This window comes from Platalea leucorodia (genome assembly GCF_965183815.1).
Source record: "Platalea leucorodia genome assembly, chromosome: 1".
Lineage (NCBI taxonomy): Eukaryota > Metazoa > Chordata > Aves > Pelecaniformes > Threskiornithidae > Platalea > Platalea leucorodia.
The window spans coordinates 48,374,100-48,642,529 of record NC_138823.1 but is presented as its reverse complement, the minus strand read 5'-3'; the positions used below and the strand labels follow the sequence as shown (position 1 = coordinate 48,642,529).

Genomic DNA, 268,430 nt, shown 5'->3' with positions numbered 1-268,430 from the left:
CTAGAGATCTAGCAGAGGTGAAAGTGTTAAGTTAATATGAGACAAATGTGATTTCTTGCTTTTTAAAAAGTACGTACAGCGCATTTAAAGTCTGGATTTAGTTCTGTATCATGCTTTCTTCTCTATTTTCCCAGTTACATATTAAGAAAATTATTTAAGAAAGTAGTATATCTAAATGGAAAAAATAATAAGATTGTAACAGAATGAAAATAGCTTGTTGAATATTTTTAAACAGGAAGGATTTAAGCAGAGTTGGGTATGAGTTAGAAAACTCTCTGAAACTATGAGAAAGATACATAGTAGTCTGAGTTATGGGAAATTTTAGATTTCCTAGACACAGTTTTGACAAGAAAATGCTAACAGGTTACAGTAGTAATCAATCATACCATGATAGCAGCTCAAGTATTCTTGGAGACAATACCGGACAGATGTCTTTACTAAGTAAAAGAATGTAACTGCCATGCTACGTTTACTTTAAAAGCCATGAATCTTAATTTAAGAGCAGGAACTGAGCAGTGAGAAAAGTTCTTTGAAAAAGTAATCTTGGAATGAGTGAGCACAGATAGATTCAAAACTGCCACAGTAGGTTCAAGTGCAGGGTAGACAAAGAGGCTGGTAATAATTAAAGCTTCAGATTTCAGGAGATCAAATTTTGAGGCTGTAAAGCAACTAAGAGGCAGCCATGGACTGCCGTATGGAAGAGACATGGAATCACATGAAGAGAAAATTTCAATAGTCTGGGCTTGAGTTTCAAGCAGAAGTGTGTAGATAGGGAAGAACTATGGGCCTGCCTGGACCACTAAACACCTAGCACAGGACATTGTAGGTAATTGGGGAGTTTACTGAAATGAGGTTATCAATCTGTAGGTCAGAAAGTACAAAAATACAGTGAGAATGGCAAAATATCTATCTGAGCTAGATCCTTCAAAGAAACTAAAGGAAATTATAAGAAGATTTGTAACCACAGTACTATAGAGATAATATGAAGGGGACAAGTGGGGCCATATCGTGAGGATCAGGTGGAGATTAAAAGACATCAGATGTCACAGACCTTAATACTTTGACCCAGTTTTAATAGAAGAAATTATGTATATGATTAAGGAAAGATTATCCAGCAAGGACAGGAAATGGAAATGATCATGTCCCTGGTGGATACAAAAATAAGCATGTATTGTGTGAAATCTGAACAGCCTGGATATTGTCCAGTAACAGTGATTTTAAAACAACCTGCAATTTTGGGAGTGGTACTTTATTCCCATTAGAGAATAGTAAGTGTGATAGATGTATCTGAAAAGGAGAAGTGGGATATCCAAAATAATTCTTCATTTATCCTTAATACAATTTGCTATTGCAGATTTTAAAAGGAAGAGTAACCAAGAATGTAGAGTTTAAATAAGATAAATTCAATATGATTTTGGCAAAAGTAGTTTGTGTCATGTTATAGTATATCTTTCTTTGATATCCTTTAGATGGGATCAGTGCAGTCAATTTAATAATCTAGATTTAAGTAAAGCATTGATTCAAAGGAATTAAAATGAATATCAAAGGAAATGAAATGAAAGTGGGAATTAAAACAAGGACTATGGAATGATTAACGTGATAGCTGAAGGGAAGACTACAGTGATATACCTTGATAAGAGAGTTGTCCAGGTGGATTGGAGGCTAGAAATTATATTTTCCAAGAACCAGTCTTGGAACAAGTTCTGCTTAATATCATTATTCATGATACTGCTTTAAAAAATTTAGATTAATGTTTGCATTAATAATCCATGATGACGCAACACATGAAAAATCCTGCCAGTGTTGATAGGAACAGGTGGGTCACACATTGTGAACTGGAATTACAGAAGTAGGATAAAATAGCATAGTAGAAAGTAATGCACATAGGGACTAAATCCAGAATTTTTACTCTAAATTGAAGGCTTATAAACTGGATTTGGCACTTCAGGAGAGGGAACTGGATTTACTGGCAGATCACAGAAGGAGTATCCTGTCTAGAATGACAGGGAGTCATTTTAAGATCATAAAAATAATTTTCAGTAAAGACTGAGGAATTTTAGCGTTACAGTGCATAGTATTAGCAAGATATTCTTTAAAATGGCACTCCAAGTTTTTGTCATCCACGCTTATAAAATAATATAAATTTGAACAGAGATAGAGAAAGTCTAATGTAATAATAGGAGAAGGTATTTTAGAAAGTTTAAAAGTCTGTTTAAGCTATCAAAGTGGAAGTTTTGGAGGAGGTATGATTATTCTTTAAAATTCATCTGGATAATCATCAGAGCTGGAGAGATTTTTAGGCATAATAATCTTACAAAAGGCATCAGATGTATAAGGTCTGTAACAGAAGAGTGAAACTCTGTAGGTGCTTTTCAAATGAAGTAAAATAGGCAGTAACCCCTCATTGTTTAAATATGATGCTTGTGAAGTTTATGAAGTGTTTTACAGACTCATACTTGCTTTTAATACGCGAGCAATATTTGTTGCAGTGTCTTTTATTGAATTCAATTTATCCCATGGATAGGGCATAATTTTTAACAGAAAATATTGATTCACTAACAAACTTCTTTTATAATGCTTTTGGTTTGATTATACTCTATGTGGCAATGTAGTAACTGACGCAGTAGTGATAAAAGGAAGATAATAGAATAGCAATATTGTGATGTGGACAGGGTAGAACAAAGGGTAAGAGGATTTAATATCAAAGACCTAAATCTAAACATCTATTTTAATGATACAGAGTTCTGATAAGAACATGTGAGACAACTATTATAAAAGTAATGAAAGAACCTTGCTGGAACACAGCAAAAAGCAAAAGTGGCAGTCTAACATTGAAAGCTTGCCAGAACAACTATTGTTTAACTCCAATTAATGAATCAAACACAATTTGTTCAGGCAAATGAGAGACTCTAGTTCAAAGTTGCATGTTGTTATTTTTCTGGTAAAAGATTTGGCTAAGTTCCTAATACATTAGTCTATCATTCAGACTGGTTTCTGTTGAAGACTGAGCTATAATCTATGTGCATATCATTGAACTGTAGGCATGTTCCCCCGTTCTCTTTCCTACAGCATCAGAGGAAAACTTTTTCTGGAAGCTGAACCTTCCTGGAAAGGGAAGTTTTTAAGAGAAATTTCAGTATTTTTATATATGTCAGTAATATAATGAAAAACTCGGCAATTGCCAATGAGAACGAAAGCCAGAATGAAAATGAGTCACAGCCATTTGGGATTCTATGTGCAAACACAGAATTGCCCAAGAATGTCTTTCTCTCCTTTCTTTTTCTATGTAAATCGATTATTTAGGTCATCTGATTATTTAAACAAAATCACAGAGTTAATTTAACAAACGGAAGTGTGAATTTAACAAATGCAAGTATGTCTTCAAACCTTAATTTTCTTATAATCAAGAAGAAAAACTATTTAATATTGTAGAGAAAGTAGTCATTTGGCGGCATTTATATACTGTGGCATGTCAGAAAAAATAAAATAGTATTACAGACACAAGGAAGAAAGTCGAATGACTAAACAGGTTTTGAAAATATTACTACATCTGGTACTAGTTTTGTAGCTATATTGTTTTGTAATTCTATTACTACATCTTGTACTGCTACATCTAGTCTGTTTCCTTGCTCTGCTGGATACAAATATCCTAGGGAAGGGTATCTATAGGTGTGTTAGAGAGAGGTATGCAAATAGTGTAAAGAAAATGAAAAATGTGTTACAGAAGTGTAATGCTTCAGCTAATGAATGACATGCATTAAACTAGCCTTGAGAATCTAAAAATAGTCATTTGCATCAGTAACCAAAAAAGTCCTTTCCTTTGGCAGCTGTGCATAGACATTTTCATTCTATTTTGTTTCTGTTTCATTCATTGTTGAGTCTTGCTTTCTCATCTATGAGTGAAGGTAGCAAATGGAGAAGTTAGCAGTGAATTGTTTTACAGCATTTCATCTTTTGTTAGAAGAAAAGGAGTAAGTCCCAAGGTTCCTGTGGCTTCTCTTGACTGGTCCTTGGAAATCTGTACAACTCTAACATACTTATTCATTGTCCTTTCACATAAATATTTGCATTTTAAGCAGTTTCCTAGGACATGTCGCCAAAGCGTTCTTGAATATGCCCTCCTGTTGGGAACAACATAAACCGCAAGGTCTTACTTCTTTTTTTACCGTAAAGAGTAGTAGAACATGCAGGTATGAAGGATTTCTGAGAAGTAAAACATTTGGAAAGGTCTCTGTGCAGGGGACTGGGAATCGTGAAAGGGCAGTAGTATGTCTTGTGAGTGAGGAAACAGATAACTGTTGAGCTCAAGGAGAAGAAAAAGAAGGGAACAGAAAATTTTGAAACTTAAATTCCAATGTTGTGCTACTGAAATCCAAAATAAAGTTGTACATACAACTTTCATTTCACAAATACAGTTTTGACATATTACAAAATGTTCCTTGCTTTCTAACCATTTTTTCTTTTAGCTCGTATGAACTTCCGTAAATGTGTTACTGTTACTGTCATTAGGCCTATTCAGTTAGTGTAAATAGGAATGTAGGTGAAAGGCCAGTGGCCAATTTGTTTTAATCAAATGGCAACTGGAGCTTCTGTGAGTACAATTAAATGACACAACGGTACCAATGCAGGTGGCAGCTTGAAATACAGCCAGTACTTTGGCTGTCTTACTATTACTATTCTGTACACATCTAGAATTGCTACCAAAAAATATGGAAAAAGTTTGCAAAAGAGCCACTGTTTCAGTAAATATAAGATGAAATGATTAGGGCTTTCTTAGATTATTGATTAGATGATGACTGAGATGAGCACTCTGTTTATCTCCGTTCAAAAGTATACATTCATGATCAACCAAACTCTTATGTATCAGTGTGACAAGTTTTAGAGGAAAGTGTTTCAGAAAGTTTTTATTTTTGTACCTTCTAGATTTAATTCCATGAAGTTAAAAAAAAAACAAAAACAAAACCAACTTTCTTTAATCTGTACTATGTAAAGTTTCATTCTGTGTTCTGAAATGAACATTTTAGGAGAAAGTCTATTCTCTGTGATTTCACTAGGGCTAGTACACTATCCACAACATATGCAGAAATTGTATACCTGGTCAGCTGATGTTTCTAAATGAAAACTTCCTACTTAGATTGTTTGCATTTGGATTCTTCTCAGTTTTCTGTGGCCAGTAAAGTATAAAAGCAATTAAAATATTTAGAGAGATGACTTCATTTCAAACAAAAGAAACTGTTTACGTTGTTGATTTAAGAAAACCAAGCAGATAATATATATCCTTTTGGGGTTCTTAATCTTGACTTGAATGGTTCAATGTTGTGTATAACCAGTAAAATCTGTACTTCTAGAACTAGTACAAGTCTTTAAGATTATTTCTCTACATGTTTACCTGACTCTTTAGTTGTCTTCAGCACTACAAAGTAGGGTTTGCCAGAATTTATACTAGTCATGTATATGTGATCAACACTAGTCCAAAAAGGGGTGCAGTCTGAAAATATAAGATGGAGTCCTTCTGTATACCATCCATTCTGCAAGGCCAGCTATGACCTTGATCAAAACCATTAAAGAATTATCCTACAGAAACACAGAGGAAATTAAAGCTGCTTAGTTGAACTGTATTGAAATGTGTAATTCTTTATTCTCATGCGTATCTCCGAAACATTATTTAAGGAAATGCAGAAATAATTCAGAATCTAAGCCAATACTGGCATAGGTATTCAGAGTCAATCAAACAGAGTCTTGAAACCTGCATACGTTCTTAGAGATGTATGTAAAGAGGTAGTATGTTGTGTAGCTTACATTGAAGGCCATGTAATAACCTAACTGACATACATAAAATTGTATGGGTACTTCATTGGTGTTTAGGGCATATTGATCTCCTACCAAATTTTGCTACACACAGGAACAGATGTAGGATATTTCTTATTCGATTGATTTTCTTTTTAAATTGCATCTATTCCTAAGTTTTACAAATGCTTATTGCACAGCTGGCTTTAGGAAAGACCAAAATAAGCATGTACATAGGTGGCAAACTTCTGGGACAGTGTGAAACAGCCTTTGTAAGAGGCAGAGGAAACAGATGACTGTACAGCCCTATGTACCCACACTGACCTTGGTGGCCACACAGTTGCCTCCAAAGAACTAATCCAAATCCATGGTTGGCAGCTGGTTTCGGTTCCTTCTTGTAAGAGCAGTTGCATCTTGCTCCGCTCATCTCTCAGGCTTTACACGAAGGTCAGCATCCCAGTTCTGCCCCTGACTCCCCCGCCCAGCCTCACCCTTTCCTCTTTCCCATGGCAGGAGCAGCCCCCTCCTGTACACACCGCAGCACCCCATATCAGAGGATAATGCATATAACCCTCCCATATAACTCCATATGAGAGGCTGAGTTGGCTTCTGTCTGTGAGGCAGGTGTTCCAGATTTTTTAAATCCAATCAGCTGGTAAGTGAGGGATTTTTCAAGGACAAAAGTGGGAAGAGAAAAAGAAGTTTCTGGACCTCTCTGACACTTCCTACATCCTCCTGAAACCTCCATGTCCTGTCCCAGGCCTCTCCCCAGCGTCATAGCCTGGAAAGTCACTGAGGTCTTCCAGCCCCCAGGATTCACACAGGCCTTTCCTGTTCCCTCCAACACAGCTCCCCAAGTAACCCATGTATCTCAACCCTACCTCATCACACACAGGTGTCTCTTGAAGCCCTTAGAGCCTTCCTACCATGCCAGATATCCAGTGTCTGACCAAACTCCCAGTTTCCCCTATCCTAACACACCCGCATGTGAAATGTGCTTTGCTACCACCTAGTTTTGACTACATTGTTGGGGTGCCTCAAGACAGTTCTGAGATTAGTTTTGAGTGCCCTGAAACATGTTAATACCCAGTCTTTATCCTACCATAATTCAGATAAATCATTATCTCAAAACAGCATTCATAGAACTATGAATCATTCATTTTGTTCCCAGTCACTTGAAGTTACTAGAAGCTTTTAACTCTGGTGCAGCTTGGTTTGAAAGACTGGCTAAGAGTCTTTCTTCTGCACTTTAGATACTAAAGTCACATTAAGTCGTGAACACAGTCTCCCAAGTTCTCTCACTACTCTGTAGGGTGAGATGGGCCCCTTGCAAAAAAGTTTGCTGGTGAGGGGATTCACCTCTTATTTGGGGGGAAAAAAAACAGTGCATAAAATGATATTCTGACTTCTGGTTTTGCTTTTTAGTAACATTACTCTTCCTTTCCCTGTCGCTTTACATGGAAGCATCTTGTACCCAGCTTTAAAACTCTTTCAAACTTCTACTTCTGTCTTTATTGCTGTCCTATTATTTGTCCTGGCCCTAATATAATCTTTTTGCACTCATCCGTGCATTTCTGTAACAATTTCTTCCAGGGTTGGAATACCATTATAAAATTAGTTGTGATATCTGAAGGGAATTGACAATTAATAAAGGCTAGGGTAATTACCCCTGGAGACTTTTAAAGTTTTCTTCAATTTGTATCATATCTTCATTATAAGAAAATAAATTACGTTAAAATAAAAATGCCTATTTATTGAAAGAACATGCCTAAACTGCACCTAACAGTGTAATACTATATCCTGTCAAGTGATGATTTGCGGAACCACAAAATCACAGAAGGACTGAGGTTGGAAGGCATCTCTGGAGATCATTTTATTCAAGCCCTCTATTCAGAGCAGGGTCAGCTAGAGCAGGTTGCTCAGGACCGTGTCCAGCTGGATTTTGAATATCTCCAAGGATGGAAACTCGCACAGACTCTGGGCAACCCATGCCGGTGCTTGACTACTCTTATAGTAAAAAAGTTTTTTCTTTTGTTTAAGTGAAATTTCCTGTGTTTCAGTTTCTCATTGCCCCTTGTCGTATCACTGAGAACAGCCTGGCTCCACTTTCTTTCTTCCTGCCATCAGGTATTTATACACACTGACAAGATCCCACCTGAGACTTCTCCAGGCTCAAAAGTCACAGCTCTCCCACCCTCTGATTGCATGTCAGAGGCTCCTAGCCATTGATCATCTTTGTGTCCCTTTGCTGGACTCTTTGCCCCTTGACCCATTTCTCCAGACTGTCAAGGTCCCTCTGGATGGTGGCATGACCCTCTTGTGTATCAGCTACTCCTCCCAGTTTTGTGTCGTCTGCAGACTTTATGAGGGTACACACTCTGTCCTACCATCCAGGTCTGTAATGAAGATGCTTAGCAGTACTAGACTCATTGTTGTCCCCTGAGGTACTCCAGCAGTGCCTGGCCTCCAGCTGGACTTTGTACATCTGATTGCAACCCTTTGAGCCCAGCAGTTGAGCCAGTTTTTGGTCTACCTCACTGTCCACTCATCTAGCCCATACGTCAATATTTTATCTGAGGATGTTACGGGAAACAGTGTCAAAAGCCTTGCTAAAGTCAAAGCAAACAATATCCACTGGTTTTTTTCCTTGTCCAGCGAGCTAGTCATTTCATCAGGTTGGTCAGACAGGATGTCTCTCATAAATCCGTGCTGACTATTCCCAGTCACCTTATCCTTAATATGTTTGGAAATAGCTTCCAGGATTACACGGTCAATCACCTTCCCTGGGACTGAGGTGACTGACCAGCCTGTAGTTCCCTGGATCCTCCTTCTTGGCCTTCTTGAAGATAGGAGTGACATATACTTTCTGGCAAGTGTCAGGAACCTCCTACAATGGCCACAACTTTTCAGAGATAATCAAGAGTGGCTTTGCAATGTCATCAGCTAGCTCCCCCAGCACTCGGTCCCGTGGGGCTGTGTATGTTCAGTGTGTTTAAATGTTCCCTGACCTGATCCTCCTCCACTGAGGGTAAGCCTTCCTGGCTCCAGACTTTCCCTCTGGTCTCAGGGATGTGGGATTGCTGAAGGCAGGTCTTAGCAATAAAGATGATGGCAAAGAAGGTGTTGAGTACCTTGGCCTGTTTCATGTTGTAGTGGAGGAATTATAACAGAAGCAGCAAGTGAACACAAGTTTCCAATGCAAGGAGTCAACAAAGTAGAGTTAATATGACCCTGAGATATACAGAGATTGGGGAAAAAAAACAGATGTACACCCGTATCCAATACTGGTAAGAACAGTACTAGAACAAAGTACTGATTCTTATGGTAAAGAATTCAAAGGCAAAAGATTAAAAGCTGAAATTATTATTTGAAAATTGGTAGATACTCTACACTATGAGAGATTTTAAAAGCTCAGCATGTTAAAAAAAAGGGGTGGGGGAGTTGGAGACTCATGCTCCTGAAGATCTTAAACCAAGACCGGAGACTTTTCAGAATTACTTTGTAAGACCAAAAGGATGCTTAAATATTAATCAAGCACAAATTACTGGGCCTACTGATAGAGGAGTTGACCTTTGGTGTAAAAAAAGGTCAAAATATCAGATACTGTAACAGTTCGTTCTGTTTAAGTTCTCGGAATATTGAACGGAGATTGACTGTTACTTTCTGTATACCATGTGACACAAAAGAAACTCACCCCAACTGAAACTTTTAATGTCAATTGAAGAAGGAAGAAACATTTTTATGCTTGGCATAATTTTAATACTATATAACAGCACGTTCTCTGTGTTGTTGGATAAAACTCCTCATGCAATTCTACAGGCATCGATAAGACTTATGGGCATTTAACTGGTGAGCTTGGGTGTCTGAAGTGCTTCCTGCAGTCTTGGCACTGTGCTTGCCAAAAAGAGAGATATGTAGCAGCATATTGACATACAAAGGACTGTCCGCATGCCCAAGTTCCCATCCAGTGGAAATTGGGACACAGACGAGAAGAGACAGTGGGAAGGTGGGATGATTTTGATTTCTGTCAGGATGTGATCAGGGTTCTCTGCTTGACGTTGGAGCACTTCCAAGTCTCACTATATGTGCTAGAATATACTACCAAAAGCTGTTTTAAAATTGCAAAATAAGTATTTACTTATTGATAGAGAGTAGAAGGATATTTTAAATAATCTCACATATTTCACTTTGCATATTACTTCCAGATTGCTCATATTTGGTCATTTTTTTTCCCATTTACTTTATAATGCTCAAAAAAAATCTGCAAATATGTGCCCAGCTTGAAAAAAAAAATTAAAAATTGCCTTGCATTACTGGGGCGAAACTTTGAATTTGGAATTAGATATCTCAGTCCCTAGTTGATGTTTGTACATTTGTGAAGATACACTGTTCCTGCTGAGATCAATTTCAAGTTCCATAGAATTTTGTTACAATGTTCTGGTTTGATGCCTACAGAAATCACAAAAGAAGGCCCTTCGTGATTTCTACAATGTGTAGAGTACATTTTGGATAAAATTATAATCCCAGAAGTATTCATTTAGCATGTCTTCATCCTGACCGCATCCTGCATTAAAATCTTGAAATTTTAGCAGTTTAATGCCATAAGGATTTTTCCTGTAAACTCTCAGCATTATGGCTTGGATTCACAAGAAATGTTAAAACTCTGACAATAACAGAGCAATTAACAGATGAAATGCTTGTTTAATTATTGCGTTGATCAGATCTTATTCTGTCATGGGAAGAGGAAGCTGACCAGGTCCACCTCATCCACCCTGCGTTAGTGATGCATTCATTTAGTATCACCACCTTAAGTAGCCTATACACGCACACGCACATACAATATTCTTTCACTCACTCATGCTTTTGCATGTTATTCAGTTTTACATGCTTTACAAGTATAGGTGTGGTTGTTTTCTTTATTTTTCTAATTCCCTTGCCATGTTCTGTTTAAATTATTCCATTTGTAAGCATAGACAAGTTGATACACGTACGTTAGTTTTGGCACACGTTTAACATTTATTAGTTTAGATGGTTTTTGAGATTATAAAGGAAGATGGCTGCAAAACCAAAATACTTTCCAGTCTAATTAATTTATACCCTTTCTTGTAATCAGTTTGGTTTATGTATCTTTTCTTTTCTGTCTTTCATTTGATCTCTACTTTTGTCTGATATTCAAAAGAATGAACAACTTATTTAAAAAATAAAACAGTTTTAATTTCCTTCTTCATTGTGTTGCTATGAGCAAATGACATTAAGAAGCTTTCATCTTTGGTACATTATTGCATTGTTGACTACCACAGAATAAAACAGAGCTTTAGCCAATTATGTGAAGATTAAGCAGACCTGAGTTCACATTATATCAGAATATCATATACTATCTATAATATTACCAGCATATATATCTCACATTAACATACGCAGATCCAGCAGACAGAGACCTGCGTTATGATGGTGCACAACTGTATAGACAGCATGAGCTGTCCATGACAGGGCAAACCTTCCTGGGTTTTCCACCACCTTTAAACTTGTTCTTGAGTTCTTGTGTGAAGAATTAAACTATACATTAGAACAAAGAGTTGGTCCTTCAGATTTCAAGCTATATCATAAAACATAATTTTTGGTGCAACTCAGAACTAGAAATATGGTCATGACAGTCCTGCTTATGGGCCTGACTCTGCTTCTTTGAGCTTTTTATAGAAATTTAAATCTTTACAAGGTAAATGCAAATTAGCCTTTGATCTTGTTTTATAAGTTTGTGCTCACTTTTCAGAAGGCTAAATAAAAACACAAAGACGAAGACAGTTGCAGAAGAGTACAATCCTGTCATACATGTTTCTGTCTCATGATAAAATGAGAAAATGGCTTACAGTAAGACACATTTTTCATAATTTTCCATTTAGGGAGCTGCAGTGAAAATATGCTAATCAGAATTCATGGAGGAAGAAAGGAAAAAAAATATGGCTGAGTAATCAATAATACCCAGTTGGATTTATTAAACCACCCAAACAACTGGTATTAGAAAAGGGAAAAAGAAAGAAAAATGACAAATACAGAAGTCAGACATTATTGGCACAGATGGTGGTGTTCAAACATAGAAGTAGAGATCCCTGAAGTGACTTACCAGCATTACTAAGGTATTTTATACAGTATATAGAAAATACATTTCATCACTTATCCACCTGTAAAAACTAAGCCTGTATCTGCAGTAAAGAAGTTTATATCTCAGTCAATAAAAAAGTCCTGTTTCCAGTTAAGCTTACATGAACTGTGTTTCTAATATACATGTTTTGATTGGCTATTGTACACTGGTTTAGGTATACTGTATGAAAGTAGCCTCAGTAAAACCTGCTGAGGCACCTGTACTGACGCTGAAATTAAAATCTTGTCAGTACCTTTAAAAAGAGTAGAAATTCTTTCTAACCTCTCAGTTAAATTAATTCATGAATAATGTAAAATGTCATTAAATACCTTGAAACTGGCATTCATTATAGAATTCATAGCATTGGACTTATTCAGACTCACAGAAACAAAACACTGGATTCCACCAGCCTCACCAGCTGATGGTCAATGGAGGCCAAAACGTTTATAATGTCAACTTATTCAATTGTTGATATTCATGGTGCTTGAATTCCTTGCCTTTATCTATCATCATCTTTACTCTCCAGCCCTCCAGTCTTTCCACATCCTTTGTGCTCCACCCAATGGCTTTGGGGAAGTCCTCTTTCATGTTTTCATTCTTGAGGGAATCACCGTCCCTCTGAGGCTCTCATTATCCTAGAAAAGGAGGTTGCTACTCAGTATGGCGTACAGTGAGTCAGTCAAACTGTGTTTACGGACTTTGCAAAGATAGCATTTTTTTTCCTGTAGGACAACAGTGTGTTCAAGTCAGCTTCCTTCCTCATCTTGTCTCCTCCCAGTCCTCTCCCTTCCCATCCCCAGGGCTTGAAAGGCTGAGCAAGCCATACAGGACACCGCCTGAAAATTATGAAAAAAATTACTACAGAGGAATTAGAGAAGGGATAACAAGAATAAAAGAGGAACATGAGGGAAAACCTGAATGGACAGATGGGAAAGAAAGTCAGAAAGGAGAGAGAAAGGAATGAATGCATAGATGAAGTAAGGTAACAAGATTGGGCAAGAAGTAAAAGAAAATAATGTAATAAAAAAAGAATACAGCAAAGAATATGGAAATATGAAAATAATTAGGAAGTGGGAAAAATGAACCAAAGAAAAATAAAGCTACTTTGAAAAAATTGTTTTCTTTCCAGTGCTGGAGAAGAAATAAATACTACTTTGAGAAATGTCACAGCATAAACTAGGGGCATGATTCACAAAAACAGATATGAAAACAAGAAGGAAAGTTGCAAAGGGTACCCCCCAAAAAAAAAAAAAAGTATAATGGAAGGTAGAGGAGGAGTAGCTTCGGCCTTTTTAATGTTTTTTCTCACCTCCTTTCCTTACTAATAGGCTGTCGCTCCCTGAGCAGGGTGTGTTTGGGTAATGGAGTCTCAGCCCCAGGGCAGACAGGAGTGCCTCACCTCACCCAGTAGCCAGCACCTCTCCCCATTTCGGGAGTGGTATTCACAGGCTGGAAAGAGGCTTCAGGAGAATCCCAGTGCTCGTCCAGCAAGGAGAATGGGTGGACAACTCCATACAAAAACTCATACCCCTTTCGTCTTCCAAACAAGAAAAAAAAAGGTGGCTTAGTGTTGGTGGCACAGCTCAAAAGCTCTCAGCACTTCTCTCCTGTGTATGTTTAATATAGGCTCCTGGAGCTTTGTTATAACTGGAATGGGGAGGCCCAGTTTTCTTCATCAGCTGTGCTGTTTTCAGCTGGTATAAAACTACTGGCCTCGTGGCAGCGACTGCCTTTTTGCCTCATTGGAAATTACAAGTGAATCGAAGTCCTCTGTTGGCTAACGGGGCACCACAGAATTAGGCCAACACAGTCGTTGTGCATTATTCAGCAGTCTGACTGATTTAAATTTAAGTAGTTTCCAGTCTGTAAGCAGGTAAGTAGACCCTGAGGAAAACAAAGTTCGGGTTAGACTTGTTGGCTTGTCTACAGAAGACAAGTTCAAGGGTCTGTACCCTGATCTGGTACGTGCAGATCTTCTTATGAATTTGGCTAGGTAAAAAACAAAACAAAACAACACACACACAAAAAAAAGAAGACATGATACTAGATGGGTTTTCTCATGTTTTTCGCTTGATCTTCATGTGAACGTGTTTAGTCACATGACAGCACCAAACTGCCCGTGTACTTCAGGCATATAGATGCAAGTGAAACTGTCATCTCACACTTACTAGAACTGGGCAAATATATATTGGTGGTTCCTATGAGCTTACCTTCTTTTTGAATGTGCTATACCACATCTGAATATTCCACTCTTTAACAGCAGAACACCTTGACAAAATTTTATAAGTGTACAGTATCATTTATTCAAATGAATTCTAAAATAGACAATTTTAAAACTCCAGGATATATTGTGTACAAATACATTCAACTGATGAAGACATGTTTTGAACCAATTTAAGAAAGCTGCAGCAAGTGATATCGTTTTTGATGAGTTCAGCAAGGCAAGCTCAGTCATGCCAGCTTGCTGAGGAACTGAACCTCACCCAGCTGTGAGATTTTGCACTGGAACCTCAAAGCATCATGAGCAATTATGTTTGAATGTGGGCAATGATTACAGCTAAAACAGCAAAATACTTGGTATGGCTGAAAAACAATCTATGTAAAGTTAGCTTAAGTGTTGTGGTTGAGTTTTTTCTTTTTTTTTTTTACCCGAGCGAGTAATTTCTGTGTACGTGAAACATGCCCAGTCTTTGCACGGGTATACAAGAGGGGATGGGGGTTGCTCTCCCACTTCAGAGCCACACTGGCTGGCCCTGCCTGGGGAGGCAGTGGAGGGCCAGCACAGCTTGCAGCGATGGAGGCAAAGACAACTGTGGTGCAAGAACAGCACCAACTGCTTTCAAGAGATCCTGCTTGCATGTAAACACAGTTTACACCACTAACACTTCTAAGAGCTGGCCTTCTACAAGAGCAGTAAGAAGGCAGAGCCACCAAGTTTCCTGTTTTCAAGGCTGACTTTGATGCAATCTGGTGGTAAAGTAGTCCTCCAGAAAAAAGATGAAACTTCCAGTGCTGTTGTTTACAGCACTTAGAAGTAACGTTTAGAAGAGACTTCCTGCAAATGCAGAGTAATGTGACAAAAGCAGATCTTTGAGGGCTGCCACATTTCCAGTGATTAATGATTTCAATTGAGTGATTACCTACCATGACCAGTTAAGTCCTTCCTTCAAGGTGCAGCTAGAATATTTGTGGGAAATTCCCAAACACCTGTGATATACTTGGCTCCCCGTCAGGGCAATCATGTAGGTACATAAGAGAGATGTTTACAGGTCAGGATCAACAAAGTAATCAAGTAATGGTAATAAGAAAAATAAGAGCAAAGTAGTTATGATTTTGTCTTCTGTAGTAATGAAGAGTGGACAGAATTAAAAAAACTGGCTCAATGTGTACTTCATTTACAAAACTCTCCTAACTTTCACTTCTTTGGGTCATCTTTCACATCTTTGGGTCATCATCTTTTCTTTCTTGCTTTCTGTTGCAGAAACTAATATTCAGACAATTCTGTCTGAAAATAAACTCCATATATTTTTATAATAAGAAGCATTCATTAAGACTTGAAGTAAATAGAATTCCTGTGAAATGTGGAACTGCTCAGTGTAGGTTCATTTCAATGCCTTACTAACATGAGCAATATCAGCTATCATAGTGTTACCACAAACGAGGTAAAATCACAACTGGTAGACTCCGGCTATACATAAAAAGTCTCAAATGTCACTTCAAAATAATAGACTATTTCCATGGTGTTAGTTGCAGGAAGAAGGTGAATGCAAATGCTTAAAGATCAGAATTATAACAAAAGCCGCATTTGAAAACAACTCATTTTTTGTTTCATTATTTATTTCTTTTTTCCACCAGCACCATTATTTTAAAATACTGCTGCTATGCAGTATTACTTGGCAGTAATATGCTTCAGTGCAAAAGCTAGACTTCCCAGTACAGATTTTTGGATGAAATCTTCTATGTTTAGTATGTATATATGTTCCTTTAGGTATCATTATAGTATTCATGCATCTTTTGACACTTTAGCTTAAATATAGAATCATAGAATAGTTTGGGTTGGAAGGGACCCTTAAAGGTCATCTAGTCCAACAATGCAATGAGCCGGGACATCTACAACTAGATCAGGTTGCTCCGAGCCCTGTGCAACCTAACCTTGAAAGTTTCCAGGGATGGGGCATCTACCATCTCTCTGGGCAACCTGTTCCAGTGTTTCACCACCCTCATTGTAAAACATTTCTTCCTTATATCTAGATTGAATCTACCCTCTCTTAGTTTAAAACCATTGCCTAAAATGATCAGAGGGATGGAACACCTCTGCTATGAGGAAAGGCTGAAAGAGCTGGGGTTGTTCTATCGAAACAGGCCCTACTAAAATGTCTGTCCTCATCTTTCTTGTAGACCCCCTTTAGGTATTGAAAGGCTGCAATAAGGTCTCCCCAGACCCTTCTCCTCTCCAGGCTGAACAACCCCAACTCTTTCAGCCTTTCCTCATAGCAGAGGTGTTCCATCCCTCTGATCATTTTTGCGGCCCTGCTCTGGACCCGCTCCAACAGGTCCATGTATTTCCTGTACTGAGGACCCCAGAGGTGGATGCAGTACTCCAGGTGGGGTCTCACCAGAGCAGAGTAAAGGGGCAGAATCACCTCCCTCAACCTACTGGCCATGCTTCTTTTGGTGCAGCCAAGGATGTGGTTGGCCTTCTGGGCTGCGAGAGCACATTGCCGGCTCATGTCCCGCTTTTCATCCACCAGTACCCTCCAAGTCCTTCTTGGCAGAAAATATACATGGTTTCTTCTTGTATTAAATTATAAATTACCTTTCAGTGAAAGGAAAAATTACATATCCATGTTAGCATATGTATAGAAAGGGAATAGTTAAAATATGACACTGAATAGAAAATATACTGATTGCATATTCACATCAGTTATACCACAACCACTTGCCTTTCAACCACCATCTCTTCATCAGCTTCCTTCCACTCAACTCTTCAGCACTGAATAGCTTTCCATTGCAACAAAAGTTTCAAAAAAATTTCTCCTAATGGACAAAATATATAAACTATACTTTCTCCAAAAAATAATTCTACACAAATATAAGTATTTGTAACACAAATGTATTCATTTGGAAGTGTTCAATATTAAAAGAGCATATTTATACTGTCAATAGTGTAATAAAGCAGAAAAGCAGATTAAATATATTCGGTAGGTATTTTCCAAAAAAAGAAAAGTCAATATTATTATTCTTGCTCTTGTCTATTATGATATCTACATAATTTTTAAATTGTTTATGTTGTAATTATGGTATTAAGGACTATGCCTGCACAGAAAGCTGTGTGCTATAATATTTCATGATTAAGGGGGTGATGAGAAAAAGTACATAAGTTTCTCAATATTAGTTCACCACATAATGCAAACTTCTAATTTATATTTTATTACATTTATAAGTAATTCAGTATCAGCTTTCTCCAAATACCTTTTGTTTATGTCTGTAAATTAAGTGACTTACCTTTAATATTCTGAAAATATTAGTGTCTTGAAAATAATTTATATGAGTACTAAGTTATTACTTTTATATGCCCTTAGGAGAGTTTTCTATTTATACAGAATAAAATAAAAAAAAAAAATAAAAAAAGAATACTGTTTCTTATATTCAGTATTTTCTGAAAACAAAATGATGCATTATTATTATTATTGGACACTCAGTCACCAGTTCAAAACATTCTTAACAAGCCATAGCTAAAGTTGCTGACTATGTAATAAATTTCAAGAAGTATACACCTTCTGAAGTCACACTCTAGCTTTCAAAGGTGATATACAACTTTAATTTTTACAAGGCAATGTTTTTCACTCTTGTATCAAAGATATTAAACCAATTTGCCACGGAGTGTTTTAACCATTAATGTTGACCTATAACATATCTAAAGACAAAAGATTTCAAAAATATCAATTTTTGCCAGTCCGAATTTGGTAGATGAACATCAAGCTTGTTCTTTTCCAGAGGTGCCCAAGCCCACCATGCCAAGCTGAACTTGGCAGCAGGCACATTAACTGCTCCATGCAAGACCTGAGCAGGGCTGACCACACACAGTGCCCACAGCAGAAGACCAAGGCAAGCAGGCATGTACTTTAAAATAGTAGTAAGGAATCCTAAATCAATGCCTTGCCCAGCCTTAGCAGAAGGAAGGCCACATTTTTTTTTATTTCCTCTGCAACTGCCCCAAATATCAGGTTAATGGGGGTGGAGCCACCTTTCCTATTGAGGCTGAGCCCTACTTGGGCAGGAATGGGCAATATAAGGAACCAAGAAGGATCTTGGTAGTTGGTTAGGACAGGGTGCCCTAGTCCTAATAGCTAGCACCTTCTGTGCTTTTAATTTACGGTTTATTTGATACTAACGTATTTCAAATAGTAGTTACGGGCTTGATGCGGATTACAAAGCTTTACCTTTGTGAAATAATGTCCCTTCTGACCTTAAAACCTATGATAGGTTGATGCCTTTAAATGAGAGTCATACCCCTAAATTCCTAAAACTTTTTTTTTTGTTAAACAAGATGAAAATTAGTGTAATAATTCACGTTTTAATCTAACAACCCATGTTGCTGGGACTGTACTTGATTTAAGTGGGTCTGCGATCAAAGATCGATTGCTTCTTTCTTCCTATTTATTTGCGAGCTTAAATTCCAATGTAAGTAAACTGAAATTGCAAAGGAGTTTTAGAAAATTTTTCCTCTAGTCAGCAAAAGCCCCATTTCTAATATATTTCTTTTTTGAATGAAATGTGCACAGCAACTGGGTTTACATAGTGAATCTATCATTGCAAGACATTTTTAGCTAAAATTTATGTCCTTAAAGACTTGGTAGAGTACAAAAAATCTTATAAGAGGTTGGATTTTTTTCTGATAAAGTATAAAAGGAGTTCATTAAAGTTTTGGAGAAGTGAGATTTCTTTAGTATTCTGTGGATTTATTGTTGAGGGGCAGGAGTGAAGACTTTATGTAAAAGACCTAATGTGAAAAATTATGCTTTTTATTGGCTAATAAGAAGCTACATTCTATAATTACATGCTTGTACATACTGCCTTCTTGCTTTGAAAGTTTGTTCCAGTGTCAGGTGAACAGTTACAAGAACCACAGTAAGTTGAAACTGTTTTCTTGCAAGGAACCAGCCCTATAGTATGGAAATAAGTTTGTTATTGATGTTTCACATAGGCTGCAAGCCTGCACACATGCAAGCTCATACATAGTCCATTTTATAATTTATACTTTTTGTATATTATATGCCATGAATATTAATGTCATTTAAATTCAAGCACACTCTTGTCCTCTAGCTTTGAAAGGATTTCTTCACATGCTGAACTGTCATTGAGATTACTAGTAGTTGTTATGCACATCATTAAATGTTTTCAAGATTAGGACAATTTTTTGGTTAGGGAATTCAAAAAGATTATTTACATATTCTTAACAAATATTCCTATATTGCATAACATACAAAGCTGCATAAGATATTAGCAGAACATGTGTACATAGGGACAGAGAGAATCAATGCTGTAATATCTGCCTTTCTCATGACCTGAAAAATGGGTAGTGATGAAAAAATAAATGTTTTTTTGGAACATGCAGCCAGAGTCCCTGGAAGTCACAGAGGGACTGAGGAATTTTGAAAATAATTGTATTTCACATTCATATGAGTGGTGAAACAAAAGTTAAGGAATGAGAAATATTCTAAAGTTCCTTGAAATTAGGCACATACAACTCTAGGATCTGTCTCGTTCCTTGGATTTCTTTTTTCACTGTTAGAGAAATGTGAATATATGAAGAAGTTTATGGGTATCTGCCATGCAAAAGTCACTTGTAAATTAGAGATTACAGGCAAGAAGTAGCGTTAATAGATTTTCAATTCAAAAATAGGCAAGTGGTTACACTTTCAATGTAATACCGGGAGGAGTATTTGATCAATAATCTAGCTGCCTTATTGGATAGGCAAGAGCTTTCATTTTAGAAAACTAGTGTCACATCATCTGAGTATTGTAAATGAAGCAGATAGTTTTACTGTTAATGTAAACCAGGTCACTGGAGATGTTATGCACAGCGCAAAACTTAGAACTTGTTTTAGCTATGGATAAATAGGAAAATTTGTAATGGGAAAATTATCTCTTTCCACCCTGCTAACCCACACTTGTATTGTATTCGGTTGAAGCACTGGACTTTAGAAACTGAAGTCAGATTACAGTTATATTCTTGCTCTTTATAATGTTTATTTGCTTATGTACTTGGTTGTAAGTAAGTAGTTATTAGTACACTTAAATTTGCACCTTTTTCCAAAAAGGACATGTATTCTTATACAAAAATACTCTCATACGATCCCTGATCTCTGCATGGCAGGAAGTAAAAACGGCCTTTGGATTCTTCACTCACCAAGGGAAGGGAAGAAATGCATGTGTCCGGTACTGAAATCAGGGAACTATACATAGTATGTTAAAAGGTTTTGGGATAACAATTTTTGGGAGATAGTGATCCCACACATGAGAGAGAGCCACACAGGAATATCTACCCTGTCCCCTGGGAAAATGTCGGTTACACTCTGTCTTTGAAAGAATGTTGAAGACCTTATTTCTTATTAATCAATGTTTCATATTAAACATTTAAATGTATGTCATCATACTATATAGCTATATTTCAGGGTCAGATTATTTTCCGTCTCAGCAGGAGTACAGCAATTAGCTATGTTTAAAAAGAACATCTTCGAGAAAGGTGTCCTGTACTTGAAAAAGACAACCTTCAAGACGATCAAAATCTCCACCTGTGACCCTCATGAAAATAAGTATTTTTATTGTATATTCCCACTACAACTGTTTATCTTGGCAAGTAAAAAAGTATTGTAACAGTAGTCTGTACTAGTCCATTTATGTTAACACCCACATGTGCACGTCAACATACACACACACACACTGAACTTACTTGCACATATGCAACCAAGTGGTTAGAAATTGGTATATGAAGGTATACCTGTTACATTATACATCAACATGTATATTAGGACTTTTCAAAACGCAGGTGTAGTTTGTGGCACATCCACCAGGAGTTCTAAGTGTCCATTTTATCCAAAGTGTTAGAAATCCTTATGAGAAGTGCACAATGGTTTTAAATAAGTTTTGGGTAGAAATTACCTCAGATTGCTAGAAATGCAATCTTTTGAATTTTGAATCTTAAGGATAATAAATACAGATTGTTTTTTCACTTTTGTTCTACAGGCCAAGTCTGATAGATATTCAATAAGAATTTTGCCTAAGAAAGAGATAAAAATAAAATTTCAGGCTTTGCCTTGTTTGTTGACTTTGTGGCTGGTGGTTGGTTTCCACATACGTTCTCCCAGTCATATATTTAGCTGTAGTTAAGTGTGCAAATCTAGTGTCTCTTCTGGAACTGTGATTTTTCAAAGTAAATAAGATTGTGACATTAAATTCAGAAAGCATAGTCCATTCTTTCAACCATACTAAAAGTGGCTATTACAGTTTTAGATTAAAAAACATATCATGTCATCAGCTTGAAAGTGTACAATTCCCTGTCTCCTTTCCCCTGCTTTTCTCTCATTCCCCATTTCCACACTGATTTTGTTACACTTCTTACTTCTTCACATGAGCTCCGGTATGCTCAGTGCTCAGTCCCTTGGAGGTGTAAGTCCATAAGTGGTAGACTTGTAGCCATTCTCTTTTTTAATAAATTTAACCTGACACCAATGGAAAGCAGATAGAAGGCTAAGAAAATTTAAAGGCTAAACTATTCTAGCAAACACTTTGTGCCTCTAAATCGTTGGTGGAGAAAGATTGCTTTTCACTGTGCAGAGTCTGTCAGCGGACTTGTGCTTTGCCCAGGAGATGCTCTGTGGGGATCTCTCAGAGGCTGGCAGGGAGCCAGTCCTCTTTTTGTTGAAGTTTATTGGCACTCTCTTTGAAGTCAGGAAGAGTTTGGCCATCTTTGTCAGGAGAAGGAGCATTCGGGTGCTCCTTTTGCATGATAGCAGATGTGATTTTTCCTTCCACTGGAAAGTTGGGATGCCACTTCTGCAGCTTTTCTGTCTCCAGCTACCTTCCCCAGTGCAGGACCAGAGCTGTGTACCAGCTCGGAGTAATCGTGCCACATACTTCAGTGAGACTAATTATAGCTCCAATAAGCTGTTTGGGAATGCTCTTGTGATATCTCAGAATACAATTCTGTACCATTCCCCCAAAGGAATTTTGTACGAGAGGTCTGATCTAATTATAACCGAGCTCATTAATTAAATCAGACCACATTAATGCTTTTATTTTGTAAAAAATGAAGGCAGTAGCCACACCTTCCCCTGGGTAGCAGTGTATCTCCTAAAGCCTCCATCCCAGGGAACAGGCAGTCAGGTGAAATCTTAACATGACTCACGTGCTCTTGCAATTGGATTATTCATTGTAGGTGTAGTCACTGTACAGAAGCTTGCCTTGCCTCTCACTTCTGCAAGACCAGATTTTGAAATGGTAATAGTAGTATGTACATGCCAGAAATATTTTATCAGATATTTCAGATTCGTGAGGAAATTTCATCTGCTGTAGTATTTCCTAATTGTGTTTAATACTTTGAAGCTTTTGATCTTTTTATTTCATATCAAGGTTCAGAAAAATAATTAGTAAACTCCTGTATGGTTTCAAATATTAGGTCTGCAAACTCTCACGTATCTCTGTTAAAAGGAACAACAGACAAAGCAAGATCAGTGACTCTTGTTTTACTTTATTTATTTCTCACGGATCCAATTTTATTCAGAGATCAGTAGAGTCTACCTACAACTACTTACACAGAACTACCAATATATGTTTTCCTGTTAATTATGACCAACAGTTTTGGACCAACTACAAACTTTTTATGATATATGCATGAGATCAAGAAAGATACATGCTTTGGAAAAACTGTCATGAAATTACCATTTAAGTAGCAATCTTATTTCCCAGTTGCTAGCCGTGAAGTCACATGAATCAGTAGAAGTAAACAATCTGGTAAACTGTGTAAACAACTTCTTTGCAAGAAAATATACCTTCTGGCAACACAGCTTCTTTAAGATAGAAATCCTTTTTGAAAACCTTGATTACACATTTTCTTACTAAAGTAGGTCTTGTAAAGCATCTTTAAGTCATGCACATTGAAGTACAATAGTTTGAAAATAACAGGTGAGTTTTCTTCTAGTTCATACAGTTCTAGCCATTTTCAAGGGAAGGTGAGGGAGTATTTTATAAATATTAAAATATTTATTTTTAAGATGTTTGCTATCTTCTATCTCCCATTGTCTTACTGCTTTCAATGTCAGAGCTTGCAATCCTAATTCCACATCTATCAGGCATGGAGGCATGCCTTTATTCCTTTGACTTTGTGAAGAAGCCTCACAGTTAGCTTCAGACAGAGATACAAATTAAATATATTTCATAGGTACCCTTAAGAAGACATAATAAGACAACTTTCCTTAAAAAGGCCTCTGATATATGTTATGTTATTATCATAATTTTCCAGGCATAGGTTGCTTTTCAGATTTTACATTCACAGACATACACATCCTCCCCCAAACCTAAAGCCAGCTTTCCCACATTATTACAAAATTGCACAGAGAAAAAGATGGTATCAGACATCTCAAAGTTCCTTTGTGTAACACTGCCAACAGTCCACTGTCTGTCTGTCCTTCACCTTCCTCCCAGCTTGCAGGGTTTTGTGTTCACCTGCTGCCTCAGCCTCCTGTGCCCCCTGCCCCCAGCTCCCCTGGAAATCCACCCTGAGATCCCCATTTTGACTGGAATCAGACTCCCCTCTAGTGAGCCACAAAAGAGGTGTCAGAAAGTGATGTCATTTTCTGGCTTTCTCCTATAGTGATTATCCCTGTTCCCTGGGTCACTGTGATGGAAATTGTTCATCTCTCTCTCCCTGCTTATTGGGTGTGTTTAAAAAAAAGGCTCAGCATGGGAAAAACAGAGAGAGCAAAACAGGGATACAGGAAGGTCCCGGAAATGTGAGGGGTCACTGTGCTCAGCTTTTTGCCTTACTGGAAGGAGCTCAACATTGCAGGTCTTATTCAGGCCTGTAGGGATGGAATGCAACTATAGAGACTTGGTGCATTTCCATTGTCAAAGTCCCAGTTCCAGGCTTGGTAATTGAGGGTCTTTGCAGGATCACATGAAGCATTTTATTTATACATAAGTATGAAACCGGAGTTGAGGCTGGGTTAGAAAATGGGAGAAACTGAAACGTGCAGGCAAGTGTTGTGTTTCTTGGCATGGGACCTGAGCTCAGCACAGAAGGTGACACTTCCATTGGTGGTTTTTATTTTTATTAATTGCATAAATGGAAAATAGGTTTGAGCCCATTTAACTCTGTTTTCAAAACAGTTTGTGTAGTTAAGCTAAATACAGATAATGCTTGATTATCTGCTTTTATGGATACTTTGTCAATGACAGAGTGATTTATTAGTCCATTTGCTCTTGCTTTTCCACTACAGACTTGCAGAAACGGCTTCGGTTCTTAAGGGAGAGACCCAGGCTGGGTCAGAGTGCAGTAAGGATGTTTAAGGCCATTTGTGAGAACTGGGGCGTATGCTGCAGCTGTGCTTGCTCCTCCTTAGCCCTGTGTTTGAAGCACCGTCTCTGCCAGGTCCATAGCTTCACAGGATTATGCTCTGGGGCTGTCTTGGCTTGTTTCGTTTTGCTCAGGGGAAGAGACTGTACTTGTCATTTGGCAATATGTGGGTACTGTTTGTCTTCATTTCCAGAGCCATTAATTGAATCTGGGGGTTTTTTTTCAGCATTTCTTCTTCACTTTTCATCCTCTTTTTAATCTTTTTTGATCTGATTTGAAATACCAACACAGTTACTTCGAAAATATGTAAAAAAAAAATAATAATTTTCACTCCATAGTTCATTTTTTTCTTCAGACAGTATATTGTGGGAAATGCAAATGTTTGCTAAGTTGTATTCCCTTCCTTTCATTGGCTGCAGTATGAAGTAAACACATTTCATGTGTGTCTTTGTGTATCCTGTGAAGTATAGAGACTGAGTGATGTGCTGTTGGTCATTCTAAATTATTTCTTTGTTGTTTTGTTTTTCACAGTAATACAAAACTATAACAAAGAATAAACCTCTGTAATTATTAGCTGAAATATCAGCTTTCCAACCATGGTCTGAGTGGCACCAGAGAGGCACAATTTATAAAGTGTCTTTGTAGCTTTTACTTCTTTTCTTCTGCTGTTTTCATGGATTGTTTTTTGTATCCTTTTCATCTGTGTCCTTTTGAAGATAGCTGTGTTAAAATGCATAATTTAACAGGTTCCTACTTGCTTTCATAATACTAACTGCATTTCAGTCATGACAGCTTTTTGTAAGCGTTAAGCTTTATGTTGATGTCCAGTTATGATTTACAGTTATGTTATTTCATAACAGATTTCTTTCAAAGTATCTAAAAAAGCCCAATAAAATACTGAAAATCAAAAGCAAAGATTGCAAGTGTATCTTGTAATCTAGTACACTATACAGCATTGCATACCCTTCACCCAACGTGTAAATGGAACTCATTAACATGATAGGTACGTGCTTCTGCATGCATTTGTTCCTTTTCTCATACGTTTCCAACAAAATACATTTCAGGATATTGATTATTATATTTCATTATTTCTCTTATCTGGGGGATTTCCTTTCTTAATATCTCTGTACACCTTTAAAATTAACCTAAGTGACTTGATTCATCATGTAAAATTAGTTTGCTAATAACGAATTAAAAAGTGAAATGATAGTGTCAAACTAGCAAGCTATATATTTTCTTTCTGATGTTACACAACACTTTTGGCACTGACTCACCTGACATGCTTGTTGCTGCTACTGCAAGTATCTTGCAGATTATCTAAAAAAAAAATCAAAATCAATTGCTAATGCTGAGAAGGTAGGAGATGATAACCAGAAAAAAAATCACAGGTTTAGATTTCTTTTTAATGGATTTATTATACAGGGTTATAAAACAAAGCTCTAAAACACTACTCTAAAGTAAAGTCATAAATGTTGTGACGCAAAAACCAGGAATTGTGGTCAGCATTATATTTTGAGGTGAAAAAGTGGTTTATAGATACTGTATAAGCTAGCAGTGCTTTAAATGTTTAGTAACAAATTCTAGCAGACAATGCATGGCTGGGCATGTCACATCTGCATGGCCTTGGGAGCACGTGCAGGTTTGCAGAGTCCCATGTCCTAGCTGTTCAGCAGATCTTCTGTGACAAAACCCAACCAACGCCTGAAGCATCACATGGCCCTTGGGAAGAGGGTATGTTCTGTATGCTCTCCGGTGTGCTGTACTGGCCACGAGACACAGCCTACCCCTTCCAAGTAAAGAGAGCTAAGACAAGGGCTAGGCAGTGTGCACGCCCCATTGCACGTTTGTTGAGGAAAGAGTTGGTTTGGGACTGCCCTGCAATTTTTAAAAAGTGTGGTTTCTCTGCAATTACCCTAGTTTGGCCTGCAGGTTGTAAATAAAAAAGGTTAGATTAGAGCAAATTAAAACTCTAATCATGCAATCCTTACTAGTTTGTAGCATGGCAAAAGCTATAAACTCAGGAACTAATTTGCTAGCCCAGTTGCAAGCAAAAAGGAAAGAAATTTAGTCACAGGAAACCATCGTTTTTAGATATGAACTGCTTATATGCACATCAATCCTCATCTCCCGTATTTTGTGAAGATCTTGTGAAGACCTCCCAAAACCTCCTAAACAAGATTTTGAAGAAATTTTGCATGACAGTATTTCTTCTTAGAACAAGTTTGCTCTACCTGTGAATCAAGTGAGCTTTAAATCTCCTATTGAATTCCACCTCCTTCAGGTAACCTTTTTGACCTCCTCTGTCTCTTTGCATCTATTCCTGTGCCTAATCCTTAAATTGTTAGTGTTGCAGTTGTTCAAAATAGCCTCCAAATTTCTCAGGGCGGGAACCTTGTCTAAATTTGTATTTGTAAAGCACCATCCACACACTCTGCACCTGGGGCACTATATGGACAGTAAATGATCATGAATCTTCTTCGTGAATAACAGATGTGTCTAAAAGTCTTTCAGTGTACTCATTTGAAAAAGAAAAACAGCTTTTAAAGTTTACAATAAAAGTTATGATTGGAACATAAACATTACTGATACTAAAGACAGAATCACAGAATCATAGAAGGGTTTAGGTTGGAAAAGACCTTTAAGATCATCAAGTCCAACCATTAACCTAGCACTGCCAGGTCCTCCACTAAACCATGTCCCTAAGCACCACATCTACCTGTCTTTTAAATACCTTCAGGGATGGGGACTCAACCAGTTCCCTGGGCAGCCCGTTCCAGTGCCTGACTACCCTTTCAGTGAAGAAATTTTTCCTAATATCCAATCTAAAGGAATTCAAATTTAATACCTGCAGGCAGACTTCACTATAATTACCTTTTATCTTTCAAAAGCATTTATTTTTCTAACTGTGTTACTACTACCATAAAGTAAGGAGGTATTGTCATAAAAATGTCATATTTTTAAACATAATTTGATCTTCACAAGGACAGGAAGATATTTAAATCAAGTGTTTTGCCTGGGCCTACAGAAAAAAAAATATACACCTACTGTTGTTGGTTGTATACCCTTATAACTCCACAAAATTTCAATGCAATTACTCTTGATTTGCACTCTGCTGTAAGAAACAAGCATGTCACGTTTTTCCTCAGGAAACCACTGCACCAAAGATTGCTGTAGGCTATATGAGCTCGCTAGACACATGCCACTATATACCTGCCTTGTTCATATGCACTTCCCTGGATCCATTATTGGCCACTATCAGAGAGAGGGAACTGGGCCAGCTGTGGTTTGATTTGGTACAGTTGCTTTCACAGCCTTAGATGTCTGTGGAGGACTTAAGTTCATCCTGTAAAATGCAGACCAAACAGGTAAAATTAAGGCAATACAACTGTTGTTTAATAATCATTCCTGATACTTTTGCAAGAACCAACATGATTTAGAAGACGTTTCCATAGACAAAAGCCTGGAGATACTCTTTCAGTCTTATCTGACCTGCAGCAAACCTCACTGGATTTGATTCTAATCTCACTTACTTTGCAAATGAGAAGCAAACTTCATGGAAATGAATGGAATGTCATAAAACTGGATTTTAAATTAGGATTGGGCCAATAACACTGTTTTAGAGGATAGTAACACAATTGACTTCAAAGACCTCTCTCTGACCTAAATGTGAAGATAAGGGGAACTTGGTTTATTGACTTAATTTGAGATTTTAGCTTGAAATTACTCAGAATTTAGTGTTTTACCCTTCCTTCTAATTCAGATTTTAATGCAACCTAATTACAGTCCTATAAAGATGTGCAAAATACGATGAAAAGCACAAAGGTGGATTCAACATGCAAATACCGAGGGAAAGTCAAGTTTCTCCAGTGCTGTTAAAAGGCATAGATCTCATATTTCATGTGATTTACCAGATTGTACAGAGCTTGGCAAAGTTTATGTAGCTTTGGTGAACATCTGCTATGAGCTGTAATCTGGGGACAATGTGGCTGCCAGAGCTCAATTTCCAACTTGTCCTGAAGCCTTCTTATGCTTATATATGCCCCACCTACAAATGTGCTTAACTAAAAGGCTAGTACTTATGAGTGACGTTCAGTCAGCATTTTCACACGATTAACTTGCCAATTAAAAATGGGCTTGGTACTGAGTTTAGAAGTTAACTTAGATACTCCTAGCTTGGGCAGAGAGTTGCTTTCAGGCAGGGTGAGGCCAAGTCTGATTTTGCAGGAGATGTCACGCCTGCTTGGAGAGAGACGCCGTGACTCGCCAGGGAGCTGGCGTGGCCTCAGCCCAAGGACTCACTCCCTTCGGCCCTTTTCGCTGGATCGCAGCCAGAGGGAAAATCACCGCTGTGAGATAGGAGCGTGACTTTCATCCAGCGAGTGGCTGCAACTTCGCCCAGTGCCTCTTCTTTGTTTACTGTGGTTTCTTTCACATCCTCAGTATTACTGCCATAATTTGGCATACTCTACTACATGTGATGGTTTCAGAAAAAAATAATTTCCGTCATCAGTTTAAATTCTTTAAAATAATTACTCTGGGCATAGCCTAATTACATGTTGTTTCCACTGTAAGAGGAAAAATATATGTGTCTGGAATTTGATGACTGTTAAGAGTGCAAGAAAGAAGATTTACAGTGTTTTAAGTATATTAATTATATATATTTTATACTAGGAGAGAAGATAGAAGATACCACAGGGATGCCTTTCCTCTAGGTGACATACAGACAGAACAAATCAACAGCTGTTTGTCTTTGGAAATGTACCTCTTGGTTTTTTGGGGTTTGGGTTTTTTTTGAGAGGAAAATGCTTACCTTGGAGATCAAAAACATGAAAATATCTGAAAAACAATAAATTGTTCAGATATGGTGTTGCACATGGAAAATGCACACCAGTCTGGAAACAAATTGGTTATTGAATTTATCTAATTATACATACGTATGTGACATTATTCAATTTGTGCAAATAATTGTGATAATCGTGAATGCAAATTAGATGTTTGTCATTTACACATATTGTGCCTGATATTTGGCTTATGTATTTATACATTAACATGTGAGAGGTTGCAACATAAGGGCGTACCTTTTTCTTGACTTCCTCATGTAATAAACACAAAAATGTTTGAATAATCAGAAAACAGAGCTTGATTATTTTAAACAATTGCAACAATTACTTTTGGTCTCTACTAATATTCTGAATTAGTCTGAATAATAATGAAAAAAAAAATTTCCCTATCACTGTCTAAATCAAATAGCAATACAAGTTCTCCCAGTGGCACCCATGTAGATATCACTCGTCAACACCTCCTACTCTTTATGATCGCTTCAAGGGCCTTATCTTCTGTACAAGATGAAACTTGATTCATTTACATTTTCCCTTTTCAAAGCAACAAGTAGTAAAAGCCAGAAACTCTCCGAGACCTACATTTTTCACATGTTCCCTCTCAGTCATTCATGCCCTCTTACTTAAGTTAGACATAAGAAGTATATTTTCCAGAGGAAATAAATAACACTCTGAAGAAACTCCCCACAGATTTGTCTCTGACCATCTCACTACCTTTGCTTTGTTTAGCAACATGCTCTACATCTTTTCAGTGGAGGTATTACGTTTTTTATGGTGTTACAACATTTTCTGCATTATTGGTGCTTCCATAATACAAAAAACCAATAACATTAATGAGAATCAAATGTCAGCAGACATATTCTAGTAGCTATTCCAACCATTAATTTTATTACTCTCATAAGCTTATTCTTTTTGCTCCAAAGATTACATGTTGTTATTCTTAATCAAACTGTGAAAAAGGTCCATACCATTGAGCCGTAAAGTACCTCTTTGGCTCCTGGGGGAAATGATTTATCTTTTGTTTAAATAGGATTTTCACTTTGCGTATCCTGCCTGAAAGTTTATTTGCCATTTTAAAATAATGCACATAATTCATAGAGACAGAGAGCTAATAGCAGCAATTAACATTCAGTGTCAATTCATACAGATTAACTGATATAGACAGAAACAAAAATGAAAAAGTTTATGTAAACCTGCTGGGGTGAGGTGGGCTCCCTGCATACCAGACTTCTCAGTTCTGAAGTTCATATGGTGGCTAAAGCAAAAACAAGGTCCTATAGTTTTTTCTTTGTTGACAATGGAATTGAGGAGCTGAATTCTGTCTATTCATTACATTGACTCTGTTCACCAGTAAACTGCAGAAGGAAAATGCACCCCATCAAAAACAAGTTCTTCAGTTAGCATCTGTTGGCAGGCATCTCTGAAGTGAGTGGCGCTGTGCCTGGGGTGTCACTCATTATAAATGCTTTACCTGCCTTCTTCAGCACAGCAGGATTTTGAAATTAATCGTAGAAGGCTGCATTAACCACCCCTTCATGCAGCACCTTTCTCCTTCCATCAATATTTGTGATGCTACCTTTTTTCAGTCAGTCTCGCTCCCTGAAACACATTCACTGACCAATGTCAATCACGTATGTTTGATTTGTGTATCCAATGATGTATCGAAGGCTGTGTTGGCTTGATTATTTTATTGGTTCGCAAGACTATGTAATGATGTCTCAGAGACATATCCTGATTAGGAATGATACTTAAATTGCTTAATACTTCAAAGTTTTTAGTTTTAAAACACTTAAAATAGGAACCTTAGTCTTGTAAACCATCCTACACTAGTTACTGATGACGGGCTCACTCCAAAGGAGCACCAGTTGTACTCTTTCCATGTATAACAAATGTCAGTTTAAGATCATACAAACTTGACTACTAACTTTTGTTTTGAAAATGTGTTAGTAGGCCTAGAAATGAACAATAATGGAGGAAAAGCAGATCATAATGAATTTAAGGTAATACAGGATAACAGTGATATATTTTCAGTGATTAAATAACCTGACAAAACTATTGCATTCTTTTTCTAAGAGATGAAAAGTGCCAGGGATTTAATAAGCACTTAGGATCTGCTTGACATTCAAAAGGCTGACACATTCAAGCAAATCTTTGTCCTCATTGTCTTTCTATGACTAAATGGTGATAAAATGATCAGCCCAGAGTTGACTTCATAATATAAGGCTATAAAAGACCTTTACAGGGTCACTGAGTCCAGCACCTTATTGTTGTAAGCAAAACGTCAGAGAAGTCCTTTACCCAAAGTTATCGAGTTCCCATCTCCTAATAATTAGATGTGTTGTTCACTGTCCTTTAATTATAACCTCGGTGACACTGCAGAAAACTGATCCCTTCTTTGTTTACATTGCTTTAATTCATGGAAAAGTAGTACACGTTTGGGTGGAACATGCACAAGTTCCTCTCCTTCAGTTACTGTAATAAGCTCTCCTATTACTTACTGTAACAAGATGTAGTTAAAGTGTGTATTACAAGACCATAGGATTTCTGCTATAATTTGTGGGAACGGTGTATGCTCAGCAATTAGAATATTTTTGTAATAGGACACTGATTCATTGTAATACAGCTTTGTAAAGAAATACAAATAAGAAGACAAAAGAATGACTTTTTATTCTTTATATTAAATCATTTCTTCACAAATCACTGAAGCTTTTTACAAGACAAAGCCAGAAAAATGTCCTTGACCCCAGATATATAATATTCATCTTTAAAGGGAGACTGTCTTTCCAGGTGAGAGAAAGGTGTTGCTCAGAGAACCTCTGTCACACAGATAGGCATGACAGTCCTTGAAGAACTTCACTCCTCCTGGGCTAACATTAGGTAAAAGCAAGATTTAGGGTAGATAAGCAATTTTTGTTTGTCTATTTGATCTTCCTCTAAAAATGTGGTTTCTGACTGTAAGGGTAAATAGAGGTTTGAATTTAAGAAATCAGAGATTTCTAAAGGAAAGAAATGTTGTTTCCAATTTCAATGAGGCTGGCTTAGTAAGTGTGTTATATCCCGAGGACTTAACTGGCCTGGAGTAGCAGACTTGCAGTCTTCGACTGTGTGATGGAAATGACATAAAGCTTGACAACTGTGAGGTGCCTCAAAGTGACAAGAAGGGGACAGAGACAAAGATTTCCCACTTCTGGCCTCCATGATTTGGCGCTATTTCAGGGATTCCTCTAAAAGAAATTCAATGATCTGGCTTGTCTTCCAGTCATTATCACTTTGTTTTGAATTTCCCTCTTCCTTTTCTTTTTACTCAAGCTTAGCTGAATCTGGGGCGGGGCGGGGGGGATGATCCATCCCAGTATTAGCTTTTTATACAGTCAGCCACATTTATTCCTCATTTCAAACTTTCAGGCAGGTTTGATCACCTATTTCCCTACTTTCCAAAGTCTCTTCCTGAATTGTTCTTGCTGCTTTCCTTTCTCTCAACATCATTCTATGGCTACGTTTTCCATAGTATGTTAAACTCAGGCTCCTTCAGTGCTAACATGATTTTACCCATCTATTTGCAGGTCCGGTTCCCTTCGTCCCCTTCCACACACTTGCTCTGCTTCACTTAATCATCTCTCTCCTAATTGATCACTTCATCTCTTTGTGCCACCTGGTACTGGAAAGATCTCTTACTCTTTTCCACCAAACCTCCCCCGCAGAGAGCAAGGCCCATCTCTGCCTTTAGATGATTCTTTCACCTTCTCTTTTCACCCTGTCGCAAAAGTCACTAATTTCTCATAAACTGGTGCTTTCACTGGTCTGATTTGTGACTTTTTTAGAATACTGAAACATCCTTCTTGATTGAAAAACAGGCTTTGATGTTATAACTTTTGGTAGCAGATTTCTTTTTGATGGGCAATATGCTTAACACAAAACAAGACATCGCTTTGTTGCTGGGGTCTATTTTGATGGCAGCAGTTTTTTCTGCTTGACAGTTTGAGGCAGTGTGCTGTATTACAGCTGGTCCATCGTTTTGTTTCCTTCAATTTTGACATGATGAAAAACCACAAAAAATGGTGAGGTAATATAGAAAAAATTTTATTAGAAGATGTTGTTAATTAGATTTTTTATGTTTAAACATTTCTTTTTTGCAGACAGTGGAATATCCCCATCAGGTAGAACTGTGTATTAATCCATCACTCTGTGTCAGTTATAAAATATTATTGGTGAGGCTAAAACAATGGTTATTTTCAGAGCTGCACAGGACGCTCAGTCTGGGATTAAAATCAGAAAGTAAAACTATTGCTGGATACATGTACTAATAGCAGAGCAAACCACCTGTATCCCAGAGATTCTTTGATGCATTTTTGTGTTTTATGCTATCACGAGAGTTGCTGGTGTACAAGTCTGCAAGCAAGTTGAAGTAGGTTACAACCTTCAAAATAAAGATACTCAGAAGCTAGCTGTTACTTTTTGTTTCTCTTTCTTCTTAATTTATGTTATTCTATTGCAAATGGGCTGGATCTTAACTTATAGTTGGATAATATGAACGAATTACTAGAAAAGAAAAGCCGCATTAGGGAAGGGACTTCGTACCAAAGTGTGATTTCTTTGGGCAGTGAACAGTCCTTCCACTCCAGCGCCTCCCAAAGAGGTTGATACATGGTCTTGTCCCACTTATTGCCCTCTGGAGCAGGCAGGAGTCTCTGATTAGTCCAGTCAGATTTCTTTGATACTTCCTACTGGGTCATTTGGGGACCTGTGCTATGTGGCCAATGACAGGAGAAGTGCCTGGAAAGGAACTGCTCTTGATTGCATAGCAAAATGTTGGAAAGCCCAGCTGATGTCTAGTTTCACATATTCCATTACTATTGAATAGATTACCTTGTCTGTTTGCTACTCTTGATTTTTAGTCACTGTTACTGAGACAAATACTTCCCTCTTCCTCAAAGAAAGTAAGAAGCAAAGGAGGCACGAGCCCTTTGCTTTTGTTTATGCAAAAGTGTCATAACTTTCCTGTTGACATCTGTGTGTTTTTGCTGGCTGGATTCACATGTCCTTTACAGACCTGCTTAGTGTAGCAGTGAGCCCACGCCAATTACCCACTTACATTACTCAGAAAATGTCCATATAGTCTGTCCCCTTTTGCATCCCAAGTCTCCTGAAAAGATGTGAAATCATCAGATCAGAGAGCTGATGTTGACCACAAGTTCAAAACTACTATAGATTTTGCAGTCTGTCTGAGCACTCCAGTTTTCCACTTAACAACTGAAGGATAAGTAAAGCAAATCCACCAGAACCAAATAAATACTTCTTCATACAGTGTTTCATTGAGGTCTGTCAATGGCATACCCAAATTTTGAATTTTTTATCCTAAAATTGTCATGTAAAACACATACTTAACTGTCATATTTCATGATTCAGACCCTGCTCAATTACAGAGTATAATTCACTAGATTTTCAAGCAGGCTAATAATGTAAAAGAGGTCCATATAAAAATTAACAATACTACCTGTATTACAGGTCAAATTCTTCAACCTATAATTGTCTGCCTTCCCAGTCCTTATTACGTACTTTGTGCATTTCCTTTCAGTTTTAAGTAGATAAGTATATGGTTATAAGCAGATAATGGCTTTTAAAAATATATTTTAGCACTTAATTTCATTGATGGCGAAAGATAATCCTGTAATGTATTTTCACAGCAATGTTAAAATCTCTTAAATGTTTTATACCATAATGGAAGACTTTGTAAAAATATAAATGTACATTTAAGCTACAAATATTTGGACTAGTATTTTATGTTTTCTTTCATTTTTAAATGCAGTTCACACTATATGAATTCATATTACATTTTGTCCTGGTTTCAGCTAGGATAGAGTTAATTTTCTTCTTGGTAGTCTGTATGGGGCTGTGTTTTGGGTTTAGGATGAGAACAATGATGTCAATGATACACTGATGTTTTGGTTCTTGCTAAGTAGTTGCTAAGTGGCGCTCACACTGGTCAAGGACTTTTCAGCTTCCCATGCTCTGCCGGGTGCACAAGAAGCTGGGAGGGGGCACAGCCGGGGGGGCTGGCCCAGACTGGCCCAAGGGCTATTCCATACCACATGACATTATGCTCAGTATATGAGCAGGGGGAGTTGGCTGGGGGAGGGGCAACGATCGCTAATTGGGGGACATGCTGGGCATCAGTTGGCAGGTGGTGAGCAATTATACAGTGTATCGCTTGCTTTGTATTACTATTGTACTATTATTGTTATTATTGTTATTACTAATATTACTACTGTTCTATTTTTATTTTACTTTAGTTATTAATCTGTTCTTATCTCAACCCACAAGTTTTCCCCTTTTGCCCTTCTGATTCTCTCCCCCATCCCACCGGTGGGGGAGTGAGCGAGTGGCTGCGTGGTGCTTAGTTGCTAGCTGGGGTTAAACCACGACACATTTATATTCTGACAGACTTGCTGCAATGTTGTTTGGGAACTAATCTTGAGAGACAAGCTTGTAGTTATTGGGTATGTACCCAAAAAGTACAGATGCACTATATAAATATTCACGATGGTCAGTTAATAAACAAAGAACATGAGAATAACTGTGCTGGATCAGACCAAGATGATGGATAAAACAGGACACCAAGTGAAAAATTATAAAAACAGGACAAGTGAGTAGTGATGCTTCTCCCAAGCATTGCAACAGACTGATTATTTGCAACTTGGGGAGTTCATAAGCATTGTGTATTCTGTGACCCTATAGATCTTTCTTCCATGAACTTCTCCAGTTTGTCCTTCAACCTATGCAAACTTTAACTTTCACAAAACCCTTTTGCAAGTAGTGCTTAGCCTTAATACATGCTGCATGAAAAAACACCTCATTTTGTTTATTTTGAACCAACCATCATCTGATGTCACTACTTCTGCTATTGAGAGAGACAATGAACAACTGATGCCTGTTCACCCTTCCCATGCCACTCCCCATTTTTTATGACTTTATCATATATCCCCTCAATTGTCTGTTTTCCAAGCTGAAGTTTCCTAGTCTGTGTAATTGTTTCTCCCATGGAAGTCATTCATACCTTTGATCATCTTTATTGCTCTTCTCTTGATCTGCTACAGCTCTTCCATATCCTTTTTTGAGGTGAGAGGATCAGGACTGCACAGAACATTCATTATGTGGGGACAAAGCAGCACCCTGATAATCAGAAGAAATATTTCTCAAATAGTTTTAGTGTTTACATTTATTAAAACATTTCATTCTCTCAATTACTTATTACAACCAGGATTTGAAATTCAAGATTGACTAATGAATACTGCTTTTGGCATAGCAAATTCAAGTTTGTTTTTAAGTGATACAGCTCCAGGCAAGCATATGTTTGCAAGCTGAGTTTGACTGTGCTGAAACCAGACAACAGAGATCCAGTTCTACCTTTAAATGTTTAGATAATAATGAGTCATGTTAATATAGCCTGTCTAGAACAGTTCAACTCCAGCTCACTAAAGAATTTGTTATAAAATATATTAAACAGGGGCATAGGCACAAATGAGTCATAGATGTTAACAGACCAGAGCAGTCCAACATACTAACAAGCAATGCAAGTGAGATGTGTCTTCCTAAAGGTGTCTGTGCTCTGGTGATAGCCCAGCTGGGACCACTTGTCATATGGTAAAAAACTACAAGGCATACAGTGAAAGAGCATGCCCTGAAAAAGGACGACAGCCCTGTCCATTTCTCATATTTTGCTGAAGTTATTAAAAAAATGATTTAGTGGAATTTCATCCCAGACATCTGACAGGCCATTTATGAATGTAGACAGGGAATAAACTGGCCTGAATCAGCTCTTTCTGTATGTAAGTAGTGGGAGAATTAGACTTTATTTTTCATTGAACTTGCTATAATTCTATTAGAATTATAACTTACAAGCACATTTTACCCTTTTTTGGTGCTATAATTATAACTCTGTTTCAGTTTTTTATTTAACGAACAGGGATTTCTCCTATAAATTTCAATATTCTTTTAAAATTAAATATTTCATCAGGTTATTTTAAACATGGTACTTTAATCAATTTAGTCAATTCATTCTTGGTCATAGTATCACATGACCTACTCAGCAGTACAGAGAAGTTTCAACAGATAGGCATGTCTTTCTTGAATAAAACCAATTGCTGCTTATATTTTACAAGAGTGTTTTTACTTTAGGCATTATTGTGTATCTTAGATTAATTACTGGATTGTTTTGCAAAATTAAAGCTATGGCAAGTTTTATTTTACTATTTTCCTTTAATTATGCATAAGTTTTAGTTCCATAACAAGCTTAAAAATTCATTCAGGGACTCCAAAGTGAATACATATTTTAATAAGAATTCATTCATTTCTATGCATTAGTTAGAAAATTAAAGCAATGAGAAAAAATGTTGTCGGTTCAACCTTATGACTGAAAATTTGAATAACACAATGTGAAGATGCTTGAGGTTCACATTTCCTATCATATGAATTTCTAATTTGGAGTATTTGTGTCCTTTGTCACACTGCTGTGACAACTAAAATATTTCTCCCAACCTGTGCATTCAGTAAGAAATAAATTAATTAAACAATACAACAAAAGCTTGAATTTCCTTATTTCAGATCTGTGAATTAACCAGACACAACAATCTCAGTATAAGAGACCATATACTGTGCCCGAGAAAACTTTACCAAATTGGCACATTTATTCAAAAATATCTAGAGTCAACTAACAAGTTTTCTCCAAATAAAAGTTTAATGAAAAATTATGGAAAGACTCTTGAAATCACTCTGAAACTCCAGAATACATTATCGCTTACAATTTTTAAATGTGTAATGGAGATTTATACATCTTCTATGCAGTAGTTTCTTTCTTGCTGAACAGGTTTGTGTTGCCATAAGTACTCCACCCATGCATATATGAAAGATTAGCAATGAAAAGAATTGTTGAAAAATATAAGCTAGGAGTGAATTAGTAACTGTATGTCGTACAAGTCCACTTTGCTTTGGGAGGAAACAATGGAAAATATTCTGCACTGAATCAGCAAAAAAGTACTGAATTTTTCCCATGCGCTTTGAGGATGGGGTTAGTGTTATACAGAGTTCAGTAGTCACATTACACTCCTCTCAGGCATGTCTGGCCTTTGAAGATAGACATAAATTTGACTAAATGGAGTCAGGAATAAGTTTCCTTCCCAACTCGCGTAAAAGTTGCATCTGTTTAAAGGAACGTAAATAACACTGCAGTAAGAGGAGCTGCTGAATGTATTGCAAGCAGATTTTGCAAGATACGGGAATTGTGCTGGAAAAGCTTGTGATAAGACAGGACCTACACAGAGGGTTGTTCCCGGGGAAGAGCTGATAACAGTTGCTGGCTGCACGTGACACATGGGGTCAACAAAGAGAGAGGCCGCCTGGACGTGCTCCAAAACCTGAGACATCACCACGAGGTAACAGGCTGAGAGGGGGGCCAAAAGGGTGAGCAAGCCTTTGCTCATCACATGTGACTTGACAGGTCTGGACAGGCTGTAGATGAATCCTTCGAAACTGTAATTCCTTGTTAAGGAATGAACAAGTGATAATGAATGTATGGGAGATACTTTGTTGAAATCATGCATCTTTTCCTTGCAATCAGTTCGCTGCAGTGTGTCCCAGGAAAGGGCTAACCACAATCCAGTTTTATCTAGTGCATGACTAGACAACATCTCTTGAAGTTACCCAGCTATGTATAGCATGAGGGCCATGAGGATATTTACAATTAATTCTGTAGCACAGAAGCACAGCAATAATTATATGATATACTGATATTGCACATAAGGCCCAATGCCAAAGTTACGTTTCATGCAGTCCAGCTATGATCATCCAATAGCAGGAATATGAGCAGTGCCAACACCATGACAGAAGAATATAAGAGATTAGCTGAAGTGGGGCAATAAAAAAGCTTCTTCAAAGGTCTGTAGCCCACAGTGTAGCCCCCACATTTATGGATCCCTGTTTTGTGTCACAGCCGAGGTGACAGCACTGTGATGTCTACTGGAAGAAAACCAGAGCTGATCAGGCCTTTGAACTGTTCTATCCTGTGAAGCTGGCCTGTGGGAAAGCGATTTTTTTTATCAAGAGTTAATGATGCCTTTTAATTATAAAATTAAAATATTGCCCCATAAAATATTTGTTATTGTGCCCCTTTTTGTTTTCCTCTAACTATTACCCTATAGTGATTGATGATCACCTGTCTTACTCTGCTATTACTTCTTCAAGAAGGGATCATTTCAAGTAACAGCAAAGATTCCTATAGTCAGCAATCACAGCAATTTATATGAAACTAAATAGAAGAGCTTTATTGCCTTCTGGTTGATATAGCTAGTGCACAATCTGTAATAAAGCTTTAGTCAAATGAGGCTCAACTAGCCCTCTCATTAGAAAGGAGCACTTGATGAGTGAAGTTCATTTGCTCTTTCTTTACTTTGTGATCTGTGTTGGATAAATCCTCGAGACTCCATGGGCCCTGACCCCTCTGTTCCACTCTTTTATTTATAGTCTCCATGAAAGTACCTCCCACCTCAGGACATGCTCCATCAATGGAGAACTCTGGCCAGCGTGATGATGGGACTTGACTCTGCACCACTGCAGCCAGTGTGGGTTTGGCAGCTGACTTCAGCAGAGCTAGGAACAGTTCCCTAACCACTAGAAGTAGGAGAAACGTGCTCATGTAACACAAGTTGTGTAAAGGGTGCTAATGTTCATTTTTTAGCCATTTCACCAGCAATAGACTACACAATCCTTAAATTCAACACCAAATCTTCCTGTAGTATGTAGGGACAAAGCTTAAGATCTTATGTGAGGATCCTGAAGAACCGGGGAGCAACCTAAACTGACTACTTAGCAGTATTCAGGAGGGAAATTTAGCAGTTAATCCGTGGCTGTAAAGAGGATTAAGAAGCCATCTATTAGCTGTTTGAATCTCCTGTTTGAGCTAGATGCTTAAATCAGTCCTTTCTCATAAAACATGGGAAGATAGAGTTTAATTCAGCCATCTGTAGTACTCAGGCTTACTCTATTTATGGGGCACATGCATTTAAATTCATCTTTTGCCTCATTTCTGCACTACTCATGGGAGTGTCCAAGGTCATTAGGTATTAACCATCTGCAGAGAGAAGTTAAGAACAACTCTCCAGGAGCCTGTTGGTTTTCCCACTAGGCTGGGAGTTGGGAGGCTCAGCTTTGAATCCCCATTCCAAAGAACACAATGTAACATGTTTAATGTTTATTGGTAAATGGAGACTACCCACTTCTCCTCCAAATCTGTGTTTAGTGTGCCAAGAAATCTCTTATAGGGACCTCAAATAGGACCTTACAGAGACAACTCGGGGTTTCTCAGGGCTGGATCTTGTCCTAATAACTTGCCTTTCCATATCCAGACTAGCTTTCCTCAAACCCCAGTGACAATGGCAGGGGTGCAAATAACTTTTCATCACATATATTGTTAGATTTAAAACACTGTAGGCTGAATACTTTAAAAATATTGACCTATATACGATCATTTATTATTACTAAGTGATTTCCAATGCCCTGTGGCTATCAAGGCTCTTGTACTGTTGCTGCTGCTTCACAAACTGATGGATAAACACAGACCTCAGCAGGAGTGCTTACAGTGTAATCTGAACCAGAGTGCAACTAAACAATACAAGGAAAAGAAAGCAATAGCACAGCTATGCTGTTTCTGCTGTTCGAGTTAGTGCATCAAGCCTGGTGGAAGGCAGTGAACATGAGAAGAGAAGGGGAAGGACAGTGACAATGAGAAAAATGCGCTCCTATTGTCGTTTTGTTGGCTATCACACAGCTCAGCATGACCCAGTACTTCTAAGAGATTTAAAATGTCTGAATCTTATTTTGTTTTCTATTCCATCATGTCTTTATGAGCATGTAGTCCTGTCCCTAGAGGAAAATCCTGCACTGATTACAGCTCATGTGTCAGCTGAGACACTGTCCAGGACTTCTGAAATTACTGTCTAAACCCTAGGGAGCTTCCTTTGGAGAGAAGATTCCTCCAGTGTGTCTCCCCATACCTCCAGGAGAACTCAGGCCTGACCTTAGCAATTCATATAAACAGGACATATGGAAATATGTGCCTTTTTAACCTTTTGCCCTCCAGTGCACAATGTAATGAATGCCATGAGAAGGATGGATTTGTCTACATTAAAACTTGGAATTGACCCGGAAGGGCAGGTTTCACTTGGGCCACGCCACATGAACTGCTTTTCCCTGTCTCTATCTTATCTAGAAAGCAGTCTCATCTCCTCTTCTCAACTTTGCTCCTCGTGAAAGATAGAAACAGAAGTGGGTGTATGTGTAGAAGGGAAGGGAGTGAAGAAGTCTGGAAAAGGAAGTGATGGATTGCTGAGGGTGGATTTCCTACGTTTTAGGTGTGTCCTTGCAATGAGTCCTGTGACCCCTGCAGCATACAGCTGAGCAAGGACAATAGACACTAAAATTCATTGGTGCTTCTAAGCTCAGACTGGATGGTTATTAGAGAGGGAGGAGAGCAAGCTAATGGTTTTTATTAATACAGATACATATAGCAAGTCTGTGTTTGAGAATTTATCAGAAGTGTCAGTAAAAACTTATTTTTGCTGGTCATATGAAATATGGGGTTCCTTAGGCAGAATTTATTTTCTGTACTCCCCTCCTTCTGTCTGTTGATCGATTATTTGTGAATAATTTTAAGCATCTACAAATATTTGGTACTATTATGTTTTTATGGTCGGTTTTCATTCAGCTGAATCTGGAATCAGTGTGCTCAGCATTAATACTTTTAGATAAAGAAAGTTGCATCTTAGGTACACTAGCAAGTAACTTACTTACAGCTACAGCCAGAAAAGGATGTAAGGAGATAATTGATACTGTAGGTATATGCGCAGGATCTCCAAAGCCTCCGTCACTTGCTGTCTCCACTGGCAGTAGCTGCATTCCTCCATCATTACGTTACCACCAGTAAAGACCCATCAGCACCTAAAAGCCTGATACGAGGACTGCCTGTAATGCCAGTGAGCTTTTGTCATACCTGTGCCTCCTGCTCTTTGCCAGACTGGGAACATGGACCCAGGGATGGCTTTAGGCTTAGGCAAAACAGTAAACCGCCTAGGTCAGTAAGCTGCCAAATAATCACAGTGCTGGTGGAGGCACTACTGCGGCAGCAGCTTTGCGTAGGCGCCAGGGAAAGGGCATCAGCTTTTCCAGAGGCTGGGATGGCTTGAGTGGCCAGTCCCTGCCTTTTGCTTGGAACATTTCATATTGCTGCTCCAGCTGACCTGATGATAGCTCAAAAGGAGAGCAATTGCCTATCTCTTTTCCCCAGGAGCCATTAAGCTTTAACTCCTGAATTCCAGGATCCTTTTCCAGCTTTTCTGTGGGTAAGAGAGAGACATAAAGACTCCAAGAAAATATATTAGTCATGGGTATATCAGAAACATTGACAAGCTCAGTTTTATGGGGAAATATCAGATAGCAATTAAGAACCAGTTAGGAGATTGTGTGACATTTATGTAGGGTACCAGTAATGAGCAAAAGGCCCGTAAAGGGGTGGTAAGAAGAACTGCAGAAGAAACTTTACAACTAACTCAGGGGATGAAGAATATTGTAGGAAAGTGCTTTCACTGTGTGGTAGGATCTTTTTACCTTTAGAGTCCTTTTTGTACTGTTAGACAAACAGGAGGCCAAGAGTCTGGTAATGTTCACCATGACTTGGTAGAGAAGATGGAGCAGATAGAAATATTCATTGATATATGAGATAACAAACAGTGCCTTGAGCATGCAACTGAGATGACAAAAGACAGACCAGCTAAATAATTTTGGTGGATTTCAAGCTCATGGCCACATGGAGAGAAGACTGAGGATAGTACTGAGATCAATTAATTATTACCAGTGTTGAGTAAAATTTGTCCTTCACAGATAGAGGTCTGGGCGGAGGTAAGTTGGAAAGCAAACAATGTCTCATGTTTGTAGAGCAAAGACTACATTGCCAGAAGTAATCTGAGACTATAGATATATAGACATATAGATGTACAATAGACTATATTGTACATTTTTTACTTACGATATTCTACATATAATGCAAAAAAAAGCAAGTTTTCACATGTTCTAAATGTCTGGTGTTAAATGTATTTGTCCTACATACCATTTTCTTCTTTGTGCCCTAAATAAATATAACTCTAAAGAAATAAAACATGTTGCTGTAGAATAAGCAACAGTGTGGTCATTTTAAAAAATAGTTTTTACTAATACTACTATTTTTTAGAAAAAAAATCATTATTCTGGAATTACTGAGCTATTAAATTTTAAATAAAAGAACATTGGTCTTTTTTTTTCTCACGTCTTGTATCGACAATATTTCTGAATGTATGTACACATATAAATATTTAGAAGGACATATATTTCAAAATTAGCTGAAGGTTTATTTTAGCATTTCCTCAGTTGTGAATGAAACCTCATTTCCAGAAGACTATTGTTTGTTCAAAGTTGGGGAAAACATGATGATGCACTTGAAAAAATTCACACTGCAAGAAAAAAAATGGAAAAAGCAAACAGAATTTCGATATTTATATCAAGACATAGGTTTAATAAAGATTCTTTTAATAGAGAATGAGCTTGTATTTGTTTCTTACACAGAAAGGTGGTAGTCTTTTACGGTAGCATGGATTAAAGCAAGGCTTTTAAAAATATGAAGTGAGAACTCACTAAACTTATTTTAAAATGAAATAAAATATTAAAATAAATTAAATTAAAATTAATAGTTGAGGTCAATATGTTAAAGAAATTATATCACTAACTTGCAGTAAATAGTCCAATTTGCAATTAACTCCCCTTGGGCCACTCTGCTTGATAGTCAAAACCACATATGCCTGTGAATGTATTTATGAGAAAACAATGTGTCTGTCCCAATATTATCTTTAAATGGAGCAACAGCAATTAATCTCATTCCTTTGCCATGAGTTGTACCATGAAAATTTTCAATCCACATAGCTGAGTTTTACACTTTTTCTGTTCCATTCACTGCCGCTTCTTTCAATACAAGATCATTTCGGAAGATTGCTGTATGTTCATTGGTGCAATGTTTACTTTATGTATTTCTCTGGGGAGAGCAAAGTTTTTATTATTTTGCTGGTGTCTTTATGGGTAATAACTACTGATAATACAGCAGCACGCTCTCTAAAATGTCTCTTCCCATTTAATGCTTTGCAGTCTCTCCACAGTTTTTTAGCAGGGTAAGTTTGCTAACTTTTCTCAGCCATTATATCTCTTACAAGGCTTTGAAGCATATGGGACAGTCTTCTAGCTCCTGTTTGAAGGCATGTAAACACTCAAAACGGTCAGTGCTTTTGCATGGTCAACATCATACATCCTTATGGGATGACCTTGTTATTTCTGTTCTTTCCATGGCTTATAGGATTTTGATGGTGTTTTTGTAGGCAAACTGAAAGGCCAGTGCCACATCCCTTGTTCTGGACCCTATCTGTCCAGCTTGGGTGATCACAGTGTCATGCTGGCACCACCACTGCCATTGGAGTAGCTGCAGGACCATGGGAACAAGCTTTTCCACCACATCAAGGTCAGGCACTCACTAAACGTTTGTGTTGTCTTGTTTTGGGAGAGTTGTGTTGTTGTTTCTAATATCAGTAAGTTACTTTTGAACTTGAACAGCTTACTATTAAAGCTCATGGGTAGATCACAGAAAAGTCACTAACTCATAGCTATTTATATAATAAATGTATACAGAGGAGGGGCAGATAGGCATAGACTAGCACAAGCAAATGAAGTAGTGTGCAGACACAATGAGATGCATGCATATCGCAGCGGGTTTTATTGGAAAAGAAGCAGAGGACCCAGTGGTGATAAACATGAAGACATACTGCATGTTTTCTCACTTGTGTGTTCCCAGACCTCAAATGAATTATCACTAGATCAGGTTCATTTGTTTGTTTCACTTTTATACCCAAGCAGACAAAATAAAGAGGGCAACTGTTTTGAACAAAGAAAGAATGGTTAAAAATGCCAGGTTAATGCATTGTTCGTGAAAGTACAGTGAAAGCAGTCCTAAAGACAGACGTTACTGGATCTTCACATAGGCACGCTGGTAATTGTAATACTGATTGATGGGCAGCCATTAAACTCGATACGAGGTTACTTACTGGTTTGTGGCTGTTCGTTCATAAATAGCATCCTTCTCCTGAAACTTCTTTGAAACATCTCACAGGGTAGGAATGTCTGTAGCCAGTTCTACAGGGAGGGAAACCAAAGTACAGAGCTGTGAAGTGGCTTGTCTAAGGAAGCGGACTCTGCTGGAAGGGCGCAGAAGAAGATTCAGATCACCTGGGTCCTAGTATAGCCTTCGACCTTGGCTGTTTTCTCTTTCTTAAAATATTGGATAAAGATTAACTCAAGACAAATGATTTGATTGTTATTTATGTCATAGTCATCATTAAGACTTATTTTTCTGAGAGTGCCACAAAGAGAAGCCCTGCTGTAGAGTTTGCTGGGGATCTGGAGCATTAGCTGGGTTACTGAGGAAGGCATTTAAAAAGCCAACATCAAGGAAATAGTGGTATGGTTTTATAGTCAGCATCTCTTTCAGGGCTTACTTCTCCACCCCTAGTATGCAGTACTGTCTCTTCAGGAAATGCTATTCCTCCTCTTGGGTTTTCTGTCTTGAGAATGCTCAGGCAAGTCCCTTTTGTGGTTGTATTGTGGTTCAGTTGCCAGGGTTGCTCTACCAAAAGACTGACAACAAAGTGATGTTGCTGTGGCAGTTGCTGTGTGCCCAAAAGCCCTGGTAAAGGGAAAAAGCAGCAGCTCCTCTTTGAATCCAGCTGCACATTGGGTCCTGCCTTGTCTGATGATAGGGGTAAGGCAGTTGTAGGAAATCACTGTGCTCTCCGCCAGAGCACCCTGATGCTTCACCTCTCTCACATATGTGTTCAAAGCAGCGTGGGTTTGGTACCATTTGCAGGGCCAGGAAAACTGTCTACCGGAGCTGGAGTCCCTGCTGAGCCTGGGAGTCACCTCTGGCAAGGGATCCAAATAGGAAAGAAAAATTTGACATCCAGGGTCCCACTTCAAGGCGTAAGAAAGCATGCTGTGCCTGCCTGCACTCAAACCATGGATGGTAACAGGGAATTTGTTTTCTTTTATTCCTTCCACCTCCCAGCCCATCCTCCGATGAAGGAGAAAGGAAGGGGCACAAAATATTCATTCTCTGGGCTTATGATCCCAATCCTAAAACTTGGTGTCTGCAAGCAACCTTGCTTAGACCAAGAAACAGATCTAGAATTAACCAATTTATTTTGCATATATTCCAGATGCTTTACACAAAGTCTATTTTTATGTTTATTCAGTGTGAATGTGGTTGAGATATATGACATTGTATGTACAACTAGGAAACTTGTAAAAGTGCCTAAATAATGTAACATGCATAACATTACAGGGAAGTCTGCACTGTGCAATAGAGAAGCAATCCCTGGACTAGTACTGAGCTAGCACTGTTAACTGCATTAGTGGCACATTGTGTTCAGACTAATTAGCTGAAAAGCTGCTATACCATTTCAAAACCTTACTAGTGTTTCTTCGTGGTGCTATTACATGCCTACGAACACATGTGTTATCAGTACACACACTGCGTGGCATCACACAGGTGTTCTCCTAAGTAGGTTTGTTCTTAAAATTTTAAACAATACAGTGTCCTTGTGCTGAACAGACTTTGTGGAACATTCTGATCCAAAGAAATATTGACTTCTATCAGGATTGATTCATTATTCTGTAGCCTAGGTACAGAATACTTTAAATGACTAACATCAGTAATTATTTCTGATGGCAGATGATGGGCATTTCAGGTGTCCTATTTTCACCATGTAAGGAGAATGCTGAGAAGCAAGATTTTGGCCTTTTAGAACTGTGCAATTATTTGTTACTTATGAATAAAGCAGTACTGATGACAAGATAGTAGATATTTTTTGACATGTTTGTCTGAATGTCAAATGTGACCTTGTTTTGATTTCAGTTTCATTTCTATATTTGTCAAGGATGATAAATTCATCCAACTCAGATTATCCAACTCAGGTCTCTGCAACTAGGAAAGCTTTGGTTTCAAGGTGCTATAGAGCTGCAAAGTTTTGTTTGTTTGCATTTTACACAAGCTTTTTGTTTGTTTGAAACAATAACTTGCCCCTGCCCTTCCTCTTCATTGCAGCCTTTCCTTATCTATCCATTCCTTCTTCAGCCACTAATAAATATTTGAATGACTGCAATTCTTCAATGGTTTCCATTGACTTTGGGCCCCAAAGTGAAGGGAGGAATGAATGGGCTTACATCAGCATGATGATTTGGGTGGAAGCAAGTCAGCAGGGACTTCTGGGTCATCTTGCAGCTCAGCTGCACACCCACACCAGCTGTACCCAAAATGGGACAATGGGCATCTGGGACATGCTATCACATCCTGACTTCTTCTGCCTCTCAGCTGCTCAGGCTTCATTATGTGTGTTCCGTGGTCTTCAGCCACATGGAAATTTTCAAAAGTCAGCAGCAGAATCTGTGTCTTACTGCCTAATGAGTAAATCTGGATAGTTTTCTAAGCATTTGTAATGGTACTTTCATATTTAAAACATTGATCTAGAAAGAATGACAGATGGTATTTGCTGTGAACTCGGAGGGCGTAGGTGACGCATCCTTCCTAACATCCACTTATAACTTCCAATCTTATAGAAAGTTAGATAGATAATAGATCCAATAGTAGGGGATGTTTTCTTGATAAATTAAAGTAGCTAGCATAAGACTAGGTCCTAGGCAATGTGCTGCAGGTGACCCTGCTTGAGCGTTGTTGGACTAGGCAATTTCCAGAGGTCCCTTCCCATCTCAACCATTCTGTGCTTCTGTAACTAGAAAAAGATTCTGCTTTTCATGTATTTATTATTTGGGCACTTTTTTCTTTCCTTCCCTCTTCTTTTTCACTCACACTTTTAATAACTTGCTTATTAATAACTAAAAATATTTATTAATGACATTCAAATAATTCTTTGATATCTTCCCTGAGACAATGCTTGTCTTCTAGAGAAGCCAAGCTGAAATATATATAGACATACATGCTAGTTACATGGCATGATCTACAATCTCCATTATAGGGATATCACTGATTTAAGTACTGACTCAATTTTATTTTTATATTCTTATAGTATTAGGCCAGTAATGGTAGGAACACCAAAAACACCAAACATCTTCTCCTCATCATATGAGCCTTATTGTCCTCATGGGATATTAAATGTAAGGTGGATCCTGTCATGTAATGTCTCTGGGGTTTCACTGTGTGACCCACAAATATAAAGACAGCATCCATAAAATATATAAATAACAGTTATGTTTATCTTCTAGCTAAGTGGGAATAATAAGGCTGTGTGTGAATACATTATTGTTTTCCTCTGTTGAAATGTGACCTTTGATCTGTGGTAACTAATCCCACATGAACAGCACAGTGCAAACATATCATGAAGGATGGTGTAAAGTTTCTACCTCCTACTGCTTTGATGCCTGCAAAGCCCCTTATTTGCCTGCGCAAATATTTTTTTCCTGTTTCATGTATTTGCTCTGGCATGTGTTTTGCATATTTTTGGTAGCAATTTGGCTCCTTGTCCTTATGCTTTAGCAAGGATATTCAGAGCTTATTTAGGGCAGGTAAACAGGTGTAAAACCACTAATCTCAAAACATTTTATACCAAGTTGCTGTACACAGTCCTGGAGGGTCCGCCGGGCTCCTCAGCATCTGCTTGGCTGAGCAGACCTCCGGGCCTTGCTGTGATCACCTGCTTGGCACAGACTCCTGCCTGCTGCAGACTTAAGGATACTCAAGCCCACCAGATTAAGCTGGACTCAGTTCCCAAATTCTTGTTCTTTCTCACGGCCTCAATCTCAAAGGTTTTCAAGCTGTATAGCTCATCTTTCCAAGGAAAAACTTGATTTGAGTCACAGAAGACAGAAGTATATTTTTGGCAAGGGTTCAAAACCTCATCAGTCTTTATCAAGCATAAGAAACTGCTACATATCCAGACAAAATAACAGCCGGCTGCATGTGCTTTCCTGCCTTAGCTGATTGCTGCACAGTTACTTAGGTCGAAGACCCCAGCAGATATAAAACCACTTCCCTCTCTCTATGTTACAAACCTTTCCCAAAACACAGACCCCACTCTCATTCCAGCCACAGACATTATGCTCTCTCTCACCCTCAGTTACCAGTGAGACACTATCAGTATAATCATCGTCTACTCCTTCTACAGTCACACTCCAGAATCAGTCTTCTCAGAAACCTCCCCCAGGTAAATGCATTTAGTTCCCTCCCCTTTGCTAGGGCTGAAACTAGAGAAATGTGTGTATCCCACGCAGAAGCCAAATCTTTAAAGGAAGTATTTTTTGGCTTCTTACAAATAAAAACATTAGCAGAATGTAAAGAAAAAAACCCCATAATTTCCCCTGAGGAGAAATATAGTCAAAGGAGCCACACGTGAGCCTGGTAGTCATGTTGCTAAATGTAACTTTGGAAAACAATTAGACAGGCACAACACTCAAACATGAGAAGAATGGGATCATTTTTTAAAATTGTCAAATACACAAAATGCAAAAGATGCTTTAATTTTAATCTAATAAACTTTTCTGGAGGTGCTGTATTGGAAGCACAGATTTATTTTAGTTCCAGTGGAAAAAAAAGCATTATGTCAGTTTTACTTAGAAAGACACTCCCTAATTTATCATACCATAACCAAACTAAGCTTGAGAACTACTAATCAGTAGGTGTCTATTATATGGAAAAGCATTAGCCTTAGCATGTACAATGCCTTCGGCATTCAACAGGGCATATGCTGGAAATAAGAATTCCTTTGTCATTTGGCCAGGAAAGCAATTATCTTCATAGTTCATGATTTGTATAATAATCAGTTAAAATGAGGTGTGTCATCTGCAGAAGCTCATGAAAAAAATAATGTTCTGGTTCTTATTTAGCAGCTTTAACTTCTTAAATACTTGCAAAGTTCCTGAAAACACTGGCTGCCTATTCATATAACCCAGTTTCTCTTTCTGCAATGTGTCTTGGGCATAGTGATCACAAAATGAGTTTTCATTTCTTGGAGAAGTAAGGAGGGGGGACAGCAGAACTGCTACCTCAGACTTCCAGAGGGCAGACTTTGGCCTGTATAGGATCCTGGTTGACAGAGTCCCTTGGGAGGCAGTCCTGAAGGGCAAAGGAGTCCAGGAAGGCTGGACATTCTTCAAGAAGGAAATCTTAAAGGTGCAGGAGCAGGCCATCCCCGTGTGCCGAAAGATGAGCTGGCAGGGGAGAAGACCGGCCTGGCTAAAGAGAGAGCTTTGGCTGGAACTCAGGAAAAAATGTAGAGCTTACAAACTTTGGAAGAAGGGTCAGGCAACTCAGGAGGACTACAGGGATGTCATGAGGTTATGCAGGGAGAAAACTAGAAGGGCCAAAGCCCAACTAGAACTAGATCTTGCTACTGCCATAAAAGACAATAAAAAAGGTTTCTATAAATACATTAGCAACAAAAGGAGAGCTAAGGAGAATCTGTATCCTTTATTGGATGTGGGGGGAAACATAGTGACAAAGGATGAGGAAAAGGATGAGGTACTTAATGCCTTCTTTGCCTCAGTCTTTAATAGTCAGACCAGTTGTTCTCGGGTACCCAGCCCCCTGAGCTGGAATACATAGACAGGGAGCAGAATGAAGCCCCCGTAATCCAAGGGGAAATCGTTAGCGACCTGCTACACCACGTAGACACACACAAGTCTATGGAGCCAGATGGGATCCACCTACGGGTCCTGAGGGAGCTGGCAGAAGTGCTCACCAAGCCACTTTCCATCATCTAGCAGCAGTCCTGGCTAACCAGGGAGGTCCCAGTTGACTGGAGGTTAGCAAATGTGACACCCATCTATAAGAAGGGACAGAAGGAGTATCTGGGGAACTACAGTTCTGTCGGTCTGACCTCAGTGCTGAGGAAGGTCATGGAGCAGATCATCTTGAGTGCCATCACGCGGCACGTATGGGACAACCAGGGGATCAGACCCAGTCAGCATGGGTTTATGAAAGGCAGGTCCTGCTTGACTACCTGATCTCCTTCTATGACAAGGTGACCTGCTTAGTGGATGAGGAAAAGGCTGTGCATGTTGTCTACCTGGACTTTAGTAAAGCCTTTGACAGTCTCCCATAGCGTTCTCCTGGAGAAACTGACTGCTCGTGGCTTGGACAGGTGTACTCTTTGCTGGGTAAAAACTGTCTGGACGGCTGAGCCCAGAGAATGGTGGTGAATGGAGTTCAATCCAGTTGGTGGCCAGTCACAAGTGGTGTTCCCCAGGGCTCACTCTTGGGGCCAGTTCTGTTTAATATCTTTACCAACGATCTGGATGAGGGGGTTGAGTGCACCCTCAGTAAGTTTGCAGATGACACCAAGTTGGGCGGGAGTGTTGATCTGCTGGAGGGTAGGAAGTCTCTACAGAGGGATCTGGACAGGCTGGATCGTTAGGCCGAGGCCAACTGTATGAGGTTCAACAGGGCTCAGTGCTGGGTCCTGCATTTGGGTCGCAACAACCCCATGCAACACTACACACTAGGGGGAGAGAGGATGGAGAGCTGCCTGGTGGAAAAGGACCTGGGGATGTTGGTCAACAGCTGTCTGAATATGAGCTGGCATTGTGTCCACGTGGCCAAGAAGGCTTGTATCAGAACATCCTGGCTTGTATCAGAAACAGTGTGCCCAGCAGAACCAGGGAAGTGATCGTCTGGAACTGGAGCTGGAGCATGTCCAGAGAAGGGCAACGAAGCTGGTAAAGGGTCTAGAGAACAAATCTTACGAGGAGAGGCTGAGGGAGCTGGGGTTGTTTAGTCGGAGAAGAGGAGGCTGAGGGGAGACCTTATCGCTCTCTACAACTACCTGAAAGGAGGTTGTAGCGAGGTGGGGGTCGGTCTGTTCTGCCAAGTAACAAGCAATAAGATGAGAGGAAATTTGCACCAAGTTTGCCTCAAGTTGCACCAGGGAAGGTTTAGATTGGATATTAGGAAAAATTTCTTCACTGAAAGGCTGTCAAGCACTGGAACAGGCTGCCCAGGGAAGTGGTTGAGTCCCCATCCCTGGAGGTATTTGAAAGATGTGCAGATGTGGTGCTTAGGGACAAGGTTTAGCGGCGGACTTGGCAGTGCTAGGTTAATGGTTGGACATGATGGTCTTAAAGGTCTTTTCCAACCCAAACTATTCTATGATTCTATGATTCTTTTCCCTCCTCTCCCCTCTAAAATACACAACTTTAAATGAAAACTAGAAATCTCAAGTCACATCTAGTCTACAAAATTCCTCACATTCTGATTGTCTGTCTCCAGTTCCAGGTATGCACAGGTGAACTACACATGGCATCAGCTCCTTGATGCTATTTCCATACTAGTGTGACAAACATTTCAGGTCAGATCTCTGAGCCAGGCATGGCCAGTGAGCTGTAGCTCACCTTCAGGTACCCTCAGGAGGCACTGTGTCCCTGAGAGAGCTCTCTGCTGCCTCTTCGTCTACCTCCTTTCCCTTTTCCCAGAGGAAGAAGTGATAGATGTGCTGTGGACAATACCACTAGCAAATTGTGTCATCTTGTTATGTTGTTTTATATGCTGTTTATTTAGAGTTATTTACACTAAATAATGTATAAGCTACTGTAAACACTGTTTATTTAGTGTTTACTTAATCCCCACCCATCTGAGTAGAGTTATCAGGCATGCAATCTATGATAGTCCACATGTATTTGAGCCCAAGGTCAGGCAGCTTATATCTAACTTCCTTACATAGCATGTGCTAGAAATTAGACCAGCCTTTTGCTATTAGATAATTGCAAAAAAGGCTGCACTAATGGCATGACATCAAGTGACAGAGACTACTCCTATACACTTTTTTCAGTGACTTGGTTTTACCAAATGGAAAAGTACTGATATTTAATATAGAATAACTAATAGTCTGTGATCAAATTTCAGACCATCATCCATATGCTTTCTCCACAAGACTTTGCATTTTAACCATTGGGGATTGCCGGTCGTCATCAAAATCCATATTAACAGCCTATCTTATAGCTAAGAGACCTCCTGATTGCTCTGATTAAAACCATCTTAAGCATCACATCACTCGCAAGACCCAAAATCAAGTAAATGATATCACAATCAAGTGTTTAAAGTATTTAAAGTTCTTATTTATTTCACATAACATTATTTCTCCATCTATGCCAAGACTGTGTTTGTTAGGATAACCTCCTGGTCTGACGGATCAAGCCTGTCTCACTCACCCGTTCCTAAGATCCCATGTAACTTTTACTTCCTCCTCTAAGCTGCTGTGACTTACAAAAAATTGTTCTAATGACATCATGAAGAATCTTTTTGAACTTACTCTTTTCTGTAGAACTTCAAGAAAACTGTACTTTTGCCAAAAGCCCAGCTGTAACATAGTGAGGAGACCATGTACATAGACACATATGTAAAAATGGCAGGATGATTAAGTGACTTACACTATTATTATTTGAATTCTTCTACATCATATTGTTGAAGTGAAAAAAAAGAACATAAAGATACATTAGTCTGGTCAGAAAGTGAGAGAAAGTGCCATCCAAAATATAGTAATGCAATATTTTTCCAATTACACAGCTCATAGATGGAAACTGAGGGACAAATTAATTCATAAGTGTAAAGGAAGTACAGGGTCTTTGTAATCTTCTAATGTGATACAAATAGCCAAGATCATGCACAAACAGAACAAAGGGGAGAATCACACCTGGAATCAGAACTACCTGAAAAAGTGTTATTTAATTTATTACAACTTTATTTTTACTCTGCTGAAAAAGTCATACAAAACTTTCTCAGTGGTATCAAAAGTATTAAATGTATTGATATTTTGACAGAGATTCCATCTTTCTGAAAGGCTGAATCCTGTGAAGCCACAAAACACAGAAATGGTTTCTGTTTACCTATTCATAGGAGTTATAACCACCTAATAAAGTTAATTGACTAAAATATTATTTTTATGGAGCATAAGAGGATACTTGCCTACCTACCTTAAAGAGGAAGCCAGTCTTTGGTGGCCTGTGGCCATACCAGAGCATCCTGTCCAGTGACCCAGTCAGCCTCTCTCTATGCAGGGATAGCCCTTAATAAGTGGATGCAATATTTTATGGCAGGTGTAGTATAGTGGACTAAACACAGCATTAAAAACCCAGCCTTCCTGATCCCAGTAAGAGCTCACATAATCACTCATATTTATTTTTCCTTCCTCTAATAAAGTATCTGCATCCCAAAACATGCATAATGACACCTTCCTTACGAACGTATTTTATTGGTTTGTTGATGTTTGTAGTATTATTGGAAGATGAAAAGTTCTTCAGATGTCCTCTTGTGTGAAATTGTTACTCATTCCTGAGTCAGATGGAAATTGTCTTGTCTTCCAGGAGAATTTTCACAGAGTAAGAATCTCAGCTTTTATTGTTAAATTTAAATATTCATGCAAATTGACTGCTTAGCTTACTTACCTCTTGAAAACTCTATGTGTGACAGATGCTGGTACTTTTCAGTACTATCAAAACATTTCTAACAGGTAGATATAGAAATACCAGGGCAGAGAGGAGAAAAAAGAATATATTTCAAATGAGAGCAGAGGCAGGCAGAACCAGCGTCCCCACAATCTTGACTGCTAGGAAAAAATAGTTTGTTTAAAGAAAATATTGGTAACCATTTTCATAAATGGGCTGCTACTGCTGAGGAATAAGGTTAATGTTTTCTATAGAGTTCTTGCTCAAATAATTGAGTGAGGCTCCTGAGTGGTCCAGCTGCACAATGAAAAAGAAAACCAGAAGAAAACATTGAACAGATTCAGAGCACTGCAACAAGAAACAGGATTTTCTCTGCTTCTTTAGCTTTAACTTGGTGCCCAGGACAGAGTTATTGTCTTTATTAAAGCGCTGTTGCTTTTCTTTGCTAATCCTCCTCGTAGCTATGACAAGGACAGATGATTGCAATAAATCTTTTGCCTTTTTTTTGGGGGACAGACTGGAGCAGTCTTGATCACAGTTGGTGACTCATAAGCAAATAAAGGCAGAGGCTGTCTTTAAAAAAGGTCTCTAAAAGTCATTTTTTAAACTATGATGATAGTTGGTGCATTCTTAAATGAGTTATTTTGTTATATGTAGTGTAATGTTTCACATATTTTTGTCATGTTCAGAGTAAATGTTCTTAGTAGGTTTGCTCTTTATGAAGTTAAAAGTTTCAGCAGTCTTTACGGTATTGTTCTTTTGCCTATTCACTGAAATTGGTTTTAATTAGAGTTCAGCATGAGCTCAAGGTCTTGGAAACTCCTGTCTGCTTCTGGGAGAGAAAACTACATTCACGTGTAATCTGCAGTTGGTCAAATATCTCATAAAATCTGTGAAATTGTTTTGGATGCTGTAGTGTGTCATACAAAATAGCTGAGCTTAGGTAGTGTCTTCTCTAAAATGTCTACCAGCCAAAAGATAAACCTGCTAGACAACTCTCTAGGGTGGGGACTTTTTGTGAATAATTAGCCTTGAGCAATGAAACTCCAGAGCCACACCCGGGTTGAATCTTTGATCTGACTTTATACAGCTAGAACCGAGTTATAGAGTTTATGCATTATCCTGATGTTGCAGGCGATAAAATCTTTACTCTTTCATACATACTGCAACAAATATATATGGGTGTGTATGTATACGTCTCACATATATATATATATATACGGTAAAAATGGATGTTAAGGCTCACCATTCAGTTATGTTTCTCCATTGTTTGTTCTGGTGTGGTTTAATCACTTTTAGGATTTGTTATTTTTTCTTTCTTTCACATAAAAGATGAAACTCAATGACATTCTTTCTTGATGGCATCAGAACAATATGTACAACAATCAGTGTGCTGACGGAGCAGAATCTTTACCTGACTCGTTTAGTAGGTACACTTGTCAAAGATTGTAAAATGAAATAAATTAATTGTTTACAACGTGTATGTTTATTTTTTTACATATAATACCCATTTTTTTTAGACAGGTTTTATTAAATAAGAGAAAGGGTCATATAGTCCCATGTATCTGATATAGCTGCATATGGTCTTTACTGGACAGTCTACAAGAAGTGTGAACTAAATAATAATCAGTTTGTCCTCCATTTTAATCCTTGATGCATTTCCAGCTCTACCTGTGGCCTTGGGCAAATCCCTGAATTTCTCTGTCTATCTCATACACGCAATAAGAATTATAATAATATAGAATTAATTGGTTATTTGTTTGCCATTTTGAAGATTGTCAGCTACATTCTTCTCTTGTTTATACCAATTTAATATCCCAAGTGAATGAATTTGTGACTGTGTAATTTAGAAAAATTCAAACACAGTTTCTACCCTCATACTTAATGTTCTAGATCTCTCCTATCATTAAGTTCTGCATATGCACATGGGAAATGCCCATGTTGTTATGAAAATTGTCAAGAATAAAAGACTTTGCTTCTTTCACCCTGTGTAGCAATAATTGCTTCTGATTTAAAAAAAAAAAAAAAAAAAAAAAGGAAGAAGAATTGCATGCCAACTATGCAGCTAGGACAATTAGAAAAATTATTCTCCTACAAAATTATTAGAAACTTGGTCTCCTTACCCACTGAACTAAGTTCACCAGACTATTGTCTATTCAGTTAATAAAGTATGCCAAACACATTGTTGTGAGTGCTAACTTTTTGCTGTCTGTAGTTCTTCAATAACATCAACATGTATCTGCATGGCTGGGCTGTTGAACTTGCTTCAGTCACACTCCTCACATGAATATTCAGATTTACTGATTTGATGCTGTTGATACCACTAAGAAGTAACCATCTGACTAGTGGATAAATCATTGGGCGAGTATCTGTGAATATGTAATTCTTTGATATCTTTCAGAGTGTTAAGTTGTCAGGCTAACTTGCATACCCAAAGAGAAATTCAAGGTGAGGGCACTTTAATTTATTTTGCTTTCAATATTGACATAATCAAAGAGCAACATTTTGTACACATTCTGACTTTTTTTTTAAACTAAACTACTTTAAAAATAAAATGTTTATGAACTAGTTTAATTTAGAATAATAAATATCCCTTCCCTTCTATATTATGCAGGAGTTTTAGTGAAATAAGTTCTTTACAGGCAGGTAGAAACAGCCTTTTATCAACACTTTCTGAGCATTTTGTAACGACGATATTATAATGCATCTGATAAAAATACACTAATATTTTCCTGACAGACAAAAATAAAGTAGCAGATATATATATATCTGTTTCCAGATATAACTCATGAATATGCATGTATTTCTCTTCACTTAAGCTTTTATGCGGCTGTATCAGAAACACAGCATCATTTATTCTCTAGTATCAACTCAGGGAGCTCCATACTAGGCTTGGACTAAATGTCTAAAAAGAGATTAAAAAAAATAAAGCTGCTTTAACACATTAAATTTCATCTTTGTTTAATAGATAATTTTTAAATTAATTCAATTGTTTTGTCCATTTGTATTTCAAAAAAAAACCAAAAAGGACATTTCTAAGGACAAAACACCTGATTTTCTGATCTCATGGATGCCAGGAGGCTCTGAATAGAAGACTTCACTTATTTTCAAACTGCAAAAAAGCTGTGAATCCTTCTTCTTGCACCCTCTGCTCAGCAGTGATGGCTCCACCATGCAGAGTCCCAGGTGTGGGACTTGCCCTGGAGAAGTGGAGCCAGGGGGACACCCCGGGTGGGGGGCACTCCCCACCTCTGCAAGGGAGAAGCCTTCATGGCTTTTCAGCTCCAGCAGCACGATACTTGCAGTCTGTCATCATTCAGGCTTGTTTTTATGCTCAGACTCACAGCTGATTCTCTGAGAAAGTCTGACAAATCTCACATCTGCGTGAGGTTTCAGTCAAAACCTCAAATAGCATTTGTTAAATATGTTTACAGTGCTGTGGTTTCAACTTCAGGCTGAGAAAACACATATTTAATGGGCAATAAAATTCTTAAGAGACTTGAAAAGTAGGGGAATGTGGTTTTGCTTGGCTACTTGCTGTGTCTCATGCTGAGATACCAAGTAACATGTTCCGTGCGCGGTTTCTTTTTAAGACCCACGCAAAATGCTTTTTGGTAAGCTGTTAGAGGGCTAAAATCCACTTCAGTTAGCTTTTTAGTTTGGGATTCATATATTCAAGCACTCTAAAACTTTTGCTAACAGGGTTGATGGCAACAGAACTGGAGGACCAAGTGATTTGTCCAGTGTATAGCTCAGAGGCAGCATGCTACCCGATCTCCTCATTAGCCTTATTTCCAATCACGCTGCACAGCTCTTTTTATAGTCTTCTGTTCCTGCTGTGGGTGCGGTGTGCTTCCGTATTTCTCAAGTATGGTTTTTAAAAGCTGTCACTCCAGCATGAACTTTTCACTTGCATGCTCAAAGAACCACTATTTATTTTTTGCTCTTTCTCCCTCATTTGCCCTGTTCTGCTAAACCCCGGGCTATAAAATTCTGCGTTAGTGTGACACACGCTCCAGCGCGAACCCTGGACAAAACACAGTTCCCGATTAGCTATGGGTTTGAGAATGATGGTGCCTGTAGCCAAAAATCCTAGTGGGAAAAGATGAGAAACCTCTATAATCTGTAAGGAACGAGATAACAGAAGGTGTAAGAATTTCTTCCCCCCTCAGATTTCTCACAGAGTCAGCAAGATTGGGCCAGTGTTCAGCTGCTGTAATTCATGGTCGGGTGCGTTAACCAACATCCACTTCGGTTGACGTTAACATGCCGGGCTGTGAACTGCTGTGCTTGAGGAACTTGTTCACGTCCACTTCTGTGGCCCGGCTGTGGGGAGGTGAGCACAAGCAGAAAGGTGGGGCAGACATCCCCAGTGCTATCCTTTTAAAATGTCTCGGCATTTATTTTAGTATGAGGTGCTTGTAATTCTAGAACTGGCAAAAAAATAGAGAGCCTAATAGGACTGAGAAAATACAGGAAAAGAAGATTGAGCTTTCAGGCTTCAATGTGAACTTTACTTTTTACTCTAAATGAAACAGAACTAGTTAAACGAGTTAAGCTGTTACTTTGTCCCAGCTGGTTTGTCTGTAAGAGTCTGAAATAAGATTCACTTTAGAAAGGTGAGATTGTACCTAACTTGCTGTGGTTAGCTAGGTCACGCTCCATGGCTCTTCTTTACATGTTCTCTTTCCCTTAAAGCTGTAATCACCTCTTTAAAGAAGCAGGCAGAGCTGATTGCCAGGCTGTGTTGATGGTTGCGGATGCAGGCTTCTTAGCACTCACAGGAGGCTCAGATTTCACCTCTGTGGCATTAAAAACAATTCAGTCTTGCCAGATGAAATATTTTAGGATCATGCAATGTTTTATTTCCTCATGTGGTTATCACCTTCAGCCAGTAAATACAGAGTGCTGGTCACCTAAGTTAGTTAAAATAAATATTTTTTTATTTGTTTGAAAATGTGTCTTTTACATGTGGCTCTTGTATGCATACGTACAACATATACGCAACGTACATGTAATACATATATGAAGAAATATAAAAGCACAAATATTATTATAACTGAAAGGTTTCCTGCATTGGTAATCACATGCCCATTTTAAAAAAAAATCTGCTTTGATTAGTGAGCAGGAATGATTTATTCCAGAAGTATTTCTAAGTTTTTTTCATGAACAGGAAGAATTTCTTCTGGAACTATTTCTATTTAGTCAGGCAAACAAAAGGTCTTTGTTGTTAATACCATTTTATTGGGCTATTTATTTATTTTATATACTAACAGCCCTCCTACCCCATTCCTCAGGGTAGACTAAATCTCTGTGTTTTCGCTAGGGAAGAACATGGATCCATGGCCAGCTGCTGGCAACGCTGGGCTTGTCCTAGCCCACCTGAGGCACCAGAGCAGGGCTCAGGGCACGTTAGCTGCTCTGTCACCTAAGGTGTTGCTTAGTCCTGGGAGGACTACAGCTCTACATCAAATGTGCAGAGGGCTAGATACTCTGGAGTGAGAGGTAGGAAAAAACAGAGCACTCAGCAAAACACACCAAGGTGGCAGGGTGCTTCTCTTTTTATAGATAAAAAGGATCATATCCCTTCAACCAGCAAATGAAAATTCAGTGTTTATACAAATGCAAAAATTATAATACTGTAACTTTTTTATGCCATTTTGGATTGTGCATGTAATTCACAAGTGTGGTTTTTTTCTCGATAGATCTAATAAGGAAGCCCATCAAATTCTCTGTTATTTTCTTCCTCCAAAGCAAATGGAATGTGACTTAAATTTACTGTCAATAATTAAACACCTGACAAAACATTTTTTTCTCATTCTGTTGCTAAATAGGTAATGAATGTAAAAACAAGCTCACAATTTCAGTCCTTTGTGTAGCCTTTTCACTTGCTTCATACAGTTTTATGGTATAGTAAATACTAATATTTGATCATTTAGAGTAGATATTTCTTCTTTGATCTACAGTACCATTTACAGTACCATTTACAGTTTACCATTTACACTACCATTTACAGTTTACCATTTACAGTACCATTTACAGTACCAAAAAAAAATTTTTGTTGTATGAGAGATTAGTGGTCAAACTTTTTATACAAAAACTTGAAAATAATTAATTAAGCCTGCATTTACTGCAGGAAATCTGTCAGTTTCTTTTATGTTTAATAACTACTTCCTTCCAGATATTGAGAAGATAAACATGTTCATCAAAAATTGATTTTAGTGTTTGTCTCGTTACCATCCAACAGTATTTCAGTCCTTATCTGTTGCTTGATTACTCTTTGTGAGTCTGTAAGTACAGTTGTTTCTCAGCTCAGTCTTCTGGGACAGTTCTGAGGCTCAAGGTGCTCTCTCTTTTAGTTCCAGTCATATTGATAAACAAAAGATTTTTCTCTAAGTGTGGCAGCACATTCTCTACAAACTAAAGCCAAAAATGGACGATGGCACAAACATGATTATAGAAGAAGCCTCTCAAGGTATGGAGATAATAAAATGTTAAAGTGTTTTATCATAAATTTAATACTTCATTTAATTATACTCAACAAAGATACTTTATTTCCGTCCAAGAAATTACTCTTAGGAAAGAGTTAATCACTTCTAAGATTTCAGTAACACATTTTATATGAGAAATTTTAGCTATTTTTGTCCTTTTAGTATTGTTAGTCAGCATAATGCATAATGAACAATTTTGAACCAACCAGTAGTGCTGTCGTTCACACCTACTTTATAAGCATGATCATGTTGTATGTCATTGGCCATAGTAGTCTTTCAGACAGGAAATGCTTTGAAGGCTAAAAAGGAAGATGTCTCCAGAACAATTTAACTCCCTTTACAGTCTTCCAAAGTATTTTGATTGACACTCAAATGCTACAGTCCTTACTCAGTCAAAATGACTTACAGAATCAAGCACTCTAGCTTATGTAGTCATTTTTCCCTGTGGGAAGTGTGCAGAAAATAATTACAGTTATAAACACTTGAAATATATAATTGCTACTTCTCACTTTATAAATCACTGTACAAGGAAAGATGCAGTAGAGAGTAATGGAGTAGAGAATAACTACTTAATGGCACCTTCTGTGAACAACTGCAAGCACAGTGGGCCTTGTTTCCTAATCGATCACACCTTTTTACATCTGCATAATACTGTTGATTTTTTTGAAACAGGTCTTGATAGCATTGATAGTAACAAAGTGAACTGAGAAACAAGCCTACTAACTGTTCTTCAAAAATATTAATACGCATGATGAAACACATTGGATTGCATGCCAATTAAGTAGAGAGTAACTTGTCAAGACTATTTTTCTGGTGTTTTCTTGGATTGTGTTATTCAGTCAAAGCTAAGCAACAGGCAGTATCTTGTTCTCTATTTAAAGTCTGTGTGCCATAAGGTTCTGCACAATCTCTGAACTTCTCCAGAGCTCACTGATATATTTCTTCACAATTTACTATATTTACACCATATCAAACCACATCAAACCTGAAGAAGACAGCGTGTCCTTTTCACTGTTTATGTTTTCCTGGTGTGTTTATCACTTTCATGATAACCATTCCCTCAAAGATCATATAAAATCTGACTCAGACCTGAAACGCTCAGTTGTCCTTTATGCACTTAAATGAAATCCAGGAGGCATGATTTAGCAAACCAAATCTACCTCCAGCCAGTTTTGCTCACCCTTACTTACCTCTCTTATTCCAAAAAGCCAGATGAAAACACTGTTATGTAAGTGAACGTTAAACAGCAAATGTATTCCACCTTCAGAAAACTATAAAGACTAAAAGCTTTCTTACCAGTCTAGGCTTTCTTTTCCTTCTTTTTTTTCAGAGATATGCAGATGTGCTGTACTCCTAAACAAGGCTAATAGGTACTGAAAAGAGCAAGGAATCCTCTGATCTGTGTTAGTGGAATGCTATGAAAACCAAGCTGCAACATGCATGTTGATGTACAAATGCTAGTAGTGATTTATCAACATGATTTCCGCATACAAAAGTACTCCATTCAACCCACATCAACACATTCAAACACAAAGTACACATTCACTACTAAAAAACTTGTAGCTATGGGAACGAATTCTATTCAGTGTAACAACAGTAAGTTTAACATTATTCAGCAATATATGTAGTTTTTGAATTTTAAAGGAGGAAGTGAGTTGTGATAACTGTGTGAGTTATGTCAAAAATATACTGCTTCTCGATTAAAATACTTAGCTTCAAAAATATGAGATGGAGAATGGCTAACTAATTAACAAATATACAAAACAGTCTCTAAGGTTTTGAGGATCACAAGCTAAATTGGATCCAAGGTTTTCAGCTACTGCAGAAAAACAACCAACAGGAACAACAAAATTACTATTATCCTGATAACCCTGATATATAAACAGAGACACTGTTTGTAAGACATACAACCCAACTTTCTGACCTCATAATCTCTGATAAGTCTTCATTTCATGTGGGTCATTTGTAAGATGTCTACAAAAGAGCTACAAGGTTGACCTGAGAAACTTAGCCTATGATAACAGTTTGAAAGAACTTTTATTGCTTAGTCTAAAGAAGAGGAGACCCAGAGGAGGCACCATAACTTGTTCAAAGCTGCTGCAGGAAGAAGAAAGTAGAAGAGGAGGGAGGTAGTTTCAAGATAAGTGAAACTGTGGGAGGATGTGTGGGAGGATCTGTGAGAGGATCTCTATACAGAGGTGAGGTGGTCTGAAACAAAACAGAGGAAGACCCTTTTCCATGCCATTTGTGAGCATCTCCCAGCCCCTGAACATGGGCAGTGTGCCTGCCTATCTTTCTTTCCTTACCTTCATCCTCCTTGACCATCTCTCCCACCTCTCCCTAACTCCCAGAGAGGTGGGGCTTTCTGAGAGCACCACTGTCCCCCCTTGACATGGGAACAGCCAACTCCACCACAGCTCTTCCTACTGGCAGTCCCTTTCCCTTCCCTTGTGCCTTGGTCATCCACCCACCGCCCCGAATTAACCATATGTTTCCAAAGAACCTTGAACATGCTCTATGTGAAGGCCTTCAAGGACTTCTTGACTGCCAAATGATGAACTTCTGTATTACTTCTAGGATACCATAGCTTGCAAGTCTGTTTTTGGGGAAGCCTAAAGCACTACAGAAACATTAACTACTTGAGCACTCCCAGTGGCTTTTTAAATACTGTCATATGGTCTGTTTGATTTTCAGAGGGAAAAAACAGTTCCTGGGAAGTGGCGAGTCTTGCCACACTTTGACTGCAGAATCAGGGGAGAGAATAAAAGATGGGAACTCCTGGGCCTTGGGCTTCAACCTCTAAACTCATAATAGTAAATTCATCTGTCTAGAAAAAAGAAGCATTTTATTATTTGGTAGACTTACACTCAGTCCATAAGTTTATATATCTGAAAACTGATCTGAAATGCATATAAAAAAAACTTACTTAAAGTGCCTCTATATTTGGACTGGCTGATTTCAGTGTTAACTGCTTGTCGCATTTCTGTCTATGTTTAGATTATTTGGTTCATAATAAGTTATTTTCTCCCTACTGAAAAACACGTTCTTTCGTTATTTTGTGAACTCATCATTCATTTTTTTAAAGGCTCAAAACCAGGCCCCACATTCCTCTGTTATCAGATGCCTGTTAAACTGCAGCTCATCCACTTGCTTTCTGAGGTCCTTGAACTGAAAGTACCATTTCACTTACCTGTGATATCATTTTGTAAATTTTGGATTGTTTTAACTAACCAGTCATACTTGCTGATTTTTATAAAGCATGAATGCATTTTGTTAGCTTCCTGAGAGATGTATTGTGGCCAGAAAACAAAAATGTAAGAAACATGGCTGGGGTTTTTGTCTGTTTGTTTTTGTTTGTGTGTTTAGTGGATGCAAGAATGAATATTACTCCACGTTTTGAATTAAGAACACATTTCAATTATGACTGCAGCTATCTGTACTTTAAACTTGAGTTGCTGTACAAAATGAAACCTCCTCTGACAGAATTCTTTATTCTTCATTCTAATGTTTTTATTTATAGAGAAATTGATTGCTCCTTTTCTTGCAAAGGGAGAGGTAAAGAACTAAAAAAGAAGAAATATTTGTATCCTGAAGATGATGGATTGGAGATGGCATTTCACCAAACCTTTGATACATTAGTTATTGCATATGGTGATGATATGGGGACAATGAAATCGTATTGTAGAGGTAATCCACTATACTGGAAAGTATATTGCAGGGATCTTTTATTTTCTATTGAACATAGAAATTAGCCCTTCCCATAGTAAAATTATTATTATTGCATGTAATTCTAAACCAGAGGGCCATATTCCATGAGCTAACTCTAACCCAAGCTTTTTAGTACAACTTTCAGATTCTTAACAGAAAAAAAAGTACTTATAAAAATGCACATAACTTTTAGTTTTGAAGTTTTTCTGGATTGCCTTGTCATTTGTCTTTATTTGTATTTATTTCTCTTTACATGAATTCTTGCGTAAAATATAGTGACATCAAACAAAATTATCTCTTAGCTTTGGAGAAGTCAAAAACATTGCCCTGTAACTACAAAATGTTTCTTGCTATTAGAAGGCACTAAAATGAAAATTATTATTATTCCACTGGGTTTACAGCTGATCGTATTCCTCTGCCATTTCCAGCTTCATTCACACTCTTTTTCTCAAACTCACACATTAAAAAGAAAGAAAAATTCTGTTACACCTGACGTGTAATACTGCCACAACAGAAGTTCTGGTCAAATGATAAAGGAAAGGGCAATATTTGAAAACTTACAGAATCATAGAATCGTTAAGATTGGAAAAGACCCTTAAGATCATTGAGTCCAACCATTAACCTATCACTGCCAAGTCCACCACTAAACCATGTCCTCAAGCACCACGTCTACCCTTCTTTTAAATAACCCCAGGGATGGAGACTCAACCACTTCCCTGGGCAGCATGTTCCAATGCCTGACTACCCTTTCAGTGAAGAAGTTTTTTCTAATATCCAACCTAAACTTCCCCTGGCGCAGCTTGAGGCCATTTCCTTTCGTCCTATCACTTGTTACTAGGGAGAAGAGACCGACCCCCACCTCGCTACAACCTCCTTTCAGGTAGTTGTACAGAGCAATGTCACCCCCAGCCTCCTCTTCTCCAGGCTAAACAACCCTAGCTCCCGCAGGCATTCCTCATAAGACTTGTGCTCTAGACCCTTCACCAACTTTGTTGCCCTTCTTTGGACACGCTCCAGCACCTCCATGTCCTTCTTGTAGTGAGGGGCCCAAAACTGAACACAGTACTCGAGGTGTGGCCTCACCAGTTACGAGTACAGGGGCACTATCACCGCCCTGGTCCTGCTGGCCACACTATTCCTGATACAAGCCAGGATGCCATTGGCCCTCTTGGCCCTGAAGCACACTGCTGGCTCATGTTCAGGCGGCTGTCAGCCAACACCCCCAGGTCCTTTTCCGCCAGGCAGCTCTCCAGCCACTCCTCCCTCAGCCTGCAGCGCTGCATGGGGTTGTTGTGACCCAAGTGCAGGACCCGGCACTGAGCCTTGTTGAACTTCATGCAGTTGGCCCCAGCCCAACGATCCAGCCTGTCCAGGTCCCTCTGTAGGGCCTTCCTACCCTCCAGCAGATCAACACTTCCACCCAGCTTGGTGTCATCTGCAAACTTACTGAGGGTGCACTCAATCCCCTCATCCAGATCATCAATGAAAATGTCGAACAGGACTGGCCCCAACATGGAGCCCTGGGGAACACCACTCGTGACTGGCCGCCAACAGGATTTGACTCCATTCACCACCACTCTCTGGGCTCGGCCGTCCAGCCAGTTTTTAACCCAGCGCAGAGTGCACTTATCTAAGCCGTGGGCAGCCAGCTTCTCCAGGAGAATGCTGTGGGAGACAGTGTCAAAGGCCTTACTAAAGTCCAAGTAGACAACATCCACAGCCTTCCCCTCATCCACTAAGCGGGTCACCTTGTCATAGCAGAAGATCAGGTTAGTGAAATAGGATCTCCCTTTCATAAACCCACTGCAACCTGTTTGTTTCAGATTCAGAACGGGAAGTATTTGAGGGTGAGGCTTCATCCATGTATTTATACCATCAAGGCTCTTCCCTTGCTGTTGAAAGTAACTCTCCAAAAAAATACCTGTCTCAGGTTCCTATCAAGGCAAAACAGTTGATGCCTGATAGCATCCTCTCTTTCTATTCTGGATCCAGGCCAATTCCTATTGAAGTCACCAGAAAGAATCCCTCTGGCTTGAGCAAGAAGTTAAATTGGGCTTTCTTGGGTTTGTGGTATAGCCTTGGGCAAGACACAAACCCTCTGTCCCATAATTAATTTATCTGCATGCTACCTTCCAATATTATAGCAAGCCAAGTTAATACTGCATTTGGAGTGTGTAGTTCTTTTATGTTGCATTTCAAGCAGTTCAAAGCAAAATCTTATTTTAGGTACCTATGTATAATTATAAAACTGAGATCATCAGATGTTAGAAGCGGATAAAATCTGTAGGGTACACAAGGATATTACAGAGTTGTTGGGGCTTTTTTTTCTTCCTATAAGATAATTAACTTTCTGTTTACCATATTATCTGGAAAATGGACAGCATAAGATAGGGACTGGCTAACAAAGAATAATAATCATTTTAATGACATTTACATTTTTCCCTTATGATAACTTTAAAGTTATGATACATGGATACCATAAAACTGCATTACATGAAATTTTTAAAAAGTGAAAGTAAAGAAAGATGAATTCTACTTCTGATAGGAGAAAAAATACCTCTTATAATCTGAAAGCCTTTTCTTATGGCATACACTTAGTTTTAGACAAGAAAGTTTCAATTTCTGAGCAAATTTGTAGGAAAATTAAGTAATAAAATGTATACATGCATTTTTTTATTTCAGCTGAAACATGGTTTAAAGGACAGAGAAAGAATCAGGACAATACTTGCTTACAAACCCAAGTTGAAGCTATATCCTACAAAAATCAGACTAATCATAGAATCAGGCTTGCTGACCAAAATGTATTTAATTGTTTTTCCAATGTGGACCAGGTCTGATAGGTTAGGAGGATGTGAGAAAATTAGTAAAGGAAACATTTAACCTTTGTTCCCAAACACCCAAGATAAGTATAACCAATCCCTGAAATTTAGTTAATGTGGGGAATTGTGTGAGACTCATCTGACTAAATGAATGTTTACTACACCGACACAAGCATCTGAGCTTAGGCTTTTTTACAGTCAGCAGAGATCTGGCCAATAGTTGATGCATATGTCTCATCCTAAACTAGATGTCAACATTTGGTCAGATTATTTTTGCCCTATGTGGCATTGATCCCATTTACTCTACTTCCACTGACTACAGATGGTGACTAGGTGACCCTCGGTTACCCGTGTGACTAGCTCAGATGTAGACATCTACATTGCAGACACAAAAAAATTAGATAAATTAATATTTGCCCTTGTGATACTGTGGACATAGTTTTTGTAAGATTCACTCATATGCTAAACAGATCTAATAGAAGAGCCTGAGCAAGGCATAGTTTAAAATAGCCAATTTATTAGGTTACTTTCTTGGAATAGGAAAGACCAAGGACAAATCTTTGTTCTTAATTATTGACTGAAATCGCTATATTTTACATCCTATCAAAGTCTACTAACTATGGGGCTACCATATTTACTATTCTGATGTGAATGGCATTTAAAACTTTGGAAGATCCCCTCTTCATTCCAGTGCAGTACAGGATTCATTTGAAAATCTCTAATAGTTCAAAGGGATGGAAAAAATATCTTTTGCTCATTTCAATTCCACACCTTTTTTTGCTACAGTCTGTGCCTCCAAGGCACATTTGAACGTCTAACCCTTTTGATCCATCTGGTGGAATATATACACAGAGCAGGAGTAATTTAAAAGGGGAGCTGATTTACTTTAATTTACACATTCATATAGGTTTTTGCTATCTGCTTAACATGGCACACCCTTACCCAGTCCCTTGGCACACTAACTGAACCAGCCTTAGATTGCCTTAGAATTTCTTAGCCTTAGACTATGAAGGCTAAATTCAGAGATGATCTATCAGATGAACAAGGAAGCCAGTGTGGATCTAAGGTGGTTTACATACCTGGCAAATTAGATAAACTTAGATTACCGCTAGAGTTATTTCATCTTACAACTACAGTTACTTTAAATTCACCTAAAACTTAGTTCCTGAAGGTGGCAGCATCATGAGCAAATCAATATACAGCCTTCAATGCATGCAAAAACCCAGATGATGACCATGCAATTAAAGTGTTAATTTAACAGTAGTGCCACATATGACCTTTTAACAAATATAACTGAGAGTAAGTTCTGGGCTAGCAGTTGGTTTGAGATTTTCACTATTTCCCATGTTTTTCTCTTGAGCTGTAAAACTTAAAAAGAACATCCTTTCCCTTAGATGCCTTTTAGCATTTCATGCTACTGGTCTTCACGAATTATTACAAGCATTACATACCAGAAATGGTGAATTTTGAACATTTTTGGCCTGATTTTTTGTTTCACGAAGGTCATTTTACATAACACAGGCACTATAAAATGACTCACATCATAGATGGATTATCTTCTCAGTCCACTTTAAAGCCCTCTTCATAATGTGAAGTGAACACCATAGGGAGTCCCATTTGCTTACAAGTATTTTTCTTTTTTTTTTTTTTTTTACTGTATTCTTCATAGTTACTAGCTATGTCTGTGTAGGCTGGCTGGTTGCAGAAAAAGGAGGGAATAAGGATTTCACCCGCCATTGTCCCTATGTATACAGAGGCATGAATCACACATTTTTACATAGGAAAATTTTTTTAAAACTGCCTTCAGTAGCAAACACTTGAGATCATACTGAAATCAGGGAGGGGAAGTTCCATTAAGCTTAAAGATTACGGGATAAACCTTTTATTTAACTAGACTCAAATCAGAAAAAGCAGAGAAGAGGTACAGGTTGCTCTTGCAAAGTCCCTGGGACAGCCAGAGGGAATCTCACTCTCCTCCCAGAGGAACGCAAGCTGTACTCCATCCCCATCTCTTCGGAAAAAACAGGCTTTTCAGAGAGGGCGAGTTCAGCCTTTCACACTTGGGTAAGCAGGGCAAACCACCCCATGCAGGGTGGCATAGCTACGGGAAGGTAAAGCAGTATGTGGGCACGTACCCCAGTGCTTCCTCCTGGAAGAAAGAATTTGCATCATTCCTTAATAATGGCTACACCTAAATGTTGCAAAATAGCCCTTAGTTCTTCCTAGCCATTTTCTGGTATGCAGAGCACATTTTCCAGTCCAACAGGACTCTCTCCCCGCTGTAGCGCAGGCCTCTGGTTGTCAGGTTCCCAGAGCAGAAACCTCCAGACCAGTGTTTTGCCTTTCAGTCTCATTCAGCTGGCGAGAGTGGCCTGGCTTCCCTGCACCTCTCCTGGCACGCTGCTCTCTCAGAGGCACCCAACAACCAGCCGGCTCCGTAAAGCACATACTATTTAATTAGAAAAAGCGTTTAGGAGAAAACATGCTTTAAAAATGTTGAAATAGCATGAATAATACTTAGCTTACCTGCTTGTCACATGGTTTTTTCTACACTGAAATCCTTTAGAGGGTTTGCCTCTGTCTTGCTCTGTCTTACATCCGTCAGTGATGAGATGGGTAAAATGCCTTTTCTCTCATGTCAGAACCAAGATTCTCCGCATTTTCAGACCCTCCGTCTTCTAACGCTTCCCAAACCTGACCAAACTAGTCTAAGCTAGTCCCACAGGGCAATACTTCAAAAGGCTTTTTTTGTGCTTAATTTTAGTATTGCAATTTACACTCATTATTTTTGGTTCCTACAGCAAGCATTCCCTGTGTTAAGAGATAAGCCAGGAAGACTTTAATGAACAGCTCTGTAAAAATGTGTATATAACCTCATTAAAGTCAGGATAGTTGCTATTGAATATTCTGTGCTCCTGTAACATCTGCAATATTAGCACAGATGAAATAACACCAGTGCTGACAATTTGTGTTGGGGAGTTCCTGATGCAGCTTTTTTAGAATTTTACTCAAAAAATTTTTTTATCAGCTTTCTCTGGCAAAAATGCAGCTGTCAGAGATCCACTGCATTGCCTCTGGCCCCAGCTCTGCCAAGGCAGAATTAGCTCATCTCTGGTGCGGTTGCACTATCGCCAGTATTATAGCTGTGGTTTTGTTTTCACCTGGGCCACTTTGCACTCCAGACGTGCTTGTAGACTGAGATATGAAGACAACATGTCGGAGTGTATCACAAAGAAAACTGGAATGGCTGAGAGGTATTACCTTGGCTAATGACAAGTGTTACTTACCTGCCATTCTGAATAATCAGAGCAAAAAATAATAATTACAGTGAGATTTTAAAAAAATATATGCAACAAAGGGCAAAAGTTAAACAGAGTGGAAATGAGGCCTGTGACTTCCTTCTGTTTCTGAAATAAATGTAGACTTTTAGAAGAGCTCTGGGTGTAACAGGGTGTATAGACTAGACTGTGCCCAGACGTCCAGGGTCCATCTCTAGAACGCAGTCCTTCCTGTGCACCCTTCTTGCAATGGCAGTTTGTCTGTCTCCACTCATCTCTGGTGACTGTCACACAAAGAAGGCAAGAATCCCAGCTCTCTATTCCTCCTTCCACTCCTTTTTCTCCAAAGACAAATACTTTCAGAAATCTGTTTTCCCAACTTCTACCCTGAGCTTTCACCCAGGCTATGACTAGATAAGCCATAAATACTTTACAGACCATTCAGATCTAGCTGAATGATAAGAAAGGTCGTCTAATTAGCTGCTGCTTAAAAGCTTTTCCAATGATTGATTTAAATCCTTGTATTTTAAAATTAATTTAAAGTTTTGCCTGGTTTACATGCCGGATGAATGTATATCACATATTTTGATGAGTGAAAATGAATCTGTATTTGGGGAAAAAAAAAGTAAGTGCAATTGCATGATGAGAGCCTTGGAGCCTTTCCAGCATTCACAGATTAAAGATATCCAAGGGTGTTTTATGGTGGCAAAGATGGTAAACAGAAACATACATGATCTCTTAGTCATAAGTAGAAAGTTTTACCATTGCTGTGCCTTCAAAAAAACATTCACAATATTTTTCTGACAATGCGAAAGTCATTATTAATGACTTAATTAATTGATCACGGAGATTTTCTCCAGTTAAAATTATAAAAAACAACGCCTGATGTGCAAAGATATTAGAAGTACAATGCAGCCTTCATATAAAAAAATCTTTTTAATGCCCATGTCTGTGCTTGATGATCTAATACCTATAACCAGATACTTTCAATTTGTAAATATTTTCTTTTATTAACCTAGGACCAAGGTGCGCTGCATAGGTATTTGTGTGTTCTAAAGCACATTTGTGCTTCTGCTTTTATGGACTTTACTCAGAGAAAGCCTCCAAATGAAATGTTTCAATTGTATCTGAATCTCCAGATATTAAATAGATATCAGGCTTTCATGGGAACCGAGAGCTTCAGAAAGTGGTTTTTAAATCAGGGTGACTTGGTTTGGGAGTTTACATTGGCTTCTGTCCAAGCAGAAAGATCCAAAAGAGCAAATTACACGTCCACACCCAGTTAGAAAGTCTGCAGGTATTAAGTTGTTTGTTAAGTACAGTCATTGCGTTAGTAATTTTAGCTGTGTTTGTTCTTTGTGGAAGGCAACAGGCTCTTCCAGATAGTTTCAAAACACGGCAGGGCAAAACTTGATCTTATTAAAACGAAGTTTCTACACGAACTCTTGTTTCTCGCTTCACAGGTTTCCTCTGCTCTTCTCAGCCAAAATTATTGCTAATGCATCTTTCTGTGTGAAATATTTTTTACAAACATTTGTTTCAGAAATGACACTAAAATCCTTTGCCTTAGGGAAAACAAGCAAAATCACAATGTTCATAGCAGACTCCTTTGCCTCATGGGCCTGTCTTCTTATCCTTGTTATTTTATATTTCTCCCAATTGGAAGAAAAACTGTACCTCTCTCTTGCAGAAAAGATCTGCTACCTTTTTTTTTTAATTTAAAATAAAAAATGTTTGCACAAGGTCAGTAAATCAGATAAATGCTTTGTAAGCTTCCTTAGACTTCTGAATTTCAGGATTACTTAAGGCTGTAGTTCAATTCTGATCAATGAATACCTTATTATAGAAGCCTGGTCAGAAATATTTATTTTTCTGAACATGTTTGGCTTCAGAAAGTGAGGATGACCAAATGATTGCAGTAATAATCATATGTTTCACTTGGCCCTTTGCTGTTGTACTAAGAAATTGCTCTTGGAACTTCGAAATGAGTGAAAAGCTCTAGAGCTGTCATCTTTCTTCTGTAACAGCAATGAAACATCCCAGCTAGTTTCAGTGAAGTGCAAGACGTACTCCAATTCACAGAGGTGTAACTGAAGGTACAGTCTAGTTCAAAGGCTGATATACATGTAACCTACAAGCCCAGCTTGTTCTTCTGGCTCAGTGGGACTCCTCATACGAGGAGGAAAAGACGGATTCTGTTTTGCAGAGGGAAACATTGCTTTAACTCTTACCGTATTAAACCACAACGCAACCCAGAGGAAGTCTGTTATGCAGGTGTCTACAGTCCCTGGTGAAGATAACCTTCCAAGCAGAGGACTCCAGTGCAATGCAGTGCCCTCAATCACCCGTATATCTTTAGGGTGTCTGCAGACTACTGGCATAACCTTATGAGAGATGTAGCTGTGGCAACTGGACATGCAGGAATTGCAGGCACAACTCTCTCAAACTTCCTTTGCCTTGCATACCTCTGCGAAATTGCTGTGCAGACTTCTATCCCCTCATTGAGGAGCTCAGCTGTCCCTCAGGCTCAGCGACTACTGCTGACACTGGCTAGGGTGGTTTGCATTATGCCAGCTCTCAGAGGTGATTCATCCTTCTCGTGCCCATGTCTCCAAGCATGCTCAAAATCAGCATATTTCAACTTACATATGGTTTCTAGGCCAAGAAAGGTTCAGCTGTCATTGCTGTGGATTATATGGTTAATTTCCAAGTTTAAGAGGCACGAATGCCTCCTTATTGGCTTAATTCGTAATCTGCAAATGATACGATAGATTTTCTTTTGCCTTCTCATACTTCTGTGGAATTTCTTGTAAATTTAGCTGCAGCACAGACATTGGAGCTTGTTTTGCAAGCTATGCAAAAGTGGACTGGTAACATATCTAAACAGAGCATAAGCCTTGAGGCTTCTTTTCCAGCCAGCTGTCAAAGCTTTTAAACTATCATATGTTTAAGGCACTGAAAGGATTGTGGAGCATGAGCCTGATGGAATGTGCGGTATTCATTTATCTCTGGAAGTTTACATGTCCTGCTTGATGAATTAAAGCTACAAAGTGCCGAAGTAAAAGGTGAAAGAATCTGCAAAGGAGTAAGAGCCTCTGCAGTTATACAAGGTGCTTGAAAGCTTGAGTTCACCAAGCAAAACTTTGGTCCTTCATTGAAAATACTTTCAGGGATGAACAATTGATCTTGTACCCAGATGGATTGCACCCTGATGGTGCTCAACTCCAGTATGGTTTATAACAACCACTCTAGAAAAGGACAGTATTTTCCATTTAACGGATAGTTTGAGCACTGAAGCCAAAACATGGGTAGATGCCTCTCTAGTAGAAGGGCGATAGGAGAGGGAACGAGCCACATGTACACCCTAACGACAGAATCACCCTTCTCTCTTTTTAGGAGTCAGCTTTAGCTTTGTGCTAAGCATCCACAAAGATCTACAGATGACTGTGTGACCAATTTACAGCTAATACTGTATGTAAACAGCCTGTATTGCAAACTACGTAGGAGTTAAGAGCAGTTTATTCATTTATATATTTGCTTTGAATTTAGCCAAAATGGCAGTGTGATGCTGCAAGTCCACTGCAAAAGCTGCTGAAGAATTCATTTAAACATCCAAAAGACAAAGTTTAGAGTTGGACCTGCCATGCAGCTCTCTTAAGTCATACAACATTGTTTCTGTAGTCACACCATGCAGAATAACTTCTGTAAGTGAAGAAATATCTGTACAGTGGATTTCTTCAGAGGGATGGAAAGCCAACTCACTGTAGGCCTCTAGCTGATGCTCTGACTTGCTAAATGTCATCATCCTTTGCTTCCTCTGTAGTCACTGGGAGGAGATAAGCATCTCCAGCAAGTAATTGAGATCTTGGACGCTCTGATTCATCTTCCACAGGGGACTCCCTCTCCACTGACTGCACAGGGAGACTGTGCTCGTATTTGATTTACCCAAGTTAGGTGCATAAAGTTAAATGAACTAATGATTCCTCCAGACTAGCCAGGGGAATTTCAGTGTATTTTTCCCTCTTGGTTTCCTTTTTTGTCCTGGAAAGCAAGTTACACAGGATTTGTATTTAAAATACGTGTATTCTCTTCTGCATATGAGAAAGGCATATATAGACTGGGCATGGTATCTCTTTCTCACAGAAATGATAAGGAGTTTTTTTATCATTATCCTCAACTGCACTAAGACTTTACCCCAAAGATTTTGGGAATGGTTTGGGACCACTCAGCTCCTTTCCAGTTTAGCCATAGATCTTATGCTCCTACAGCTGGAGTTTCCAGTCTTACTGATGGACCCAGTTTAGGGGGTGGAAGGAGACAAAAAACCTCCTCCTCCTCCTCCTCCTCCTCAGATATGCTTGTTGCCTTTCTGGGTACTTCCTTCTGGGAGAAGTAAGCTCTCTCAGGGATCACTTTTGCAGTGAATGATTGCATGAGGAGGAAAGGAGAAGGGAGAGCAAAGCAGACTGTGGCCTGGTGTGCAGGGGAATTATGGCACGTGGAAAGGAAACGGCACAGGAGCGTTTGGATACAGTCTAACATCCCCTTGTCAATCAATCTTACAATAACAACCAGTTACTAGGAGTTTTTGAATGGCTGTTGCCCACCTCTCTTGCTTCTCTCCTCTCACAGTCTGCTGTTGGTAGTGTGTAATCAGCCATCTTTGTATTTAATTCTAATTGCATAGTTCAGATACAAAGAGAAGGAAAACAGGGAGCTCTTGATTAAAAGATGGAGACTGCTTTTGTAAACAGAGACTGAGGAAAAGGTCTTGCAGCTCACTATGTCTTCTTCTAGGAAGAAAAGTGAGTTGTGACTGTTGCTGGTGTTACCACTTGTGACTAGGAGCAGAGAGGTCCACAGGTATTTTCATGTGCCATAATTATATACATGAGTGGAAGATTTTGACATTAGAGGACTTTTGAACTTCAGTAAACAAAGCCATAGCAAGACTCAGAATCTGGAATCTGTATGCTAGAGAAACACAAGCTGTAAATGCAGTGCCAATTTTTCAGGTGGAAGTGTAATAAATATTAAACAAATAACCAGGGGAAGCGATGGAATCTCCAGCACACAAAAGCTTTAAGTCAAGACCAGATATATTTCTGAATTATGTACTCTGTTTCTAATTCATGGCAAGTAAAATTATTGTAATGGTCCCCTCTAGCCTTAAAACGTATGAACTGCTTCCTCTGGTGTAGCAACTTAATGCGGCGGGCCAAGGGGAGAAGGAGTTTATTACGCCAGCCGCTGCCGCTGTTCTTAAAACCACACCCCAAAGGAAAGGTGCTTGAGAGGAAATTGGTGCACTAGGTTAATGAAAGGCAACAGTGACCAACACAAAGAGAGGATTCGTCTGTACTGCTCTCTGTACAGGTACCATTTGCACCAGCAGGGGCAGGAGGACCAGGAGACGCATCTGGGAAATCACAACGAGGGTGAAAACCAGCATTTAGGAATGTTCTTCCATTGGTGCTGGCGGTCCAACCCTTTTGTTTTGCTTGCTATGTCTGTGCCTTTCTTTAAGGTGGTACCTTTCTTTTCCAGGAAAAAATATCAAGTGCAAACTCAGCTTATTGCAGCCATCACAAATTATTTGCAGATTCCTCAAACTTTTCCAGATGGCCTCCTCCTATTCAAAAAGTAGTTGAACCTGCACTGTATACCTTTCCAAGGTAAAGAATGAAATCTGATGTGGTTTAGAAAAATGTGAAGGTTTTGATGACCTTTCCTCAAATCATTTCAACTTCAAATGTCAAATTTCTTTCCAGAAAATGAGAAACTCCAAGATTGTGCCAACAGGTATAAATACATCAGATAATATTTTCCAGCTATTTCTAGTGATCAACAGCAAAGACAAGCAGAAATAGTGTCCATAGTGGGAGCTGGTTTTGGTAGGGGTTTTTTTGAAGGCTTGGCTTTTTATTCATGATAAATCATGATTGAATTTTAACAGGATTCTTAGAAAAACTGTTTCCACCCCTAATCTATGGATTTGGTGTAAGATGAAAGAGCTATGTTCACTGAAGAGAATGACAGCCTGCTTTTTGCTTTCTTAGCAATTTCCATACCAAACTACAGGTTGTGTTACTATCTTTCTCAGCAGTTTCCTAAATCCAGTTGTACCAGTAGAGTGAGGTTGATTTATTACCCTTCTTTTAGCTTTTTGGACAACTGTTAAGAAAAAGACTATTAAGTTATTTTAGAAGATCATGTATTTTACACAGAGAGAACAAATAGTATTCATAATACGCAAAGTTCTCCTATAAGTTTACTATAGGCACCTAGTCCCATTATCCAAAATATTCAGCATTCCTTTATTTTAACAGTTTTTTTCTTTTTTTATTTCTTAGAGATTCTTTACGTTTCTGGTTTTGTCTGCTGTTCATTTCAAGTCTGAAATATCTGAGCAATTGCTTAGAGGGGAAAAAACAAGTATTTCTTTTCAAGAAAGATTCTGTTGTGCACCACACAAAAGTTTTCTTGTTTCCCCATTGTCATTACCATTAGTAACACCATTACTACTAATATAAAACATTTATACCACACTATAATTTTTACAAACATGACTAAAACCAAAAGACTAAACTAAAACCTCTTTCCCAAAGAGGTTTGACATTAATTAACAAAAAAGATAGACACAGTTACAGTCAGATCATAGTCCAAAGGTGGGAGGGCAAAAAGAATATATCTGTATATATATTGTTAGCAGGGTGGCATATCCTTGCACAACATGCAGCATCCTGTGCATTGCTTCCTGGAGCAATGCTTGCTTCTCAGTCGACCCGAAATCAGTGCTTTGCTGAAATACACTTGCGGTTCACACACCTTCCTAAAGCTAGTTTGGCAGACCTGCACTTCTCAGATACACAGCTGAAACAGTGGACAAAGTGTTCTGCCTTGCCACAGTTCGGCTTATCACCTTGGATGTGGGGTACAGAAACTGTTTATCAGTTTCCCGAGTGACTGGCTGTTTTCTTAGGTGTGTGCCTGTACTCAGTGCACTATAAAGCCACACCTCTCCATTTTCACCACTCTCGTTCCCTGTCTAATTACACGTGCACTGTCATACTCTTGAGAAACCAAGTGGATAACGTGCTAATATCATGACGATTCTTTTTTTTGTTGTCGTTGTTGAGGCATCAGTTTTATAACTAAAAATGACTAAGACATTTTTAGTGTTTAATCTTTGCTTCTTCTGACAACATCCTTTATTCATCACAGTCGTAAAGGCATAAACTGCTGGTAATGATTTACTTTTTTCAGAACAAAACACTAGTGTCAAATCCAGTATTTGAAGACTTATTCTTAATACCTGCTTTTCTCTTGTTAGCTTCACTTTCTCACCCTTTGTGTATGAAGAAACCCAAATGGTTTAAAAGTATCTTGGAAGCTCAAAGATGGCAATCTGGCTGTCAGTGGCGTGTGTTTTTTTTCATTTTGCTACAAGAGGCAGGTTTCTCTCAAAGTCAAAGTTCAGTACATCCCTAGCTGAGGAATGTATGCAGGGGGGAGGTGAGGAGGGGATGACTGTAAATTCAGCCAAATGGCAGACAATTTAATATTGTCTGAAGTTACACAGATATCTAACCATCTTTTAGCAGATGCAAGGTGTTTATACATTCCCATTATATTCATTATTTGTGAATATGTGTTCAAGTATGCTGTCATATTTCATGCACGCACTAGATATACCAAATGATCAGAAATAGCACCTGGAATAATTTGTGTATCTTCCATAGCAGCGAGGGAGCTCTCCCCAGAGAGGACACCAGAAGAGGAAGCTGGGAGGGCTGTAAAGGTGTGGAGGGTGAAGATCCCCCACTGCATGTGCCAGGGAAGGACCTACCATGGTGACAATGTCTGCCCTCCTGAGGGAGACCCCTGAGACACCCCCTGAGATGCCACAGGGGTAAGCACCAGTCCCTGCAAGTACATACTGCCACTGGGGGTGTGTAGCAGGCACTGATGAAAAATGGTCACTTTTAGATTTATATGGCTCAGGTCTGAACCATTTTAGCCAAAATGCCATGCAAACAAAATTAGAAAAATATTTATCTGCTGGATTAAAAGGGTTTTCCAGAGGCAATTTTCCCACATAAACCACCAGAAGGGGGAAAATAACAAAAGAAGAAAATAGTCAACATGGAGAATACATATTTCTCTAGATTTTCTACTATACCTAGAATGATTGTTCAAGTGACTTAAAGTAAGCATGACTTTAAAAATGTAATGTATCCCTTAGATAACACACGCAGGGCAAGTGAGCACCTGGCATCAGTTTTTGCAGCCCTGTTTGCTCCCCCCATGCTCAGAGGCAGCCCTGTCGTCACTGCGTGCATTGGCAGCTGTGGCTGCTGTGGCAGGCGGTATGTGGGAAAACTGAGAGTAGGCAACAGAGACCAAGGAGTTTTAAGAGGTCTAGTAAAAGATGCGTTAATTAAACTGCAGAGCAATAGGAACCAAAACTTTGCAGAGGGGCAATGCCATTCCTCCATGTTATGGTGACTAAACTAGAAAATTAGTCTCTTGAGATTCAAGAAGAAACAAAACCAGGTTGATTTTGTGAGAAAGACCTGGATAAAACACAGAACCTTATAACAAACCTTAATCTTTGCATTGTATACACAATTAATGGAAATCAATAGATAAACTTTTTTGTAAGAAGTATTTTAAAAGAGAAGCTTCAATAAACGCCAAAGTGGATATTTGCTTGCACAGAATCTCAGTTGTACATGTAATCCCAGTAATTGCTTCCTTCTAATTAGACTTGTAATAGGTACCCAACCCAGTCTAGATGTTCTTCAGCAACTTGTCTGAGATGTCCGTGGGCCAGATTGCAACAGAAGCTGACACAGGAACGATGGAGCAATGCACAGTGAGCCTGTCCATCATTAAGTGACCAGTGCAAAGGTCAGCCACATCTTCAGCTCATGCAAAATTTGGAACTCAGGCACAGATAAATCCCACCTGTCTGAATAAGCGCCCACCGAGCAAAGGCACCAGAGTAAGAAGCGCAATGTTAGAAGCACAGACACTTCAACTTTCTAAATAGTCAGAAAGAGCCATCTATGGAGGCTTATCTTTGAGTTGTCTTGAGCAGGTAACACTGTATTGATGATATATGTATTTGTGATGCTTACATTAGGCAGGTGATATGGATCTGGGCTTTGAAGGGATATAAAGGAAAGCCGGTCCACAGAGCAGGCATGTAGGCTATGGGAAACAGGCTGCATTGTACAAATAGCAGACACACAACTTCCTAAATGCTGCTCAGCCTCTAGTGATCCACTTTAGGCCCTGTGGGGATTTATTTGTCGGATTTAGGGATGTGAGAAATCTCCACCATCTGTTCTTCAGCAGAGCATTTGCAAGGCCTAGCAAGGGTGGCTATTTCAGGTTTTCTGGTATAGTGTTCAAATGCACCTGTGTCAGGAGAATGAATTAAAAGCATGATTCACATAATTTAGGACTCTGACTCCATGGACCTGTATTCAAGCCTCCCGTAGAGGCACTTCTTGCTCTCCTTGATTACATAAATTAGGGAAACCCGTTTCACCTACAGAAGCAGATTTCCCCTCATGGGACCTGTTCCAAAGTTCAGCAAACTCAGACACCCTTTCCCATGAATTCAATAATCTCTGGGTCAGTCACTTCCCAGAGATGAAAGACAGAATCCAGAACAACTGGAGAGATAAAACAAGCTGATCTTTATTTCCAGCAATGCACCATGTTCATCCTTAATGGTGCATAATGACTGTTATTTACAGGGAAGGCTGACTCTTGATTAAAAGAGAAGTTTAGTAGTCATTCTTAGAAGGTATGCACTTTATTTTGTTGTGTAAGTTACCATTGTTCAGTAGGATGCCAGTAAATGACCTGGAGAAGGTGACTAATGAACGACTACTTGCTGCTTCTCATAACAGAGTGCATTCAGTGAAACAATCAGTCCTCATGTTTAAAACAACAGAAGGAAGAACTTTTTCACATTGCACATAACTAAATCTGAGGAACTCATTGCCAGAGGATGTTTTGGTGTTATAAAAGTGTTAAAACAAATTAATGGAAGAAAGGTGCATCAAATACTGTTAGGCATAGCCGTACAGATGCAATTTCCAGCTCATGAAGTTCCTAACCACCAATGACCCTTTTCTGTGAGTTCCTTTCTGAACTTGGCTATTACACTAAGCAACTGTTGTTGGCCACTCTCAAATGCAAGCTGTTAGGCTAGAGGGAACTTTGGTCTGATGTCTACAGCTAGTGATGTGATACATTCTTATGTCATTATCTCCACTTAATATTTTTATTAAGATATCTTCTTACAAGTTCAGTATACAAGCATAGAATATGCAAAGGTCCTCAGCCACATATAATGCTTTATAGGCTTTGTCTGAAACATAAAAACAGTTCAGATGCCTACATTACTAGTGCTCATATAAAACCAGAAAATAACAATGCCATTGCATTAAAGAAGATTATGTATAACATGTTATGTAAATAAAATGTAAAACCGAAGTATTACATTATGGAAAACACTAAAATACATATTTCAGGTTTAAGCCTGGGCATTGTCTTTGTCCCCAAGAAAATAAATACAAAATCTGACATCTTAAAATGTTTTTTGTGGGTGATGTGGAAATTTATGATCATTTCACAAAAGCTAGTTGTTGAAATGGAAAGAACAGGGGTCACTACTTAGGAATTTAGTATTTTCTATTGGTCACAGAGTATTGAAATACCACGGTTCTCCCCCTTCAAAGGAGAAAGAAAATAACCATAATTTTACTCAGTGATTTCCATGTCTAATTACTAATTTTTAATAAACCACTGTATTAGAGAGACGGTTTTGACTTTACTAGTTACTTTGCCAATGGTGATATTTTAATGATGATTGCTGAACAATATGACTTCCACTTTCTCATTGCCTCAACACTCAGATGCAGGCTATACCACAAAGATCTGCTCTGAAAAAAAGACCTGGGTATCCATGCACCAAAATAATTTGGAGGGGCAGGGCAGCACCTGAAATCATTATCAATGTAGTGATGACTAAGACAGCGAAAACATCCAAGCAAATGGATGGAACCCAGGAACCCAGTTCATACTTGAATAAGGCTGGATTCAGAACATCTTTGTGCTATTAGTCATGCAATTCACACAGCAATCAATGCCTGAGCAGTCAGATTAGACAAGAAACTGCATGCTTTGCTTGTGGTTCACCTATCTGCTCTATATAGTCAGTTGAAAAGAAGCAATCACACTCCCAGTAGTGTCGTGACAGCTGGTTTGTTAGTGCTATGGAAGGGTAAATGCTCCCTCAGCCTCAACAAAGGCAGCAGATAAAGACCTCTGACCATGCCCTGCAGCAGTGTATACAAATACCTGGTCATTGCTATCTAAAGCCTGTGCTGGGATTTCTGTAATCACCTTCAAGCATACTCCATTAATTAGAGTCCAAGCTCTAAGGGTTAGAAGGAAAGGCATTGGTTTCCCTTCTCTCACCCGTCCTTCCTTTCTTCCCAGGAAGAAGGGGCAGTTGAGGGATTAGCTCTGCTCCCACCACATGTGAAGGCATTGCGAGGAGCATCCGCCGCACAGAACTCCTGCTATATCTCCACTGCAGTGAGAGCTGGAGGGAGAGCAGACCTGTCTATCTGTCTGTCTCTCACATGACTTGCAGGTGGAAACAGGTGACCAGAGACATACATAGGCTGGGAGGAAGACATATTCTCAAATGATGCTAGAAATAGAGGTAGAACAGGCACCCTACCAGATAGCCTAATCAAGTACTTCGCTGCTAATTAAAACCAGAAAAAAGTGAGTGTGTATGTATGAAGTGCTAAGATTGACAAAATATGTCTGATGCTAGCCAATGGAGATTAGGATGGGAAAAGCTGCTTAAAATGCCCTGCCTTTTAAAACCCACAGGTGAAAAACCTTAAGATGTTTCCTCTAAGCTGCTATCCAGTTAGGCAAAGCATGCCAATGCCATTGCAGGTGTCCGGCTCTAGTGCCACTCCTAACACACAGCCCTCCTCAAACCCATCGTCTTCACCAGTTCTTGCCTTCAGCACCCTCTCATCTGCCCATCCTGCTCAGCAGCTTTCAGGGGGAAGAATCCAGGTGCAGAACTTGTGCAGGGTGTCTGAGGTAACACAGTTATCCAGACAACCAGGACTTTTCTTGAGCCAAGATGGGAATGTGACTTGATCCCATTGTCTTGGCAAGAGGGAACAAAATTGAAAGTAAAACTAGGATGAGAGCACTATGCTTCAGGGGTTTACTTGCCTTTGGGTACCGAAAGCAGTAAGACTGGATAACAATATAACATTGCTCAGGGTTTTGACTCCATAGTACAATATATTTAAATAGAAATGGTGTGGTTGCTTGTGTGAGTTTAGACATACATTTCTGGCTCGTTTGGGGCTGATCATGGACTTGAAATAGATATATAAATATATATATATGAATATTTATCTAAAAAATCCAAATGAGCCTGTCATCAATGTTGAGCTTTTCAAGCTTATACACAGACCTTATCCTTGCTGTTTACTTCTTCAGTTCCTAAGTGGTATGTGTCCTTGCATGCCCTCCACCTGTGAAGACAGAACTTCTGCAGCATGCGTGAGGTAGCACCGCCATTCAGAAAACAGCTTATTTTCAGGTAAGATGGGAATTTTTAGCTGCAACTGATATCAAAAGGCCAAATGCACATACCTTTGGGTCTTACTAACATCCATATTGTAGAGATGTGAAATGTCAGTATAGATTTTTCTTTTTAGTTGAGAGAACAAACTGAAAAATTGAACCAAGTACTCCACATTTTAACAACACTGAAAGTCAGTGAAATTATTCCTAAAGCCCCCAAAAAATTCTCCTTACTATGTGCAAAAGGGTAGCAAGTCAGCTGAGGAAGGCACACTGGAAGAGTGAAGAAGGGCTCCAGACAGTTTTATAACTGTCCTTTATGCCCAGGCATGCTTCTGCTCTTCCACTTGCTTATCTGAAGTCAAACTTTTTGAAAGTGATACCTAATTTTGCACCATCTAAAGCAAATTCACCTTTAAATCATGTAAGCGTGGGGGTTCATGCTTTAGATTGCCAAGCCAAGATTTTCTGGTTGTTTTTTTTTTAGTGGCTGCTGAAGTTAGACTCTTGAAATCACCTTCTTTTGAAGTGATGCTGTGATGCTGTTACCCAACTCAGTTTTCTAATTAGCAGGCCTGTTTTCAGCAGCATTAATCTGGTGATGCCTGACATGTTTGAAAGTCATGCCACTTAGATGCTTGGACGTGACTTTACAAGCCTGTTACTTGGTAAGAGCTTTTACAAATGTTACTTGAAGTTGAGCCTCCACTTGTCACAGAATTGGTCCTAGGTAGCTCCAGATTACTCCTATAGTTCCCAGAGCTTCTTTCTTTTCTTGCTTCTTTGGCTTTTTTCTCCCTTAGATCTAGGATTATAATTGTTCTTTGTCCCAGCATGGAGGTTCTCTTCTTTATCTGTAAGCAGGATAGCTCATGAGATTTCTAATACATTTTCAGTTAAACAAAATATATGGTAAAAGCAAATTTTCCAAATGAATATTAGTGTTTTACTCTTTAGCCACTGAAAAGCCTGATCTAAACAGCAAAATATAGAACACATTTCAAACATTAGGACTGAGTTTTATTTATCCACAATGGTTTAGCCACCTTACTATTCCCAAAACCTAGCTTTAAGTTCTCTCACACACACTTTCCTCTTTCTTGTTTTTTTTGCTTCTGTGGATATAATATAAGCCTTTGGCATTATTTAAACTCCAGAAATGTAATCAGATACCACTAATTATCTTTCACATAACACTGATGATTCAAAAAACTGAAATAAATCATTGAAGATATAATAATGTTAAAATATTTGCAATTTAATATAAGTAGTAAATTTTTTTTGGTTTAATAAGCTAAAATGGCTGCAAGATGTCTGAAACCAAATGTGTACAGATATTTTATTTTAGAGATAAGACAAAAGCCTTTGGAAAGTACTACGCACTTTCTGAGGGAAGCAGAGGGATGATGTTCCTGAGATGCCATTCTTTCTCTGCTCTCCTTCTTTGTGCACACCATGTACATACCCATGTACGTACATGGATACATGGGACATGATATCACCTGAATAATTATAGACTTGGTTTACAGAATCCATATAGTGAATATATCATTTATTCAGAAGCTGTGGTATTGTACTGACCTATAAAAACAATTTAAAGTGCATCCTCAATTCAGAGGACAGAAAGAAAAGCAAGATTACAAGTGGAAAAGTGGAGTTGACTGGCTTAAAATATTGACTTGAGAATGAAAACTCTTTTTTAAAACTGTGAATCCCTTTTCTGCACTGCAAGCTCCTGAGGAGGGAGACCATGTCAGTATGAGTTATTTACCCCCAGACGCAACGGGGCCAGATGCCAAGGGCAGCTTCTGGGCAGTCTCTGTGTGCTACTGCAAGACACAGGTTCAGTCACACAAGTTATGATGTGACTCCAGTTTGATTTTGATGCTCTATATAATACCAAATATAGCATTTTCCTTTAATAAAACGCACATTTCATGGATTCTGATGGATATTTTAACTAACATTACAGTCTCTTTAATTCTGATAATCTTTCATTATCTAGCTGCTTCTATGTATGTCACAGGTACTGCAAAGACCAACTTTCCAATAGCTTTTAATGAAGTAAGATGTTTTATGAAATAATTCCAGAAGCATACTGGTTTTTCTTAACATTTTTTTTTTACAAATCTGCTTTTTACTTCTTTTTGTGTTTTAAGGTGAGAGACTGATTGCTCTCCAGTGCTTCTGAAGTCAAACAAATAACAGTGTCCCCTTTATTCCTGAATCTATGCATCTGTATTGTGAGTTTGGTTCTTCGTCTCCAACTCTACATCAGAATAGAAACTTTCAGTGGATTACATCCAGAAGCTTCAAAATGCTGACAAGACGTTGGCACAGCACAGGAAAGTACATCAACCTCACCCATGCCCAAAGTCAGGCAAGTTATCAGCTGAGATAGATTTATAAATTGACTGGTCTTCAGATAAAATGGTTAAGCCAATGTATTAGATTAACAAAAAGGATGCTAATTATACATTGCAAATGGCGTTTTAACGATCGTGAATATTAAAAAAACAGTAATATAAACCATTTATTTTGCACTCACATAACCTTTGCTTACTGTCTGAATTAAACAGGTTTTCTTTCTGCTATTGTATCAGAAGTTTTTATAATTTTTTTCTTTATTTAGTAAACTAGGAGAAACCAGACCACTGTACAGGCAGCTTTGTTCTTTCCATGCAGCATCCCAGATATTAGTAACCTGAAGCAAAGCAGCACACAGGTCCTGCCGCTGACCTGTCCAACCTTCTCGTACTAAGACCATTTCCTCCCTCAGCTCAGCAACAGGTATGCTTCTCCTCTGGTTTCAGTTCCTTGCTCCAAGGCTGCTTGTCTTCATACCTAAACATCTTCAAAACAGCAGCTCCAAAATCACCATTACAGGCTGAAGCTAGTGAAGATATAGATTCATAATGACTTTGCTAATCCCACCAGGAATACAAGATGTTCATCTTTCATTAATATGAACCATAAGTCTCTAGCATTATTATTTTCTGTGATACCTGAGTAAAAACTGTGCAGAAGTTACTGAGTGTGTCCTTCCTTTTGTTTGACTTTGAAAAGTGAGGCTAAGCTTTGTTCATGATGGATTCGTTTAGAATTTCTCTCTGTGCCAGGAAGCCATTGCCTTCACCTTCCTCCAGCACTCCTGCCTCCTGCTGCGAGCTATGATCCTGGGCCTCTCTGTTACTCTCTCTGGTGAAAGTGAGATAGGAGCAAGGCACAGTCCATTACCTACAAACAGATACTCTTTCATCAGAAACAAAAGCAAAATCTAGTCTGGACAAATACCAGAAACCTTTTATATACAACTGCAGCTACTGCTTTGGAGACCCAGGTTGCTACAAGGCCAAGGCCAAGCACCCTTGGATCTTGCAGGAGGGAGTGGGGCATGCTGCATCTGGGGTGTTTCTGAAAACCAAACAGAGGCAGCATTAATCAGCAGTAAAATCCAGAAAAGGAAATTAAGGTGGTCATCATCCTCATTAAGTTGTGAGACTGGCCACTGCATATGAACCTTGCCACCTGAGCAAAGATCTCTTTGATCTTTACTGCCCCTTCACTTGCTGCTGCTTTCTAGAGCCTATTTGATGTCTATTAACCCAATTTCAATTCTTTCTTTCTAGGCACTGAAGATGGTCTAAGTAGACTCAATGAAAGAAAAAAAATCTGCTTATTCTCTTTTCCTCTGAAAGGTACAGTGGCAGAAAGTGAGGAAGCTTGGGATGGTCCAATAGTAAGTGAATTTAAACACATACCCACAGACATGTTAGCTCTTCACAGGTCTTCCACCCATGACCAATCATTTTCTCTTGAGTCTTTGAGGGCAAGATTAATTCTGCCTCCTGAATTAACTCTTCCTCAGGAGATAATAATGGATAAGAGAGGATAACTTTGGGGTTTGAGAGAGATGGGGAGAGCTATGTGCCTCTAAGACTTTCTTGACTTTCCACCATGATACTTGAAGACCTCTGAAGAACTTCACTGGTCAGCATCTGATATGTTCTCTGACATCACCTCCCAGCTGCTGCCACCATGGGGACATGCCAGTGAACTCTCTATTTTATACCAGAAGTCTGTGCTTTGTGGCTGTCGACCTGCCTTACACAGAAAACTCAAGGGAGTGTCATGGTTTGCACATGGGTCTTGGAGAGTTCCTGGGCCGTGCAGCCAGGCGCAGGAGCTGGGAAGTGCTCCTATGCTTGTCATAGTAGAGAGACAGCAAGAGCATTAATACTGACTTTTAATGATGGGACTCATCATTCAGAGGGAGTCATGGCAGTAACTCATGCGGTAACATTAACCAGCAGGTAAGCCTAGACCCTACTGCGAACCCTAGAGTCAGTGAGTTTGGCTTCACCAGAAGATAAAACTCATTAGCTGTTCATTATAAACAAAAGGAAAATTGTACCCCAGATTGGGAGAATAAGGCAGCAGCAAGGAAATGCTAACTGCTTGAAAAAGTAGCAGGTGACTGTTACCCAGGGCACTTACTTAGGAATCTGGACATTTTTCTGTTGCTGTTGACTTCAAAGGTTTGACAGAGAAGGCAGGCATCATCTCAGAGTGAGCAATTTCATGATTGTGTTGCTCTAATCGTTCTCATTTCCGCACACTTTATTTTTCTTCCTTACCTTCTACTCCTTGCATCATGTTTAATTTTTCTAGTTTTGTTGCAAGGCTGTCTTTCTGATTATGTTCCTAGGTTTACCCCACACGTCTTCAGCAACTCAGAAATGACAATGTCATCATCACCGTTATTATTATCAACAGTTACTAACAATAGCAGTAAGCTGAAATGAATAGGCTGCAAAAATCATCTATTCTGAGGAAACTGAAAAATTGCCTTTGATGTGATCCTGCCTAACTCAAATTGTAACATTCAATTTCATATCCAGACAGATGGGTTGATAATATAATGCATGGTGTTGTTCATCAGGCTGATAACAAGAGATACTAGCCATCCTAGCAGCTCTTTTTGTTAGAGAGCAAGCCTTTTGGACTGAAATGGATGCTTAGCAGTCTGAAATAATCTTGACAAAAGAAGCCCATACTCCATAAAACTTTTATCAGCAACAACAGTGATGCTGCTGATATTCAAGTGAGATTCCCAAAACATATCAAAACATGAAGAATATGATGAAACATAGACCTGTATGTCATAAGCATTGCAAAGTGTGTCTGTGTGCCTTACCTGTCAAGTAATTCCCAGGAGCTGCAGCTCCATAAGTGTAAAATAAGATATATCAGAGGTGAGTGCATTGCCATATGGCACTTGTAAGATATCTTAAAGTGCAGCAAGTGAGACAGAGTCCTGTCCCTGCTTTGCCGAGGTATTTCAGACAAGTCACTTCATCTTGCTGTGCCTTGGGCTCCTCATATTAAAATAGGACAAATGGTGCCGACTTCATTATACTTTGATGCTTTGATAGAGCTAATGGCATTTCCCATTTGCCTTCTCTTGCTGTTAGAGAAACTCTCTGTTTTAGCGTTCCATGTAGGTCTGAATATAGCATTGATAAAATAATTTACGTCTATGTTCCTGGGTGTTTGCCAGAAAACAGATAGTTCAGGAAAGTCTTAGGCTGGCTTCCTCTTTCAGAATGGAGGTCTGTATAATTTAGGAATGACAGATGTTCCATGTAACTGCGGGGGAAACACTCTTCCTTTAATCAGGAAGGTAAGGCCAGAGTAGAAAAGTTTAATTATTTAAGTTGTTGGGGTTTTGCACTTCCCACACAGGAGACTTTCACTCAAGGCTAAGTCTGAGACTGCAGTATTAGGGGGTGTGTTCATGGTTATCTCATGTAGATCCAAGCCCTTGCTACAGCCCAAAGGGGCTGTCCTACCTATCCTCTGCCCCTGGCTTGGCACCCTCAGCTCTTCCTCCCTGCCATCATCTGCTCTGGATGTTTAGCATCTTTAAAAAATGCAGGGTTCAAGCCTGAAATTATATGCAGCCTCTCACACAATTGAGTATATGTATGTTCTTTACAGTTGTGGGTAATATAGAATTGTATAAATATGTATGCTTAGTTAAGAAAGAAAAACTGCAAAAATATTTAACATAAACTCTAGAAAAAAACAAACAAAAAATCAGAATGAAACTCACACTAAATAAACAGACTGAAGCAAAGCAAAGCAAAAAAAAAAGTTAAACCAAAAAATAAATATTACTAAAAAAAAAAAATTTGCAAGATGTGGTCAATATTATGAAACTGAAGAACCAAAGGGAATACATTAAAAGTGATAAATCTTTTAATTTAAAAATTAAATTAAGACATCCACATTAGCCTGCTCTATAACAGTCTAATACAATTGTGATGTATTTATGAATAAGTCAGTTCTGGGTTTATCATCCCAGACCGTACTATGCTTACTTTTAAAGGCACATTTAGGTTTTTTCATGTGTTTTTCCCTTATAGTACAACTCTTGAGTTAAGGTTGTGAGCTTTAGCCTACAGGAACATTAATGTTAGCCATGTATGAAAATACCTGCAACATACATCTGATTGGGATAGCCGGTCTGACACCCCATTTCCCTGAGTCCTTTAGCATTCCCACTTGGTAACCTCACCACTTGTCCTGAAGGGAAGGGGGCCTTGGGAGCTGGTTTAGCTGTCAAGGATTAGCTCTCCTTGAGCAAAGCTTTTCAACAGCCTCCACACTGAAGCAAGTGCTGGAGATGGATTTATGCCAGTAGGAATTTCTTATCTGCAATTCAGTTATCTCTTCATCAGTGACTACCACCTCCTTCACCTGTGACACAAACAAGCCAGAGAAATCACATAGCCTTTCCTTTTGTAGTTAGATCACACTGTAGGATGATACTGATTCTTCAACCCATCTGTAGTGAGAACAAGCTTATGGGTAACCAGATTGTATTGATTTCATTTTCATGCATTTTGCAAATGATAGAAACTATATTGGTCAGTTCTGCTCAATGAAGAGCACTGATTTAGAGATGCAATTAACAATCACAAAGTATTGCCAGAAATTCTGTCAAGTGAAAAATTTTGTCATGTTTTGCCATCTAGATGAGACAGGAATGTTGTACTTAGCCATCTGAACATTAAGATAGTGTCTGTTGAAATTAAATGCACAGAGCAGCATTGTATTATTGTTATTACTGCTTTTATATGTATCTTACACCACTAACTTTTCTGCATGTCACCCTCTCACTAGACATCTTACAGATTCTGAGAAAAATCAACCTTTGTGTCCATGAGACCTGGCCACTTTATAGAAGGGCTACCCTAGCACGTTAACTAAATTGTTCTTAGCATATCAAAATATGACGAGTACCAAAATTTTATCAGAATACACAAATATCCCTAGCTTTTCTGTAATGAAGGTATTTATTATTACTTCATCATGTCATTCTTTGTTATTTCCTGGCCTTTTTTTCTAGGTCCCGTAAAGCTCTTTTTTGCTTCTGCATATTGTGGACCATGGGCAATATTAAAAAATAATGTCTCTCCAATATCTTTGAGTATGAAAATAATATAGGCAGGAAGTAATGCAGCTTTTCTGAGTGTGGAGCAGATTTATTTATTTTGATATTCAGAAAGGCACTGAGTGGGCGCTTACTCAGCGGGGACAGCAACTGACCCTTGACTGGGGGCCTTGCTCGCTGCTGACCTGGGGCAAAAGCCCCCGCTCCGAGCCCCACAACAGGGGCAGCTGTAAGTCATATTGGGGACTGTGCCAGCAGGGGTGCAGGACGAAACTTCTTCCTGTGAGATGCTCAGAAAGTTGACCTAAGTGTGTGTGTGTGTATATATATATATTTGTGTGAAAGCAGGCCGCATCAAATATGGATGAAGCAGGTTTGAAATCAGCTGCAGGCTTGGGCTGATGATGCAGTCTTGGAGGCTTAAAAGCTTACACCCCATTTTCAAAAATGACTCAAGAACAGTGTTTTAAAAGTAATGAGACCACCGTAATAGGAAAAGGGTGCTTTCTGAAACAGTCAAACATGTTAGTTACCTCGTGCAAATGGAAGTCACTAGGAACTTGGCTGGCTTTGCGATATCACTAGGTGACTGGCTGAATTTTTAGACACCAAAACATGTTTGAAAAATCTTTCTATGAAGAGAAAAGTGAGATTTTAATTAACTGCATTATATGCCAATTATATTATGAATTATACAGCTCTGTTTACACAATGATCCAAGGCCCTTTCCTCTGCTTTCTGTAAGGTGCTAACATGGGTAAGAGGAAAAACACAAAAATCTTCATAGAAAATGTAAAGGAGAGAAAAGCTCCAAGAGTACAATATGACTGTTAGGTGGATGCCACTAATTCTATTTTATTAACTCCAGTATTCCCAAAGGGTAATGGTCAGTGGTTTAGGATTTCTTCTTCAAGCTAGATCAAACTACTGAACCTTTTTCAGTCATTTTTGTTTAGACTAAACTATTTTTTTAAAATTATTAATGTGCAAATTATATTTTTGAAGGTTTGAACATTTGTTTTGAAATCCCATTTGAAATTACGTGACAAGTTTTCCCATTGAACAATTGTTCTTATTTATCTTTTCTGATGAGTCCATGTGCACTCTTTATAACAAGGTATGGCACAGAGAGATATAGTGTAACAGCTGGGGCTTTTATTTTCACTTTTGCTGGCACTATTATTGTCATTCGAGGCATTTTATTTTCTTTTGTCAATCAAATTATCTTCTGTTATAATAAAAAAAATTGACATAACAAAATTGAGATATTTGGGTCTGTAAAAGAACATGCATATTTTACATTTGCAAGAAATAAGTTCTTCTATCCAGTGGTCAAAATGGAAATTCAGAACTGCCAAGAGCAGTTTTGAGTGATACACACTTTCAGCTTTTCTTGGTTTCTTATCAAGGCCCCTATGTAGCTTTCACATGCAGTGATTTCTCAATAGTCTAAATAAAATAAGTTTTATCAATCTTCTTTCAAGGATACTCCAAAAATAGTCTACTGACCCAACTTTACAAAGGTCTGTAGAGAAGTTTGAGAACTACTCATTCTGAAGATGTGTTTACCCTTATTCTATGTATTTCCCCTACATAGAAAGTATAGAACTAACTCTGAAATGCCAGAATACCGACCCACTTCAACCACTGACTATTGCATTAGTAAAACGGATATTTTAGATGTTACTGCAATAATGATTATATCAGTATGGTATGAAACATTAAAAAACATAGAAAAAATAACATTAAAAATTCTGCAAAATAAAAAATAAACCCTCCAAGCCAAACATTTGAAAAATCTAGAAGGAAAAATGTTTTTAAATAGGCATTTTTTGGAATATTTGATTAAGCAAAAGTTCTGAAATAAGGTGCCTTGGTTCATAAAAGAATATGCATATTTTATATGCACAACAAATAACTTTTTACTTTTACTTAATCCAAAAGCAAATTTCAGATTGTTGAAAATCTAGATGTGATCCATTTAATATTGTCTCTCCCACTTTGCCTCACTGACTCACTGCTGGGCATGTTGAGCTCAGTACCAACAGCTGAGTGACAGCAGGGACATGCACCACTTGGCTTTGGCAGCCCCAGCCAGCTGCAAGCACCCATGTTAAGCGGCATGTAGGCAAGGCATGCTGCAAAGCTGCTTACCCAGCAGGAGCATGGGGCCTCGTCCAGGGAGGTGCTGAGTAACCCCAGAGGTGCTGAGCCCTCTTTTCCCAGCTTGAGTTCAGTCCTGAGAGATGCCCAGTACCGTGGTGGGCTTGGCAGGCTCAGGAGCACACCAGTTGTATTGCACTTTTGGGGATGAAGCATGCACCCTCCTCCCAGGTTCAGTGGCAGAGCAGAAGCTCACTCTATCTTTTTCTTGACCATTACAGGGTGGTTCAGGTGTCCCAAAGACGCAAGGAGGGACTTACAACGCCTCTGCTGCAAAACAGAGGAAGCTATTGCTGAGTGGGGAATCTTCTTTGATTTCTCTGTCCCTCACATATTTGTGCTCTTGCCATCCAAAATGAGGCCAGAAGTGAGCTGTGCAGCACATCCTCCCCTTGCTGTTGTTTTGAGCAGCTCTCCAGTTTCTCTGGCACAGAGCATGGGTACACCTCCCTCCCCACTGTGTCAGCGAGAGCACAGCCCATAGGAAGGGGAAGGTATGGCATGAGCAGGCTTTGCAGTCGGTGAAAGCAGAAAAATCTTCTTCCTCTGTTTCAGATATTCTTGTGGCCTAATGAATAAAACACTATTTTTTTCCCCAAATTAATATATTACCTCTTTAATGACAAGCCATTCTGCTCCGAGACCTGCACTTCTGTGAACAACGTGCATGGAACTGACTTCTTCGCACCTGGAAGTAAACAAATGGACTTACATTTTAATTCAAACTAATCATTTCTTAAAGTCCATATTTTCTTTACAGTAATATTCATTAAGGTCTTCTATTATACTTGGTGCAAGGAGAAAACTGGTAATTGCATTCAAAGCAATGATAAGTTACCATTTTAATGATTCCTTATGTTGTGAGTAATTTATAAATCACTCGGTATCTTCCCAGCAAAGCTTGCCTTCTGTTTTTAAAACGTACTCTCTTGTATCCAACAAAGGGTTTCAGTGCAATAAGAATTAAGGTGTGTCTCTTAGCTTTTACCTGCAAGCAATAATGATGTTGTCAAGCATTTCAAGTGAGACCAGCCCAGGATTTTGGGGTGGGGAAAGTCACTCTGTTATACAGCATCTTCAGTGCTTCCCTCAGAGGGAGGCAGAGACACCTTGAAGAGCTGAGTATAAGGACATCTACCGAGTGTCTTTTTAAGTAGACACCAGAGCTGGGGGGGGGGAGGGGAAAAGGAACAGGCTTGTAACCATAACTCAGTTGGACTTGTATCCGAGAAGGCAGATGCCATGGATTGGCTCCCTCACCGAACGGCTGCTTTTCTGTTCCTTTTATTGGTAAGTCAGATTTTAAAACAATATTTGTAAACTCTGTGATTATGCCAGTTGAGTCTTCCTCAGCAGACCATTACATTTTGCAGCGTAAACTACCCCCCAAAAAAATCTTGTGAAATTTAGCATAAAAAACAAAGCTGTGCTTATTTTAAACTGCACTTTTGAAGATTCTGTAGAAATAATTTATTTTTTCATTAAATGCTGACAAATGTTTCTTTTGATTTTGACTTTCTGCAGTCTGTCGATGTTCAGTATGTGACTTTCTGTGTTTAATGCATGACTTTTCAGGTGAACGTTGTCCGTGGCTACTATTTAAGGAGTCACTATTATTAATAAAAGTATTATCATTATAAAAATCCTAATAACTTGACTGAATATCATTTGGTTCTATGTCTTTTTTTTTTAATCAGTTCAGGGAATATGAAGAGCAAATCTCTTTTTCTAAAGTGATTAGCAAGAGCGCTTCAGAGCTGACCAAATCCTATGGCTATAGTCAAGAGAAAAACAGGAAATTTAGTGAAGATCTTAGCTGAGTAAAAATCAAGACTTGGCCTATTATTTCACATTACAAAGAATTACTGTCTTGTAGTGCATTAGTGTCTGAGCCACCATGTGTTGAGCAAGTGAATGCATGATGAAAGTATCGCTCTTCATGTTCGTTTTTCTCACTGTAAAAGGAAAGTTGCGGCTATGGTCAAGTGGCATAGTTGTACAATGTGTTCATCAAGGCACGGAATTTACCCAGAAAGGACTTAAAAGAATTATGGAGGCCCTTCGACTCCTGCAATCTGTTTTTTGCATGGATTATTTTTACTCATGTGTGCTGCTTTTCTGAAATTAGGTAGAGGCTTAAGGCCCTGAAGATTGAAAAGAGTAGGATTTCTATTATATAGAAATGTTGTTATAGAATAGGAAACCCTAAGACTTACTTTGAAGAGATAATCCATATAATCTTAGGTGACAGCTCTGCAGTCAGTAAAGTAGATCTAACCAACACAGGGCAGCTGCCGAGCAAACAATGACAAAACTTGGCAAAAGCAAGTTACGGTTCGGATGAGTTTCTGCTTGTTTAATGCAGTGCAGAGGTCTCAGATTGGCACGCTGCACACCACACTAACACTTCTGAATTTTCATGTAGCATTAGTGACTATTCTTTTTACTCAGTTACCTGGCGATGCATACTCCTGATGTGTTGAAGTTCAAAAAAAAGTTGACTATGCTGTATCTAAGATCTGTCCTTTCAAAAGAGATTTTACTGCTTTATCTTCTCTTGGCAACTCTGGAGATATTTTCGTTCTTTCAGTATATTATTGTTACAATTGTGACTGAGGCAGGGTATGTGTTGGGTCAGGAAAAAGGAGCAATTGTGAAAACTGCCATTATGTTTTGATAACTATCAAGTATTTGAACTTTTACTACCCATAGAAAACAAATGTTTTTCTTATTATGCATTCTCCTGCACAGCAGTGTTCATGGTGGCCTGTACAGCTTAATAGCATCTCTCAGCACTTATAGAAAGCTGACGAAAAAACAGTAGAGATTAAATAAATTACAAACTATGTATCTGATTTTATTGTATTCTGAGAAACAGTCTTGGTTTTCAGCTTGAGTAATCTTTCATAAAAATCACCTGTCTGAAAGGTGTGTCTGGTTAGTATATTCCTAGTAAGTTGTATCAAATAAAATTGCTGTGGAGTTATACATGTTTTAGTACACTCCTACACTTTCAAAAAAAGAAAACTTACCAGCCCTGAAACTAATAATTTTCTGTATGCATTTCACCATTGGTGGGACTGATTCTGCAACCCTTGCTCACGTGACTTCAAAGGCGTTATTCTCATGAGTAAGGGAGTTCTCTTTGTGATACTTGCACAGACACGTTTTATGGAAATAACCTGTTTGATCAGGTATGACTCTTCTCCTGCCAGCTATCATGTGACAGCTAATAATTGTAAATTCACCACATCTCTCATATGCACTTTTGTCTGACTACATTTTCCCATGTGTTATCTACACTTTTTTTTTTTTTTTTTTTCAGTTGTTAGGCTATGCTTACACCTCCTACTCATAACTTGGTTGCATATAAAAATATTAAGGGGCCAAATCCTCTCCTTGCATATGCATGCGAAACATCAGCTAGGATGTAGCCAGGAACCTGCAGGCTCTTCTGCCAAAGAATTTTGTTGTAGAAATAGAAACTAAAGCAATTCCACATCCAAGAATTATCACCTAAGATTAGGTTCTCAAGTCTCCAGTTTTGCATTTCCTAAGTAAAAATGGCCCCTAAGTAAACATGCATTTGCAGCTAGTGCACTCTAAGCCATATTTGAATTCAGGTTTTATTGAGGAGATTTATTGAGGAGACTTAGCAAGACTAATTTGAAAAACTCAAATTTGAATGATAATGGCATGCACTCTGTATTGAAATTACTTTTCTGTTCATTTTTCTGATGGTTAAGCTCAGTTACTGTACAGAAATTCATTATATCCATATGACACAGCATAACAGAAACAATATCAGTGGAAACTTTCCCAAAGTGGTCAGTTCTTTGAATAAACAGATTTTAAAATAAATAAAACTTTGGAATATATTCTTCTGACTGACACAAGCATTGTCATACTTCTGCTGAAATAGAAATGGATTCTCCATCCTGGGTTCAATACAAAATATTGATGTCAGTTGCTAACACAGGAAGCAACAGAAACACCTGACTTCTGCAGAATTAGAAAACAAAATGCCAGAAAAATCATCCTGAAAAACTTCCCCTTTAAATTGGGAGGAGCACATTCATTAGTGACCTACGAAAATGAGAAGTATGGACAAAAACACATTCATGTTTCAATTTAAAAGTGATCAAATGGCTTCTTTTTAAAATATGAGGTTTTTCTTATGTATCAACTCTGCTTCTCATTATTTCATATGCACTGATTTATCATTTTTTAAAGAGATGCAGAATGAATAAAGGGAAGGGTTTATTATTTCAGCCCTAGTAGTCAGAGCTTTGGCTGAGTAAGAAAGGCGTAAAAGTCCCAAAACGCTGACACAACCAGAGCTACCATGGCACCCGATGACTAATATAATGTGTGTGAGTTCTCAGCACTCCTCCCATCCAGGCCAAGAACAATACCGCTGTTGACTTCAAAGAGAGAGAAGCAGTTCCAATATGAATAATGCTGGGAAGATGTTAAAGGCGTGTTCAGTCATTTAGATTTGAGTAGGTGGAGGAGGGAGGATTCCATAATTGCGTATAATATTGCTTGGCAGTCAATTAACGATTAGTTAATTCTTGTTTGTAAATTGCTTTGAAGGTGCAAAGAACCATACACATCCTATGGGCCTAATTCTGTTCCCAGTTAATCAGAATAAATCCAGAATAACTCCAGTGTGACTCTAAGGCGTCATTTTGGACATAAGGTTCACGCTCTGCATCATTATAATAAAAGACAAGCTTTCCAGCAGGCCACTGTGCAAATGACAGTCACCATAAACATGTTTCCTGCCTGCACCTCTCCCAGCCCAAACCAGAAACAGCTTGTGCAACAAGCCTCTTCTCTGCAGAGTTTCCATTTTTTCACAGTCTCTCAGAGACTAACAGGACAGCAAATCTCGATATCATTCTGATCAGCTTGCCTACCCCAAGGTCCTCAGGATGCATCCCACACATTCCAGTGGCTCCTATTGCTTTAATTATCATTAATCACCGAATCTATGGAAAGTACTGTACTCAGATACTAGTTTAGAAGGGAAATTTGTTCACTACCTAGAAGTATGCTGGAGATAGCTGCTAGGAGGCAGCACTTCTCTGCTGGAAACAGCACTATAAAAAAATGGGGTTGTATCGCAGAGACTTCTTAGAAACAGACAGCTGGGGTGGGGAGAGCCTTCTAACTGCTGGTGATAGTGGAGAACTGGAAAACATTAGTTGGGGAGGCAGAGGAACCTCCATCCCTGGATCAGGTTAGATAGATGTCACTCCAGAATTGTTGAGCGTTAGCTGCTGAATCAGACAACTTTATCTGGTGTCTGCCTGCTCTCCTTCCTATAACATGGCAGTAACTGAGAGAGACATATCAAATGCAGACATCAAGTTCATCGGATCAGCCTTTTCAAACAGTATCATAAACTGTACTAAGGACTCTGGATTCAAAACCATCAAGACTTCTCTTCCACTAGCAACACACAGCAAAATGGGTTTTTCCTTAGTTAGCATGGGATAAGTGTGGAAATACGGGGCCTAAATTTACAATCCCCAGCATTACTGAGGAACAAATTCCTGACATTCCCATTATTGATGCTCAAAAACAAAGGATGAAACTCCAGTGTAAAATGTATATTCTTCAATTCTTGAAAACAGAACTCCCTATAGGCTGAAATCTAGTGTTTTATGAATATGAACAGAATTCTTTATGAGCATAATTCTTATTTCAGAGATACTCAACACAGTTTTTCAGTTAGGCCTGCTGAATATGAGAATGATGTGGCTGGATGTGAGATATTAGTTTCACTGTTAAATAACAGAATAGGCCACAGGATACAGACAGTAGACAAGATTCACTAACATCGCACTGGGAGGTGTATACCCATACTCTTCTGGGTCAAGACAATTGCTTGCATGCCAGAAGGGATTTCACCTTAAGGGTGGAGAGGATTTCACTACACTCACCAAGGAGGCTCCGCTCTGCTCTTGGGATCAACTGATAACAGAGGTTGAATTAGCGCTATTTCTGGTGGACTTATCACTCAGGTTCTCTGGTGAGGGTGTACTCTGCCCCTTCTACTCTCCCATGTTTCCCCAAATTCCAAGGGGAATTATAAAAAGACAGGCCTGAGCTCCCACTGGGGTGAAAAAAACCCAGCAGTTTAAATGGAGTCTGATATTGTCCCTTCTCTGAGATGACTAACAGCTGCACATGAATTTGAACCCCATTCTGCAGCTGAAGATTTAAATAGTCATCAAGACATAAACTCAGATTAAAAGATGTATTGACAATTTTAGCACAACATGAATGTATTGTAATTATTTTCCTGTAGAGTACTTAAGCATTTATGTCAATAGCTTGCTCAAAGACACAAGAAAAAAAAATCCTTACTCCATGAATAGTCCAATAAATTTCAAGGTATATGCACACCAAATGGGCCAATCCACAGTCTAAATTCCCTCATTCAGAAGCAGATTAGAGTAGCCATTATGTGCCGAGATCTCAAGGAATGTTCTGGGCAAGATCAGATCATTGGAGACACTGCTTTGTAAATGACAGATGGTGGACCTCTTACGGCATATCGGTAAATGGGGAAAAGGCGTAAGAGAGAGGAAGGAGGGTGAAGCTACTGTTCATTAATCTGTTGCATGTAAGAGGTTGTTTTAACATGAAGTAAGTGGAAAAAAGTCTGTGCCCATCTTCCAGCCTTGACAGAACAATGCAATAAATTGGAAGTGAGGAAAGTCCCATGAAGTAAAGCTACCATAGAGAAAAAGATTGTCACGGATTTTATCCAAGTATAACTGACATAAAACCCTCCAGATAAAACATGTCAGACAAAAAAAAAGCTATTGAACAGTACTGGGAAATGATAAGGAAAGTGGAAAATCGATAACTACAGCTGTTAACCACATTTGGCGAGAAAAGAGAAACTCTGCAACATCTTTTGAGTCACCTGGATATTTTGTTTCTCCCAATGATGAATGAAGAAAGCATCCAGTCCTGCAAATCCCATATTCTGCACCCTTTATCATCTGAAGAGAGCAGAGGCAGGTCCTAAACCCAAAAGAGATGCTCTGAAGAGGTACATTCACCAAGTGAACTTCATTGTCACACCTTATTTAGGAACAAGGTTAACTAAACTGTGCCTTCTTTTAAATTGTGGTAATCAAGAAATTGAGGATTCTCTATTATTTTCATTTTAATTTTAAAGTAATTACATATTGCGTCTGATCCTGCCACCTTTATTTACTTAAGAACTTCGGTTGCATAGCTAGACCTCAAATCAAAGCCCACTGCACTCCAGGGAAATCTACCTGATGACTGCAGTTGGCTTTCCATCTTGCATTGAATCTTTTCAACCTCAGTGGGAAGTTTCAAGAAAACATTTTCATTCTTTTTGGTTAAACTACATAGTTAAGTACTCCAGGTCTACTGCAGACTTTCTAAATAAAAAAATAAAAGAATAAAGAATAAATTCTTTAGAATAAATAAATACTCCTTTTCTAGTTTCCTAGACATACTTTTTAATAACAACTCTTGCAACTACTTCTCTCTTCAGCTGAGGTGTTACAGCCTAAAAATCTGTGTAAAAGCTGTATTTTGATGTTTGAAATTTGCTATGGCACATCCATTCAAACTCAAAGTTCTACCTTGAAAGACAGAATTAATTTTTAAGGTGTTAATTGTCGAGGAATTCAAGTGATGGATAGAGAAAAAAATGAATTGCACAAGGTAATTTATGGAAATCCTGTAGCTGCTGCCTAGATAGGCTGTTGCAATAGACTTGAGAAAAGGTACTGCTCCAGTCCTGCAGTATAGCAATGTATGGCAGTTGGGTTTTGCTTACTGCATTTTGCCGTGCATTTTTATATGCCAATCTTCATATTGTTCTTGCAGGTACTCTTGGATTTCAGCACAGGATTTCATGTAGAGGTAATATATATTTCTTTAGAAACTGGTTTTCTGATTAAATGAAATGTAAGCCAATGCAAAAATGAAATGGAAAATACTGAACTAAGACATTTCTGAACTTAACGATTGAAAATATATTTAAATATTAAACAGTTGCAGGTAATAACCTGCTCACCCTCTCCAGAGAAGTTCTCCTGAACCTAAACAAGTATCTCATAAACAGGAATAATTTTAAAGTAAACATGTACAGTCTTAGAGTTTTGGGACTCGCAGACATATAAAAAAGCACATGATCTATAAAAATCCCTTTTCTCCTTATTGTTGGAAATTCTAAATGTCTGTATTAATTTAAAATGAATTGAGGTTACTGGTCATATGATACTGGAACTCTCTGTCAAAGGTAAAGGAATGGGATGAAAATGGAATGGCAAGATGGAAAACCTTCAGAAGACAAAAACGTGAATGGATCAAATTTGCTGCAGCTTGTAGAGAAGGAGAAGATAATTCTAAGAGGAATCCAATTGCCAAAGTAAGTAGAAAGAAAACCAAAATTGTTCACTGACAATGAAGTTTTTCTAAAGGCAGGCTGATAAAAGCAGAGAGCTTTAAAAGTATATTTGCTTAGAGTAGTCAAAGCGATGAATGTAGAATAAAAGAAAGATTCTGCAATATTTCCAGCTCTGCTGAGACAGTCTCATAAGGTCTCATAAGGAGCTGCTGAGGAGTGACCAAAGCCTTCCTAGAACATTGCCATCAGTCTACCTCCTGGACAGCTCCAACCATAGTGTCTTCGTGTGCAGCATCTGTGTATTAGATTGCAATATTTTTATTTTCTCTCTCACCCTGAGAAACCCTTGAGGAGAAGTTCAAGGATAGTGCATGACTTCTGTGGGCAACAGAGCAAAGAAGATATCTTCCTATCCTCTCACCATGACCATACCCTTAACTGTGGCCCAGTCACAGTGTGATACTCTTGGAAGTTTCTCTCTCCACTTCCCTGCCAGAAGACTTAAAAGAAATAGACAGCCTGTCCGGCACTTAAGGGGAGATGGATCTCTGGGATGACTGTTTTGTAGAAGAGCCTTCCATTGGTTTTGTTGATTGAACCTTGTGATAAGTGGTTGAGAAATTGAAATTATATAGAATTTTTTCACAGGAACTAATAATAGGGAAAAAAAGCCCTACAGATATCCTCAGTAAACTGGCATAAATTATTATTATCTATTATTGTAGATCCGATCAGATTGTGAAGAAAACAATCCAATCACATATAGCATCTCTGGAGTTGGAATCGATCGTGCCCCCTATGGAATATTTGTTGTTAACCCAAGAACAGGAGAAATTAATATAACATCAATAGTGGATAGAGAAGTAACCCCAGTATTTGTTGTAAGTACTCCTCTTTTTCTTTTACCCTTATAATGATGGGGTGGGGCAGGGAGAGCAAAAGGAGACAAATTCATTTTTTTCAGATTGTTACTTTGCTTACTTCACTTTTGGTTTTAAAATGAGTAAATCTCTTTATCTAGATACGTTGCTTTGCTAAACACTCAGTGACGGGTGTAGATTTGGAACCACCTCTTGAACTTCGAGTCAGAGTTCTGGATATAAATGATAACCCTCCTATATTTGCACAAACTGTATTTACAGGATCTATTGAAGAAAGCAGTATGGACAGTAAGTAACTATGTTATGCCTATTATAGTATAGTTAGCGAAGCTCCCAGAATACAGTTAATATAAACCTGGGGTGCTCACTCGACTTTTTCTTAGGGAATGACATATATTGGCCAGGGTTTCTGCAGAGGAAGGAGCAACAGATGCTTCTCCAAGTGCTATTCGAGCCGGGGCCCGAGCTCATTGCCTAAAATTAAGCAGCGATGCTTCCTTCCCCCTTTCCTCCCACACATGAACGCTGAATGTTCCAGTTTCTAACCATACTATCATGCAAATTCTTTCAGATTTGAAAATTTAGAATAAATCAGTTCATTCTTTCTCATTAAAAAAAATTAACATTACACCTACACTTATTTCCTTTGAGGGTATATAAAATATGGTTTTTTATTTCAAATATTTGTATTTGTAGCCAGTGTATTGCAGTTGCAGTAGAATATTACTAAATAAACCCTTACTTAAACCACTAAAATGGTTCTTTTTACCAAAAGTACAGCAATCAGCATTAGACATGCAAATAGCACTGAAGCAATGGTGCCTAACACTCATTTTCTACTTTCTAGAAATTCTCATTTAAAACTGTGGACATTTCTTACCTGGATATCTACAAGCTCAGTACTTACTGTTTTTACATAGTCCCTATGGTGACTTAAAGAAGTTCAGTGAAAATCTGCATTACTTCATCTGACCTTAATTTTTAATGCATTTTAAAGTCATTAACATTCAGTCAGAATCAGTATTCCAAAATTAAACTTTTGTTTTTCTTTGTAAATGTCACTGAATAGATAGCATTCTATCATTTTTATACACCAAGATTTAGCATTGTCTTGATGAGTTGTTTGCAGGAACAAAACAGATTTTCTGATTTTTTTTTTTATTATTATTTTTTATTTTTAGACACACTGGTGATGAAAATAATTGCATCAGATGCAGATGAACCTAATCACTTGAATTCTAAAATTGCCTTCAAGATAGAGAGTCAGGAACCTTCAGGTCCACCCATGTTTATTATGAATAAATACACTGGAGAACTCCATCTTGCAAATTATCTTGACAGAGAGGTAACATTTCCCTTTCCAAAGTTAAATAATATGATGTTGTGGTGTATGTGTGTTATGAGAGTGGTGAAAAAAAAAAGATTGTGGTTTATACAAAAATTAAGGGAGAAATGCATTTTTTCTATATGTTACAATAAAATGTCTAAGGCAAATTCCTGCATTAGGAAATAGTAGCAAGACATGACTATTTATAACGTTTAAGATGTACAAATGGTCCTTCTAACATGCTCGTTTATCTTTCTGTGACAGCAACATAGTAGCTACACTCTTGTTGTGAAGGCATCAGACCGGGATGGAGCTGCAGATGGAATATCATCCCTTTGTAGCTGTAACGTTAAAGTTATTGATGTCAATGACAACTTCCCAACTCTCGCTCAAAGTTCTGTAAGTCTTTAATACCAAAAGCAACATCACTGTTTTAAACCCCTGTTCAAAAACCCAGTTGATAACAGAGCCCTTACTAACCTGTAGAGCACTTTCACATTTGAACACTCCACTGGATTAATAGGGTTGTTTCCTCAAAGCATGCTCAAAATCCAATCCGTCGCTTGCACACCAATTCTGATAACATACACATAGATTATTTTTGCATTCAGAGAAGTCCATCCTGACACTGACTTCTCTGTATTCAGAGAAATCCAGTTATTCAGGCGTCCGGACCCGTGCAATACGGCCAGATTACGTAGATTAACCCAATCTTTACAGGATCTTTTCTTATAGAAAGCACAAATCCATTTCCTCTAAGCAGCTTCTGCAAACACTTGAGGTGATACAGCTCTTCAGATCTGCAACCAGAATCACAATTTACCCAGAACACTCATTTTTTATTAAATTGGCATGGACTGTGGGCAGGACATCCTTCAAAAGAATCTCTCCAGTCAGCTGTGTTTTCCTCACATTATATATTTTAGTGTTTGCTAATAGGTATTTATGTGTCATTCCAGTTTTCAGCAAGTATTTCAGAAAATTCACTCAGTTCAGAACTGCTACGAATACAAGCTCTGGATGCTGACGAAGAGTTTACAGACAACTGGTTAGCAGAGTTTTTCTTTATATCTGGTAATGAAGATAACTGTTTTGAAATTGTTACAGATCGAGCTACAAATCAAGGAATCCTTAGAGTAATTAAGGTATGGATAAATATTGTGATTCAACTGTTTAAAAAATCATCTTAAAATAGTTTTAATTAATTGTTAACAAAATTAAACAAGCAGTAAAAACATTGTCAGTCAACCATTTAAAATATAAAGTATCTAAATAAAATTAAAGGTACTTTTATTTATTATCTAGTTCTCTGTGGTTTATCTTTTAGGAACTGAATTATGAGCAACTCCAGACTCACTCACTGATTATTGGTGTCAGGAACGCAGCTCCCTTCCACCACTCCGTTGCACATGACTTCCAAATGTCTGGAACACCGCTCATAATAGAAGTAAAGAATGTGATAGAACCACCAAGATTTCATCCATCTTCAGTTGTGTTTTCTGTATCAGAAAGCTCAAGAGTGAATTATGTGGTGGGAACATACACAGCCATCGATGAGGACACTGGAGCTATTGCATCAAATGTTGTGTAAGCTCCGCTCTGCTTAACTCCCTGAATGGAATAATTCTTTTAATTGAGATTTCAATGGGATGAGGAATAGGTATTTTAAAGGGTGCTTTAAAAAAACAGCTTAAAAATGTTAATAGATTAGCAATAGAATAATAGCAATAGAATAGTATATGCTTCAGCCTGTTTTTATGCTATGATTGCTTTTGTTTACTGACCTACTTTCCTTAGCCTTGTGCACAAAAAAAAGAAAATATAATTTTTCTAACAGGCTGTAACTTAAATAAATCAGAAGAGATTTTTTTTCTAACCCAACCTAAGAATACTTTTTCTTGAAATGTTTACTACAAATAGGGAATTTGTTAGCATCTCTAAAAACACAAGCAGAAAACCCCAATAATGGGCAATATTATACAATCAGAATAGAAGAGGTCACTACCAGCTCATTCTGTAGCAAAAAAAAGAAAAAAAAATTATTTGACATATATTTCTGCTGAAATCAATGATAATTAATGGGACCATAATTTGCTTTTTCATGTATGTAGAAATAAACACATCCAATTTACAAAGGTTTGAAAAATTTTCATAAAACAGAGAAATACATTAGCAAATACAACAGTAGAACATTATAGGAAGAGCTGTAGATTTAACTAGTGATATCAGCAAGGGTTCTAGTAAAGGTTTACAGGGTCCAGAAAGATTTTACTTTTAGACTATGATACCACTTTCAAAATATAATGGACTACTTCTTACTTTATTCCTAATTATTTTTCTGGTCTACATCATTTGAAGTCTACAGGAATTTTGCTTGAACAAAGGGTGAAATGCAATAGCACCTAGTGCAGCCTAAAGAAAAATATTCCAAAGCTACAAATATTATTTTCAAAATTAATATGTAATACATATATTCATAACATAATGCTGAGTATTTCTACTTCACCAAATACAGATATAGTATAGGACGTGATCCAGCTGCCTGGTTCAGAATCAATCAAAACACTGGTGAAATCACACTGAACAAAGTTATTGACCGGGAATCAATCTATGTGGTCAACGGGCAGTATAGAGCAGAGGTTCTGGCTATCACCAGAGGTAAGAAAATAGATTAAGTTTTCTGAAACAAAACTCTCTTTGTTCCAGATTTCTCTTGATGTTTTTTTCCTGTTTCTGGTCTTCCCACCTGAACTGCATTATTTATAGTATCAGTATTCCCTCCTGACCACACGTATCTTCTTTTTACAGGGGTTCCTCGATATACTGCTACTGGCACCATTGTGCTTTCAATACAAGACATCAATGCCAACTGCCCAACCATTAATACTGAATTAAGGAAAGTATGTATGCATTCCCCATCAGTGATTATCACAGCCAAGCAAATGGATGGTTATACATATGCTCCCCCTTTTACATTCAGCATACACGGTGAACCTCAAACTACATGGATTATCAGATCAATAAATGGTAAATTAACCTACATTTTATAACAGAATAAACCATAGTAATAAGCTCTTATCTAAGATAACAGATTGGGATAACCTTTTAAAAACAAATAAAACAGTTATTAGAATCCTTTCTAATCTCACTTAAATGAGATTTTATGCTCATATGAATCCAAGGAGTTGCTCTGGGTTTGCATATATATATATATATATATATATGTATGTGTATATATATGTGTGTGTGTGTATATATATATATATAAAAGTCATATTAGAACTAGAATCAGAATCATTACATGTGTTTTATCTAGTTATCATCTTTTAAAGGAAACTAAAAATACACTGATAAAAATAGAGCAGCAAAACTGTACTTTACTTGAGTGTAGCTATGATAAGCACTTCTGTTGGTCTAAACCTAATGAGGTAATTCAAAAGGAGTAATTTGATGCATTTTTATTTCTATATTATCTAAAAAATTCTAAGCATATGACAAAACTCTCAAATTTATTTATTAGAGTATAAAGTTATTAGTTGGCAGAGCTTTACTTTTATGAGAGGCATATGAAAATGGCAAATAAAGACTACAGCTTTTGCAATTTATCGTACAAATTGTACTTACTTGTATTTCTAAAAACGTTTTAGTCAGTGCCCAGTGGAGTTTTTCCAGTTTCCTCCAACAGGACATAACAAACTAATGAATTAATCAAATTTCATACATTACTAAATGACAGAATTTGCATAAGTTACTGTATGCATAGAAGACTACATTAAATGGTAAATATCACAATTACAACTACTCTTGTGTCTCCTATTTGTTCTAAACAGATGTAAATGTGTAACTTTAAATATTTTAAAACTACTGAAAAAACTTTTGAAAAACACATGTAAATTCCTTCTGAGAGGGAAAAAATAACGTATAAAACTTGCAATTTGTATGATGTTCACCATTGTGAGAATAAAAATCACGAAAAGCAGCAGCAGATATAAAAAACTGCATTTGCCCCTTTTATACTCCTCAGGTTAAAAAGTGATGACTAGACTGATCTGGCTCAGGTTTTCCAAAAGGAAAAACTAGCATAGATGAATATCATAAGTTTCAGCTTTGGATAAGTACTGTAGACGCATAAGTAACTGAAGATCTTAGAATGGGAAAACTTAGTTTTCATTCTGTTCTATGAACATTACTCACAAAATTTACAGATTTGTACAGTATTTATAGTCAATACCTTAATCTAAATATTTTTCTCTTTTTTTTTCCCAAAGCTTCCTCTGCAGAACTAATTAGTCAAAACATTGACTTTTACCTGTATAGGATCTATATCAATGTAAGAGATAACCAAGGCCGACGCTGCCCTAAACCACATATAATTCCTGTGCAAGCTTGTCAGTGTGATATTCGTAATTACTGCACCAGTGGGGCCACAAAAGTAATCATCATCGGTGGTGGTGGTGGCAGAGATGATGGTAAGCCTGAACAAGGCACTGTTGCAAAGACAGATAGGCCGTTTTACACTGCTGGATACACTGATGGATATGCTGATGAATACACTGATGAAGATGTTACTACAACCACTGATGAGAGTTATGATGGATATTATGGCAGAAAGTTCCGATCTTCTACCACACTTAGCGGTGCTGCCATTGGCCTGATGTTTCTTGGTGGATTAATATTTGTTTGTAAGTATAAAATTCAGAAAACATTTTATTAATTGTCTAAAAAGTGTATTTTTTTAATTCTTCTAAAATAAGGTGAGTTTTCTGGTTGGTTCTTAACCTGTTGGCTCCCATGGGCCATTTGACAGAGAAAAAAATTGTCTTTGAAATTATAAGAATTTCTGTATATTTTATATTCTACATATTTATATACATATTTCATTCAGAAATAACTATTTCCTTCCTAAGACTTAGGGTTTTTTTCTTAAGGTGTTATCCAGTTCTCAGACCGTCAGACAGGGTAAAAATGTTAGTAGAAGATTCAAAAGGTTTAGTGGTGGACTTGGCAGTGATAGGTTAACGGTTGGACTCGATGATCTTAAGGGTCTTTTCCAACCTTAACGACTCTATGATTCTATGATTCTATGAAAAGATTTTGGGCAAGAGCTGTTCGTGTCACTTACAACTTACACTTTGCAATTCATACTTCCATTACATTACTAAAAGAAATGGACAAGTATCAGCTCCAAGTTGGGTATGAAAAGATGTAAAGAACAAGCTTCCTTTGAACTAAAAGACAGATTTCAGTAGTAGAACAATAAATATAATCATCTTCAATTTTGAACATTTTGGCTATTGCTGCCAAACATTACATCTATTAAAAACAAGTAGCATTTGTGATAACAGGATCAAATGAGATCATTCATTCATATGTCCTAGTATTTTTTAAGAAATATGAGTTTCATGACTCAAGTTAAACTTTATGCAAGCAATTACTTCTCAGACCACCACAATCAGATGTGATCATCTCTCTTTCATGGCTTAAGCATCAAGCACTCAACATCTAAAATTTCCCAATGCAGAAATACTGACTACACAAGCAGAAGAAACGGATTTTTTTCCTGATTTTTTTGAGGAGGGGGGTTTGTTTTGGGTTTTGATCTTTGATTAATAGGAATCAACAAACACAAAATTTTGAAGCTGCAAAAGACTGCTTTTTTTGTAGTTCCCAGGTGATTAATGTTACAGGACAGACTGTCTTTCTCCCTTTGGAAATCTCCTCTCCTAGTTGGTAGTCTGGAGTAAATATGTCCTTAGTCATGCAGTGTGAGCTAGCACTTTGTACACTATATAGCCCGTTCCCCTTTTCTCTTCAGTTCACTTTAATGTTAAACTGAGAGTTTTAGATGCTCTGCTTAATCTGGTGTAGGCAACTCTCTCTTTCCTCTCCCTCTGCAGTGATATGAGGTTATTAACTTAGCCATCTAGGTTAAGGACCTAAAGACAGCCAGAATTAATACAGCAGTGCCTTTCTAAAATGAGCAATGTTTTCAATGTTAGCATTTAAAGCATTCAGAAATTTCCAACACTGAGTTCTCGAAACAACCAAGCATAATACAGCACACTGGGAAACCTGACTCACTCTATGTAATCATCTGTTAAAACTAGGGTTTGGGTTTGCCTCTATTGTTTTTTCAAATCAAGCGTTATGTATATGTGATGTGAAAAATGCAACTAGAGCCTTAGCCAACGATTACTGTAGCCAGCTGGATATCTCTCCACTGGTTCTCATATGTCTATTATTACTAATGTGTATTTCTTTTCAATTATAATATCTGAAGAGACAAATGTATGCTTATATATCAAGAATGAATATCACTGAATGCTATACATAGCAAGACTGGTTCCATTTGTTTAATTTTCATATGTATGCAACTTATATTCATTTAGCTGAGATAGATGAAAGTTTGTTCCCAGGTATATAGGCATAAATTTAGAGTAACAGCCCTACTCCACCCCCGCTTTGCTCTGCTACAACGAAAGGTACAAATTATTCTGAATTTCCAAATACATACATTTCCAAAAGCAGCTAATGATTCTGAAAGCCAGACTTGCAGGCTGCTTGGTTTGAAACATTTTAAAAGACATATTTTCAAAAGTTCTTGAGCAGCTGCCCTCTGGGAAAAGCAGCTATTCCTGTGAGGAAGAGACATCCTAAATCCCTGTTTCCTGTTTCTTTCCTGTTAAGTGATTCCAATTTTGATGTCAATGAGCGACTGTTGTGGCTGTGGACCTGGCGCTGCAGCTGGAGTTGGAACTGGATTTGAACCTGTACCTGAATGCACAGAAGGGGCAATTCATCCATGGGGAATAGAAGGTGCACAGCCTGAAGACAGGGTCAGTACATCCCATGTTTCTAAAACCCTCATATTTAACTCATATTTACAGAAAAGTTACATATTTAAATGTTACACGAGTTACATATTTAGTAACTCATATTTACAGAAAAGACTGCATTTGACTAGAAGCATGAAAGTGATTGTAGCACTGTGTCATATTCTAAAAGAAGCCTGGCATTGTCAATAATTGCCAGGCAGATATGAAAGGTGATCCTTAATTAACATTTGCAGATGGAGTTTGTATGTTTTAAGTTGTGTTCGCTTAGCTTGGCCCAACAGTTTGGTGTTACTATTTCCTCAGCTGAAACACAAGAACTAGCAAGCTTTTTCAGTGCAAAGTAGGACAAGGTAACACAAACCATCTTCACCGATCACCGTTTATGTTGACAATGAAAAAAACTTGAATGGAGTCTTTTTTTTTTTTTTTAGTGGGGATGGTAATTAATAGCTATCGTTAACAGTTCAGACTGCTAATTCCTTAACATGATTCACAAAGTCTTTGTCTTCATATGGGAATTTCAAAGTCATCATTCAAGGAGTCAAAATGTTGTTTTCCAGGATGTCTCACACATTCTTGCCCCAACAACAGCTGCAGGAGGTGATTTTGGTGAACCCTCTGGTAAGCAGATCCTAAAATTTTCTATGTGCGCTGTCATAAAGCTATCTTTCAGAACTACATGTCTTCTGATTCAAGGAGTGAAACTTTGGTTTCGCAGCTATAACCCAACCCTTCCAATCTTACATCTGCAGATAGTCAAACTGATGCTAGTAGGACTTCCAGTATGAATAAAGGATCTGAGGTTTGAGCCTTTGAGCAGATTCACTTCTGCAAACTACATTTATTTTGAAATATCTGCCAAGGCTTTCAAATCTCAGGCAATTTTTCTTTATCATTGCAGCTAGCAAATGGAGGGTCTTTTCAAGACACCAGTTTTAGTAGAAATCAATCTTGAGGCCAGAATAAGCAAATTTTCCTTCATAACTCCATGGTGAAAGGTTCAGTTCTTCCCAGTTTCCAGGCTCTGCTTCCCACAAGGGAGAATAGGACCTGTCAAGCAGCCAGTTAATTACTGACCATCTGTGCATCAGCCTAGACAGGAAGGTGGTACATCATAGCACAATAAATGTATGCTTCTGAGATAAGGTTCCCCCAGGAATTCGATGGCCATAGAGAATAAGTCAAGCTGTGCAGTGCCACCTTCTCTTTTTCCCCATTCCTTACTCCACAACGGGAAGGAAGGATGCTGGCACTGATCCACTTTCACTAGCTTCTGACAGGAAGAAATGTCACTCTGCAAGACAAATTCTCTGATGACTATTGATTATTCAAAAATGTTCTCATCCTTAAGGTAAAATCAAAAGAGAACATTTTGGGGCATAAACATGAATTAAGAGTCTTCATTCTCAGGGAAGTTCTGCTGCCGTGACAATTGAAAAGTTTAAGACTTACACATGTGATTTACTTTATTCCCACTGTTCAGTACCATTATGGTGAAAGCCCCTGGTTCAAATTCTGAGACTGATGAAATTAGATGAAAAAAAAATATAATTTAGCCTATGTTTCTTAATGTAATCATAGTCAAGACTACTATATGCAATTGGTTTATTATATTACATGCTGATATTTAAGACCACTCATTCCTTGTTATCATATATGAAAAAATCTGGAGAAGATAAAAACCTGTAAGTATGACTTTATAATTTATTATAAAGGTCATTTTCATTCTGCATTATGAACACTGGTGGTTATTATGATCCATTGTTGTTCTCCCAAATCCACCTTAACAATCTAATGACTAGAAAATGTGAAAGGAGTTACAAAGGTATTTCTTTTAGAAAAGAGTTTAAAGTAAAACAATTTTAACCCCGATGTCATAAATACGCATTTATGTATTTCCATAAATATCCATCAGCATCATCTGATTTTCTAATGCAAATCCCATGACAGCATATATGTACACCAGGCAGATGAATCTCTCCAGTCAATTACACAAGTAAATCATTGATTTTCTAAAGCACATATGCACACGCTGCCTAGCCTGAAGAATAAAAGAGACATCTGCTAATATGCGCTTAATTTTTATTGCAGTTTCAATGTTTGGCACCTGTGCATGGATCTGTGACCAAAATTAGTCTAAAATACCTCTAGAAACTCAGTAGTGTCACTGTACTATTTGTAAAAACAACTGGCAAATTCTGTGTAAATTTTCGCAGAGCACAGGAAGAATAGCTTTTTCTGTTTTCAGACATATATACAAACACGTATGGAGGAGGAGGAGTAGTAGCTTCTGGTGTTGAAGAAACTACAGGGGTTGGCTATGGCACTGGTACTGGTTACGGAACAGCTGGAGGAATTTCTGGAACAGGGGAAGCAAAAGGGTCAATTGGAGGAACAATAAAAGAGTATCGAGAAGGAGGGGTGAACATGGCCTTCCTAGACAACTACTTCTCTGAGGTAATTACCTGATCTTCTTTGTGTTGTATCTGTGAGCCTACTGTTAGATTCTCCTCCCCAAATTACATGGTGGAAATCCACAATAACTCCACTCAATTTGAAACTTCCAGGATATAAGACTGGTGTGAGAGCAAAGCTGACCATACTAGTAGGAAAAACTATGACACTAGTAGTACTGCTTTTGAGCTGCTGGCGTAGTAGATTTGATTGCTCAATAGCCTTTTTGTAAAACTGATGGACACAGTGCAGTTATGGGTAGCGAGCAATTAAATTATTTCAGCTTCCTAAGTGACCAACAAATTTATATATTTGCCACCTTTTCCAGTGTACAAATAGACAATAACTTTGTGAAATTGTTCACATGTACTTCCTGTACAGCTCGTTTAATGAAATGACTTTAACCCTTAAGGAACTGTGAACACCAGTTCACTTTCTTCCTTATTTTTATTGCCATTTCTGTTCCCTAAAAGACTTGTGAACTGCAAGTGACACAAATATGCAGTTTTGTAATAATTGGCAACATATTAATTAGCCTTTACATATGGGATAAAAAAATGCTATGGAGTTTACATGATTAATGCATTAATGGGATATATTTTCATAATTAGCATGAACTGTGAGGCATAAATACTATAATTGCATATGTCACCAAAATATCAATTAATACATAAGGATTGCTCTATTTCAAAATCTAAACAAGATTCAGCGGAGGAGAGGACAGAGCAGTTCTGAAGTCCCGAGCATGGACTTCTCCCAGACCACGATCTCCCTGCCTAGGCTGGGAGCACTACGTATTAACTGTCTGCCAGCCGTAGGCCCCCACAGATTACCCCTCCTACTGACCATCTCAGTCTTCAAACCCTCTGCCTCTCCCTCGCAGGCCTCCCCTTCTGTCCTTCCCTGTTCCTCCAACATCACCCCTCACTCATTTTAAATTCTTCTCTTTCCTGCCTGATCCCTCTGCACTGACCACCCCATCCCCAAGGCCATCACAAATCAGTGATCTCCATCCTGCTCAGCATGGATTCCCCTCTGGGCTCACCAAGCCTTCCTCGCTGTGGCCAACCCTCCATCCCATCCCTTCTGTCCTGGCCTCTCCACTGCTCCCCTCGCCATCCTGCTTTGCTCCTCTTCCTACTGCTTCGTCCAGATATTGCTGCCCAAAGAGTACATTCATTCCCCCATCCCTTTCGCTCTCTCCCTTCACCCCGCAGTCAGACCAACTGACAGCAGACCAAATTTGAGATGCTAAGTGTTTGCAGAAACAAGAATAAAATACCAGTAACATTTGAATAAAACTTATTTCAAGGTCACAAAAATGTTGATGATATAATTTGTCCAGTTGATATCCTGTTTTTCAAGTCAGCTGAGCCTTACTGTGGTTAGGGAACCCTTACTATGGTTTGAGTCTTCATGGTTAAAAACCTGATGAAAAGTCACTCTGTTCTGCTTTTTTCTCTGATTTTGCAAACTACAGAAAGCATTTGTGTATGCAGATGAAGATGAAGGTCGGCCAGCAAATGACTGCCTATTAATATATGATCATGAAGGAGTCGGTACTCCTGTTGGCTCTGTGGGTTGCTGCAGCTTTATTGGAGAAGATACAGATGAAACGTATTTGGATACATTAGGACCAAAATTTAAGACCCTGGCAGAAATCTGTCTGGGCAAGGAGATCGAACCTTTCCCTGATGTCAACCCACCCTGGCCAGGTGTTAATGTCACCTTTCCAAACCCTGAAAGTGATCTAAACCTCCCGCCACCTGGAACCACCATTGTTGTTAACGGATGTGCACCTATGCCTCCCCCGGCTGGCACTACAACAGTTGTTACTGAAAACACCTACACATCTGCGTCAACCATACAGCCCCCGAGGCCGATGCCGGATCCTTTGCTCCATGGCAACATGACGGTGACTGAGACCTACACCTCTGGCTCCCCCTCTCTTTGTGTTGACCCTCTGCGTGCATCCAACGTTGTTGTAACAGAAAGGGTTGTTGGTCCTGCATCTGCCTCTGATTTGCGTGGCATGCTAGATATCCCCGATCTCACAGACGGGTCCAACGTTATCGTCACGGAAAGAGTAATTGCACCTAACACCCGGCTCCCGACCTCTCTGAGCATTCCCGATTTGGTAGATGGGTCGAATGTGGTGGTGACAGAAAGGGTGTTCAGGCCTGCCTCTGGCATGCCAGGCAGCTTAATAAATATTCCTGCAGAGTTATCAAACGCCCACAACGTGGTAGTCACCGAGAGGGTAGTGTCAGGGTCTGGGATGAGCAGCCTAGGCGGGGCAAATCTGGGAGGCCTGAGCAGCACGGGTCAGGTGCTCAGCGGCGAGTGTCACCTTGGCCAGGCAATGGGCACGGCATCCCCCGGCACCTCCCGGAGAAGAGTGACAAAGTACAGCACTGTGCAGTACTCCAGTCAGTAAGGCCTCTGCCGGTGCCCCTTCCTGCCAAAATCACCATTTGCACCAACACTTGTCAGCTGCCACTCACCAAGAATATTGTTATTATTTATAACTAGGAAATAGCGCTAAAGTTTCAGGGATTCCTATGTGTGTGAGGATCTCCGAAGGGTGCCCCGTTTCAAGGTCAAACGCAGGACTTTTTGTCAGTGAAGGGAAAGTTGAAGTTAGCTTTGAATTTATTTCTTTCTCTCCACCTAGCACCACAAGTGTACAAACAGATACTAATGTTTTTGGAGAGAGATCTGATTACCGAGCGGAGCAATGAGAGGGGATCCTTGTGTGCATACAGTACCAGCATGAATTAATGTCATATAAAAAAGTGTTAAAATACTGTACTGCTGAGTGATCTCCCACAATAAGTAGATTTGGGTTAATAGCCCCTTACTGACAAGACAGGAAAAGAATGTAATTAATAATTAGTCAACTCAAGACTAAATAAGCACTTTCAAATGCATCACTTTACTTTGCATGTAATTCAAGGAGCGCTACAAAACAGCACTTTCAATCATTTCTCCAATCATCATCAGTAGTTATAAATAATAATCATATAAACACAACACACTTTCATCACTTTCTGAAGTTCTCAGTAAAACAAACAGTCTGCCACGGCCTGCCATGTTGTTACTCTCATGGCAAGGAGCATGACCAGCAATTTGCCACAGCCAGTGCTGCCGCATTGACACTGTCACCCAGGAAGAAGTTGGCTTCATCTTTTCTCCATTACCGTTACAGCTTTACTTAAATCTAAAAGGACTTCAGTGACAACCAGGAGCTCTTAGTCAGATTTTTGTGCCACACTATGACTACCATTCAAGTCTCCAATGTCAGGTTATATTAAGAGGGCTAAAATATACCATGCCACTTCTCTTTTCTAATACTGACAAGAAAATAAAGTCTTAGAAGCTTTGTGATGTGAGGAGGCAACAGCAAGTATTATATCACTGACACTGGTAGCTGAAGTCCTTCATTAAAAGAAAAAAACACTTGGGAGCAATATAAATTTGCTAATAAGCAATGTGGAGAATTGTTATTTCATATGTCAATGTATTTTGCATTGATATTTTGAAAGTTTATTTGAATGTCTTAATTGAAAAAGTCTTTATGGTTCTATAATCTTAATTAAATCTGGCTTTTATTTTCCCACAAAAACAGCTCTACTGGACTCTGTTATTCTAATAATACCTTAACGTGGCTTAGAATATGATCTGAAGGAGCAAAATAGTGAAATATAGTATCTATCTCATTTTACTTCTGTATCATATGTATAGTAACCATAGCGTACGCAACATCGCTTCAGTGTAAATACAATAGAGTTATACAAAGGGACTAGCTTTTTTTGCTAGACCACCAAATCAGTAGCTTTCCCTTAAATTTTGCTTCTTCAGCTTTGATGGATAGGTTAGTGAAAAGTTTAAGACTTGTCTGTGAACGTCCCACTCTATTAAATGGAGAAGAAATTTTCAGTTGCATATCCAGATTAACTCATCTCAGAAGAACTGGATGACAAGTTTCTAAGTCTGGTATCAGGAAAAGGCTTTTTAAAAGATGCTTTCAGAAATGCAACTAGATCTGCTGTCAAAGACAACCTGCAGTGCCCTCTGAGTCGATGCCACAGCCACTGACACCAGTAATCCCCAGGAGTCATGACCAAATCCTAGGCTACCTCAAGAAAGGGTCCCTTCCACGGCTTCAAGTTTTTTTCTGAAGCAACTGAGCGTGCTAGATGGTCTCCCCATAGTATCTGAAGTATTGCTATTTTTACTTCATCCTGTAGCCTTGATTATCCTAAGTATCACTAAAAATGCATTGACTTCAGTGGGATTAGTCTCTCCTATATGTTATGTACCAACTGTAAGAATGGTTTCTGGAACCATTCACTAAAGAAGGAAAATAGGTACTAATATATAAAGCTGTATCCTTTTATATCTGGAGAATTTGTGCTGAAATGCTGACAAGCTCCCTTTCATTTTGCTAACCACCTTTTTACATAAAAAAGCAAATATTTCAAATAGGTATGACTCTCTGGACATTTAGAAAGCTTATGCAATATAGCCAAAGCCCACTAGAGATATTTTTTAATGTAAAAAAAAAAAAAAATGAAGTCTTGTGTAAATATTTCCATAATCATCTTATGCAAATCAGAAATATTTTTCCTAATTGTGCTTCAAAGTGATATCTAGTCTTCAGAAGCACATGCTGAATTCTTTGTGACCCTCTTAAACAGGAATGTTGTGTGAAGTATAAATGTCTGAACTAACTATGGTCTCTTGCATGTCTAGAAATAGAAAGGGGAAGAATTAGCAGAGAAAAAATGTTTTTTCAAAGTACAGCTTTTGGTTATATAGTGGCTGTGTAATTCTAGTACTACCTTTTACCAACTTTTTAAAGATAAATAGCTTATTATTTAATACAATTTCTTGGAAGATTTCTAGTATTTTTTAATATTGGTGTCTCACATCAAACAGCAATCACAACGTTATCCCTCAGCGCATTTCCAGTGCATTTCTGAATACTAACTTCTATTGCTGTATAATTTTTACAAACTTTCTTAAAATTGTTTTCTTAGTGAGATGTGGACATTTTTAGGTTACTGCAAATTGTGGAAGAAAAATGTATCTGAAGATGTGAACAAATACTTGGTTCATTAAAAGTTCAGTGCAAATTCTTTTCCTAGCTTTATTCTTAAAAAATAGCATATAGTTTAATCGTGACTAACAGACTTTAGTTTAGTTTCTTTTACTTCAGTTGTAATTTAGAAGCCCTCTTGCTGTCTACCTTTAATCATGTTGTTTAATAATGAAGAATGAATGGTTTTCAGGAAAGACAGACAACTTTGTGTAGCGATATTAATCCTGCTCTAAACCATTCAAGCAACAAACTCTTATTAAAGCGTCAGCAGCGTGCAACACCAAGTCTATGGCTTTCTTCTTTTACTTGGGTTTTGTAGAGCAGGATCCTACAATTTTACACAGGCTTATTGAGATCTTGGCAGCATGAAAAGTGTATTGCCATGGAAGAAAACAGAGCCACAAGCTGAGGGTCTCATTAGATTTCTATCTTGGGAACACTGTCTGAATTTGAATTGCAGGTTTCGATACTTTTTACTCAGTCCTGATTTTGTGGTAATAAATAAGATATCTAAACTGTTGTGAGCAGCACCTACTACTTGCACTATGAAAAGACCACACAATTTAAGCAAAAATAAAGTCTACTGTTTTGCTTGAATTAACATAACTGCATAATTCAAATCCTCCTCACTATTGAGTAACCAAATGCATCATTTTCATTCTATTTAAAATATAATTACTATTACAGTGTTATTGTGTTTCCATAAACAAAAATATTAGAGATTTGTTTGTAATAATTTCTGAATGGCACTGAAAAAAATACAATAAATGACATTTGGAACATCATGTTTTAAGTAGAGTGGCTCAGGATATTTTTTTTTCCATTTATCAGTGGGAAATGTAGTTTCCTTCAAAGTGCTGGTTTGTGCAGGGAAATTCTAGCTTTAATTTTCCTTCAGAAAAAAAAAATGAAACAAAAGGTGTTGATTTAGAAAGTCAGGGCATCCCAGGGTGAAACTATTCAATGTGTCAAATTGGCTAAGATACTTTGGTTTAGGTTGTCAAGCAGAAACTTGTGTCAGGTCTCGCAAGAATTACAGTACAATTTCCTCAAGCCATCATTCTCTGCGTTGTTCTCTCTCTTTAGATGGCCTTTTCTGTGATACCCTTCTGTCCTGCAACTCTGAAACAGTGCTTCAGAGGAGCTATAGATTAACGCTGGAGTACAAGCCACAGAGAAGAAAGAGAGCAAAAGACACTTGAATCACAGTATTTGGGCAGCACAGGCATCGCAGGTACATTCAGTGCATACAGGTCAAGCTGAGTTGAGCCAAGCAAAACCACTTTGGTTTTAAAAGTAAAAACAGTACATTTTGACATTTCTGAATCAAATTTATTTTTAATGTTCCAGGCCAGTATTCATGATAATAACGATTTTCGGTACAGAAAGTTTTGAAAAGGGTTTATTTGAATGCAGTAAAATATTGCTTTTAAAAAGAGAATCATATATTTACTTCTAAGTAAGTCTAATGTATCATTTTATTATGCCTTAACATTTTGACATCTTTTTTCACAGTATTTCATACAGCATGATTTTTGGCATTCACACATACCTCAGATAATGAATTAAATATCTTTTCAGGAAGTTAAGTTAGAGAAAATCATTGTCCATCTTCCAATCTATAGCAACAACATTGCTATCAGTCTGATGACACTGATAATTCCAGTGCAACAAAGATAATTTATTATTTCTCTTCTGCATATTTAGAACCTGCTTAAGTGGAAATAAAGCAAAATTCTGTTAAACAAAATCTTTTGTTATGCCAAAGCAACTTTTGTTGAAATCTATGGGAGTGCATGCACAAGTCAAAAATGGGTCAACAGATTAAAGTTCCTTCATATTCCAAGTGCACTGAAATTTTACAAAAAGGAGAACAATGACAAAATTACAGTTGGTGACAGTTTTGGATGCACTTTTATATAATGACAAATCTACCATATTTTCCTGTTGCAGCCAGTAGTTAAACAGCATCTTGTAATTCAGGATACAGCACAATAAGGTATGAAATGGAACAGTCATGAAAAGCCAATTTAGGAAACAAAAGCTGCTTAACTGAGATCCATCACGTACCCTCACCTTTGATATTCATCATACACCGTTGGGCCTACCTGCAAATTTAGTTAGCTAGCTATTTAGCCCTTTTATTTTTCCTGTTTTTTAGGAAAGCTCTAAAAAAATAAAATAAAAGACATATATTCCTTAAAGGCTTTTTTCCAACTCATTCATTAAAGATTTGATTCAAGCCAGTCAAAATCTAGGTAAAATAAATAGTAATTTTGTACCTGCAGGCTTTGATCTTACAGTGATCCAGTACCAAAGATCTGGGAGAGGGTCTGTCCATATGCCAGTCAATGCAGGCTCAGGTTGTCAGGGAGGTGAATCATCTTGTGACACCGGAACGGGATTCAAGAGACAAACATCTCCCTAGGATTCCTTATAGGACCTCGGTAAGTTGTTTAATTTTTCTGAATTTTCAATAAATTGCCTTTGAAAAGGGAAATGGCAACTTCATCTCTTCCCCTTAGGAATATGATTATAAATTCATCAATGTTTGTAAGATGCTCAGGTGTTAAGGTGTTTTGGTAACACATATAAATACATTGCCAGCAATGTGCCTGTAGCACACATACAGAGGACACTACGCAAGTCTCTGATGCTGAATGTCTATTAAAATGAATGCCATTTGACTGCAAAATCCACACTAGATTAATTATTTGTATATAAATAGCAAAATAACAGCTATTGGACGTGCAAAATTTATTAGTAATAGCAGGAAAGTAATGCTTTTCTTGTGTTGTTTCTAGGCATGTAAGTCTGACTTTTATCTCCTTGATTTCCTTAGTTAATATATTACTGAATAAAAATTACCATGGTAGGCTGTAGGTGCACCATGAACAGGCTTAGAGACTAGAGAAATTCATGTGTAACAGGTTTATAAATACAAACTAAATAGCCTCATCTGGGTGAGTACTAGGGGATGGACTGCAAACAATGGCCAGGCTTGCACAGGCTTTCTAAATGCCATCTCCCATTGCCATTGTCAGAGACACAATGAAAAGAAATACACCCATTTTTCTTCTAAGTCTTATCAGTTATGCTCCTCTGTCATGCGGGGTGTGCTTTCAATTTTATTACACCCAAGTTTAGAGTCTAATCCAAAAATTCAGCAGGAGTATTGCCAGTGGTTGCAAATAGCTTGTTTTATTACCTTTGAAAAGTTGCCCAGTCTCAGTTCTAGGAGATTGTCTGGTATTTGCACTTTTTATAGAGGAATCATCTGAAAGCATCTGAAATAGGCAAGTCTTAATGGAAAGTCGTCAGTCCTAGCACTGATGTTAACCAATATGGTTTGCACTTTCTCATGTTCATAGCTGTGTACTGTGTATCCATCAGGAGAAAAATGAATGCAGCCCTTGGGTCATTTGGGATTTTTTGTCTTTTGCCATCAAAATCAGAACATATTTTGATTCAACAGAATATCAGTGGTCTTGAGGTGGGGGGATACACATCCTGTAACCATCCCACACAGAAACATGCATGTCTATGGCCCACTCTGACAGAAGTCTCACCAGAGACAGCTCTCATTTTGTTCTATCACCATTTGTGATTCACAGAGTTAGTCTGGAATTGTTTTTATCAATATAATTTTATACTTCGAAAAGAAAATATTATTAGGGTAAGTGTGTGAAAACTACTTTGGCATCATCCTTACATTTCAATTCTCTAAGAAAAGCCTATGTAGAATGGCTGCATTTTTAATAGTTGCATAAGCCCACTGGGGAATAAAAACAGGTCCAATGTGTGACAGATTTGCAGCACTTTACAATACTTCATATGTGTGCATTTCAGTGTAATATATCACAAGCTGTGCCATAGCACACACCATAAATGTCACAGACAAAGTCATCAGCAAAAGTTTCATCTCAAAAGTTCCACTGGCTTCATTATACACACCATGAATTACGAGCTTGCAGGACAAAGTTAGCATGTATAATGAAATATCTGAATACAATATGCCCCAACTTCCCTCATACTGAGGTACCAAAAAACATTAACCATGTCGAGAGCAGATCTTTCTCCCCCACAAAGTAAACTGTTGCTGATTTTTTTAACTTTACATTCAGTTGAGCTCTCTGTTGAAATTGCCTGTGACTAGATTGACTCACTTGACATTTTAAGCTCCTGAAACTACAGCTTGTTACTTCTTCATTTATCCTTAAAATAATTTCCTTGATTAAATTTAGCTAAGATTAAAGTATTTTCACTTGTGACAGGCCTTTGACACTAATATTTGATGACAGGCATGAGTCTTCTTCACAGGATTACTTCTTTCCTCCTTTGTCATCAGTAGGTACTTTTAAAGAGGGTTGGCCATGTGAAACCCCTACAGTATGAACATAAAGAAGTGAAGAGTGAATCGAGGATTCACAGTAAAGCCCACAAGTGATATTCAAGAGAACAGGGGCTGAAGTGCATAGTTTATGTAAAGCTAGGCAATATGGCAAATTCTTGGCAATATGTATTCTTGTTTTGTTTGGCAGGTGAAAAGAGAAAGAGAAGGTGAAAGGGCATCCAGATCTTTTCCTTGGGGATGAGAGGGGGGTGTGGTGTGAAGGGACAAGAGGGAAAAAGAGAGGAAAAAAAAGAAAACTCTAATTCTGGGAAGTGCTTTAGACCTCAGCACCATCCATTCAAGTCATTACAAGAAAAAACAAGTGCACACAAGTTATAGCGTCAGATTCTACATCCCCAATCACAAATGAACAGCATCTGACTACATCAGCAGCCCCTCTCAGATCACCAGGGGATGCTGAACAGGAAAGCCCAGTGGTTCAAAGGACTGGACCTCACAGTCCCATCGAACTTGTTTGTGTTTTATTCAGTCAAATTGCCTTCTGTTAATGAAAATGGGAACAGAAGGGACTCAACACAGGATCAACTCTACTGCTATCTTTCCTGACAAATGGCCATTCTAACCCTAAGATCTTCCAGTAATGAGGATTCAATAGTATCCCAGCTGATACAAGTCCTTTAATTACTACTGGAAAGTTCACCTGATAGCTTACTTCAATCTTCCTTTTTGCAGTTTCTCATCCTCTATAAATGCAGAGAGCACATAAGCCCTTTTTAAAGTACCTTTCAAATATCATGGAATCATAGAATGGTTTGCGTTCGAAGGGCCCTTCAAAGATTATCTAGTCCAAACCCTGGGCTTGTGATTCATCGTGCCTTACTGAAGTTTCTTGGACTCTGTGAGGACATGGGAACCAAGATTTCCTTTCATCTTCAGGTCAAATGGTTTATCTTTATTAGCTTGAATCATGTGACATCTCCTGAGTGCCCTTCTCACTTTATAAATCAAAGACTTTTAGAAAATTTAAGACTATGTATACAGACTGTGTCCTAAGGTTTTTTGCTTTGCAAGTTAACTTGAAATAATTTTTATTAATATATTATTATATATAAACCATTATTGTTAACTGTTTATAATATTTGCTTGGCACCATATGCATTTTCATTTATCCTGCATAAAACTTTTAGAGAACATTATAATTTTTTTAGTGTAAACACAACTAATGGCACTGTATTCCAAAATCAAACATATCTTTTGATAGTTTAGCTATGCAAAGTACCTCAGTGAAAAGAACAACCCTAACAAACAGCTAATTTCACAAGAATGATTAATATAAAAGCCAGTTCACGAAGTTCTGCAACAAGAGTCCTTTAGGAAATCTTATAAATAATGACAGAACAAATTTCAATTTCAGACATTTTTTCAGCCTTGGGTATTTTGTATCACTTTAATAGATTTCTCTCTCATAAATATTTTACTTTTTTATGATGAGCACCACCATAGATATATGTGAGGTAATGTCCATGCGTAATGTGAGAGCAGTTATTTTTGCTCCACGGCTTTTCAGGTGGTCTTAGCTGGCTCTTTGCAGCTGGCATGAGCTGAGTTATTTCAGCACTTTTTTTCCTGGGGGGCTGTGAGTTGACTTGTGGACTCATGTAATGAATTCAGGGTAGGCTCTAGAAGAGTATCAGCTCCAAATGGGCTAGTCTGTAACCTCACTGCAGTGCAGATAAATTACCATGACAATTAAAAGCAGAGCCAGAGGTCAAGGTATCCTCTCTGCTATACCATCATTAACATAATTTACTTTAAAGAGGTTTTCGCACATGGATGGTATTGTGGCGACTCTCCAGTAAGAATGTCAGTTAAATGTAGTGAAAACATATCCTAACACATCAGCCAGCTCCTATGCTTATTGATATGACAGACATGCACTCTCCAACAAGCTATCCAACACTTGTAAAGAGCATGGTTTTTAACAAGGTACTCTGTGGTGAAATGACCAAGGATGAGGTTTTAGTTAGCATTCAGATGTATATGTTGCACACCAATGTAACTTTCAAATAGCCTTTTAAGAAGTTAAGGCTGTTTTAGCAGGGCCTGTAGTGACAGGACAAGGGGTAATGGTTTTAAACTACAAGAAGGTAGATTCAGTCTAGATATAAGGAAGAAATTTTTTACAATGAGGGTGGTGAAACACCAGAACAGGTTGCCCAGAGAGGTGGTAGATGCCCCATCCCTGGGAGCATTCAAGGTCAGGCTGGACGGGGCTTTGAGCAACCTGATCTAGTTGTAGATGTCCCTGCTCATCGCAGGGGAGCTGGACAAGAAGACCTTTAAAGGTCCCTTCCAACCATTCTATGATTCTATGATTCTATGAAAATTTGAAGGAACTTTCTCTATTACCACATCCAGTCCATCGATAACTGGCAACCACATTATGGCATCTCCTTTATGAGCTGACTGAAATCTGCCCAAAAAAACAGTTGAGTTCTTGTCCCTGCATTTCCAACTGAAAGTCACCCCAAACCCCACCAATCTGAGGGTTCACTGTTCTTCTAACTTCCAGCCTAAACTTCAGATCAGTTGATACCTGGTTTTGTGCCTGTCTTGTTCTTCACTTTTAAAATGGAGACCTCTTCTTCTGCTCAGCCACCCCTTCTAAGGTTACCTGCTAACTTAGTGTAGAGGCATACACAATAATTTTAAGTATATTAGCTCATGTACCTCAATTGTGACAGGAAAAAAATCACAGAATACTACTTTTTTTTCTCTTGAGACTGGGAATGCCACATTCCTGTATCTACAGTCCCTGAAAATTTACACTGTACTGCTGATACTGGACTTGACAAATTACACTAAGAACAGCAGAGATTGCTTCCATAGCCCAATCTGCAATTTTTCAAAATAATCTTCCTGTTGAATACAGTTCAGTTGTCCAGCATTGATGAAGATTCATGGGCCAAAAAAAGGCTAATATTTTTACTTATACTTGCCAAACACAAGTATAAATTGGGAGAGGAGTGGTTGGAGAACAGCCCTGCAGAAAGGGATCTGGGGGTGCTGGTCGACAGCTCAGTATGAGTCAGCAGTGTGCCCTGGCAGCCAAGAGGGCAAACCACATCCTGGGGTGCATCAAACACAGCATAACCAGCTGGTCAAAAGATGTGATTATGCCACTATAGTCAGTGTTGGTGTGGCCTCATCTCGACTACTGTGTGCAGTTCTGGGCCCCACAATTTAAAAGAAGGATGTTATGGTCCTTGAATGCGTCCAGAGGAAGAAGGCAACAAAGCTGGTGAAAGGGCTGGAAGGAATGACGCCCCTCTACAAGAAGGGTCGGAAGGAGGATCCGGGGAACTACAGGCATGTCAGCCTGACCTCGGTGCCGGGGAAGGTCACGGAGCAGATCATCTTGAGTGCCATTATGCGGCACATGTGGGACAACCGAGGGATCAGGCTCAGCCAGCATGGGTTTATGAAAGGGAGGTCCTGCTTCACTAACCTGGTCTCCTTCTATGACAAGGTGACCCGCTTAGTGGATGAGGGGAAGGCTGTGGATGTTGTGTACCTGGACTTTAGTAAGGCCTTTGACACTGTCTCCCACAGCATTCTCCTGGAGAAGCTGGCTGCTCACGGCTTGGATAAGTGCACTCTGTGCTGGGTTAAAAACTGGCTGGACGGCCGAGCCCAGAGAGTGGTGGTTAACAGAGTCAAATCCAGTTGGCGGCCAGTCACGAGTGGTGTTCCCCAGGGCTCCGTGGTGGGGCCGGTCCTGTTCAGTATCTTCATTGATGATCTGGATGAGGGGATTGAGTGCACCCTCAGTAAGTTTGCAGATGACACCAAGCTGGGTGGAAGTGTTGGTCTACTGGAGGGTAGGAAGGTCCTACAGAGGGACCTGGACAGGCTGGATTGTTGGGCTGGAGCCAGCTGCATGAGGTTCAACAAGGCTCAGTGCTGGGTCCTGCACTTGGGTCACAACAACCCCATGCAGCGCTGCAGGCTGAGGGAGGAGTGGCTGGAGAGCTGCCTGGCGGAAAAGGACCTGGGGGTGTTGGTTGACAGCCGCCTGAACATGAGCCAGCAGTGTGCTCAGGTGGCCAAGAGGGCCAATGGCATCCTGGCTTGTATCAAGAATGGTGTGGCCAGCAGGACCAGGGAGGTGATCGTCCTCCTGTACTCGGCACTGGTGAGGCTGCATCTTGAGTACTGTGTTCAGTTTTGGGCCCCTCACCACAAGAAGGACACTGAGGTGCTGGAGCGTGTTCAAAGAAGGGCAACAAAGTTGGTGAAGGGTCTAGAGAACAAGTCTTACGAGGAACGCCTGAGGGAGCTAGGGTTGTTTAGTCTGGAGAAGAGGAGGCTGAGGGGAGACCTTATTGCTCTCTACAACTACCTGAAAGGAGGTTGTAGCGAGGTGGGGGTCGGCCTCTTCTCCCTAGTAACAAGTGATAGGACAAGAGGAAACAGCCTCAAGCTGTGCCAGGGGAAGTTTAGGTTGGATATTAGAAAAAACTTCTTCACCGAAAGGGTAGTCAGGCATTGGAACAGGCTGCCCAGGGAAGTGGTTGAGTCTCCATCCCTGGAGGTATTTAAAAGAAGGGTAGACGTGGTGCTTGAGGACATGGCTTAGTGGTGGACTTGGCAGTGATAGGTTAACGGTTGGACTCGATGATCTTAAAGGCCTTTTCCAACCTTAACGATTCTATGATTCTGTGATTCTATGATTCTATGAATGTCCTGTGAAGAGCAGCTAAAGACTCTGGATTTGTCTAGTTTGGAGAAAAGGAGGCTGAGGCGAGACCTCATGGCTCTCTACAGCTTCCTAAGGAAGGGAAGTGGAGAGGGAGGTGCTGACCTCTTCTCCCTGGTATCCAGTGACAGGACATGTGGGAATGGCTCAAAGCTGCATCAGGAAAGGTTTAGACTGGACATTAGGAAGCATTTCTTTACCGAGAGGGTGGTCAAACACTGCAACAGGCTTCCTAGAGAGGTGGTCAATGCCCCAAGCCTGGCAGCATTTAAGAGGCATTTGGATAATGCCCTTAATAATCTACTTTAACTTTTGGTCAGCCCTGGAGTGGTCAGGCAGTTGGACTGGCTGATTGTTGTAGGTCCCTTCCAACTGAACTAGTCTATTCTGTTCTGTTCTATTCTATTCTACCAGCTGCACAGCAGAGCAATCATTTGTTTGTATCTACCTAAACGCTCTCCGTCATGTAAGTTTTCCTAGAAGGAGAGTTGCGCTACCCTGAAAAAAGAGTCTACGGACAACTTCAGAGCAGCCTCGGTTGCTACACAGAGGAAAAAAACAAAAGAGTTGCTCTGCCACTCCTTTTTTCATACACATAAAAGACAGTATTTCATGCTGTCAGACAGTAAGAAAACGCCTGTGTTCAGGGCAAGGATCTGGTCTGGCTTTTATAGCTCCACCAATCCCACAGCTCACGGCTCGGCAGGCATACTCATTTCTACAGCTGCAGCTGGCACCTGGAAAGTTAAACAACCTGGCCGCACCGGAAAAGAAAAACCAGGCAGGCAGCAAACAGGAGAGCAGATATAGGGGAAAGAGCTGAAGAGGGAAAGATAAGGAGAAAGCAGCTGAGTGAGAGAGAGGTGGTAAAGCAAAAGAAAGGGAGGGATTATTCCTGGTGGTTATAAGGGACTAAACAGCTTGAATTTGTTTAAGGAGCATGACAGGAGGCATGGAGAATCAAAAACACAGTCAACGCACACAGGGAAAACAATGACTCCATTCTGAGAGTGCCAACTGTTGACTTTAAAGTATCAAACCTTGTCGCTAATGTACTTCTCTCCTCAGTTGGTTCATTTTTCCTCCCAAGGGCCCTGGTCCTGCAAGCACTTCAAAGCTAGTAACTGTACCTAATGCAACCGCTCCGGTCCCAAGAGGTGCCTGGGGGTTAGGAACCCTCTCTGTGACATGCATATTTTTCCACAGAATATGCATCTTCCATTATATATTTTGAATAACTAAATGTAAGTTTGATATATTCACACACAGCCTCAACACACTGCTTTCTACTGGGATCTTTTCCCAAAAAGCGACTGGCAGCTGGGGCCATGGTGCAGTAAAGAATCTTTAAACAATGCAGAAAAGATTAATGACATAATTTCAAACAATGTGAAATATTTGCATAACAGCTTCATATGAATCGTAAATTAATTTCAACATTTCATTACTAAGAATATACACTGGATTTTCCACCTTCACACCATTTGCTATATACTGCACCTGTCTTATTTGATTGAATCGCTTGTCTAAAAGAAGAAACTGTAGTTTTCTAGGAAAAAAAAAAACACTAAACAAAAAATGCAGCTGCAGTAAAGTTACCTGTGCTTTTGTAAGAAACAGAGGTCGACTCTGCTGGTCTGATCTAAAGCATGTCCTTGTCCTCCACCCCAGGGAAGCCAGCAGTTGCCTGGCACTACTGTAAAGAATTACTCAATATGAGGAGGGAGTGGCGGGCAGAGCTGGGGGCAAGGCAAGGTTTTGGGGGAGTCAACAAGGGCCAGCCACTGTCCCTTATACTGAGGCCACTCAGCGTGATTGTAACTCGCTAGAATACTTGTGCTGACAACTATTATCCCTGAAAGCAAATACTCTCCCAAGAAAAGTTAGGTTGTTTTAGAAGATATTTTTTTTTGCTGTTAAAAGCTTATCAAGAGAATTTAGACAGATGTTTGTACTTTGAGAAAAGAGCAACCTGGTTCATGCCTCACACCTTGGAAAGCCCCTCTCCTCACCAGGCATTGAAGAAGGGCTCAGCTGCTTTTATGGTTTGAAAAGCAAAGATGAACTTCCTCTTTGTTCTGTGGTGTCGGTGAACTCTGAACTGCCGCTGTCTCCAGGGGGAAAACAAAGATCTAATGCTCCATGGATCCTCCTGTGCAGACTGATTGTAGGGGCAGAACTGCAGCTTGGTTGTGGGAGGCAGAGTGTTTAGCAGCTGCCAGGTTAAAGTGGACGAAAGGCAAGAAGAAATTTGACTTCAGTGGGAGCTACTAGCTGTGTTAGAAACAAATTGATACTGTTTGACATTTATTGCATGACATCGGGCAAATTATTTCTGTTATATATGAACAACAGACGTTTTCCATACAAGGGAACCGAGGAACCTTCATGATATTTAAATTATTTCTGCTTTGATTGATTAAACAAGTAAAAAAAAAGCTCCAAACCCTTTTATGATGACTGAGAGTCTTGTAGGATGTGCAGAACATGTAGCTGACCCATGTGAAGGTTATAAGCAACATAAGAGCAGGCATCTAAGTTCTGGCAGAACAGCTTCTGTCTCTCTGCGGTTATTGAGCTCTGTGAAGAAGAGATGATTCTACTCATTCCTCCTGTAAGCACATAGGTAACTTCAAAGGGAAATCAGTGCTAAAGATTTTTCAAAGGAAAGTAAATTAGGTTTTTACTCTATCATTTCAGCATTAAAAAATTGGCAAATAGTTGTTAATATATATATTTACTAACACCTCATTAACAGTGCACTGGATAGGCAAACAAAAATTTTTTTCAGAATTCCAGGGAGCTAACTTCCAGATTAAGAAGAAAGACACAAATCAAGGTTCTTCTCTTGCAGCCTTTTGATGTAAAGAAATACTTTCAAGTTATGCTTAACCATCAGGCTAGGAAATGTAATATACAGCTAGAATCGGAATCTACTTCTAAATCACCAAATTAAAAGTAGTGTAATACAAAGCTTCTCCCAGACGTGCTCTGCCTCATTTATCTCAAACAGGAATTACTAAAAGTGAATTTCACAGTACTTTTACTAACATTAGCTGCACTAGCTACGTTGGATGTTAAACCTGTACCAAACGATACCCCTGCCCTTGAGACCCTGAAGAAGATCCTCAGAGGATCGCAGGGTGTATTCTTGTGCAAACGTACACAGTTCGGCTCGGTTACAAAGTGATCAGTCCAGCCCAGTGACTCAGTGACAGAACCAAGAAAGAATACTGTGCATTTCGTGTATATTGGTTTCTTTGTTTCTGCCTTTTGTTTTCTTTAAATTAAGAAAATTATATTAATGCAAGGGTATCAGCAAGCTCCGTAAATTGTGATATTCTAAGTAAATAATACAAACAGATATACATAACTTCAGAATAAATTGTGAGGTAAAACTTTTTCCCTTGTGATCCCCATGTAAATTATAATCGTTGTAACTGACATCACACACAATGTGAAATTATTTATTGTACACTGTTACAACAGTGATAAGGGGAAATGTAACTGGAAAACAAGGCTGGTTCCCTCGCCGAGTCCTAACAGTATCACACATAGTATCATAACCAGCTGCTTCAGAAGTTACTTACGACAATTGAGTGTGATCGTAGAAAGATTAATTAGGTAAGTGCCTCAAAGAAGAGAGGATGTACGGGAAGTATACTTAACCATTTCGCCATCATGAAGAATCAGTTATGCCTTCGTAAGCATCAATTAATCAGGTGTATCCAGGAAAGATCTCTGCCAGATAAGAGCTGGAAGAATATGGCTCGGAGCGTATTAAAAAGAAGATTACAGGGAAGGTTATGCTAAAACAACTCACAGTTTTATTTTCCCATGAGACTGTATTCCCCCCCTATCAATTACTCGTTAATTTACCGTTTTGTTGTCGCAGTTGCTTTGCATGCCTCCTACACGCTCCAACTCGCTTTTCTTGGCGGAGGGCGGGCGGGAAATAAAAATCAAACTTGAAAAGCCCGAGGGAAATGGCGGCCGCCCGCCCGCCCGACGGGCTGCGCCGGCGGCGCCCCGCGGCCCTCGGCAGCCTCCGCGGGCGGGGCGGCGGACGGGGCACCCCGCCGCGGGCCAGGCCGGGCCGGGCGGGGCCGGGGCGGGCCGGGCCGGGCTGGGCGCCACCTGCCCGCTGCCGGCTCCCCGGCCGCCACACTCCACCCACCCAAGGCTACTTGTGCGCCCCTCGACGGGGCCGCCTCCATTTCCCCTCGCGGGCGGCCCGAGGAGGTGACCCCATCCCGGGGCAGGGCGCGGAGGAGACGGCGGCCATGTCGCGGGGCCCCGCCGCGGCCGTGCGGCTGCTGGCGCTGCTGGTGAGTCCGGGCCCCGACGGAGCCGCACCTGGCCGCGGGGGACCCCCGGGAGCGGGGCCGGGGGAAGGCGCCGAAATGCCGCGGGGGGAGTTGCGCGGCCTTGCGCGGAGCTGCGCGGGAGGGGGGCGCGGGGGCGCCCCGCGGGCGCCGTGCGGCGAGCGGCGGCGGCGGCACCGCCCGGCCCCGGCACCGCCCGGCCCCGGCGCCGCGGGGGGCTGGCGTGCGGCCGCGGGGGAGAGCTCGTCCCGTCGGGGCTTGGCAGCCCTCCCGCCGCCGGCTGCTTGTGGCTGGGAACGGGTTTTCTCCCTGTATTTGGGAAGTAGGTGAAAGCGATCGCCGTTTGCTGCCCGAAAGCAGGGGAAGGTAGAAGGACCCGGTAAAAACGCTATCTCGAACGGGTGAGGTTTCTTGAGATGCCAGGAGGAGCAGGAACACAGTGAAGAGTTCATATTGTTGCTGTCTTCGTGTTCAACATATGTATTAATGTATTAATATGTATTAATAAATTGCATTTCCTTTTTGAAGGAGTGCCAGGAGGAAAAATGTATTCTAAAGTATGATTTAATGGAAGTTTTTATTGCCTTAGAAAAATGATACCAAATTCTTAACAATCCAAGACACTTCTGGCTTTCTCCTTCCCTGCCCTCACTCTTTTTTAGCCATCAGCCTTTAGACCTTCCATCCTATGAAATACCTTTTTAGGCTAAAAGCAAGGAGTATTTCATAACAAACTGAGACCAAAACGCCTGGTTTGTTTTATTTGGACTGATGCTTTCTATCTGTTTCTAGATGTTTTACAGGAAGCTCCCTTTCATATCTGCGGCGTCGTTACTTAGCTCTTCACCTTTCCAGGCTGGCAATACGCCTGCGGAAGTCGGGCCGCCGCCGCTCAGACAAAGGCGAGGGTGGAGGCCAGCCCATGGGCTGTGCGGATTCAGGGTTCAGTAACGGCTTGTTGGATGGTTGGACTGGCAGGTGCTGTAGATCCAGACCTTGATCCCTGCGCTCCACATCCTGCAGAATCAGATCTGTTATCTGCACACCTGTTGCCTGATAACTTTAATGTTGACTTGTGGTTGGCCACAAGTCAGCCAGCAACAGTTAACCCTGTTCTTTGCAGCAAGCTGGGAGTTATGGTTTGTTTGGAAAATGTTTTATCATCCTCCTTTTGCCCAGAAGAGTAATGGGAAACATGCGGAGTCCTACTTGTATAAAAGTTTTCACCGATTCTTTCTGTAATACCTGAAGCCACACCGTCATCTTTTTTGGTGGGCTTGGCACTGGCTCAGGATGCTGTTGGTTTTGCTTGAAGAAAAGAGGAAAACTAGTTCTCATCATCCTCAGTCTCAGCTAAAGCTGGGGCAGGATATGGTATGCTAAGAGTGAACTCAGTTTGGTGCCTAAATGCCTCATTGTAGGATAGTGTATTAGAGCTAATAAAGCTGCCTTAGTTGGTTGATGTTGGGAGAGAGAGAGAGGGGCACGGCTGGGTTTCGCCTTTTTTGTTTGGTTGGGTTTTTTGGTTTGGGTTTTTTTCCCTAATCTGGACAAAGCCATTCATGTGGTGGAAAGTCTAGTTGCTTGTTGGAGAGCATCAGATTAGGGCCATTTATCTCTTATGACATGCAAAGATGGCACTGATAACTTCAAAACCTTAAGAAACTACTGAAAACCAAAACCAGTCTAAAAGTAGTGTCTTCCCAAAGCGTCTTCTACCTTAGAAGCATCAAGAACTGTAAGTTCTTCTTCTCCCTGTTTTTCCTGGAAGTATTTCTTGGTCATCTGTGCTCCCTCCCTGCCTGCGGGCTGCATCCCTGTATCTTCATCCCTGGGTACCTCGCAGAGGTCACAGCAGCTTTCCCCATGTCCCTGCCTCCGACCCTTTTCCAGGGATCTCCAGGCATGCCAGATGGTAGTGCACCCGTAGGGTTGGGCTTGACTTGGCGTATGTCCAAGGCACACACCCAGAGCCATGGGCTTCCTGGGGCGGGCACGGCTATTGAGGATTATTAGACTGGGAGGTTTCCCCATCATTTCTGAAGGGGGTGGACATCACATCTTCAAGAGAAGAAATCTTAGCACACTTCCTACATTAGAGTGAAAGAAGAATTGACAGATGTATGAATCTTACTATGCAAGTAGCAAAACTTAGGTTTTTCTCTGAACATCTTCTCAGATTGTACTTCCTTGATGTTTGGGATGTTAGACTTAGGCTGGGTATGATGAAATTCAGTCCAGAATACATTAGATCACTATTGTAATGTCAGAGCCAGTAGCAATTACTTTTCAAAATTCATAGAAACCAGTTAAATTTAAAAAAAACAAACACACACCCCCAAAAAACAAACAAAAAAACCCCCCACCCAAACATGCTTAGTTTTAGAAAGAGCAAAGGCGAGGTAATTCAAAGCAGCCTAGCTTTTATTGCCAGTAACATGTTGAAACATGGTAAAAATATTTACAAGCATCTGTGCATTGATTCAACAACTTAGTATTGTTCCAAAAAGGGGGGGGAAAGAGCACTATGGTGAGATATGAAAGCAGGTGAGAAATACATAAGATGTAGTATTTTATCCATCCTATTGAACTAAAGTGCTGTATTTTGGACACTAGACTTCAGAATAAAGTGAATCTGCCCAGGAGAGACTAGAGGAAAGCAAAAAATGCAATCTAAATTCAGGAAATCCTGTTTTATGATTATTGAAATGAGGTTAAAGAACTGGGAACTGAGAAAAGAAAGTGGGTAAGATGCATGGTAAGTTTTCAGATATATGAAGGGTAACTCAAGAAGAAAAGGGAATTACACTGTTGAATGAGAGCATTATCAACATGGCAAAGAGGGAGATTTGGTTTGAGATTAAGGCATTTCAATATAGGTGTTTGAGTTTCTGTTGTGGCAAATGGCGATGCAGTGGATGCAGGTGCACCTATTTGGTTGGATTAAATTGTAGTTTTGAAGCAAATCTCCAGAGTGTGTGAATCTGATCCCTCCTGGGTGAAACTGCGTTGGGAGATGCATCCATCTGCTCATGCATGTTTGGTCTGTGGGACCAGGCTAATTCTAGTCTGAAGTAACAACCACAAAGCATGGGTTGTGTAGTATTGGGTTTTCAGCAGCAACTGCTTTGCTCTACAAATCCTCTCCAATTGGGCTTTCAAAGTAGACATAGCTACAGTCAGTGGAGTCCAGAGAGAAACAGCAGGTGTGGGCTGGCTTTGGGGCGAACTGACCTGCTCTCTGATGTCCTCATCTGTATTGGCTATATTTCTGTTGAGTATAACAGAAGTTTAAGCACTTAATGTTCATTTAGACATGTAAATTTGTGTGCTTTAATCTGAAACTGACTCTCATCCAAACAGCAACTTGCAAAGAGCTAAAAATTAGGATAAAAATTAATGACGACTCTTCCATCTGTAAGGTTAGCTAGGTACCACCTTTGGTTAGCTAGTGAGGCTGTGGGACCTCCATCACTCGTTTTTAAGAACAGGTTAAACATTTGGCAGGAAGCACTTAGTGCAGTTCGTCTTGCCCCAGGGCCAGGAGATGAACTAGTAGATAACCTTGGATGGTCTCTTCAGCCTGCTTCTTTAAGTGTGGAAGATCTGCACTTACCCATGTCTTCAAGACCAAACTGACTCACAGGAGGTACGAGATCCAAGTCTCCCAACACACAGCGTACACGGAAGACCACATTTCTAGGACTTACTGTTTCCTGGTGTAGCAAATACAGACACATACCTTCTTACTTGCTCAGTCTGCATCTTTACGTTATAAAACTAAGGTGTGTGTTCAAAATCTGTCCTTTAGTCACTTCCTGACTATAAATGAACATGGATTTGGGCAAGAGCAGCCTTGCACACCCGATACACGGCAGTCACTCCTTTCTTTCCCTTGCCCTCTCGCCTACTCCTGCTGCTTTCCTGTAGTATTTCATTCCATTTCTATTACTTCAGGCCTCAGGTTTTCCACCTAGTTTTCTGTAACCATCCAGTTTTCTTCTTCTCGGCTCTGTGTCATCAACAGATGTCATCAGTAGATGTGTATTTTTTGTGCCAAGGCTATGATCCACATCAAATGACAGACGCTGCTTTCCTACTCTTAATAAGCTGTTTAATAGAAGGTAGCTCTAGGATATTAAAAAACAGGGAAATTCAGAATTCAGCACCTGTTAGATATGTGACTTCTCACTTTTGAAGAAAATTTAATGGAAAAGTGCTTTTTCCCTTTTAAAATTTTTGGATCCTTTAAAAATTTTCAACAAAAATGCAGGATCCCTTTATGTATTTGTTCCAAATGTCTTTATGCATCTTGTAAATACAATTGCCATTCTTAAACACCTTTTATTGATGCCTTAAAGTCCATTATGAGATTGCCCATGGACTACAGATTGAGAAGTACAAAAGGAAAAGTATTTTTTACTGTCTTAACAATAAAACAGAATGTTTCAAGGCTGCTTTGCAGCATTTGCAAACAAATTGATTTTTACTTTTAGTTGTCTTAATGAAATACTTTCTGCCTATAATGACTAATGGGAGTTTCTCTGCTGTCTGGATATGCATCTCAGTGGAAGCTCTGCTTATTCTCAAACTTCAGACACTTTTGTTTATACTGTCGTTCTCAGGTTTCCAATACAAGGAAGCCTCTCACCTTGTGCCTCTTGTCTCCATTCAGTATTGAGACTGAAACACTTTTCCCTTCAATTTTACCAGTAAGAACAAACAAGGATATTCACAGTGACATCTTGACAACTCTTCACCTTCCAAAAGAGCTGCAGCTTCTGTTGGAAAACCTTGACTATAAACTAAAATCCTGCCGTCACTCTTGCTGGTACAATCTCATTAATCATAAAAATAAATTTAAAGAAATCCATATAACTAATAAAACCAAATAAGATTAAGAATATTCATGAAAACAACTTGGTCTAAGGTGTAAGATCCTGTAGCCCTCACAATGCATATCCTTTAGGGAACTTACTGCTTGCTGATTTTTGTCTTTAGAATATATATATTGGGAAAATTGCCATTTGAAAAACAGTTTTGTTGTGCAAGTCGCAACAGCAGTCTGCTACGTTGCTCAACACCATCCATTGCATTCTGCATTGTGTGGGAAAGAGATAACGTCTTTTAAAAAAAAAAAGCAATCAAGGCTGAGTCAGATGGATGAATAGGGAGAGCCCAGTCAACAGTCTAGAAACAAATCAAAGAGAATATAAAGAAATACTCCCTGACTTATTTCAGTAGGAAATCACCTTTTCTGAGCCGGCTTTGCCTTAGGCGTTAGTATAAAAAAAAAAAAATTTCCCCTGAGATGCAAAATGTAGGTAGATACTAAGAACAATAAAAGTATTATCTTCTCTACCTATGCAAAGGTCAAAAGCTCTATTTGTTGGTTTCACATGTTGTGATAACCTACTTTTTGTTGTTGTTGTTTCCCAATGCCTAGATTTTTGCACTGTGTGAGGGGTTTTGTTATTTGCGGAGTCGTTGGCGCCTGCAGTGTGGACATAAACGCAGGGTCTCTGGTAATTTGGTTGAGACTCCAGTTCCTTGCAGCCAGGATGAGGCACCTAACTGAGGTGTTTAAGGGCATACACAGCTATCCTGGTGCATGAAGAGATGGGCAGTCCCAGTACTGGATGTTGGCATGTAAGGTTTTGTCAGAGCAAGCATGATTTGCTTGCTAGCGTGCACATGTCTCAGCTTTGTTTAAGGGATGTATGTATGCCATTTATCCTCTCAGCAAGGTGCTAAGGAGAGAGCTGCTTCTGTCGGTTACGCTTCAGCAGATGTTTTGATTAGTCCTTTCTTTTAAACGTTGTTTAACCTGTTTTGTTCTCTGATGTGGTTGGTAACCCACCACAGCCTGTATAATCCATGATTTGCCCAGAAGAGGGAGCTTCTCTAGGGTGCTGCTGGCAACCAGCACTTGCTTCAATCAATGTCAAATTCCCATCGTTTTGGAATACTGAAGCATTATTCATTGCTAAAAAATGGTTGTTTAGAAATGACTATAAATTTTCATTTATTTAAAAAAAAAATTAATTGCTTATCTGTTTCCTGCTATTAATTTTTATTATCTGTTTCCTCCTGGGAGAAAAATGTAAAAGTTAAGCATTATATAATTATAGTGTATGTTTTAAATGTGAATGGTTATGGGTAAATTTTTCAGAAGCTATTATCGATAAATAGTAAATATTAATTGATAGAGGTTAGATGCCCTCTTCCTTATGACTTTTCCTTATAAGGGAAGTAATGTCAGATAAGTTTTAGTACTGCTAAAGTGACATAGAATGAATAATGATTATCATAACTTCCATTGCAGATCTGTTTCAATTATGGAAATGGACTCCATGTGAAGGTAGGAAATAATGGAAAACTGCTTTTCTTTATCAGTGCCTGAAGAAGGGTTCTCTGAGCAAAGTGTCAAAGGCATGCCTTATTTCAATTGATAAATATCTTGATTTTTACCATTTTCTGAAACGTGAAAGCTTTGTAATGAATAATGAAATGAAAGCAAAAATGTAAGTGAATAGATTCTTACATCTATCAGACTGAGTGGCGTTCAACTTTGAGAAATTTCCCCTAAAATGCTAAGTTTATAGATGTCTTTTTTTTTAACTCTCTGTAAATGAAATCATTTATGGAAGATGTTAACTGTGGAAACATTTCCAGATGTTAATCTGGATGCCAATAGACACAGTAGGGACTAAGTTGCACAGAAGGATGAAGGGTGTCATGCAGAGTGAGAATGAGGGGTAGCTGAGCAAGGGTAGCAGAGGCAGAGAATAGAGGTTTCCTGTTTCATGTATTCTATATCAGAGAGCAGGTTGAGTACAAGGCAGTGTTGGTGAGATAGTAAACAGGCTAATAAGGCAGAAGTGGTGGTTTAAAACAGCCTTAATGACAAACTTCTTCCCACATCTGATGACAAGCACTTAAATCTTCCAGAACAGGTGTGTTTTCACCAACCCCTGGTCCTGGGAACTTGCTCATGTATTTAAAGTCTGTCTTACCTAATTCTGTCTTGATGAAAAGACTAGTGTAGTTTTCCTCTTCAAACAACTTGAGTGACATATAGCTTTTAGATTGTGGCTCGGAAGGCTAATGCTGCTCCATGATTTTGACGTTACTAGCTATTGAAAGAGTAAAAGCTATTCAGAAGTCTGGGCTACAGCATCAGTAAAGCATTCGTCTGAAATGGCTAAATGCAATGCTGACATTCAACCTTGTTTTTTCACAGGTTTATAATCGAAATGGCAAAAGTGGCGTGTTGTCTCATCCCAACAGCTTAATCAGAGAGAAGCGAGAATGGACAGTCCCTCCAGCTTTCATACGGGAAGAGGAGGACAATTCCTATAAAAATCCAATTGCTAGAGTAAGCTCAGAAAAGAGATAAATACAGAATACACATAAAAATAGAGATAAAAATGTAAAATAAAGGTGTGGCTACCCTAAACACATGCACAAATATTTCTTGAACTTTAAAGGAGTGTTGAATGTCAGTTGAAGATTGGCACATTTCCTTCTGTTTCCTTCCTTTAGCAGATGAATTGCTCTTGCAGCCTGTTTTGGCTCAGTCTCTCATCTTTTCCCAGCCACCAGTTTTCATAAAACTTTTGGGAATGCAATATCTTTGATTTTTTTCACTCTACCACCCCTGTTGAGCTGTTGTTGAACTTGGCAAGTGGGTTCCAAAACTGCTGGTGGTGATTGGGCAGAAGGGTGTACGTAGGTCAGGATTATGTATGCCTAATTTTTTAGGAAACAAAGCTAAAAATAACCAAGGTGTTACCCTTTGTGCAAGAGCGATATGCATTTGGTTCAGCATCAGTTTTGAAACCTGAATTCACCACACCTGTCACTTCTGCATATGAAGTAACTGCAGATGGTAGCAGGCTGCTACCGTCTGCCTGGGCTGCCCCTTGATGGTGACGCTGGCACATTGCACTTGCGCTTTTCCAGATGTTTCGGGTATTTGCTGACAGCAGAGGAAGGGTATAATCTTCAGTCTACGCAGCCTCTTCTACCTGTTCCTCTCCAGGTCTGACCTTTCTTCTTCCACCCTGTCACTTCCTCAGTCCTGGTCACACTCGCTAGCTTAGGTCTAATCTCCCTTAAAAAGTTGTCATATTTTATTTCCAGGCTTTACTCAAGTAACTTCAGTCTCCCCTGTTCAACTCATTGTTCCGGACTCTTTTTTTTTTTTTTTTTTTTTCTCTCCTTCGTCTTTCTCCATATTTTATTTGCCCTCATCCATTTGATCAGCCAATTTCATTCTTCTTCCCTCGCTCCAGCTTTTCACCTTATCACGGTAGTTTTCCAGCCTTTCCTTGCACTTGTATCCTATCCCAGTCTCTTTGTCCAAGCAGTCCTAATTTTCTTCTTCCACAGACCTCTCCGCTCCACAGTTCCCAACTGTTGTGCTGCCCATCATGTTCCTCATCTCCCTGCATGAGATCCACAGACAGAACATGTAACTCTTCCTGCATTCATCTCAACATCTCCACACTCAAAGGAGTGCAGGAAAATATGTTTAATATTTATTTTTGTTTGTTCATTACAAAGATAGCAAAAATGTTTTATTTGCATTTTTAAATGTGGTTCTATTTACCAAACACTATTTAATCTGTTATATTCCTGCTAGATACATTCTGATTATGAAGATACAGGGGTAGTGGTGACTTACACTATATCTGGTCAAGGAGTAACTGAACCCCCTTATGGATTATTTGTTATCAATGGAAAGACTGGAGACCTGAACATAACAGGAAAGGTTGACAGAGAAAAGACTCCAATGCTGTTTGTAAGTTGAATAGTAACTTTTTCCTTATAGGTGCCCTTCTATCCATTTTTTATTTATTTTGTTCAAATGTGTTTGCTTCAATTAGTTTTAATCCAATTGCTGGATATTTGTGTATGTATGCTTATATTTATAAGCATATTGTGTATGCTTATATAATGCTTACATTTTGTTATATGTATTTCTATATATTTCTATTTTGCATATGTATTATATATATTACAGTCACTCATTGTATTTGCTTATTGTTTCTGTCTGTATTATTTCAGGTCAGAGGTCATGCGCTAGATAAGACTGGAGCAAAACTGGAAGAGCCAATAGACCTCCCAATTAAAATCGTGGATATAAATGACAATTTTCCAGTGTTTTCACATGAAGTTTTTGCTGGTTCAATTGAAGAATTAAGTGAAACAGGTAATGTTATTTTTAAAATTGTTTTCTTTTAGCTTTTCCCAACACATGCAGGGGCACAAGCAAATATATTCTTTGCAGCAGCCTATCTGCAGTAACAAGGGTGCATTCTCTTTCTTGTGTAGGCCAGGTAATCCAAGTGTGAATGTAAGTTTTTATTCAGGGCTAAGCTGTGTGGTGTGATGACGGGAAACCATCCACATAAAGGCAACAGAAAACAACACTTGCTCTTATGGCGTCTTTGGTTTGGTGTCAAAGCGACCACAAATCCAGGGACCAGAGTCCTTCAGCAGGAGTTGCAGGGGAAATGCAGTCTACCTTCTGGCCTAGCAATCTCAGCCTATTTGGGAGGGACTCTACTCTGCCATGCTCATGAAAAGCCCTGCTTTATCTATGGGCTGGAGAGCGCATATGGCTGTGACCTACATAACAGTGACATTCACTGTTAAGTGCATATGGCTGTGACCTAACCCTCAAAGAACAAGTTAGTGGCAGTTTTCCTGTCGATGTCAGTAAACATAAGAGCATCAGATTATTTCCCAGAAGATAAGAAAAGCTGGAGTAAAACAACCTAATAAATACCTGACATTGTGACCCTTTCAATGTCACAATAATCTGAAGAAATAAGTTATTGATGATCAGCTTGGGTGAGGTATTGAGTTCCCTCAGCTCTCTTTCAAGTCAGTAGCAGCCATGTGGTAACTGCTTCTTTGCCTTAATTCCAGCTAATGTTCAAACTCAGGCACTGGATGCTGAGGTACACCCTTTCCCAGACGACAAAATCCTGTGCCATGAGTTATAAAGGGATTGCACCATGCGGACCACCATGTATTTTGAGTGAAGCTGTTGGAGGGCATCAGTACAGAGCAATTGCTTTGATAACGTTCAGGTAGAGGAGTTAATAGCGCTCCCTTTAGAACAATGTGTGAGGGAAATGCAGCTTGTTGTTCAAAAACTTTTTCTTTCTTCTCTGTATGATATCTACAATTTTCTGGCAGAATTGTTGAGAGAATTCAGCCTGTTCTGTGATTCTGGTGCATTGAATTCTATGAGTTACAGATGTGTGGATACAGTCTTTTTGTTTGCTAGAGGATACACTGTTAACATGTACTATTAGGATTTTAGGAATGCTTCTTCAGCTCTATTCATTAAATAAAGAACATCAGAAAATTGTGCAATGCATCTGATAACAGTCTCTTAATCTGTGACATTACAGTAAAAATACTTGGTGGTGCATAGCAGTGTAAACATACTATATTTTGTTTTCTTTTTTCCAGGTACAGTTGTAATGAGGATAAATGCAACAGATGCAGATGAACCAGATAACCTAAATTCCAAAATTGCTTTCAGGATCATTTCCCAAAGCCCTAGTGCTGCATTCAGTATGGATAAGGATACTGGCGAGGTTCGAGTAGCAAAAATAAACCTTGACAGAGAGGTAAAAAAAAAAAAAACTTCCATTTTTAATCTGTTAACAGCGATCTTCCGATGCCCGTTGTGTCACCTTCAGGTCTGCCTGCCGCGTTGGAGAGCTGGCCCTCTTACCTTCCTTCACCTCCCTTAGGATTGTCTGACTGATGCATGTTTTCCAGGGATTGCAGAGGGAGGGTGTGTGTGTGACAGGATCAAGGTTGTATTCGCCCTGTCACCTCTGTAGCACCGCACCAGCCCGATGGCTGTTGCTTTCCGTCCCTCCCATGCAGCCAGGGCAGCAGTTAATTACATGAAGCAAGGGGTCGTTTCTCTGTGCTGGAGAGCATATGGCAAAGACAACCCAGATCACCATCTGCAAAGCTGCTGACTGCATCTAGGTTTTTGTAGCCTGCTATGCAAATCGTGGTGCAAAGAGTTAGGATGGGTGCTGCTGTGAAACACCATTGAAAGCCACATAGTACCAGCAACTTTTAACTGTGCTTGCATGAATTTTCACTGGCCAGCAGATGGTGATCTGGATGTTAGCTCTGGAGCTGAGAGCAACATCTCTGCCCCTAGCCCTGTCCTGACATGCAGGTATCACTGGTCCTGTCCCTGTTTATGGCCACTGAAATTTTTTCATTTGCCATGTAAGTACAGTCTAACTCTTTGTGGGGGAGATGCAAAAGTCCCAAATCCTTTTCAAAGCCTCAGTTCTACTCCAGCAGAGCCTGTCAAGGTAGTTGTGTGTGAGATTTACTACTAGCTAGAGAGGAGTTATAATTGGCCACAAGAGGGATTATGAAAATGTAATAGAGATAACACAGCAAAGGAAAAATTTTTAGCCTGGTTTAAACACTTTTTTCTTACTGTGGCAGACACAAAGTAGCTATTCTTTGGTGGTGGAAGCAAAAGACCGTGGTGGTGCATCAGGTGGGAATGCTGCAACATGTTCTTTAGAAATCAAGATTTTGGATGTCAATGACAACGCACCTGTGGTTGAAAGACATGAAGTAAGTACATTTATCACAATATTTGGCATGTTCCTACATCTGCCAGTATCCCATTGCTTAATACAAGGTTGTGCATACTTTCTTGCACTGGTCAATCGTGAGGTAAATCATGACATCTTTTTAAAGAAGGGTGTTTCTCAATTGCAGTTTGAAGGAACCATTGAAGAAAACAGAGCAAACGTGGAAATTCTGCGAATACAAGCATTGGACAAAGATGAAATGTTTTCTGATAACTGGCTGGCGAACTTTTCATTTGTTTCTGGTAATGAAGGTGGCTTTTTTCGTATAGTAACAGATACCCAAACAAATGAAGGAATTTTGACTCTTGTGAAGGTTAGTATATTCTTTAGAGAGTCTTCTTTAAATATTAGAATAATGTATTCCCTTTAAGTTGACATACAAATTATTTATATTCAGTCAGTATGTAAACTGTAAATGTATGTGGTGGACACTCCTCCTTTGGCATATTCTTTGTTGGTGTATTCAATAATTCTGTGCAAAATAATAATTTTGTCCAGGTTTACTATTTACATTCTGTGTGATCTCAAATATATCTAGTGGGGCAGAAGTCCCCAAACTTTCCTTGTCATTGGGCAACAGTGCTAACACATGTGCTGTAAATTTTGCCATATTTTTGCTCTCCTTGCTGGTCTCAGTTTAAATTTCTTTATTTCTCATGGCCACAGATAACATTGCAGGCAACACCTATTCCATGAGCCATGGGCTAAAAACTATTTTATCAATTCCCATAAATAGAAATTATGAAAATATTTTCCATAAATCGAAATTTCTATTTTATGAATTTCACTCCCCTTTAGTCCACAAGAACTGAAGATGCATAATGCCCTACGTACCTTTTTTCTTTTTTTTCCTGCTTTGGTTTCCTTATCTGAAAACTTATAATTGTAAAAAATTGATAAGCATTATTAAGTAAATGAATTGGCTTAAAAAAAAAATAATATTGGAAGAGCCAAGTCATATTGAGCACTGATTCACTGAAAGTAAAGACAGAATATATGGGTAGGACTCATTGCACTTACCTTAAATTAGTTTAAATTCAATAATATGAAGAAATACCTATGGTACCATCCATTAAAAATCAGAAGAGTAACCTTCCTTAGGTACTTTTAAGGAGTTGAAGAATTATGTATTGGGAGTAACGTGTTAACCAACAGTTCTTCTTTGCGGTGTGGCATCCTTATTATTTAAATAAAGATGCTACAGTATTATTTAAATAGTATTATTTAAATACTAAATGTATGTATGTTGTCTAGATGTCAGATTCTGTCAAATTCTGAGTGATTTTTTTTTTATTGCTCTAGGAACTGGATTATGAAAAAATGCAAAGCCTAAAATTGGACATTGCTCTTACAAACAAAGCAGAGTTCCACAAGTCAATTAAAAGCATTCATAAAGTACAAACAATTCCAATCAGAATTAATGTGATTAATGTGCGGGAAGGCCCTATATTCCCTGGTGGCATAAAAATTATTGAAGCAAGTGAGAAAACGCAGATAGGAGAGGTTATTGGACAGTATCAAGCCTATGATGAGGACACTGGAAAAACAGCAGAGCGCATTATGTAAGAATCTTTTTATAACCATCATAACTGAGTATGTCAGAAATCACATCTTACTGTAAAAATGTGTATATTGAACTGAAATAATGTCAGGGGCAATCGTTTTCTACTATGCATAAGTCACACCTAAAACAAAATCATCTTCAATATTCTATTACGCAGAAGATAGCTGACTTGAAAATCCTACTTCTTTGGTCGTATATGGTGAGACATGAGTGTTTGTGCTGAAATTGTCCATGCTTGCATGCCCGTCTACTTTTGAGAGTAGATTTACTCGTCTGACTTCATTGTCTGCAGAAATGTTAGGAAGAAATATACATAAACATCTAGCAATTGAACAGAGAGGGTGTAAAGTAGGTGTGTGCATGTGTGGGTTTAGATTTTGTACCATAGCTCTTCAGCTAAAATGTTGTTGATCCACCACCGTGGCTTTACAAATGGTGCAGACCAGCAAAGGTGCATACCCAATGGTAGACCCTTCTCCCCCATGCTTGTAATACAGTCTCTCCCAGGGGGCTGCTGCTCAGCTTTTGCTGGCAGCAGGGATGGAGAGGAAGAGGACGATGACCAGCAGCACAGCTCCCTCTCCTGCTCCGGTCTCACTCCCTGAGTCTACTTTTTATAATGCCTCCACACCTAAATCCTGTCGCTAGAGGGAAAAGCAGGTTTCAACATTCAGGGTAGATTTATAGTCTTAGTTGAAACAAATTCCAGTGGCAGAAGCATCAGACCTCAGACCTAGGGATTTTGTCTCTGCTTTAAATGAAGAGTAAACATACTGTGAAGCTGCTTTTTCCTCTAATGGTCATTTTCCTCATTACAAATGTGTACATCTTTATATGCAATTTTAATCAGATACATGAAAGGAAGAGATACAGCAAACTGGATCTCCATAGACTCAGTCACAGGTGAAATCCGACTTGCCAAAGAACTCGATTACGAATCATCTCATGTAGTAAATGGTACCTACACTATCACCGTGCTGGGTGTAACTACTGGTAAGTTGAGAGGGTTTTGTTTTCACACTAATTGGTTTGTTTAGGGTTTAGTTTGCCTTTCTACAACTATAGTTGCTTTAATCTCCCTATCTTTAACTGCCTAAAAGTTAGGTGCTTAGTGCAGTTTTCCATAGGCTCTGTATTTGGAGAGACACGGGCAACTCACTGAAATAGGATGAACCTTGGAATGGATTCCCAAGGTGCTCATTTCTCTTCTTTGACTCGATGGAGGTGAACTTTTTGTAAAAGTTTTGCAAAGACCAAGTCTGATAGGAACATTCCTTGTCAAGGTGGAAATTGCCAGTATCTCAGTATGTTAATGGGCAGACTTGAGAGTCCTAAGTTTTCTTGAATGCTAAGCAAGAAATAATCCCTGAACTTCTTGTGTATCTAATTAGAATTCTTCTTTTATAATCTGCATGTTACTGTGTAGCCATACACAGGAAATATATATATTTTTTTTTTTAAGTTAAGAGAATAAAACAGCTTACCTTCAGAAGAACTTTGTCAATATGTTTATTAACATTAGGAATTAAATACTGCTCCCAAAAGCTTCAGGGAGAGCTCTTTCAACTTATTTCAGCAATGTTTGTGCTTTAGAAAATACTAAGTTTTTTTTATTTTAAGATTAAATTTTTGCACTTTTCAAATCAATTTAATTTTTCATATTTTAAAGTCTCAGATCTTCCTAAGAAAACAGTCACCGGCACAGTCATTATTCACATTAAAGATGAGAATGATAACTGCCCAGTTATTGTGGACCATGTGCGGACTCTGTGTTCAGATGCAAAATTAGTTCATGTTACAGCTAATGATTTGGATGGTTACCCAAACAGTGATCCCTTCAGCTTTACTGTCATTGATGAGCCAGAAGGGACAGCAAAAAAATGGATAATTGCATCCAGAAATGGTAAGAAAATATATTTTTAAGTACTTTCAGTTCTTTGGATTCCTAGGGTTGTAATTTGTTAATTCCAATCAAACTGACAGTTTGGCTGATCCAGACAAAAAAAAACATGTATATGGAGTCAGGCATGAAGACGCATCACTTGTGTTCTGCTCCCTTCTCTCTAATGGCTATAAAAGCACAGTCCTGTCTTCTGGAGCCTGTCTCCTTCCCTCAGTTGGGAGGCTGTGAAGGTTTTATTTCCCTTAGTTTACAGGAATCAACTTTCTCTCCACTCATTTCTTGCTTGTCTTTTCTGTTTCGTTAACGCCCTGCTTCTGCCTCAGGCACCAGCATACAGCTGGTACCACAAAACCTGAAGCTGGGCAAAACTGAAGTTCCCATCCTAGTAAAGGATTTACAAGGGTTCAGCTGTGCACAATCTCTGCAACTGACTGTTTGCGAGTGTGTGGATGACGGCGCGTGCAACGAGAAAGTTACTAAGACCGTGGGTTTGGGACCAGGAGCGGTTGTGCTAATCATCTTGGCGTTTTTACTTTTGCTGCGTAAGTAATTGTTTCATATTATCTCGGAAGCACTGTAAATATGGTCTGCAAGGCATCAGGAAAGAAACAGTCCGGCTCCCAGGTTTTATCATCTTGATGTGTTCTGTTTAAACTGGTAGTCTGTGTGAAGGCATGGCAAATCCCCAGCTAATTTTGGTAACATCAGCATTTCACCCTCAAAGGATTTCAAGCTGTGCATTTTAAAATTAATATGTAGAACTTTAATATTTGTTTATGGCACCGTAAATAACAGGTGGGGAATCAGTAAGGAATCCTTTCAGTGTTTCCCATCCCTCCCCACGTGAAACCTAACTCCTCCCACTCAAACTGCAGCACTTTCTCCACTCTCTTCTCCCTCACTGCAGACCCAGGTCCGGTGCCTTGCTCTGAGCAGCATCTGATGTTGTTCTTTGGTAAGGCAAAATAGAAGCTCGAAAATAAGAGAAGAACGCTTGTAGTCGGGGTATGGCCATGTGTACCAGTGCTGCATTTAAAATGGCAAAAGTTTATCGCTTGTACTAGTAGCCATCTAGCTGTGGCAAAACAAAGTTCACGCCACAGGAAGACAGTTTGCTCCTGAAACTGGATTGTTTTGAGTTCCCCAGGCAACAATCTAGATGTGTCACAGGAGTGGGGAGGTGGAATTTACACAATGCCATGTCCTTATCTAGTAGTAAAACAACAGGAGGAGTTAGAAATGCTAAGGTTGTACAGTGATATTTAGGGCTTGGTTTTGGTATATGATAACTTCGATACAAGTATAGCTATACACATGTGTGGTCATCTGCAGAATTGAGGCCCTGACAAGTTAATTGTCAGTTTAGTCTCTAGGAAACCATCCTGGCATATGTTTCTAGGAAATACCTTGAATATTTGGGAACATGTCTTCAGTCTTTATCAGCCCTCATACTGATGACTAGCTCACGTGTTTCAGTATGAGAGCTGACCAAACTTTGGTACTGGCTGTTAGCATGCTTTGACCCGAATCATCACTCAGTTAATGGCAAACTTCTCTTTCCCTGTAGTTATTCCATTGTTACTGCTGCTGTGTCCCTGCGGCTCGACAGCAAAGGGATTTGCTGCGATACCAGACGACAGCGAAGCAGTGTTGCGTCAGTGGAACAGCGAAGGGGCAGCTCCTGAGCAGAAGGCATGTATCCCTAATAGCATTTCTCTTTGATTTCTAACCAAGTGTTCAGTTTGGCACTTGGCATCTCTTCCACATTATGGGCTGATGTTTCAGGGCCGTACAGCAGATTTTAACTGCACGTGAACATTAATTAAAATTAACCTGTGGGACTCAGTGAAGGATGCATGGAAGATGAATTCCACCAGCAGCTCTAGAAACACCAGCCACGGTGTTTAAATCCCAAAGTAAAGGGGAAGTAATCAAGCAAATGTTGATGGTATCTGAGCAGGAGATAGGAGTGTGGGAAAAGCATTGATACTGTAAAGTGTGAAGCATTTGCATTTGGAAGCCTGGAATGTTCTGCACCCTTTTGGGACCATGGTAAGGCAGTGAAAGAATGGGTTATAAAGCTTAGCTTTAAAGTTTCAGGTTGCATTTTAAAAGACTTCCCTGTGTATTTGCCTTCTTAAACAGAGTAAATTCTTTTTTTTTTAAAAAAAAAGGAAGAAAAAAGGCAGAAAAAAGTGCAAATCTGCAGAGGGAACAGTGACTGCCAAGAGAAGTTTGCCCTTTCTTGTTATGCGACAAACCCTAGTTTTCAAAAAAAAAAAAAGGGCATGACTGGCATGCTTTTGCACAATAACAAAGAAACAGAAGTAAGGTAAAAGACTTTGATTTAGGGCCAGTGCTCACACCAAATTCTTTATAAAAGACAATTGACTTAACAGGGATGCCAAACTGCTAGAAAAGAAAGGGCCAGGCAGCACCATAGAGGCAGCAAGCAGTGCATGCTCCCCAGCACGTCTGGGGAGAGTCTGTCTTGGAACAGCTGAGCTCCCTGGAGTTCTGCAAGCCTTTTTTTGATCGTTCTTTTTTGCTGCTTTCACTCCCAACCCTTTGAGTTTCAAGAAAACAGTGATCTATAGAAACATTTCCATGATCCTCCTTGGGAATGCAGTTGTGGAAGCTGCACCCTATATCAGGAGGCCCTGTACTCTTTGTAGCAACATGTACAAGTGCGAATTTGAACAAGTCATAAGATGGCACCCTCCCAGGTCCCACCCAGCCCCGCTGCTGGTTTGGTGAGTTCCATGTGCTAGACAGTGCAGTTTTCATGTCACATCCTAATTTGTGTTATCCATGTAGCCAGTGCTAAGCCTCATCCCACCCACTGCACTGGGGAACTCGAGAGGAGCAACCGGCGGAGGAGGAGGAGCAGCAGCAGCAGGAGCAGGAATGAGTGGAGAGGAAACTGCAGCAGGAGGAGGCAGCTCTCATGTAAGAGAGCATTGCAACACTATTATCAAGGAAAGATGGGAAGAGCAAAGACGTCTCATTTCTGGTGCTGAGTACGGAGTCATGGCAGCTGGAGGGGCTGAAGGCATGGCGGGTGTGGAAGGCAAGACTGTGGTGGCTGGAGGAGGAGTCATGGTAGGAGCAGCAGGAGCCATGAATGAAGAGTTTTTAAGAGACTACTTCAATGACGTAAGCATATGACCTGAAAATAACAGTATTTTGATATTTATCCTTAGCATTGTGAAATGCCGTTCATGTTATTGCAAACACAGATGAGTAGATACATGTATATAAACAGTCCTGATACAGTGGCCAATGTTGTGTGCATGTGGAGTGGGGGCATTAAGGGTTTTTGGGTTAGGCTCACATGTGGGACTTAGAGCGTGACAATTGCTCAGTCTTGTAGCACTGGGTGCTTACAAGATCTCCTACAAAGAGACCCTTCTCTTGAGGGAGGTACTTGGGAATGGGATCCAGAATATTCAGCAATGACCAAGGAGCCCCTTGCCCAAGAAGCCAGGAGAAAGACTGTGTGATACAAATCTTGGGGAGTTAAGCACATTAAACTGGCCTGTAGGGAGGTACCTGTGACTCATTATGAGTCACAGCTACAAACTTTATAATGGAGCAGATTTTTGAAAGATAAGCCATAGATGTCAAATGGTAGAGGGTGGGTCTGCATTTCCAAAGTAGCTGATGAAGCAAGTGGTGCTGGACTTGTCTCTTTGCCCAATAGGCTGGGTAAAGGGCTGTTCATCAGAAGTGTATGAATGAGGCACATGTTGCAATCCCCTTTCTGACTTTTTTTTTTTTTTTTTGGTGACCTAACAATTGACTAATAGGCTATTCCTACTCTTTGCAGCTGTTCGTCTTTGTGTAATGGACATCATCAGTCCTTAGGCTGGGGAGCTCCTTATAGTGGAAGTTTCACTTCTGTGTGCCAGGGAGTGTACAGATTGTCCATCACCTGTACAAACAAAACATCTTCACACCCTATAGCTGGCTGACGATGGGGTTCTGCAGGGGAGTAGCTGTGCAGTTTTGAATCACTAGCTCAGGCCAGGGAACGATTTGAGCTTAAGATACTTCTGTGTCTCTCGAGTGCTCTAGCTACTGGTCTTCTGGGTGAACAGAGGCAACAGTAGCAATTTTGCTTTCCTTCTGCTCTTTGCACTTCCTAATATTAAGACATACTTTAAGCGCAGCTGCCTGCTGAAGTCCTGCAGGAGGGTTTTGTAAAGGTCATACTAGAGCAACCTTTACAACTTCTGGGAAAAACACCAGACAAGTTACTAAATCAAATAGTTTCAGATGTGTGCTGATTTTTGTAGAAACATGTCAGGTAATGTGCTTACTTCCAGGATCAAACACAGATAAACATACAGAGTCAATTTGGGTCTGGATATATACCACATTACACAGATGCCTGAGCTAATATGCACTCCAGAACTTCAAATGTGGCAGAAAAGTGGTTCTGAGCACAAGCCAGTACCCGTATTAGGTAAAGCTGGTTCAGCAGGCCCAGAGGATTTGGCAGTCTTCACTCCTGGAGCTGGTGGAAGCATGTACACAGATATTTGTGCTAGCACTGGCAGCAACTCCCATTGCAGACGCTGCTTGCAGACTGAGCTGGCCCTGGAAGCACTATAATCAGAACACATGAGCCCTCCTTGTTGCAAAGTGGCCTGCATAGAGCCTAAAAATTTATATGCTGGACTATGTTCCCATACTTGTCAAGCTATTTAATTTTGCGATTTGTTTGCTGTTGGGCTCCTTGAGTGTGATCCTGTAGGCTATGCTAGTGAAAAGGGCTGTGGCAGGTGATGACATGTCAGCATGTACTCATTAAATGTGTGTTTAAATGTTAGGACACTCTCAGGCATGGCTTTGGCACTCTCCCACAAACACCTAGTTATAGGTGAAGTTCATTCACTGAACCAAAATAAAAGCAATCTGTTTGTGAGGATGGAGCAGTATCACAAATGGCACAATTCCTGGTAGGAATAGCAGCAGGTGGTGAAAGTACCCAAGGTTTTCAACTTAATTTCAGATTTTTCTTTTCATCAAGTGTACTGTCAAGTTCAGACTAACTTCAAAAAAGCAAAAAGCATTTTTAGGTACTGCCCTTGGTTGGTTGACAGTTTCTGTGGGTTCAGTTAAATTTTCTTGTTTTAACCTTTTTGACCAAGCATTCCTGATTTCCAGATTTATTAAGTTTAGAGCTGACATTAATGAACTTTTGCTTGCTTTTGTTTTCTGTCTGTAGAAAGCTGTCTCTTTTGCGGATGAAGATGAAGCCAAAGCTGCAAACGACTGTCTCCTGGTTTATTCCCAGGGAGAATCAGGCTCCCCCCACGGCTCCATTGGCTGCTGCAGCTTTATTGAGGGTGATCTTGACGACCACTTTCTTGATGATTTAGGAGACAAATTTAAGACTCTAGCAGAAATATGCATAGGCAGACACATCAACTTGAAAGACGGTAGCTCCAGGAATGAATCAGGTTTCAGTCTTAATGACAAAAAGTCACAGTTCTTAGATCAGCAAAATGCTTCCAGCTCCGAACAAGCCTTTGCCTCGGGCAGCCGCTTCCAGCCCGCCCCACTGGTGCATGCAGGTGGTGGCACAGAAGACACCGTGTCCAAGGAGGTGGTCACGGAAACAACCTTCGCATCCTGCTCTGGGCAGCATGACGCCCAGCCCCTTGCCACAGCCCACGCAGAGACCAATTTCACTGTGACGGAAACGTCGTACTCTGCGGGGGCTCCTGCCCGCTCAGCCGCTGTCTTTCTAGACCCCCAGTTTAAGGAGAAGGTAGTGGTGACAGAGAGGGTGCTGGCACCCGCATCAAGCTTGCAGGGTATGGTGGAAATCCCTGACTTGCCGCATGGAAGTAATGTGGTAGTTACGGAGAGGATGGTGAAGTCGGAGGGTGCCGGGTCAAGAACACTGACAGTTGAGGATCTCCCCGACTCCCAGTATGTCATGGTGAGGGAGCGGGAGAGGGTGCTTGTGCCTGCTGCAGAGCAGGGCTTGCTCAGCTTCCCTGCTTTGGCAGAGGGGCACAGCATGGTGGTGAACAAAAGGGTGGTGACAGCCTCGGGGGTGCACACCAGAGCCGAACAGGCAGCGGGTGCCAGCTCAGGAAGGCAAGAGCACATGTTGGTCACAGACTCCCTGCTTAACCAGGCAGGACCCAACTTAGAGGGGCCACCTCCTGCCAGCACCACGCTGAGCAAGTCTTCCAGGGTCACCAAATACAGCACGGTGCAGTACACTCACTCGTAGCCTGGCCCCTTGCAGGGGTGGCAGTGTCCAGCACCCTCATGTCAGTGTGCATCTCGCCGCAGGCTTTTTCTTGAGACCAGAATTTGCTGGAGCTTTCAGACTGACATGGACTCGCTTGCAGCAGTTTGTATAAATAAGGATTATGACCAAGAAGCTAGTAAGGAAATCTGCTGCTGTTATTAGGCAACATTGGCAGCAGCACTTTTGAAGTGGAAAGATGTGGGAAATATTTTTTTTTTTTCCTTGTTTGCTATTTTTGTAATTGCTTTTTATTATTCAGTTAGTGTAATAATACCACATAACCACAGCTGCATAATTAGGGAAAGCAGAAAAAAAGCCTAAAATCTAGTGGTGGATAGTAGCATGCAAAGCACAAGTTAGGTTTCTGAACTGCCGTTGAGGGTATCTGCTGAAGTCTCCCCTAAGGGCCATCAGTTTCTCATTGCATGTTTGCCATCTATTACCTTGTGGGCCAGGACAGGTCCCCCTGAGCTGCTGCTGCAGATCTTGGCACCTTGGTGAATTGCTAAGAAATCTCTCACCAAAGCCAGTTATGTCCACAGGGCAGTGGTGTGTCGATCTCCTGGAGGGATGTCACAACTTCGGGTTATCAGCGTTTGTACCTTAAGCAATCAATACTTGCATATTAGCACAGGGGTTAAAGAGAGCAAGTAGCAAAAAAGCTGAGAACTGCAATTTTTTTGGTACCTCGATGTAAAAATTCCGTTACTTGGTGTGGGTCTAGGCTGGCAGGGATAGGGAAGCATTTGCATAGTATAGATTTTTCACTGGCTCCTAATTGGTCCTTTAATAATGTATGAGAAACAGCCAAAACTTACTTTAGAGATTCAGTCAAGTGGCTTTGCTAGCAAAGTTTATGGCCCTTAGACATCTGTAGGATCTGATTTACAAGTGCAGTTAGCTAAGTGATTTTAATTCTGTCTGTGAACTCACAGATACAAGCACAAAAATGCAGCTGGGGTGGGGTTGGGGGGTGGGTGTTCATGGGTGTTTGTGTGTCTGTGTTTCTGTTGGCTCCAGTACCAGAGCTCAGGTGGCCTGTGTAATGCCATGTAATGGCACCTTTCCTTAGCTCTGACAACACAAGAGAAAGCTCCCTCTTAATTCTGCAGCAGTTAAAATTACTTTTCTTTCCATGAAGTTCATGTAAATATTTATTTGTATGCAGTTTGAAACATTTTAAAGTGAATTCTATAGCCATACACTCCACATGTTTTGCCAGAGTAGAAGGAAGTGTTTTAGATGAGGTATTGGTACCGTGTTTATCTCAGCAAATCTGGTCATATGGTAATGCAAAGCCCGTGCACCTGCAGAGCTTTCTGGTTGCCTCCATCTCTCCTGGAGTTTTCCTGCAGCTGCAGTGTTATGTTTTCCACTGATATGTTTTGCCTTTGACTAGAAATGCTTTCAGTGTATTTGATTTTACTGATAAGGATGCAAAAGTTGGTTCAAAAACATAAACATAAAAAGTAGGAACTGTGGCTGTGCTCAACAGGGTGCATCTTGACAGATGGGACATTACATTAAGTGGAGGAGTACTTCCAAGCAAATCAAACTACTCACTTGCTTGGACCCCTTGGTTATTTATCTCTTAAACTTCATTTTTAAAGTACATGTATTTAGTTTTAAGCAAGCATACAGTTTTAAGTGGTCACCACCTTTTTCCTGCAGTTAGAGGGAGTGAATTTATTTCTGACTTTTTAATGGAGTATTTCTGTGGTTTTATGCAATGTGAAAATAAAGAACTCTACTGTATTTTTTTTTTTATTATTTTTCATTCAGTTTTAAGACAGCTACCCCGGTGAAAACACTGACTTTCCTACTGCGAATAAAAAGTTTAAAGATAGAATGAGGATTGTGATTTCCCAAACAGCCTGAAGTAATATCTGAAAGATACAGATGTAATAAAAGTTGGTGTCCTGCTCACTTACAGATTCTGAAAAAAATGTGAATTCTGCCTGCTGGTTAAGTGCACTGAATTCTGTAAGAACTTGATGCAATACAACAGCATCCCATCCACAGGTTTACTGAGCTTTGAGTCAAACTCTTCTAATCAGTTTATACTTCCAAACAACATGGCATAAAATATTGTCTCAGTTTTATAGTTGTTAAAACATATAGTTGTTAACATCCAGAAGAGGATGTAAGAGTCAGGACTGTGTCACAAATCCTGACTTCCATGTGTATTGTTTATATATAAACTTTTATCACAGATTTGCTAATGCTGTGAAGAGTCTATTTGAATAGATTCATTAAGAGTGAATCTCTTAGTCTTGTACCAAGACTTCAGATGCTATCAGCATGTGCTAATGCTGGCAGAACATCCATCAGATTAAATAAGTTACTTCTAATGGAGCTGTGTTTTATCAGTGATGGTGGCTGGTGGGAGGAATGTACAAACCCAAACTAATGGAAACCACCACTAGATAACCCTGAGACCAGGACTAGCCCTAGACACTTATCTTTGTGAGGGATGCCTCACTCTGACTTCAAAAGTAAAAACAAAGTCTGTAATTTTCTTATCTAAAAATAACAGAGCATGGTTATGCTGAAATACCAGTGTGACAGGGACTGTATCCATGCTGCTCTTCTCTGATTTGTTTTTCCTGTGGATCCTCACTAAGTATGTCGGACTCCATGAGCATGAACCAGCATGCCACAACAAGGACGCGGCTGTCCCCAGCAGGAGGGCGAGTGGAGCGCCTGTCCCAAGCACCCACAAGGAGGTATTTCCTGCATCGTGCCTTGGCATATACTTGGAGCCAGGCTAGACTTTGCAAGACAGGATGATGTCTTCCAGGCTCTGTTCTTTCCTAGGAATGTGACAATCGTCCACCATCAAAGGCTTAAAGCTTGTCAGGGTTATCAGCGGTAAATCAGTTTTAAAAAGTTAAATAAATTGGCTGCTCTCCCGAGGAGAATGATGGTAAGTGTTTATGGCCTTGAGGCATCCCAAAAATGCATCGCTCCCTCTGCTTGCACTGTGGTAGCAGAGCTACCGGCTCTGGCTGTCTCCTCTACTGGCCCCTTCTTGCTTCTGGTGGTCTTTGAGCTCCCCATGGGCCCAAAAGGCACTGACAACTGCCTGCCCTTCCTGCCCAGTGGGTAGGAAAGCTGCCCTCTGCCTGGCACCAGCACAGGCTTTTGAACACACTCCTCCAGGTGAACCAACCTGGGTGAAAATCAGGGCGGGGGGGGGCGGGGAATCGGCGTCAAAACTGCTTTTGCATGTGAAGCCGTGAGGCTGGGCTTAGCAGGGCCCCCAGGGGCTGAGAGTGCCAGTCAGGTGCAGTTTGTGAGCCCATCTTGAAGCACACAAGCTGGGAAGGTCAGCCCCTGGGTACCTGAGGTCCTGTAGGTGCTCAGTGCATCATGCAAAACCTGCCAGCGTACGCTGAGCTGCAGGGCAGGCAGGGACCTGTGTTTGTTGACATGACAAGAAAAATGGCGCCTGTTCACCTAGGCTTGTGTAGGCTTTGGCCCAGGGGCTGCAGCTTACAAGCGCGCATACCCCAGCCCTGGTCCACACCAACCTGGGCTGGAGCCCGATGGTGGGGCCGGCACAGCACCATGTGCCATGGCTGGGGGTGGTGGGGGTCAGAGCATGGCTATGGACGTGAGATTTTTGGCTTTTCCTTGAGCGATTTGAATCCACTGCTTTCCCAGCCTGGGGTGCTCTGTGTGGGAACAGGCACCACGACTCCTGCCCCACACCTGTAGCTGAAGCTGAAGCACATGCTCAGTTACAAAAGCTGCCGTGAATGGCAGAGTTTGTGCAGACTCAAGGCACAAGTGCATGGAACAGCAAGCCACTGAGGGTTACTGAATATGCAGAAATGGCTTCCAGCTCTGGAGAGAGTTGATAGCTGAGAGTTCTGGTGGGAAGACCCTCTTTCCTAGGCATCCCCTTGTGGAGACTGCTGATGATGGGACACTGGATGAGAAGGACTCTCGGCACAATCCAGGAGATGCTCGATGTCAAGGGAGAACAAGGCAGCAGTCACTTGAGGCAAATAGTAGATTAGGGAGGTGACTGGATGAGGACAAAAGGGGCATTTTGCTCTCCTTGCAGAGACAGCAATCACTGAATAAAAAACTAACGTGTGGCAGGGACCTGATTGCCAGATAAGCCATGCCCAGTACCCCAGACGTCCTGTGAGAGTCTCTGCCAAAAAACAACAGCACAAACATAGCCACACAAAGAAGTGACAGTCTCCAGCTCCCAGTTTCTCCGAGTGGCCTCGCCTCAGCAGCTGGCACTGCAGGTGGTTAAGTCTCCCCAGCACATCCTATTGCTCAGTACCTTGGCAGCTGAAAATCAAACTCAGGATGCGCTCCCTCCCAAGAAGGGGATAGATGGCATTACAGTCTATGCAGAACAGATGCTGAAAGCCACTCCCAAAATGAGCACATTATTTAACTTCAGATGCTGCCGCAGAGAGCATTGCCGTGTCTGCGGCTCTCTGCTGACTGCCTGCCACGAAGGACAACTCCCCGGGCCATAGCGAGTGCTGGAGGGTCTCGGGTTTTGCAGTCCAAGCATATGGACAAAATAAGCTGTACCAGTATTTAGTACCTAGTGGCCCATGCCATGCTCCTCACTGCACCACATCTTTATTTCCACAACTGGAAAAAACATGAAAGTAGGCAAAGCTGTGGATGTAATTTTGAGGCAGAGCAGGGCTGGGTACCTACTCCCCTATTGCAGAGGGGGAGGTTATCCTCATTTTTACAGCTCCCCGTTCATGGAGGCACTGAGGCTGTAATGAAAGGGGCCATGAGGGGAGGGGCCATAGCTGAAAATTGTATTTTTATTTAATACTAAACAAATTTTTTTAATTGCCAAATGCTGAGGGAAACTTCCATGGTTACCTTGTATTACCTGAGGAAGCCCAGGGAGAGAGGGATTCACACCATGCAGATGTTCCCTCTATTTACTTCATTATTTTCTTTTAATTACTGAAATATGCATACAAAGTGATACAACGGGTTTTAAAATTGCCCTGAAACTCATTTCCTTGAAATATATAACAGCAAGTGTCTTCAGCTGAAGGGTGGGAATGCCTCCAGAAGCTGCTGCGGATGCACTGGGGGAAAACCACGTGGCAAACAGTTTGTTCTGCAGGGCACTGGGGTGGGTGGGTTTATAGCCCTCCTGCCTCAGCTCCAAGCTGGTTTCTGACCTACAATTCAAATGTTTCATCAGAGTATTTCCCTTAGATCTGTTATCTCTAGCAAATAAAACTCAGACATGAGATATCACCTCCCAGTGATTAAGCAAGAAACTAGATTGATTCCCAGGCTAATGATTATCCAAGATCTTTGGAGTGTGGCTAAAGTTTAAGCCCTAGGGGAGCACAGGAGTTTGAGAGGACAGTGCTGGTACCAACTAACAGGTCTCCCTCAGGCCTGGAATTCAGCCTCCCGAAGCCCTCAACCACCCTTCTCCTGCCAAGGACGGGGTATCTGGGAGCAGCTGTGGAACGCAGGATGGCTGTAGACACTGAGCTGCTGGAGTAGCTCGGCGGCAGTGACATGGCACTGGGCAGCAGGAGGGCATGGGCTGCAGCAGTGCCCTGGGCTGGCTACTAGGGGCAGGGCTACGATAGGCTCCCTGGGCTGGTGCCTTCGTCTCCTTCTCCTGCCACCCACGTTGGCCAAACTAGTGCCTTCCTCGCTTCCCTTGATTTCTTCTCCTCATGAAAAACTCCTCTCTAATGTAAGGCAGATTTATTATTTTTTTTAATCTGCAAGCATTACCAATTACTCTTTTCATCCTTTCTTGAAAAGAAAACTAAAAGCAGAACTTCCAAGTAGAAGGAAATATGCACTTACAGCATCAGCTTTTAGATGGAGCCAAATCACATCTCCCAGATGATGCATTGCACCTGATGTAACTCACATCTGACAGCACAGCTACTGCTGGTAGGGAAAGACTTGTTCTGTGCGCAGGGGCACTCACCATTTTGCCATTTATCATCCTGTAATACACCTACCACTTTTGTCCTGTAGCCAGTAAGTTTGATTTTTGCAACAGCAGGAAAGACAAAGTCTCTCACACACCTTTTGAATCGGGATCCCAGAGAGGTACTGTCAAAATAATAGATCTATTAAAGAAAAGCTTCTTTGTCATCCATCCTGCCTTTATTTTGTTCCTGTAAGCAAGATGTGAGAGAGCTGAAATACAGATCCGTACAAGTACTTAATTTTCTATAGTTCTGGTAACTTGGAGAGGGGCTATTCCTCTTCCTTACACTCTCCCTCACTAGAATAAAATATTGTTCCCTAACACAAACAAACCAAACCATATCCATTCAGAGTTCTGTGTGAGGTTTTTCAGGCATCTCTTAAAACAAACAAGAAAATTAGACTAAGTGTCAGATGGGTAAAAGTGTGGTTGCCCCCTAAATGCCCGAAATACCTTTTTCCAGGTTAAATACCACCCTAATGGATGATGCTAGTGGAATTAGTTAGTAGTTGAGCTTATTGCCCTTTGGATAAATGACTGTCAGCTGTGGCAGCTACAGCAAGTAAACAGCTGGAGCAGATCTTGAGGACATGTCCTGAACAAGGGGTGGAGGATCATTCTCACACCCCTGTTCTTTGAATTAATGAGCATTTAAATATTTGATACCATGTGAAACAAGTCCAAGCAGAGTGACCTTACCGCATCCTTGAAGCTATTAGTTAGGATGCTCTTATCAAAGAAAGGGAAGATAGGATGGAACTGAACACAGGTCTTCTCTCGCATTAAAATTTCCTTTACAGCTTCAATAGAGACAACCAGCATTATAAACTCTGCTAAATTTTCTGGCTCACTCTGCTCATGTTAGTTCATAAAATTAGTTCAAAATACTCGAGACATTTGGAATCAAATTTTTTTAAAATATACAGTTAGAAAAAAAAATCTTAGCTGCCTTTAAATCGTCACTCCTTGCCATTGGGTTCTTCTCCTTTCAAATCCAAGAAAATTCCTGCAAACTGAAGAAGACATAAGTAGCTTGCACCTGTTGAGCATAACACACTATTAGGAGCTGGGAAAGCAATCACAGTAAAAATGGACTTGTAAATTAATCCAGGTCAGTATAGAAGCATAGTTAGCTGTTCAAGGACTAAGGAAGCCTTTTAAAGGAGATATTTAAGCAAACATTCTGCTAAAAAATCCTGAGCATTCAAGGCCCCCACTAACCACTTATAAGAGATATTTCAGTGTATAATTTACCAGAGATCTCACCATTTTATTGTGATCCCCTTCCTACAAATCCCACTGGCCATTTCTAGTGCAATCTGGCATCCCACTGTACTGGTTTTGGCTGGGATAGAGCTAATTTTCTTCATAGTAGTTCCTATGGTGCTACCTTTTGGATTCGTGACCAAAACAGCACTGATAACACAGGGATGCATTAGTTATTGCTGAAGAGTGCTCACACAGCGTCCAGGCCTTTTCTGCTTCTCACATTGCCCTGCCAGCGAGCAGGCTGGGGGTGGGCAAGAAGTTGGGAGGGGACACAGCCGAGACACTACACGCACAGACCAAAATCCAAAAGGAAGGGCAGAACATGGTGCCGTCCCAGAGTGTCTTTACTTATTTTTCAGATATCCTATTTGGGTTTTTCACTGAGAAGGAGTGTTCTGCCCTATGACAAAACAAAAGGAAGAATACTGTTGAAGCACATGAACGGAACAGAAACATTCTTGATGTGATCTGGTGTGAGAAACAAGAAAATAATTTGAGGTACAAAGCTCCAGAGCAGTGAGGTTCTGCTGTAAATACAATTTTTGGGCTCTTGAAAGCTGATTTATTGCATCAGCTGAAGTTTGGGATTAGCAGAAAAGGACAATAGAACACAATATGTGATGGTGTGGAAGGAGAGAAGCTGTTATTTTAAAAATTTTTTCTGGAAGAGAATGTGCTGAACGTACCGCTCAGCCTGAGCTTACAAAATTATCTGCTGTGTGTTAGAGAGAAATAACCTTTGAGGAATGTTTGCTGCACTGGAAGGAATTTGTACCACAAATAAATTAGCAGTAATTACCACCAGGGTTCATTTCAGAGAGCGCTCCCTTTGAAAAGCCCTGCCCCTCAGATAACCCCTCCTTGTTTCTCTCCCACATCTACCTTTTCCTGCTGTGCTCTATAGTCAGATTAAGGGATCAACAGGAATCGAAATATTCCACTGTGCCGCCTACTCCTCCAGCAGACTCGGAGCTTTTTTGTTCAGAGGAGTTGGAGTTTGACGATATCTGACCTGAGTGCATTAAGTTTGTTTGCAGAGCATTAGGAAAGAAACCCAGGCTTTCAAAGGGAAGGGAAATCTGCCTTCAGCATTTTTTTTTTTTTCTTTGTTTACCTTGGTGACCGAATGATTTTTAGTTTTTTATGGCTGGCTCTGTCTGCCACAACAGATAAGCTTCTGAATCACAGCGATAGAGGAATGACAGGCATTTTCCCTGGTGTGGCTGAAAAGACAATTGGTTTATTAACTTATTACCAACAGATGACCAGCTGCTGCCCTAGCGGCACCAAGGGTGTAACGCATTTCTTCAAGCAGAACCATTAAGTCTTCCCTTCTGTATAGGAAAGCACGACGCTCGCCTCCCTCCCTGCCTGCCTCCCGCCCCACCACCTCGGAAAAAAAAAGGTATTTCCCGGAGTAGGAGAAAAAAAAAAAAAGCCCAGGGGTGGGAGGTGGGGTGTGCGAGTGGCTGAGGCCACCAGGTGGCAGCCTGCGATCGCGCTTGTCCCCCGCCTCCCGCCGCGCAAAAACCGCGGGTGACGGGAAGGGATGCTGAGAGAGGCCGGGCCAAGCCGGGGCTACGGGGTGCTGAGAGAGGCTGGGCCAAGCCGGGGCTACGGGGTGCTGAGAGAGGCTCGGCCAAGCCGGGGCTACGGGATGCTGAGAGAGGCTCGGCCAAGCCGGGGCTACGGGGTGCTGAGAGAGGCTGAGCCAAGCCGGGGCTACGGGATGCTGAGAGAGGCTGGGCCAAGCCGGGGCTATGGGATGCTGAGAGAGGCTGAGCCAAGCCGGGGGCACAGGATGCTGAGAGGCTCGGCCAAGCCGGGGGTATGGGCCAGCTCACACAGCAGTACCCGAAAATGCCATGTTACAGAGGCCTCTGCGAGGGACGGGCAGCAGAACAGCTGGCAAAAACGCCTTTGCAGCCAGCGGCGCGATGAGACGGCCAGCGAGGCTTTTCCGGCATTGTTGCATCTGGAAGATTTTTGTGTTGGTTAGAAAGACATCTTTGCTGGCATGCAAATGTAACCAGTTGTGCTTAATAAAGCCCATGGGAATAAAGAACAAGGTCCTGGACTGCAACACAGCCTTTCTTTTCTAGTGTTTCCTTTCGTGTAGGTAACAAACCCTTTCCAAAGAATAATGATTTTTCCAGCTTTGTCATTGATCTCTTAAATAAGATGTTCTCTGGCAACATACGAACAGGACTTCCCTGTTCTCAAAGGACGAACCCCTTAGGAAGCGCTTATCGCATTTTTCTTGCAGAAGTTTTGACACATTTTGTAATGACACGAAAAACAATACTCAGCCTGATTAATAGAACTGCAGCTAACAAAAGGAGCCCTGGGGGAGCAGTAAGTTTCCTTATTGGCCTTATCACCAAGTAATGCCGGAACAAAGTCTCTAGCAGCACCTCTCCATCCCCCTTTCCTTCATTCTTCTCCCTCTCAGCTTTGCATGGTTTTAACCTGAGGCAGCTCTACCAGTATGCTGGGCTTATATAGGCGATGAGTCAAACTATAGGACAGGGGGAAAAAAGACATCCCAGCATCCCAGTTCACTGTGTGGTGGTTTCTGCATGACTGTTACCCTAAGTCAAAGGGAACAACCGATCGATGACACCTTTAGAAGAGAGACCTATTATGGATGTATTTCTTTTTAACAGCAAAAATTAAGAAGGGATTGAGAAAAAAAATTACACAAACCAGCACAGGTTGTCCCCTCCCTCAGAAAGCTAACAGTCTTGTTATATGCTTATGCAACACAGTAAGTTTTTCACCCCTTTTCTCTCTCCTTGCTTTGTGGGTTTTCCACAGAAAGTTGTTTTTCTTCTGTCGGTGCTTCTTTCTTTCATGGTCCATCCTTTCCATCCCACTATGCTGGAAGAATCATAAGAGGAGACTAGACTTGACGTAGGGTCAAGACTAGACCCTATTTGCCACGAAAGCACTATTATGTTTGCTTCATCAGGGTTCGCTTGGTAGTTTCCTCAGCATCTAGGCAAGGGCACCACGAGAGGCTCCAGCAATTCCTTTTCCTTCTGAGCAGACTTCAGCCTGGGATGAGAGGCAAGTGTAATTCCAATGGGAGCTGCTATGTTAATCACAGCAGTCATATAGGGAAATGTATGTAATTACAAGGTCAGGGACAAAGGTCACGGCCTCAAGCTGCACCAGGGGAAGTTTAGGTTGGATATTAGGAAAAACTTCTTCACTGAAAGGGTAGTCAGGCATTGGAACAGGCTGCCCAGGGAAGCGGTTGAGTCTCCATCCCTGGAGGTATTTAAAAGATGGGTAGACATGGTGCCTGAGGACATGGTTTAGTGGTGGACTTGGCAGTGATAAGTTAACGGTTGGACTCGATGATCTTAAGGGTCTTTTCCAACCTTAATAATTCTACGATTCTAGGATTCTAAATTAGTCACCCTGTCATAAATGGATAGTCTGACAAATAACAAGGCTGCCATAGTCCTAGTAATTTAGTTTTCACAGGTGCAAGGAATTTAGTTTTTGATAACTCTGGTCAAAGATGGAGTTTTGACCACAGGTGACTAATTATGAAAACAGTAGGATGTCTGTAGGAGTGAAAAGAGAATGCTTTCTTGTTTTAAATGGTATTTTTCTTCCTTCCAGAATAACTTCAGAGAAAGGGCCCTGCCTGGTCTTAGCCAAAACCTTTCTTTTTCCAAAAGCAGACTGCTTATGGGGGCAGCAATCAAAAGCAGAGGCTGTGTGTGTCACTGCTCAGAAGGACACGCTGGTCCCTCTGCCTGCTCACTTCTCTGCTTTCCGCTGTCTCCACATGGCAAGTTCTCCGAGGCCCTTACAGGAGTGGTCCCTGGGCATTGCTGTGATGAGGGCAATGATACCCATTCAGGCTGAAATCCCAAAAAACTGCATATCAGAGATGAAGATCTAAATGGACTCAGATGGGAAGGAAAGAAAGGGAGCGACCTCCTGTCCTCATCCAGGGTGCTGTGCCAAAACAAAAGAGCTGCAAGGGCAGCAAACACCTCCTGCAGTTTGCTGCTAAGGATGAAGAGAAATCAAAACTGATTCTCTTCTTTGAGTCTGAAGGAGACCCATAACATACATGGGAAAAATCTGTTCTGGGGTAGGAACTGCAAAGTGAATATTTGCCTTGTGTTTGACCAGCTGAATTAGCACATCCCAGCAAGAGGAGTTCCATTTTTGGACCTACTGCTCTAGTCACTAGCTACCCTAGTGTGTCCGCTGAGCTAAACCCAATCTTAGCAAACATGGTGTTCTGTTTGAAAATAGCACAGTTACCTCCAAAGAGAAATTACATGCAAAGCTAAGTCAGAGCAGTGTGACAGAAGAATTACACAAGCTCTTCAGAAAAAAGGACAGTAAGTATTCATTCCTTTTAAAATTTGAAAAAAAAAAAAAAAAACCACAATGCCTCCTTTGCAAGGGGCTCTATAAAGGAGGATGTCCATCAAATATAAGGCCTTGAGTAGGCACATGGGCAGCACATGTTTAATGTCAACTACAGTTTAAAACAAGAGACTGCCCCAGAAAATATTATTTCAGCCTTGTTTTTTCTTGATTTACTGCTTCCCTGGGAGACTCAAGCATAAAAAACCATTGAAAATACCAGTCCCCTGGAAAGCAGGTATATTGAACTGCCCACAGAATTGCTTTTCCATACATTGCTACTTTCTGTTTCTGTGTTTTATTTGTGTGACAGTCTGTGTCCATCACATCCTGAAAGTGTATCCTTTTGTTTATCTCTCTCCTTTCACACATCCTTCCCTTCTGTTGTTTTTGCAGCTCTTGTTTCTCACCATCCCTCCGTGCCAATCCTACCTTTTACTTCCATTTTAGCCAGGCAATTCTTCTCCTCCCCTTCCCTGCTCTTATTAAATGCTCAGCTCGCCTTCTTTCCTCCCACTCAGTCCCAGGGACGGGTCCCCACGCAGCTCTGCCCTTCTTTCTGTCTCCTCTTCCTCGCATGGTTCTCCTTGGTGCAGCTTTTCTACTTAAAATAATCTAAACTGCTTTCCTACATGAGGAGGCCTTTGCTCCTGAAGCTTCGTGCTGTGCACAACCACCCCCTCCTCCCAGCTGACAAGTTACATCTCCTTCCCAGACTCCCTTTCTGTCTGCATCCCGACACCGGCCAGCCGTGCTATTGCCTGATTTTTCCATGCCCTTTTCACTGGTTCCCTCTCAAACCCCAGTCTGAGCAATTTCTGCCAGAGGTTCACCCTTAACATTTAATAATTACCTTGGCCGCTCAGGTTCGTTTCTTCCTCCACTTTCTGCTGCTTGGCCAGTTTTCCTTGGGAGGGTGGAACTGTGTTGGCTGGGAAAAGAGAAAAAGAAACGGGGAATTTCTCGATGAAGGAAGCAAATGGGCGACTTCTGAAAGATCTGAACACTCTAAACCATTTTATACACTCTTTCCTGCTTTCTCCCAAAATAAACCCTTCAGAAGGACTGAGGTAGGACTTTAGTTTCTGAGCCCCCCCTAAGAGCAGAGGCCCTGGGGGTACCCTCGTAGGCAGAGCCACCCTGGGGCGCCGAGGCTGAGTGTGGAAAGGAAGGGCCAGTTGTTCAGGATCCTGACCAGCCCCTGTGGATAACAGATCTATGGAGGGGTAAGGGTGGGGTACAGCAGCTAAAAATCAGTTCTGAAATGAGTAACTGAAATGGATAATTACACAAGAGCACTAAAGAGAGGTTTCTGTTGATCTATGATCTGATAATCTTCTTTCATTGCCACTTAGCAACAGAATTGCAAACTGAGGACGGAAAGCCAGAGCGACTTAAAATTCCTCTCCTTGCTGAGCAGAGAGGAGAAAAGGTTCCTCTCTGGGCCCGCACAACAGGTTTTCCAGGTACTGGCTATATTGTGCCTTTCAGCACTACTATGCAGACACCTGAATTTCAGGTTGCCCAAAGTCCAGCTCAGCTGGGCAAATAAAATTGTTTATAAGAATTAGCAAACTTTACTCACAGAAACACAGGATTAATCCAAACAGATACATCCATGGACTGCATTAAGATCATACGTCATAAGCAGCAGGAATGTGGAAGAAGGGACCGGTGGCCCAAAACTGCTGCATTGGAAATTACTCTTAACTGGTGGATAAAAACAACAGTCATCACACCTTTTTGGGGATCCATAACGTCACAGAGATGCTCAGAGAGTGGTGCAGGAGGGTGTTATCCTACTGCAACGATCCCTACCCAGAGCCACTGGCCTTCACCGCCCTATCTTGGAGAGACACTCTGCACCCGACAGAGTGCCAACCTACCTCAGCCCTCTCCTAGGTTCAGCTATTTTCATGAACATCACAAAAAGTGTTAGATTTAGGTGACTACCACCATGCTCTTTACATTTCAGTCTCTTTTCCCCATCTCCTTCTTACCTTTTTTTCCTTCTTCTTCTTCTTACCTTTTTTTCCTTCTTCTTACCTTTTTTTCCTCTCCTGTGTTTTTTAACTAAAGAGTCTGGAGCAGCCAGACAAGCTGCCATCTTTTGCAATGTTGCTATGAATCTGGGGGCAGAGAGGCAGTTAAAAGACATCCTATAAGCTGCTTGACAGCCAGGTTCAGCCACATCTCAGAGCAGCTGGTAAGACTGCATGTCCTGCTTGCCATTCAGCAGATTTTTCCCCATAGTCCAGCTCAGATGCCTTTTTCTTTGCATGTGTCATGATCCTCAGAGACAAGACTCCAGCAATGACATCTTCCTCCCACCTTGAGCAATTTGTTCCCCGTACTGCGGAAGGGATGGGTTCCCATCCCAGCAGTGCTGCCCAGCAGCAGAGGAGAGAGGGGAGGTATTCCAGCAAAAGGGCAACAGACCCAAGGGTGCTGTTAAAATGAAAGTTTAATTTAATATTTACATTAAGGATTAACTTTGCTTTGCTGGGTTTGTTTATCTTCAGCCAAGGACATGACTTTTTTTGATTTTTACAGTGCTGTTGTTTGGCTCTGAAACTGAGCATCCAAGACCTGCCTATGCCAGACCCATGAATTTTGTTTAACAGAGTCACTTTGTACCACGACATGACCCTGCTCCAGGTTGCTGGAGCCATTTATTCCCAGGCCAAACCAACCGTGGTGGCATGGGTCTGGCCAAGGGGGCTCCAGAGCTTCCCGACCGCTGGGTGCCCTGCCACGGGCCACGGGGCAGGGTCCCCTTGGGAAGGAGCTGACAAGCAGGCAAACGGGAAGGGCAGAACAGGGCACTTTGCTACCTCTTCTCTACTTTTTTGGGTGGTTGGGTGAAAGGAACAGCCGGAGGATTTCTGGCTTTCAAAAGAGCCCAGGGGGTGGTTTCTCAAAGCAATTACACCTGTGTTGGTAGATGTTACTAGAGTACTTATGGACCTCTGCAGGAAATAAACCCACCATCCCCAAGCCAGCTGTCTGTGTACAGCATGCAGTTGCGCATGCCGCTTCAGGCGGGGGGCAGGGGGAGAAGTCTCATAAGCCATGTATAGCTCAGTGCTTTCACGCAGTGAGTTTTTCCCAACTTCTGCATGCCAACCCTGGGTTTAAAAAAAAAAAAAAAAGACAAATTGCTCAACAGAAAGGAGTGTGACTAGCAATTACACACTTTTCCTGCTATTTACAGCCTTCCTCACATAATGGTACAAAGAAGGAGCAAAATTAGTATGTGTTCCTCTTTTTATGTGACTTTTTGTACTTTGCGGAAGAACTTCAATAGACTCATCAAGCTGATACTAATAAAAGATCTACAATTCTGTCTATAGTCAAATATTCCCCAGATAATAGTCGTGGGCTGGAGTTATTTGTTGGTTTTGCCCATCTTAGGCTATGTTCCTTTCATCATTTTTCAAAGACTAAAGCACCTACTTGCCAAGTATCATCTGTAAAGAAAAAGCTAAAATTTACTTTTTCTCTGTCACCAGCAGCCCGACAGTAACGATGTCAAGCTCCTGGGAAATCATCAGTACAAAGTAGTAGTCAATAGTGTAGACAAGTCTAATACTGAGGACAGAGGGAATCTTTTAAATTGCATGAAGGAAGGCAGAATAAAGAAAATCATACAGAGTACATAAGTCTTTTGTCCTCTGTTGGGGGAGAATGCTAATTAGCAAGGGTGGATAAGGATTTCGATCTGACATTTCAAAACATTTTGAGGGATCCAAGCAAATCTAAAGACTTGTCTATTTGACCACACTTGAGAGTTAGTTAAGGCAGTATGGGAACATAAAGCGTGGTAACTATTCTGCTAGGTGTGGACAAGCTGCTAGCCTTGGGGCCTTCTCTGGCCTACATGAAAGGGGATTAAAATTCCTTTGAAACATGCTTAGAGGGGAAAATCACAGAGATGAAGGGGATTAAATGAATTTAGTTTACCAGTACATATTTCCCTAAGCTGGTTTCCAGTGGCTCCAATATTATGGGCTGTGATGCAGTTTCAAGAAGACATGGGATGCTGTGTACTGCATCGTGTAGTAGTGAAGGGACCATAGTGCTGCCCTACAAACAGGGAGGGCACTACCTGGCAGATGCCTTTGGGCAGAAGGCCTCATGTGGCCCCAGATCAGCTCTGCATGAATGCTGGGGTGATGAGAAGCAGGAGTGGTCCATGAGCTCTGGTCTGGGAACTGTTGTTAGAAGGGCCAGTACAACAATCATGGTTCATACTATAAGGACCCCAGATTTTCTTGGATTACTTTAGTCAAGCAACACTGAATTCCTCAGAAATTTGAAAAACTCAAACTCAACCTCTGGAGGAAAAAAAATGTCCCAAAAGGTAAAACACAACCTAGGCATGTTTTACTGGTACATTCTACAGCATAGTATGCATTATAGAATTTATAGAATTTAGAGCCAAGCAAGGAGAAGGGTTCAGACTAATCACCTGAATATGAAAGACCTGTGGGCTTATATTGAAGTTAAGTCATTGGTATATAGCATTCAGTGGACAAATATCCAGCATCAAGGGATCCTTTGGACAGCTCTGCTACTAGCTTGAATTGCTGCGAGCAAGGAAAATGAGCCTTCAAAGAAAGTTGCTTGAGACCTCCACATCCCACGACAGTGAGCAGTGGGAATAATTCCCCAATAGCTCAATGCTCATCCAGCGCTGTGGATCACTTCACTTGCACGGTGTTTTTTACGCAATATTTAAAATCACTATGTGGACTCCAGGTTTGTGAAACAAGCTGTTGGAGTCAGGAACATGAACTTCCTATCTCTCTGACTTGAGTACAGGTATACCTCATTTTTTCCTAACTATAGCAGAGATCTGACTGGCTGCTGTAAGCCAGCTACTGTTTCACCCGCTGGACACTACGTACTGCATGACACATAGAGGGTCTGCTGGATAAGGTGGTTGTTGTTCTGCTTGAGTTTGTCCTAAACACACAGCAGGCCTCTGCTTCATTATTGTTATTGGTAAAGCATCCCTGGATGCAGAACAAGTCCTCAACAGTCCTGTGACCGAACAGTTTCTCAGCAATGGTATGTGGTAGGCCCATATACTATGCTGACCAAGAAAGAGAAGCTATATTTTCCCCAGGAAGAACATATACAGACACGGGACAGGGATAAAATACATTTCCCAAGTGCAAAAAGCAGATTTTATAATAGCTGTGATTGTAGATCTGGAACAGCGGCACAATGGCCATACATACAGCTAAGTTGTAGCCTCAGCTGATATATATTTTATTTCTGTGCTACAAGAGGTGTTCTGAACCTAGTTCAGAGATAGTGAGCAAAGAAACTGCTATTTTTATCCTCAGCAAGTGTTGCACTAAACTATTCAAAAGCTTGCACTCTATAAACCTGAGCATGTACCTGTTATGTGATTAAAATTTAGTCTCCTAGCTTGGCTGGCAGTAGGTGAAGGGGGTTATAGCCACGGACGCTTAATCAGGGAAAAGTATACACGTTGCCTTTGTTCATCCATTTAAAGCAGCAATCTGTGTTTGCGATTATGTAAGGCAGACAGCACTTCATACAGAATGCATACTGGAGGGTTTGTGTATTTACATATATGAAAACATACACAAGCTAGATTTTCACTTACAATCTACCAAGTCATGACTGTCAGTTAATCTCCTGTTGACTCATGTAGCCCACAGCATTTCAAAGTGTACACATGATTTTTGTCCCATGTGGTACAAAACCAGCTCAATTTACTGGCAAAGTGGTGAGAAGCACTAGGAATCTCAGAGCTACTCATATTTTTTTGCAGTATGCCTTCACCACATACTGCCTACCTTGCTCACAGAGTTAGCTTTCAGATCTACTACGGGTATAACCAGCAATAGCTTTTGGCTCAGGTAAACTAGTCCAAGAGCAGTGGCAGGCCTACAATAGCTATTAACTCTTTTCTTCTGCTTATGTATCACACTGTTTGCTGGTTCTGCAGATAGAAGTGTCTAGCCCTTCTTCAACAGTTTTTCTCCTTGAAATGTTGTAGTATACTTTATTCTTGTTCTTCAAAGTTGAGGAAGAGCAAAAAGACAAAAAAATGAAATCCAGATGTTATTACTGTATTGTACATAAGGGTCATAATCTGCCCTCTTCCTCCCCTTTTGAGTTACCTTTTTCTTTCTGTCCCTCAAAAGATATAAGGTTGTTTCCTATCAGATCCATTTTCATGAGGTACACATTTGTTTTTGCCAGACCAGTGACACTGGTAAATGTACTTGGAAGCTGATGCAAAAGTTCAGTGAAGGCCACGGTAGATACAGGAATGCTGTTTATGAGATAAAATGATTCGTACAGCGTTTCCTCAGAGCTTTTGGCAGGAAGCAGGCACCGGTTCAATTAATAAAAAGAAAGGCATAGATGTGTGACTCTCACTGTAACTTGGTAGCTTCCCACTCAACAGCATGCCCAGTGGATTTCATTCCAGGGAAGATGGGGATCTTACTCCAAGGTGGGGCAGATTGGCAGGAGGGATATAGGGGCTGGGCAGCCCAGGACACACGACAGAGTGTAAAGCCACTCGTGGGCACTCCAGTGACAGTTCACATCCGAGCTGCACCCTGATGAGTCCATGTGGTGATCTATGTATATTGATCTCCACTAAAGAAAGAATTGAGAAATTTAAATGACATTATAGGATGATTAGCCATTAACCAAAGACTAATTTGGCCCTGTGCAAATTTGAAGAAGCTTTTGAAGAGACTACCCAGGTGGCCCTGCATGCTGGAAAAACAGGCATTTCCACACACCTATTTGTAGTCAAGTACCAGAATGAAGTGCCTCAGACTCAGCATTTTACAATCTTGAAGAGCAAGATGCTGAGCAAAGTACAAAGCTGCAATAGCTTTAGCAAATATATATATAACCTAAGAAAAGATTATAATTTAACCCTACAGAATCTTTTTAATGGTCATAACAGCTAGGAGAAGATTTTCATTGTCATGTCTGATCTAATTATTCATTTGACATCTGCAGTCCACTGAGAATAAATTGAGAATTTATGGAGATTCTCTTAAAAAATGTCATACACTCCCAGAAGAGCCTAGCCAAGACCCTATGAAAATAGTGGCCTCTGTTAATGTTTTTTGCCATCAGAAACATTTGCATCATGTTGTAGATTTACTGTGTACCTCTTACTGTAAGAGGGGGACAAAAAATAAATTTATAACCTAAACCATCTAATCATTTTGCTAACAAAGAAACTGACCTTTAAAAACATTGATCTTGTGGCAAGTTCCAAGCATCTTTCAGCAATAGAAAAGGTTAAGGCATCAGGGCTGGCACAACACTATTCAGTTAGCTTTGTGTATAAATTGATTTGGCTTTTTTTTTTTTTTTTGCAATCACTTGTCTAGACTGATGGATTAGTATGTAGACATGAATACATATTAAAGTTGAAGAACAGAAGTTTGTTTTAGAGGGATCGCAGGGACTATAGGGGTAGCTAATGAAGTAGTACCTTGTATAGCGATCAGTGCCCAGTGACCTTGGAGTTTAAACACTTCAGAGCAAAAGCCTGCTGAGATGAGCAGGTGCCAGGTGAATTCACACATTACAAAAGCCCCAAAGCAACAATCATCTATTTAGATGTTTCTTTTTTTGGACTTTTTGCTATGTCCCAGGATGCTCCTTGGACATAACCTTGAAATGATCAAAAACTGTGATTTTATACCTGAAGCCCAACCCAACCCATCTGTCTTCTAAATTGTTTGTTAACAGTTTATACTTTCTCATTTTCAAATTAACTGGAGAGGATACAAGATTAACTGGTAGGATACAAGATAAGGATGATTTTCTTATTTTTCTGTTTAAGATCAGTAGTGTTTCCTTACTTCCCATTAAAATAACCCGTGTTAATCCTATGAACAAAGAAATCTGCAAATTAAAACTCTAAATACAGACATACTCCTCATAGAAAATCAAAATGAGCAGCACGTTGACAAACATGCATACACCACACACACCTGAAATGCCACTGTTTTTAATGCAATTCTTTACAAATTGAAATTCAAGCTCAAACATGAACCTCCCTGAGCACATTTTTTAATTAGAAAAGTATTATCCCTGGCTTTGCAGAGAGGGAAAATGTAACATCATTAGCAAACAGTGAAACCAACAGAAAATCTCTTACTGGCTTCAGCAGTTACTGCATTGAGCACTCACTGACGTGCCAGAGCTCTGCCACAGCAACTCAGTGGCAGATACCTGGAGTAAAACTCAGAGAGTTCTTGACTCTAGTTCAGCAAATTCAGGCAAACTTCTTTGAGAGGTAAATCTCAGGTCTTTTCCTGTAAGTCCCTATGGAATCTTATTCTAGAAAATTGAAAGAAGGTGTCACATTCAGGTCTCTATACTATAGAAAGGGTTTTTTCAGAGCTCAGGAATTCATTAATTCTTTGGAAAGTGCTAGGGAAATCTATCCAGATTACTGAATGGCTTATCATCTATCAGCCCCTTTCACTCCAATGTCACAGGAGAAGCTTACAGGTTTTTATAGTCAAAGTCAAATATTCCAGCCTGTCTGAGCATTTTGTCATGCAGAAGCTGTTGGCTTTCTAAATAAAATCAAATAGAAGGGAATGGAGCAGAGAATAAGGAGCTTATCTATGTAGAACAAGCATAAGTGTGTGAGACTACATGGAAGAGAGAGAAAAATACCATAGCGCAGTTGGAAAAATCCTTGACATAAACAAGAGTATTAGCGGGGCATGTTTGTTCTTGACCTGAACACTGTAATGCTTCCAAGCAGGGAACATGCTTTCATTAAAAATAGGCATTAATTCTAATTCTTCAGAGATGAACTTCAACTGATTTGGAATTCAGATAAGCCTTAAAGCATTTACATATTTGAGGATTATCTAAATTTTTCCATAACTGGGGGTCTCATACTTCTTGGCTTCCATAAGGCTGAGGTTACTGTGCACACCAGGGACCCTTTGCCATTCTCTTCTCCGGCCCCCTAATCACCCTGTATGCTGGGTGATCACCCCTTCTTCTGGGTTTTGTGTGTCCCCTAGCCCCTCAAAAGCCTTATGCTATCTCTGTATTAGCTATGTAACCCTAGTGTTTCTTCCTCACCAGGACTCCTAAATATCTCTTTCTGAGGAGTTTTCAGTGACTCTGTTTACTCTTTTCTTACAGTAGGGCTTTTATGCTATTGCTCTGTGCTAAAGCTCTGTGTTGCACCACTTTCCTTGTGGCATGTATCCTGCTAACAGCCTCTGGGACCTGCCTTGTTTCCTGCTCTTCATGGCAGCTTCCCTGCTCCTTCAGAAGGCCTAGAGTTTCCCAGCCCCACTTACTCCTCAGTGCTCAGCCCATTATCATTTCACATTCCCATATTTTTTTATCTGGGATAAGTTACTCACTTTATAAGCTTCAGATTCCCATTGCACAGGAAAGGTTTAACAACAATAGACAGACAACAGTCAATCAGCCCTTGTTGGATGCTCAGCAGTTACCCATCCCCTTTCTCTTTCTCCCTCCCACAATCACGTTTTGATTCTCCACCAAAGGAGAACCATTTTTCTCATCCAGCTATTCCAAACTCCTGAGCCCTCCCATACATTTTATGGAAAGCATTAGCATATTGTGCTAATAGGTTGAGGCTGACAATGGAAGGAAGAAGATCTACCTAACATTGGTTTCATTAGGCTATAGTAATTTTAAATTAGGTTCACATGCGATTTTAATAGAATTCTGTATAAATTCTAGATGCTCCATGGCCTTCCAGATCAGAGAAATAATAAAGACTTTTTTTTTACCTTCTCACTGAGTCCACTTGTATCTTAGAACTTACAGAAATAATCTAGTTATCTGCAAAATGTATGAATGGAGATTCATAAACACACAAAGTCTAATTTCCCTTCAGAATGGTGCCCCTGCTAATAGTCAAAGGATCCCTATCTAGGCTATGTATGGGATGGCGAGAGCTGAAAAAAAACAGCAAATGAAGGACAAGAAAAAAAAAAATCATTTGGGGTTAGAATTTTCCATGCTCCTTATCCACTTTAAAAAACAACTGCCAAAAAGTCAATGTTATAAAAGAGAGAAGTAAAATAGATAAAATGGACAGCTGAAATGTACTATCCCTGTAGACCTGATTTTTCAGAAACTGCTACCTTGCATGAAAACCTAGGAAAAATAATTATTTTTTGAAGTCATTCTCCCATAGGTGAGCAATTTCACATGCAGGCAGGTGCCAATATCATTAGCTCCTTGGCATTATTTCCTTGCAGAACAACTGACAGCAAATGACAGGACAGTCTACTTGCACAAGAATGCAGATAATTTCTCTTCCTGACATACAAACCTTTACTGCTTCAGAGAAATACTTACAATGAGAGCAAAATAATGAAGTAAAGTGTCGATGCACAGATCTAAGAGCAGTATTTACCTTTCCAAGATCTGTATACAACCCACAAGCACCAGATCGCAGCATTATTTGTTACTGCTGGGCACCTTGCATTGGCTTTTACTTGCATACAAAGCGAGTGTAGAATGCTACCTACCTATCAGCCTGCTTTGCTGTAAGTACAAAGGGCACTTTGATTCCAGTTCAGGAGATTACTGTAATATAGATTTTTTCAAAAAACAACTTTGCCTGAAGAGAACAACTGCATAAAGCAGCCTGAAGGCATGAAAATCACCGGAGAATACCGTCCACGACTTCTCTCTAAGACCTTCATCATAATCCTATTCAAGTTAAGAGGCAAAATTGCTTTTTGTTAGAATACTGTGAAATCAGTAAAAACTAAGTGTGCCAGCTCCTGAGAACAGAAGTGTAGACTCGGTTGTTTAGGACATGGGGAGAAGGAAATGCCAAACAGGGCTGTTTCTTTGTCTCTCAACTAGCACAGGATACCATATGGACAATTTTTGTGTGATGCAGCTGGACAAACCCAGCTACACCATGCCTACTCCCCCAGCTGACAACTTCTCCCTACTTAGGTTGGGGCTGAGTTCACCTCTGAAAAACCTCTTACCTAAATGTACATTTCAGAGCATAGCGATAACATTTCCAGCATAATAAGAGTTTGGCAACTAGAACATTAGCCAGATGTTAACATAAGCTACCAGTCTATGCTGTTTGCCTTGGCTCCTTCTGGGGTACATGGAGCAAGAGGGGATTCATTTCACTTTTCTGAGACCTTTATCTTCCCAAGGGGACAGATGTCTCCAGGTGTCTTCCCAGTGACTGAGAGGAAACCTCAATGTCTACCTGAAGATTAGGCAAGATGAATCCTTAGGACCTTCTGGTGAGAGGCAGATGTTGTCAGATCCTATCTAAATTAGGTTTCAGAAAGCAACATTGCTCTTTTTCAACAAGCAGGGGAACTGCTTGGGAATCTGTCGCCTAGCATGGACCATTAGCACTGCTTGAGCCAGACAATGAACAAACTCCATCACCCATATACTGAGCCTGCATCTGTTGTGGGAACTGGTCTTCAGAAAGCACTGAATACATTGAGAAGAAACATGGAGCAGGCACAGAGAAAGCATTGGGGCATTATCGTGCACAACCTGAGGGCAAGGTAAAGAAGCTCTCCTAGAACTGGTTGGATTTCTAGGCAAACAAAGGTCATTTGCATTATTTTGTGGAGGGCTTTCTACGAGTCTAATCTCCCCAGGCAAGGGTCATGTTTGTGTCCGTTACTTATTCTCTTTGCTCTAGTGATCCTGCAGTCCTTCCATTGACTTCAATGGCAGTGCTATTCATGGACTGACTCTAGGATTGGACTGTTTACTAAGCAAATAATCAGAATCAGCAGATTTGGAGTCATATGGGCACCCAATAAGCAGCCTGTTTTGTTGTCGGATTGACTATAAAATCCCAAATCCCGTCAGCTCCTAGCTGCTGGCACCAAGGCTCACCAACAGCAAAGAGAATGGCCTTTCATTCTGTTCTCTTTGTTTTCTTAGCTGGACTGGTATTTTTCTCTGAAGCTGCGCCACTGGTGAGTCTCTTTTTATTCAAACTCAATCATTACAAGAATGATAGTCTAGATTTTCTAGATGACTAGCATCCTCCTCATCCATGAAATTCTGTAACCATTAGGCTTTGCTGGAGTGTTATTTTACTACCATTTTTTAAGTAGCTTCTTCAGAATTCTTAAAACTTCTCTTTTGCCATTTACCCATTTATTTTAGGATATTATGAAAGGGTCAGGGATCTAGGAGGTGTGAACTTTTATTTCTGTCTGTTTCTGTCAGTTCATGACTCACATCCCGTATCTTCAATATAGAGGTAGCTTTACCTTCTTCACCAAAGTGCTTCTCTAAAGCACTAAAAAAAATTTTTGAAGTATGACTAAGGATTCCTTATAGTATAATGAAGCTTAAGAAACAAATTTTTTTTCAGCCCTAGGGATGTCATAAGTATTTCTTTGTTGGTTTCCTAGGCTAGCATACTCTGCCTGCACTTGTAATAATTTACTATTTTCTTATATGTGACCTCATTAGAAAGGTATACTTTACAACATTTTCCCAGGGCCATATGCAACTCTAAATATTTATCAAGCAATCTATTTCTTTGTGTGTGTGCATGTGTGTAATAAAGTTAACAGTATAAAGCTCTAAGATACTCTGCTTTAAGAAACAGATGTTTGCAAACTAGCTTTGGATACCATTTGGCAAAGAACTTGCTTTTAAGTCAGCGTTAATTCTGCAATAAGAATCCATCTTTTCTCTGAAAGAAGGTTTTTGCAGGGCTGGTGAACAGCTCCCATACAACCTCTCCTGCTTTCCCCAAGGTCTCCCATGGCTCTGTTGATTCCAAATGCCCTCTCATGGTGAAAGTGCTGGATGCAGTCAGAGGAAGTCCTGCAGCTAACGTAGCTGTTAAAGTCTTTAAAAAGGCTGCAGATGGAAGCTGGCAGGACTTTGCTACTGGGTAAGTTATGTGGTCTTATGGAGCCATTTTCAAGGTGCCTCAGGCAAACGGTTGAGAAATAAAGGGAATGGAGCTCTGATCAAAAAAGCAGGATGTTTTCTAGCACGTGTCACACTATCACTGTTAACGGCATCTGAATTCTGGTCTAAAATCCATCAGATTCAAGTGGAACTTATGCATGACTGAAATACAAGCTAATTGCTATCTTTGTAAGGGAATAGGTTTAATAATTATTTTTTTTCCCTTTCTATAAAAAAAATAAAAGCCTGTTTACCAGAATTTTGTAGGTAATCTTCTAACCTACTATCTTCATATGCAATGGATGTAGAGCTTTATTTGCACATACAAAATCCTCTCTGTAGGCTTTGTCTGCATACTTGCAAATAATAAGCGCATTAGTCGTCTTCTCCTGTGTAACAAACATGCTGGTTGGAAGAAAATCCTTCACCAGAAAGTTTTAGAGAGTCCCATTGTAACACAACACTGAAGTACAATCTCAGCATTTGTTTGTGGTCATTTCTATAGACCTGCATGGTTTTTGCTAGAATGACAGCTTAATATTTACAAAGTATCCTCAGAACACCACTGAGGGCAGGCAATAATACTATTATCTTCAATCTGTGGGAAAAGTATTGGTAACAGAGGAATACAGTTTACTAACATTCATATTGCTGAGGTATTCAAGCATTTAAGTTTCATTGTAACAACTTATTGAATCAGATTTTTAAATAAGTCAAGAGAAATCTCTAGTAATAGCAGGATATTCAAGCACAGAATGACAAGCACAAGCATCGACAGGAGCCACCAGAGCATCTAACTGTCTTTTACCAGGATTTTTATAGCATGATTTACATAAAAGCTGCAGAAAAAAACAGAGGAGAAGACTACAGGAGAGAGATACCTTTCTCTCCATCTGAAAGGTTTCTTTTTATAAAACTCAAAACAAAAAATACTTTTCCCCATTGAAAAGGAACAAGAAAGGTTAGGAGATTGAAGGAGAAACAAACACCTCTACTCCCAAATGCTAAGTGTTGATGTAGGAACAAACGACTCTCAGAATGGATTTATATACTTTAACGAACAGAGAAACCCCATGAAAAAATGACACATTGTTTTCAAGGAAAGCAGAGACAAGGATAATGTCTTGTCCTTAGTGAGTATTTCTGCCATTATTAGGAAACCCAGATTATTTCAAATGTTTCATCAAGTGCTCTTGAACATGTAATACAAAATACAATTTACAGAGGAATAAGATAAATGCAACATCAGTGTTAAATGCCCTCACTTTTGGGGCATAACAGTGTTTTCTTGTTCAGTTTGCAATGCTGCTCTCAACAAGCCCAAGGAGACAAGTGCTGCAGTTCTTCTTAGCCAGCCTCTGTTGACACTTTAGGTCAGTACACCCCTGACAAAATCAAACCATTTCTTAAATATAAATTGAGAAGATTAACCCTAGGCAAGTGAGAAACGTTTTGCTGGGGGAAGGCAGTGGAGGAACATTAAACCACAATTTTTATTGCAGGTAAAGATTTTAACCTTTCCCTTGACTTGCATCTTAACCAAGGCTGCTTTCAGCAATACCATTGACTTTAGCTGATGACATTTGTCTCAACTGGGCTTTCACACATGATGATTGCAACTTTTTTTTCATTTGGGAAAACCAGAGTTTCTCTGTGTTAAACCAAATGAAAATCTGAATGCAATCAAGGAACACAATCTGTAACTACTCCTGTCAGGTTAATAATATTTTGAAGTTACAGTACCTAGCAGATGTGTATGGAAAAGTTACATTTTGTACAGATGACTATAAAAGTTTTTTTTTTACCTTTTTATTTGTTTGGTTTTACTTTGCTAACACATTTTAGGGAATTAAGCAAACGCACCTAGCAACTGGTGAATTTGGAGTAGTAGTATTTAAAAGGCAGGGAGGAAGTTAGCATAACAACAGCTGACTTTATTAAGAGGCTTATTTCAAAATTAGTCTAGCCAAAAGTATGCAAGAAGAGATAACTCGAGCTGAGACCCCTCTGAGGAAGGCTGTAGGGCACAGTGACCTGGCAAGCATGTGATTTGGGTTCTATATGAGCTCCTCCCATGACTAGCTTTGACCTTCTCACTCCTCACATGTTTTTGGAAATCTAAGTCTTATTACTTAGTTCAAGAGTTGCATTCACCATAGTTCTCATGTGACTTAGGTTGTAAATCACAAAAAAAAAAAAAAAAATTTTGAAGTAGCTCCCCACCCTCCTTTTTTTTTTTTAAGCTCGAAGATAATTATTCATGTTCCTGAGACATTTCCTCAGCAGTCTGCATCTGACAGCAGAGTTTATCTCAGTGCAGCATGTGTCCGAAGAGTTCATAAAATATTGCACAGACAGTGTAGATTTAACCTGGTCACAATATACAACTAAGGTCCAGACAGTGAAAAAGAGGATCAGGACTGCCATCTAGGCTGGAGCCGTAGTAACTTAACCAGTGGTTTGCAAATTTTTTTTGCTGGAAAAGCACAGCTCCTTTAACTTAACTGTCCATCTTACAGCAGATGCTGGCAGTCCACATCATACGAAGAAGAAGCAACCATACTACATTTATTCCCCCACTCAGACAGAAATACAAGTACTGTTCAGAAGGAATCACTTGTAGCATTTTGCTAGCTGGGCCGAATGCAGGGCATCCTCTGCCTTGTGCTAATCCCATCCAGGCCCTGAATCTCACACTGTCCTGTTGGCTGTCAATGCAGCAGTAATGCTGAAGGCTTTGCTTGTGAGACCACTTGCCTTGAATGGCTACCACTTAATAACTAAAATTAAGAAAGTGCCATTAACTCCTGGTAGCGGGTGAGAGTTTTCAAGTGAACTCCTGTTTCCAGTTTCCCAACTGTTCTAGATGGTTAACATCTGCAACTCTGGGTCAGCACCCATTAGGGAAAGCACTATTCAAGCTACATCCACACTTTTCTCAAACTAAAACTTATTTGTTTACCTGAACAAAGATTTTGAGGCAGATACCATTTTTCCTTTTAATTGGTTTGTGTCTAGACTATCCAACTTATGAGTAGATGGATGTGAATTGCTAACTTGCATTCTGAACACTTCTGCAGGATCTCAGCAATCCTGTTTCACAGTTTCAAGGACACTTGCCAATGAATTCTTCATTCTTTTATCTATTGCCTTTTATTAAGGCAATATAGGTTAAGCCAGGAAGTACTAATTAAACCAAAAGAAAACAGATGTGTACACTTCACAAATTGCCTGTTAGCTATGTTTCAAACAGGGCTTGGATTCTCTGCAAGTTTGGTCTACGCTGAATACAGTTGATTTCACTTGTGCTGGACCAGTGAGACTTTTGTCAGTCTTCAAAGTGCTAAAGTTGAAATATAAGAAAACCTGAAAATTAGCATGGGGGTTTCAATCCCATTACTTCTTAATTTAAGCAAAAACTCTGTCATTCAGACTTTTTTTGTTCACCGCCATTAACCAAAGATGACAAATAAAATGAAGGAGGAGGCAGTGGCTGGGAAAGAAAAGCTGCGACAGCACAGCGGATTCTGTCCCTGATAAGCAGCATGTCACTGCTTTCTCCCCTCCCTCTCTTCCTCCTCAAGCTTTTCTGTTTTCTGCCTAGACAACTACTCTTTGCCATAAGATGGGCAAGTTCCACTAGTTCTTCAAGTCAAGGCTTTCTTCATTTTTTCTTCAACTACATCATGTGGTTATGAAGTGCTATAAGTACCAAATAAATATTTTCAGCAGAAAAAAAGACCTGGTAAAAAAATCAGAAATAAAGTAAAAGAAGGGAAAAGAGAAATAGGGTTTAGGAGCTAAGTACGTAAATATTTAAACAGCTGTCATACAAAGCTTGGTCCTTTTCAAACAAATAGGGTGCAATGCTAGCTATATTTCCTTCTTGCTTCTGGACTTCATTCACCCACAGTTTTTTGTTGAGAGCTGAGTACATAATCTCTCTGAGCTAGGAATTCCTATTGCTCATTTATATGGCACTCTGAAGAGGCCCCTGCTCTTTGACCAAGGCATTGTACTTCAAATTAATAAAATCTTGTGATGCTAAATTGCTGTTCCAAGACACTAACACTCAGGGTCACATAAAAATGCATCAGTGTATAAGGGTAAAACCTATAGCCTCAGTGCTAATAACTATAGAATAAAATAATTTTCTACTAAAATCTCTCTTCTCTCTTTAATTATAATTTGAGATTTGGCATCTTGCCTTTCATCATTATGATCGCTTTCCTAAGCCACTAATATCTGGTTCCAGAGGGCACGTGGTACAAGTTAAACATGATATTAAAAGATGGGCCTTAACTATAATCCCTGCTGTAGCAACAGAAATGACAAAAAAAGACAGCCAGCTTTGATTTGTTATGTATATGGGTGAGTTGGTAGCAAGAACAGGCTCTGCAATACAGAAATATACACTACATAAGACGAAGTTAATTCAGATTATTAGAAACCATTCAATGTAGAATTTGGCTGTGCAGCACCTCTGCCATTTAATATTCCACATTCATAGAACCATAGAATCATTTAGTTTGGAAAAGACCCTTAACATCATCAAGTCCAACCGTTGACCTAATACTGCCAAGTCCACTACTAAACCATGTCCCCAAGTGCCATGTCTACACGTCTTTCAAATATCTCCAGGGATGGTGACTCAACCACTTCCTTCTTCTAGCATCTAAATGACAGTATAAAATATTTATGTAGATATTTTACCATTACAGGAAAACGACAGAGTATGGGGAGATCCATGAGCTCACAACAGATGAACAGTTTGTAGAAGGAACATACAGGGTTGAGTTTGACACCAGCTCTTACTGGAAGGGACTTGGCCTTTCCCCATTCCATGAATATGCTGATGTAAGTATTTGCAAATGTACCTAATAACCTATATACTGTGCAGTGGCAGCAGCTGGAAAGAGCAAATACAGGCCTTAAATACTGAATGCGGTGAAACAGTTCACTGCCACATAAGATTGTGTAAATAAAGGCAGTATACAGTCGGCTAGGCCAAACGAAGTAGCCAGCTTCCCTGCAAATACTGACATAGCTCTTCCAAACTGGAACTGTGCCCATTCACTCATTCAGACCAGTAGGGACCTGTTCAAAAAGAGCTACGTTATGCAAAAGCACACAGCCTTTAAAAAACAAACAAAAAAAAATTACTTTTATCATTGCTGAAGGAATATGGAGGTTTGAAAACCCTCATTTTATAGGAAATGAGCTCTTCTTTAATCAGAGGCATTTCCCGTATATCACACCTGAAAATCCATGAATTCTACTATGACCTGTAATTACAGGATAAAACTATTCCTTTTGATGTGCCCTTTTTTTTGAATGTTGTTCAGTACTGAAATATGCAATAGAAAAAAAGGCATAAAAATATAATGAAATAACCATACTGGGAAACGAAAAGTAGGCCATTTCATGAATACCAAAATTTCATAAGCAGGCCAGCAATATAATCATGTCTTTTGCCTCCCTTTGCTCTCAGCCCTGCACTGATTTATTGTGTGCTCTATTCTATCACATTTACTCAGCACTTCCAGAAATTTTGTTTAAATTCTTCAGGCTTAATCTGCCATTAAACTTAAGTTTCCCAAAATTAAGAAGTCTGGAATGGTTACAGGTTGCATTATAGAACATTTTAAACCACAAGTTTATGAAGCTCTGTGGAAGACTAAAACAAATGACTGAGGCCCAGGTCCATAAAAGTCTGAGGTGTGGCTTGGGTCATTTAGGTCACAGAAACAATCCTCAAAAATATTCCCTAACAATTGGGATGTCTGAAAGTTGCTGGGGCCTATGGAAGGACTTCACCTCAAAAGGTGCTTAAAAGCACTTGGTTGAGACTGCTCTAGCTAGGGTGTTGAAGAAGCTTTTCTTTGGTGTAATAGTGTACAGGGCAACAAATTAGCCTGGGAAGTGGGCAGAGTTCAATGACTGTCTCCGTACAAGATAAACTGAAGCCTACAGTCCTCACATCCCAGCAGCTTAGACTTTGGCAAGATCAGGACGACACCAAGCTGAGTGGTGCAGTTGACATGCCTGAGGGACGGGATGCCATCCAGAGGGACCTGGACAAGCTTGAGAAGTGGGCCCATGTGAACCTCATGAGGTTCAACAAGGCCAAGTGCAAGGTCCTGCACCTGGGTCAGGGCAACCCCCAGTATCAATACAGGCTGGGGGCTGAAGGGATTGAGAGCAGCCCTGTGGAGGAGGACTTGGGGGTACTGATAGATGAAAAGCTGGACATGAGCCAGCAATGTGTGCTCACAGCCCAGAAAGCCAACTGTATCCTGGGCTGCATCAAAAGAAGCGTGGCCAGCAGGTCGAGGGAGGTGATTCTGCCCCTCTACTCTGCTCTGGTGAGACCCTACCTGGAGTACTGTGTCCAGCTCTGGGGACAATGAGGGTGGTGAAACATTGGAACAGGTTGCCCAGAGAGGTGGTAGATGCCCCATCCTTGGAAACATTCAAGGCCAGGCTGGATGGGGCTCTGAGCAATCTGATCTCGTTGAAGATGTCCCTGCTCATTGCACGGGGGGTTGGACTAGATGACCTTTAAAGGTCCCTTCCAACCCAAACTATTCTGTGATTCTTTGTGGACCTGTGTCCAAGTCTCACAAATTTCTCAGTCTTCAGTGAGCACCACAAAGTAATGGGAAGTATTACCCTTCAGAAGGGTAAAATCATTGGTTGAACAGAACTGGCAAAGTAGTCTGCAGAGGAAATTGAGTGTGCTTCCTAATTCTTAACAAGGTAGTTTTGAGTGTCTGTTGTTCATCATGGTCACAAGTTTTCTCTTTTCCAGGTGGTGTTCACTGCTAATGATTCCGGTCACCGCCACTATACCATTGCCGCTCTCCTCAGTCCTTTCTCTTATTCAACCACTGCTGTTGTCAGTGATCCCCAGGAATAAACATGTACTGTCATTATACAAATACCCTCCTCCACTAGAACTCTTGTAGGCTTTTAGGAGGAAGGTTTTTCCTACTGCTAATGCATAACTTTTTGCTACATTAGGGTTTTTTTTCCATTTTGTAACCTGGCAAACTTCAGACAAGTCAATAAAATGTTACTTCTTTAAAACGGTTTGATTCTATTGGTGAAGTTTTATCGTGTTCTAAGGTGTCATGATTTATGTTCAAGTGCAAAGGATATCTGGAAGCCATACATGGAATATGGAAGGAAATTAGCACTTGATTTGGGTCTGTTATCTTCCTCCACTACCTTACAAAATTCTCATCAAATGCATTGGCTCAAAATAAGAAAGTTAGAGTTGTGCTACCTTAAAAAAGTCATCCCTGCTACTCATAGTTCACACACAGGAGAGACTGTCCCAGTATCAACTAGGTCACAGGTTAAATAGGAGAAATTCTGAATGCCTAGCAGCGGAGCAAACAATGCAGAAAGACTGTTGAAATGTATACATCCAGAGAGCTGAAAGAGTTAAAATCTGTGTACCTTTATTTAAAACTTCAGGCAAACCTCAACACTTTGTCATTTCAAGAGGAAAGTTTGCTGCTCAATCAATCTAGGAAGTTCTGAAGCAATTTCAATTAGCACCCTTTTTGACAACCTTGATCTTTAACCCAGTTGACTACTGTATTCAGGTGCATTCCAATTAAATCTCATTTAATAAGTCAAATCTCTAGCCATTATTAAAAAAAGTCCTAAAATAGAAGCATCATCTTAATAGTCTCTTCATATTTTTAGAAACAGTAAAAGGTAAGCTGTAGAGTGACTGCGATTCAAATAATGTTGTTGATAAACTGACCAAAGAGTTTGAGGGCTTTAGCAGTGATTTCTGTAGACTGATGACCTATTGTATTCAAAATATCCTGAAGCAGAGGAATTGTTTAACAGGATTACAGAAACTACAGAAACTGTTGCTGAAATGATGCCATTCAGAAACCATCAGCACTCCTCTGCCACTGACCTTGGAGGTTATCTCTACACCCAGAGCCTGCTGGGATGACTGCATACCAAGTGAATTCACAAGTTACAAAAGCTTGCCTTTAACATTTCACTATTTGGTTACTTTTATCCCTGATTTGTGGAGACTACCACAGTTACATAACTCTTGTAAGCAGTGCAAATAGTTCCAAAACAGCATCCATCTTAAAGCATGTGGATTTCAAGAGATCTTACTATTCCTAGAGCTTGAAAACCAGTACGTTTGGTTTGCACTGGGCTATGCCCAGCCCTCAAAACAGGACATAAACATGTTCACACAGTTGTGGTGTAGTCATAAAAAAACCAACCAAACAAAAAACCTGCTCTGCATGTAGTCATCCACCTGAGGACAGGATAAACTGAGCAGGAGAGCATATGTGCATGTGTCTAATCAAAGATCAGAAAGACGAAGTTTAATTTCAAGAAGTAACAGTTCCCTAAAATGTAGCACAGACTTCTGGTGGGCGCTAACTTGCAGTCGTACAGGGGAAGTCTTGAACTTGTATTGAATCTAAAGCACAAGTAAAGTGACAGGACTTAAAATACTTTTTAACTGTGCTCCAGAAATGGGTACGTAAGTATCTAGTTATCATGCTGGAAACCAAAAGTAACATATTTTTCCTCCAGGGGAATGCATAAGATAACCAGGTAGCCCACGCATTATCCACTTACCTTTTATCAGAGGTGGGGGCAAGGCCACCACAGAGAGAAATCTCTAATAGACAAACACAGGTGAGTCAATTAAGCCAAACTATAACCACAGAGAAATTATCACTGAAACTGAAATTGCTGAGTGGACAAGATATTTGTATTTCTCTCAACTATATGAGGTGCATACAGCACTATTCCTCAACAAAAGGAGAAAAATAGACTAGACATTTTTTCCAAGAAAATAGATCACTGCAGTTGAGGTAGGCAATATTCACAATATTTCCACAGGCAATGACAGAACAGACTTATTTTTGCAGGCAAGGTTCATGTTTGTATGGGTTACTTATTTTCTCATTGTTTACTAAGTAAATAGTATGAATTGGCATGTTGAAAGTCATATGGGTTTTCTGATAAGTAGCCTCAGTTTAGAGGCCTTGATATAAAAATCACAGATTCTCACCAGTTTCTACTTGCTGACACTGAGACTTCCTAGTGGTAGGCAAAATGGCTTTTCATTCTGTATTTCTTGTTTTCTTAGCTGGCCTGGCATTTTTCTCTGAAGCTGCACCACCGGTAAGTGTCTCAGGATCGAGGTCGCTCATACTGATGTAGTCCCAGCTTTTTTTTTTTTTTCTTTTTTAATACTTTAATTAGTGTAAGTGAAAAATAGAATATTCCGTTTTATTGCAATTATTTTGATTTTATGGTATGTACTGACTGCAGTTCTCTCCTCCTGCTCTTTTCCTGGTCCTTCTTTCTCCTTCTCTAGTGATTAGTGAGAGGGCTTTATGGTTAGAGAAGCAGCACTTGTCATTAGACTCAGCGACTATGTGAAAACCAATGTAAGAGAAGAAAAAAAAATATCACTACACAAAAGCCTTGGGCCTCTTGAAAAGTAACTAATAGCCCTTATAACACAATGAACAAGCTCCTGTTGTGAGGGATTTCATTTCCTGTTGTGAGATCCATGCTGGAGAAATGCCTTCTGTAGTCCTCTCCCTTACTGCTCTACCCACTGCAGCTCTATCCCATGCAAGCAAGAAGGGATCTCAGCACTCATGGATGCAAGCAAAGAACAGAACCAAAGCCAGGATCCCACTTCCAGAGGGCTCATTTATTGCAGCAAAGCAAGCTACAGACACAAACGCTTCAGCCTGAAGTTCTCCTAGAACAGACTTGTCTCTCTCTCTCCCCCGCCCCCCCCCTTCTTCCTCTCAAGCTCTGATCTTTGCGAAAATGAATATCTGATCAACCTTGTGAGGAAGTAGACTTTCATTGAGCTCCCAGTGTGTAAAAGCCAGGAAAATAAGTGGTGGCACGAGAGCCCCCATTGCCAATGCCTCAAAAGAAACACTAGCGAGGAGCCTGTGCATTCCAGAGAGGGAGCCTGAGGAGTCAGGGCATACAGGTGGTATAGATACATGCTGATACACTGGTCCGACACAGGGCAGGGTTCCTGGCCGACAGGATATTCCGTTCATCACAGACTGTAAGAGGGGATGTAAGAGAGGGTTCTTAAACAACTACATCATGATTCATTTTGCAACGATTAAATGGAGATCAGTGATAGCTATTTTGAGATCATCCCTGATTAGCACCTTCCACAAAGCTCTATTTTCCCACTTTTCGTATACAGAATTAGGTAATGGAAGGTCAAAGCCCTGATTCAACTCTGCCTTTGAACAGGTGAAATATCAGGGCATAACCACTGCTCGTGACAAACACGTTGGGAGTGAAACTACAGCCATCCCATCTTTGAAGGTTTTCCTCTCCTATCCCTGCATAGCGGCCAGGGGCAGACAAATCTGATCCAACATGGTGTTAGGAGAGAGTCTGTACGTGGTGCCTACCAAGTTTACAGCAGAATTAAGATAACTCTATGGCAACAGGACGTCAGAGGCTCTCAAATCCAGAAAGCTGTGCTCAAATCACTACTCCAAAATACAGGCGAAGAGTTGCCAGATTTTTAAACATTCCTACTACCTTCGATGATTTAATTATTTCCTGTTGAAGTCACAATTTAGTTAAAACTTCATGCTGGACATGATGTGTAGCTAAGCCATGACAAAGAGAAAACAGAAACGCATTCTCACACACAGCCACGGTGCCTCCTCAGCGCGCACGGCTACACTCCCCCCGACAGCTCCTGACATCTTCCTCCCCGGTTCCACCATATCCAGCCCCCAGAAAACTTCAGGCTACATTTCTGCAGTACACAGTGATCTTGCTGAGGAAAATATGGTATATACTGTAGACCTAAAGAATAAGATTTCTTCCTGCTTTATTATGCACTATCACTTATCTTTCTTACAATGTAAAAATTCTCTCTTCCTACCTGAAGGACTCTGCTGACTCCAAGCATCCTCTTTTTATAAAAATTCTGGATTCAGTTCGAGGAAGTCCAGCTCCAAATGTTCCAGTTAAGTTATATAAAGAAGCTGCAGATGGATCTTGGGAACTGTTAAATTCAAAGTAAGTCATACCAAAATAATGAGTGAAAGAAGGGAGAGGCAATGGGAAGAGGCCAAATAGTTGAAAAACCAGTTTCACATTCTCTAACATAAGACGTCTTTTTTCACTCAGAGGAAAGATAACGTACTATTGAATGAATTTGCTGCAGACCGTCTTTTAACTGTACTACAGTTTCAACTGCCAAAATGGTTTTATAATGCTTTATAATTACTGTGAGCACAAGAAAGTATTTTAAACTATCCTTTAATTCAATCATCGCTTCTCTTCAATTTCATTACAAACGATTGCAATACTTTTTAGTACCCATCAATGAACTGCAGCATTGTTACCAGAAGAATCAGGCAGACTCTTTTAGTTTGTTTGAAACTAACACTCTGGTTGAGAATCCTGCCTTTATTAGCTATTTTCCTTCTTTCTAAATGGATTTTCATTTCATACAACACCACAGCTTTAAAAAGAAAACACGGAGCTGTTTTGAATATATACCACATCATAGCTGATAGCCGCATTTGCTTCAAGACAAAGGAATCAGCGAAAAGGAGAAAATCTGGGGATAAAGCTTTCTCACCTCCTCCCCCCCCAGAGAAGCAATTACATCTAAAATAAGAAACAGAATCTCCCAGATATGTAAACGCTGCCATGTCTTTTAAAAAAATATAATTGTAGCACTTCAAACGTAGATGACTTCTTTGAAACTGTCCTCAATTTTAGTATATAGTAACACTTTAAAAACTCAAATGCAATTTTTACTTAAAGTATAATCTGAAATGAAATTGAAAAATTTCTGAGGGGGTACACAGAATGAACACTTTCTCTGTTCAACAAGCAACATCCCACTTCCACACTTTTCTCCCCAAGATATTTGCAAAGTCTCACCCTCCTTCCAGGTCTGTTAACGGTCTATTCTACCTAAAAAAAGTGAGATAGGGCTCCTAAGGGCTAAAGCTGGCATAGTGCAGGAATTTCAGTAGTGGGATCCCAGACTCAGATGCATTTGTGGAAAGTCCATGAGAAACTGTACTTAAGTGGCTCTTCGGTGTCATAGAGCAGTGGGCTGGCAGAAGCAACAGTGCTCTCACATGTGTCCTTGAAAAAATATAGCTACAGTGAAGGTTACACATATTTGTACATGGGGGCGCGGGGGAAGAACAATCTATTCATGTTGTCCTACTTAAATTGCCTCCCACCCCTCAAGTGAGAAGACAGCTTCACACATTGGAACACACTGGAAATGCGTGTGATTTTCCATTAAGAGGGTGTTCAGTTTACTTATCTTCAAATCTGAGCTTAGAGGCTTTATATAAAGATACTCGGCTGAACAGCTGGATGTTGACTGAAGCCTTAAAAACATACTTAACATCTGAAACAAAGAATAAAGTAACCTTAACATAAGGTATGCAAAAGTCATGATAATATTAAATCAACCTCTCCAGCCTTGTTAATTTGTAAATAAATGAATGTTAGCAAGAGATTCTGAAATAACTGTTGGTTTTAGCTGAGAAAGCTTATTATCATCTAATGATGATGAATCTATGACAAAGAAAAAACAGAGACATTTGAACGGATAAAAAAAAAAATCCAATGACTACAGAGCATCTTGTAAGATACAAATGGTGTTCTATGACTTCTTAGTTATAAGGTATATTAAAGCACAAATCCTAAGAAATGCACTGGACAATAACAAAAAATATCCAATTCTTTATTTTTCTCTGTATGCAATTTAAATAAAATGTTCAGAAAAAGATTTGGCAGCTAGAACACAAAACAGTGGTTTGTGACTGCTAGAATCAGGCACTAGCAGCATTGTTATTTGCTGATAACCTACCCCATAAAAAAAAAAAAAAAAAAAAACACAACAACAAACTAGTATTATATAACATATTGCACAGAAACAGGTTTCAACCAAGAGACATGTTTGAGAGACAGCAGTCGGTATTCGTTCTGGAGCCCCAAACTGGTTAGTGTTCAAAGGTCTATAGTTTCAAGCCAGTACTATGGCCTTGGATAGCACTGATAGCATCTTCAAATCAAATAAAACCATCTGTTTGTTGATGATGGAAAACCAACTGATCAATACAGACAACAGGGAATTCCATAAGGCTACACTGTTGGCTGACCTACAGTCATTTCAAACAGCAGATCTCAAATTTCAGATAGCCAACTCTAAAAAATATTCATACTGATAAAACAACTCAATGTATTTAAATAAGTAAGAAAACTATGGAAAAAAAATCAAGAGAGTTGACCCTACTTACTTGCACAGTAAGTGCATCATAGCGCTTCCACATTGCTTACAGCAGTGGTGAAGTTTTCCCTCCGAATGGGTTCATTTAATTAACTCCAAGACTCTGCCAAGAGTCTATGAACAATAATGCCAGCTTTTGGCTCACCCCCAAACCATGCAGAGTAGTGACATGGCAGGCAGCCATCTGCTGTGGCGATCGTGGAAGTAGCAAATGCCAAGATAAGCTCTAGAGCATCCATAATACAGATGGATGTAAGCTATTCCAGATCAATAGAGTACTCATCATACAACTTAAGCTACACAACATCACTCAAGTTCAATTGCTAAGAACTGCATTTTTCTCGGGCTTTTAACCAAAATATAAAAGTGCATTCTTCTGCCATCACACAGACAAACCAATGATAACGGAGAGCTCCATGAGCTCACAACTAAGGAACAATTTGTAACAGGGATATACAAGATTGAGCTTGACACAGCCTCTTATTGGAAGAGACTGGGCTTGAATCCCTTTCATCACCATGCTGATGTGAGTATTCATTATTTTCTCCTGTACTTTAGTTGCAAAGAATAAAGATATTTTATATGTCTAGGCTTCAATTACTAATTGCATGTGTTGAGCTTTCTTTTCACTTTTTTTTTTTTTTCATATTTTTGCATTAACACTTTAAACCCAGAGTCTCAAAGCTTTGTAACAACATACTCATGAGAGAGTCTAGTTAGTAGCTTCCCTGTAATTCTCAATAAGCTCTTAGATGCATTACTTACACAGAGGTTTTCCATCCTTCTACTTCTACTTAAGCCTGTGATTCTTTCTGTGACTATTTCTAGACACCTGAGGGAGAACAGGTGGAGTACTCTGTTAAGAAAAGGATTCTTCTGCCTTTTGGATTCAGTGCCTGTATGGCTGCAGACAAAGTTTATAACTTTAATTTTTAAAGATAACGGAAGTATGAACTGTGTTCTGGATGCCTGGATCCTCAGTTTACAATAGAAAAAAAAAGTATAACCGGCCTTTTTAGCTTGCATGGGACAGATAAACTGGTTAGAGGAAGGTGGTCCAAACCCAGGACCAACTGAAGCCAGCTCCAGGGTCTGGGACTCCTGGGGGGCTGTCCCCCTCACCTCCACATCATCAGCCCTTTCACACGACCTTTCAGTAGCAGCAGCAGTCCTGTAGTAGTTGTTTGCTGGACTGTGGCAGATTAGTGAGCACCACCACCTGTACAGTTTGCAACTGCTTCTCAAACAGCCATTCCTCATCTCCTTGGAAAAAAGGTGGCAAACACCTGGGTTAAATTTTGTTTCTGCCTCCCAGAAATGGATGAGAGATGACATTCTTATTCTAGACAGTAATGAAGGTTAATGCTGGATAGTCTTGCCTTCTGTGGTAAATAAAAGAGGCAAGATGAAAGATTTACAGCGTGCAAGTAAATTGATAATACATCAAGATAATGTTTAAGTCTATATTTCAGAATAGAAATGAATTTAATTTAGAGTGCAAGAGCCTCCTTTCTTAAAAATAAGCCTCAGTAGGGATCACGTTTTGCTCAGTTCACTGGTTGCTCCATATGCATCTATTTTATTAACACTGAAAGGAGTACAACCTATGCATCACAGAATGTTATTAAACTGTGTCTATTTTAAAAGTTGACACCCATCGTCTCACAACACAAAATAATCCACTGTGTAGATGGAGAAATCAAATGACAGGACGTGAGCTGATGAGGGAGATGTTAAAAGGGCTGTTGTAAATGATTCATACATAAGGTCATTATCATGTTGTGGCCAAATAACTAGTGCAGTCCTTCTCTACCTACGAGCTATGCTAGTAAGATTAAAGAAACTCATTCCTTTGTATTTTGGCCTGATGATAATTACTGTAGCATTGTGTTTAATTCTACTCCTCAAAGTTCAGGACTTCATAAGAACAACAAAAATATTCAAATACTTGAAAGAATGCCTTTTTTTTTTTTTTTAAATAAAGACAATCAACGGGGTTCAATGTAGATCTTCAACAAGGAAAAAAATCTTGTTGCCCTTTACGAGTACCAACAAGGAAACCCCAATTTGGATAATAAAACTATTTGATAAAATTTTAAATAATGTAAGTGACATGTATGCTTTTAACAAAGGATATTTACCCAGTGGAAAAACTGTGTGTGACAGGCAGTCACAGATCACACTGATCAAATCACCACAAGAGAAGATATTTCCAAAGTTTTGTGGGAGGTTAGATAAAATGATCACAATGGTTCCACCTAGGCTCATATCTAGAGATCACTTCTCATTTGTCTTGTATTTGATCTTTCTTTTTCCAGGTGGTGTTCACAGCTAATGATGCTGGTTATCGACATTACTCCATTGCTGTTCTCCTCAGTCCCTTTTCTTACTCAACTACAGCAATAGTTAGTGAGCCAGTGGAATAGAAGCTGACATTAAGCATGAAATTTTAGATGTGTAAATTAAGATTTCCATAAATCGTAAGAACTTAGTTTCTGACTGTATCAACAGCTCTAGATTTCATGGTAAATCACTGACAGTAACAGTCAAGTTGTTTATTCAATTTGTTAACTTTAGGAAGAATGGATACTGGCTTTGTTTTCAAATACTCTTCTGAATAAAAGTATTCTGTATTCTCTAAGTATTGCTCTTCTGAATAAAAGTTTAGGGTTTGAAAAAACGCATTAAGCTTAGAAAAAAATGCATTGAAACTCCATTACTGGGATCCTGAGAATAAACCAGAGTCTTCCACGAAGTTAATAAACCACATTCCTTCTTGCAAAGGAAATGAACCAAACACATCTGAAAGGTGCCTCATGAAAAGCAAGCACACAGGAAATGCAATCCACCACCTGCCGCCACCTATACTTTATTACTGAAGCCCACAATAGACAAAGTCCCATGGGACTACTACCCAGGGCCCCACATAATCATCAGATAAACTCACCTCCCAGTTCTGATTTTTAAGATATAGAAGCAAAAGCACCTTAAAAGTGACAGCAAGGTACAATAGCATTTAAGGATGCTACACATGCTTAAAATGACTTCTTTCTTGCTTTCCAATATATTATAACCCATAACATTTTCAAGGAGAGTCCATATCCAGTGTTGCAGAAAAGTATATCCATCAAACATACTTGAAGTTTATTCACAAATTTTCGTAAAATTCTGCAAATACCTTTGTCCCCAGTTGAACTACTCCCAAAAATTACTTGCATACCTCTAACCATCAGACACTTTTGTAACAGCTGTAAGATACAAAGAAAAATAGGAAGGATAACTGATGATTCCTGAGAAAACCAGCTCCCTATTTAATGCCAGGAGAAATACGGATGAATCCTTCTATTTCCCATTCTTGTAACCCATATATAAAGAAGATTACTCCTAAACAGAAATAAGCATAGACAAGAGCCATTAGGAGATTCAACAGAATAGCAACCCTATCTTGAAAAAGTACACAAAAACGCTTAGTCATTTAGCCTAATAAAACCAAAAGCTGAAAGGATACAAATACCAAGAAAGGGAAAACGATTTGTTAGCCTAAGGCTTGATCCCATCACAGCCTAACCTGATGTATTTGCTGGCCAGATTTCCCTTCCTTTTGTTGTTACTTCAAGGTACTGAGCACTACAAAAATGAGCACTTTGTCTATAAACAAAACACAAAGATGATATGTTCTCCACAGAACCTCAGAATAAACAAACCAACACCATCTTTAGAACATTATATTTCATAAAAGACAATGATAAAAAAGTACAAACATTTTCATGAACAACAAAAAACCAAAACTATGATAGTACACAGGAAATTCCCAGCATTTGTTTCAGTGCATTTTTCATTAAGCCTATCTTACATACCTCTACAAATAAAATAATCTTAAGTACACTTCTTCTTGCTGATACACAATGGATCCTTTTAATATTTTTAAATAACTGGCTTATTAGTAACCCACTACAACATAGTCATTAGTAAACATAATGATAGAAAAATAGACTGGCAAGATCCAAGAAAACGGACGTTTTGCACTTGTTTTTCAATATACTATTTCAAAATGGATTTTATATTTTATATTCTCCTACTTAAATTTGAAAAACAGCAAATTGGCTTAAGAGTATCTTAGCGTATCAACCAGATTCCACTGTTAACATTTCTGTAATGTTTTTACTTGTTAATTTGCAAGACCTTCAGAATCTTGTAACCCTCTTTCTTCACCCTCCATGTTCACTCCTTGAAGAGAAGATGTCCTTAATTTGCCTTGTCAGCAATGCAAAAGCCAATGTGATTGGCTTCTCTCCACATTTTACAAGAATCATGAAAATATCAAAAGGAATGTGCACAACTCTTAGTTCTGCATCGCATTTATTTTGTTTGAAGGCACTGTCTATGTTAAAATTCACTACAGAATAGTACTGAGTTCAAGCAGGTAGTATACAAACACTATTTTTGATGTAATTTAGAATGGTAACTTTTAAAACTTCCCAACAAAGTGATAAAAGGTACTTAGAGAAGAGTGTTGGTTAACAATTCATAATTTATCATCCATCACTTTGGGGCACCAAAATGTAAACTTTTTAAGAACTCAGCTATATGTCATAATCCATTCACATACTGGTTTAAATGATATTGTTCTAAGACCATACATGATTAATCACTTAGAGCTGTAAAGTTATATTAGTTCAGCCACAGCATATGTGTAATACAGTATGTATATATGTATGTATACATACATATATATGCATTAGAATGTTTAAAAATTGCACATTAATTTCACAGAATGCCTAACAAATGGACACAAAAGCATGCTTCAGAAAACAGTACACACCTACAGTACCAAAGGATGTTTCATAATCATAGGTGTTAAATTGTAGGTGAACTTGTACTGAAAACCAGATCACTTCAAAATTACATCAGGGATTTAAAAATGTATTCAACAGTTCTTCAAGAATTGTATTAGTCTGTTATGAAATAAGACTAATTTTATTTTGAAGATATAATTGTTCATACAGTGTATTAATTATCTTCCTTTCAGCCATATGCTTCAGAATATTCTATACACTCAGTTATAGAAAAATATATCAGCAGGTGATTAAGCATGCTTTTGAAGGATGTTTTTGTTCACTTTATGCTCACTTTTTGTTATTTTCATTGCATTACATCATTCCTAAAGCATATTAGATTAAATGGAAGATTTCAAGGTAATTCCAATATGGTTTAAAATATCCCTTACAATTGTTCTCAACTACTTAAAATAAATCATTACATTTCTACTAAATATTTGGGATGCCTACAACTAAGCTCATAACTTTACCGGCCAAGGGCAAAATTTGCTGCTGGGATGTCAAAGAAATAAAAGGTGTTTATGGCAAACAAACTCAAATATACAAAGCACCACACCATCAGTGGCAGCGATTCAGGAAACCAACACATAGTCATGACTTAAAGTTAGTATTCTTTGTCAACAGTCTTACAGAACACTCCATGGATAAACGATCCTTATTATATACTGCTTTCCATTCTTCATGGGAGCAGAAGTCAGTCTTTGGTTCCTAAAGAATTGAGTAACTGTGACAAACAAAACAGTTTAGTAGATCTTGGTCAATATCTTTGCATTAACATAGAAAATAAATGATCCGGTCCTTTTCCTTAGTATTAACAAGGGATGTAAAAAAATATTAGGAAAAGATAATAATGCTTAGCAGTGGGATACTTTTAGGTAGCATAACATTACAAGCAAACAGAAAATAAGAACATATGTTCTTCATTATAAGCCAAGGAAAGAGGCTAGTTACTCATACATATAACACCACAAAAATAGAGAAACAGACAGGACCAGTCTTTAGTGGGACTGCGCAACCTCAATCTCATTGAAAGTCATCGACTTGAGGATACTTAATGCATCATAGAAGCACTCAGCACTCTACCAGAATAGGCCCTTAAATAGCTATATTGATTAATATATTATGGGTGGAATTTTAAAAAGCACTCAGGATTGGCCTGCTTTCAGTTCCGCTTATGCCATCATCGTCATCAGAACAGTTTGACCAACACCGTGGTTCTGAAAATCCCACGCTGCAAGCATTAGAACTATTAGAACTATGTTTTATTATTTTCTTAAAAATCTAACTTTAATATTCTTCCAATGAAGACACATTTTTGGCTCTTCTGATTTTGGAGGAACAAAAGTGCTGTTTACTAGGATTCTAAAAAAAAAAAAAAAAATTAAAAAAAAAGGAACAATACCAAAATACTGTACACACCCAGACACATTGTTTTGGGCATCAAAATCCCTGACATTAACACTAGTGGCACACTTGGAAACAGTTGGAGTTCCTGTAGATCATAATACGCAACAACTGCAAGATTTTCCATAATACACATGCAATATGCATATAAACAGGATTTAGATGGCAGGCAGGGTATCATACAATTTTGCTGGCAATAAATAAAATTAAAAGCTTTCTTTCTAGCAAGTTCATATACGAAATTGATTTTTCTATATAGATATGCAGGAGGCCTAGAGCTCAAAACTAGTATAACAGTTTACAGTCATAGCTGGCCAACAATTAATATTTCCTTCATTTCACATAAGGTATAACCTTTTTTTAAGCATACTTACATTTTACACTTGTTCTTTCATGCTAATAAAACATTCCTATAGAATTCAAACGAGAACACACTCAAATACACACTGAAGCATAAAATATTGAGCAATTTAAAAGCAATGTACACACATTAATTTACATCACATATTTACAAAACACATTTTAAAAAGAAACAAAAGCATTCATTTAAATATGGGGGGGGGGGGGGAGCAGTTTAGTATAAAAAATTCCTGGAAGAAGAGGCCTCTGACCCTACTTCCAGAGAAGCTACAAGTCTGTTTTCTACAGTTTATTTAGTTGAGGGGCTAAGATAGAGAATATGAAGAATGAAGGCTTGAACAGTAGTCTCATGCTGTAAACATCTGAGTGGTAGCTGCTGGCTTTTCTTTCAGAACAAAATGCATGGTACATACGATCACTTTACTTCTCATCCCAAATATGCATCATCAAATGGTCAAAAATCTCTAATTCTAAGCTGCTGTTTGTTGGTTTTGTTTTGTTTTACAGTGTCTATCAGTAGCTTCCAGTGTTAAAAGTTTATTCTGGTAGGGTAGCTTGTCATTCCACTTCCATCAATAGTCTCTAACAGGAGCAAGTTCTGGTATGAGATTGACAGTTATATTTTTATACAATCTACTGACAAGTATTTTAGGAGTATATATTAAATTGTTCAACCCATCAATATACTGACGTTCTCTGGAATACCTCAGAAGTTTATATCTGCAGAGGGAGTTGGAAGAAGAAAGCATGAGAAAGATTTGCAAGAAACAATTTAATTGATGTTAGATATGATACTGTAACAGTCATTTCATTTTGAAATACACTTTAAATTCTGAAACTACCTCCCAGCCCTTTCAAATTATCATAATTACCTACCTAAGCTTTAGAAGCAAGCCACTTTGTTTTTTAATTCACTTAGATTTTATGTTCACATACACAAGTTAACATTAAGACTAAATAACAAAGAAGGCATTTAATATATATACTTTTTATGGTCCCAAACTAAACTGATTTTTAAAGAACATTCAATTTCTTCGTTCTTTTGCTATAAAACTCAACTACAGAGCTCAGAGAAGATTTAGGAACCTTCACCGTTCATCATTATACATTTAAAGGTCTGAATTGTTTTTCATTTCATTCTTGAGACTCCTGCATTTGCAAACACCTAAATTTGAGGTGATTAAAAAAACAGTTCCCCTCCCCCAGATTACAGATATATACATTTTAGTTTCATATCATGTATTTACTCATGTCTACTGTACATGTCTATTTAAAAAATATTAATAAAGTAGAAAATAAAGATGTTACCAGAAAAAGACACCCCCATTGAAAATAGAATTGAGCACTATTTCTAATTATCTGAAAACACATACCATAAACCCTTTATTTTGCATTTCACATTCTGATTTTTAGGTGTAGCTCATCTGCTGCACTCTGGCTGCTATTCCAATCTAGGGCAGCCAGAACCTACTGGTCAGTTTAAGTGTTTTGCATCTTTGTAACAGAAGAAAGGAATCCCGAAAGAAAAAATTCATGTCAACGTAAGCAGCAAATGAGAAGACCTATATCTCAGAAAATAATGAAATATGATGGAAGAAACCGATCCTTGAGGAGTTTTAAAGTCTGTTTTCATGCAGGAGTCATTTCCCCTAGCTGTACTGCTTCCTTTTGCAGAATATCCAAATTAGCCAACTAATGGAGCCCTGCCAGTACTAATGCCTAAACTATTAAGGAACAATAACATTCTGCAACAAAGATTATGACAATAATATCTTCTGACACACAAACTCAGTCTCTCTCATGGTTAAATAAGAAATATCTGAACACCAAACATAATGTATTTAAGAAAATATTAAGTTTAGCACTAAAGAGGAAATAACACTGATAAGCACTGACCGCTTATTTGTATGTGTGAAAGATTTGCATGTGTGTAGGAAAAAATTGTACATCTTCAGTTCTAGTATTTGAACAGTTCTCTGCTTTTCTTACCGTCCTAAAAACTGGACTTCACCTCTGTGATGATGAGGAATGGATTTGTACTTCCCTAAATCTCCCTCTGGTCTTGTTACGTTGTATCCAGCATAGTGAACCCTACAGTATAAAACAGAAACATTTGTATGAAGAGTATTAAAAAGATGTTTTTACAAGTTACAGCAAAAGTGAAAAATATGCATCAGATCTTTTAAAGCTAAGTCTTTGCATTCACTGACATTCTCTCCTTAAAAAACACCAAACACTCCTAACCAAAGAACTAAAAAAGCTGGCAGAACCAATAAAGTGTGAAATAATAATAATTTCATATTCAGTATTTCCTGCTTCCTTCTTAAAGCACAACAGCATAAAAATATGAAAATAGTAAGGAAAAAGAATAAAAACATACAAACTCTTCCTTTAAAATACATCTCTTTATATATAAACTCATGCAGACAGTTTGAACAGCTCAATTGAAACATTTTACAGTTGTTTACTGTGAGTAGTTTGTAATACAGTGAGCATTGTTGTACATTGTCCAATTTGTGATTATCAATATAGCCACAAATTAAGCCCTCTCTCAAACACTGCTCCTAAGATATGAAAGACACTTAAACTCATGCTTACTCTACATGTCTGTGGGATGGTATTCCATAATGCAAGAGATGCAAATTAAAATTAAAAAGTAATGCACAGAATACTAGCAGGAATGAGACTAGATATGCTTAATACTGTTATCTGTTGTTATATCCGTTATTTGTTACAAGACCTACCTCTTAAAAGCCTGTTAACTGTCCCCAGGCCAAGAAAAAAGAACATCTTACTTATCCCTTCAAATGGTATTTTCTGATATTTCTAAAGTGAACTCTTTAGAAATGTTAGAATTTGTTCATTTAAAACAAATTAAAAAAAAAAAAAGTAACAACTGAAAGAAAACACACCTAATTACTCTCAAGGGGTGGATACCACAGAACAATGAGAAAGACATAAGCACTGAACACTCACCTGTTCCAAAGATCATCATCTTCTCCACCCCATCCCCAAAAGGCATTTGGAAACCCATTGATCTTCTTGAATTGTTCCACTGTCAGGCCACTTACACCACCAAAGAACTCATTGTATGGAAGACTGAAAACAAAAGAAAAATTCTGTATTATTAGCTGAACTTAGATAGGTAGCCCTCTCTTTGAACAGTACCTTTCAAAAAACAAAGAACCTCCCCAAACTAAGGACATGAATAGATGCTGAATGTATTCACTAAGGAAACTGGTTCACAGATCTCTGGCATTAGTAACATATACGGAAGTTGAATACAATGTTTGCAGTAGTGTCTGATTTGCATAAAAGGTACTCTTAGACTGTAGCTCAAATTAGTACCACTACATGAAACAAAAGTCTATCACATATTTCAGATGGCTGATTTAGACCCAAAGCTGAATTGTAAAGTGAAGCCCTCTAACTATTGTATTTTGACACTATTCAACTGAAAAAAAAACCCTCTCTTTAATCAACTGAAAAAATTACAAATCAGTAATGCATCAATTCAGTAATTTTAATTCATGACTATATTCTACAGAACTGTTAAAACTTGAGAGGAACAGTTTAACAGTGAAACACATACTTATTTAAAGAACAATTTTCCAGTTTTTAGAAGCTAAACTTTTGAACCAAAAGGACCTATAGGCTTTTTTGTCAGTAAGCATACAGTAATTACTAAGACATATTATTAAGCAGTTGGTCAACATGAACAGTCACGATAGCTATATAACATAACATACACTAAAGCCCACGCAATGTGACTTCCAGTTCCCAAAACACTTTGTCAATCTAAAAAAAACCCATATATTTAAGTATCTATATTTACTTCCATCAATATTAACTTGCATCCTTAACCCAGAGCCTGCTACAGTAAATGGTGTTCCTCTTTCAGAAACAGCACGCAATTTCATCAAACAAAAAGAATCAAACATATTTCTCAGGTGACGCTTCGAAATGTGGAACCTTCAAGGAGTTAGGACTATCTACAAAAAGATTTACCATTGCTTAGGACACAATTGCCACACTGAAGGACAAATAACTCCAGAATGCAAGGGGAAAGAAAAAGAAATACACAGTCATGTAATTTCTGATCTCTGTGGAAACACAGGATCCAAACAAATCTTAATAGCTTTTGGGGAAGGTTGTTACTATATATCCCTTTCAACATCTAACTGAAATAACAGGCGTTCTAAAAACCCTTCAAACCTCCCGCCCCCCACCAAAAGAAAACAAGCAACAAAAAACCATCAACATCCCAAAAGCAACCCACCAACCAGAAATAAAAACAATTGGGGGTATGACAGTTTATGGAACTGTTTGAGGTTTTTATTCATATGTAGGTTATGTGTGTGTGGTGCACATGCACTTTTTTGTATATATACAGAAATATATATCTATTTTCATATTTTATACATGTGTATTTATGTATAGATTTATCTATTTCGTAAACATGTTTTGTAAATATTTATCTGTATTTAGACAGTCTATAAATTTTACACATTTATACATAAATACATAGTGTACTTCATGAAATGACAGATGAAATCTGTTATATATTTATATGTGTTTATTTATATATTTATAAATACATATAAAATCTTTAAAGGTTTGACTGCTAATTGGCTGAAAACCTGAAGTCCAAACACACAGACATGTTTTCAATGCATTGCTTTTGATCTGTCAGGCTGAGCAGGTTCTCAGGTTGATCAACTTCACAAATAAAATTTCGGGATACAGCAAGCAATAAGCTACAGCTTTCTGTGAAGTGATTAGAAGAGCATCATGCAATAGCAGAGTGTTAAAAAGCAAGTGAAACATCATTAATGTAAAACGGCAGAAGGAAAAGAGCTAACAAAACTGCAGGACCCACTACATTCATCGAATTTCAACAGAGACTGAATACAAGATATTAAATGGTCTAGCAATAAGAAAATCTTCCATTTAAAAAGCAGTACAAAGCAGAAATAAATTGTACATTTATGAGAAAATTAAGTAAGACATTTTTCCTGTGGTATTTTGCTGCAGATTATCTGCTTATCTTTGTTAACAGCCACCGCAAAGGCTTATGTAGCCAGAAAAGATTTCTAATAAGGAAGGTAAGTTTTTCCCCCTTGACACATACAGCCATCTTTTTGTTTGTTTGGTTTGGTTTGTTTGTTGTTGTTTTTGGTTTGTTTGTTTTTTTTTTTTTTTTTTTTAAAAAGATCAACCTCACTGCAACAAGTTCAACACTGAAAATTATAAATATCATCATCAAATTACCAACATATCAAACGTAGACAATAAACTTAAACCTTCCTCTTAATAACTAGATATTCATTTGTGTAGATAGCATGGTAGGAAGGCTGTTTTATTGGTTTCACCTACTGTATATACCGTTGCAAAATTCATTCACACTTTAAGAATGTCTCTGGGTCTTTAAGAAACAACATGAATAAAGCTAGTTACTTACATGTACATGTATTTGTCGAGCTTTGCTGCAAAATGGCGTGGCATTTCTCCACATCCATAATAATTTCGGTCATTTTCAGGTAAGTGATCAACATCATGAAATATTATGCAGTCCCAGACAGCATCCTTCATAGCCTCTTTGAACCCAACATTAAAGAGCATCGCACGATTAAAAGGTTGTGTACCTGTCTTCAAACAGAAAATAAAGGATACATTGTAAGAATCAAGAAGAAAGAGACAAAATATCAATACTATGACAAATACATCCTCTACCACATAAAAAAAAAAAAAAGAGCATTGACAAAGATGCCTGTTATTGCTCTCGGTAAGCAGAGCAATAGCTCTGGTTAGCACCAACTACATCAACTGTAACTTGTGATCATGTTCTCCCCTTTCACACAAAACTTAACAGGACTAGCAACGTACAGCACTAGTAACTCTGAAGTATCAAAATACGGGTGGTTTGGATTAGTACAGCATGACATTATAAGTTAAAGAACTACTGATACAAACTAAGAAAGAAACATTTAAGTTTTGCTTCTTGTTAAAAGTCATCTACCGAAAAACTTCCAATGCTGTGAAAATGCCTACAACTTGGTTACATATTTATAATTAACCTTATATTAGAACTTACTTCCAGTTTCTTAGAAACTCTAATAAAGTCAGATTCAAATAATTTTTATTTCCAGTACAATTTAAACCTCCTCATGTCCATTTTGAACAAACAAGACAACATAAGACCTTTTGATACAGCAAATTAATCCTACATGCTGGTTTTTAAATGACAATTTAGAGGATCTTTTTGTTTTCTGCAAATTTTTCACTTTGTCACCTGAAAATATTGCATTACATAAACCATGAAAAAGAAGTCCTGTAATTTCTTTAGGGATGTAGCTATCTACTACAGCCAACAATGGTACAAATTCCTTAAGCTACCCATCTGAACTACTTTATTCCTTGATTGTGGCTTGTAGAAACAATTTTTTTTTTTTTAAGGTTTTTTTTTCCTCCATATCCATTCCTCTCTGTTTCCAAAGAGACCCCTAGCCAAGGTACTTGTTGGTAATTTTATATCATTAATGACTCCATAATATTTCACATATATTAACTGGACAGTATACACTTTAATACGATTGTCTTCAACTGGATTTCAGTGAGCATGTGCTGTAAAATGGCCTTCTGTAAGTTACCATTTCCAATTCTTACACATAATACCTTCCCCCCCCCCCCCCCTCAAAAACTTAAAGACAATAGGTTCAAAGAGGCCATGTTATCACCTACAAAATATCAGTTCATATTTGAAGAAAAGCAACATGTTATCTGGCCACTGCTTAAACTGGGGAATGGAGCTGAACTTTTTCATCAAACAGTGGAGTAACAATTTTTAGATTCTGGATTCATCCAAATCTTGATAAGAATATCAAATCCCCTTTAGTAAGGAATCTTGAAAAGTCACTCTTCAAGTAAACGCTGTTACCTGTTCAATAACATAGAAGGCAAATTCCAGCCGCTGCTTCTGCAACATAGGTATCAGATGACGGAAAAAAATTGGAAGATGCTCATGGCGATTCCGAAAAGGAATAAGGATTGCCACCTTCAAAAAATTATATATATATATTAAGCTACTGTATTAGCATTTTTAAATTTTAATGTTTCAATACAGATCAAGCCTCCCATGGCTTACACAGGGCAGCTTTTCAACTTTTACATTTAAATTGGCTTGGTGTTTTACTCTCTCGTTCCCACTAGAATTGCAATTTTGCTCAAAAAATTAAAACATTAAAATTAAAACATTGCAATTTTGCTCAAAAAAAATAGAAAACAATTTAAAAATTCTGAGTATAATATAAATAAGATTTTCCTTTTGTGTTCATTTGCTTCTAATTATACTTTAAGTAACACACACATAGAACAAGTTTGCAGACATATGATAAAATGTTCAGTAACAACAGTTAATGAACCTTTAGAAGTTCTTGACAATCCAAGTTTTTCTTCAAGCTTTAGTCTCTTCTTGAGCACAGATAGCATAATACATATACTATAACATACTACATATTATATAAAATACATAGCAGTAAAAGACTGAGTGCTTGCAATGGTAGACCACTCTTATACACCAACAGGAGAAAAAAACCCAAAAAACAAAAAACAAACAAAAAAACAGAAAAGCAGCATCGCACCTTCCATCGGGGCTTACAATCTTTTGGTTTCCAGTGTCCTCCTGGTCTAATGTCTAAATCTTTTGAAAACAGTTGCTGAATTTCATCAAAACTAATTTCACTCATATTGACATCGATAAGGCCTCCTAAATAGAGGAAAAAAAAATTACTTATTAATTTCAATTAAGACAACAGATCTAACACTACAAGGTATATCATAGACAAATAGCATCAAAAATTTGTATTTACACTACCTACAGATAAAAAAGAAATATTTATACTATCCTCTTCATATTCAGTTTTTACAGAATGAATTTCAGTATTTCCCAATATCAACACTCCTTCGATAAGTCCTCTAAGCAAAATACTCATTTCAGAGGACACAGAACAAGCAAAGTAATATGAATTCTGTATCTATTCCAGAAAATCAGAGTCACCTTTCATTTCGAGAACCACTGTTAACAACTCCACATCATCTGCACTACTGAACTGATACTCAAATTCTGTGTGTCTTCCTACCTGCACTTCCACAAAAACAGAAAATGCATCATCACTACACTCAACAAAATTCCTCAATTTAAATTCTAGATAATTACACACATTTCATGTACAGCTTTCATCCATTAATTCACCACTGTCTGCATCGAACTAATCTACAGCAAGCAGCTGGATTTGAGAATTACTGCTGATAGAACTGATTAGCCAAAAAGCATTCACAAAGGGCTATTAGAGTGGAATTCAGTAACATATTGAATAAAGACTACAATATGGTAGCAAAAAAATGAGGTTAGTACTTATTATGAAAAGATATTTACACTTAGTTGATAGCTGTAAGTTGTCTGTCATTAGCTTATGCATGTGTACACATTTCAAAACTGGCAACAATGATTCATAGTAAATACTCTGTCCTCAAAAGCAGAAGTAGAAGGAATCAAGAAAATTTGGGGAGAAGAATAGCATAACACTCACAAACCAGAAGCTCAAGTTGTTCTTCAGCAACTACTACACTAGATAATCAAATAAAAATCTTGTAGTAACTATCTTGACAGATACCATAAAATACTCTACTTTTTTTTTTTTTGTCTAAAAATTTTAAGTCTTTTGGTGAGGGTTGGAATTTTAAAGTAGATGAAAGAAATCACTCCTATTTTCTCCCTGGTGCTCATACCCAAAAGATTCTATTTGTCTCCAAAAGGTTGCTTCATGCTGTAACTAGCTCAATTGAATTGACTAGCTATCTAAATCTTTTGGAAAGACTGAAATTTTTGGAGCATACTAGGAATAACTATTGTTTTCAGAAGAAAGCAGAAGATACTGCAAGAGCTATTTTAGTTTTGGTATGACTACATGTAGAAATACTTGTAAATTAGAAGGTAATTTTAAAAAAAGAGCAAATGACAGGAAAAAAAGGATCAGGAACAGCATAAAAAAGAGAACATCTTTTAAGAGCAGATTTAAACAAACTCACGTTTATTTATTTATTTTAGAAGAAGAAAAAGGAAACCTGGCAGTTGCTGAAAAAAGACTGTATAAATATACACCAAAACAAGCTAACTCTACAGAACTTTAAAAAAAAAAAAAAGAGAGAAAGACACTTAGAGGAAACAAGGGCAATCAACAAAGGACCAGTATATAAACATGTATACATTAAATTTAAAAAAATAAATAATCACTAAATCAATTTCAACTACCAAGAGACAGAGAAGCAACAAGAACCTTTCAGTTTATTTACAGAATCTAATGGGAAAACAAAGATAAATAAAGGTCAATTACTACACCAGAAAAAGAAGAAAACAACACATGACACACAGAAATCAGATGCCTTAGTCTTCTGAGAAAGGTTTAAATGTGATCAGATGCTTATAGAGTTTAAATAAAAAGAAAATTAAAAAAAAGAGGAATGGTAAAACAGTATTTATACAAGGCAGGTGCTTTTAACTTGACGAGACATGATGAACTTCTCTCCAGACTGTTTAAAAAGTAGCTATAGTAAACCCTGAAATTTTGGTACTATTAAAAGTACACAGGAGATGGGTAAATAGAAATCAGCAGCATTTCCCTGTCGTTGGTGGGGGGGCAGGAGAAGGCATCTCAGTAAATATCTGGGCCTAGTATTCACTACTTCTATTACTGTGTAGCATGCTGCAATAAAACACATGTATACAACCCACAAAAAAAGAAAGCTGAGGAAGCAGAAAGCATTCTGAAGAACAGAATCAGAAAACAAAGTAATTTCAACAAGTCGGATACATACTGAGATCAACAGAGTGAAATTAATAAAAAAAGAGGTATGGATTGATACTGAAGGAGAAATGAAGCATGCACACACACAGAACAGGAAATACCTGGCTATGCTGCAGTATGCAGAAAGATATTTTGATGGTTTATAATGGATTGCCTATTAATATGAGACAATAAACTGTAATGCAATTGCACAAAAATGGCAAATCTCATTCTGGAATACATTAACCGCTGGTATATGAAAGACATAGAAGGTAATTACTAGTTTGTTTTGTAACCAGGGTTTTAGCCTGTTACAATGCTTCAAAAGGAAATGAAATTAGAGAAAGTCTACAGTACAAAAATCAAGAATGAAAAGAGCTTTAGAAACTATGTAGTCTAGAAAGGCTGAAAGTACTTGTTTATCTACAAAGGAAGAGACTGACAAAAGCATAAGTCTTTTCCAAGACAGAATAGTTTGTCAGACAGATGGCAACCAACCTCTTTCCAAGCATCAAGAAGGGCAAGGAGAAATCCAACTAACTTGCGGGAGGCCAGGGGCGGCAGGAGAGTAAATGCAGGTTGTGTATTAGGAAAAGCTTAACTATTCAGTTGACGGAATACTAGAATATACTACTTCTGGAGACAGTATAATTTCCTCCACTGATGACTTACTTTTTTAAAATACAAAATATATTTTTCTAATATGTATTTGAAATGGTTTCGGTATATTCAACCCCAGTGTACTGTGGTGATCAAACTAGAAGATCTGGATATTTCTTATAGCTCATTAAGTACCAGTTCTTAGACAAACAATGAAGTGACTTGGGTAGACTGCTTAAAAATTCTTAACTTGAGGGTTTTATTTGATATAACTGAAAAAAACTGATCTGCTTTCCATTTACCTCTCAAGTCAGTATTAAAATTATGCTGATTAAATACTCTTTTGTACTGCTTCTATCTTGAAATAGAGGTGTCTTGCTTATGAATTAGCACAGCAGTGCTCAACCCGTGGATTATAACCTGAAAGACTGAGTCACACACTGGTCCTATTTTAAGAGCATATGTACTTGGGACAAAACATAATTTTACCATACTCCTTCCATGATACAAATTTGGCAAGCTGATGTAAAGAAGAGTAGTTGACTTCTATAATAACCTTAGACTATTAAGCAGGTCAAAATATATGTGATTCAAGAAGCTTTCTTCCCTGGCTGTCTCAGGACCACCTACAACATTTCATTGCATTAAATAATCTTCAGAGAATTTTTATTTAGATTACAATTAAATACACAGATGGTTATTAAAAAGGTGTACATGAAAACCAAACGGTGAGACATACCTCTCTTTGCTGAACAGTAACTTATCCAGTGAACTATTTTTTATTAAAAATTATGATTTCTCTATTAAATTCAGCAGGACAGTGTATGTACAAAGATATTGCTAACAGAAAAGATGGAAAAGAGAGCAGCAATAAGAAGACCTATAGAAGAATTACATATAGCCAATGAGGTTGACAGCAAGGATGACAGAGTAGAATGCATCCCTACTCTGGCAATTCTAAATACCTGTCAGTGCAAACAAATCTGCACCAATGCTTTAAGACAACATGCTATAAGTGGGCTGACCTACTAACGTATCTTAGTGCCTTCTAACTTGCCTCATCCCTCCACTCCTGGACAGCAGACTAATACACAAGTAGAACGGGTAGCAGAAGCCAACACAGTTTCGAACTAACTGATCTGGCAGAATTCAACTGCCAGATCATTAAAAATACTAATTTATATGCATTCTTCAGTCAGCATATTCATCATTCTTGTTTCTCTGGTTATTCAAAGATGACCTTTTTCAAACTTTTTATGTTTCCCAAAGTAGGTAAAATATTTACTATTAGAATTATTTAGTTTTATTTGTTTACATGTGCAGTATTCCAGAAAAGAACATCCACATGATTTTGAAAGTCAAACCCTATTTCTGAAGGGAAAGAGATTGAAATAAGGATATAATCACACCGTGGCTAATTGCTACTTGGCTTAAGACAGCCTTCTACGTGACTTAAGTTCATAAGCAACAGCAACTGATGCTTTTGGCTATATGTCTGTATCTTCACAATGTAAGAGACAAAAGTTTAGTATTTGGAGGCATTGAAAAGAAACACAGATAACAAGCACTGTTACTGCACTCTTCATTGGCTAAACTTCTCTGTTGAGATGAAGTTCTAATGGAATCTAGATTAGCCTAATAAAATCCACTATTTTTCTTTGAAGAAAAATTGATCAGCAATTTGTTTTGGCTGTCAGCAACATTGTTTGGTATGATATGGATCTGAACTGCTATTAATTACTTGCTCATGCTGAATGACAGACCACAGCTTAAGTCAGGTGTTAGCCTAAAAGACAAGAGGTTAGAATTCTAGAAGGTGTCACAAATACCTTCACAAACTATTTCAAATTTTCTCTCTTACAAATCAGTACTTTATTTGTTTGATTTTAAATATAGCAAGTAAAATAAACATGTTGGCATAACAGATACTGCCAGATACTAATGAACAGTCACTTCTAGTAACATATTTACACTTATTTACAGGGAGTTGTAGCTTCTTCTTCTCTAGTTGGTACATTCTGACACCAAATGAGACGTTTCAATTTAACTACTTAGTTTTGAGATCTATACTAATGCTACTACTAGTTCTTCACTCAAAAATATTGTCTGTCTACAAAACATTTACTAGAACTGAAGTAATTCCATGGATTACTGACTCAAGTTATGATTTCTTCCAAATACAGAGCACAAAAAAACATTTATACTTGATTATCCCTTGCTTCCTACAGCAACTCTGATAATGTAACAACAATTTCTAACATAGAGAAAAAAGCTGAAAACTCAATAGTGGATTCTAAGAAGGAACTCTGTTTTAGCCAAGGGACCACAATTTTATAGAGGTTAAATATAAGAACTATCTCTAATAGCAAACAATCAGTGGTGAAGGTCAAGGTAAAGCAGTCACCACCAGGAGTGATTGCCTCTTTCTTTTTATGTTCAAACCTGGTCTCCTACCTAACACTTCTTGGTCTTTAAGGATTGCTTTCTCTACAAGCTGGAGGAGAGGAAACAATGCCCAGAATTTTGTCTGAATCTGAAAAACGGCCAAGTTTGCAGGAAAGGGGAATTCAGATGAAAATTTATAGTTCTTAACAAGAATTTTTAAGAATATTCCCAAACAAAGCTATACTTTGTCTACAGAAAGAAGATAAAAATGTCATCCCCACAGCCTTTCAGCCACATTATTAAATCAGGTTAACGACACTGAATTACATCAAGGAACTCTTCCAATCTCAGTTTGTGTAACTGCTTTAACTGTGCAATACCTGCTTGTAAGACCTTCTACATACACTGGGATACTGCTACTTAGGATAGCTGTGATATTACAGGTTTTATAAAAACCCAGCAAACCAACACAGCAATGGTGCCAAAGTACTCAACTCAGTTTCTTATTTCTGCATGACACTCCTCTGCAACTAAACACTTTCAAACAAAATAATTAGAAGCTTAAATTCTAGGGTTAAATACAAATAAAGTTAGGGTTACCTAATCAAGTTCTATTTAATAGCTTGGGATCTTAAACATCTGGGTTTGAAAGCTTAATTTTAAAATTTCCTGACAATCACAACTTTTCACTTGTTATATAAGTACTACTTCCTCATTATGACAGGGCTGTAGCACTTTCTTACTTCCATCAGTTCTCACTTCACTACACCATCTTGTTCAGTTTCCTATATATTGAGGTAACTATGATTAGCTGATGAAGATCTGAGAACTAGTTTCTGACTCATGAATCTTTGTATTAGGAATAGCACTTCCCAAAAGGAAATTTTTAACTATTCCTCAAAATATGCAACTCTGCATCAGTACTTTTTTATAAAGTTAGAGTATTCCTACATATTAATAAAAACATTTCGTATTTAATTTGTAGAAAGTAAAATTATTTGTAAACAAAATTCAAAACACATTAGGCGATTAGTAAAGAGGACAAAAGTTTTAGCAACACAATAGTTACAGGCAAAATTCTGCTAAGCATTATTGTCCATTCTCAGATGTATTTTATTCATTATTTTCTGCTATGTATTTGGACTCCTTACAATTATATTTTATATTAAAATAACTGTATTTTGTTTTAAGTACAATCCAATTTACTAGATAAATATTAAGGTTGGTTTAAAACTTACTCATGTAAGGCAGCTTCTCTGGACAAGCCTGGTAAGGAGAGTAAGTGAAGTTTTCTGGAAGATACATTGCTGTTTGAGCAACACAGTCACTAGAATTGTTTCCTTCAGGATAATCTTAAAAAGAGGAATTGATATTTGTAAAAACCTATGTTATCCACTGAATCTGTAATATATCATCATGCAAGTGAGAGCATTAACTTTTTAAGTAACAAATTCCTAGCAGCATGATTAAAAAAACATTTTACTACACTAAAGGAACAATGATTAAATTAAGATATCTTTGTTACAGCTAAGACAAATATTTCCTACCAAAGTAAACTGGTAAACAGTAACTATTCAGCGTTCAGTTACAGAGAAGTAGGACTTAGGCTTAGCTTGTCATAATCAAGCTGTGTCATTAAGGTTTGGCATGTTTGGTTTTTGTTGGTTTTTTTGTTTTTTTTTTTGTTGTTTGTTTTTTTTTTGTTTTTTTTTTTTTCCATAAAGCTCTTTTAAAAATGAAATTAAATAAGAAATATTCTTACCTGTGCCATTCAGTGTAGTATTTTTGTTAGTGTACAATCTGATCATGTGTCCTATTGTTTTCACATTTTCTCTCAACATTATACCACGAGCTTGCACCATGAAGAGATATGTGTTTGCTGATAAAACAAAAAGTAATTTTGAATTTGAATTAAAATAAGGTATTTCCAAATTACTCTAACATCCATTTATAACACGTTCAATATTTGTTACTATGTCTGAATCCATGGCTAGTGAACATTAATCCTTCGAGATGAAGATCCACAAAGCGTGAAACCTAACAGCAACAAAACAAAAGAATAAAACGGATTCATAACCACAGGTTTATGTAAAACCCCAAAATTATAAAATGTCAATACACACTTTATATGACACTTTCATTTCTCTTTAACTTACAAAAAGCAACCCGACAGTACCAAAACCCAATTGAATTTACCGATAAAAAGGTTTTCATATGTAGATACATTTCTCATATATGCATTTACATATACATCATAGAAATATAGGACAAAAAATGTCTAGAAAATCTTTTAGTCCCATAGAATAGTCCCCCTTTTTACTCATTAGTTAACACAACTTTCAGTCAAAATGTACTGCTGTTCATTTGCCCCCAACAGCTGTTTTGTTATACAACTGCTACAAATCACTGCCAATCTCAAAGTATTAATGTTTGATAATTATATGTGAAATATTATAGGCATCAAGGGTGAGTAAATCAACATTTTGAGTAATTAAGCGACTCACTAATAACAACAGCATGAAATATTCCTCTGTCTCAGCCTTGCACTCAAAGCCCCAAATCTGATCTCAAGACAATTCTTTGTCCTAAATAGAAGAGTAAGTTGGAAAAGAAGCTGCATTTATGTCTGAGTAAGCAAATGTCTATCCAGGACTCACAGAGCTCAAAAAACAATGTAAAAGGAAGGACAAATTCTCTTTGCAAAACAGTTTTCACTCTGGGTAGCAAAGAGGATCAAAAGGATCATCTGTCATTTCACCTATGTTAAGCACCCATTTGTCTAGCAGATACTTGGCTCGCTGTAACTAGTGGTTACCCTAACCAAAAAATGCTCTGAGACTTTGGAGGAAAGAACTAAACATACATACCAGAAAAACATCAGATTAATCTTTATCTGGCCTAAAGAGATTAAAGAAAATTAGAAAATTAGGAACTCCACTTCATCCAATGACCCAGCACCAGTGGCATGACACAAATAACTCCAAATCAGCTGATATCTTCTTACAGCCCAACACAAAGAGACTAGAGCTCTGGAGAACTGTTTATAAAGGACTGGAGCATTTCCAGAGGAAAATACAGTGACTAATTGCACCACATTTGCAAACAATACTACCAACACCCCCAGAGATACAAGTACCAAAATAATCTTTTAAGGAACATTATTTGCAAACCCTACAATAATGGTTTTGTTTTTAAAAGAATAAATGGGGGGACGGCCTCCTGGCTTTCAAAGAACTTATTAAAACAAGAAATACTATCACTTAAAGGACAGGCTCTGAACATGTCAGATGCTATGCACGGTGCATAGTTCTGAAACTCTTGGCCAGCATGACTAGCTGTTTTGGTTAACAGGAGTTTACATGTCTGTCAAAGTTACTCAGCTGCTAAGATCCTGAAGTTGTCTCAACACCCCCTGGTCACTAAAACAGAAACAAAACAAAACAAAAAAACCTACAACTTTGGCTTGATGACAGAGGTAGGAAACCCAACAAGAATGATTCTTACTGGGATCCAAGACAACTGGATCCAAGACAACAGATAACATTCAGATTTCCTTATAGAAAACTTGTACAAAAATGTCTCAAAATTTTAACCCAATTCACTGTAAACTAGCACTTTGGGGTTCCAATTATTTTCTTACATTCATAGTTTTCCATTCAAATCCTGTTTTTCAGGTTGTCTGTATTAAACATTTCAGGGAATCTGTACAATTCTTGAGTTCATATATGGAGTTACCTACTCAAGAAACCTTCTCCTTTAGGAATCAACATAAAAGCAATTTGATCTGTTCCTCCGAGAATAATTATTTACCTCTGAACAAACAATTTCAAAATTCAAGGCTTCCCTGAAAGTAAAACTAAAGTGGATTTTTGCCTTTCAAATAGGACAAAATTTTCCTCATTAACAAAGAGTGACTTTCTTCAAACTTTAACATATTTCAACTTGGTATCCTCCCTTCTCCTTTCCCCACATATTACTGTACAGCTCTTCTCTTCAATATCTACCTATTCGCACACCAAAATAAAGTTCTTTTTTAATATAAATCAATTAATAAATACTGATTTCAGAGATAACCTCTGGAAGATTGTGTGCTATATTCTCCTTTTTAACGTGACACCAAAAACCAAAGTCACTTGAGTTTTTAACACTGCAGAACAGCAGGTTTATAGAAACATAACCTTAATTCACATATATCAGGCATGGTGGGTTGATCCGGCTGGCAGGTAAGCCCCCCCCCAGTTGCTTGCTCACTGCCCTGTAGTGTGATAGAGGAAAGAATCAGAAGGGTAAAAGTGATGAAAACAAAAAAAACCTTCCAACCAAACTCACTACCAGGAGACAGATGCCCTGCCAGTCCCCAGGCAACAGCTACTTTGGGGGAAAAAACAACCCACAAGTCTTATTGCTGAGCATGACATTACTTGGTATGGAATCTCTCTTTGGTCACTACAGGTCAGCTGTGTCCCCTCCCAATCTCTTGCCCACCCCCCATGGGGGATAGAGTGGAAAACAGAAAAGCCTTGATACTGTGCAAGAACTGTTCAGCAATAGCTAAAACACTGCATTTATCAATGCTGTTTTAGTCACAAATCCAAAGTACGTGTCTCCAGAGACCCTTGCTTAGACCTCTTTCTGACAGTCCATAAATCATTTCATTAGCTACTTCTTGTTCCTTTTTCATCATCAACACTACAAGCCCCTATCTTCAAACTTCCTAAGAACGACACCACCTTTCTTAATGAGAAAGATCAGTGCTTTTTCTTCTACTTACATGTTCACCAGCCTTAGGAATTTCTTTCTGGCTGCTACCAAATCACATTGACTGCAAACACTTCAGCTGTTAGACAGACAGATGTCACTTACTACACACACAGTGACAGAAATTATGGACACTGTGCAGCCAGCGAGCATACTATCCAGCATTGTTCCTAATATGGTTGAGATGAAAGACTTTTCCAAGAAGTCACTGCAAGGAATATTAAAAAAATCTACTCAAACATGTTACCGGTGTAGTCTTAGGAACCTGATACAGTACAGAACTGAGATTAAGACCTTCAAACAAGTCCACAAGAATGTCAAGACAGCCATGTAACTGTTCTCAGTTCCTATAGGAAACTTTACTGTAGCCCAGACAACGCAGATATAAACCTTGGTAAAACAGATTTTATGCAAAAGCATTTGCGTCTCCCCTTTGTTGAAGGACAACTTTCTTCTTCTGACAAAGCGGAGAAAAATTAGAACAAACGCACCAGACCTTTGTGAGACATAAAGCTAGAAAAGACATTTCTCTCAAAAGCAGGCATCATGAAAAGATGGAATTAAAAAAACAACATGGCAAAGTCTGCTGCCATCTCAGCCTAAGCATTCAAGGGCTATTCTTGCTAACAGGAAGAAACCTTGCCATGTTTTCATCAAGCTATTCTTGTAGTCTACCCTAACTCAACATGTCCTCTTCCTGGCTGATCTGCTTGTCAACTCACCATCCAGCTCTACCCAAATACATAAACACAATGAAACATCTTCCTTCCTGTGCACTCTTTGTCCCATCTACCTGGGTCTCCAGCACAATCATAGTTACAAGGAGTACACACCTGACCAGGTTATTTCGCTGTCATTCGACAGCTGCTTAGGAAGTAACAGATGCTTGAGTAGCCAATTAATTACTTCAGAAGCTAAAAGCGTCAGGCCAAAATCAAATATATTAATTTAGTCCTAAAAATAAATCTCATCTACTGGCACAGGTTTGTCAGCAAAGACCTGTGAAAAAGAGCACAATTCACATGTCACATCAACGAGCAGTGACAGCAACAAAGCATTCAAGATAATCCACAATAGCCAGAAGTATAACAGAAAAATACATCTTTTCTGCTAGTGTGGTGAGGGAACAAGACTGACAGCAGAATACGGAGGGCTGGAGTTCGATGACTTCCATGGCAATCCTCTTTTCAGCTGTCATTGGTACTTTAATACTGGTCATCTTCCTGAGCTTGGCATGGGTTTCCACAAGCCTCACCTATGCTGTCATGAATATGACCCTTAACATACTTGGGTGCCCCTCAAGTGTCTGTATACGAATGCACGCAGTATGGGGAATAAACATGATGACTTAAGAGATCTGTGTGCAGTTCCAGAGCTACGATCTCATTGGGATCACAGAGACGTGGCGGGATGGCTCCCATGACTGGAACGTTGCAATGGAGGGATACAGGCTGTTTACGGAGGACGGGAAGGGAAGAAGAGGAAGGAGCGTCACCCTTTATGTGAGAAAGCAGCTGGAGCGCATGGAGCTCTGCCTGGGAATCGAAGAGGAGCCAACTGGGAGCTTATGGGTTAGAATTAAAGGTGACATTACCGTGGGTGTCTGCTATAGGCCACCTGATCAGGAAGAAGTGCATCATGCCCTCTACAGACAGATATGAAAACAGCCTCACATTCTCAGGCCCTGGACCTCATGGGGGACTTCAACCACACCCATATCTACTGGAGGGAAAACACAGCCAGATAAAAGCAGTCCAGGAGGTTCCTGGAGTGCACTGACGATAATTTCCTGACACAAGTGACAGAGGAACCAATGAGGGGAGGTGCTCTGCTGGACCTCATACTCACCAAGGAGAGGCTCATGGGAGATGTGAAGATCAAAGACAGCCTTGGCTGCAGTGACCATAAGATGGTGGAGTTCAGGATCCTGGGGGCAGGAAGGAGAAAGAAAAGCAAGCTCACTACCCTGTACTTCAAGAGAGCAGACTCTGGCCTCTTCAAATATCTGCTTAGCAGAGTCCCATGGGATAAGGCCCTCAAGGGAAGAGGGGGCAAGAAATCTGGATGTTATCCAAGGATCACCTCCTCCAAGCTCAAGAGAGTTCTGTCCCAATGAATATGAAGTCAGGCAAAAATGCCAGGAAGCCTGCATGGATGAACAAGGAGCTCCTGGGAAAAAATCAAACACAAAAAGGAAACATACAGAAGGTGGAAGCAAGGACAAGTAATGTAGGAGGAATACAGAAAAAACGTCCGAGCATCCAGGGATGCAGTTACGAAAGCCAAAGCCCAAATGGAAATGAATCTGGCCAGGGATGTCAAAGACAACAAGAAGGGTTTCTATAAGTACACAGATGACAAAAGAAAGACTAAGGAAAATGCGGGCCCATTGCTCAGTGAGATGGGGACCTGGTTACACAGGACATGGAAAAGGCTGCAGTACTGATGCCACCTTTGCCTCAGTCTTTACTAGCAAAACTGGCCTTCAGGAATCCCAGAGACCAGGGGGAAAGGCTGGAGCAAGGAAGATGTACCCTTGGTGGAAAAGGATCAGGTCAGGGAATACTTAAGCAAACTGGGCATACATAAGTCCATGGGCCCTTTTCCTGGTTTCGGCTGGGATAGAGTCAATTTTCTTCCTAGTAGCTGGTACAGTGCTGTGTTTTGGATTTAGTATGAGAATAATGTCGATAACACGCTGATGTTTTAGTTGTTGCTAAGTAGTGCTTACACTAAGTCAAGGACTTTTCAGCTTCTCATGTTCTACCGACTGAGAGGGCTGGAGATACGCAAGAAGCTGGGAGGAGGCGCAGCCAGGACAGCTGACCCAAACTGGCCAAAGGGGTATTGCATACCATATGACATCATGCTCAGTATATAAACTAGGGAAAAGCTGGCCAGGGGGGGCCACTGCTCAGGGACAGGCTGGGCATCATTTGGTTGGTGGCGAGCAATTGTTTTTCATTTGCATCACTTGTCTTTCTTGGGTTTTATTTCTCTCTTTTTGTTATTTTCTTTTTCATTATAATTTATTATTACTATATTATTTTATTTCAATTCTTACACTGTTCTTGTCTCAACCCATGTGTTCGCACTTTCACGCTTTACTGGGGAGGGGGCGGGGAGGGAAGCGAGCAAGCAGCGGTGTGGCGCTTAGTTATCAGCTGGGGTTAACCACAGTAGCCCTGATGGGATGCACCCACGAGTGCTGAGGGAGCTGGCAGATGTCATTGCGAGGGCGCTCTTGATAATCTTTGATCAATCATGGTGACTGGGAGAAATGCCCTTGGACTTGAGGAAAGCAAATGTCACTCCTATCTTCAAGATGTTGTAGGAGTCACTTTCTAGCTCAAATGGAATCCAATACATAGCGTTAGCAGCAAGGTTTGCTAAAGTCTTGGGCTGCAAGCTGTGAACTTTCACCTAGATACACTGAAGGTATACTGAACTTCTACTTAGCTACGTGAAGGAAGGCCCTGAAACTGGTGCAGACCAGAAAGATAAGGTAGCCACAACCATCAGCAGAAGCTGCATCCATTGAGGTAAGAAAAGGAACGGCCCTACTGGAGACAGAGAAAGGACTCAATGAGGAACAAGGAGACCCCAGACCCAAATATTGCTATTGGACTGAACAGTCACATGTGGAGAAGGGAATTTTAAATTGTAAGAGTGTAATTGCCCAGGGATTTCTTTGTTTGGGGTCCCTCTCTGAAGGCACCCAGCTCAAGCTGTTTTGGTTTTCGGTTTTGTTTTCTGGGGTTTTTTGTTTTGGTTTTTTTTGTTGTTGTTTGGGGGGGGGGGGGTGTTGGTTTTTTGGTTTATGTTTGTTTGTTTTTTTTTTCCTCTCTTTTTTTTTTTTTCACCACTGAACCACTCAATAAATTCGTCTGGCGTACGTTGTATTGGAGACTCTGCTTTGGGGAAACCTAGGGTTGAGTCTGAGGGGAGAGAAAGCACCCAACAGTGACTGTGTGTGTGAGCAAGGATTCGAAAAGAGGCACCGGTCAGCTCAGTGGAGCTGCCTGCTGCAAAGGGACCCCGGTCCTAACAGTTAAAGTCTCGGGTGGTGCCTGTGCGACCCCCTGAACGGTGTGTGAGTGCTTGAGCGGCGGCTTCTCCTCTAACAAAGAGCTGCAAGAAGGACTACAGGCTTACAAGGTAAGCAAATGGGAAGTGCAGTGCAGGGTATAAAACAACACACCCATACAGGACACCCTGGAATAAACACCGCACTAAATGTTCCACCTAAAGCAACTGCAGTGTGAGCATGAGCTCATACGTAATTCGGATGAATTCTTCACTAGCAACTGATCCAGATCTATATCAGCAATCATGGACACACAGCTCCAAGTCAGTCATCAAAAGTCCTGGTTTCAGGGCATTATTTAAAACTCATTCTGATAAAGCACATTAGGGCATTAAGGGGATCATCCTGTATTTCAGAGGAGATGTTAAAAATATCAGATGGATCATTTTTTGTCTCCAGTTTTTACAGCTTACTAGTTATTAATAGTTTTATATGCGAGACTGAAGACAAAACCACTGGGGGAAGGGATGCATTAATTCTTAAAATACAAAAATATCTAAAAATGGCTCAATGTTTTACCTCAGGTAGCTTCCTCTTATTCCAATATTCACCCGAGGACTATTTACACATTTTTTCAAAGAAAGAAGTCCCATTCACAGATCACTCTCCATTAGGGAATCAAGCTCCTTCCAAGCAGTACACCAAAAATTAAAGCATTTCTCACAACAGTGCATTAGGTTATCATCTTCTAGCTTCACAGAAAAAGCACAAAACTCAGTCTTATATAGAAACTTCGTAATTTATCATGCTGTACACATACACCAAAGCAAAGCCAAAACAATATGCCATACACTTAGAAGCAATCAACATAGTAAAGTATAAAACAGAACAACTGAATTTAAGACTGGATCAATGACTAACATTCTGAAGGACAGCAAGAAGTTAGAACTGTGGTTATTTTAACAAGATAGTCAGAAAAGCATTTATGAGATTACAAACTATAATTTCTTAAATGCCAAAGAAGAAAAGATGAACAGACTTGGAGATCACAAATTTCATTTAAAAATGCAGCTTTTATCGTACAAAAAAACACCAAAAAACACACAAGAAAAAAGCCTTACATCAGAACGCTTCCAAAGCAATTAGCAAAAAGTTAACACCCCCATACTTAAAAAGTGAGATCATCATCAGTGCAGCCCTAGCAACATTATACACTGATCTTCCAAAAAAAAAAAAAACAAAACAAAAAAAAACCAAAAACACCACCAAAAAACTGCAAAGCTCAGATAAGAGATACTTAATAGAGAATCCAGGGACACTGCAAAACTCAAATGCAATAAACACAGCCTTACAGAAAATAGGTCTTGCCAAATGACCATTGCCCCTAGAGGTACTCATCTGCTAGTCAACACCTATTTTCATAGGACTTCTGAAAAGCACATTCAGCATACTGCATAAAAATTGGCATGGATTTGAATGGGTTAACAGAAAGTTCTCCACTAGTAATTGTAAATGGGGAATCATCTCATGGGAACATTTCTAGAACAAGTCCCACATGGACCTCTTCTCATCTCAAGGTTATATGATATTATTCTCAGCAATATGAGAGTTATAAATACACTACTGGCAGAGTTCATTGCATGGCAAATTAACACAAAAGTGTTAAAGATTAAATTCTACAAACTAATCTAAATAGAAAGTAGAGCTCAGCTGAAGATTGCTTCTAAAACACCACAGTCACAATTTTAGTACCTAGGAATATTTTCCACAACTACAGGATAGGGACTTCAGTCTGTAAAACAGACTTATTAAACAATTCTGCAGTGAAGGACGATACTCAAAGTAATGGAAGACTACTATAAACCGGTTCCGAGTCACAAATTTAAATCTACAGAGAACACAGATAAATCCTATAGTAAGTGTTCAACTTCCATAGGATTTTATTGTTACACATTTGTTGTTAATCAGAAGTTGTTTCTAAAACATACGCAACAATTGGAAAAAAAGTAGAAAATTGTATGCCTTGAAACATATTTTTTTACCTGATTTGTTGTTGAATATTTAATACCAGTTTTGCACTATTTGTAATTTAACAATAAATCCAAACTTATTTCATGGGTATCATGAGACTGCATTTGAGTCTGCATATGTATACCTCCTTGTATGGAAAATATATCAGAAAGATAACCACCGCAATCTACTGAAAATACCAACAAGTACAGATATTTCTGAGGTTAATAGGGATCATTCATATGGTGCAGATGGATGAATCTGTATCAGCTACAACAGAATGTCTTCAAAATTGTTTTTAGTGGTGATGTTTTTCAATACTCCAGACAATGTATACTCACTGCCACAAAGGACATGCCAAATGAATGAGTTCTCTGACTGCAAGTCAGAGAGTTTTGATAAACGTCAGTTCGTTGTTTATTGGAGCCAGTAAAGAGGAAATCTCATTGGTCAAGTCTCCATTTATTGGTGAAGGGGAAAAAAAAAAAAAATCAAAATTTCTTTCTCTAGCAGTATTTTTAAGCATGAGACATGACACAACATTCAATACAACTTCTAACAGATTTGATACTATTCTATCCTCCAATCCCGGGCTGTTCGTTGATTAATTAGCAAGTTAGAAATAATTCAATAGTTAATTCTGAAACAGTATCCTACAGAAATTTAAAAATCAGCATTGCTGTAACCACTAAAAATGCAGCTTATAGATTTATTTGGTTTGGGTTTTTTTCCCCCCTCTACTCAAGGCAGATTCAATCAGGAAAGTAAATATTTTTACTTAAATAGTTTTCTTTGAATTTCTACTATTTTAGCAAAATTTCAACTCCAACTTTAAAATATATAATTAAATTTCATTAAGACAGTTGTTCAATAAAGACTGTTCTAGACAGGATGACTTCGGACACGAACAATTAAATGGTTTTATAGTGACATTTTAAGCCTAAGCCTTGCCAGTTCTTCCAGAATTTTGTTTTAATGAGTTCAGTTATTGAGAAAAATAGAAAACTGTAGTATCTGTAAATCAAATATTCCAAGTATCATCATAAACTAACTAAATAAAAAAAGAATACACGCACAATAACATGACGGTAATGAAGGACAACTGCAAATTTAAGAAAGTGAACTGACCATTGGGGATACCTTGCAAAAAGGCATCTTTTGTATCTGAAAGCCCCGAAACCAATCTCCACACCGTATTCACACAAATCTAGCACTAGATCCCACACGATGCACAACCATTGCATGCTGCTCCCCGTAACATCATTGCATATTTGAATACAAAAGATGACCCAAAACAGACTAAGAGCTGTAGAAAAACAAGCAGAGATAGTCACTTGTAGAAACAGTAATGAAAAGCCAGTAGATAAGCTATCTTTCACCACAGACAGTGCCTGTATTTTCTTCCCTTTTCTGACTAAGAGCAAGAGCACAAAATGAGTACTCCATGAAATCTTATGCAGGTAAGTTCCCTGATTAATAACTAAGTTCTCCTAAAGCCCTTAGGTATACTATCAGATAAGGATCCAAAACAAGTGATTCACAAAGAAATATGCATGTTTAGTCAAAGCTTATCTGTTGGTAAAAGTGAAAGACAGTCATGAATGGCTGAACTGCAATAATTTATTCAGCATCAGGTGCTAGGAATGACTGTGCTGGGCCAACATCATGGAAAAATCTTTGCGCCTCCCAGAATAAGGCAGAAAACTTACCCATGAAACTGCCTGAACTCATAACAAGCTCAAGCCAATGCCAAGGAACTTTTGATCACTGGAAATCAGTGATCAAGCAGAAGAACACGTAAGCCTCATATTGGTCTTTGCACAAGAAAAAAAAGGGAAGACACTATTCATCAGAAAGTTCTAAAATGTTTCTGTTAAAGGGTTTGGTTGTAATTTGTGGAACTGAAGTGAAAAGCTGCACTGCAAGCAAGAAAAGACCACTGCAGCGAACGAAATTACTCCTGCTTCCAAATGAAGCCTTTAGTAACACATGAACCTTAAAAAAGGAATATAGCTGAAAATAGCACCCAAACAACAACCAGGTCTGTAGTACAGACATTTCCCTGCAGAAATTATGAAACAAAGCGACAGACAAGTTTCATTCACTGAAGAAACTTGAAAGATACCCATGAGAACAATTCCCTAGAAAGGAGTAAAAGAAGATGATAGCAGCAAAAAAAACCATGAACATCTACCGCATCCCGCAAAACCTATCAATCTTTTATCAGATGATATTTCCACACAGCATCAAAGGAGGAGAGTAGCAAAGGATTTGTTTTGTTTCAAACAGGCTAGCTGTATTATTCTTATTTCAGTGCAACCTTTGAGCTGTATTTAACCTATTGCCTTGAAGACACAGGCTCTATTACAAAACCCTCAGACAAGGTATTGCCACCCTTGTATCATTGTGGCAAACAGTCAACAGCATGCTGCCCTGCATTAGCAACAGCATAACCAGCAGATCGATAGGAACAACTATTCTTCTCTATTCAGCACCGTGTGAAATCATATTTGGGGTCCTGTGTCCAGTTTGGGGATCCCAGTAAAAGACAGACAGTAACATACCAGAGCAAGCCCAAAGGAAAGCTTCCAAAATGAAGCATACGATATATGACTAGAAACGGAAAGAAGTGGGTTTGTTCTTTCTTAAGTAGAAATGGCTAAGAGGAGGATGCATTTTTTTTTGCTGTCTTCAACTACGTAGTAGAAGTGTATAGAGAGGATGAAACTGAACGCTTGGAGGTACACAGAGAAAAGACACAAGGCAATGAACACAAGGTGCAAGATGGGAAATTATGATTATGTATTACAATTTTCTCACAGTTGTCAAACACCGGAACAGGTTTCCCAGACAGACTGCAGAACCTCCATCCCTGGAGTTATTCAAAACTCAATGGGACATGGCCCTGAGCAATCTGATCTAGTAGGATCTGCTTTCAGCAGGAAGTTGGATCAGATGACCTCCAGAGGTCCTTGCCAATCTATTCTATTCTATGATCAAACAGCAAGTCTTTAGAAATACCACAACTGCCACAGATGGCAGGAACAAACAATATTAGCATGAAGACTGTGCCTGTATCTATGGGCTGACACCCATTTATCTTGCTGATAGCAGTTGCAGCTCTTTCCTCCATTTCTGCACAGGTTCAAAAAGGAGTGATATCACCCTTTCCTATTAAGAAAATTATTTCCTAATAACAGAATAGGAAATAGATTGATATCAAATTGTGAGCTGAAACCAATGGAGATGTTTCCAAGTTCACCTAGCCTGCACAGCTGCCCTTTGGTTAATATTGCCAGAGAAGTAGTAAAGTTTTAATAAAAGAAACAGAAGATTAGAAGAGAGAAAACAGTAGTTGTTTTTTCCTCCTCAATCTCATTCCACCATTCAGGATCTCTAGTTACTGACGTCAAGGACAGACTGCATCTTCCCTGATCGCTGCGCTGTTCCATAACCAGTTCTTATGAGCACTACAAAGGTCATCATGTCCAAGCTGGTCAAGTTAGACTGCAATTGACTACAATATTGAGAGGTCTAAGGTACTCTTCCACCCGATCTGGTAAAGGCTCACTGCTGGAGTCAGACAGAAAGGAATAACCCAGAAATGAGTAAGAGATCATTTTCTGAGATGAGTTATGTTGTCCAATGTGATTTTAGTTATGATGCCGATAAAAAAGCAAAAGAAAAAAATCCTCTGGCAATACTCAGATTGGTTTGGCAATGAAATAAGATTAACAAATGCTCTCTCTTGGTCACCACTGCCTTGCTACTTTGTCTTATTCTCATCTTTGGATCCTTTCCATGATGTTAACTTGAACCTAAATACGTGTTTTCAATAGCTGTCAGCACCAGACATTGACTATTCAAGTCCCTTTTATCAGTACTGTTCTCTGTAACACTGAAAAAGAACGCACTGGTGCCAAAGATTCCTGCTCTCAGCTAGCTTCTTCAGTACCTAACTGCAGTATACATGGATATTTGTAACTTCCAGTGAAGTTTCAGAATCACAGGCCATCTTCATTGACTAATTAAAAAGCAGCAACTTCAGGTTTTTATCTTTTCATTTCACATACCAGAGAAGGAGCACCAGATGAAGTATGTCAGAGAAGTGGTCTTTCTGGAGAAGTAGCACCTGCTATCTGCTTCCATCAAATACTTGAGACTACCCCATAGAACTATTATTTAAACGAGATTTTAAAATTTTAAACATTTAAAATGTTTTCTACCATTTTACCTTGCCATCCTATCCCTCTAGGTTTTGCTTCAAAACAGACACTCAATTAAACAGGGAAAACGAAAAATGGAAAGATAGTTGTCTTCTCTCATCAGCAGCTAGAAATCAATCTGCTTCTGTGTTTGAGCTCCTCTGACTATCAAAAGACCACTGGGCTGCTGAGGTAGGGTTGCAGCCATCTCTATCCCACCCCATCTTCTGGTGTTACAGAAGAGGGGAAAGGAGGCACATGAACAACCCCAACATTGTGTATGAATTCTTCTCAACCCTACAAACCTTGTATTTTTATATTATGTGGAATACTATGTCTTAGTCTCAAAACACAGAACAGTGTCTGAAAAACTGAAGTTTAAATGCTTTTCCTCTCCTCATATTCTGAAATACATGGGATAACAAAAGTTTTATTTCCCAATGAACTAACATTCTGCAAGGCCACTACAAAAAAAAAAAGTGAGATACAGGTAATTATTGTGCTAATAAAAACATTTAAATATTATACAGAAATAAAGACCTTAAAATAAGTAATTAAGATTTTTCCCTCTAAACAAATTGTCAGTATGTCAAACTGCATTTGTAAAAAAAAAATCTGGAATTTCGCTAAAAAAATGCAGTAATTCTATTCTCTAATTAGCACGAAGGACAGAGGGAATGTGATAATGACCTCATTGAGATTTTTCCCAGTGCTAAGGGCTTACTTGTGCAGACATCTCCCTCCCTTTGATAAGCTGTGAACTGCTTGCTAGGAGGGAATTCCACTTTATTAGCCCATGAGAATTCAAATTTTCACTCAGCTTTGACACCTCAGGAAGTCATTCCGCTACATCTTCTCCCTCCCATCTTCCAGTACACTGCTGCTCCATAAAACATTTGGGAGTCCAACTTCTCCCTCCCTTTTCAGTTCCTCTGACCATCAGGAAGAGGAAACAGCCAGGGAGCATCTCCAGTTTCATACAACACAATTACAACTTCCCTCCTCTCTGCCACTGTGCCTTGTAGCTTCTTGAGGAAGAAAGTGTTCTGATGAACCAAATATCTTCACTAAAACATGTCTGTACACATAAATTATGACAGATACCAATCATTTATGACTTAGCTGCAGAATATATTTCATGAAAAGCTGCTAACAGATAAGGTGGCTGAACTTCCGTAAATAATCTTAAACCCTCCTCCTCTCCACACACAATCAGCTTTGATTTAGATACACCTATTCCACCACACACAACAGAAAGGAGCAAGCACATATTGCAATAGGCAAATAGCAGGAGCATACAGCAAAGGATTATTAGATGAATCAGCTGCTTATAAACAGGGGGTGAGGTTTTACTGGTTTTTTTGCAAATCTTCCATTTTTACAAGTTACATTTTCCCCAAGAATATTGCCAGGATGTCTATTGGTTTTAAGATAATATCTGACCTTCTTTCTCTCCATTCTACACAGTAACATTTCCAGGAGCAAATTCCTGGGAAATCACCATCACATCTGCAAGCTGACAGGCTTAGATTACCAGTGTAAAATTTTCCTATTGCCCTTTCCTTTACTATTTTCTACATTCCCTCTCCCAGTAAGACCAGCACAGCATGGTAGCATTTTGAACTGGATCCAAGAAGTGTCATAGACAAAGAATAAGCCCAATATTGTAGGGTTTTGATTTGTTTAAGTTGCATAAGTTCACAACACAACTGCGTACAGTTAGGGCAGCACACCACTTAACAGTAGCTGGAAAGAGCTGTAATCTCACAAACTTGTGTAACTACTGAAGATTTCTGTATCGTTAAACCACAGCTTGAAAGGGCTAAATGCAGTATGTATGTCTGAGACAGCAAGAGACCAGTTTAAGTGAGTATTATTTTTTTCCTTACGGTTGATCAGACCTAAATAACCTACCCCAAGCATTCTTTTGGTGCATACTGTCGATTTCATTTCACTCCTGGTACAAATGAAACCTAACAGACATCTAAAACCCCAGTAGCTGAGCAGCCAGATGAAGTCAGGAACGAAAGCATCATCATTAGAGGCTCTGATTCTGAACAAGGTACTGCATAAGCCTTGTTTAATAAGAAGAGAATGTACTTCTTAGAAGACACCCATTGAAGAAGAAACATTTAAATAATGAAGTAAAACTCCAGCTGCATACATTACGCAAGACGTTAATAGTTTCACTTACTTATAAAGATGTGGAAACTGCACTTGGCTTTCTAAATCATACACCAACTGCTTGTGCTTAAAAGCCTACTCTGACATCGCACTAGTGTCTCACAGAACTGAGATGTCTAAATGGACCCTAGCAGCATCATTCTCTCACTTCCAAGACTAAATTACATCCCTTTCAGTAGGGAAACACTGACAGACAAGAAACTCAGGAACTCCAACACATGATATATCCCTTAATTTTTTTTATATTTATTTGAACTGTAAACAGGCATGTCAACATTGTATGAGGTGCTGTAAGTATAGGAGAGGTAATTGCACCTTGAAAGGGTTTACAAGCTAAACAGAAGATTGTGAACAAAAGAAAGCCAAACAGCATAAAGACAACAGTCAATGGGAAACAATTCCTGCAGATTCAGCGGCCAAATCGATGTAGCGAGGAGTTTTAAGCACTGAGAGCAAGATGGTTTTACAGGTATTTAAGTAGCACCTGATAAGCAAGGAGAAATGCATGAGAAAATGTCAACATTCCCTGGAAAAAAAGGGCAACACGCCCTAGCTAGTAGACACCCAACACAGTGAAACATCGCACAGCGCCATACAGGATACCACTTGCCTTAGCTCAGGGGTAAGGCTAACCAGTTCTGAAAGGATCATCCAGTGAGAAAAAGCGTGATGGTCTCCCAGAAACAGAAGAAGAGCAAAGTAAGGAAATCAGCACATTTTTTTTGTCTGACCCAGACAGTTAATTTACGTAGCTTTTCCTAAAGAAACTGTTTGTCACCTCTCTGAAGTGGTTCTTTCAGAAGTGGAAGTTAACAAACTGTAAAACCTGTGAAAAGAGATCCCCCTGACAGAAGTAAATGATAAATATTCAAACTGGTTCTTCATTTCTGTTCACACGTGCTTTATTATTAATGCAGTTACTAATGATTTAAAAGAGGAATGCATTCAAGTGACTCTAGCAGGCAGTTTTGCAGTTCTTTGCTGGCTTCTGCCATTAGTTTATAACGTGATGAAACGGCGAGCTGCTTTTTTGCCTCACTTTTCCGCTTGGGAAGCAAGAACAGCGTTCACCTACCTCGCCATGGCAGATGAATCTTCTAGAGCGTTTGAAATCAACGGAACAAAGATGCGAGATTAACACGCGTTACCGCCGCCGCGGCGGCCCCCGCCAGCCGCCCCGGCCCTCCCCCGGCAGGGGGGCTCGCCTTTCGACGCCCCTCGCCCGCCGCCGCCCCTGCCCTCCCCGCTGCCCGGCCTGAGAGGCCGGGGGCGGCGGGTCCGCACCGCCGAGGCCGCCCCCCGGCGCCCACCCCCCCACCCCCCCGAGGGGGCGGCTCCCGACTCACCGATCCCGGGGGCCACATAGATGAAGTAGAGGCAGGAGGAGGACAAGGAGAAAAAGAAGATGAAGGCGAGCATGGAGCGATTGGAGACCCGCAGCACCTTCCGGAGCAGTGGCATCCTTCCCTCCGCGCCGGCGGCCGGCCGCTCCGCTCAATCCCGGCGAGCCGCGGCGGCGCTTCCCAGAGGGAGGCGGCCCGCTCCTCCCATGGATCGGGCAGAGAGAAGGTGACGAGGGGGCTCCGCTCGCCGCCCCCCACTCCCTCCCGCCGCCTCCCCGGGAGCGGGCGGGCCGGCGGGGGCCGGCAGGGGCAGCGCCGCGGCTCGAGGAGGGAGGGCGGCGGCGCTTTGTGGCCGGCCCGGCTGCCCCCTTCGCGGGCGGGCGGGCGGAGGGAGCCTGCCTTCCTTCGCGCTGAGCCCGCCGCCGCGGCTGGCAGGTGGCGGCCGGAGCGGGGAGGGGCCCCTAGCGCTGCTGCGGGGCTCGGGGAACGTTCCCGCCGCTGCTGCTCATGCCGCCGGGCGCCGCGGCCGCCCGCTCTCCCGCCTGCTGCCCCCTCACAACCGGCGGCGGCGGCGGCAGCAGCATCCCCGCTGCCGGCGGGCAGTCACCTCCGCGCCCGGCCCAGCCCAGCCCGGCCCGGCCCCGCCGCTCACCGCGGGGAGCGCGCTGCAGGCAGGCAGGCGCGCGGCGCGGCCCGGCCCCGCCCCGCCGAGCCCCGGCTACTGCGGCGGTTGCTGCGTGCGCGAGCCCCGGCGCGCCAGCAGCGGACTGCAGAACTGCGGCGGGCGGGCGGGCGCGCGCCGCCCCGCGCTCCGGCGGAAGGGGCCGGGGGGGGGGGGGGGGGGGGAAGAGGGGGGATTGCCGGCGGTGCTGCCGCTACACTGCGGCGGCGGCCCGCCCTGCGCTGCGGGCCAATGGGAGGGCAGGGAGAAGCGAGCCCGCTCTCCCGATTGGCTGGTGCGTGGAGGAGCGTTTGCATCACCGGGGCGGGGGGCGGGGTGGGGGCGGCCAGGGGCGGCGGGGCCGGGGTCCGCCAGGGTCCCCGCCGCCGCCACGTGAGGGCGGGGCGGGAGGAGCCGTTGGGGAGCAGCGGGCGGTGAGGGGAGAGCGGGCTCCTCTCTCCAAGCGTTCCGCTTGTGCACGGCCGTCAGGCGGGGATGCCTTCTGCCGCGCCACGCCACCTCGGCCTTTTGCGGGATACGGCGGGATACCCGGGCCTCTCGGGTGCTCGGCCTGCCGCGCCCGTGCCCGCTCTTCAGCGGTGGTGCTGTCCTTCCCTTCTCTTCCCCTTCGCGCTCGGTCCCGCCCCGCTGCCAAGTGCAGCCACAGGCGTTATCTCTCACTTCGGCTGCTTTAGTGCAGAGCAGTTGGCAATGGGAGTCGGGGCTAGCAGACCCAACAGCTCTGCACAGGGCAGATTAGAAAAATTTCCTGAAGTTGTGGCTACACTTCCACTTTAAAATTTGCTGAGTTCATATGTGATAATCTACACACTCCATTAGCAGTTTGCTCTCAAGCCCATTGCACGACGAAGGTATTTTAAAGGTCAGTAATACAAGCTTCACGTCAGGTAGCTGTTCTTTCCTGCTTTAGCAACTAACCTTGGCTACCACAAGTTGCTAGGTGATACGGTCAAGTCAGTGATCTCTCCATTCCTCTGCAGAATGCTGTCACCGATGGGAAGATGTGTGCCAAGGGGTTGGCGGCTGGCCAGGACGTGCCTGAGTCCACCTGAGATGGCAGCAGGATCCGGTTGCTAAGACTCCAGGTCTGTATTAACGTGTGTTGAGTTTATTCAGACATAGGCTAAAAAGAATGGAGATACAGAATTGCCTCCCCCCGCTTCCCCAAATACAATTTTGTCTCAGTCGCTACACTTGCACTATGGTTTTTATGCAACAGGCGTTATTGATAGCTTCATTTTGTTTTACAAAAGCTGACCACGTGAGCTGACAGCTCATGGTCAAGTAGAGTTGTTTAAGCTGAGGGGATAACCTTATCACTTTCTTCACATCAGTCATAGGCAAACAGCTTCCAAACACTGCAGGCTTCCATATCGGTATTTTTGTATCATAAATGTAAAAAGCTGAAGTCACTTGACATGTAAAAGTCTGAGCTAGAAATACAAAATTATTGGTTAATCAGTGAAGTAGTGATGCAAATAAGTGATAGTAATAACAAAACCCCATTTTTTCTTAAAAGACCTTTTACTTAAACAATCAAAAAGAGGTTCCTCTATCTTCCAGTCTTGCTAGATGTTGAACAGGAACATTTCTGTGTACAGTAGAATATGGTAAACACAGGAACAATCTATAGCCACATCATGGAATTTCCTGATTGTGACTCTGATGCAGAGCATAGACATAAGAATTTCCCAGTGAGGGTTTCCACAGGAGAGAGAGACATTCTGCTGCTTCCACTCTAAAACAGAGATTTGTCAGTAATATTTTGATGGATGTTATTGCAATGGGTATCAGATAGATGGATAGACTGAGTGATGCATTTTGTCACGAAATTGTTTCTGAATTGCCAGGAGCGGCTATGTTAACTTGATGTATGTCATTTGTTTTATTGAGCAGAGTGTAAAACTAGCTATAAAAATACAACATTGAACTACTATATACATATATGGCTTAAATTTGAAGCTTCAGCTGACTGTAACACAAAGGGTGCCTATGGACGTGAACTTGGGTTTATGAAGCAAAAATGTACTGTATCTTTATGTCTTGTTACTGTCTCACATTAAAGTAAAATTTATTTTATATGTGATGCAGTGTTATTACTGCTTTATTGTTATGTATTAAAGCTATTGATTTACTGTATTAACTGTAGTAACTGAGTATTAATTGACACATGCTTCTCTGGTATTCCACTTTCATTAGTGTTTTTGATATTGTTTTAGAAGATCTTCTTCTGTGCTGTAAACATAGAGGAGGACATTAGAAGATCAATACAATGACAACCTGCAGAATCTTGTCGGGGACAAGGGTGAGATCATGAAATCTTAAGACTAGCCCTAACTTTTGTGTGGAGGAACATTAAGTGGTGCCGTACACATCACTGTCTCTGTGTAACTAAAAGCAAGTGCCATGTCTTCAGCTCTACAGTACTAATTTTGTTTTAATTGCTTAGACTGTTAGGTGCACTTTTGTAAGACTTTAAATGCTACTGTGATGAGCATGAGAAAACCTGCGGAATAATGATGTCTTAACTTAAATATATAGAGACGTTTGTGGAAGAATATCAAAATGGAATTTCAGAAGATAGATGTGTCATGTTTAATTGAATCTCCACCAGCAGGACGCAGCAGGGGCAGCAGCATGACTCATACACAGTTGTGGTAGACGACTAGGCCCAGGTATCTGCTCTGAAAAGAATACTTGAAACATCTTCCATCTTCTTTGAATATTATTTCTTCAGTAAAAAGATTACTGCACAATAAGTAGATCACTTCTGTGAATAAGTCACAATATTGCAATTTATTTATTATTGTAAGAAAAGGAAATTCCACTGAGTATACATTGCTCTTTGCTGTATTTCATCCTGCCATGGAATTTATGCAGAAAAGTTTTTAAACAATTGTAACTTACTCTGGAAGAAGATGATAGTTCAGAAAAACTCCCTTCTCATTCCTATTTTCAATCTAACCATCCAAAATTGGATTTTCTATGGATCAGCAAACACGAAATCAAAGATCTCGCCAGAGCAACAACTGCAAAACCATCACCATCTCCAAAGCTACAATAATCAACACATCTGTCAATAGTTCCAAAAGGTCATATATTTCATGAAGTCCAACAAGTGCTACCATATGAAGTACATGCATGAAACTAAACGAACACACTTCCCATGTTGCATTGGCACAGTTGTGCATGACGATGTTCTGTTAATAAAATCAGGCGACTGATCTGTTGGAGAAAAGTAACAGTACTTCTTTGGATAGGGGAAGAGGGAGAGGTTTGATGATTTTTCATCTGGGTCACTTCTGGCATCCATTTGAAAGAGTGACACCCCAAACCATTGTGGCTTTATAATTGTGGACATAGGGTGCTGTGAGACAACGGCAGGAAGAAATGCCAGAAGACCTTGAGGGAAGCAAAAGTATCTTAAACTACTGTACTCACCCAGTGCGGAACCTGAGCCTGACACAAGCATCACTGGAGCTGCGTCAAGAGGTTCCACTATCCAAGGAGGCAGAAGGTGGTATTCTGCATAAATCAGTTGTTGGAGCTGGGGGTTAAAACAATACACGTATGACTATGCTGTCCGTATAACGTCCAGTTTTACAGTCTGCAGTGCTAATTTAAAATCTCACATTTTGTTCTCCAGGTCATTTACTGCTGCATGTTTATGTTATTTCTTATTGCTCATACCCAGTCTTTGAATCAGGTGTAGTAAACTATTGTTTAACTAGCTGTTTTTTCTCTTCTGTGTAATGATCTATCTCGAGTCTGTCTTTCCTCCAATTAATACTCCTGTACACATTGCCAAGTTTTACCTGGCTGCCTCCATATTCTGTATTGTTCAGGCAGAAAGATTGCGTGATTCTGTCTCAACTTTTCTTGTCATTTGTCTGTTTAAATCAGTTTTTATCAACAATGAAGTACTGAAGTACTGCATAAATCACGCAGCTTTTGCATTGTCTTCTTTGTTTCTGCAAGTTTAATCATTAACAGCAACATCATTGTGTCTTCCCTACACCCTACCTTTAAATTCCAATACAGTCATGTTTATTTGCTCTCTGGTTGCTGACTGTCACTTTATCTTCAGTTTCAGCTAAGCCAGCCCAGCTGCCTTATTTAGGCTGTAGTTAATAACCCATCAAGCAGAACAATTCTTGCACATTCTTTTTGCAAGAACTCTCTCCCACTCACAACACCTGTTTCCCAAACAAGCCTGGTGAACTGCAGCCAAGCCACAAACCTCCCTTGGTTCCAAGCAACCCCCTGAGCCACAGGCAAAAGTACATGATCAGCTTTCTCCTCACCATAGGGGATTCCGTGAAATCTTCCCCGTGGCTTGGCTTCTTAAATCTTTTGCCATCGCTGCTTTAGTTTTCTTCCTTGCCTTTTCTGTTTTCCTAAACGGTAGTAATAAAAATCAATAAATAAGTGTAACATGGTTTCATTATTAATCCTACATGTAGCAGTGACTTTGTTGGTATTGTTCATGAGTACTTTTGGTTTTTCATTTACTTGGATTTAGCAGCTTGATTTTTATTAATAACACTGTTATATAGGGCAACAGCATTTTGGGATCCTGTACTATAATTGATGTGTAATCCTTCTTGTAAGGTCAACAAGGAGTTAAAATGCCTTGAGTTAAAAAGCTCAGGCTAAGAAGCACGAGAACAGGCCTGACAATTCCAAGAAAATGTACAGTCTGTGTAAGATTTTTAAAGATTAAGATTTTTAAAGATTAAGATAAAGATTAATTATGATTAAAGATTAAATCAAGTTGTGTCAGGGCGATCTAGACTGTAATTTAGCAAGGAAAGTTAGTGTCCTTCAGTGTGGCACACAAACACATAAAACTCACACCAGTAAATACTGAGAACTAGACTAATGTACTTCAGTTTTGGGTGATGTGACCTAACCTCATTACATCAGTTCTAATCCCATTATTAAATCACATGTCAAATTAGAAGTATTTGGAGAATGTTTTGGATTCTTCTGGCATTACAACTTTGGACCTGAAACTCATTTTTAATAACTGCAGTTTCCGAGTTCTACATTCAAAAATAAGTTTGTAAGTAAGTGTGTTATAGTTGCTACCATAGAAGAGTGTTATGCAACAAGAAGGGTTTTGAATCTATTTTCTTTCACAGGTGGAGTGAAAACAATGAAACATTAGGCAAGGCCTTGTATTCTTTGCTTCCAGCATTCCTCCCATATGTTTCCCAGGCTGTGATATTTTGCAAAATCGTACTCTCTTATCTTCAGTTAAGTTAATAGGTAACAACTAGGTTCATATTTCACTCATACTTAACTTTTCTAGCTGATACTGCTTTTTTTGGTTTGAAGTAGATCCAGTTGCCATTTCTTATAAAAAGCCTCAATTACTGCTTTAGGAAAGATTACCTCCATGGAAAGAAAGACAACTTTTTCTAATGGTAATCTTGAATCACAAGCAGTGTCCGTTCTGAAGCTAGCCCATGTAGCATACAGAAGAGGGAGGAAAGCTGTTAGTTTTCATGAAGAGGCTCACCCTAGGATCTCATGTTGTTTTAACACTGCAGGTAACCCAAAATAAAGTCATTTCTCTCAGTAACAGTTAAAACAAAAATCAGAAAAAAATATTGGGGGGGGGGGGGGGGTGCTTTTGAAATTCTTATGTTAAATGTTAGAAAGCTACTTCCATTAAAATAATTTAGTAGCCATTATATATCCATCTACCAATAACTATAAAAGATGCAAAACTCCTCAGCCAAGTTGTAACACACAGTTTTATAAAGTCAAGAGACAGGAATATATAATAAACTATTACATGCCATATTAATATTTTATGAAAGAAAATAGAGCATGTAGTTAGGGGAGGTTAAGTTTTAAACTCAACAAATGAAGTTAAAATATTCCTATTTAAGAATTTGTCAAGAATTTTCTGCAGAAGGCCAGTTCATTGAAGCCAAAATATTGGAACATACCAGGTTAGGTGAAACTTTTCTTGGAAAATGCATCTGAAGTTCAGAATGCCATTTCAGAGGATTTCAATCCTTATAGCCCTAATTTCAGGTGAGTATCAAACAGACACTAGGCAACAATTTGGCAATTGCAGAATTTCAGGAGCAGGCGTCTGTCTGTCTTCATATGTGTGCGTCCATTCTACTACAGAACAAGAACGTTTGCAGACCCTTGCCTTCTGCAGGGTTGGAATTTAGTGCCCTGTAACTGTTGTCATTTTTATACTTTGATGAAATCTATCATGATAAGGAAGTCTTAACTGTCATCTTTCCAATGACAGAGCACTTGTGTTCAATCAGTTTCTCAGAGTCAGTTCAGAGCAGTTAGTAGTTTTTATCACTAACAAAATTCTGTAGTACTGAAAGGGACAAATAAAGGGAGACAGAGTAAATAAAAGAATTAATTGTCACCTTTGGATTTACAGATAAGTCTTTACCAAAATCAGTAGGAGCAGGGGATTGACGTTTCAGAGTATCGTATGATCAAATACACCATTATCAAAACATTACACATCAGCGAACTGTGGCTGAGTATGCGTCTCGCCTTTTCCCCCATAGCACAGATCAGAGCCACAGAACACGTGTTCTTGTGCAGTCCTGTACTGATATTAGTTAAAGAGAGTAAAGAGACCTGTGCAATTAGAGGGGATAATCCCGGCACATAACTTTAGGCTTTCTCACATAATCAACCGAGAGAAAGAAGCACATCATCTACATTTTACAGACTCTACTTGGCATAAGGAACCTTAGTTAACTAGGCTGTGTGATTATTCTCCGTGTTATCAGAGGTACATGAGATATCCAGAATCACAAATAATCATTACTGTGGGAAAACACTCATTGTCTTAACCAGTGCTGTCATGTATCTTAAAAAGAGTGAAGTGAATTTAATAAGGATTATCGTTTTGAGAGTAGACAATTTATAAATTTTTCTGTGTCATGGATGCAACTATTTGCTATGCCATAACGTTGTAAGCATCTTATGTGGAAAAGACAGTATCTTGCATTAGATCATATACAGATTCCTTTAAAATGGTGTGTGCATAGTTGTTTGAAATCTACATAGCAAGGATAATGTGCCAATAAAAGATATTTGTATTGCTGTAAAAGTGCAGTATGAAGAGAGATTGATAAAAAAGTAGGTTTACTATTTGGGTATCATCATGGGAGTTATTTCACTGTGATTTGTACAGGTGAAAAATAAATGTGAAAGGAGACATAATAACCACTAACTAACATCAAATACTATTTTTACAGAAATCAGAATGTAAATGGCCTGAACTACTGACATCAGAATTAGTCTGAAACCTCTATTTGCTACATTTGGAGTAATAGCTGTTCCTTAAAACATTTCTGAACAAGGAGTGTGACTAAGAAATCCTAAGAGCAGACTGCAAGCTAAGCTTACACTCTCGGACTGCTTCCCTAACCTCACTTTTAAAGACGTCATTCAAGTCTTAAAAATCAGAGCACAAAACTAAATCATGCAGTTCGGCTGTTAATCACTCCAGTGGTGAAATAAATTAATAGAAGATTTTGTGGAAGGCTTGAGGACTTTTACTTTGCTTTGTTTTTCATGGCTAAAATCTTATCCTCAGAGATGCAATTCCTTTGCATATATAAAAAGAAACAATCTGGTCCTACTCTTTCTACTGCAATTAGGAAAAAAGCAATCAGAATTTGTTAAACAGACTTAAGAGACAGTAGAGACTTACATCTTAGAAGACAGATGTTTTCCGATTAAGCTTTCTGTTGTGGTCTCATTTAGAAATTGCACAAGTCACAGATAACTTTAGCAAAGGTTACAGTTGGTGCAATTCCACTGCTTTGTTCAGTTCTCAATACCAGCTTTATTTAGTTTGTGAGACAGTGTTTAAATAGTTTGAACCTTCTTAAGAGCTGAAACAATGCTACTGTCCTCAGAAACACTTTTTGGTGTACTGCAAACCTAAATAATAGTCTACAGTTTTCCTAAAGTGTCATCTTGCCACTGTTCTGATTATGGTATGCAAAAAGGGAGTGCTAAAATTAATAAATGTATTTTCATGAATACAATCTCATTTACGCAGAGGGTGATGTATTGACAGTTGTGTAGAGACGGTGATACTGACCGTCATTGTTGTTGCTTATACTTCCCACTACAAAATGTCTGTTTAGTTGCTTATAAGTTAAGTAACCGTTAATTTATTAAGGTAAAAAAATTCTGTGTCAAGTGTCTTCCCTAGGTTGAACTTTTCCAAAACCTAGGAAAAAATTCTCTATGTAGAAAAAACAGAAAGCAAAAATCCACCAAACTCTTCAGCTCTCTTGCTCTCCAGGAGAAAAACAGCAAGACCATTTGGTTATAATTTAAATTATCTACATTTTGAAAGAGAAATAGTGGCCTTTTACACCATCTGTTTGCTCAGCCATGGGCATGAACATCTCAAATGTTGCCAAATAGTAAGCATTTGAAAAAATGCAGCTGATTTCTTAGAACAAGTGAAATTCTAAAGATTCTGCCCCCACCGAGCATGTGCCAACCTCTCAGAGTTTCAAGAACTGACAATAAAAGTATGTTTGGCAAAAAGATTAAAGATTATAACAGTATTGCAGTTACTCCTTGGGGAAGTGAGACATTCGGGGAAGAAAGGATGCTATATGTATTATACCTGATACAACAAACACCCAGTCTTTGAAATTCTAGAAATAGTTACAAATTCCAGTAAATGTTCCAGACACCATAAGAAGAATACCAAACTGGAAGGTTTTGTTGTTTTTTTTTTAAATCATATTTAGCTCTAGATTTAAAATAGATTTTGGATCACAATTCTAGCGTACCTTTGTTAGAGTTAGCTAAAACTCCTTACTTCTGTGGGTAACTTTCCTTGCAGTACATCTCTAAGTATGTCTGACTGCTTATAGATTAGTGGTGATCTGCTGTGTCATGCCACGAGACCTCCTTTCCAGTGTCCAGGCCATCAGTCCCAAGAAATAAGGCTAAAAAAGGTTAAAATAGCCTTTGGCATGACCTACAGCAACCTGAGACTTGATCTAGGTCTGTACGACTATCTGAGGGTCTCCAAGGCTCACTACAGATTTTTTTCTGCTAGTGGTATGCTTCCTATCCCCAAAAAAACCAAATAACAAGTATCCTGCACAACTCTGACGCGGTCTTAGGATAGCCATCTGCTCCCATCATTTATTATTGGTATTGCAATGGTGCCTAAAAGTCCCAGTCACAGAAGAGAACCCTAGGATTGCCCTACAGTCTGTATAAATGAAAAATGAAAATAAACCCTACATCAGGAATTTATGCCTGTCCTACCTTCAGCATCTGGTGCTTCCATGATAGATATTTATACATAAACACACATCTACAGCTTGCAAAGATATAAGTCTTTTCATCTGCTTCTCAAAGCCGGTAATTTACCTTGATCTGAAACACAATGAGAAAATGAAGTTCATGGAGCTCCATATGCGTAATAAGAACAACCAAAAGCTGCTGTGGAAATCGTTTGACAAAAACTGATTAGATGCTCTAATTGTGTACTGTTGCTCAGAGAGTTTTTCACAAGGGAAAACTTGGTAAGATCAATTTTTCCAAGTTCCCATGGTAAAAGCAGTAAGAAATATTAAATTCTTATGAGCCGTGGTTATGAAATTATTTTTTTGTGTTCTCAAATATAACCAACAACAGTCAGGTCTTAAATACATGTCAATTTATTTAGGAACAAGGATTTAAAAAAACCTAAAGCAAGAACAGCATCTTAGAGAAATTCTTGAATCTGAACATTTTCTGAGCAAGTGTCTACTTTTTTCCCCAAGATCTTTTGGTAGAATGACATTGCAAGCATTAAATACAAACTGGGAAGAAGAGAAAATGAAAGGATAGAAGGGAAAGAGGTTCCGCATTTCACAACATTTTTGGAGAGAATCAAACAGACCAAAGAATGGGTAAGAAATTATATTTAAATTGAGGATTAGTGACATGGTACCAAATGCAAATGCAATCAGATACAGGCAATCTGGAAAATATGTTTTGTGATAGGGACAGAAGGTCTTTTCATTTGTAATACCTTCCACATAGGAAGGTAAACATTTTCTCTGGCTTACTTATCAGCTAGTTTCCATGGCTAACACACCTCTCTGAAGAGAATTCTGAGTTTTAGTGATGATAGAGAATAGGACTTGACAGCGTAGGAAGGCAGAGATTACCTAATTAAGTTACCGTGTACTATTCTGCAAGACTAACATCCTTCTGTTCTACTTTTTTTCCTATTATACTTAGGATAACATGGGCACTTGATTTACTTCGGAGTTAGCACTTTCTTTCACTGTTTGTCATGGGGTTTTCTGCCGCTGCCCTTTTCATATCACTGGGTGCCCTCCCCATAGTTTCCGGCTGATTGCCTAAATAAAAGGTTCCAATTCAGTTCTCCCAAGGGAAAAAAAATGCAACTTAACTTCTGTGGAAAGCAAACAAAAAGTCACAGGAAAAACTTTATATTGGAGAAACTATGCCCAGAGCAACCAACCAACACTGACACAGTTACCCAAGATCTATGTGGTCTGTTAGTTCAAGTTTCTAGTTATTTCTTTTCCTTTTTTTTTCGGTCCTAGTTTTGTTACTTAGGTACTTTTCAGTGCACTTGCTGTGATATTTGTGCTTTCACTGATTGTTTTTTAGTTGTCTTACTTTCTTCCATGATCTCTGTTTTCTTCATTTCCTGTTTCTTTTTCCTGTATTGTTGTTTCAGTAAATACAGAAGTTCACAAATAAATATGTGAACAGAAGAAGCATTTGAAAATAAATAGTCCTGTAACACAAAATAAAATTAGTAATTTATAATATTTGTGGTTCAACAGAAAATACTTTCTAGCTTTAATTTCCTGAAAATCGTATGTTCATTTTAGTTATTCCTGTATTCGGTGTGGCTTAGTTGAAAATCCTTAGCTGATGATTTTAGAGCTCCTTATGTTCAGCTAAGTCTAGAAAGAATTTAAATGACCCAAATGCTTTAAGAGGCGACACTAAACTGTCAAATTTCCAGGGCTGTTCTCATTATCCTAGATGCATAGGGGATTTGCAGAAAGGTGGAGATGAAAATATCCAGAAAATATGCTATTGCAGTCCTGCAAGGAACTTTCTGATGTTTGTGTCCTCACAGGTTTTATTGACAGATCAGGAATTAAGTAGGAAATGTATTTTTTTAAGTGTTGTATAAAACACTTCTCTTTTTCAAGGATGAATTATGGTTGCAGTTCTGATCATTGCACCTCCAAAAAGTGTAATTTAAAAGGGTACAAGGAAAAGTGAAAAAAGACAGGCAGAGCTGCGGGTGGCTTTCGTAAAAGGGAAACTAAATGGGTCAGGACACTTCAGTTTTGAATCAGACAGCTAGAACAACGTAATCAGTGAATGATTATTCTTTTTTTTTTCCCTCCAAACACAGAAACTGGGAATCCTCCAACTAAATGATCAGGCTGCAAGTTTAAAGCATACAAAAAAAAGTATATTTTCATTCAATGCAAAATTAAATTTTAGAGCTCGCTGCCACAGGGACTTATAGGGGACAAATATTAATGCGGTTTGAGAAAAATTAGTCAAACTCAAAGGAGATACATTTAATAACTACTGATGGACTCAATGGTTCTGTCTGAATTTCTGGTTTCAGTAACCCCCAACCTGCTGACCACAGAAGCTGAGGAGTTTCTGTGTCATGGAGAAGCAAATGTATCCACCCTCTTGCTTGACACAGTCCTTCTGTCTGGGACAGCACAGTCAGTTAAATGAATCCCAACCATTATGGACATTTAAACATTTTGCAGTATAAACAATCACAGCAGGTTAAACAAGCAAATAAAAACTCTGTTAATGGAACACAGTAAAATAACATTCTAGCTCTGAACTGAAATTTGTGAATTATTTACTGCTTTTGGCATAATAGAGAGGTTCTTTCACACATACAGGAGCCACATTATGAAGCTGTTGGGCCACACAGATCTGGAATATGGCAAGCCAAAGTTTCAGTGGAAGTTATCAGACAACCTGCCCCCAGAGCAGAACAGTAAGGATGAAGTCTTACATTTTGAAGCAGGGCTAAATAACTTGCAAATTTATTACCCAGCATTATTTATGAAGTTGGAATCCATGAGCCATGCTGTGACTTCTATGATTAGATCAGTTCCATGTTCATTTTTAAATACTTGTATTTGAAAGGATCAGCAACTAAGAATCTGTATTACCCAAAGCTATAATTATTGTAGCTTTACCAAATAAATTGGACATTAGAGATTACGGTTCAGATCGAACCACTGTGTTCAGCACACACACGAAACAATACAAAAGGTAATAACTTCAAACGATGAGGTTGCTTGTAAAACAACAGCTTAAAAAGAGGAGCTATGTCTAAGGCTCAGACTTAAAAGCCACACAGCTGATTTTGTAACTGGCTGGACATTAGGAGGGCTTACAGTAACTGAATATATATGCACTCTTAGCCCCAGCAAATGCAAAACACTAAGTAGGATTGCATAGGAAGTCTAAGCCAAGGCACATGATTGCTGTTGCCTGGTCCTGCTCTATGTTCTGTGCAGCTGAGAAAAACCAGGAAGGTCAGAGCATTTTATTGTTCAGAAATAATTTTGGGTGCCAAACCTCAAATTCATGATCTCCCCCTTACTCTTGGGTCACCTTTGTGTCTAGAGGCTGCTCCTTCCTCCAAGTCTATTGGTATACGTGAGTATGCATGTTGAAGTCAGGATGATGCAGAGGAGAAAGGAAGGTGGCATCTCCTTTTCCTAAAGAATGGAGATCAGAAGAATCATAGAATGGCTTGGGCTGGAAGGGACCTTAAAGATCATCTAACTCCAGCCCCCCTGCCATGGGCAGGGATGCCACCCACTAGACCAGGTTGCTCAGGGCCCTGTCCAACCTGGCCTTGAACACTGCCAGGGATGGGGTGTCCACAATCTCTCTGGGCAACCTGTTCCAGTGCCTCACCACCCTCTGAGTAAAGAATTTTTTCCTAACATCTAACCTAAATTTCCCCTCTTTCAGTTTGAAACCGTTCCCCCTTGTCCTATCGCTGTCTGCCCTTATAAAGTGTCTCTCCCCCTCTTTTATACAAGCCCCCTTTAAGTATTGAAAGGCTGCAATAAGGTCTCCCCAGAGCCTTCTCTTCTCCAGGCTGAACAACCCCAATTCCCTCAGCCTGTCTTCATAGCAGAGGTGCTCCAGCCCTCTGATCATCGTAGTGGCCCTCCTCTGGATCCCTTCTAAAAGGTCCACAACTTTCTAATGTTGAGGACCCCAGAGCTGGATGCAGTACTCCAGGCGGGGTCTCACAAGGGCAAAGTAGAGGGGCAGAATCACCTCCCTCGACCTGCTGGCCACGCCTCTTCTGATGCAGCCCAGGATACGGTTGGCTTTCTGGGCTGCTAGTGCACATTGCTGGCTCATATCCAGCTTTTCGTCCAAGTTCCTGTCACAGAAGAGTTTGTCCCTTTCCACTTCCAGTTCTCTCCTTTTGTCTCCTGTGAAAAAAGGATGTTTAAGCCTGCCTCATCCTTTCACTTATGGCAGTTTGACCATCCTCTGGCTCTTCTTTCCTCTGGGCTTGGAGGTCTGCCCCATCACCTTGCTGAAGGCCACACACAGAAATAGGATGCAAGTCTCCATAGCATCTAGGCATCCATTCTGTTCCACCCTTACTTAGCTAAGCTGCTGAGGTTAATATCATCCTTTGGCTTCGGCTCAGGGAGTACAATAGCTTTTCACACGTAATCGTGGTTGGTTTTTACTTTCATAAAATAACATAAGAACTTCCTGTACCTGAATACAGAAATGCTAGCTACACAATATAGATTAACAGCTTTTAAATGCCTACTCTGTATTTCAGGAGGATCTACTGACTTGCTTGATAGGATGTTTTTGTTTGTGCTTAGGATCTATGGTTAGAATAGTGTACTGTAAGGTGGTATGCCATACCAGCATCACAAAAAAACTGATCATCTCTCACCACAGACAAGAGCGAGACACTGGCATATTAGCACCTTCCTCCCCTTTACCCCTTCTTTCCCCTTCCTGCTTGTTCATTAGTCATGACCCTGCTTCCAAACCTTTATTCAGGTATCTATTGCTATAAAAACTGCTATGTGCTGGTATATATATCTCTCTCTATAAAAACAGCCCTACACTACACTAATGGGCAAATGAAAAGTGGAGATGTTTGTCACTGAAATAAAGCGACAATAAAGGCTGTTTTGTCATTTTTGGAACTGTCAGCTCTCAAGTTTCACTTGTAATACATTCAGATTTTCTTATCAGGGTACAAACTGAGCACGTCAGCCTTGCTGGAAATTCAAGTCTCATTTATTCTGTTCCAGATGGCCTCTCCAGGCAAGAGAAGGACAGGTAGCTTCAGACAATTCGATGGTAGGAACTAGCAAGGGAGCAGATTTTCTCTTGCATGTGCTTTGCTTTTCTAATTTGTCTTTTTCCTGGAAACAATCTCTGTTGCTGCAACGCCAGTTAGGTGACAGTGAGTGTTCATTTAGTCCATTGCCCTTATAATGGACAGACTTTAGGTCTCAGATAATGGTTGAAATGTCTATGACAATTGCATTCTCTCAGATTAGTTTTTTTTGTTCTCTGATAAAATTATATCCCAGTCATTAAAAAGGCACATGTGAGGGAGGAAGAAACAAAAACACTGATGTCCAATTTTTTTTTTCCTTTTTAAATCCTACTACCCATTCAACTTGTTCCTGCCAGGAATGCAGTCTTACCTGCGGCAGTGAACTCAGCGAGGTTAGCACTTCTAAAGAGTTGTTCCAGAATTCTTATTCATAAAAAAAATGCAGAACTAATAAGAGCTTAAGGATTTCCCTTTAATGATTTCACTACCATCCCCTTTTATTTTATTACAATTATGTTATTTTATTACAATAAATTCCAACCATAACTCAACAGTGCTTTTTTTTCCTGGAAAAAAATGAAATCTGGACTTGTGTTCATCATAAGCAAGCGTGAAGTGCTGTGAAAGTGCACATCAAACTCTGAGTTACAACTGTCACATCTTCATAATCCAACAAAGCTTTAAATCTATTCCTCAGATGCTAATTGTAGGGTAATTAGTTAATCCTTGGGTGTGTAGTTGAGCCTTCATTGGCTCCATTTGCAGTCCACTAGCTTCTGGCCTGCAAAATGGACATCATGGCATTGCTGTAATGTATATGGAGATCTTCAGATGGAAAGGCATGGTATTAACTTATATTTCTAAATGTTTTATTGGATGATGTTTTGCTGTCATTTCCTAAATTATATAGTAAGTAAGTGTTGAATTATTTTCTGCAAACATTGCATTTTGGGACATTTCCTAGACATATGGCATTAGCTTTTCTGACAGGAAACCAGAAATCAGACTCGAGACTCTCTCAGCTGCTGTGAAGTGTCATAGTTCCAGAAAGCCAAAAATCAATCAGCCTATTTAGCAGATTATGGAAGACAAACAGAAATCCACTCTTTAGCAAGGGTCAATATTTACTCTTGCTTCAGTTTATAAAACAATAAAATCTCATAGTGTCTGAATAGAAGGGAATATCCTTTAAAAATAAGAAGGTTGAAGGAGCAAAATTGAGCATCTTTATTACAGAATGCTTCCCAATGAGAAAGAAAAAGACCTGTGATAGACACAGTATACATATTAGGAAGAAAAAAGGAAAAAAAAGGTACTGTATGGCAAAAGGAGGGTGGATTCTTAAATAGAATCATTGTGCATATACTGCTGTAGTTTCCAGCAGACATAAATAGAGCATTTTTCTGCAAAGCATCAGGATAAATATGATATCCATCTTTCAATCTATGAGAATAGACTGGCTTCTTATATTAAAATATTACCTGAATAGTACATAACCAGCAAAAATGTAGAAAAAAAGCCCTTGGTTACTGGAGAGCTGAAAAGAGAGCTGAAGGAGAGAAAAGCACCCCATTTCTCCAGGAGGCCAAAAGCTAGATATTATTTAGTGGTGAATAATCAATGTGAAACCAGCAGCCTGACTCCGTTACCTTATGCCATGTAGGTCAACAGGAAAGACAGAGAGACAGAAACAAGTATTTAAATTAAAGATTATTTACAGTCAGCTTGCATAAATGCAAATCATGCCTATGTTATTTGCCTCTTCCATGAACAAGGCAATGAAGTTTCACATTTCTGGCTTTAGAATTCTGAAATACTTTAAATATCTAACTTAGAATGAGATAAATAGCCTTGAGGAAATGTTTGGGTTTTTTTTCTCTCTCTGTCTTTCTACTCACTGTAAAGCCTACACAACTTGTTTAAACATTAGCAATTTAATCCCATCTTCAGAGTTTAGGATTTTTACATCTGTCATTTTTAGACTTTTCTAATAGAAGGCCAGGGAACATCAGACTCTTCGGAAAGACTGAGGCAAGGATGAAAGAAAAATAAAATCTGCCAGAATGAATTGTATGTGTAATAGATGAGAATGGCTGTATGCTGACTGAAGTTCATTTTAGGGACAGTCCTATCAATAGAATGAGGACTTTCTTTGACAGCATCTTCTTCTGATCCCATCATCTCCATCGACTGCTTTCAGCTGGCCTTTCTCACCTACCTACTGCGTACCGCAGTACCATTTCTAAAAGTGTGTTTTATTTGCCACATATATTTTGTTGCATTTCAATTTCATGTTGGAGAGATCCTGTGAAAGAACATTGAATTCATGGTCACAGGTCACACTTCATAACCTCAAGACACTTTTTAATAGACTACAAGGTGACTAAAGCAAAAGACACTCTAAAAGCACTTTATGGGAGTTATTTGCAGCAAGAGCCAGTTGTTAATGACCCAACACAAAATGTCATCTAGATTTCACATACTAATGATCTCTTGTAACCTAGGTAACTCATTTTCATTACATTTGCAAGAACAGAAATGCCAGCTCTTTAAAATGAACCAGAAAGGTGTGTTCTTAGTAATAAGCCAGCCTAAAAATTAACTATAAACTCCAATAACAGACAACTGACCTGAAAATTTGGGGCACCTACTTTAGTTGTATGTCAAATATCCTTCTATTGTCTGTTCTTATTATACTCATTTTTTCCTTGAAAACAAAATTCCTTGAATGAACATTATTAACAGATAATGGATACATCATCATGAAAAATTGCAGGATTAAAAAAAAATTAAGACCTATGCCTGATTTTTTTCTTTAAAAATCTTCAGGTACATGGTTTGGAAGATTAGAGTCCTTTGAAATATTCTAATATATTAAGACAGTAGGAGAGAAGGCCATTTGAATTGAATTACAAAGGAATGATGTAGGTTGCCTTGTAAACTGACCAAAAAATTATCTCTAATCCACATTTATTAGATTCATGTTGCTAATCCTAACTCTTTATCTTTATGATCTTTATGAGAGTTTTGGAACACTTAGTTTATTTGTCATTTAGATATCATTGCATTAAAATATGCTTATACATCCACCCACATGTATGTTTGTTTTTAGTAAAGATCAAGTAAGCAAGTGGTTAAATTCACTAGGTTGGCTCCAAATCTACAAGTCCGTTTTTTTCTACTTCGTAGTGTTAAGGAGGTAAAAGACAGATTTCTCAGGCTTATCATATTTATTACATTATTATCAAACAGAAATTGAAATTTCATTGCAATAGTCATTTTCATAAGCAATGCAGGAAATAGAATTTGCATTGAAGAATTTTTTGTTTAAGAGAAAGGACCTTATTGATGCCTTCAAATGTAAAAAGAAAGTTAATTAAATCTCAAATATTATAGACTTCACTTTTCCCTTAAAAAAATATAAAATACGGTACTGTGTTTTCCCATGTCTGTCTTTTGATTTTTTAAAAACTTCTTTCTGCACCATTCAGAGGGAGGAAAAACTCCCAGATTTTTTTCAGCAGTCACGTCTCGAAGAAAACACAATTGTCAAGAGCTGAAAACCAGACAAAGGAATATTATTCCTATTTTATAGATAGAAAAATCAGAGCAGAACTAAAAAGTATATGCAAATATTCCAAAAATAGACCAACCATAAGTTCATTCTTCTTTTTTTAAGTTTTAAAAAAGTGCTATCTACTGACAAAGTCGATTGTTCTCAATGCTTACGTACCACCCCTTTTTTCAAATAAATGGTTTGTGCTTTTTTTTTTTCTTTTTATTTGAATTGGAGGAAATTCCCAAAAAACAGATAATTTTGTTATCTGTTAATTTATTTCTGGATTTGATTATTCATGTTGTGTCTGAGTTATTTAAATGTAAAATCAGTAGCATTACAAATTAATCCCCTACTTTTCACATATTTGTTATATTTCTCTGAAAGATGACACCATTTTTTCTGGAAAAGTTGCTGTGTGCTTGGGTTTGACAAGGATGAGTTTATTTCATCTGCAAAGAGGACACAGGTAATCTGTTAATTTAGGAGTGGATAAACTGTGGAAACCATGGCCAAATGTGGAAAGCATGGTGAAAAGCTCTGGACATGTTCATTGGCAGGTGAATTCCACGAAAATATTTAAAGTGTGGCATTGGGACTAGAGATGGAGCAAAGCACTGGTTCAAGCAGCTGCAGCATTTTTTGTGGACTTTTGCTGTTAAATGAAGTTCATGAAAGGTAGTTAGGGCGCAGTGCTTAACCTAAGCCCCAGCACTTCTGGAAAGTATAACCAAATGGGTGTAATAGAGAAGACTGCAAACTGGCACATAAACTTTGATGGCCAAGTTAATGAACAGCACAAACACTGGTTATTATATGAAAGCGGAAGATGCAATTAATGTTCCAGTGGCACAGAACAATTCTAGTAATTAAGAAAATCCTTCTGTGATTTGAGGACATAGTGCCAAACGTACTAATATCTTTCTTGTCTAGAAAGTTAATTTGGGATGTTGCTTGTGTGTTATCCATAACTTGGCTACTGGTACTGAAAAGCTTCTAATTTAGACTACCTGGGTTCCCCAGTTTTATAGTTTTGCGTGTTGCTTGTTCTGAAAGTGGAGAGTTTGTGCAGAGCCAACTGTCCTCCAAAACAATCCAGTACACTCCTTCAGGTTCAGGCACCCCAATATTGCCCCAAACAAGAGGGTGGGTAAATTTCTGAATAGTTCAGAAGATCACAGAGGTCGTAAACCTGTTTCTCACTCAGTTAAACCAATTATCCAGATTAACACTGTAGTGAAATTATAACACTAGCATTCCTAGCATTTCCCAAATATGAAAAGGATCAGATAACTTTTCTCTAACCAACCATGAGAATTCTGAGAAGACCAGCAATACCATTCCTCAATCATGTGTGTTTAATTTGGTTACCCTTTCTGTAAATCCAGGCCGAACAAAAAATCATTCTGCCTGCTAAGAAGATTAAACATTACTCATAAAGGACCTTGTCAGCTAGGACTTCGAAACATTTTTACAAAGTTACTGCACATAATATAAGATGCCGCATTGGTTACACAACTGGGATATTAGGAAAATTAGGTTCTGTTTAATAAGCTTGCTTAAGTATATTTTCAAAACTGCTGAAATAGGCATAAAATTAGTTACTGTAAAAAGATATATTCCTACTCTTTTCTCATTTCCAAGTGTAAATCAGCAAGAGAAACTACAGAGAAGTAATAAAAACTCCCCCCAGGTGAAGTGGATATATTTAACCTCTGCAGCAAAGTCGCTTTCAGCTGACTTTGGAAAGGGAACCAGGTTCTGTTACCCTGCTTGTGCAACACCGCGCGCCTCACTTCCGTTTGTAGCCAGTGAGCAATCAGGCCACAGAGCCAACGAAGTGGAAGCATTGCTATATGAAGAAGCATATGGTCATGTATTATGAAGAAGAAAATCAATTCATGTGAAAGACTAATCAACTGTAGCCTTGAAATAAAACAGGAAATAATTAAAATTTTTTGTCTCACCAAGGGTGTATCGCATATTTTAAGACAGTCACACAGTGCAAGTTCTTAAAGATAATTATATATGCACATCTGTTTACAGGGAACTTAAAACTTCAGTGTCTGCTGAGCATATGATTCCTATGAACAGTCAGTCAGCTCATTCCAGAGGAACAGTATATCCTATAGGAATCAACACACAGTAGTAGTGCACAGGACAAAAGATGAACTTCAGCTACAAATATCTGACTGGAACATGAGCCATTCCTCATTTTTTTTCTTTTAGAGGATAGCAGCAGTTCACTGCAGAGAAAATTTTTAATAAAAATCAATTCCAGCTAAAGAAGCTTTCTGATTTTCTGTATTTTTCTGCATCTTTCTAGGTTTATACGACTTCTCTTAGCATCTCAACACCGCTCCAGCAACTAAATCAGCACAGGGCACTTCTTTTAGTGCAGGCAAGAGAGACAGGCAAGAAAGAACCACTTTCTAGAAAAGATACTTTCTTTGCAAATGTCCCTTTTCCCCATTCAGCTACTTTTTTGTTCTCATCAGCCTCGTCCTTTTCAACTTCTTATATTTTTTGTTGAGGAGGAAGAGGGTGGCTGGGTCTATTTTTAGAAGCACTGATTCACAGTCTTTTATGCTTCCCTATTCCCTTCAGGCTGAGATGACTGCTGGTTATTAGTGGAGTGCAATATCTGGCATACACCACAACAATACAATTACAGCATCACCTGAAATTACCTTAGGAATTTGCCAAAACAAAAAGACCCACACATTTAATTAGAATGCTGTGGTTTCTTTTTAATGAGTTAGATTTATAATTCAGAGTTTATTTTAAATAAGTATTTAGTATGTTCTTTCCTTCCAGGTTCAGGGATATTATAATTTATGTCTGAAGGGGCTCCCTTAATCACTTGCATGAAGAAGGAGATCATATCAGTTAGCTTTGTCAATAACCTCAACCAGTGTGAAACTAGCAGAAGGAGAGACAGAAAGAGGCACTGAAGCAGAAGTTATTTCTTAGTCTGCAGTATTCATTAATATTTTGATTCATTTTTGTTCTCAGCCAGTCAAGTAGAATACATTTTATTTTTATATAGCTCCTTACTGCACAAATCTCTCTCTCTGAATTTCACTTACACCTAATTTATAACCTCTGGGCCAGGCTCTTCTTTCACATCCATCTTGTGCTGGGGAGCTCCATTAATTTCTGTGGAATTACTCCCAATTTCAAATTAAAGAAGAATGCATCTTCCCTTCATTCCCTCTCCATTAGAGCAGAGAGTGAGCGGCAGCTGTGCTCCTGCTTATGCTCTGCAGGGAAACATCTTCTAATTCTGTGTAACGTAGTGAGGTAGATATGAGATACCAGCAATAGTGTTACTCAGTTTAAATAGGAATTGCAGAACTATTAAAAACAGACAGCTGTGCAAGGCATTGCTTGTTTTAGTAATTGTACATTCCTCTTTGCCAGGGAAAGCAGGAACATCACATTCAGAACAGTTCATCCCATCTCAGCAGAGGGATCTAGCTTTATCTCTGTTACATCCATAGTACACAGGTGAATCAATACTTCTCAGCTGAAGTTTTCTCATTCGGTCCCTGTCACCAGTCAAAGGCAGTATAAGAGCTAATTCCATTATCAGATTTAAGTGAAGCTCACCAGCTCCCATGATTGTCTTCAAGTGGTTGGCTCACTGATCTTGATTACATCTAAATGCTGCAATCTTGCACAAGGATTGCTCTTTGTCATTATATTGGAATAAAACATGTTCACTTCCCAGTCACTTTGGACCGCACTATTTTTCAATAAAACCAATATCTGACTTAAAAATCGGTATTCATGAAGAACACTATTCATGGAGAGTGACATGTTCTCCATCTGTATTTCAGTTAAGAAATGCCACAGAATTATACCTGGGCCGACTGAAGGGGAAAAAAGAGGACAGAAATTAAACTTCCTCTTACACATTTGTTGTGCACCCAGGTATAAATACACTGAGAAACCCTGAATTACAGTCACAGAAAAACCTGTCCAAAACTGCACTTGGGCATGGCTCAAGAGCTGAAAAAGAGAGGAAGCTCAGGAAGCAACTCAATGTAGGGTCCGATTAGAGTATACCTATAGTTAATTGACACACCTGCATATGCTGGCTGAACTTAATAAAGACAGATGTTTTCTAAGAAGATTCAATTATGGTATTTTCACTTGACATGGGAACTAGAAAGTCACATATTAATTGCTTCAAACTGTTTGAGATGCCGAACATCCTGTACAGCTTAGCATGTGATGCTTATGACAGGATTTGCTATTGCTAACTTCTGTGAAGGTTTTCAAATGGCTCCCACCTGAGTTAAGAAAATGGGAAGTCATGATTTAAGACAGCTGCAGCTAGGCAGCTTGCCTGCCTGTCAAGCAGAATAGCTTTGCAGTACTGCGGTGGCATAGAACTGATCTTGTTCTCCTTTTTAAAAGGTGAAAAATATGTAAATGTCTTTAATATATATGATAAGCCCAGGATATTAGCAATCTTTTACTTTAGTATAATGTTCTTGCAATAAGTATTTTCCATGGTCAGTGAATAAAAATTGTTCAGGTCATTAATTTTCTTTCAGCTTTAAAAAAAAAAAAATCTAGCAATGCAAGAAGATCAAAATATACAATAAAACAATGCTTGACCTGAACTGCCAGAAAGTTTTTGGATAAGATATTAGATTTACCCCAGATTCTGGATAAAGGAAATAAATACTAACTATGAACTATCTGGAGGTAACTCAGACAAACCTGCTCACTCATCGCTCTTTGCGGCAGTCAGAACCCCTAATTTTAGCTTTATACACCCACACAGAGTCTAGCTGATTTCAGCGGGGCACTGCAGAGAGCAGAACCCCCCCCCATTATGCCAGCACTAGACTGTCAACTTAGTATTTATCAACATGAACGAACCTTCTGGATATATTCTGTTCTCTGCAGATCTCAGTAACTCAGTGATTTGTGTCTGTCTCAGGAAAGCAAACAAATGAACATAAAAACAAGACTGGTAAATTTAGAATAATTAAGGAAAATAGCCTGTGAGACACTCTCCTCTAATACGAGTTACATTTCCCCATGTGCTAGTAACTAGTATCAGAATCTTTTTTTTTAAACATGTATTAATTACATCATTCTTTCCTAAAGGAAGTATCATGACTGAAATAGAGTCAGTTCTCTCTGGCTTCCGAAGACTTGTCAGGCTTCACAAGCTTAAAGAGAGATTCACTGGTCTGTCTATATTCTTACGTTTTTCCACCCCCAAGTCTGCACCTTACTACTTTGCACTGCGGGACGGTGCAGGGTTGCAGCCTGTCTGCTGCTTTCATGTAGCAAGATGCAGCAGACCGGTGATCTCCCTGAGCAATCGTGCCTTTTAGAGGAGAGAGGTCATTGCGCTGTAGTAAGTGGATATATGCAGCCAATGTATTGTAGGAAAGCTTTGCACTCAAGGGGGCCTTGGCACACTCCCTAGTATAAGCTATGTCACAGGTGTTCCCTCATCTCATTTTGATGACCTTATCACATGATTCAGATTGGGTAAAAAAACATGGTTTACCAACATGAGCCAGCATGATGAGGCTTACATTTTGGGAGACAAATATGTCAAGAAATCTGGAAGTATCAAGTGGCTTGGAACTAAGGTTTGCATGTTTATGAGAGCTTCTTCGTATGCTTTTGTCAGAAAAGGGTTAGATAAGGAACCAGAAAACCTCATGGAATTTTTGCAGAAACAGTAACAACATAGGACATTTTTTGTCACTGCAGTTACCATATATGATGATTGGCCAGAGAATAATTCCTCAAAAGACATTATACTGATTGTATATATATATATACACACATGATTATAAATATATATTTCCAAATTTAACTTTTATTTAAAACATTTCATGCTGCAAAATGGAGTGTGATACAATGTCGGGTTGGTTATCAGTGCAATGCTGAGCACTGCGGTGAGCTGAAGGGCCAGCCTATCCAGCAGTTAGGTTGGTAAATGAGCAAAATGGCATCCTCAGTTTCAACTTGGTGTCGTTTTGCCTCTGTGCTTTCATAGTTTTACTCTACATCATTTCTTTGTGTTTTACTCTCCAAATGAAACCCCTACAGAAGCCGGACAGTGTATGCAACTACCCAGCTGAACACATTTTAGAATTTGTGTAGACAAATTGGGGTTTTGTAGAAAAAAGTGTTTGGTAATCAATGTGTAGTAAGCATTAAAAAGAGCTTTAAGAAAACTCTTGATTCCCTGTCAATATCTGCATCATGAGGTTTTAATATGCTGTGGGAAACAGTTTCCATGTCTGCTCCAATGAAGTTCAGCTTTAGGTCTGCAGAACAGAAACTTATCCCAGGATGTTTTTACTGAAAATGTAAAGGTTTTTCTGCCCTCATCCGTAACACAGAACACTATTTTTTCCCTGAAAGCCTGTCAGATCAGACCCATGCTATCCGACACTGACATTTTCTGACCTTTTCTGTGACTGGTTCTCTTGTAAGCAATGCCCACACAGAGTGAATCAAACCAAACATTAAAATACAGACAATCCCAATATATTCCTTCCAGGCTTCCAGTTCACATCTCATTTTCTCTGTTCCTGCCTATTCATTTGTAAATTCTTTGTCTCTCATACATTGCAGTGTTCATTGCTGTCACTTAGGAAATGAATAAGGGTGAAAAAAAGTTTTGTGTGCACTGACTATGCAGAATGCCTTCTATCTGAAGCTCATATTGGCTCTCCAACCTTGCTGTATGCAAGTGTATCATGATATTGAATATATTTATCCTCAATATCCCTGCATTTTATAACTCCTCCTGCCCTGCAGATGGGAATCTGAGGTATAGAAAGAGTAAGGGTTAGATCCGCCAAAGGAACCTAATATCAAATTGTTCAAGCAGCCATATCAGGGTGTAAACCTGTGTGTAATCCTTCATTTAGAGCCTCCACTCACATGTTGGCTAACCCTAGAAACACATAAAGTCCCTAGATAACTAAGTTTGCACCATGAAGGTCACTAGATACTTAACTGAGTTTTCCTGAGGATGCCTCAAATCATCCAAGCCGTTCCAGTGCCAAGTAGCTAGGATCTTGAAACAAAATGGGATTCAGAAACTGAATGCTTCTCCAAGGATTTTATACAGCTGGGTTTCACGAAGTGTTCCTAGATAGATCTAACCAGAAAGTGCTGAGCAGACAAGACAGTGATGGTAGTCTTGATCACTGAGCCACCCCAAATCTCAGGAGTGCAGATACAAGTGCCACTGTAATGATTGGAAATATCTCCACATGTTAACAAGAGATTAGGTGAGATTTGTCATAGGACAAGAGTAATGATGCATTATCAAAAGGCTTATTAAAATCTAGATGCCACAGAGATTACCAATTTCAGGGCAAAGTACTAAATCTAAAACTTTCATAACGCCAGCAGATCACTTACGTTTCAGTCTTGGCACCTGTGAAATAATCTGGTGTAGCTGTATACTTGAGTGTTTCAAAGTTTAAGGGATAGTATAACATTGCCTGAAATTATGAGAAACTGTCTGGGGAATACAAAACCAATCCTCACAGTCTTGTAACTTCAGTATATTTTCCTGTTCCTTACAAATTTATGCCTAAGACGTTTTCACTATGGCGCAAGTACTGCATGCATAGGTATCAGAAAATGCTGCCTCCCTCACATATTCTTTTCCCTATACTTTAATAAGCACTAAAATACTTCACAGTGATCTTTAGAGTATCATGACTGACATTTGTACCTCACCACTATTGTTTCAGTTCTCTACAGATTCAGGAAGATGTACATGGAATGATTACATGTTCGTTGTATTCTCACAATTTGCTTTTAAACACTGCAATTAGAGAGTCAGCTTTTCTTTTGAAATGAAGTTGAGTGTCAGAAGAATAATCTTCGGCTCTGTGCAGGTGTCCTGTCCTATAAAGGAAGCATTCTCCTTATTTAGGAACACTAGTCTGGTGTGTGTTCAGAGGAAGAAACGTGATTGGAAAAAATCTTTAATGTAATGAATGTACTTACAGTTTTCAGTGAGAAAAGCACAGTTCAATCTTTTTCAGCCATATATGAAGTTATATACTTAGTGAAAATAATTTGGATCTTCAATAGCATTAAAATTGCTTTTTGTCTCTACTTCTAGAGATAGAAATGACTTTTTATCTCTCTCCCACCCCATTTCTCTCTCAAATTTCCATTCTTAAGAGCTTGTAGCTCTGTCTCCAGTATTAGACATGGAAAAAAAATGTCTGCATCTTGTTAGGATTGACCTAATACAGACTTTCTCCTGTTAATGTTAAACATGCATGAGATGATAGATACCTTATGAACTCTTTTGTTGTTGCACCCTGCTCTGTGAATCAGTAGAATGATTACGTTGACTGGAAGAGAACCTGCCGATTGTCATTCAGAAGGGACGCTTTGGGCCTCTGTCAAACTGTGTTTTCACCACGCAGGTGAATTTCCATTCCTGATCAGGAACCTATTTCAAGGGACTTTGAACAAAGTTTTCCCTGAGTATATTCCTTATAAAAGAGAAATGATAGATTATTTCCTAAACAATAAATTCATATTGAAGAGTTGGATGCAATCCTAATTTTGAATTTCTAGAGTCTCAGAAACATGAAGTATTTTATTGCTTTTTCTCCTTACACTAATGCACTGTTTGCCTTTAATCCTAACTTAACTAAATTTTGTTTCAAGTTCTATTGTCTCTGGATATGGTTTGCAGTTCTTTATATTTATGTCTTTCATTAGGGGGCAGCAAAGAAAGAACCAGAAGATTAAAGTAGGGTTTTTGTTTCTATTTTTATAACTCAGCATTAGAACCTGAACTAGTCACTAGATGTCATTCTAACACACCAAATAATTTATTTGAAATTATGCATTTTTCTGCCATAAATGCTTCCTACCTGTCTTTTGAATTTCCATTTAAAGCTAAATGCTTACTCTACTGCAATCTCTATTCATTGCAGCTGCAGCTAATTCAGTGTTCCAATGTTCTGACAAAAAAAAAAAATTCTGTAAAATTGTTGGAGCTGAATAATTAATAGCAAAAGCAATTCATACATTACGTTGAATTGTCTGCTGAGTCTTATTAAATAATCAGCCACTGTGAGTTCACAAAATTTCAAAGATTTTATAAGTTCTAGCATGTTTGATCATTGTCTGAAAATTCATACTGAAAATGTATTATTCGTTATTATTTCATGATATCAGCCATCCCAGGAAAGCACAAGAGCAATATTATGCAACTTTGGTGACCATTGTGCTACTTGAGTGAGTAGTCACAGGAAACAACCCTGTTATAGTTTTTTGGTTTTTTAGAAATAATAATTCAATCTCTTCTCAAATTATGCATGTCAGAGGAATTAAACATCATTACGTGGTGCCATCATTCTGCAGTGGAGGAAGATTGGGCACTGCCAGGGGCATGATAGCAGGGAATGCTGGAGTTTTAACTCACTGGAGAAGGGTTGTCTTCTTGCCTCCTCCTTTTGCTCTTTGATCCCTAGGGTTCTTCCTCTGCTTGTTGGTATTTTGCTGGGAGCATGGCGGCCTAAAACATGCACCCAACATTAGCAGGTCAGCATGTACCCAGATTCAAGATTGAAGAGGATGAAGACAGGGACAAGGTCAGCCATTGTTATAATCTTTTCCCTTTATTTTTTTCTGTTTCTTCTTCCTCTTATTTTCAATCCTCATTCATTTCCCTTTGAAGTCCCCATGGTATAAGATGGCAATTTTCCAGCTAGATCTAGTCAATATTGCAGTTATTAAATTCCTCAATTTTTCCTCCTGTTGAAATATTACCTTAAGCTCCTGCATGTGACTGGATACTCTCTTTCCAGATCAGTAGCTGATATATTTGCTGAAGAAATTCCCACCCTTGTTTTTTCAGGGCTGTTTACTGGAAATTATCCCCTATGCCTCATTCAGTAGAAGAAAATGTGTGAATCCCCAATCCATGATGATCAAAATCAGTTCCTTTAAATTAACTGGTCAATGAAAGAAGTCTCAATAAACCCAGCCAGTTTTGATTGAGGTAACCTAGGTAGAGCTCCTAGAAGCTCTTCAGTCGAGAAGTGAGAAGTAGCATGGGAAAGCGAAGAACAGCTGAGGGCAGTCAAGGCTCTATCTGACATAGATCAAGAAGGGAACAACTGCCCACAGAAAATGTGGAGAAAAAAAGGCTTTTAGAGAAAACTTTAATGTAAAAATTGTTTGTAGAATTCAATTTCCTCTAGAGAAAACCCAGCTTGTTAAATGCACCAAAAGTGAACTGAACTAGGCACAGTGAGAAATTCACACATTGAGAGCTTGCTTCTCTGTTCATATTTTGTTCCTGGCCAATCTTCTGACAGATTAAATCTTCCTCCTGGTAATCCACGGACTACTGTAGCAGGAAAGAGTGGCAGAAATGTTAAACTACGGGTAGAGTCTCATAAACAATTGTGCCCATGCAATTAATTTCTAAGATATTATATTGCATATTGTTCTACAAGTGAACACAATTTGTACCAACTGGTGACTGAAGCAATTAAAAAGAATGCCTAATAAAGGTAATGAAGCTTATACTAGTTTACATGGAATCTCTGAATCAGTGCAATTTTTAAACTGATAATTTAGGTAGATCTATCTATATATATATACATGCAAACACAATTTTATAAAACATTGCAAACCTACAGTGTAACACCTGATGATTTACAGCGACCTAAAAGGTCCATGAAGTTAGTTTGCTGCGGAACGATTTCTACACTGAAAGTTACTTACAATTTTTTGTAAGCAGCAACCTAAAAGCTTTGCATTTCTATCCAGTCCTTAATTTGTGCAGTCACTCCTTTCCCATGAGAATTATATTGTTGACAGGATATTGTTGACACATGATAAAGGAGGGGAAGGGACAAATACTCTTGCAGTAAGGGAAGGTGAACTTCTAGCCTATTCATATTTTATGTAGAAACTCAAAACTTGTATTTTAACAGTTATTTTTACAATAGAAATGAGCACAAATTTACTTCTGACAGTAGCTCACTGGTAGATTGGTTTCAAACCAGAGAGGTGCAAAGACCTTATTCATGCGTGCAGCTAAATCTTCATTTCAAGAATTTCTGTTTCCAGTTATTGTCAGACACAGAGTTCTCCTAGACTACCTGCACAGTGTTAGAGGTTGCTTTTAGTGATTGAAAATGGAGTATGAGGTTTCCTCTCATCTTCGCTTCCATGGGTTTCCTCTGGTGTATGTGTGGTAGGTGCTGCATTTCCTAAAACAGCATGACAGTAATGTTTGATCCTGCTACACATCTGCAGGGTGTATTCTGAATTTTGCCTTCTTGACGTGGGACCCAGACTTTCTGGAAGGAGGCAACTCCATACCAACTGGAACAGTTCTTTGTATGGGTCAGAGGGGGAGCAGGGGTTGATCTTAAAACTCTCATTAGGATTTTTGTTGTGTATACCAGAAAACAGACTGGCCAGGAATAGCCCTTGCCCAGTTCTGCATGAAATTGTCTTAGCTGAACCACTGAAATATTTCAGGGTTGTAACTGGAAGAGTTACAGAAATGAGATTCCATTACAGAAAAATATTTCTCATGCTGTTTGCAAAGGGGACAAAGGAACAGCAAGTCTGAATGCAAGAACTACAAAGAATAAAAATAAGTAAGTCCTTCAAATACAGTGAAATGTTTTTGTCTCCCAACCTTTCAATGAGACAATACAGAGTCATTGTCCTAACCTGAATGACTCACACTAATGCAGTTTGAAACCAGCAAAGTTAACTGTCTTAAATTATTCTTTCTTAGGTCACAGTTTCTCTTTGATAAAACATTCATAATCTTATTGAAAAATTCTTGGGATTAAATTATTCTCCCAACAGCAGTTAGCAGAAGCTAAACAAGAATCAAAAAGATGAATTACATAATTTTCCAATGAAAGATAGTAGAATTGTTGCATTGTTTTACATTTTTATTTGTCACCCTTTGTCAATTTAATGTTGGCAGCAAAATTATTATACCCCGGACACTTCAATCTCAGCAATTTATAGAAAGTATCTCAGAAATATTGCATATTGAATTTACAAAATCCATTGGTGTGGAGCTATTTAAAAAGACAATCATCATTTCAAGCAATAATCATGACCGATTGGCAGACAAAAGCCTTATTCTTTTGTGGAAGAGAAACTCTCTGTTAGTGTAATTCAGGGCTTTATCTAGCAATTGTAGAAGCCTACAAAATATTTTTTTTCTTTCCACCTACACATAGTTAAAGCTGACTAAGGGCTTAAAGTAAATTCTGACATACACATGGGATTCTTCAACATGGTCAGATTTCTCAGCTTTGAGCCATTTTTACATCCCTCTTACAGAGATGCTTCTTGTGTAGCTGTACCAACATAATGGTGTTAGGGAGACGCAATATTTGCAGATAAAAAAGATTTTTTCACCCCTTTAGCTCTTCTACCACTCCCAAGGTCTATAAGCAGCTAAGCTTTGCTATAAGTACAGCGGGCAATGGCATTATTTTGCTGCCTAGCTGATGTAAGTCTAGGGTTTAGGCCAACATTACCCAGTTTGAGCGCTGCAGAAAGAAGTGATATTTGTCCCCACTCCTGGCAGATGTAGCCATGTCACCAGAATCCTCATACTGAGAACTGAAATTCAGGCTTTTATCATAGGCAAGAATTTCCCATATTGTCAATGCTAGTCAGATAAAGTGAAGTTTATTTGTGCAAGGTGGTTTAAAGATTTGGCCCAGGGCTTGAGGGAGACTTTAGAGTATAAATCAGTTTTCACTGGTCTATTTTACTTAAAGTGTGTGTGAGTGCCTGTGTGTGAAAGCTTTAGGACTTTTGATCTTCCTCTTGTGCATCTGAGACCCAGTCAGTCTCTTGGGCTACATGTATAATTGCCAAAATTATTGTTACTTTTAATTAATGAGCACATGAAAAGATGGCTGCTTCTAATAACTCACCTTGGAGTACCCTGTGCTGTTGTTAAATTACCTTGAGCCCTGCTGCCAATGATCATTATATAATTGCTGCAGCTCAAGGGATTGGGGCTCACTTGAGTATCAGATTATGTCTTCAGTTTGTTGATTCACAGCTGTAAATGTACCTTTGCTGAACATGAGGAGACTGAAAAAAATTCCATCCAAGAGGAAAATGCCAAGGACAGGGAGGAAGTTTAGCTCATACTTTGGCTTTGCCGTTAAGATTTTTTTCATTAAGTGGCTAGCTTCCATTAAATTATCACCTGAACAGCTGTGCAGTTTTTGTTGCTTTATAAGAAACTAAACACTGCAGCTCATTCCACCCCTTTGCATCCTACTGGAAATCCCTTATCTCCCCCTTCCTCCACTCCCCTGTGTCCTGCCTCAACTTATTCCTCATGCAAGAAGCTTTGAGTGTCCTCTGTCTCTCTGTATCCTCCCCCTCCTCAACTCCATCAGATGGGTATGCCCCCCTACACATACATTAGACAGTCTATATACCCTCTATCCTGCCTTTCCTTCTACAATTCCATACTTTATGTGAGCTGGTTCTGGAAGGCAATCTAGAAGTTCACATGTTCACTTTCAAGTAATTATTTGTAGCAACTCGGTGAAAGAAGGCATAAAATAGCTATGCAGTGGCTTTTCTTTTTCATAGAACAGCAGGAAAAAGCAATGTAGATTGTTCCTAATGGAGCTAAGATTACTGTTCAAGGTTATGCAGCCATAAAACTTGTCAGGCTGGATTGGTTAAAAGTGTGAGTGGCTTTTCCAAAAATGGTAACTCTTTGGCTTAAGCCAAAGGACCTAGGAAGGACCTTGCCACATCACAACAGGGCAGTAGTTAGATGGTGAAGTTCACTCCAGGAGTGTGCTGGTACAGGGCTCTGTCCTAGTACAGGCTATATGACAAATGGAGGAAGAATTGTAGGGAAAAAATATAACACTTGTTAACTGGGCAAAGGAAAACTTACTTGATAGCTGGGGAAGTACCTCTAAAACCAAGTATCATGCATTTGACTTCTGTGTATGTAAAATTGATCCCTATCATAACAAAGAGAAAGGAAGAGCGTTCATAGTGCACCTATTTTCCTTTGCAAAGCACTCACCTTCTATTTTCCTAGAAACCTGAATGAGAAACTCATTTGACCACTGGCAGAAGGGAAAGGAAGGAAGCAGTTTACCCAGTGGTAGTCTTTAGCCATCTAAAGACTTCAGCTGCTATTACTTGGCACTAAATTGGCTCCGACAACAGAGACAAAAATCATTCCTCTTTATTTTAAAAGCGTAGCTTTCTGCTGCTTCAGCTGGAGGAAAACATTTACCGTGTGTCACCACATGGTGGTGTGCAGCTGAGCAGCCTGATCTCACCTGCTGAACGCAAACCCCTGCGTGCACACAGGCTCACTCACAGCATCTCCTTCCAGACAGAACAGGCCATCAACACTGCAGCTACAACATGTTGCTTCAGCCCGGTGGTGTCCACAGAGCACCAAATTGTTCAACTATATAAGCTGAAAGTCCTTTAATCTCATCTCTTGGATTTTGCACTGAAATTCGCTCTGAGGACTTACACAGTGTGCTGGCTTTGGCTCGGGTAGAGTTAATTTTCTTCATATGCATGCATGCATGCATACATAGCCAGTTCACTTCATGATTGCATGCTGAAATGGCAATGGGAGTGAACAAAATGAGAGAGTAGAAATCTGTATACAGAAAAGTTTATTCATACAAGTGGATGAGTGATTGTGGTCTAATACATTTTTACGGCAGTTAGTAGTATGACTTCCAAAGTCTTCACATGCATGGCCATGGCAGAAAAAGAGAAAGTTTCCATGTTTATTGGTAAAGGCCTCTACATGTTCCTTATTTCAGGAATCTTTCATGCCCTGTGAAATCATCAAAGTTGCTGTGTTGTGCTGGTTTTGGCTGGGATAGGGTTAATTTTCTTCATAGTAGCTAGTATGGGGCTATGTTTTGGATTTGTAGTGGAAACAGTGTTGATAATACAGGGATGTTTTAGTTATTGCTGAGCAGTGCTTACACAGAGTCAAGGCCTTTTCTGCTTCTCACACCACCCCACCAGCAAACTGGCTGGGGGTGCACAAGAAGCTGGGAGGGGACACAGCTGGGACAGCTGACCCCAACTGACCAAAGGGATATTCCACACCCATGACATCATGCTCAGCATGTAAAGCTGGGGGAAGAAGGAAAGGGGGGACATTTGGAGTGATGGCATTTTGTCTTCCCAAGTAACCGTTACATGTGAGATGGATTCCTGGAGATGGCTGAACACCTGCCTGCTGATGGGAAGTAGTGAATGAATTCCTTGTTTTGCTTTGCTTGCCTGCACAGCTTTTGCTTTACCTATTAAACTATCTATCTTTGTCTCAACCCACAAGTTTTCTCACTTTTACCCTTCCGATTCTCTCCCCCATCCCACCAGGGAGGAGTGAGCAAGTGGCTGTGTGGGGCTTAGTTGCCAGCTGGCGTTAAACCATGACACACAATCAGTTACAACTGAAAGGCCCCTCACTGCCTTTGGCAGAGAATTAGTGTCTTCCAGCTAAGAGCAATACTGTACAACCTGGGGGCAGGCTCAATAGGTCCAAAAAGTCATCTCTGGTGCATTAAGAAGCCATCCATAAAAGAAGTGTCAACAGTCTCCCCACATCTTGTGGGGTCTCCTTACAGTCAGGAGGAAAGATGGACCAAAGAACCAAGTCTGGAGCACCTGAGTGCAAATGCCATGCTTTAGGCATTGAGCCATTTGTCTTCTATTTAACTGAGAGTGGGAAAAGAGTGAAAATATACATTTATTCTGCAAAAACTGATTTAAATTTTTAAAAATCCAGAAAGCTGAAAACTGAAGGCTTTGGTTCATGGGTCTGTAGCTCAAAATTAATTGCTAAAACTGCTACCACAATAAGATCAGTTAATTAGGGCTCTCTGGTTCCTTGAGCACTGGAGGACACGATCATCTGACTTTGCTGTTTGTATACTGCAATGTACTGAAAATAGAAAATAAAAGTTACACATGAAAAAGTATTGATTAATTGTCTCCAAAAAACAAAAAGATAAAACAACATTAACCAATTAGACAAATCTTTAAAAGACAAACTCATGGAAACAACATTTCCTTCTGTTGCAATTTTGTTTGGAACAGCAGGCTGTGCTCCTGAATTAATTTTACAGCTGAGACACAGCTAATCCACAAATAAGCCTGTTACAGTTGGTGGGCATAACAAAAGAAGTGCTTGCCAATAGGTGCACATGACATCTGGAGGAAGAGTATGTTTAGTAATATATTAAAACTTCAGGAGTAGGTCCCCACAGAAAAATTTATCCACAAAAAATCTATACCTACTACAGACCCTCATGAAAAACACATGCTCACAGTGCATCTCCAAATATGAGAAAAGCTATTTTTACGATTCCCACTAATATAACATTGTGATAATAAAAGTGAAAACTCATGCTTTTCTTATTCTTTAAGTGAATTTCTTCTGCAGAGACAACTAAAATTATAGACTAATTTTAATTTTAATGTACTACTACTGAAACCTATTTTCAATAGATTAAATATTCAAGCACAGAAGTCTTGCAGTTTGAACAGGGTTGTGTGTAGTCCAGGTGAGATCCTGGCCCTTTTGAAGTCATTGACCTATCTCCTACTATTTGTAAGGAGACCAGAATGTTATTCTGCATATTCAGGTCCATGTAAAACCTAAAGGTGTAAGAGGAATTTATTCTAGAACACTTAAAGGTATTTAATTTCCAAGAGATTTGGAAATTTCAGGAGTTTCACTTCTGCAAAAGGAAAAGTAGGTTCATTCACATCCTCTTCCTGTCTGATGATAGATACAATGCCAACCAGGGGAGTAAGGTCACTGCGTGAGTGTTGGCACTTATTACACCCAGGCAGTGTCAGATTTTTTAAATATCTGTAGGCCAATTCAAAGCCCTGTCCTTAGTGCGAAGATGAGGAAGAAATGAGATGCTACCACCAAGGAAAACTACATCTGTCACCTAGCTCCTGTATGTACTGCTCTCCTAATTAAAATGACATTTGGACAAACACTTGAGCATGTGCTAATTTGGGTAATGACTTTAACAGAATGATTCTTATGCTTAAACATTATATGCACAACGAAGTGCTTTGAGAAGTAAATCTGTCACTCAAAGAAAGAAGTATGAGGTGATTTTACAAAGCCAATGGTTAGCAGTTTCTCAAGCAAAAAAGATTTCTGTGTTGGTCAAACTATAGAGAGTTACACATCAGTAGAAAAGAGTCATTCTCAGTATGTGTGACTAAATTCATGTCATGTGAGAATGGCTAATTATAGTCCCATTAAAACTATGTGTTCCACATCATTTAAGGAAAAATATAAAAGGATACCAGTAACGTGAAATTTAAGGACAAGAAGGAAATTCCTGGTTTATATGGGAATGAATTGCTAATAAGGGCTTTAATGTGAATAAATTGATGCTTTAATGCTAATTATTTAATTCCAGTGTGTACTGTTAAACTTAACTGCATGTAAGGGAGCAACTATAACTTGACATGTACTGGTCTTTGCCCAGTGGTCTGGAAAATGCACTGCAGAGTCGAAATCGTAAGCCAACTGTGTAAAAGGTTTTAATACTGGGATGAACTGTATGATTGCTACTAAAACCCATGTAGATGGCAGGGCTCAGTATCATTTCTGCATTGCTTTGACAATGCTATCCCTACAACACACAAAATTTCTAGGAAGCTCAAATTTTAAAAATACAGTCCTGAATACTGTCATTTCTACTTACGGAGAAGTTTGCATTAGATTTGCAGCAGCTCTGCCAATAGCATTTATGTAATAGAATATTGTTAATGATGCTAAAACATTTGATCTTGGCTTAAGACATTGGCAAGTTCAATTTCAACATATTTGACTGCTTGTTGCCTTTATGGGTTTCTGATAGAGGTGATCGGACCTCTGTTTTACCTTCTGGAGCAGCAGTGGAGTAAAGTAACAGCCAGTTGAATCCCTGACTTCTCCCAGAAAAGAGTTTATTCATCAAGGACATGTGAAAAGAGGAGTTATAAAAAACAGCTGTGCCAGCTCTGGAACTTCCTTATGCAAATCCTGCTGTGAGAGCTTTGCAAAAAACTCACGTATTTTCTTGTTCTTGCTTCCGGTTTCGATGTGCATTCGATAGTGCGTTTGGGTGTCTGTTTTCTCAGGAGAACTTTAATTGTTCTCTGGGCCACACTAACTTGTTTGCAATAACAATACAGCAAGAGGGCGATAATTTCGGACAAATATATGCCATTGGGATAGCTCTTTGATATCTTTAATCTTCTGAGATTTGCTTATCTTTTCCTAATGCGGGAATTGCACACAGCATAAAATAACTTGAATTAGTGGTGGGACTGGAAGTTGGCGGTTGCCTAGGAAGCAGCAATTGCATTCAGTGTGGCCAAGCTGAGGTGAATCCATGCTGATAATGTGGTGTGAAGCAAGCGCTGGGCTGTTTCAGGAGAGATAATTTCTCAAAGCTGATGAAAACTTTTCTTCCATGCTTATCATGGTCACGTATTCAAACAAAAATGTGAGTGAATGTACATCCGTACAGAAGCTGGTTAGAGCCCCGCATGGTGTTTAAATCCCAAAGTAGGAGAAGCATTGCAGCAAAAGAAACCCTTTGACCAGAGAAACCCTCTTATCCTTTGTATGCAGCTCTTCTTTTCATCTTCAAGCAGCTTCTAGGTTTAAAGTAGTTTTCTCCTCTGTTCTGTCATGGATGGGAAGAATAAGATGATGATTCCCTTTGTGAACTCTCTAAGCTGTCTCCTCAACATCAAGATGAAGAGGTCATCTGCACAATACAAGCACGCCTTTCAACCTCTAGTTCTAGAGGACTTCCCAGCATGGAACCAGCCAAAATCATGTTCTTGGGGAGCTTTTTAAGATAGATAGTCTTTGTAAGCTGATTCACAGATCCAGACATCAGCTATGAGAAAACACAGTGCAGTGCAGTCCAGAGTGGATCTGTACAGTCAGTAACTGTAAGGTACTTCTGCTGTGGGTAGACCTCCCAGCAATCCCATGATTAGTCCCTGAGCCTCTTTTAATATGCCCCAGCAGACCATGATGCCAGCAAGGATTAATATGGATTCTCCATTTTAAAAGCCAGGATAATAGGTTCAAATATTTATAATATTCCATGTGTACCATAGACTGGGGTGAACTCAGTCTGTTATGGCAGTAACAATTCAGTGCAAAGAAGCTGGAGAACAATTTAGGATTGGTACCTGTAGACTCCCACATTTAATTTAAAAAGCATATTAAGAACATCCCAGCTACTCGTTGAATCTGAAGGCCTCTAGCAAAAGCTGGCTGATTTCTAAAGGCCAAATCAAAAACCAAAAAGTTGCAACCTAGTCAGAATTGTGTCAATTTTTTTTTACGTTTACAATCAGGTGTTTTGTCCTTAGTGTATCACTTTTACTAGCCTTTTATTGAAAGACCTCACACCTGGCTTTCCTGAGTTGAAAAGCTCTGTGCTGTTAAAAAAAAAAAAGAAAAAAGATAAATTGCATTATTTGGTGCATCATACCAGTACTTTGGTTTGAGATTTTTTTTCGTTTCTGCAGAAATATTGATTTGCAAGGAGAAGGTGCAGGTGATGAACGTCTCACTGATTCCCAGCCATAGTACAATTTTTTTTTTAAAAAAAACCTCTATGATGTCGTTGTTTGAAATTCAGTTCAAGATATTTGAAATCCAGGCTTGTATAATAGTTTGTGAAATAACATTTTACAAATTCTAGAATTTTATAGATAAATCTAGCCAAGTTAATTATTTAGGCAGTGGAAAACCTGGATCTGAGGAGAAAAAAATACTGCTCTCTAAATGATTTTTAGGCATTCTCATGCACTTGGTCACTGCAAGATGAACCCTTATCTTCCTTGTAAATAAAACTCAAGTTTCTTGTTAACTTGTTGAAGAGTCTCTTTAGTGGAAATGTAGAGTAACAAATTTATATATATATTAACAATCATCTCTCTGTTCATCATCTATAAAGAACAACTCTTAGGGTGCACATGTAATATTCAAGTGCCTCATCGTGGAAATTAAAAAAAAATTTGACTCATCCAAATTGATTGAAAGACTTCGATTCTTGCTCCTCTGGTTTCTTTTGTTGTGTAAGATAGAACAATTTTGCTATTCTCATTTGCTGATGATCTTTTTTTTCAGAGGTCTGGAGTGCTGCCTCTTATTGCTATCTGAGCAGCCTTAAAATGTGATGCTATCAGGACTATTTCCATTCATTTTTCAAAAAAACTAAAAAAAAAAAAAAAAAAACAATACCTTCCCCATCAGTACCTAGCTAATAAAAATTCTTGTTGATGGCGCATTAGCCAGTTAACTGTCAAAAGACATTGGTATGCATCTATCTTACAATTTCTCAGCTTTAAACAGCAGATTGAAGCACTCTATAAAAAGAGTTGCTTTCTGTCTCCAAAAGAAGCATTAAAACCGTCTGGTCATCCAAGGCACACAAGTGTAGCAGAAGGCCTCAGAAAGAGTGGCTGTGAAAGAAAATTTGGAGAATGGGTAAAACCTTGGGAGAAAAG

At 39.2% G+C, this 268,430-nt stretch overlaps 5 protein-coding genes and 1 long non-coding RNA gene across 9 annotated transcripts; 5 read left to right on the top strand and 1 right to left on the bottom strand.

Moving 5' to 3' along the window:
* Positions 1-94,709: 94,709 nt before the first annotated feature.
* Positions 94,710-115,812, top strand: LOC309598413 (desmoglein-4-like; the record flags this gene model as incomplete). Its single annotated transcript, XM_082328966.1, has 16 exons — positions 94,710-94,757; positions 101,355-101,390; positions 101,770-101,898; positions 102,603-102,758; positions 102,899-103,046; positions 103,940-104,103; positions 104,350-104,484; positions 105,045-105,230; positions 105,413-105,672; positions 106,601-106,743; positions 106,894-107,112; positions 108,354-108,767; positions 110,773-110,921; positions 111,482-111,542; positions 113,170-113,378; positions 114,856-115,812. The coding sequence occupies 16 exons, from the start codon at positions 94,710-94,712 to the stop codon at positions 115,810-115,812; spliced, it is 3,414 nt and encodes a 1,137-aa protein (XP_082185092.1).
* A 16,063-nt stretch (positions 115,813-131,875) lies between these two features.
* On the top strand, positions 131,876-153,297 carry DSG2 (desmoglein 2; the record flags this gene model as incomplete). Its single annotated transcript, XM_082326589.1, has 15 exons — positions 131,876-131,920; positions 138,243-138,278; positions 139,161-139,295; positions 140,565-140,723; positions 140,990-141,134; positions 142,409-142,569; positions 143,423-143,557; positions 143,705-143,890; positions 144,880-145,139; positions 145,992-146,134; positions 146,817-147,044; positions 147,368-147,586; positions 148,612-148,740; positions 149,866-150,200; positions 152,278-153,297. The coding sequence occupies 15 exons, from the start codon at positions 131,876-131,878 to the stop codon at positions 153,295-153,297; spliced, it is 3,336 nt and encodes a 1,111-aa protein (XP_082182715.1).
* Positions 153,298-176,889: 23,592 nt separating this feature from the next.
* Positions 176,890-184,832, top strand: LOC309604467 (transthyretin; the record flags this gene model as incomplete). The annotated part of the gene is made up of 4 exons (XM_082337845.1): positions 176,890-176,958; positions 177,754-177,893; positions 182,635-182,770; positions 184,725-184,832. 4 exons carry the CDS (start codon positions 176,890-176,892, stop codon positions 184,830-184,832), a joined length of 453 nt encoding a protein of 150 aa, XP_082193971.1.
* A 2,192-nt stretch (positions 184,833-187,024) lies between these two features.
* Positions 187,025-194,515, top strand: LOC309590274 (transthyretin-like; the record flags this gene model as incomplete). Its single annotated transcript, XM_082311391.1, has 4 exons — positions 187,025-187,093; positions 188,862-188,992; positions 191,628-191,763; positions 193,556-194,515. 4 exons carry the CDS (start codon positions 187,025-187,027, stop codon positions 193,661-193,663), a joined length of 444 nt encoding a protein of 147 aa, XP_082167517.1. The 3' UTR covers positions 193,664-194,515.
* A 429-nt stretch (positions 194,516-194,944) lies between these two features.
* On the bottom strand, positions 194,945-229,823 carry B4GALT6 (beta-1,4-galactosyltransferase 6). 3 transcript variants are annotated; one of them, XM_082323165.1, is made up of 10 exons: positions 229,197-229,314; positions 217,273-217,351; positions 212,429-212,545; positions 211,905-212,018; positions 205,480-205,604; positions 204,777-204,893; positions 203,301-203,488; positions 200,816-200,938; positions 199,829-199,930; positions 194,945-198,559 (listed from the first exon to the last, which is right to left on the bottom strand). In XM_082323165.1, the coding sequence occupies exons 1-10, from the start codon at positions 229,212-229,214 to the stop codon at positions 198,412-198,414; spliced, it is 1,131 nt and encodes a 376-aa protein (XP_082179291.1). In that variant the 5' UTR covers positions 229,215-229,314; the 3' UTR covers positions 194,945-198,411. The 3 variants fall into 3 exon arrangements, with proteins under 3 accessions (XP_082179291.1, XP_082179290.1, XP_082179292.1); XM_082323164.1 differs by lacking the exon at positions 217,273-217,351 and having other exon boundaries at positions 229,197-229,823; XM_082323166.1 differs by lacking the exon at positions 217,273-217,351 and having other exon boundaries at positions 194,945-196,799; positions 229,197-229,823.
* A 479-nt stretch (positions 229,824-230,302) lies between these two features.
* On the top strand, positions 230,303-249,359 carry LOC309587152. 2 transcript variants are annotated; one of them, XR_014227507.1, is made up of 4 exons: positions 230,303-230,737; positions 230,856-230,964; positions 232,098-233,392; positions 235,020-237,122. It is a non-coding gene; the product is annotated as an uncharacterized lncRNA (long non-coding RNA). The 2 variants fall into 2 exon arrangements; XR_014227506.1 differs by lacking the exon at positions 235,020-237,122 and adding an exon at positions 237,129-249,359 and having other exon boundaries at positions 230,304-230,737.
* Positions 249,360-268,430: the final 19,071 nt, after the last annotated feature.

What these genes read in the sequence shown, in the direction of transcription:
- B4GALT6 (XM_082323164.1), bottom strand. Translation starts at nt 229,311, where the DNA reads ATGCCACTGCTCCGGAAGGTGCTGCGGGTCTCCAATCGCTCCATGCTC. An exon ending in CCTTCTATGTTATTGAACAG is followed by an intron (nt 203,489 to 204,776) that starts GTAACAGCGTTT and finishes TTCTGTTTGAAG; the next exon opens with ACAGGTACACAACCTTTTAA. An exon ending in CTCGACAAATACATGTACAT is followed by an intron (nt 200,939 to 203,300) that starts GTAAGTAACTAG and finishes TTTTGTTTTCAG; the next exon opens with TCTTCCATACAATGAGTTCT.